Genomic DNA, 210,000 nt, shown 5'->3' with positions numbered 1-210,000 from the left:
TGAATTTTGGGAGTCCACTTCATCAGCTGCTGCTTACACTGTGCTTGTGTGCTTATTTCCCAGCAGTCCAGACAATACCGGACAGTCTCTGAAAACAGGGAGTAAATGACAGATGTGAGGGAGGCAAAACAACACAGACAGTAGAGGTGCTATTCTGCTATAGCGTGGAGAATGACCTAGACTGGTTGGTGTTTTGAAATGCTTTATAAGAGCGTGAAAGTGGGCAGCACTCGTCCTCTGGTCAGAGCAAGGCCCGGGGGCAAAATACACTTTGGAAAGATCCTAAGACTTGGAGTTAATGAATACAGTTTCTTCTTAACTTTGACAGAAGGAGGCCACTGGCCTACTGAATGCAGCTACTACTTCCCAGCATTGACTCCATGGCTGCCAATACTTTAACCATGAAGTTCTGCATGTGGAGTTTAACCCCGACATACTAGCCTTTTCCCTTTTAGCCAACCGTTAGGTTAAAGTGTATGTAGGACACTCTTGTGTAAATAATTAACATGATTCATTGTTCTTTGAGCTGACTTGTGTGATAGTATGTGAATAGTTAGGCAGCTCTAACATGCTTTATGTGTTTGCACACACCCTGCAGTGCCCCAGGTGGAAATGACCTGCCCTATGAGGTGCTGAGAGCCCAGGAGATCAACAGGATATTTGGTCCCAAAGGAAGCCCGGAGGCCTACGATGTCATCTTTGACCTTCACAACACGACATCCAACATGGGCTGCACTCTGATTCTGGAAAGCTCCAAAGACCACTTCAATCTGCAGATGATGAACTACATAAAGGTGGCGGCCTTGAGAATACAAACAAACATATACACTGTAGGGACTTTTTTATGAGAAGAGCTATCACACCCTAAAATCTGACCACCCCTCTGACCAGTTTACACAAACAGTGGTGAAGCCTGTTGGGGCGCTACACTTATGCTCACAGAACTGTAGTTACATCCAGTAACTTCTAGTATTTGAGAGGAGCTTTTGTGGAACCTTTTCTCTACAACCGTTGAGACATTTTAACCACGTACTTCAACTGTAATGACCGGCAAGCTTAATCAGTGATGAAAAGAGTAGTTTGGCAAGATTTGCAGTTTGTTAAAAATCGACTGATGGTTAACATGGAAAAAAAAGAGTACTGAGACCTAAACGAGATAAAACAATCACTGTCATCAAGTGCTGCCATTATATTTGCAGAAAGTCCAAATTATATATCATTATTCAGCAGGCATCATTGCGACTGTATAATATTACTGCATGATTGTTCCACTCATAGTCTGTGCTGCACACTGTGCAGTATGTGGAGAAACACGAGATGTAGCTCAACTTCTCAACCTGTGTCGTTCTCTGACCTCCGTCTGAGGCTGATCTGTTTGCTGAGCTTTAGTTGAGATAGTTGAGAGATGTAAATCTATCCATGTTAGGCTCATCCAAATACCCCAGAAGGATCCTTGTTGTCTTTGTACTCTCAGCCAAATTCCCAGATGAGCCTTAGGAGATAATATAAACCATTAGATGTTCAGTGTCTCTCTTACAAGATGGATTTTATCTGACAGCATTAAGTAAAGTAAGTACAGATGAACTGGGCTATAATTACATTGTTGAGAATAAAATAAAAAGAACTAAATGCTTATTTTTTTATTCCTGCCCTTTTTAGTGGGCCTCCCAAGGGACAAGTGGAGGAGATGCCAGATGTTCAATCCAAGCAAAACCAACTAAAACAAAAACACATGCAATGAAAGCTACTTAATAGTGATGACTAAGGAGAGCAACAAAACAAACAGGGCTCTAATTGATTGTGGATTTAACACAAAAAAAGGGTAAAGTCACTGTTTTGAAAGCACTGCAGCAATGTATACATTTATTTTTGTCCTTGGAACCTTTCAATTTCTCTGGTGTAACCAAAAGTTATAATTCTGCCAGTAAAACATAACTTTAATTCAAGCAATTCTTCTTTCCACTGTAACAACGAGAATTTCATAAATGTCACAGATCTGTCCAAAAATCTTGGACGTAACCCTAACAAGCTTGTTCTCAGAGGAGTCTGTGGCATGTTTATTGTGGAGAGCTGCTGTACCAGAAGGTCTCAGCATAATCAACATGGTGCTGAACTAGATCTGCCCTCCCAAAATGTTTCATACTTGACTGTAACACAGGACTTCTTTGCTGACTACCAAATGGGATAAAGGTGCCAAAATAATCAACAGTGCGTTTGGGTATCATTTAGCCCAAAACAGTGTTGGCTATTGGCTGATCAGGACATTGTCCAGTGTTGGACTTCTCAAATATTTTAGTGATAAACTGCATGTGTAACAACAGCTTTACACTGATTAAATCCCACATGGGAACTAACAAAGAAGCATAAAATGCTCCAGAGACAGCAAATCTTTATAAATAATTTGTTTTAAGACATTAATACAACCTCGAAAATTCACATTGCTTCATGGTAATGACAAGGCAAACCCCTCTTATTACTTTACATTAACTTCCATCTTAAAATGCCAGCTGTTGCATTCCTTTCTCGTTCTTAATAACAATCCATGGTGAGCACCTGCAGGGAGGAGAAATGAAGCCAAAAGCAACATGTCTTTTGTACAATACACCTCACGGGAAATGCATTCTTAAGTTTTAAAACTGTTAACTGCCCCACCAATACACAGACATCAGTTATATAAGGATTCATAGACTTCATAAATATTCACCAGCTTAGTAAATGCCTCCGGTTTAGATGCTGTGACTTCAGGCGCTTTGCTCGTGTTTGTTGATAATCGCAAACGCACAAGGTAGAAAAGGGCTCAGGTCTAGTACGGTACCGATTACTCTGTCTCATACTTTGAAGGATTTACCCCTCGGCAGATGATCTGAACCGCTGCCAGTTTAATGTTAGAGAAACAGCTTTTAATTTAATGATGAAGGCGACCACTATGATGGTGTTCCTTCTGAAAAGGATTTCGAGCCTCTGCTGACAAACGAAGATAGCCCACCAGCTTAAACTTCATTCCCCACACAGTCGTTTTTGATACAGCGTTAGTTGGTTTAGATTTCATTTTCCATTCTATCGAGCACGACCGTAACACCTTTGCCTTTGTGCGTTTGTGTTTGGCTTTCTTTTATCTGCTTTTTATATGATGTTCTTGTTCTCTTGTCTTGTAGAAAGCCATGGCTCCAGCCAGTTGTCTTGTTCTGATGAATGAACATCCTCTTCTGAAATATTCCACTTCACGCTCTGTCGCCAAGCACCCTGTTGGTGAGTCTCTGTAGTCCAGCCAGGTTTATCTGTGGACAGTGGCAGAGGTGGATTAAGAAAAACAGGTTTTAAAGCCATTGTTTTAAAGAAGGGGGTTCAACCCCGAGCACGTAATGACACAAACTGTTGTTTTTCAGCACTTTCTAGTTGCTTTGTAGGTGGTGTTTGGCTGTGTGGTGTGTCTTTGTGGTCAATTTTGTGGTGATTCTAGCATATTTTACAGACTAACAGTGTACAGAATAACAAATATCATTATGGGCACTTGTAAGCTTAACCCTTGTGTTGTCCTCGGGTTAAAAATGACCCCTAGGTGAATAAAGTGTGAATCATTTCTTAATTGTTGATTTGGTAATTAGGTCTTTCGATCGCATTTATTTTAATCGCTTGGTCGTATCGCAGTTATTTGGAGTTCTTTTTGTTTCCTCTGTGGTTTTTCATCCCTTTCTTGCCATTTTCAATGCTTTTTCGTCATTTTGCACATTTTTGTGGTCATTTTGTATCTCTTTGTGGTCTTTTAAATGTTGTCGTTTCAGTTTCCTATATTAAACCTGAGGCCTTGTGCCTGTTTTCTGTGTAGCCATGATTCTCGAGCATGCAACCGTGTATGACTTTTACTGACTCTTGCAGAGCAGCCACTGCATCGAGTACAGTCATGTTTGGTTGTGTGCCACCCTCGACAAATCCCAGCTAGCCCTTAGCCCTTACACATTTAACATATCTAACTGGAGTATACGTTCAGCTGGTAGAAAATCTTTTACTTGCAGATGAATCATTTGATTGTTTTCTTCTATGCAGGTTTGGAAGTGGGTCCTCAGCCTCAAGGTGTTTTAAGAAGCAACATCTTTGAAGCCATGCGAGTGATACTGAAACATGCTCTGGACTTTATTGAACTCTTTAATGAAGGTGAGACTTGAAGTGTTAAGCTGTAGTCACATTTAGCTACATGACAACAGGCTGTGTCACAAGACTTTAAAGGGTTATAGCACTGCAGCATAGTGTGAAGAATGAATGACCTCTGAAGTAGCTCTTACAGAAGTTACAAAGTATTAAACAGTGTTCAGAATTTGGGCTCAAAAACAGCAAGTGTGATTCATAATGTGTTATATAATAGAAAAGTGAGTTGTTTACCATCTGTCAGCATCCCTGTGATGAGAAACGTTTTGTGACAAAATGCCCATGGGTGACCATCTGACTCATCCAGATGTACCTAGTCCTCGCTCTCTAAATTTATCTGCGTTACGCCTCCACTCGGCTCGTTCTCCCCCCCTAAACGAAAGAGTGTTCTCAGTGTTTAGGTGCAGGGCAGCGTTTCCCTCATATCTTTACGGAAACATGCGATCTGTGCCAAGTTAGAATTGCAGGCTGTTGGTTTCCCCAACTGTCCCGCCGTTGAAAGGGCCGCTAACTGGGAGTTGGTCAGTTTCCATGTCATTAGGGACTGGCTGGCACTGGGGTGGTAGTCTTCTGTCTTAGGACCACCGTGGTGATAATGAATGTTCTGGCATGGTGTTGAAGCGGTGTTCCTGCGCTTTGCAGCTGAGCAGCATGATGAAACAAGTCCTTTAGCTATACAAGGCTTGCTCAGAAGGATAGCCCCCCCCCCCCCCCCATTAAGCAGGGAAACTAAAACTTCAGAAGCATTTGTCCTTCCTGTTCCGCACTGCTACTTGCATATGAATACAGCTGAGTGCAGGTGAAATGGTTGCCTAATGTCAGAGCTCTGCCAAACATTACCAAACCTCGTGTGTAATTCCTAAGGTTGAACAAGGACACTCTGGTTTCAAATCACAGTTGAACAATCTCATGAAAACTTGGCAACTTGTCCATTGTGTGACATTAGTTTGATTTATGTTTTACTGTGTATTTTATGCCCATCTTAATATAAAGTAAAGGTAACGTCTTTTTTTCCACTAATCTGTACTTCAAAAAATAAATAAAATCAAAACCAAGTTTTAAAATGTTACTGAGCTCGTTACTGTGGTCCAGAGTGAAAAATCTACATACGTAATAATGCAGAGGTAATATAATGCATATTATCTTTATCTGTTTGATAGCAATGTCACGAGTTAGATTTAGCTGAATAAAGAAAGCGGTAGACAACAAGATTTTGGTGACGACTGCACTTAAGCACCTTCTCTGAGCTCTGTTTTCAGGTTTTCTCAGGCCAATCAGAGTTCTATAAAGATCAGGCAACTATTATAAATCCATCAATGTTCTTCTGCTTACCCTGCAAAAGCAAAAGTTTGGTTACCCTTTCACCAGTCTGTCATAAAGAGACCAACACCTGCAGCCAGTTTAGAATTGCCTCTTAACCTAACAAGCATGTCTTTGGACTGTGGGTGCAAACTGGAGAAATCCCACAGAAGCACAGGAAGAGCACACAAAGCAAACTCCATGCACAAAGGCTGTTGGGTTTGAACCCAGGAGCTTTTTGCTTTCAAGCTAAATTGGTAACCACTGCACCACAGTGCCAGTCAAGTATGGCATAGTAGCATAAAAAACAGACAAGTTCAATTGGGAAGCAAGGTGCATTTGTTCAGTGAGTTGTTTTTTTGTTTTTTTTTAACAAGCTGCCCTTCAATTCGACAACTGCTAGGTGATGCAGATGACTTTTCACCTGTAAGAGTGGGGCTTTACCTTCCATGTGAAGATAAATTTCTGCACTGACTTAATGTTAATGTTTGATCTACTGGTCGTCTAGGAGATATCGCGACTCGATGCCTTAACGTACTACAGCTTTTATACCCTTCTGAGGACCTATAATAAAGCTGCCCTTGAAACAGTTTGTTAAATAGTGTTCGAATGTTTATTTAAATCTATTTTTCTTCTTTTTTAATTATTTATTTATTTTTTTAGGCTTGTTCTAAACCCGGGGACATTAACTCTGGGAATTCAGTCTAACTCCAGCTTTCATTATGTTATCCCAATCCACTCACATACTCTCTCTGTGTTTTCTGTGCTGTTTAGGTGTGGAGTTCCCTCCTTGTACAGTTGAAGTTTTCCGAGTCCTCGAGTGGATCGACTACCCCCGAGACGCCAATGGAAACATCATAGCCATGGTTCACCCCAACCTGCAGGTAAATATTCAAATTTAGAATTGCTCTCACCTTCAATCTCTAGCATTCATGTCATGTTTGGACCGTTGAGTCTATAAATGTGCTGCTTTAAGGAGGAAATGAGATTTCTTTAGATGACGTGAGGATGTATTGTTTCAGTTTAAACAACATACTCGAGTTACTTTCCCTGTGGCTCTTGCTTGTTATTGTTGCAGGACTGTGACTGGGAGCCGCTGAACCCTGGTGACCCAATGTTCCAGACATTTGATGGAAAAACCATCCACTACCAAGGCTCCGGGACGGTCTATCCCACTTTTATTAACGAGGCAGCCTATTATGAGAAACAACAGGCATTTATAACCACCAGGCGAGAAACCTTGGTAGCAAGTGCCATCATAAAAGCATGAAGAACTGTTTCTTAAGGCTAACAGCAATCATGATTATGTATTAGCCACAGGAGCAAACTGTATCAAGATTTTGCACTTTGCTCTGTTAGAAAACAGCAGAAATCCTGCAGGTTAGATTCCATCTTTTACAAACTGATTTAGGTTTTTATGCATTCACTATCAGAAAATCACTTAACTATGCAAAGAACATTTGTGCAGGCACTGTGACAGTCTTTGATCTGAAGACTACTATATTATTGTGAGAAGTATTTATGATATTGTACATATTTACATTAAATCAACTAGATTTTTATTATATTAAAGACTAGGCCTAATCATTGATGGCTCCTCAATCATCCTAAACACTCCTTTTACGTTTCCAACTACTGCTCAGGAAGGCTGTGTAGAGGATCGTCACCTGCAAACTTTTGACTCAAACTGTAGATGTTTGTCTTTTTTCTGAAAATATATTTGTATCACGTGTAGGGGTGGGGGGTTGTTTTGTGGCCTTTGATACTACCTACCTGTAACTCCGTTGGTTGCATCTGTGGTGCTGTCCTTTTTTTGCCTTAACTGAGATTTCAGAGACAGTTGTGCAACAAATCTGGAGTAGAGTTTTGTAGATTTTATGTCTCGGTTAAAAGTTTCGATTACAGTCTAAGATCTCTCCCACATAAACCAGATGCAGTGTGAGATGTGTTTTTATAATATATCTGTCTATTTTGATATACTTGTATTGTAAGTTTGCTTTCAAAGGGATGCATAGAACTTCGCATCCTGGAAAGCATATTTACTTTTTAATGTTTTCATCTTTATGTTGTCCCAAAGTGTCTCGCTGTGGTCTTAGACTTGAGCAATATATCTGTTAGAATCATTTCTGTGATTAGTGAAATTCACTGTACTAGAAGTCCTGCGGAAATGATCCTACCAATAAATGTTGTACTACTGTGTGTTTTACTATGTGTGCTGCTTTGACTCACGCTCGTTTAGTCCTGCAGGGCATGTGGCCACAAGAGGGCGTCATGCAACCACTGATTAAAGTCCCTCACACCATGCACTGTGGTGCAGTACAGAATATACTGGAGGGTGCAGCCGGTGGAATCGTGTCCGAGCCAGTTGTTTTGCTCCTTTGTGTGTCACTGGTGCATCATGTGTCACAAGAACCTATCCACTTTTACAGCAGCTCTCCTGATCACAGAGCTGCTGACCCACTAAGGAAAAATTGCAGCTCTCTACTTGTGTGGTATTTTTTTTTCTTTCTTTTTTTTAAACACTTGACCCATCAATATGTTTCAATATGTGCACTTTCAATGCCTTTATTTCAAGTACTCTTGTCCCATAAGACTTTAGGTATAAGCTTCAATACAACTTTGACACTTACAATATTATATATTTTATATATTATACATGTGCCGTACCGTAGAAGGCACCCATATGTATTTACAATGACACTAAGTGCTGTAATTATAACATAGCTGGATAGTTTGTTCATGCGTCTCTCTTTTTGTTGATGGCAGCAAAGAATTCGAGTCACTATCTGAGTTTAGTGTTTCAGGAATCCAAAGCATCTGGATTTGAATGGAGGTGAAGGAGTGCTGAGAGGTGTGTGGAAAAGTTTAAGAATATGTTCACTAAAAAGGGTTGGATAGTAACACAGAGTACATACCCACAGCTTGTTGGGCTGGAGGTGTTATTTAAGCTGTGAATATATGACACACACTCACACAAAAGGGAACTCATTTAACAGGCATTTTATAATATTGTTACATTCTGGTTATCTATTGAGCACCTCTGATCAGTGTGGTAGGTGTGGTTGTAGCTGCGAAATGTAATTAAAGCAGAATTCCAGCTTTGTGCACACTCTTCTGCATCGTTTACCCACTCAGGTATCTGTCGACTGAATACCACACACTGAGCAAACTTGTTAGGTGTCTGTTTCACTGATGTTAAGCGATGAAATGAGTAAAGCATGAGAAGTATGGCTGGATCAGCTACACAGTCATGTTTATGCAGTCCCCAAAGCTAGCTGTCTTTATTATAACTTGTAGACTAACCAGGAAAAGTCCACGTTTTATGCTTTCTTTGTCGTATCAGGCCTGTGATTGGTAATCTAGCTTCATAGCTGGTCGTAGTCTTTGTAGACTATTCATTACAGTAACCCAATACAGGCCCCCAGGCTTGCAATGAGTGCGGATCAATGGCCACTGAAAGCTTTCAGGAGAATGATCTTTCAGTTCTGGGCGGTTATCCAAATGGGCACTCAGAAATACCAAGCACCCATCTCTGCCTGCACCCGCCTCTCTCTGTCTGCACAGATAACTTTCTTCTATGTTGTATAGCATTACACTCTATTTTACTGGAAGGCTCCTGTCTGGCTTCTTACCAGGCTCTTCTTTAATATTATCAGGACATAGCTGCATGAATTTTGATAATCATGCTTTACGTTTACTTTTTTATGGAAGATGAGTCTCCCAGAGATGGGCTCTGTTCATATGAAAATCACAGACGTGGAGAGTCTTCAAAATGACACATACTTAATTATTTACCAGCTAAATGTCCAATAAATATTTTTCTGCTGTGCCACAAATCAAGATGGGGAATCAAGTTGACCTTTTTTTCAACACACTGTTTAGCAATCGTTAACTAGCAGGCTTGAAAACAAGGAGGAGAAGGAGGATGTGTGCTTGAAGTTATAGCATTGAAGAGACAGGTGCGTGTGAAAGGTTTTTGTACATGAGTTCCTGCAGTATTTTTGTTTCCTCTGCAGACAGATAACAAGCTACCTGATAGATAAAAAAAAAGAAAAGAAAAGTGCCTCGTCCCTTCCTTAATGTCAAACCACCGAAACCTGTAGCTATAGGGAAGCAAACCAAACATCTGCTTTCAGTCTGCTTGGTCTGCAACATTACATGCTGCCCAGTGTGCCCGTGTATATATGTATGCAGCTGAAATGTGGTCAGGAGGAATTAATTTTTTGTGTCATTTAAAGCAACTTGCAGGTTTTTGAGCTTCCTGTATATCATTAAAGGTTTTTAAAATGTGTCAACACTGTAACAAGATTTGTTCAGCATCTTTGTTCAACAGACCACCAGTGTGGCTAAAATAGAAAACCACAAACAACAGAATAGAAACAAGTTGACAGTATATTTAGATCAGCAGTGTTTCTTCACAATAGACTGAACTGGCAAAGATACAAACTACCAAACAGATCAACCTTTATCTGGAATATAATTTCTTTTAAATGTGCACCACCAAGCACGGTTGCTTTCCTGTAGCAGTGCTTGTTGCATTCAGATCCTGTCGGATTTTTTTTATGTTATTATTATTATTATTATAAGGTGTGAAAAGAAATTCAAGAATAGCGTTCAAGTAAAACTGGTTAGTTTATCCGCAGATACAGTGTTAGCAATCGATGGAAATATTAGTCATGAGTTATAATATTCTAACATCCCTGCCCTCATCCTTATAATAATTGTTTTTTTTTTTTTATTTGTTGTTGTTTTTTCTGTTTGCTTGTTTTTAAACATTTTTTTTTGCCACCAGGCTATACCGCACACATCCACTTCAGAATCCGCGGTATTGATTGGATAATGCTGTCACGAAACCATGGCCACATTAATTCTCCCAGCGGCACCTGAACGCACCACGTCTGGATACAGGAAGTCTCGAAACTTTTCAGCGTAGTGGCAAACTTGTCTGCATTAAACGCAGGAGTGCGCCGTGCGCCAGTTACGTGTAGGAGGTGCAAGATGGTCAGAAAGTGCTCAAGTTAATACCGTTTATTTGTTTGTTTTTTCTTTTCCGGAAAACAAGTGAGAAAGGAACGTGGATTTACGCGACAGTGTCGGTGAAGACAACAGTTAGCTTCAATATTTTCTGACTTGCATGACAAGACTGCGACGGGCGTGAAGCCCCGCGTGAACATCAATATGTGGGAGCAGGAGGAATTCGAAAAACACTGGAGGAAAGAATTTCCCGACGGAAAAGTACCCCAGATGGATTTGAACTCTGTAGAGGACATCGAGTCCGAGCTGGAGACATGCAAAGCCAACCTGAAGAGGCTCCAGAAGGCTCTGGCAGAGGAGAAATTCAAGGTGATTTACCTGGAGACCACCGTGGCCCGACAGAAGAGAAACGACCCGGAAAGGTTTGAAGGCAAAGATGAAAACTTTAACGCTGACATGTCGACCTTTTCCAAAACGGAGAATATCAGGAAACCGCCGCGGCGGGACGCCGAGCGTGACGAGGGGAGGATGAAGGCGCTGGACCCCGGTGGCATGAAGCACCACGCTGCGGGTAGCAACACAGCGGGGCTCACCAGCTCCTTCGGCCGGGAGCGAGGCAGGTTCAGCGGCAAGATGGGCAAACCAGTCCCTATCCCGGTTCCGCCACAGAAGCCCATGTTTTGTAGAGTGGACACGGCCCCTGCCATCGTCCAGCGTGCAAATGACAACGAGGAAGGCAGCGACCGGGAATATGAGGATTTGGAGCTGAATGAAAATTTCGTCAGGAATAACTTGTTGGCACCAAAGACTGCGGGAAGAGATGGTCAGAAGACTTCCAGCGCTCACCGGGACAGCCGGCGGCCTTTCCGCCACAGCAGGGAGTTTGACTCCGATGATGGCAGACTGTCACCGTCCTTCCCCCACATTCAACGCAGACCCTCCCGAGGCTCGGGGTGCAGCACCCCAGAGAGGAGGAGTGATGGGTACCTGAGCTCCGACCACGATGACTCCTCTTCCGCAGGTAATGTCAACACCACTGTCGCCGGTAATGGCTATAAATAAGAAGTGCAATATGTAAATTAGATTTTACTACATGAAATGGCCTGGTTGGAAGATCATTGGCAGCTAAGCTAGGCTTTAATTCTGGATTTATAGTGTAAAAGCCAGATGGGATCTGTAGTCAAGCATTTTAAACGTGTCAAAGGCACCGATGTCAGGGAAGGGAAGACCCAAGGCTCCATAAATCATATCTACAGGTAGCAGCTTACTTCAAACTGAATTAAATGTGGCATGTTTTTATTTGCAGGGTGCTTTTTTTAAGCAACCAGTATGAGTACTGCAATTGATTTTGTGCTCCAGTACTCAGTCATTTACAGCTGATCAGCAGTGTTATGCAATTCATCGGTTTCTGGCTCTTACTTCCTCCTTCCACAGTGAAAATAAAGGAAATCTCAGCAGATGCAAATGCACTTATGTTAGTCAGTGATAATAATACGAAATCAGTCTGTATTTTGGCACGAGTGTGCCTGGTTTAGAGATGATCTTTATTTGTTTAAAACGCAAGACGAGGTGTATTCATGTAACCCCATTTTAGCTTTTCAGATTCACCCACGGAGAAAAAACAAGTTTACCGTGTGCCAAACTAATTGCTGAGTGCTGTTACAAAATATTTGTAGTATTGTCCTGGACAAATGCACAGTGCAAACACCTGTTTCTCTGCTGTAGTCTCCAGTAGCTTATTTTTGCATGCTGAATGGGGCGTGTCAAGGAAATGCCATTCTTTTAAAAAGCAAAGGGTATGGTCTTTAGACCAAATGTCACACTTGTTCTGTTGGAAATATGTTTTTCTGTGTTCTGACTTATTTTTACGCCTTAGTTGCTCAGGTTGTTTCATTTACCAATATAACCACCCCCCCCCCCCCCCCCCCCCCAAAAAAAAAAAAAACCAACAACCACAAAAAAACAAAGGTCAATAAAGCAACACAGTTGCCTAGAATAACTTCTCTTAATGACTGCTCTTCAATGTTCTCACACAAGTCAGACTTGTGCCATGACTTTTATTTCTACTAAGTGTCTTGCATGTAACTCCAAACCCTAGTTAATATTAAGCTGAATTTACCTTCAAATAATAGAGATCTGCGTAACAGATCAGTACTTTTACTTTATTAATTTTGTTTTTGCTTGATCAAGAAGAAAATGTTTATCAGCGTATGACTACCTGACTCTGCTGGATGGAGTGGATTTCATGAAACAAATAAAACCCTGTATGAGTGTGGCTGAGGAACAGATCCATAATAGACTAAATGCTCTAAGTGGTGTTGTAGATATCAGACATTAGGAGAACTACCACCTGTTATAACAGACCTACTGCAGGATAAGGTAAGCAGTAGGTGTAAAGATAAGGACAGGATTTCCTTTGCAAAGCCCCACTCGAGCATACCACTGGCTTTTTAATCATGTAGATTAGAAGGTTACCGGTTAAATGAAACCATCTTCACTTGTGTGAAGTACTCTACATTGTCTATATTGACCTTGAAGACAAAATGTTCCCTTTCTATATCAGCGATCTGTAAGAGGTCTATAGTGTCACATCACCCTTGAAGGAGCTTCAGTTCAGTTGGTGGTAAATACAGATACAGCCACATGCACTGAACAGTCTGGCGTCTTTTATGATATGAGTCATATTGAGCATGTTGGGATGTTAGTCAGTGGATTTATTGTAAACGGACTTAAAGTCCTGTTCTGATGTCATGCAAGTGCTGTTTGACGCAGTGAGTTCAGGAGTTGAAACACCTCACAAGTTGCATGAGTAACCAGAAAACCAGCATAGAGGTGGCTGTGCATGTTGTGCATTTCACTGCTGCAATGCATGGTTCTGGTAAATGTATATAATGTCAGCTTATCTTATTTTAGCTAGGGCTGTGTCTTTATTTGTAGAAACGTCAGTGATGAGCTTTAGTCTACAAGGTGGTTTGAAGTTAGTCAAGATTTTTCTTCCATGCTGTTGTTAGTCACTTAAAGGTCGCACCTCAAAGTTAAGATTTGTTTAACTTGGCACTGAGCTACTTTATGTCATTGCCACAAGTCTTTATGACATTTGTGGCACATTGTCTCTTCCTGTGTCTGAGGCCTGTAAGAGTTTCTTACAGGCCTCAGTATAATTTCTGGTAAGGGCTGGGCAGTGGTTTCTAAAAACTCCAAACGGGAAAGCAGAATAAAGTGGGAAATTGTAGAGAGAAGGGAGACAAAATATGAATAAAAGACAAAAGGGACGAAGCACAGATGTTTTCTGAAAGAAGAAAGGGTTGTGGAGAACACTCGCCCGTGACACTTTGTATCTGAGGTGAGAGGTGCTAAATATTGAACTGCAGAGGTGCTTGCAGTTCCTTGCATGTGTCTCCCCATATTTCCTGTCTGTGTGCTGGACTGGACAAACATCCTTTATGTCTACTTCCATATTTACAACGCATGCCATCGGACCACTCGTCCAACTGTCAACAAAAAGCGACGCAGAACATTTTCTTTAAGGCGTCCTTTCATCAGAGGCGCTCACAGTGGTCAGAAATTCCCTCGTAAACTGTAGGGCAGGACTCTAAGAAAATAATTTACTTGGAAGCAAAGACTGAGCTTAAGTAATAATTTAAATACTAATCCAGGAAACTGGAGTCACGTCTTTCTGTGGCGTTGTTTTAAGAAGTTTGGCAATACTGACGGAGATGGTTTGCTTGTCATGAGTCAGGAGTGAATGAGTAACTTAAACATGAGAATAGATTGAGGAAGGCTTTTTTTTTTTTTTTTTAATACACTGTGACACATCCCCAGTTCCCTAGTCTGTTCTGTTCTTTTAAATATGAAAGGATTATGGAACGCTTGACACTAATTGTAAGCTCACAGTTTCATTGTTATGGCTCTGCTCATTGATTTGGTGGTTACTGACTGGTTTGGCTGATGTGCAGGGATTTGGAAAAGTGGCAGTTTTTAAAGTTTGGGTCAGAAGCCAAAAATGGAGAAGTAACAAACAGGCATTGTGTTATGAGTACCGACGCTGTGGCACTACTCTTTGCTTCATTTGGAGTTGAAATTCATTTAAGCAAAAATGTAAAATTTTCTTTTAAGAGCCGTTTTGTGTCAAAGACACACGAATGTGTTGGACGTTGTTAAATGGGGTCTTATGCCTTAAGAGGCAGTTTGGTGTCTGAAATACAGGAATTGATGGTCTTGAGAAAAAGAGCAGAAAACAGCTGCTGAGCTTTTCACCATGACACGCTGTTTGCTCTTCCATTGCAACAGGTCAGGGGATGCATTTTCCCATAAACCTGTGGGTCAGTAAGGAAAACCACTTACTGTAAGCCTCTTAATCTATTCCATCTTTGCTATCCAACAGGATATTGATGTTTTGTTCTGACAACTGGGATAATCAGTGGAAAGACTTTAATTGTGGCTAAAACAATGGGGAGGGTGTGTGAACCTGTGGGAGGATGTAGAGGGGCTTAAGGTCATCTTTTATAATCTAAACAACAACAGTCATCTGCCCTTCTGGTCACTCAGCATTATGGGATGAAGTCCCCCCTTACTCCCACTTGCACATACGCACAAGCTGTTGGCGAATGCCAGGGGTGTTGCTCATATTGATGCCTTTGTGTAGTGTGCATTTCCTAGGAAGCGGTCATCCATCAGGTCATGTGAGTCTTTGTCCATCGCTATGGTTTTTCAGTATTCCTCCTGATTCACCTCTGATTCGCAGTTGGTCTGAAACCTGACAGGAATCCATTCTTATTGTGACAGTGTTTCAGTAAGCATTGTTGTTTAATTCATTTTAATTCATAAAATAGGTCTTTGAATTCAATATAGTTATTGCGGGTATTTGATTTTCTTTAGTCCCGTCTGCACATGCCAACATACAGTATACTCCTGCTAGAAGTGATGAACACAGTCCAGTTTTTAGCTCTCCCAGCTATTTAAAGCAGTGTAATTCAGAAATATCTTTACTGAGCGCAGGCATACCAAAGGAAAAAAGATTATTTTTAGCCTATAACCGCTTTGATCTCCATAGGAAAATATGTTTTTATATCTCGCAGGAAAGCTGAACGACCTGCTTGTTAATTGAGTTCATAATTCTCTAGTCGCATTGCCAGAAGAAGGAGCCCTCTGAGAGGACTATTTCCTGTTTCTGTTGTCTATTGCATGTATCTTTGTTAAGCATCTGGCAGCTCAGGAAAGAAAACATTAAGATGTGTAACTGTTTCTTTTTTCTTTTCTTTTTTTTAAGATGTCAGGTATTTAAATGCGAAGCTCTTCAACTGTTAGACATAGATAATTATTTATAACAGTAGTTTAAAAAAAGCGAATAACAGTAACTCTAAAAACTGAGTGATAAGACATGACGTTATGGTGTTTCAGTCTTTTGAGTGAATGCCATATCAAAATGTACAATAAGAAAATGTTTTGCAGTTATGAAAGCGATGGGAAACTCTTGGCTTTTTGAAGTATTTGGACAGTATCGATAAAGAATAACAAATCACACACGACACTGACATACAATCATATTAATAGTTTAAATAGATGGGGGAAAAAATAGATCATCCTGACGTTAGCCAAACTTTCAAATCCATAATAATCAATATTATTGGATTTTAATATTATCAGAAGTTCCAGTTATTAGAACTTCCTCAGAGATGGTCAGGAGGTATTCTGCATCTCCAATACTCAAGACTCCATATGATAATGTCTGTGTAATTTGAGGAGAAAAAAGGCATAAAAGCATAAATTATTTATTTATTCATTGGATTATGGAGCCTGTGTGTATCTGTTCTCCAATTTCAATAACATGTCAGTTTATTGGCTCTCTAATTAGCAAGCGTTGCCAGAGATTTCATTAAGTTTTGACTTTGGTATATAAGTGGAGGATTTCCTTGCCCTTATGTTTCGGTGAAATATTGTATATTTGGAGCCAACGTATCAAAAATAATGCCACAAAAAGAAACGATGGTGTAAATGAGGCGGATGTTTTGTTTGGGGATTTCTTTGATATTTTGAAGGGTGTACTGTGACTGTGCCAAGTTTTTAAGTGCTCTTCATTAACCAGGACACACAGATAAAGGAAACAAACTCTTCAAATGAAGGGAAATAAACTTCAAGTAGGTTTCAGGTGGCTGCTTATGGCCAACCTGGGTAAGTTCAGTCTAAGGGCAAATTCAAAAATAACCCTAAAATTTTTATCGCAACTCTTGCTGTCAAAGTGCATGAGGGTAAAGTCATTAACTGAGATTCCATAAAGCTGATTTGCATGACAGACAGAAGCAGTGAATTGCACTGAAATGCTGTGGGGGCAATTGAAACAGCAAGCTCTGAGAAAGTCTAGCAACAACTTTTAAAGAAAGGAATTTTCCATGTAAGAAGTTCAGCAAGCTGATGTCAGAGACAAAACACTGGTTAGAAGTTATTCCTGTGAAGTGAAGCAATAACTGCTGTCCTTTCCCTCCTAGTGATGGTGTTCAAATATATCACAAGTACCTATAGCTGCTCTTTTTTTAACACCAATTTTGCAGAGATTCTCAGGGAAACATGGACAAAAAGAGGTGCAGATCTATTGTTGGGATGAAAACTTCTGGAAAAGACATACTCTGATAATTTTCTAGGTACTCTAAAATTCAAAATAGCATCTCCACTAACCTTACACTCTTTAGATTTGCTCATCAGAGCAAATGAACTTTAGTTTCTCCAAAAATCTGGCGGGTTTCTTATACTACTATTCTTTGACGGTTAACTGGCTGGTCACGTGTTCCATGATGTTGTGCTGTTGACATTTATGTGCTTTTTTTTTGTGCAGAGGAGTTTTTTTGTTTCCTGTTCTCATGCTGTCCTCCCAGGAGCCCAGCATGAGTAGAGGTCTCTTTTTTTCCTCTTGTACTTTCCCATTGTAGTGTATATTTCAGTGGTTTTTTTTCTGTAACGCTACCGATCTCCGACCTGTATCCCCATGTGATGTCTGTGTTGTGTGTGTAAGGTCCGGGGGGGGGGGGGGGTGTGTCCTATTTCACTGCAGGGCAACCTGCACGTGGCGAATAAAGCCTTGATTGATTGGACTGCAGTTTCCCCACCAGGCAGGCTTGCCATGTCATGCTGCTAATGTGGCTTTTCATGTCTAACTGCACAAAAAAAAAAAATAGGCACAATAAAGAAAATGCTTATTATTTTTAATAGAAATTTCACCTGTTTTATCACTAAGTAAGAAAAGAAGCCCGTGGAATAAGCATGTTTTGTCACTCTATTAGGAATTAATTGTTGAATACGGCACCCACATTTCTAGTTTTCCTTTGAGTTTCCTTTTTCTTATTCCAGATAAGTGGCACTTGTCCAGACCTGTCCCAAGTAGTATGTGCAGCATTGGAACAATGTGCTTGTCATGTTGTTTCCATTTTCAGTGGCGTAAATGGAAGCTTGTGCTCTTCTCTTAAAACTATGATCTCCAGTTCTCAGCCTCTGAAGCTTCAGCATATGCTGTGGGTGCTCACACCTACATGACAGTTTGACAGCTCGAGCTAGTGCACCGACTTACTGCAAAGTAAATATTTGACACTGTGATAGCCAGTCCTGAGAAAACAAAAGTAACCTTAAATCAGTGTAATCTCTCCCCACATGCTGCCCCGTCATACTAATTTCCTAGGCAACAGAGCTAAGATAGACACAGGTACAGTCAAACCTAAACCTAAATCAATTACGAGTATGAAAGCCTCCATAAACGTAACCATTGAACGCATAAGCATCGTTTTACTTTGCTGTAGTTGTGAATTAAAAGGTAAAACTGTGAACTAAAAGATCAAAAATGAGTCGTAATTATTTTTGTTGGCAATTGATTATCTCAAATGACCAATTGAGGTCTCAAATTTACAATTTCTTACAAATCCTTTGTAAGGAATTGTTTAAAAAGACTATTCGGCTCATTTCATTTGCTGTATTTTCAATCTTGAATTCTATTAGACTAGTTTTACATGGTTCCCAGTCCAAAGTAATCTTTGTTTATTCTATACTGGGCGTTAATGGAGCCCATCATTTGTCTGCTGTCTTCTCCGCTCTCTTCTAATAGGTCGTCACTTGCAAACAATAGATTTAAACAGCAAGTGGGTGGAACTTCAGTGCTCACGGCCAGAGCCGTGTGTCTGAGATGACTATATTGGGAATATCTTCTTCTTTTGATGTCATGCAGATTCAGCAGTAGAAAAAATGCCTGGAATTGGGTGTTTTAGAGCAGTCTCAGCACGTGTCACATGTAGGGCTGCCACGATTTGTCGACTAGTCACGATTACGTCGACTATCAAAATCGTCGACGACTGATTTAATAGTCGACGCGTCGTTTGAAGCTTTGTAAGATCACAAAAGACGCAGGAATAAGTGGCAGGATTTAAGAGTGTAATAACGGACTGAAACAGAAGATGGCAGCATTGCATGTACAAGGATGTCAGCTACCGTTAAACCCCGAAGAAGAAGAAGAAGAAGCAGCTGTGTCCCAGAATTCATAGCGCGGCCCAGCGCAGTTTCCAACAATGGCAGCAGCTGGTTAGTTTTAATGTTACTCTTATTATTCTTTCTGGGTCACAAAATAAACGTTTAACATATTTTCAGGCGAGAATGTAGCTGTGTAAACCTCAAATATCTGCTCAGTTTATCAGGACACCACATATTTTCAAAAGCGCTCCGACGTTTTCGGAGACATCTGTTACCCACTAGCTCGTTAGCGAGCCGGGGGCTAGGTCACTAGCGCCGTGAGAACACCGGACTCCCCGCAAATCGTTTTCAAACCCACCGCCATCTTTAGCTACTCAGGTTAAATATATATGAGTCACTTAGATAACTTAAAATGTTATTGTTTGGCTTTTTTTTTTAGTATTTTATTTGTTCCTGAGTAAATCAGTTTGTCTGAGATTAAAGTTATAGTTTTTACACAGCTGAATAAACGTCAAGCAGACAACTGATTATCAGAAGTGTGAGATGCTCCAGAATATACTCCAGTGTCCTGTTATATTTTAGATAGCAAGGAGTTTATTAAACTTCACCGAAACAATCTGCAAATTTCATTAAAATTTAATAAACTATCATCTTGTCTTTATTTTTAGTTAGCACAGACCTTAATCAGAATCAGAATACTTTATTGATCCCTGGGGGAAATTATTTTTTGTTACAGTGCTCCATTTTAAACCAACATTAAGACAAGACAGACAATACGCTAACTAAGAATAAACACTTAAAGCTGTAAGCTAATGATAGTTATATAAGAGCAGATGCTGCTGGTGCAATAAGCTGTAGTTTTGCGTCCAATGGATGATGATCTGATTAGTCGACTAATCGCAAAAATAATCGGTGACTAGTCGACTATCAAAATAATCGTTTGTGGCAGCCCTAGTCACATGATTAGTAGCCAGCCTGCATTGGAACCTTATATATAAGGAATATAACAAGGAAAAACATATTAGGTCTCACCATCAATATCAGTGTTCAATGATCTACCCTTATGGGGTTTTTTTTTTTTTTAAAATATATATATTTTTTTATATCCATCAAATCTGAAATTTCTTCACAGTAGAAGCACTCACTCAAATAATCCATGTCAAAGTCCTCAAAGCTAAAATCCTATTTATGGTTCAACTTGTTCCTGTGTTACCTTGGTGATGAATGCGTCGCGGGGAAGCAGGCAGGATGTATCTGTGATGGTGGAGGAGGTGTGGGTTTTGCAGCATCATTGCCTGCTTGTGAGATGGATGTGGGCCTGAAAATTTGTATTTGTTTGCGAAAGCCTTGACCTTAGCTCTACAGCAGAGATGTGAAATGCACAGTCAGGACGTGCAATGCAAATAAGAAAGCCGAATGCTGCTTGGTGCTCATTGTACATCTAGCACAGCGTGTGCACAAGTGCATGCATGCAGGCAAAAGTCAAAGTGAAGTGCTGCTTTATAAAGATTGTTACAGAGGTAATAGTGCACACAGGTTTTAGGCACTGCTGAAGATGCTTTGGGTGATGCTGTTAATGTTTTACCGATCCATCAATTAAATGCATTAAATGGTAAAAAATGTTCTGTAGATGTCTCGGTTTGTCTCAGTGGCATCTATTTCTTACCAAACTGAAACTATAATCTTGACATCAAGACTCTGCTCGTGGCTACATTATATGCAATTTGTGGGGGCCATAGCATCTGTTGCAGAACTCTTCCTCTTCTGTGGGTGAAGAAGGTTTTATGTTATTTGAAGTTGCTGCCATGCTGCAAGTAAGACACCACTACGTTTGCACCGTCATGCGCAAAACCAAAATTTGTAACCTGCACGTGTAACGTCTTTCCCCTCTGTGCTAGTTAAACCTAACTCGGCCTCGGTGACTTGTGGTGTTCTTTTCCTGTTGGTTTTTTTTTCCGACATAGCAGAATTTTTCTCAGTGCAATCCCACTTTCAAATGACGCACTTCAGCTGTTGTCACCTGACACAAAGCCCCGTGTGAACCAAAGCCCTGTGATGCAATGTCCTCCTGGTGAAAACCACTACCTATGAGAAGTGAAAGTAGTCTTTGAAACATCAAGATGATCTGGGGGTCATTACATTGTGCTTTAGTGTTCGGTGTATTATTTCAAATGGAGAGCATGTTAAATTTGTAATTAAAAAAAAAAAAAAAGTTAGTAGCACCATTGTGTGCATTATTCTAATAATATGACTCCAGGATCCAATCTTTGCTTTTGTTTCCTAATTTTTCACTAGCTTACCGTTTTGGGTGCAGGTGTACGTTGCTCCCTGGACTTGTTTGTTCGTCTTAAACAAGAAAAGGTGTGGCCCTCTCAGGGGTTTGTTACAGGGACACAGCTATGTGAGAAAGATTTCCTCGTTAAGAAGAGAAGGAAGAGGCTAACCTTTCTAAAGTTTATGTAATCTAGGAAAAAAACAAAACCCTCTGCTCTCAAGTCAGTAATAAGTGGTTTCTTTCCATGTCCTGTGGGACAGGGCTGAGCTGAATTACTCCTTACTTTCACCCTCATTTAACCCATTTCTAAGCAAACACAGAGACAAACAACGACGCTATCCCTCTCACCGAGTTTCATTTCACATTATTGCGCTCAGCAGGATTTTAACACAGGGGGATGCATGGACAGGAAGTGCAGGCTCATTTCTAGACATGAATTTCTCTCAGTTGAAATCAAGATGAGCACCTGCACGATCTAGGAGAGCCTAAGAGTTGTGGTTTTCCTGTCAGTTAACTGATTCATATAGCTGAAAGGAGAGAACCATTTGTGTGTACTTGAATGTAGTATGAAAGCAGCTTAGAATAATTTGATATTTAAAATGTCATTTCCTTGTTATTCTTTCCAACTAGTGTCCAAAAGCTAATTTTTTTTTTAATTTACTGCCACCTATGGTAAATAAGAAGAGAAAATCCTGCTAATTCAAGAGTTTTTCCAAGGAAATTGCCCAGTTGTGTTTAAAATGACTTTATATTGCAGTTTTTCATCGGTAAAGAAACGACAGGTTACATTTAAACTAGATTCAAGCTTTCCAGTGTCAGTTTTTCTCCATAACTTAACTTTGTAGGGTTCGAGTAAGAGCACCAGATATGTGTTAATCGTTCTCTCTAATCTCTTTCATTTAAACAGAATTTGTGTCATCTGAAAGGGGGGTGGGGGTGGGCTTAAACCAAACAAACCGTTGATGCATTTCTATCTCTCATCAGTCTTACCATAATATAGGTGCGATTTGCATGCTGACATAGAAACAGCGCCACTCTTTTATTAACAATAATAAACCAAAAAAACCCAACTTGCTCTAAATCTAAAATCAGAGACACTCAGAGGCAGGTCACTTATGATTGGCTGACAGATATGGCTGCCATGGAGACCCCAGTGTGGTGTGTGTGAATGTGGTAAGACACCAGGGTGCATATGGACCCACAGAGCCCTGCATGCTTCTAAAACGCTGTCAGCCTGGTACTTAATGTTCACTTCTCTGAATCCTGGTGCAAGTTATGTAATCTGTTGAGACTGCTGCTTTCAGTTCCTACACATAAATAATAAGTAAAAAAACGAAGAAAAAAAAAACCCAAGACATTATGTAGTGTGAATTGTAGTTTGATAGAACGAAGTGACCCAAAAACCAAAGAAGAATTGCTGTGAAATGTGTTTCACTTTCCATTTGCTCTGAATGAAAGCTAAACTTTGCAGATCCGTTTATAGAAGCCTGGTTTTTATTTCACGATGCCAAAAATTTCCCCTGAGTGGGATCAATACATGAGGTTTTATTTTATAATCAGACCTTTTAGAGATTTTTGACTTGATGATGTTAAAGATTTTGAGGTAGTTTAAAGGGCTAAAATATTGGGGACGTGAACTAGTAAGAAGCTTGTTGTTGCTCAGCTGTGGTGTAACGCTACTATATGTGCTTATAATAATGTAATGACCCGAACTTTGCTATGAAGAAAAATCCATATTACCCTAATTCCGTTTTTTATTTTTTTAATCAGCACGAGCACCACTGCTTGTAAAAACGTGACGTTTAGCATAAAATGGAAAATGCATTATGAAATATAAGTGCTTAAAGATTAAGGCAAGAATACCGATGTAAGTGAGTTATAATTTATATTGTGTTTATTGATTAAACTTTATTAACAGGTGCAGAACACAACATCCTTCAAACTACAGTCAGTTGTGATGCTCTATTATGTTAGACTGAACACCAGTTTGGCTGTTTTTTACAGTTGTACATATTTAACTGAATTTATCAGTTAGTTTATTAGAGATTTCACACAGACTGTCAGATTTTATCACTCTTTCAGTCTTGACATAATTTGTGCACCAGCCGTGTGGCATCAGGGTATTTTTACGTGTGAACTCATTCGCAGTGAGCGGGGTGTATTGTGTAGTTGTCAAGTTTTAATCCAGCAGAAGCAGGAAATTGAGGGACTCTACCTTGTAAATGATACCCCTTTTCACAATCCTATGTTGCACACAGAAGCTAAATGCAGAAGACGTCTGCAGACTTGGACTTTGGCTAAAAGGGAGAACAAAACTTGAGAAAACAATGTTCCTTTTTTCAGCATGCAACATCTCATAACCACATGTTTAGAAAGCTTAGTTTCTGGTAAATGGACTAGCGACATATGTGGTCTGCCCTCTTTTATTTTATAGCAGGGCATTACCACAGTTTAGTGAGCATGTTATGAGAATATAATTTTCAGTAACCACTTCCAAATTTCAGATATGTAGGTTGACAATAATAGAGCTGTGAAAACACTGTTACATTCAACCTGCTGGTGTGCGAAGTCCTCGTGTTGATGGTGTTACTGTGTCAGATGGGATCCTTGTTTAAACCTGAAAATATATGCGTGTTTTCATAGACTTCAATAATAAGGAGGTTTTTAGCCTTCTCACCTGCCAGGACATGTTCTCATGACCCAAACTTGCATCTCCCATCCCCCAACCCCAATCGGTTGTTTCCTCCTGTGACCTCAAGGCATTTGTTTGTTTTCAGCTGCACACCAAAAATGAATAGAAACATTGGCATTCACTGAAGTGCAACAGCGTTAATACACCTTTACCCAGATTCTCAGTTTGTAGTTTCTTAAGGACATCATTTTCCACAGTCATCACTTTCGCTTCCTCTTCTTGCCGAGCGGAGATGGAAACAGATGGACAATTAGCAGGTGAAACGCTTTGCATTTTGAAACCACTTGATCTAAACGTTCACAGCATTTGCCAGGAATGCAAAGTCCGTGGTAGAGATACGTGAGGGGGTGCGGAGGGAATTACTCTTAAGTCACAGGAGTGGCTTCTGTTGGGTATAAAGTGTCGCTGTGAAACCCGAGATACCCAGAACCTGCGGGTCAGTGGTTAAAGGAGTCGATGTAGCATTATACCTGGAGGAGGATCACTCCTCCTGCTTTATTCAGGCTGTTGGTTCAGTCTTGAAGAATCAGACGCTGTCTGTTGGGGCTCTGTCATAATTACTCTTTTAGCCGCAAGGTCTTGGCAAAGGAACTGAGAGCACGTCACTGAGAGCGCTGTTTGCTCCAAGGATTTCATTTAAGGCCATGCTAATTGTGTAACTTTCCTTGACTGTGTTCTTTTTCCTTTTTGTAAGTTATTTTATTCGTTACTCCACATTTGCCATGATTTTTCTATATTGACGAGACTTTAACCTGGTGTCCTGTTGGTGCTGTTGAGTTTTCATGCTGTGTTCTCATGCGTAACGATCACTTGTTGGCGCATTTTTTCTCACACAACACGCCCTATTATACTGGGATTTCCTGCATACAAAATTTTTGTATGCAAACAAAAACACGCCCCCCCAAAAAGGAAGTAGGGATTGATTTATTCAAGCGTAAAATTAAGTAAGTTAACATGTACCAAAGTTATTATACTTAACTGAAACTACACATTCAAACTTGTGAAAAAACAATAAATTAAGTAAATTAGATCAAGTAGTTAAATTTAGGGCTGCCCTTTGTCTCCGGTTCTGTTCATAATTTTTATGGACAGGATTTCTAGGTGCAGCCAAGTGGCGGAGGGCTTTCACTTCGCTTGGTGATCCCCCGGATAAGCTGGAGGAGGTGGCTGGGGAGACGGAAGTCTGGGCTTCTCTGCTTAGGCTGCTGCCCCCGCGACCCGGCCCCAGATAAAGCGGATGAAGATGGATGGATGGATAGTTACCTTTAAAGTAGACTTTAAAAACCAATAAAAACTCAAAAAAACTAATGAAACCTATAATCTGTATTTATTAGACTCTTTCCTTTTGTGTGGACAGTTTGTGCTTTTGTGCATAGTAACCCTCAATAAGGCCCCTTTTGAAAGTAGCTTTGCATGAATTGCTCTTGGAAATGATCAATATCTTTTGCTGGCTGTTTGTACATTCTCTCAGTTCATCTACTGTCTGAAATAAGCTCTTCACTTCACCCAACCTTTAAGCCTGCAATCTTTTGATTGGCTGCCCCTCATAAAAGCGAAATATAATATGGGTGGGGCTGCTGTGCTTACAGCATCACAGTTTACTGCGTGAAGCTGTGTGCCCGGCATGGCAGAGCACAGTCTTTGGCTCAGAAGTTTTACTTGCACACATGTTGACCTCGCTGTTTAAAACTTGTCCACGTTTGCAATCCTCCACCATATGAAACGCAAAACAAGAGCGTAATGAGTCCTCATTAATCCTAAAAACCTCAATGCCAGTGTGTATTCAGCTAATAATAATTTGTTTGTTTCATTTTTCAGTTGAAGCAGAAAGGTACAAAAATGTGTGTCAGGGCTTGTTCTCTGGCCATGCATTTATCAATAAACAAAACAAACTTGTCAGGATGAATGGAGAGAGATCTGCCACTGTTCTACAAAGCATCTTTCACTCTCTCTTTGGTTTCTTCTCGTGTGTGTGTGTGTGTGTGGGGGGGTGTACTCTATCCTGATGATACTGTTAACCTGACTCCGGGGGAGTGCAAACTAGATAACAAAGCTTTCAGAAGCTCAACCATCAAGCACACTCAGCTCTGCTGCACAGTATCAGTAGCTGTATTTATGCAGCTTTATGGAGCAGCAGACACCTAACATTTTGAATTTTTCCTTGATTTTTGAATCTCTCTTTGACAGAATGCAGTAGGTTGTTGTGAACCACTGATAACACCTCATAGCTTCCAAAAATGCTGGTTCACTTTTTAGTACCTGCCCTGGTTCTACAAAAAGTGCCCTGGAATGTAAAAACCTGAATATCTGGGTATGCTGCATGAGACCTAATGCTAGATGGATTTCCCACCAGTGGGAGGTGGTCCATTGGATGTGGACTAGATGGCTACAGCACCCTCGTGTGGGCATCTTTAACAGCAGCAGTGTTTCTTTTATAAGGTTGTGATCTTAATGGTTTTGCTTTGTTTAATGATTCAAGTGAAAGTAATGCTGAATCTGCAGAGCTCATCAAGGCAATGTCTGCAGGTTATAATATGCTGAGATGTATCAAATTTTTAAGACTGCCTTTAGTGTTTGAAAGAAACATAAATGAAGGAGGGTCTACATAAAGCCTATGAATGCATACATAATGGTAGACCAATGCAAGAGGTCACTTTTGGTCAGATAATGCAAAACAAATCATAAAATTGATTAACTTGTTTTACATCAAGTTTTAAAAATTGTCCAATATGCAGTTTTATGTAACAATAAAATCAAATGTGTTTTAGAAATTGTATTTATAGTATTTATTTATGTATTTATGTCTGTGAGCTAGTGGCGAAAGACAGTATCCATTATCAGTATTACTGCATCCACTGTTAAAATCAGCTATCGTGTGAAAATAATGTCATGTTTCTCACATCTCATTGGTTGACCAGGTTTACTTTTCAGAACATAAGCAAGCAACACACAGTCTAGAATCACAGTACTTTTACTTTCCGTTCATTTATTCATTCATTCTCCTTCATTGGAAATGGTAAATCTCTGCTTTGTAGCTGAAAACAGTTATAAAAATCATCCCAACATCCCTTCTGAAGCTTAATCCTGGTGTACTACTAGGAGCCAGTCATATTTCTGACAGGTCCTGTGGCACTGCAGCAGTGCTCCTGTAATTCTGTCATATATCCAGGTATGATACAAAACAATACACTAATCCTTAGATTGGTATTCAGCTGATATTCTTTTTACTGTTGCAGAAACTTGTAGGTCCCAGCTTTTTAAGAGCTTGACTGATACTGACGGATATTTCAATCTCTCTCGTTTTGATTTTGTCTGTTCTTCTGTTAACGTCCCCCCTGTGAGTCTTCCAAGTTTTATGGGGAACACTAAATTGCAGGAGTGCCATCTTAAGATACTGTTATGAGCGGAGGTTTAAAGTGATGGGATTTCAAGTGGGTTTGTGCTCAAACTTGAGACTCAGTAGTTTGTCTGACACAGTCTAATAACAAATACACGCCCAGCTATTTTCTCATACAATATTTCCATCCAGTGTGCACAGTGAAGGTCTTTGTTTGGGTGTCTTAGCTTGTGTTGACCGACACTAAACACTAGAGTGCAGTAGTTCTTAATTTAGATTTCTTTACTGTTCTCTCTTTCCACGCTCTCGTGTGCTTTTAGTCTTTGTTACCGCGAACCCGATGGTGGCTTAGCACTTTGTCGGCATAACTTAAGCAACAGTTAGGTTTGTCGAGTACAAACAAACAGGCAAACTGTGTTATTGTGCAGCGTTGTGTTGTCACCTCATTGGGATGGTTTCACACATAAAATAAGCTCCCTGTGTATATGTGGGAAATAACCACTAATGATCTGCAAACTGCATAAATCCACATGTGTTTTTACTGCGCGCGTGTGTGTGTGTGTGTGTGTGTTAGAGTGAGTGTGTGTGTGTGTGTTAGAGTGAGTGTGTGTGTGTGTGTTAGAGTGAGTGTGTGTGTGTGTGTTAGAGTGAGTGTGAGAGTGAAACAGAGAGCGCACTAGCAGCAGAGCATATTCATCCTATGCCAGCTGAATTCGCTTTGATCTATTGAGGTCAATGTGGAAATCAACTCAATCAAGCTGTGATTGGACAGACACCAGATAAACAGCCTTTCCCTCGCACACACACATCTCTTTGTCCCTTTCTCTTCCTGTCTCCTTGACACAAACATGCCAAGGATTGTATTTAAGGAAGCTCTATCTTATCATAAATGGGTTAACACAGCACACACAGACACAGACACACACACACACACACACACACACACACACACACGTCACAGGGGTCTACGCTAGACACTGTCGTTCCAAATAATTGGATGGTGGAGGAGTTAAAGATGAGATCCAGGACAAATGAGGTGACAGTGGATCTCGCCTGCCAAAGCACATGCTGTGATGCGCACACACACACACACACACACACACACACACACGTTCTGTTGCCTTTTTTTGTGTGTGTAGGCAAAAGCTTTGTGAATTGGATAGAAGGCTGTTAAGAGTTGGTGTTACTTTAATAACACACGTTCATGGAGCACAGAGGGAGCAGGAATGGAGTCAAAGAACAGTGTTGGATGAATGACTCTGACCATATTTCAGGACTGGTAAAAACCTTGAGCTGCTGGACCGAGAAAAAAGCAGTGATCATGACAACGGCTGAGAGACAAATGACTTATTTTTGCGCTCGATTTTACTTCAAAATAAAGCGACCAGCAGACAGTAACACATAATAAAACAATGATCTCAGACATTCTCATTTAATAGACGCACATTCATCAGTGCTGCACTCGGGGCTTTTTAATAATGCATCGTCATTGCTCGTCCCTGCTGCCATCTCCCCCAACCCCCAAAACAAAGGGATTTGTGGGGAAAACACACATCTCGAGAAAATGTCATCATCAGTCTCCAAGGAGCATGTTTGGACTTCCTTACAGTGTAGACGACTGTAGTGGAGTTTATTGATTGGCATCTATATCCATATATATCATAACTAATTTAACGGTAATAAAATGCTGACATTATTGCAGTGAAATTCTAATATAATGTGTGTGTGTAGCAGTTAATCTGTAGATGTGAATCATTGTTGCTTCCACTTAGAGAGTCTCTGTGATTTGGAAGAAGAGTTCACTTTAATTCAGTGAATATTTTCGCTTTGATGTCACCAATTCCATCCGTGCTTATTGTCAAAAAATTTTTTTTATATGTTTGTGGGGTGTGTTTTGCTCCAGTGCTTCATTAGGCTTGTTTGAATTCACTTATTTGGAAACACAGCTGTCTGCTTCCTGCGTGCGCAGCCCCACTCACGTATGTACATCAACCAAGAATGCTGGAAGTGTGGGCGTGGGGGGGTTGTTGAACAATCAGGATGTTGAAGGGTTTAGACTCCCACCCTGGTCCTCCTCGTCTTCTTCTTTTTAAAAAAAAAATTGTTTTCATTTATTTTCATCAGCCAGTTCGCGTTCCCGTGGTTAGCCAGTGGGGTTGAAGGGAAAGAGTAGCACCACACACACATAGGTGCACACACATAGACGCTGCCACCTCCACCCAGTCACCCCCGCAGGCCTGTGGTCGGGGTCGAAGAGCAGAAAGGGGTGGATATGGTTGGGGTTGGTAGAGTGAGGTGGGGTAGGGGTATCTGGGTAGAAAAGGGAGAATAGAGGGGTGGGAGAGGAGTGGATAGCAGTTTGATTGGCTGGTGGGATGCTGTGCCGCCAAATTACGCACTCACACTCTAATACACCACAGTTTGACCACAGCGACTTCCTCCTTCATGACAGGAAATCTTTGTTGAAATTTCAAGTGAAGTGCAGGAAACACAACAGTCACAAAATGGGGAATAAAATAAATGCATCATCGTGTCTTTTTATGGAAGCTGGGATTTATCAGGTTCTTGTTAGTTAGAGCCTTGTTGTGATTACACACCGAACCAAGCAAAATATAAAGGAAAAATTTAAACGTGATTACAGCAGACCTTTTGGAATGATTAAGAAATTAATTGTGCAGTTGTATACTCAAAGGACATGCTGTGTGATGTTTTAGGAGCTTTTAAATTTGATAAAGCATCATAATTTTTGCTTTTTATCCACTTTGAGTTCCAGCTTTCTCTGATGTTTTGTAATAGCTGTCTATAAAGCTTACTTTCAGTTCAAGCTGTTAAAAGCTGTCCCAGATGCGTGTCCATTGATTTCTGCAGGGCCTAAATATGCCTGTGAGTATCACACAGTACACATCCACATCCAGTGTCCTTTGTTCACATTAGCTCACAGTGGGATGACACACCTAATCAAAAGCAAAGATTGATTTTTTTCTGTTTTAAATATCCAGTTTTTTTTTGTATGGTCTACATTTCATGCTGTGCTGGCTACTGATGTGTGGCCTTTTGTAACACACAAGCATGTAATTGTTTAAATAAAGTGTCCAATTAAGGGGAAACTCTGAGTAGATGTTGTCTGTGACACAAAGGAACATCGTGTCTCTCCAACACAATCCGTGATCTGTCTTGAGGAGAAAAAGTGTGTATCTCTATGTGGATACACTAAAGAATATGAGTGCCTTACATCTAGATCTTGTCCAGCAACCACACACGCACACACATAGTAGAGGACTGCTGTTGAAAGTTAACCTTTATAGAGAACGATGCATTGTTGACGTGCTGAACTTTGAAGAGACTGAAATTGTGTGTGTTTGGGAGGGTTCAGAGACAGTTACTAATGGGTTTTTATTACACAGTTTGACTGTTTATTCATATTTTCTAAATGTAGCTTTGTGAAGCTCCAGAATGTCTTCAGAACACGCAGTTTGGTGTAAATACAGTTTGTGTGTTTGAGCATGGCATGTGTGCTCTCTTTGTTTGGCTATCCCCGTTGAACGATGAGGTATTTGGAAAGAGGAGGCGGGCAGATTTGCTTTCAAAACCCTCAATCATCTGTGTGTGTCTGTGTGTCTGTCTCTGTTGGCCCAGATTTAAGACAAAGGAGGTGTAAGGCTGTACAGTAGATCAATCTATATTTGATGAAGTGCCACTCACCAGCCCCGTGTTCTTCTCTGCCCGCTTGGCTTTCCCTTTACATAATCCCATGTTTTGTGCGTGTACGCCTTGAGTTTGTGTGTGGTTTTTGTCACGCCTGTGTGCTTTCCCACCATCACAATGACACATTTATATTCATTAATAACCCTGATGTAGATTAACACATGCAGGAATACATTAAATGCCTTGAGACAGACACGCACACACACACGTGCACACACACACGACCAAGACAGGCTCATGGGATGCCAGGTCGTTTAACTCGTGTACGTTCCCTCCAGCTGGCACATACACGTGCTGTAGACTAACAAAGAGCAGAGCTCGGGGCCAGGTGCTCTGCCTGCAGAGGTTGGGGGAAGAGGCAGGGAGCAGTTGTGGGGTTCCTCCTGTCAGCCTTTGTGTCCTAATTGAAGTTTTTTTCTGCCTCTCAACCCTCCCATCTTTCCTTCCCCCATGCTGGTTAGAGGAGGATGAAGGGGGAGGAGATCTGAGGTTTGAGGGGAGCGTTTCATATCAGGCTTTGTTGTCGCTGGCACGATGCTCGTCTCCGATGATTGGCCTCCTATGTAGCACATGCCTTAATAAACTCGCCGGGCGTTGGGCCTGATGAAGAGGAATTGTGCTGTGCGGCAATGCTGCCAGGTCTCTTTCTGGGAACAGGGAGCAACAGGAGACCTAATGTGCTAATGTGCCCATTAAAGCCTGCTAATTTCAAAAAAAATCAATAAAGCACAGCATGACATTTTTAATTGCATATTGAAAAATTAAGATTTCCTGGATTTTGCGCTAGAGCCCAGCCACTATTGTGGAAAATGCCAACTTCTTTTTGGGTTGTAATGCAATAAAATGCTATAATTTCTTTGTCACCGTCATTTATTCTAAAACACTGGAGCAGGTAGTAGGGTGGAGTTAAGTGGTTTCTCACTTTACATTCCTTAACTAGTCTGATACAGTGGGGGAAAGTGAATAAACGTTGACCCCATCCTTTTAACTTCTCAAAATAACTTTGAACTATTTAGTCCCTATGCATCTGCTTCAGTCCTCAAAAATTCAGCTGTGGCTGAGCTCCAGACATTTATTCTAAATATTCTTTAGCTATTGTTCCTGGTGATGCACACAGTAGACCGGCTCCATGGTTCTTCTATTGCCATCTATCATAGAGTCTGTATTATATCGTCTTATACACAGCATCAGTATGCAGGCACATTTTCACAGCACATGCACATGTGTGCGTTGCTTTCATGTTCTTCGTTGCCACGGGAACAGAACTAGCTTAAACCGTGACAAGTGAACCCGCCACTCTCTCGGTTTCTCTCTCTCTCTGAACTAAATGACTGACTCTGTTTCACACAAAGTGTGAATTGTGCGTCCCAGCCAAGCGGCTGTGATCTTGAACTCATCATGTAGTACAGCTACGACTAGTTTGGCTCATAAAACCACAGAAAGACCTTTCATACTTACCTTTGTTATTGCTATATTAACAAAACATAACCACACAGTGGATTTAACATTAAACTTTTATCAGGGGAAGATAACCCAGTTTTTTTTTCCTGAAGGGTGGTTTCTCTTTGGCTGTATATGTTTCCTCTATATTTTAGAAAAAGCCTCAGTCTGAGCAGTTATAAAATAGGCTAACAATAGGCTATTTAGGATGTTTGCTGAACCCCTGACACAAAGATGTTTTTTGATCTTAGCATTTCATGCTGCAACATTGTTTTAATACTGACTTTCTTAGGCAGAGTTCTCTTAAAACTTGAGTAACATTTACCTACGTTTAAAGAACAAGATAAAAAATTCAAGCTGCGATGTGCTCAACAAAGTCAGAGTAAGCAAATTGTATCTACATGCAAGAAAAAAGCTGCTAACCTAATGCGCAAGGAGAGATGGAGATCGTGAAAGCAACTTTGGATTTTAGTGGGTTTAGTGGTTTCATTTATGAAGAGAGAAACTGAGATTTTGTCAGTTGATTCACATCTCGCAAACCTCGCTGCTTCAGTCATTAGGCACGGCTTCTCAATTCCGGCTTCTACACGCTGCTAAGACACTGGGGGGGAGAGAGACAGGGAGAGAGACAGCGAGTGAGGCTGATGAGGCATTCACGCAGAATCAGGAGAGCGAGAGAGGAGGGGTGGGTGGGAGTGAGAGAGCAAGCCAAAGAGAGAGCGAGAGAGAATGAGTGCTTCTCCCTTTCCCTAGCAACGGTCGGCGGTGTCCGTCTCCAGCCTGTTGTTTTCTCTCTCACACACACACAGACGCACACCTCTGTCTTTCGCTCCTTCTTCAGCTCTCTTGCTTGTCAGCCTGTTGGACCCCGGGGTGCCTTCTGACATTTTTCCCCCAAATGGTTTTTCTTGCTTCTCCGAGCGAGATGAAGGCTGCGTTTCAAGGATAAGAGAAAAGAAGCGAGGCAACGCAAAAAGCAGCTGCAGAGAAGAACTGAAGACATAAGAAAGAGGGAGAGCGACTGAGACGGGGAGAGGAAAAGAGGATGGAGCCCCTCAGTGCTCGCGGCCTGCCCCGGCTCTCCTGGATCGACACCCTTTACAGCAGTACGTACCTCTCCTCCATCACTTTACTCCTCTCCACTCATCACTTCTCATTTATCTGTGCGCTTTACCTCTCCGTGTTTTGCCCTGCACCCCCCTCTTCTCTATCTCATCCGCTGCCCGTTCGTGTTACAGCCCCAGCGATCTGCACACAGGGAACACTTTGCATTTTCCGGACTTCCAATTAGTGTGCATTATTATGGCTGTCTATAACAAGGCATTCAACCCAAGGCCACCACACACACACACACACACACACACACTTCTTTTAGTGGCAACAACTCATGCCCACTGCCGTCAGGCTTTCTGCTGGCCAGTAATCATAGAAGCATGGGGAAGCCCAGGGATTATATAGTGTGAGGCAGAGTGAGTCATGCTTACAACCTGGAGGTAGAACTTTATGTTCCATCCTATCGAGGACACAAGCTGTCTGATGCTGAATTTTTAAACCACTCCTTATTGTAGTCTTTATGCTGCGATGTAGTCTCCCCTGTCGTACTGTACACTGCATGAGAGCAGCTGTCAGGTTACGATGTCGATTAATGAAACAGACAAAACTGCTCCCATTAGTTTGTCACCTAAATTAGTCTGACCATGGATTGTTTTTTTTCCTTTTTCCTTTTTTTTGCGCTTGGATGATTTACATAAAGTGAATACGAACTATGTTTTTGCTTGTTGTAATTTAGAACAGAGGCTGTGTGAAGCTCTTTGCAACAGTACACACATCCATGCAGTCACAGCTGTTTGTGTGTTGTTGAGGTGTTGCGCGTGTGTGTGTTAGGTGTATTGGGTGCATGAAATAGCCTTTTGAGAATTGTCTTTTGCCACTTTTGTTACTATATCTTAATGTGCGGACATGGTGTGAACAGGAAAGACTGATGGAGATGGGGTTGGGGGTGTGATAAAGATGCTGAAAAACAGAAAGGTGAAACGTGGTTTCTGTTCGATGCTGTTGATTAGATACTTAAGTGAGACCTTGCAGTAGTTACTGGCAGTGAAGGTATTTATGCATTAGTGATAATGTTGTTAATGTACTGCAATGCACATGTGGTTCTCTTTGGGTATCACACAAATTTAAGGTGTGGTACTTTATTGTAAGGCTTTTGGGCTTCCTTTTAACTTGATGTGATGAGGAAATGAGTAATACCAACGTAAATGCCAAGCTGTGGTGTTACAAGTAGACTACCCATAGTTTATATCATGTTGATCAGCTTTGTTTGTTTGTTTTTAGAGAGACTTTAAAGAGTTGTTAGATTATTTCAGAAAGACACGTTTTGCGTTCCTGCCAAGAGCTCGAGAAGATGAATGCCACTAGGGCTGGGCCATATTATACCGTTCACGGTAATACCGGTATAAAGTTGGGCAACTATAAGAAAATAAAATATTGCGATAGAATATGGGTAAAGCATGGTGGCGACGGAGAATAAGAATCAATCCTTTGATTTTTCTGAAAATCGACAGTGCCCCTCATAATCCCGTGTGCCTTATGTTTGAATTATGGTTGTGTTTACTGACCTCGAAACGATTTTATGTACACGGCGCTGTTAAACTTTTATATAACTTTAATGCAAAAAACAGCTGCTTGTTTAAGTGAAAATACATTGATGTTTTTTTTTTTTTTTTGCACTAATAAAGTTGTGGAGTTGTAAAGTATTTTGTCTAGTGTCAATTATATCGTCAGTTATATCGTTATCGCAAATTTTCAAATGTATATCGTGATAAATATTTTTGGTCATATCGCCCTGCTCTAAATGCCACTCTTGTGTATGTACGCTAAAGCTGAGACCCAATCTGTGGGTATATAGTCTCGTTATTTAACTCACTGGTTTTTGGGCTACTGTGTTGAAGTCTAGAGTTTAGCATTTTGACTGTTGCCTTTCTTTTCTTTTTTCTCTCCCTGCAGGGTAGAGCTATCAGCTAATTCTAGCTCAGTGTGGAAGGTGCATTTGTGGGTTGAGATGGCTAGTGAAAAGCTTAAAACAAATATTATTGCTCCCTTTTCCCAATTGGATGCAACAGTGACCTGTTTGATTTAGTAAAGTACTTATTTATGCCCTTCCTTATGCAGCATCCCATTTTATGGGTTAAGGACTAACACTAAGACCAGACCTCCTGAGGCTGTGTGTATTTGTGTTTTTATGTTTTTTGTTGTTGTTGTTGTTGTTTTTCCCCCCCTGATGTCAAAAAGGATCATTTGTGTGCAAGTCAAACATGTTGACCACTACAGCATGGAGCCGAAAAACAAATATGTTAAAGTGTTACATATAAAATGCTGTAAGCCGTTTTTCTTGGACTTGCATATAGTTTTATTTGATTTGATTTTAGATTTGAACAATGTACGTACTAAAATCTAAACACGATGGCTATAAAGATTTGTCAAAGCAAGCCTGTCTCCAAAGTGTGTTGATGGGGAATAAAGCAGGGACAGCACAGTATACTATACTATACTATAGCTCTATACTATTCTAACGTTTGCTATTTTTGGTTAACAGAGTTCATCTGAATTTAACACCCATTGTGCTTTAACACATTTCAAGTTCTGTATGAGGCTGCATGTGTACACACAGACAGGTTATTACCATCACAAAAGCATTGAAACGGGGCTTTATTATGATCTATTGTTCGTGAAAAGGGCACAATCCTCTTTTTTTTTTTTATGCACCTGTCAGTTCATCATCCTTTTGATTTCCACCTGCCCTTTATCCACCTCATACTCTTTGTGTGCCTGTGTGGCTGCTGAGCTGACCCTTTTTTTTCTGATAAGGGAAGTGGGAATTGACCACTACTTTGAAATTTTTACAAAAATGGTTATATACTTCCTTAATACAACTACACCACTTGGTTACAAAAGGTTGCAACACAAGTTGACAATAGCTCTGTTTGTGTGACAAACACCTGGTTGTTAATGATGAAAGATGACCCAGTCCTGCCCTAAACCATTAGTATTGAAGCTCCCTCTGTTGCCTGTCAGTGGATTACTAAGCACATGGCTCTAATTGCCCTTTCTCTTCAGCCTCTGAAACTGTGCTAATGACTGTGTTAAGCAGTGACCACACATCCTTAACTCTCCTAAGCGGAGTGGATGCTGGAAGCCACAGCTACGTTGTCCCCAGAGAGGCTGAAGTCTTTCTGTTCAGCTGCACGAGTGAACCACAGCTCACTGAGACAGCATTTTCCACAGGCATCTCTGTTTCACTACATATTCTGCTAATAATGAAAGTCATAAAACACAAACCTACATATACGCAGACTAAGCAAGCTAAATGTAATAAAAGCTGCACAGAGAACTTTTGCGCACACATCAATGTAAGCACATGAACAGAATCACCAGCTCAGACTTCTCATCAGTCATCCATTTGTTCGGTCAGCAGTATAAGTGGTAGACTCCCAGACGGCTGTTGGTTGGAGTGTGTGTGTGTGTGTGTGTGTGTGTGTGTGTGTGTGTGTGTGTGTGTGTGTGTGTGTGTGTGTGTGTGTGTGTGTGTGTGTGTGTGTGTTACTTCAACAAAACTCTCACCCTTTCCACCTCTTTACTTGTTTTTCCTCCTATCGTCCTAATCTGGTTGATTAGGACGGTCTCAAATGTGCTCCTCACAGATTCTTATAATCACGTTGATGTAATCATCAGCAGAGTAAAAGGGTTTTTCTTCTACCTCTGATCTGATTTCAGAAGCGTTTTGTTGCTGCTGCTGTGTCCATTTTCTGTCTTTAACTCCCCTTTTACTCCGTCAGTTAGCCCACTACTGCAGATCACACTGGTGATCACTGATTATTTCTTAGTTGCTTCAGTTGAAACTCTGTGCCATTGACACACAGATGCATAGGTGCTCACTTTTTTCTGTGCTAGTTTGTCCTAGTTTTAGATCCGTCTATTCTTTCCAATATCAAATAGGACTGTTCTTCGATTAGCCACGTGGCCTAGCGGTTTCTTAAAAACCGTACCCTCAAACTTGGTTACACAACTTAATCAGTGGACTTTCCAGATGCTTGTGACTAAACCAAAGAAACAGAGTGGACAGTAATGAACTTGAGTTTCACATGCAGCATGCATAGGCCAAAATCTTTTCATTAAGCTTGCTAATATTTACACCAACTGGTTAATTACACTACACTTGCACCGCTAATGCAAATGTAGATGTTTTAGAAACCTTAATTAAAACTAATTGGGCCTACAATGTGTTTTTCACTGTTCTGTGTGCCAGGGCATTTTTAATTTGCAACAGTTTTTTCTCATTTTGTATCCTGAAACAAATAAATCCAGTAGCGAATTCTTTTTTTTTTTTGTTCATTATTTAAACAGAAGTCATAGCCATATATGTCCTTAACTGCTTTTTCAGGGCTGGAGTTATCCCAGCTGCCATGAAATAATAGGCAGGCACGCCCTTATGTTGCCCATAAGGCTAATAATCCACCAATCAATCCATATACCTTTTGCACACTTACTCTGGACGTATCTCTGAATCAACCACTGGTCTATTATAATTTCCCTCTTTTTGACTTTTACAGAAAGCTCTGAACTGTAGTGTTACTATCTCCTCCACAGCCTGAGTGGCACACGGTCTCTGACTTCTGCTTCGCTGCCAGCCTGCACTGTAACCTTCAGAGTATTAGCTAGACTTGTCTCTGGCTCGCTTTGGTTCCACGTGCTGCTAAGGGAACATCAAAGGAAAGCCAGATTACGTAATGGCTAGAAAACGGGCATTTTGGCTTGGCAAAGCAGATGTGGCACGTGCACGGACATGCACATATGTCAAAAATGATTTTCATAATCCGCAGTGAGGAAGGCTCAAATTTATGTGCAGCTCTGAGGGAGCATTAAAAATCTTTTCTCATTTTTGGTACATCCTGTCACTTCAGCCCCAGCAAACCTTATAAAAATATTACCGTGTGAGTCATGGTGGGCCATTTGGCTATTTGTGGAGGGTTAAATGGGCTACACAGTCTCTCATTTCTGCTGCCACTACTTGTGGATAGTAATAAATGACATGTTGCTGGTGATAGTAATCTGCTGCCTTTCCTGACTAATCATACACCGAGTCTCAGATGCTGAAGATTCCTCTCAAATAGGTTTCCACAGAAACACCGCACATAAAAGAGAATTATATTAGCTGACTCTAAAGTGTATGTTGTAGGCTCAGTTTCTTGAGAAAACAACAGACAGGTGACAGTTGTCTTCTTCTTTGCCGCTTCCTTTAGGGGTCACCACAGCGGATCTTCTGCCTGCAGCTCTACTAACTTTGCGTGAATGTTAGTATGCAGTTAACCTGCATATCCCATTTAATTACTCATTAAATGAAGTTGCAGGAGCACTGATCCACATTATTCCAGCCTGCTTTAATACCTGTCTAACACCATAGTTTGCAAAATCCCTGAATACATGAAAGGTTTGATATCTTTTTACACATCTATATCAGCCCAGAATTACCCAACCCTCACATCCCTGATCAAACGGGGTTTTCACAGACTGTCAGTCTTGTTGTCTGGTTTCCCTCAGCAGCATATAAACTGTAATGGATGGACTTCACTGCTGGCCAACAGCAGTCCCAGTTCTGTCTTTAAGTGTTTAATGTTAGCAGTTAGTTGGTTGTCACAGGGCTTGCTTCAGCAAAGTAATTTTGGATGGCTTCCCAGTAGAATTTCATAGGGGAGGTTAATACAACAGGGGATGTCTCATTTATCACTCCCTACAAATCTATTTGGACCAAACTCCCCAGCTCTCTCGCTCTCAGTCTCACTCTGCTTGAATAGCCACTAGCTCTGATCTCGATACCAACAGCAACACATCCAAATCAGTGGGATCTGGTAGTGTTTCCAAACACGTCAGCTATGGTGTGACTGCAGAGAGAACACTACACAATACAAGCCAAGCAAGCCTCTTAAATCCCCAATTCACTATGAGGATGACATTCATTCATTGTTGGTAAAAGGTTGGAGCCTGGGCTTTTCATTTTAATTGCAGAAATTCTTGAACAGATGCAAAGGTCACAAGTAGTGCAGCAACAGGTTCAAGAACCTGCAACAGGGTCGCCTTTGTTCCTTTGTGATATTTAAAATCAGACTGTACTCATAACTACATTTCAATAAATCTGCTGTGACTACAGTCAAAAGATAAATACCCGATCAGAGCATTATTAATAATTCAGATACTACTGTTTGGTACTACTGCTCCTAGCACGCTGATGTGCACTCGTTCTGTGTGCATTGAAAGTGGAGGCAGAGAAGTGGTTTTGCTTGGTAAGAGTGGAGCCGTGTTGTGTAATTTCATCTGTGCTTCATGTGAAGTCTTGCATTGTTTTCTTTCTACCGTTCAAGCTCATCCATTATGTTGATAAATGGATGAGTCTGTGCTGTAGCTATAGAAACGCATTTAGAGCTGTTCTCTCACATGCGCACACAGACACACACACACATGCACACTTACAGTAGGGAAGAAAGAATCTGAGTCAGCCTAAAAGCACTGTTGTTATGTAATGCAGCCATCTCTACTGCCTCTTCAGTAAACCGCTACTCTGCTTTGTGTTCAAACATCTTCCTCCCATTGGGTGTCCTCAAGAGTGCGCCTTTATGTAAGGGGCATCATGTTAGCTTCTCCATAACAGTTGCACAATGTTCCACCCTGGTTTGGGTGTCTGAATATAGGATCCTGGAAACATTAATGGGAAAAGAACAGTTTCACCGTTTATCTAGCAGACATTTATAATCTCCTTGTCAGGATCCACTTTAGAGGACATGATGTATAATGTGGATACTGTTCTCAGTTCTAAAAGAGAGATGAATTACTTTTGATATATACGATTGGAGTGAATGTGAAGAAGTGGTGAAACCTTAAAATATGGATACGGTTAAAACCTCATCCTTTTAGGTGAGTCCAGCTGGAAGGAGCAAAGGGGGGAAATCTGTCACCGTGTCATAACGCTAGCTGCTCGCTCACTCACTGGTAACCCAGCTGGTGTTTCCACTGTAACTGTGGCCGCCTGGGTTCATTCAGTGACAACCTTGTGAATAATATATGAAGCTTTTTGCTCTGCGTTGCGTGTTTCGGTGGCTCTTTTACATCTAGTAAACAAACTGAAACGAAGAAGCCATCGATTACTGGAGCTGAAAAGCAGCCAAGTGCTTTTATTGCAGTAGTGAAATGACATCAAACTTATTTTCTGTGTGCAGAGTTTCAGCTTACAGAGCTTTCACTCTTAAATGCTGGTGATTGAAGTGCAAACTTGGCGGTTGGCTCTGCGCTTCAAGTCAAATCTTAACTTCTAATAGGAGCTTAAAGGTTAAAAAAGAAAAAGGTACACATAGAAAAAAATAAATAAAACAGACTTGTGCACTTGTATTACATCGCAACGGTTTCCAGCTTTACTCATAAATCTTATAATTTTATTCCACGTAACTGTGCATTTCATTTTGGTTACCAAGAGTTTATAACTGTTTTCAGCATGCATATAAGCACCTTCTACATTATGTTAGCTATGATATCTGCATTGGAGGTCATCTAACTGTAAGCGAATATACAAGGCAGATTAATTATAGCACAACTTAAGTATGTTACCTCGTCCCTGAACACGATTTCTGCAAAACACATGTCAGATAGACTGACGTAATGTATTTTGATCATTTTGACCTAACTCACTGATATACTGGCTGAGCCCATAAACTCAGCAACAAAGAGTTTACAGCTGTTTCCTATAGACTTCTATAAGACCATAAGTCTATGTGCAACCACAGCTATTGCCCCCCTGGTGGTCGTTAAATGAAATGCAAGTTTAAGTTACGTCCATATTTGATACCGTTTATGAACATGACATGTTTGTTTATCTAGGAGACATGGTTTAACATATCTTTCCAAATGACACGATATTTAAGTGCCTTATGGAAAAAAAACCAAAAATCTATGATAGCTGACCTAGCAACAAGACTGGAAAGACTGGGAGCTCTTGTTATATTTTGTTGATATTGGAGCTTTTGGTGTTGATACATTTTTTAAGTAAAAATTTAAGAAAGTGGAAGCTTGTGTTTTTCCCCCAATTTCTTGCTGTTTCTTTTGAAATATTCAATTTAACTCCAAAATCAATTCAAAGAGCAACGAGAACATATATTAAACTGACTTTTGATGTTATTTTTGTTCATCAGAAAGCTTAAACTGAGTCATTATCCAGCTGTTAACAGTTAAATTACATTGTTAGCCAGGTTCTGTTTGCAAAGCGTCGTGCCATCTTCACAAGCTCTGAAATCCTTTGTTGTGCTTGATGTTAGAGGGTGTGTCATGTGTCTGAGTGTGTTTGTGTTCTGTGTCTGTGGGGACCTTCACCATGTCCTGAGGGTCTAGGACTGTGTGTGTGTGTGTGTGTGTGTGTGTGTGTGTGTGTGTGTTAGTGTTAGTTACTATGGACAGCAGTCATCCTGTAGGGCTATGGTAACCACCAACCTGTTTTTCTTCTGCCATCCATGCCTGGCTTGCCCCAGCCAATCAGCGCATAAGAACTCCTCTGCCTCGGCCAATAGTGCGTCTGGCATGTTTACATGCTCCCGGAAGGCAGGGACCATCATTAAGCATTCAGGGTAGTCGAGCGGAAGAGAGAAGAGGAGGGGAAAAAGGGAAGGAGAGGAGGAGACAGGAAAGCGAGATGAAGCCATTATGAGTAAAGAGAGCTGATGGATGCACTCGAGCACCAACCAGTCACCCTGCCAGACTCAGGTAAACGAATGCATATAGGTCATATATCAGATCACGTTATCTTAAATGGGCCTGTAGCACATTTGTAACCATGTATAAAAATGTAGCTGTGTATGTGTTTGGTTGGCCTGTATGACTGAAGCTGTAAAACCCTTAAAAGTAGTCCTTTGTATCTGGTGCGTGTGTGTTGGCTACATGTTTGCGCGCGTGTGTGTGTTTGTCTGTTTCATTAAAAATTAAAGGCCAGAGTAAGCGTTGGCCTCCTGGCCTCAGGAAGTTGTCTTTCTGTTACAGTCAAAGAAACCATTCAAGTGGCTCTTTGTCATTAAATAACCCAGAATGAAGCATGGCGAAAGTAGACTAGGAGAACAGTACTATTCAGGCAGGTGGTGGGTTATTAAATCTTTTAAAAGATATTTAAACTGATGAGATGGAGGGATTACAGTCAAATATATGATTCTAAGATATTTGTAGGTTTGTACTTTTATGAGAAAATTAGGCAAACATGTAAGTTACTGTATAGTGGATCCATGATTTGTAATTAAGATATCTATAACTTTATCCATTTGGTTTCACCTGTGACCTTTTTTAAATCTCATTCAATAATATAAATAGAATACTGGCATCATTACAGTTACAGATTTCTGTGGGAAGGCCATCTTTTAAATCACTATCCTCCTTTTTGTTCCACCTCTTAATTGTGACCTTTTATAGAAGGACCAAACTCAAAATCAATGGAGTGATATCGACGAGGCCTCTGTCCTCTCCGAGTGCCAGATGGCCTTGCGCTTCAAGTGCGCTCCTCACTTTATCAGACATCGTGCTGCATCCACAAATTCTCTTATCTGTCCTGTCACTCTTTCCAGGGTCACATTTAATAGAAATCTTTTAAAAATAAACTTCTACAGCAAGCGCTAAGGTTAGCCTCATTGTCTGTACAGTCTGTGCATTTGCATTCATGCACAGCGATAGAACAGGACGGCATGCTTTTGCTTTTACAGCTTGGCAGAAATAAAGCAGTAAGGGTAATGGTTGGTGAGCACGAGCGGAGAACAGAAACCTACGGGGACCCACTTCAAATAGCCTGACTTCCTTTTTTTTATTTGTCCCCCCTCTTGTGTGGGTATTTTTCTTTAAAGTCACGCTTCAACTCTGGGGGTAGACAGGCTGCCTCAACATGATATTGTGGTTGGCTGCTTTTTTGTATATGATGCACATAAGTTAGGCTCTTTCACTTAATTAAGTGTTTCTGAAAAGTAAAATTGTACTGCAGTTGGACCAGAGTCAGCCATTGTTCTAGCAAAATACTGCAGTGGTACATCAAATAGATGAAATCCCACAGGGTGCACTTGTCATGACTAAAGATTAAAAAAAAAAGCCACTGTGCAGTATCTTTGGTGCTTGGTGAGCTTTTTAGTCTAACTGCACTTTTTAACATTGTTATCTGACCTTTTCTTATATTTTAATAACATGCTGGTAAAAATGCATGGTTGGTTTATTCACTTCAAATAAACTCTCACAATTCAACATTGTTGTTATTATTAACAACAATGTTGTTAATAAAGTGTTGTGCTTAAGCTCATTAAGGTTTTATCCCACAAGATGTTTTAAATGCTTGGTCTGTTTAAACCACAGATTGGTTTTGGACTCCACATTTTGAAGCTTTACCGTTAGCGTTTGACAGTTCCATATTCATTTTTTAACAATTTTTTTTAAATTGAAGCCAGGAGTTACTTTATATGGATGAAAGGTTGGCTGTAAACTATAAGCGTACGTCACACAGAGAGACACACATCGGCTAATTAGTGCTCAGTAACACACCTGTACAATAATGGATTTCTTACTTTATATTGGAAGGGAAGATTCTGTAATAATACATACAGAGAAAAACCCAACAACCCCCTATCAGCAAGCACTTTGGTGACAGTGGGAAGGAAAAACTCCCTTTTAACAGGAAGAAACCTCTGGCGGAACCAGGCTCAGGGAGGGGCGGTGCCATCTGCTGCGACCGGTTGGGGTGAGAGAAGGAAGACAGGAAGAGAGACAGAGGTTAATAACAGATATGATTCAATGCAGAGAGATTTATTAACACATACTCAGTGAGAAAGTTGACTGAAAAAGAAATACTCAATGAGTCTCGGGAATCCCCCAACCACCTACACCTATTGCAGCATAATTAAGGGAGGGATTCAGGGTCACCTGATCCATCCCTAACTATATGTTTTTTTTGTGCAAAAAGAAAGTTTTAAGCCTAATCTAAAAGTAGAGATGGTGTGTGTCTCCCGAATCCAAACTGATATCAAGGCGGATGATCTACTCAAAGGGATCCTAAAGTTACCAGCAGCACAGACACAGGGAAAAGCTTTAGTGAGGCCTGCTTGAAGATGCCAGTCAACTCCAGCTGCCTCTGTTAGGACACCTGTCAATCAATGTGGCTGCACTCCAAAGTCAATTATCCAGCTGGATGAGTTATAAAAACTTTTCGCCCTTCAAAAATTATCCATAGATGCCAAAAACTATATGCTTTTAAATGCTACAAAGTTGGGCATTTTAACACTGACATCTAACGGTAGTGCAGCCTCAAGTAGCAACTGCAGTTTGTGCAACTTCCTCGTCGGCTTCATTTTTAAGTTCCCTAGGTTTCCCTTTGTTTAAACCAGCTGCGTCTAGTTTTAGAACCCGGCAGCTCTGAAAGCTTGGAAGTAAAAAAGACATGCATAAAAGTTTGGTTGGATATGGTGCAACAATGTGTATGCTTTTTCACACCAGTGAGGCTTATATGTACCCACTGGTTTGGCAGACTGGAAGTGGATTTTTGACATTTTAAAGCAATCACGAGAATATGATTCAGCAGGGAGTTGACTACAGTTTTAAAATAGGGTGTTTCCAATACACGTCCACATATATGTTCCGTGTAAGCCAGCAGATCTTTTAGAAAAACTGCCTTTTGGCTTAATTAGTTTCAAGAATGCAGTTTTTGTTACAAATTCTTTTTTTATTTCACAAAATGTGTACTATAGTGAGTCTTTCCTTTTTAAACCTACACCAACAACAAAGGGTATTATGGTGATCTGAAGCTTTTACAGGGCCTGTCTGAGCTGCACACTGCTGCTTCTGCGATACACCTGAAGTGTATCAATCTCACTGCTTTTAATCTGAAGCATATTCCTCTAATTGGGCCGTGGAGTGCAATAGACACTACAGTCTCTGCTAGGGCTGCCCTGAGGGCTATCGACAGCCGCTTGCATTTTAATAGCTTTACTCATTGTAGCGCCTTTGTTTCACTGCACGGTTTGATACACTTTCCATTAGCACATGCCCACGAACAAACGCAGAGGGGACCAGATGCCCACACAGTGGAGCTGCTCTACTGTTGTAACTGTGCTCAGTGTGTGTGTGTGTGTGTGTTGGCCATGTACAGCTTTACTTGATCTCTTCACACCTGCTTCAAGCACAGGCATGAATGTGGGAAGTGAACTGTAAAACATTGGTTGGTGCATCTTTTTTGTGCGGGTGTGTTCAGTAGGTGTGTCTGCACTTGGATGTGACCTCTTGTGCGTTTCACCATGTGGACTGGGGGAGTAGCTTCGGGCCCCGTGTGTGAATGTGCTTGTCCTAATCTATGGAAGCAGTGAGATGTTTCCAGCTAGTCCGAGCCTTGGGGATTTAAACCAGCTAATTACAATGTATAGGAGCTGGCTGCCATGGTAACATTGGTTTGGTGAGTTTGGAGTTTGCTAGAGGGGGGATAACAGCAATTTACCCATGTAAATCTGTAGTTGGGGGGGGTCCTTATCTCTTGCTGCCTACAGGCACATGGCACATGAAGATATGCAGCAGTAGAATTGTCACTCATTTGAGGTATTAAGGGACATGCCTGTTATCGGACCCTTCTCTCCAGGGAAGTGCTCTGGATGTGTGCACACAGGTTGTGAAGTAGGTAATGGGAACCACTTTATTAGCCTCATCCCAGTACATTGGTATTAGAATGCATATTCTTTTTTGGTTGCACCCTTTAGGGTTTGCCTCTTTAGCATCCTCTTCTCTTATACAAACCCTCTGTTATTCCTCCTTCACTACATACATGAATCTTCTCTGTGATCTTCCTGTTTTCCTCCCACCTAGCAGCTTCACACTCACTGTCCTTTGTCAAATAAATATTTTGCTCAGTTTGCTCGCAGAAAGTCTGTGTGCCTGAACATGGTTGGGCTTTCCGTTTAAAAGGCAAGGCTCTCCTGTTATCTTTCCGTTAAATCTGATCTTTTGGACTCCCTTCTACTCGTTTCTCTCGTTCTCTATTAACTAATGTGGGAGTCTCGCAGCTTGTTTTCCATTAAAGTGTGCTCAGCCCATTTCCTCAGCACAGTGGTAAGTGCGGTGAGAGTAGCCAATCATTATAATCGCAATCAGGCTGGATACAGGAAAAATGGGAACAAAGACCCCAGCTTAAGTGATGAGTCACAGACCAGCTCCTCACAGCTCTCGACACTTGCGTAGTTAGCATTTTGTAGCATTACATCAAGCGGGATAATCTTCTGTTTGTTGAAATGGAAAATGTGCATGCTGAAATTTTGGGTTTGAATAAAAAGAAAGCTCACTGTTATTAATCAGTTTTCTTAAATAAAACCATGGAAATGTTTCAGAATTATTTTTTAGTCAGATGCAAGCGTAGTTATGGTGATACTGACATGGTGCAACAATGCAAAAGGTCCATTACAGGTTGTCAAGAACAGACAGAAAACTCACCGCAGGACAGAATCACAGTGCACAGTAGCAGTATAAGTCTGCATTCATAGAATACTTTCTGATTTTTCTAGCCAAGTGGCAAAAGAGCAAGCTTGCAAAATTATATTTGAAGTTACAAATCTAAATGTTTATTTGGATCACTATCAGTGTTTTGTTTTTCCTGTATGGTGAAGGTTTGCATGACTCATTTACACCTCTTGTATTTCAGACAGGTTCAGTCATTGGAAACTAAAAAAGTAAAATAATCATTCTGTTGTAGAGTTGAGATCATTTTCCTGTTGCGTGACCAGTTTTTATGTCCAGCTTAGCTGTCAAACAGATATTATTTGACTCATGTGACTAGAATATTTTTGCTGTCTTTAGACTCTTTAACACTTTACTTTAAAAGCTACACTCTGCTTACTGATCAGCAGTGTCATCTTACACAAGGTTAAGACTGGATTGTAAAGGACTATTATGCTAATATTGCCAAGGTACTGAATTCATGCTCAAATAAAATTCCTATTTAGTCCTCAAGTAAACAGAATAGATTGGAATCTCCACATCTGCCTCAACAGCTGCCTGTTGTCAGCTAACTTTGCTAATAAAATTAGGACCAGTTACATCAATTATTTTGACTCATTGCCATATTTGCATAGAATGAAACTGATTTCCAGTGATACCGTATTCCCACTGGGTATCTCCTTCAAATATAATGCGAGGTCGCTGCTACTGACGTTAAGTGGAGTAGCATGGAGTAACACTTTTAAACTTCCCTGTCGTGCCATCATCAATCAACGTGTGTCACTGGGGAAATTAAAAGCCCACATGTATACTGTCAACACACACAAAATGACCATACATCTGTGAGGCCACTGATGTACTGTCATGCTGTCAAGGCTACATGAGGCCGGGAAGTCCAGGAGATGAACAAGAAGCAGGCTTTTTGTTTTCCTTGTCTCCTCTCGTTCCTTTATCTTTGGAGAATTGGATCTGTTATGGCTGAGCTCACTTACATCTATTGAGAGAAGCTCTAGAGACACAGAGGAATATCTTGCCATCAACCCAAAACACAAACACACATACACACAGTCTCTTTTTGAAATTACTACATTGGGCCCTGGCTCAGGAACACACATCTGTGCTGTAAAATTTAAAATGTGTGTGTGCTTCTTCACTGCTCTCTGTACAGAATCAGTTTGCAGGGCTGCTTCTCTGTGCCCACACAGTGTAAGCTGGCTGTAGGGCATGATGTAATCCCTCTTCTCTAAAGACAAAATTGCTGAGGTAGGCAGCACAATTCCCACATTGCATTCTCACACTGAAGCAGCAACTTTTCTTCCCACTGACTTTATTAGTGTGCAAATGTGCACAGGCAGACCTGGCTCTGAGACATTGTGCATAGAGAGAGGGAGAGCTGGCAGGATGTGAAAGAAAGCGAGTGTAGGAACTGTAGCGTTTCCTCCTCCACTCTAGAGTAGAGCAGTGGCTTAACCAGCTGACAGCAATTTATCAGTATTCACCTTAGTTACAACTTCATAGATTCCTCTTTCTTCAATTTTGTGATTGTTACATTTTTAGATTTCCTTCAAGACAGATTATTGGTTGAACTCTCCGATGTGAAATATACATATTCATATATGAATCTGTGAACATTGAGTCACTATCACTGAGTTGACTTGGAGAAAAATTAACAGTAGCTATGTTGATAGCAGCTACCAGGAGTTCGGTTTCTGTTAAATATGAGGAATTGCAGCATCATTTCATCTTCTGCCTTCTGGGTTGTCAGAGAAAACGATTTTTCTTCTAAAGAAAAAGAGAAGTTTAATAGCTAATGATAATGGCAAGCAACCTCCCACAGCCACTATCCAAACGGCTTGGGAATACACATTTTTACCTAGTGACTGATGACTGGTCTTTGGCCATCCATCACTGGCTCACAGCAAGTGTCATCAGCCTCCAGCAACTACTCACAACTGTTCGAAGAATATAAATTTTTCCCTGAAGGCTGGTAAGTGTTCACTAACTGGTCTGTGACCCTCTGTGGCTGTAGTTTTCTTTTTATTGGCTCCTTCTTGTAACGACACATTTGAAAAGCAGGTGCTTTGTGTGCCTGAGTTAACCTTATGAGGGACGGCTCCTGTCACAGAACAAAGGGAGAAAAATTCCTGAGCCTTTACTTCTATGAGAAGTAAAATGTGGGCATGTTTAATATGCAAATCCACCATTCAAACAATATATGTTGCTCAAAATAAGCAGAAGCGTATAAAAGCCTTCTTCATAGAAAGTGGACAAAAATGTTTCCACCTGTACAAAAGGAGTCACCTTCTTGTGTAGTTACAAGGCATACACACTCAGAATATTAATATGCTGCTATCACGCCTGCTATCAGGCTTCACTGTTATACTGAAGAACTTATTCAGAGACAAATCCCTTCTGTGCAGGGTGAGGGACCAACAAAAGGACATGGGAAATAGGAGGTGATTATATGTTACTGACAGTTAAAATCTTTGCACACTTAAATCATTTCTCTCTTATATCATCTTTTTATATCTGCAATAATAGTTTTAACACTTAACACTAAAAGAGAATTGCTTTGGGGGCAGAAAGTGTTAAATAGAAAATATGCTGAGGTGTTTACCCCAATAGATATTCGTTTGAGTGCATTTATAGTCTGTGTGTGTGTGTGTGTAATCCATACCATCCCTGCAGAGGGTTGTATTTAGTGTGAAGGAGTGTTAAACCTATGCAGAAAGCATTCTCCATCAGTTAGTGTTGCTCAGGCTGTTCAGTTTCACCTCCTGACACCACCACAGCAGCAGAAAGCATTTTCATCAACGTGGATGGTGATCATGGCTTATTGAGTGTGACAGGTGGATTTAGAGCTGTCTGTCAAGATGGGTTAATGGTGACAGCAATGTGAGCTGACACCGGGCTGTGGTCATTAGGTTAGGAACACACACAAACGCACACACACACCAATGAATTTCCCCAGTGTGGAATTAAAACCATATATACCCATCTATTTACTCCAGCAGTGACTCTTTGTAGAGGCTCTTTGCGTGTGCAGGAACAATAGTTTTTAAAAAATACTGTATCCGTTTACAAAACCTTTCTGTTTTAAGGTAAAGACCCTGCAGTGTCTGGTAAAACACCAACAATCTTTTTGAGTTCACATCTGGTGACAGTGAGGAGGAAGACCCCTCCTTTAAACAGACAGAGCTTTTATTTTGGAAGACCCAGGGAATGATGAGAGAGAAAGAAGAGCGTGATAAGATGGCAAGCTGCAGGAGAGAGCAGACACTGCCTGTAATCCCTGACCTATTTAATGACAACACATTTTGCATTTTGATTCCTCTAGCAGCAAATGATATATTTGCGCCTTTTTATTTCTGTTATTTTAGTTTTCATTTCAAATAACTTTAAAAAAGTCTACCGTTCAAATTTGTGTTACAGCTCTGTTCTCCAAATGTTTCGAATTCCTTTCAGTGCATTCGCTGTAATAGATTTTCTTCCACCACATGTGGAAGTTGTTTGCTCTGAAACTGCTGAGGTAGTTGGTTATGCAGATGGCAGATTTAAACACTTGGCCTTTGCAGACCTTAACACAGACTCCCATAGTTAGTGCTCTGTGTGTGTCTGTGCATGTGTGCCTGTTTGAAAGGAGCCATGTCTTATTAACTGAGGCCTCATTGATTTAACCCAATCAACACACAGCAGAGCACATGAGTAACTGTGTATGTGTCTGTGGTGTGAGTGACACAAGGAGAGAGTCTGTGTTTCCTCATGGCCTACACCGGTTTCAATAAGCATTATGTGGAGCGCAGAACAGCATCAAACGGGTGAATGTTTGTGGAATTTCTGGCTCAGGTCCGTCCCCCTGCTTCATTGCAAGCAATAGCATGGTTTTATTAAAATCCTCTTTTTCATAAAATATGGTTTCTCGGATAAGTGTAGCTCTTAGCCTTTTGCTAGGCTTGTTCATCAAGTCACCTTTTCATTTATAAAACACTGAACCCTTGTCATTTGGTATATCCTTTAAATTTGTATAAGGGAAAGCACCTCACATTGTATAAGTTGTGTGTTGAGTACAAGTCTCTGCTGCTGATATGAGTGATCCGATAGTGATGAAATCCAAAGGAAATATTCAAGTGAACTGAAGCTGGGCACTCTGAGCTTGTCTTGAGAGCTGCTTACATCATCTAAAAATGTACTTTTTGCTGTGTTTGGATGGTAAAATATCTCATTTTTAATGGACGTTTTAGATTACAATGTGCTTTTACAAATTAGTCTGACATTGTTTGATGTATCCTTTTCTTTGATAGCAGTCAGGTGGCTAAAAGTTTTTTTTTTCCTAGACTGGAAAAAGCCAGATTACATATTCAGATGGTTCTATAAAACAGTCACAGTCCATTCCATCACTTCAAATGCTCGCCCCGTTCATAGGAGCTTGTAGAAACATGGTGATTTGAATAATTTCCAAATATGAAAACTCTACTAATCCACAGTTGGCTTCACTACAGCCGCTTGTAAGCTTTAGAATTAAGTTTGGGCAGTTTGCTTTCAATCATGCTGCAAATTGTTAAAATACCTGAACAAGAAATCCAGTTTTGATTTGTTCTTGGCACAGTGCACAGAGTGCATCTGAACTTCATGAACATACACTGACAATAGTGATTCCAATGTCCATAAAGCATAACAGGACAGTCTTTGCTGACCAGCTGGACATTGTCCACAAAGACACGCTGATGCTTTTTGGGCATTTTATGGCTTCCACACAGAAACTGCTCTTTGTGTCTGTGTTGCTTCCTCATAGGATGTGGCTGTGCAGTACTTGAATACAACATTGCCTTTATTTGAATGAGTGCTATCAGAGCGATTTAAAAAAGAGGAAGTACTGAAGCCGAGGAAGACAGGATCAGTGAGAGTTCAGGTGCGAGTCTTTTAGGTAGGACGTAGCCTGCGACATGGATAAAGTTAACTGAAAGGGATTTTTTTTTCTCTAGTCAGGCAACACTTATGGCTTTCTTCTTTGAGGCAGTGTGTGCTGTTCGTTCTCTCTTCTCCAGTGATGGTGAGTTAGGTGAGAATTTGAGTGTGCTCTTTACTCTGTGTAAAAATGTGGAAATGTTTACACCCACATACATGTTCTCTGCAGCGGTGTGGCGGTGTGTTGGGCTGATTTCTAACTCTGCTCTTTCTCCCCTACAGTCCTTGACCCCAAAGCTACCTCCTATTTAATCACATGACATTTAGAGTTTGTCCCCATTTTAATCCTCTAAAATATTGGTGCATGCACGTGTGGGGACCTCCCTATTGAGCAGTTAAAAACAGGTTAGGGCTGATGAATCCTCTTTACTGAAAAATTGCTTTTCGTGTGTTTGTTTACCATGCACGGGGATTATCAGGATGCATTAGCTGACTGAGGTAGCCCACATGTTAGATTTTCAGAGTGTGTGCAGATAATCATGTGCACGTGCGGACCTGCTTCTGATTCGCGCACATTCAAACATTGCGTTTCCAGCACCAGCTCCAGATTCTTGGACATCATCATCTGGGCAAATTAAACTTACATTTAAGTCAGAATATTATTTGCATTTACACTGTGTGCTATCTTTGCTTTACACTGTTTCCCTTTGTGCTGTAATCTACAGCTTTCAGAGAAATTCCCCCACGTTAGTCACGACGTACTGTGATCAGCACTGGCTGTGCGAGACATGTTACGATGAAGGACCTGTATTGTGAACTTTGCAGTATACAAACAGTTATATGAATATTCAAATCAGAAAACAACGACTGTAAATATCATGGTGTGATAAAAGTCTGTCTGTCTTCTGTACAGATATGGAAATGTAGCTTTGGCAGTTTAGAGTAAGAACTCTGTAAACTGTAGAAATGACTTATACTGAATGTTTGTCTAATGGTAAATTTGAACTTCCTATGTGGAAGTAATGATTAAATCTTCTTTTTTCAGTTTAGTTCATTGTCTTTTACTTTGTTTGTCTGTGTTCATTTTGGCAAAAGGTTGTCATGGAGACAACTTCTATCTACCACAAAGGTATTTTTAGGTAATTTGGCAAGTGTTTATATTTCTCAATGTGGACAGATTTTTACCAAAGTAACAGCACTGCAATAATGAAAGATACAGGTATACATGGCTAGCATGAGAACACTAGGTGTGGTGCGGTGACTCATTAGCTTTGTGGTTTGTGTGCTCTCATTGCAGCTGGTGCTCTAGTAGTTATCAGTGTGTCCAGCATGTCCCCACAGGGCTAACTTATGGTCAGTGTCACCACTGACGTGGTGTTTTCTGCTAACGTATGGCTGTGCACAACCTTTATTTATGTTTCCTTAATGTCCTCAATTATGTGTATTGCATCTTGGTCTGATCTCATCAGTGAAAGGCAAAGCAACAGCAGCGAAGCGCAAGAGACGTGTTCACAATAGCCTTTTCTTTTCTTTCTGTGTTCTGCATTAATGTGGCTAATCACAGATAACGAGTACAAATATTGACGACTCACAGTGAATTGCTCTGAGTGATTCACACAAACACCAGTTGGTTCTAATGGCACACATTAGCTTAGCGCACGTCGTGTTCACCATTATCAGATAAACAAATGTGTGTCAGCTCAGGCAACTGTAAGTAAGCACAGAAGTGCACGGAGCCAAACGGAGCAGAGTTGACTGTGAGCCCACTGGCTGTGCTTTGTCTCCACTGCTCCAGCTCTGCTCTCTCTAATCGACTGGCTCTCTGCTTGGCACAGCCGGGAATATATTTGTGAATGGTTACTTCTGCATGTTGATGTTTCTGCAAATAGACGTGAGTCACGGGCAACTTCTTTTTAAAAAGAGGAGGAAACCTCTGTGCTTGTCTAGACTCAAGTATTTTTGTTGAGTTATCCATCCGTCCTTCCAACTCGCAGTTAAGCTTCAAAACACCAGCCGTAAGCTGGGAGGAAATTTGAGGATTTGCACATTGTTGAGTGCTTTAGCACTGGCTAAGTGTCTTGGGAGTTCCCTGTATTTTTTTTCTTACATACACTCACGCAATTTAAGCAGATTAGCGAAAACGAGCCGGACAGCAGGCCAGAAGGTGTTCAGAGGAGTCAGAGAGAGAGAAGAGATGGAAAGACTGAGAAAAGAAAACCGAATGCATGCACAGGTGCATATTGGAAGAGCCGATCTTTTCTATGGCACGATCACAGCGCAGTTGGAGTTGGACAAATGAGTTTACATCAGTGTTTTTAACTGCCTTCTTCACACTAATCACCATAATGCACTCTTGTCATCTAGCAGCACTTCGCATAATCAGTACTTGCTTCACTGAGTCAGCAAAGACCCACGTGCACCATTTACAAGCAACCCATATGGTAACTGTGACTCTCCATGGTCCACACACAAGCTAACAGATGGGTGGGGAGGGATTGGGAGTTGATTGACATGTCCAGTGATAGTGTGCATGTGTTCCCAGTGGGGATAGATCCCTGCTTTTATTTTTCAATTAGTTCTTGTCCAAAACTTGTTAGAGTTTTCTATCCTTTACGCACTGGTACAAACACACACATGCCCTCTCAAGCACATGAACACAGTAATAATCAAATGTTGTTGTCTTCTCACTGCACATTATATGTAGGCAGACAGGGACAGCTTCACAAGCTACAAGCTACAAGCTTCCTCCTCCTATTCCGAGTTCCTTAAAGATGCTTCACTGTATCAGAAAGCTAAATAGAACAACATCCTGGAAAATGTAACTCGATAATTACTTGCCTCTCTTTTAGTTTTGCATATGTGTCGTACTTTGTAGTTTATCATCCACAGCAACAGTCCACATCTCTCTTTTCTTCTACAGGATCTGACACTGGCTTTTTATATCTCCTCCTTTTTGTTATTCCACTGTTTTCTTGACCAGTGCTCCTTTGAAGGCAGGACAGGAGTCATTTCAGTGTCATTGTCGTTTCTTTCTACTGGAGCTGTCACTGCTACTCGGGCCTGAACACGAGCGTTGTCACAGGACATGGTTTTTGACCTCAATACTCCCACAATATGAAATAAGACTGCAGTATCACAAATACAAGAATGAAACTAGCAAACCAAAATAGAATTATAATCTAATCACAGATGGTTAGTCCAAAATGCATTAGCATCTATAATAGTAGTTGTTTTTATTTTTTAATTTATTAACCTTGGCTTGTTTGAATATTTCTTCTTCTTCTTTTTCATTACATTTATAAGATGAATCTATATATTGCTCTTGAAATGTATTTATTAAATTGCCGTGCTGGTTGGAAAAACGACTCTCCTGACCTGATCCACAGGTCGTTGTCATTGTGGCGTTTCAAACAAGTGTTGGCAACAGTGAAGCTGCAGTGCAAAAACACTTAATTAAAATAATTAGATGGCTAATATGGGTTGAGAATAACTTGGCTCTGGCTTTTAAAATGTAAACCATAGTTTTTTATGTCTCTGCCCTGGTGACACTCATGGCCAGGGGCAATTTGTTTTTGGGTTTCCTGGAAATCTTGAGTGGATTTGTCTAAATCTGGGACAAAGACTCACTTGCACACAATAATGTACTCATTAGATTTTGGGAGTCAAAGTTGAAGATCTATTAAAACAACAAAATGTCTGTTTAATGGCAGTACAAAGAGGGTTATACTGTACATACACAACAACCTAAATATGGTCAGATGTGTACCAGACCACCTCAGCAAGTGCTTTGAATAATTTGATCACTGATGATCTTTAATGTTTCTTGCACTAAATACACCATAACTTAAGAATTCATACAGTAATTATGACAACATTTTATAACAATATCTTGCCAAATAAAATATGAATGTTGACTTTTTACATTCATAGGGTAACACAGTGGTCAGCTTCACCCACACATCATGTTTTGGAAAAGCTTTCTTCTGGCATTTATTCATATAACCCCTCAACTCAAGGTTATGTAGCAGAATGGAGAACTTAATGCTGTATTGAGGAAGTGTTGGGCTGTTCCAAGTGGTGATGAAAACAGTGGAATGATTGCTTTGTTCTTTGGGGTGATTTGCTGATCAGTATATTTGTCTTTTTCTGTGTCCTGTCCTCCAGACTTTAACTATAACACAGATGGATACGAGGGGGACGCAGGAGAGGACGGCAAGTCCCAGGATGGCTCAGAAACGCTGCCCTTTATAGATGAATCGCCCACCATGTCACCCCAGCTCTGCGCGCCCCAAGGGCCAGATGGAGAAACAGTGTTGCCCACACCTCTGCTGGCTGGGGTAAGAACCCCACACACACACACACACACACACACACACACACACACACACACACACACACACACACACACACACACACACACACAAACTTATTTATTTTAGATTAAAATAGATCAGCCATGATTTGATTATCAAATGTACTTGTTTACGGTGTTGGTGTTGTTTACTTGTTGTTTGCTGCTGTAACTGGCAGCACAGGGTTGCTGGGAAGTCCAAAGTTATCAATAATCGACTTTTCTATCTAGATTTTGAGATGAAATCACAAACAAGTAAAAAAATCTGGCCAGAGCCACAGTAGCTGTCCTGAAGTGACTCGCCCAGCAGTGTGGTACACAGTCTGGCTTTGCAGAGCACTTTGCAGTGTAAGGAGTGTAAAGAGGATTGGCGATACAATCTTTGTTAATAATGCCAAGAGAAATTTGCTCAGTTCATGTTCAGAGTTCAGCATAACTGACATAAACCTGGTGAGGACTGCTACAATATAGTATCAGAATGAAGCACTGCAAGCCTGGCACAGGAAAACGGTGATCCTGATGAATATCCGAGGAGAGAGTTTCTGAAGACTGAAAGTGTTAATGCAACCAAACAGTTGTCAGAAGAATGACACAAAATCTCTCCAGGAATGTGTGTAACACAGGTTTCCACAGTGCAGAGGAGGCTGCAAAATTAAAAATAAAAGCCTTGCATGTCGGTATTTATAGATGATCAATTCCTATTGTGGAGTCTATTAAGTGATTTAACTTTACAGGAGAACAATTGTTGTGCAACTAGGAAGTAATATTTGAGAATTCATCCAATTTTAGTAATTGAAATTATTGACAGAAGGGAGCAGTTAGGGCATGTCGTGGTGGTTAGTACTGTTACCTCACGGCACAAAGGTTTTTAGTGCTCCCGTGTCTGCACACACATCCATGGGTTAGCTAAACTGGCCATATGTGTGAATGTGAGCATGAATGGTTGTCTGTCTCTGTGACAGACTGGCGACTTGTCCAGGATGTACCCTGCCTCTTGCCCAGTGACAGCTGGGATGATGACCTGTGAGGGGTGATGGTGTAGGCTCCAGCTGCCCTACAACCCTGAATTTGATACGTGGAAGAAAATGAATGGACTAGCATGGTTTTGGATAAATATTAAAAATAAAATGTTGAAGAAAAGATCATTCACCACACGACCCAGTAAACATAACTGGGTATATAAAAATATTGGACACAGTTTAAATGAAGTGTTCATTTGTGGCTCTTGCATTCTGAACTGTAAGATAATATGAGGTTTTCAGCCATTCAGCCAGGTTTTTCTCTTGGTATTAATGGTTGGAGTTTCACCCGAAACAATTATACTTTAAGACGTGAGCTGCCAGTTCTCTTTCTGATATTAGCCACAGATATTGACCCAGTGTACATTTTGCCACAGGAGCTCCCTGAAGCGCACTTCAGGATGTGTATTCACATCAGTTGGAAATGACCACTGACCCAGATGGGGTACGACAGCAACCGTCTGCTAGCTTGAATATAAATGGAATACACTGGAGTGCTGTTTGGCAGCACTTCAGTGTATTCTATACTCGAAGCAGAGTCTGGGGAGGAGGGGGACGACTCGGCGGTGAAGCCACTGATATAGTTAGACAGGCATTTGGGTTGGGTCAGATTTTCCCTCAGTTCACGAAGGCTCTAGATGCTGTAGGGCCGTCCTGGCTGACACATCTCTGCAATGTATGCGTGGACTAGTTCCGGGTGGGTGGGAAGCTGACCAAGGGCTGTCTTTTAACACTAGTTCTGTTGATGGTGTTTATAGACAGAATATCTAGCCAGAGGTGGAGGGTCTCTTCTGTGATGGCCTCAGGATTTCACATTTACTGTTTGCAAAGGATCTGGGACAAGTTACTGTCCCAGGTGGAGGAGTTTAAGTATCTTGGGGTTTTGTTCATGAGTAAGGGGAGAGTGGAACATGAGATTGACTGATGGATTGGGCTGGTGTCCACTGCGATGTGGTCACTGTACCAGTCTGCTGTGGTAAAGACGGAGCTGAGCATGAAAGTGAAGCTGTCGATTTACTGGTCAATCTACGTTCCTGCCCTCGCCTGTGGTCATGATCTCTAAGTAGTGACTGAAAGAATGAGGTCTTGGATACAAGCAGCAGAAATGAGATTCCTGTTTCCCAGTTGAGGCAGGTCGGGCATCTAGGAAGCCTTCTAGACCAGCGGTCCCCAACCCCCGGGCCTTGGACCGGTGCCGGTCCGTGAGTCGTTTGGTACCGGGCCGTGAGAGTTGAGGCTCAGGTGTGAAATGTATAGTTTTCAGGGTTTTTATCGGTTTTCAGCGTTATTTTGTTATCGTTTTTATCGTTAACTCGGTTTTCCTGGGTCTTTTCACGTGCGTTATGAATAAATCTTCTTTTTTTCGGTACCGGTACTAGTTTTATTTTGTTGTATTTATCCGCGACACATTAAAGGCCGGTCCGTGAGAATAATGTCGGGCATAAACCGGTCCGTGGCGCAAAAACGGTTGGGGACCGCTGTTCTAGACTCCTCCTAGGCGAGGTATTCTGTGCATACCTCACCTAGGAAAGAGGAGGCCCTGGCCAAGACAAAGGACTCACTGGTGAGATTGTGTCTCTTGGCTGGCTTAGAAATTCTCAGTGTCTCTCCCCCCCCCCCGACTGAGCTGGCGGAGGTGGTGGGGGTGAGGGAAGTCTAAGCAATCTGTTGAAAATTTTTCCTGTTTACCTACAGTGTATAATTTGGAACAGGAATGCTGTAGGTGACAGTCTTTCCTGTGTTTTTTTTTTCCAAATTATCTGCTGCTGGAAATATGAAACACTTGGTGTTTTCAGTGGATTTTCACACTTAAGTCTGACAAATCGCTCAGAACAGCTGATGTGAACGCTCTCCTGATGCTTTCAGAATTCAGAATATTTTCTGAATGTGTTCATCGTCATGTTTCAGGGCTTGTAGTCCCGTCACACTCCCCCCCCCCTTTTATGCCTCCTGGCTATGTGTGTTTGGATGACTGTCACTCGGTGCCCACTTAAAAGAATGTGACTGTGTGAAGGGGCGTAGCCCACGGAGGCTCAGCGGGAGCCGAGTTGACCCTGACCTGAACTGACCTTCTCACAGACACAGAGAAAAAAAAAAGCTGGTAGGATTTCATTCACATGTCAGCAGCCTTTTTATCCACTGAAAAACAAAATACTCAATGACAACAGCATTGCTTTACATCTTTAGATCAATATGTTGTTTTTAAATTCATACAGAACACAAATGATCGTATATTCTTTCTGTATTAATGTATAAATTACCACAGCCGGATTGTCTCGACCTTCCACTCGCTTTACCGTCCCCTTTGAAGTCTGCCTGCTCTGTCTTACATTCGATCCAAGCAATATCACTGCACTATCCATGCATGAACACAGTATTGTAAATAAACAGTGGTCTTGTTAGGCTTCAATGGAGCTGATTGATGAATTATTCAGCTGTATTAATTGTGAGTGACTCTGAGCTAGGGCAGCTCATGTAAATGAAGATGTGTCTCCATCTAGTGGCTAGCTGGGATAAGAACAGAAAAATGGTTTGAGTGTTTAAAATATAAGAAATAGGAAATGAATTGTTCATAGTGCTGGTACATTAATGATTTCAGCCACAGAGGATCCTCAGTAAGATACTGTTGTTTTCTTTTTAGTTCTTCCCTGATCATCGTCTCTGCTAGGATGAGATTACTCAGCGTAGACAAGCTCAGCTGTTTTCTGTGTACAGTTGTATGTTAAAGTTTTGTATAAAGTAGCTTTTCAGTGATGAGTTATGATCAGCTTATTATTATTATTAATAATAATAATCAGAGGACTTAATTCGTTTTTCTATGGTGATGTGCAAAATTCTTGAGCAATCCTTGTTTCCTTATGTTTTTCTCCATTGCTTGCTTCTTGACGGGTTTTTTTAACTTGTGAATCATTCAAGCATAAATACAACACTTATTCACCGAATGAGTTAGTAGTGACAAAGAGCCAGGTTTAAATTGTATCTTTACTTAATAGCCTGTGGCAGAAACACATCAATTGTTCCCATTTCTTTAGTTGAATCTGTGAAATTGGCAAAGGCAGCATAGTTTGCAGTGTCCCTAAAATAAAATTGAGGAAACTTGACAAGCGGCGGAACAAAGAAGACGTGGCAGACCTAAAACTATATTTGTAGGAGAGGAACAGTAACTGAAAGTCATGTTCTTAAGAAACAGGAAAAAATCAAGCAGTGGCAAAGGCCTGACACAGGACCTGAGAGATGAATGCAGTCCTTCAGTTGATCCATCTACTGTTTATTGAAGCCTCATCAGAAGTAATGGAGGATGTCGACAAGCTGTTGTTAAGGAAGGGAAATTAAGGATGGTTTAATTTATGCCACATTACGCAAGAACAAATCAATAACAACAGGTCGTTTTGAGTGATGAATCCAAATTGAAATCATTGTTTATATGCACAGTGGAGGTCAGGAGTGTCTGCAGCCATCTTTAAAACATTTTTTATTTCACATCTGTGTATTCACACTTTTCAGCACCTGAATGAATTTGAGGAGCTGCTGTGAAAGCTTACTTGTTAAGAAGTCACTTGTGATGCTGCTGCTGCTAAAAGATTTTGTGGCTCTTATCACACACCGCTGTGCAGCCGTGTTCTCTTTCCGCTGAGTTTGCAGAGACCTTTCATCTGCTAAAGTGAGAGGGCTGACGGCTCCATGTGTTCAACACGACTAAAGTTAAATACTGAACTTAAATATTTTTTTTGTTTTATTTTTTTTTGTATTACGCTCTAAAATCATACTTTTCCTTCAGAAGACAAGATCAGGACAGATTGTGCTTTGACCTCGAAATAAATACAAATATACATTAAGGAGGAGGTTCATAGAGCAGTTGGGGGTGTCCCTTCCTCTAAAATGACAAGTCAAGGTCAGGAACGGGGTGAAAGGGCATGGGAAGTGAATTGTATTCATTCATAAATATGCAGCAACTTAAACTTGGATGTTTGCGTGCAGATTACTTATATTTTTGGTTTCATTTTATTTCCAGTAACCACAGTTATTGATTTTCTGTCTTTGTCTTGCTGCACACGTTTTTTTTCCTTCTTTTTTTAGTGTATCATTTCTGTGCTTTGCCTTTGAAGCTGCTATAACTGTGTGCCCAGCGATCTATGTGACCTGTAATTGGAATCAGCCTCGCTTGCAGCACATTAGCTGGCCCTGGCTCAACGTCCAAGGCTTTCAGCAGATCAATAAAGAGACAATGGACAGAAAGAAAGGGAGAGAAATCAACCCTGTAGCGTGCGCTGATGAGAGTGAGAGAGCGAGACTGTTTGTGTGATGAGGAAGTGGCTTTTTGCCCCGAAGAGAACGGAAGAAAGAAATAAGGGACAAGAGAAGACTGACTTTCCCAGCGTAGCCCTAACAGAAAGAGACTGTAGCCATCAAGGAAGTGGCTGGATAGCATTTGTGGGGAGGGGAGGGGCGGCTGTAGAGGGAGGGCAGACCTCATCGACTGAGGTGGAACAGTGGCCACACACACACAAAGACAGACACACACACACACATATATAGAGCACACACAAACACCAGGAAGCCCAGCAGAGGAAGGGGGTGGGGTTGAGTAGGCGGGGTCCTCTCTCTTTCTGTCTTTCGGTGTCCAGACGACTTGATCTAAAGGGAAAACACTGATGTGTCCAGGCAGGCCCCGTAGAAGGAGATAGGAGGCAGAAAAGAGGAGAGAAGGAGGTGAAAGAAAGGAAAGGAAAGACAGAACCATGGAGGACGAAGAGGAGGAGGTGCTGTGCTATTTGGACAGGGTTCTGGAGGAGGAGGAGGAGGAGTCTGAATATGGAGATGGGGAGCTGGAGCCCATCACTACGACACATAGGCAGTTCAAGGTGAGGCATGAGCTGGAGAGGAGCTGGATGCAGAGGAAAAAGAGCGCGCGCAGACACACATACAAACACACACACGAACATACACATGCGTACACACTTTTGCAATACTGCCTTTCAAAATGGAAAATCCCAGTCAGTGTATTGGTGTGTTTGTGGCGTGACGTGTGCTTCTTCTCAGAGCCATCTGTGCTGCAAAAGTGTGTGTGTGTGTGTAAGAGTGTGAGAGTGACAGCCATTGGTGTGTCAGCATGGCCCGATGAGGCAGTGACTCTGCAGCGCATGTCTGTGCACGGTGCTGCTGCTTTTTAAAGCCGGCCGCTTTCTGTTTCTCATGCTAACTTCTGTGTTTGTGCGCCTCTGTGTGTACTCCTCCCTGCAGATGAACTGATAAAAAGCAGAGCTACTTTAAACTTTCTCTGCCCATTCAAGATATCAGCTCTTTTATCAGAGGGCAAAGGGCAACGCAGGAAAGCACGCAGTGTTTGTCTGTGTGAAAAGCCTAGTTGTGACTCACAGAGCAGGTTGCTGTGGGAAAAAAAAAATCACCTCATGGATTCCTCGTCTTGCCCTCTCGCCACACAGTAGCTCTTTGTACACAGCAGAGGGAAAATATTCCTTTTTCCTGTCCTTTTTTTTTTTTCCGTTGAGTTATCACTTATTTGTTACTTAAAAAAATGAACTGAATATTTCTGCAACGTTTTGGTTAGTCAAAAGGACAGGACACCTTTTGTAGGTTATGATGTCATATTTTAGACCTCAGCTATTCTGAGATATCATTTTAATAAGAACGCAGTGACTGGAGACACTCTCGGTGTTTAAAATAAATATTGACCAGCAGTAATTCACATCACATCAAAGATTTTTCTCTTAGTTTCAAGTGTGTCTCATTTCTGGCTTTAGTTTTTAGCTTTAGGTTCTTTTAAAAGAATACGAGCAAAGAGAAAGGCTCAGAGGATTAAACTAAACAGATTTCTGGCCATGTGCTGCATTAATCTCTCATATTAACGTAAATGCAAGTAAGTGTCAGTAAGGACTTCCCTGACAGTTTATTTAACCAACAGAAAATGATCAATAGAAATCATCCCTGCCTCTCGGACTGATTTACTTTACACTGTCACGGTTAGCTGAGGAAAAACTGCCAATGTGTGACAGGCCTCAAAATAGGCCCTTTGCAGTCATCACATCGCAAGTGTTTGTTATCTTTATAGTCTTCAGCATTCGTAATAAAGCAGCACGTGTAAACGGCATATACTATAACACATACGGTAAATACTGATGTGCAGTATAATTTCCTACCTTAGGGATAACATCAGTGTTGGAATGTGCATGTCAGCCATGATTGGGTTAAATGATGAGGTCATGCCTCCTTCCTCATCTGGGCAGTCCTGGAGTGCTGATATCATTGTAAGGAGTTGGTGGAATTAATAATTAATCTCTGCTCTCACAGCTGTTCTTTGGCCTTCTTTAAGGCACACATGTCGTATTTAAATGCCAATTTCTGGAGTTTATCGGTATTTATCTCTTCAGTAAGGGAAAAATGTCAATACAGCAGTATACCTAACCAGCTACACTGATAAGGTATGCAACACAATTCAATTCAATTTTATTTATATAGCGCCAAATTACAACAACAGTCGCCTCAAGGCGCTTTATATTGTAAGGTAGACCCTGCAATAATACATACAGAGAAGAAACCCAACAATCATATGACCCCTCTATGAGCAAGCACTTTGGCGACAGTGGGAAGGAAAAACTCCCTTTTAACAGGAAGAAACCTCCAGAAGAACCAGGCTCATGGAGGTGCGGCCATCTGCTGCGACCTGTTGGGGTGAGAGAAGAAAGACAGGATGAAGGACATGCTGTGGAAGAAAGCGAGAGATTAATAACAAGTGTGATTCAGCAGAGAGGTCTATTAACACATGTTGAGTGAGAAAGGTGACTGAAACGGAAAAACTCAATGCATCATGGGAGTCCCCCAGCAGTCTACACCTATTGCATCGTAACTAAGGCAGGATTCAGGGTCACCTGATCCAGCCCTGACTATATGCTTTAGCAAAAAGGAAAGTTTTAAGCCTAATCTTGAAAGTAGAGATAGTGTCTGTCTCCAAAATCCAAACTGGAAGCTGGTTCCACAGAAGAGGGGCCTGAAAACTGAAGGCTCTCCCTCCCATTCTACTTTTAAATACTCTAGGAACAACAAGTAGGCCTGCAGTGCGAGAGCGACGTGCTCTAATGGGGTGATATGCTACTAAAAGGTTATTAAGATAAGATACAATGCAATATACCTTAGATAACTTAAAAGTAAAGAAAAATATCTTTAAAAAACATATTTTTAAAGTGAATGGATTTATCTTAATTGTTGCTTCTAAATGAATGATTCTGTGTGAGTGTGAACAGTTGTCTGCCTCTGTGACAGTCCAGTGACAGACTGGCAACCTGTCCAGGGTGTACCCTGCCTCTCGCCCTGTGTTAGCTGGGATAGGCTTCAGCCCCCCCGCATGGGCTACCCTAATTTGTCTTAGTGGAAGAGAATTGCTGGATGGATGGCTGAATATGAAATTAACATACAAAACAGAGCATATGTCCATACGCTAATCAAACTTGTCGCATACTTTTGCGAGTCTGGCGTCACTAAAACCACTGCTGTTGTTATGCTGCTGGCTAACCATATGAAACTCATGAACACCCCCCCCCCCCCCCCCCCCTTCTTTCCCATAGTACGTGTTCCGATCATTACTGGCGAACGCTGCTGAATTAAAGCAATTCGAAAGTGAAACTTTGAAACATTTTTCTGTTTGATACACCTGTGCACTCCACAGTCCAGTATACAAAACCATAATTCCTTTTCAAATATTTTTACTTCACCTACACAGATATTGTGACATTTTGATTGTCACGCAAGTATCATCTACCACAGAGTCACTGTATCACTATGCCATTGTTGTGTATTGCATTAGTATCAGGAGTAACTATACGATTCCCACTGGCCAAATCATAAAATGTGGAACAGGGCAGTCCTTTATGACGAAGGAACGGCCAAAAGTGAGAATAATGTGAAGAAAGATGAAGTCTTCTGTGATCATGTTGGAAGTCCCTCTTTTGAAACCTGGTAATTTTGCTCTAATTATGAGTTCCCACAAAATGTAAACAGTACACTATGAGTGTGCCTTGGTCTGTGTTTCTCAGACATCAATAGGATGTTGACTTCCCCGACGTTGACGTCAAAATGCAACAGTTGCCTGGAGTCATCACAAATAGTTTTACAGAGGAAATGAGGTACTTAGATGTTTTCATAAGATTTCTAATAGGTTGCGCATTCTTTTATGCTTACGACTGTTTGTATCAATCTTGTGTTTACCTGATGTGACTGTTCCACTGGCACCATTGCAGGAAATAGAGTCAGGGTGCTTTCATGTGCCGTTAGTCAGAAACGAGTCTCGATAACAGGATTTTTGGTGAATGTATGTGTTCTATATGTGTATGTAAGCGAATAAAAGCATATTACAGCCAGGTCTGTTTTATCCTGCAGGGAGACATCGAGAAAGGACTGGAGATGAAGAGACTGGTGCTGTCTGGATTCCTGGCCAGCGAGGAGATCTACATTAACCAGCTGGAGGCCCTGCTACTGGTGAGACACTCAGACAAAGACAGACAAGTAACAGAAACAATGTAACAAGGCTCATATAACCACGTGAACATTGGAGTGCTGCTGCTGCTGTAGGCATTGGTGTGAGCTGTGAGACTATCAGAACACTATTAGTGGTCGATGGCCACACTTAAAGCAGGACCACAGATGCTGCACTTTAATGCAACGCTAACCAACCACACTTCCTCATGCTAAGTCGCTATGTCTCACAACCTGCTGATCCGGCCGCATGTTCTACTTTGGCCAATATATAGTCAGATAGATGCTAAATTAAGATCTACAAATGCGCACAACAATTATTGTGGAAATTCACCAGGGCAAGACCCTCCCCCCCTCCACACGCACGCACGCACGCACGCACGCACGCACGCACGCACGCACGCACGCACGCACGCTTCAATTAGTCAGTAAGAACAAATGATTGCACTAACACTTGCTGAAATCTGGTCAGGCTCTCAGTTCCTTCCCTTTGAGCTCTTGGTGACAACACAACGACTCATCTCGCAGATCCACCAATAAAAAGTTTGTTCCTCTCCTCCTCCACTTCCTCAGTCATTCAGAGGCGGTCTAAAACAGGCACTGGGGCCGTTTGTTTTTATGTCTTTTTTTCCCATGTCTTTCAGCAGAATAATACACTTACTCCAAACAGAATAGTCACACCTTACTCTCTGGCTGCATCCCTGGAAACCCGGTGTTTCAAAATACTGGATTCTTTCAACATCAGACAGTTTAATAAGCTGGTCCGATCCCCCCTGCTGCCAGGTTTCATACACTGGCTCTTCACATTCTGAGAGAAATGTTTCTTTATCTGGAAATGTATCATAATCATATTCCACGTCTTCAGGGTATTTGAAACAATAACATTATTCTGAACTTCTTGACTGGATTTTTCTTTTTTTTACTCTAAGAATATTTGGTAGAGTTTGTAAATGTAATGATTTTATTTATTTGTTTGTTTTTGTAAGACAACCAAGTAACAAGACGATCCCAATCAATGTGGATGATTATGGTGATAAATTTGGAACAGTCTAGGAAGTAATTATCTTCCTGTACTGTGTTGGTTCATTTACACTTACTGGGAAGTAGATCACAAGAGAGTCTCTCTTTCCTATTTTCTTGATATAAACATGGGTTCATTAAAAATGTTTAAACATCACCTCAACTGCTCCAGCTGATTTGATATATGATGACTATTATTTTCCACCAAGGAGATGAAATTTAGGACCACTAGTCTCCAAATACTTTCTGGTTAAATCTAATGAGGAATTTTCAGCCGACTGCTTTTGCCGTCTTACATAGACTAGGACAGACATATTGATTGTCGGTGCTTTTAAAAATAATCCAACCTGTCTCATGTGCTTTAATACAGTAGGAGGGTGACTCATGATTAGCCCTAGAGAGCTGACGTAAAAAGCCTTTCTGTTTGCACTGTAATTCAGAGCCATCGTCCCCACGCACGCCCAACATGACCAGTCTACACATCACTGTGATTAACTGAGTTGGCCTGCAATCTGCCCGAGTACAAACAACACAAAGGAGAAGACTCACCCAGATGAAAAGAGGCTCAGATTACATACTTATCACAGAGTGACGCATTTAGACGTTCCCTTTCTGGCACTGGTCCTAATAGGTCCTTTTTGTTGGCCTGATCAGATGTTAGGGATGATTTTAACACATTTTCTGTGTTCATCAATCTCATACTTTATATATGACTAATTTAGGCTAGAGTTTTGGCAGCCCCCCTTATTACCTGAGTCTCCTGTCTCTCCAGCCCATGCGACCCCTGAAAGCAACAGCCACAACCTCTCAGCCTGTCCTGACCATCCAGCAGGTAGAGACCATCTTCTACAAAATCCAGGACATCTTCGAGATCCACAAAGAGTTCTACGACGCCCTCCTACCCAGCATCCAGCAGTGGGACGAGAAGGTCACCGTGGGACATTTGTTCCAGAAGCTGGTGAGTCTGATGTGGGTGACACAAATGACAGTGTGCGGATCTTTTATTTCGCTCTCCGTCATTTGCAGGGTACATGTAAATGGCTGTTAAACGGAGAGTTGTCATGCTTCTCACTGTTTGTACTTTGTGAATCACTTGTCTTAATTAGACTCAGTGTGCGTAAGTAACTGACGCGTGCCCCCGCGACTGTGGCCTGGGCACATTAGCAGAAAAGTTGCAGCTTCTGAACTATCACGCTGTCATACTTGCAGTGGACTAAACAGGTGCTTTCAGTACATAATGGAACAGCGGCACTGTAACGTGCATGTAAATGTGCCTGTGTGTGGAATTAGACGGTTTCCAGGCCTCGGCTCGTCACTAAGTTGGTTAGAGCGGTGTAATGTCAGATTTGCAGTGGATAATGTGATTTGAAGAGACGCATAACGCCGCGTATGTACGTATGCTGGACAATGTTTTCTTGGTGGAATAAAATTAATCTGTATATAAGGTGTGAAAAGGCTGAGGCACCCGTCAGTAATTATTTAGTTGGGTGGACCAGTTTTAATGTTTTGGGAACACAAGCTGTGGAGTGGCTGGTATCATTGAAATATACACCTGCACAGTTTGTACCGATCCTTCGTGGTGAGTGTACAGACAGGTGGTAACACTGTGGTTTGTAATTTTCCTTGACTGGAAACTCTGCGAGAGCACCAACTGTCTTTAGAAAAGCGGGAGCAGAAAGCTTTAAGTTTATTTTTGCTGCTGGTAACAACAGGGCTTTGCTCTAAGGCTGGGAGCCTTGGACACAAGAAGTCAACAAAACCAAGTATATACTGGAGCCTGCTTTTTAGTCCTGTTACTGTAATACAGCCTTATTTTAGACTGCGATCAGTCATTACGTATCAGCATCAGAGGTCAAGTTTTCTGAAAATCTATTGAAAACAAAGATGTGACATAAGGTTTTAAAAGTGGTACCATGGATGCAGCTGCTAAAAATCTTGGTCAAGTTTGAATCCCGGTGACCTTAATCTTAATGTCAGAGGTCAACTTTTCAGAAAATCACCTAGGATTTTTAAATTTATACCATCGGTGCATCTACTAGAAAGAGGTTAATTCATTAAGATCCGATGTGTGATTTAAGAGTTCCTTTAACGTTCTTGATCAGTGTATATATATATGCGTTTATCACACTGTTGAATGTATGTGTTCACATACCAGCCCCTTTGGTTTCACACCACAGAAGTGAGAACGTCATTTTCCTTATGTTTTCATGGTGTCATTTTGAGGAACCTGGTAAGGTCATTCTAATTAAAAACACAGCTCTTTAGGGAGTAGATCTCATTTTCAGTTTTGGTTTTCAGGTACTTTTTGATGTAAGCAACTGTTATTCACCATGACTTAGTCAGACGTGTGAAACTCAGCGTTTGTTTGTGATGAAGAAAATGTTAAATAGACTTTAAGAGTTTTTACTTCGCCCATGTATAGGACATTTTTAAAGCTTGGATATTAATAATAATATTTCATTAACAGCTTGATGTTTATCTTTATGATTAAAACATTTGATGAAGCACTTTAATTAATAAGAGGAAATGATGAATATTCAGAGATGAAGTATGTTGGTGTTAGTGAAAGATTTAACAGGAGAGAAAATGAGCACAGTTTTGATACAGTTGTTTAAACTCCTATGAGTTTAAGTACTTCTATTCAACAGACCCCTCCTCACTGTGGACGGCCAGCGCTAAGCGGCACCTATTAGTGTAGTCATCAGCTCCCATCTGTGGTGTGTATTTGTGCGTACATGAATATGTCGTGTTTCAGCAAAACATTAGTCAGAGTGGCTGTGTGAGAGTGCAGATGGCAGTTTAATTAGCTGGTCTGCTCCCTGCTGCTCCTCGTCAGCAGTATGGGTGCCACTGGAGCAACAAGGACAGGCAGGGTTACAGAAAACAGGCCGAGACGGGGATAAAGACCTGCTTCAGGTCCAAGTTTGTTTTTCACTTTTCTCAGATGAGAGAAAGGCTTAGCTATAGCCTGTGTCTGCAAGGGATGCATTTGTCTGAGCGAATTATTATAGTCCTAGTCGCTCTAGAGGCACAAAGTAGGAGAGGTTCAATTTACTGTGGATGTGGTGCTGATAAAAACAGTACCACAACTCCATCTTTTACACAGTAGTCACTATTAACTATGTATAGTGCAGCCACATAATAATGTTTTTAATCATATATCTGCTGATGGATTTTAGTAGCTGGTTATTTTCACAGCAACTGAAGCTTACTCAAATTCAGCACAGGCATTAAATATTGCAGCCAGGCTCAGTTGTAATAGCTTTAGAGAATTTAAATTAAGCCTAATCGAAATTTGAGCAAACCTGAAAAAATACTAGCAAAGCTAGTTTCCCCATTATGTTGGGCGTTCACCCTCGTGTTTAACACCTCAGACAATATCAAAGATGTACCTGTCTAACATGGTTTCACCTGATGTTTTTAAAGTCCCAATTTGTAAAACCTCAAGTTAGTGTTTCTGCCATCACTTTCTTGGCTGCAAAAAAAACTGGGTGTAACAAAGTGCAAGTTTAACTCTGAAACCACATGCTAATGACGTGTGATTGATAACTCGTTAGCCAATGAGCGTGCGTTTTCATACCACAAGTATTCTTCTATTTTAAAACATGGTACGACCAAGATTTTCAATTCAGACTTGAGTTATTTATCATATTTATTACTTATAATATTACTTGATGGTGTATTTCTTTCTTTCAGTATGACTTAAAATGAGTGACTGAGTCCTTAAATTCACCAGAAAATTTACAGATATCAAGCCAGAAATTTCTATGGGACCAGAAATCTTTTTTTTTTCTTCTTTCTTTTTTTCTTCTTCAACCATAGATATCACCATGCGATATCCTCAGATAGAAAACAAGTCTAAGATAATTTTGGATTTACTTAATTCTTCTGACCAGGAAGCTACATGCAAGTTTTATACTGCCTGTTGCTAGCATGCTAATTGAGAGTTATGAATGTAACTAAGGTTTTGTGAATTATGGATGAACGTCTCTTGAGGTCAGGAATAATAGAATAAAACTATGAAGGCAAACGTGGTAAACACTAGAACAGCTTTAGATCAGGCAGATAACCATTTTACCATTGTCAGTAGTAGACTTTAGCATGCTAACACTCTATCATCTTGTAGAGTTGTAGCATTAGCATACTATTAGCATTAAGTATACCTTCATAGGTTTTTTTTTTCTTGTCCTTAGACTTATTTCGACATTATTATAATTTGTTTAGGAAAGAATAGTAAGAAGAGGGTAATACAGTGTTGGCTACCTTAAAGAAAGTAGACAAAACTTATACAAGTGCTAGATAATTAGAATTTTTTACGTGAGGTTTGAATATGAGACAAACACTGATTTCTAGGGGAAAATGTCTATTCCCCAACTGGTTGTTAGTGCTTTGTGGAGGTTATTTGCTCTCCATGGGTGAAATCTGTTAGAAAGAAGATGCCGTACCAAAAACTTCCAAGTAATTGCTTTGGTTGTAAGCAGTTCCCTTTAGTTTTTCATGTCTGTCTGCAAATACTTGCTAACTTCTAGCCGAGCAGTAGTGAAATGTGAAGAAATGCCTCAGCACCGTAGCCAACATGTTTCAAAAGGTGCAACTTTTATTTTGGAGGAAAACTTTCTCCATCGTGGCTCAAGAGTTGGCAGTTCGTCTTGTAATCGAAAGGTTGCTGGTTCGAGCCCGGCTCGGACAGTGTCGGTCGTTGTGTCCTTGGGCAAGACACTTCACCTACCGCCTACTGGTGATGGCCAGAGGGGCTGATGGCGCGATATGGCAGCCTCGCTTCTGTCAGTCTGCCCTCAGGGCATCTGTGGCTACAACTGTACCTGCTTTCACCAGTGTGTGAATGTGAGAGTGAATGAATAGTGGAATTGTAAAGCGCTTTGAGGGTCTCGAAAAGCGCTCTATAAATGCAATCCATTATTATTATTATTATTATTATTACTTCCAGTTTGCAAAACTTTTCACAGTTTTATTGCAGCTCAGAGAGTAGCTGGACAGTGTTTGAGGACAAGGCCAATCAAACTATGAACCCAGTGACCAAAGCAGTCACTTTAATTAAGAAAAAGGTGGTCGACTGGGGGAGTCACTGGCTGGTTGGCTTTAGGACTTTAGACCAGTCATTTCCCCAGCGACTACATCGACCTCTAGCAAGTGCTCACAACTGGTTGGGGAATACCCATTTCTAGGCCTGTGTGGCTGGTGCCTTATTCACATGATTCTACAGTGTCACCACGATTGTCACAAAATGGCAGCCAACTTAATGCCATGTGGTTTGTGGTCACGTGTTAGCAAAACCTCAAAAGTGGTTGCACCATTTTAGTGTGAGTGTTGTGGCTGACTTGATGGTACTCTGCACACACCTGTGCACAACTGTCTGAAGAAGGAAGATTTTATCTTGGCGATAGAGGAAACTGTGGGCCACTGTAGAAAACGGAGGACGTTGCACATATTGATGGACAATCTAATTGTGGAGTTGGGATTTTTAAACATAAAGAAAAAAGGTCTGCAAGCAGTGTGCTCGTATTTGGCATTGTTTGGAAAAGAACAAGACATATTGTTTGGTTACTGATGTCATATAATATTAAAGTTTTCATTCACTACATATGGTTCTTTTGCTGCTGTTGATCTTTGTTGCTTATAGCTGATCACTTGGTGTGCTTTAAAAGAGTGGCGAGTGCTCTGAAAACATTCACTACAGTGTTTAGTTGAGGGTTCGTGTTGCTCTCAAAGCTGCATGCAATTTAAAAAAAAAAGGCACCTCTAAGCTGGCAAACGTGTCCATGTGGGTTTAAATAGTCCGTAGGCTCTTCTACCAGCTGAAAAGTCTCTCTCCTGTGTTTCTTCATGTTCTACTTCCCACGTTCACTTTCAAACACGACCTGTTGTTTTCTGTCCTGCCACTTTGACCTGTGATTTTTGTTTTCTAAAGCGTGGGCGTTTTGTCTGGACTGTGACTGACACCGCTTTCATACTGAACTCATGAAATCTCATAACGTCATTCTGCTTGGTTTGTTCTTTCCAGCCAAGCTGCCAAATCTCCATCTTTGGAAATTCAGCTATGACACACCGTGGTTTCTCTTTTCCATCCACAGTTTTGGTTTGACATAAAATAGTCTCCAGTTATAAATAGACAATCCACGCGTGGTGACATTTGTTTCACTCATTTGTAGTCAGTGTCACACATTACGTGGTTTGACGGTTTTGTCACATCACATATTTGTGTCCTGATGTTTCCCTCCATCGATTGTTGCTATAACATGTTTCAAATGCCGCATGAGGCCGCACACTTCCCTCACGTCTTTGCTTTTGAGCCCAACTTTCTACTTCTCACTCCGAAGGGAAGAGGAAGGAGAGGAAATGAAAATAAGAGGACATGGAGTTTAAGGACAAAAGTCTTACTCATGCACTCTATTCAGCTGAATCCAATCTCATTGCTTTAATAGGATGCAGTCAGCTCCTCAGCCTAGGCATTCAAGCATAGCTGTAGCAGGATGCATATTCATGCACTGCTGGTCTGCAGCTTGTGTTACAATGCACATACAGTGCTGCAGAGAGAGGGGCTGTTAATGAAAGAGAAGAGGATAGAGAGGGAGAGGGACTCAATCAGGAGGGACTGCAAAGCGCTGCTAGTGAAGTGGCTTTATGGGAATGTGATCAGACTATATGTGTTGACTCAATGAATTTAAATTGAATTGGAAGTGATCATTTAAGGTGAATGCAAAGTAGGGCTTGCTGAATTTTATTTTAGTTGCCATCAGTGCAATGACATACTTGTGTTGACTTCCCGAGTCTCCGGAGTTCATTTAACAATTTGAATAAAATGAGAGAAGACTAAATGCCATCATCGTTGTCTTAGTTTGCCTCACACCTTCTCGTTGTTGTTTCCTGAACGTCTTTGCTTCTGCTTTCCTCCAGGCCAGCCAGCTGGGCGTGTACAAGGCCTTTGTGGACAACTACAAGGTGGCGCTGGAGACGGCAGAGAAATGCAGCCAAGCCAACAGCCAGTTCCAGAAGATATCTGAGGTGAGTTCAGCCTCCATGATTTTAAACAACGTGTAACAAGAGAACTTTTAAATAGCAAACATGTCATTTTGTTGCTATGTACTGCATTTTAACATCAGCATATCAAACTTGGCGCAGTAATAATACGGATCCATCAAACCTCCCCTTCACTGGTCTCAAGGGTCTTAAGCCATTATATGAATTCTCTTCAGTGAAGAGAACAGGAGAACAAATAGATGACGACACAAACCAGGCGAGTCGAAACGTCCTCTTTTTGGCAGGAAACAGCAGTGTTTATGGGAAATGTGGTCTTATTTTGAGGAACCGTTGTTGAAAACACAGTTAAGAGGTATTTGTGTTCAAATGTGCTTGGGACAGCACTTAGCCAGCAAGCGTATTAGGTAACAGAACGATGAGAGGTTACATTCACAGAAAAAACATCCAGGCTAGTCTGAGTTTACTGTACGGTACGACTACACGCACTTGAAGCGCAGAGAATATTTTGAGCGTTCAGAACAAAAGAGTATGTGTATTTGGGGATTGCTGGGAAGGTGTCAGTGATGTTAATTAGCTGAAAATGTTTGTGGCAGAAGTGACTGATAGTAACACAACCTCTCATGCCCCTTGTTTACATGCTAGCTTTTCACGCCTTAGGTCAACACAGGATATAGTTATAGATTGTTCCTTATTGTTAGGTGTGTTCAACAAAGATCGAGAGGCAAAGACATTACAGTAAAGGAAAGTGCTTACAGAATCTAACTATGATTATCCATCTTCATCATCCTTTAAGGAGCTTGGGCATCTTTCATTTTTAAGCATCCAACTTTCCACTCCCTGTTATCTTATACACCAGCAAAGGGTACATCTTTCACCATCTTACGATGCTGTGACTGCAGCCATTCCCCAACTCTCTGTGAATGGTACTCATGGCCAATGATCAAATCTTTGATCAGTGGTCATTTGCCTATTAATGATCAAGAAACGGACCTTTTCAGTCATTATACAAATGTACCGTTCCTCCCGTCCAGATGAGTCAAATCAGCTTTTTGGGACCTGCCGCAGAGGTTTGTTGGTGGTATTATTTACTTAATGGGAAACTTGTGAAAGTTCCCGTGCCCAGTCTTTTTCAGCTGTCTCAGCTGGATGCACTGATCCTGTACTTCCATTAGTTCAGCCTCAGCCAAGCAAGTGCAGCACAATCCTGTGAGTGTGCACAATTAATTAAATTGATTATTCCACTCTTTTATTTCTTTCAGAACCTCAAAGTAAAAGGTCCTAAAGACTCCAAAGTCTGTACAACAACTAGTTCAATGGAGGGTAAGTTGGTGTTTGCTTGTATCTCTATGCGTGCGTGCGTGCGTGCGTGCGTGTGTGTGTGTGTGTGTGTGTGTCTGTCTAGGCTGGATTGCTGTTTTAAGATTCCAGCCCTGCCTCTTCTTCTTGTGTATGCAGTGGTGAGCTCTGGGAGGCAAACTGGTGCATGTGTGAGTCTGCTCTCTCTCTCTCGCTCTCCCTCTCTCCCTCTCTCTCTCTGTGCCTGAGAAAGGAGGCAGTGAGCAGGAGTGTAGAGTGAGGAGAGGAGAAGAGGGATATGGAGGTGCTTCTGGTCCTCAGACTGTGTTGTAACTGCACATACGGTAACGACTGCATGTTATGAGCTTCCCGCTTTTTGACATCGGGTATCTGTTAGGACATCTACAGCTTTTACGGCGCTTATGATAGACTGTGTGGAGGCAGTTATTAATTAGCTGTCAGACTGACGTTTGGACTTTTGTGCTCATGCTTGCTGAGGAATTTTGCCTTTTCTGAACATTTGCATGCCTGTGATGAGCTTTTTGAGTGATGAGCCTCTGGAGTGTGGTGTTCACTCAGTCATATACGACTGTCTTTCGATCATATAGAACATACAATAGAGAGCATCTTCAAAATGTATCTGTCTGTTTACAAGCTGGGCATGTTTAGTCTGTATAAGGACTGCTGGCCCCAGGCTGCTCCTCGTACAGAATACTTATCTCAAGAGGATCGGAACGTGTGTGTGTGTGTGTGTGTGAGAGGTTGTCTGTCGCGGTACGTGCCTGTACTCTGCTGGCGCCTTGGTAACTTCGGCCGTTTTGGGGATTGCGTTCAGTTTGGTGGGTAGAGCTGTAGACGGTCATTAGCAGATAAGATGAGTAGACTGTGCGACTCTGTCGGGCTGAGAGTGGCTGGGTGAGTGTTCATTCTTCAGATTTCCGTGGCATGTACCTGTGAAGTGTCTGTTAATTTATGCATTGCAGATGAGGAATAATCAACCTGTCCCAGTTGTTTTATTCTTTCTTTTCTCATCTTTCTTGTTTTAGATGATTTTAAAATGACGTCTTTGGTTTGCTGTAGTTTCACATGGCTGCTATGTGTCATGAAACTAGTCTCATATGCCCTTAACAATCAGGGTGTGTCAATACCCAAGGCACTTCCTTTGATTGCTGTTTATATTACAGTACATTAATTACCTGGTGGGTCAGCCGAGGGGTTTCTCTATCTTAACTTTGCAACAAATGCCTCCTCTATCTACTCTCTTTGTTTCTTTTATTATTTTCCCCTTGTTTCTTTTCTCTGCTCAATCAGCTTTTTTTTTAACTTTCCAAAGTATTTAACAGGATCTCAGCTACAGTAAATGGCTGATAGGTTGATAGAAACACAAATACCTGCTCAAACAAGAATCTGATATATTTTAAATGTAAATGGGGACTCATGTCCTACACCATGACCATTTTCTCACTTTCTCTTAATCCTTCTTTATTTCCTTCTGTGTTATCAGTTCTGTCCTGTCCTTCTCACCCTCCTTCACAGGCTTATGGCTGGCATTGGTAGCTGAGAGTTTTGCCAAAATACTGAGGCCTGAAACCTGGCAGTCCTAACTGAGGACTAAAAGTCCTGTCAAACACTTCGCCCACATGGTCAAGCACCTCGTTAGCAAAGATTAACTATTTGTCCATCAGCCAAGTCATCAAGGCGACCTTGGAAAAACGACCAGTCAGGCACGCCTCACTGGGACAGGACATCGACTTCCAATAATCCCCCCCTCTCTATCTGATTCTCACTCTCTCTTTGTGTCTTCATCCTTCCTCATCCTGACTTTTGACTAGACTTTTAACTCGTCCTTGTCTGTAAAATACATCCAAGTCAGATACTAACATGATGTGGAGTCAAAAAGTGATGACGCTTAATCCTGCGTTCGGAGAGAACTTGAGTAGATTTCTGTCTACATTAGCATTCAGGTGGCAATCCTTAATCTGTCTTTGTATTCAGGAGAGTATCTTCATTATTCAAATCTCTTGTATATAATTATTATGTTTGCATGGTTGAAAAACTAGAGGAAAACGAGACGAGAAAAAGAAAGAAGTAAAGTTTGAGATCTCTGAGCTTCCTTGATAGGTCCAAGACTATTAAGGATGAAGCTATCTTACATAGTATTGCAAATAGACTTGACTTGACTCTAAAGCAGTAAAATGTGATCTTGAGTTTAAAACAGCCTCTGATTGAAACTTGTAATGTAAAAAAAATTCTGGTTGCATGCTTTGCCGATGGCTTTGATGACTTTTTATTTAACCCCAAAATAATCAAAATGTGTCTAATTTTTCATAGTTTCCTGATAAATGAGTATTAATCATTGATCAACTGTGATATTTAAATGCGCAGTACTGGTATATGACGAATACTGTACAGCCTGAATATTATTGGTTCAGACCGACTCGGATTGATTGCAACGTCTGTCCGTGTTTATAAATTAGATCACAGTTACCTGCAAACCTTTGCTAATCTGTGTGAAAGTGACTGCAGTCGAATTGCAACAATTGTTGGAGACAGGTTGCTTGCCACAATGTGACCTGTGCAGTCGCCCTGTGATCCAAGGAGTTTGACGGTGTCCCCTGTTTTAGCTCCAGCTATACTTTGCGTTTTGCGGTTATTCGGAACATGCTACACTGCATGTTAGCATGCTAGCATTAGCTTTTTGCTCAGATATCGTTTTGTCGTGCGACACAACATATGGCACAAAAAATACAGCAGCTTACTTACACAAACTGTACAAAACCTGGCACTTGTGCTTAAGTACTTATACTCAAGTCATCCTGAAGTCATCTAATCCTCCCTGCATTGAAATGAATACAGAACTGCCAACATACCGCACACACAGACACACACACAACAACTTAGATATTCACTGCCCTTGCAGTCAATACAGACTCTGTAGTAAATCCTCCTGGAGGTATCAGTATTGGTTCACTGATCCATGACCCTCAGTGGAGGCGGCATTAATGACCAAACGTTGGAGAAACTTCAAAGAGCAACTGCAAGTCCCTCTCAAAGTCCCTCTATACACTCCATGTGGGCCAGTGTATATTTTAAAAGCAGAGGGTGTGCGTAGAGCGTTAATATGACGTGTTTCATCAGTAGATCTGATAATAGTCACTGTAGGTTTCTGCTCTTGTGCTAATTTCGTAAGTCGCAGGCAGAGGTGTGGCGGAAATACTAAACACTTAAAAGCATCCGAGTGACAGAACAACGCTGTACATATAAAGAGAGCGTTATTGAATGCTTTAAATAGATAAAGTTTAAAATTCAAATAGAAGTGTAGCTTTGGCTGTAGATCTCTCTGTGGGAGCAGAGCACAGTCAGTGTGGGGCAAGCTTGCCTGCATACAGAAGACACATCAGTCCTCTCTGTTTCACTGGGCCAGCTTTCCTTCTTCACTTTAGAAATAAGCTGCTTTAACTCTGTTTTCACTTGAATAAATGGAGGTTAGCATGATCAATAAGTGGAACTTTTTCAGATAATTTCACAATGTTTATGACCTTGTGGGAATTTTTCTTAATTGCATTCGCTCAGTTTCTAGATCATGAGCAGAGGGGTGTTACTGTGCTTTATCGAATGTGTAGTGTGATATTATATTTGCTATTATGAGACCTTGAGGTAATTTAGGCGTTTCCTTACATGACTTGTTTGCTTCTTCTCTGTCTCCTCTTAGAGGTTCTCATGTCTGCCATCTTTCCTCCTGCGTATCTCCTCACTGTGATTTGTTTTTCTTTTATTTCTCTCCATCCTTCACTCTGCCCTGTCTGTGGGAGTGTGTCACAGAGAGCTGTCATGTATGTCGGCTGCTGCTGTTCACACCACCTTAGCAGCAAAGCCTTCCCCAGGGAATCTAGCCAAGTGCGGTGATACAGGCTTAAACTCTGACTGAGGGGCACTGAGGGTGGCATGTTGGCAGGAGGCAGTCTTATTGCACTTTTTATAGATGCATCCGTCTGCATGTGTTGTTTGTGTTTGCTTTTATGTCCATGTCTGAATATGTACAGCTGTTAAACTGATGAACAACAGTAGCACAAACCTTTGCTGCCCCCATATTGAAATCAGTGTTTTACTTGACCCCCCCTACAAGGCTATTTATGATCAAGTGTTTTTCTTGCTTCAGCAGTGCTTCAGGCTGGAACCTCGTCGTCATTAGGCTTTAATGTTAACCTAAGAATCATCAGCAGTCAGACTGTAAGAGCAGCGTTTAGCTCAGAGTAACCAAAGTGGACATTTTTGTCCTCGTGCGAGCGGTGAAACTGTGACCTACTGTGTGTGTCTGCATGTATTGATTTGCCTGTAAGCAACACTGACTCAGAGCCCTCCTCTTCTCTCTCCCACAGCTCTCCTTTACAAGCCGATTGACCGTGTTACCAGAAGCACCCTGGTTCTTCATGTGAGTACACAGCTTGCACTTGCATGACTTTCAAGGATCAGCTGAATCTAAAGCTGTTCTGGCAGAAATGTCTTACTTCTAGTGTTTTAGGGTGGAGAAAAGACTGAGAACTGTGTCAAGATAAAAAAACAAAAAATAATAATTGGAGCAGGTTGCAAACACATCCCTGAGATTAAAAAGACGTGCAAGAATTAAGCCTAAAGCCTGCTTTTTGATGTTTATCGCTGAGTCCTCTCAGTCCAAATCAGCCTACCTCCTTGGAAGAGAAATAATGGTGTAGAAAGTGCCAGCGAAGCAAAGCAGAGATCTCTGGATGTGTCCAGTGTGGTCGCTGTAGTGTAATGCATGATCAGGTTTGCATGAAAGCTGACAGTAAGATGCTCTGTGCATCCAGCATGAGCATGTGTGTCATGTTCTTGTCACGTATGCAAACAAACAGAAGAAAATTGGTTGATGTTAATCTGGGAGGAAAGAAAAAACCGAGACACAAGATTGTTTTAGTGTTTGTAAGGAGTCTGTGTTTGTGCAGCGCGATGACGTTTTCGAAGAGAAGATGAAACTAAATCTGAATCTCTGCTCACAAAGGTCAGTTGCTTTGTGGTAAATATATATTTTAGATGATTGAATGTACTTTCACAGGATTTGCTGAAACACACTCCAAAGGACCACCCGGACTTCCCCCTCCTGCAGGACGCTCTGCGGATTTCTCAGAACTTCCTCTCCTCCATCAATGAGGAGATTGACCCTCGCAGGACTGCTGTTACTACACCCAAGGGCGAGGTCTGTGTGTGTGTTCTTACAACACGTCTTGTCAAGTATAGAGAACTTATGTTCATATCTTTAGAACATTTGTCTTCACTTTTCCTCTCATATGAAATATTATTAGGTACTTTGAGAAAACTATAATAAATGGTTGCATTGCTTTAAAACTCCAAACGGAACATTTAAGTTAAAAACAAAGACATGCACGTCTCTGTAAAGCAAACTGTAATATATATGTTAATTTAGTAAGTCAATTTATTAATCCACAATCTCAACGATGTTTCGATTCACAACAACAGTTAACACAGAGTTCTGTTACAGGCCCGTCAGCTGGTGAAGGATGGCTTCCTGGTGGAGGTGTCGGAAAGCTCCAGGAAGCTACGGCACGTCTTCCTCTTCACCGATCTGCTGCTCTGTGCCAAGATGAAAAAGACGGCTGTGGGGTGAGTCCACCTTCATCCTCTGACAGTGTGAAAAGCTGTGAGCGCGATTATCGTTAACGTCACCCCCCTATCCCCATTCCCATCTGAAAAATGCTAAAATGATGTGCGAAAGCCAGAAAGTGGAACGGGGACGGGGCGTGGATGGTGCGGCGCAAGAGTCGCTTATTAATTTTTGGGGCAGAGAAAAATGCAGGGTGACACGGCTCTGTCACAGAGTTTTCTTTTGAAGCAGACTGTAGGTATATTCATTCGAGGCTTAAGGAGCTTTGGGCGGTGATGGCCTCTTTCTTTCATTTGCTCCCTGTCACAGCAACGTACTTTCATTAAATCTTCAAATGTGCACAGATGTAGTGAAGGGAAATAATTCAAAATCACCCAGCCACTGATCTAAAGTTCCAAAACTCTGAGCGAGTCAGCTCAACAACTTCTAAATGATGAGACTCAGTCTGGATAAAACGTGTGCTATTTCAAAAATTTCCATTGACGAGCACAAGCCTCTAAATGGAGGGCGTCAGCGATGTTTTTACATATACATTTCACGGTGTCACTTCACTCTGTCCACCTTGCACAGTTTAGGATGTTAAGCTACGTTAAATAAGCTACTGTTTTATAAATTGATAGAAATGCCAGTGTTAACATAAACATTTATCTGCTTCATAACAATGCATTTTATTATTTAGCTCAAGGCTCATGAAGCCTGTTGAACTGGGTTCTGCCTCTTTAAATATCCACGCTTTTTCGTCGTCTCTGTGTTTCTGCCCGTGTGTCGTGCAGTTTTCCTTCCACATCAGCTATCAAACCCGGCGTGCAACAGAAAGGATCACTTCGGAAAGACGCACTCCCTCTCTGATTCCAGCTGTGGCTAACACGGTGGTGTTTGAAGCGTCGGTAACAAAGAGAAAGACTCGCAGGCATTTTTGTCTGTATTGTTTTGAGCAGTGCAGCAGAGTAGCAGATCTACACGCAGGACAGAGTTATGCTAAATGTATGAATAATAAAAACATTTTAAAAAAGAAGACAAAAGGTGTAAGTAGAAACTGAAGGTGTTGTGTTTCAGGGTGCAAGCTGAGCAGGCGTTAAAGTAAAGAGAGTTGACAGAAAAAGATCGCTCATGTTTGTGTTTGTGTGCGCTGCTGCGTGTCAATCTTTGACACATGTCAGTAGATCGAGGGTCACGCTTACAGCACCGACTCGCCTCCCCTTCGTCTGATTGGTGCCTGCTTTGGTTGACATTCACCGTTTCTCTGTGTCAATTGCAGCCGCCCCTCACTTGGAGGAACACATAGTGTTGCCATAACTACCAAACCTGTAAATGGGGCTATAATATGATCTGGGTTGTTATCTCAGTGTGCTGCCTACAGCCTACGCGCTCACACACAGAACAGAGCAACCATCCAGAAACTCAATCACCTTGACTTTAGTCACTGAGGAGCCCTAATCCCTGCCAAAAGCCGTGATTATCTGCACTCTATTATTTTTAGAATGAGTCAGATTTACGATTGCCCGCTGCACGTTCTGCACCTTGGATAATTCATCATTTCTTTATATATGCACCACCTTTGCTGTCTGGCATTAAAGAACCACATGATTTGATATGGTGATTTATTCATTTCCTTCTCAGTCAGGTATCAAACCTAGCTCCACCCCCTTTTCTTTGTGTTTCTCTAAGTCTGTGTCAGAGTCTGATTAGAACAGAAACAAATCGGTGGTCTGTAACATAAAAGGACTTCCCGAAAGACCCAAGAGCGCGTAAACAAGAAGGGCTTGATAATGGAGTGGGTGGGTGGGGCAGAAGATCAGGGGACCATAATCTGCAGCGGGAGGATGTAAAATTAATGTACTTCGTTAATGAAGAAATGACAAAGTCCTTCTGGTGGGAGCCGATTGCATCACTGCGAAAGCTTTGAGTGGGAACATGAGACTAAACACGGAGCAAGAGTCCTTTGTTGATATGGCTGAACAAATCTTTGAAGTTCCAGTTAAAGTGCACGCCTGAAAAAAACGAGTGCAGTAAATAAAGTAGATAAACTGTGTTTCGAGTAGCTGCTGCACTGAGATCAGTAAAATCTCATTTGTCATTTTACGCGTGTTCCCTGTTTTGCTCAAGGACATTTTAACATGCAGGCCAGAGAAGCCAGAGTATTGAACCACTCCCAGTCCACAGTGGCTCCACCTTTCAGGTGGTTGTAGTGGTGCGAGTGCAACATGCAGAAGAGAATATCACAGAAATGAGAACATTAAAACTGAGTTTGATTGCTTGATTTGATTGTTTAAATAAATGCATATAGTTGACAGTAAGTTTTATATGTAGGACGCTGGTAGTGTTAACACATGCTTGTTTAGTATGGATTCATTGTGACATCGAGCTGCTTAAACTAGCCGTCTGATGAAGGTATTATGTCGTCGATGAGTCGACTGTGCAGCACTCAGAAATGTTAATTAAAATCTCATTAGAGACGGTGCACATTAGTGTCCTCAGCCCCTGTGGAAATAATGTTGTGCATTCATCATTTTTATTAATGTGACTTTGAATGAGTGGGCTATAAAGAAATGAGGTCAAATGAGCACACGTTTGAATAGAGAAGTGTAACATTTGTTAGTGTGGCTTCAAATTGTAAACCGGTTTGCTTCGGTTTTGTGCGTCCATTCAGTTCAGTCATGATTGAAAAAGAGAAAAAAATATTATTTTTTTTAAATATTTTGACTAATTCTGTTTCATTTCTTCCATCCTCCCATCCTCTCTCTGTCTCTCTGCAGTCGCCATCAGCAGTATGAGTGCAAGTGGTACATCCCTCTAGCGGACTTAACTTTCCAAACCCTGGACGACTCGGACGCTTGCCCGAGCATCCAGGTCCTGCCAGAGCACGAGATTGAGGAGATGAAGATCAAGATCTCGGTCTTAAAGAATGAGATACAGAAAGAGAAGGTAATCCTTTTTCCTGGCATTTGGAGCCCAATTCAATGTATTCGCGAGGCTTACAATGGCTTATTCGGCCATCTTGGGTTTAATTTTGAGATGATCCAGGATTAAAGAATAAAGGGGCAAATTCAGGGTTTGGAGCCCAGTTCTAGACAGCTTTAGAGTAAGAAAAGTTGCTGGTCCTGTTATGAATAACAGGAGCTTTTTGATGTTCATCTTTAAATTCTAACATATGCATAAAACAAATACATTTGAGGCCAAGAGCCACACAATTAGGAGAACTTGGTTATTTTAAAAGCAGCTTCTTTTAGTTTTAATCATCAGCTGGATTCTTTTTATTTAAGAAATAAAAATAAATAAGAAGTAAATCAGAAGTTCGGTGTCATATCAAAGCTTTGTGTGACCCTTTACTTCATTTTTTATTATGGCCTACGCAGACTTTACTAAATGAATTGTGACTATTGTGTGAGTGAATACAAGCAGCAAAACAAGTCCAAGTACGAATAATAAACATCCTGAAACTGAGGACAGCTGCCGTTTCCTTGAGTATGAGTGGCAAAAGTGCTGATCCAGATTTAAACTGTGACTTGTGTGTGCCACGGTATGAGTCTGTTTTGTTTAGCACATGCTGAAATGCTCAGTTGTCATTTTGAGGTTGAAATAAAAGATGTTACAAGTACACAGTAATCCACCCCCGCAGCCATAGCTGCGTTTAAAGGCTTCAGGAGCGCAGAGTTCCTGTTATTCCCTTCTCACGGCGTTAAAACTCGCCCACCCGGAGCACAGCGAGTGACCACGGCTGGTATGTGGAGTCGCAGGAGGCGAATGCCGGGAGAGATCGAGCTGATTGTATCCAGGCAGGCTCTGACTCACCGCTTCCTGGTGAGGGTTGGGGCTGTGTATGAATTTGTTTTCCTCCAATAACGTCAAGAAACTGCTGCATGAATTATATATAAAGACTCTCACATTATGGGGCTTGCTTTAAGCAGCTTATAGACACTTTGCTGGAAAATATGAAAGATTTCAATAAGGCAACGCTGAGTAGTCCTCACTTTAAAGTTCAGTTTGTATGTGGTTAAAAATATAGACGATGGGTGGTTTGATTTTGTCATGACGTACAGAAGAGAAGCAAAAGAAATCCAACTCATTAATAATAGAAATTCTGGTGTTACTGAAAGATCTTCACTTGAACAGTTGATGAATTTTACGTAGCCACCTCCAACCAAACGCAACCAGACAGGGTTGGGTCTAAAACCTAAGAGGTCCTACAAGTGTGATCTCTGCAACCGCTTTGCAGATGTAACACAAACCACTAATCAGCTGCAGTTTAATCTTTCACGCCCCGCTTTTCATACAAAGAGGCGACAATAGAAACCTAACCAAAGACAGGTCACTAAATCTCTTGGTTTAAATGAGGAACTAGATTTTACTGCATATGTTTTTCTTCTTTGTGTGTTACTCTCTTGTTCTCTGTAACTGGTGCACTGCCTTATGATTATCATGCTCTGGTTAAATTTAAACTCGACAAACACTGAGGGACAAAAGGGCACCAGCTTCTGACGTCTTCATACGTTCACACCCTGTTTAGCCACTAAACTTGTTCAGATTTGCCAATCCGCGTTGTTAGGTAGCCAATACTGGAATATGACACTTTGGAGGTGGAAGTTTGGTGTTACGTCTCTGTGAAACTCCCCGACGGAGACTTGTCTGCGTTGGAGGCTTTTTGTTTTTGTAGGCTAAACATGACTGTGCTGTACAAATAAAGATGTTTTAACTGTCAGTCATGTTGTCATTAAAATAACTTGATGAGATCCATAAAGCTGACTGTACACTCAGTGTGACTGTCTTTTTTTCCATCATGTCAGGCGTCTGCTACATCTGCTTCATTCTGTTTCTTAATGGAAAAATTAAATTCTAGCTGAAGTAGCTCCAGAAATTTAGTCTCACAGTAAAACCCAATGTTCAAAGAAAATGGATACAAAAGGAAATCAGTCTTATAACTGAGGAAATTGCTGCAAAATCCTCGCACATTGAAATCTGAAATACCAGAGATGATAAAGAAGAGTACCGACAACGCAACTGGAACCGCACTGAAGCTTTAACACAGGCTGGGTTACACAAGGAACCCAACATCAAGGGGAAGGGCTCTCAAAGTCAGATCATATCACCCCCCCAATCACCCACCCCCCACCTTGCACCTCGACCCTCATTTTGTAAGTCACACTGAATCTAAAAATATAAGCGTCTTCTGTATGTGTCAAGACCTGAGATGAGTCAGAGGAGAAGTACAAGTCTCACTGTCTCAATCAGGAAAAGATTGTGACTGTTTCGGATGCTGCACAGCAGTGCTCGGTGTTTTACTCTCTTTTACTTCAATGAGTACGTTTCAGCAATCAGCGAGATTCAAACAGTCTCTTTTCCTGTCCGTGTCCTTGTGCAGAAAGCACCGAAGGGTCAGAGCCGCGTGGAGCGTCTCAGGAAGAAGATGAACGAGCAGGAGTCCTGGTTGCTCCTGCACTCCCCCACCATCCCCTTTCGCATCCACAACAAACATGGAAAGGTATTCTGCCCATTCTTAATCTGTTACTGGCTCCATTTGTGTCACTGCACTGTGCAGGTTTCACCACTAGAGGGACACATTTTACTTTCAAAGAGTCTGCTGTTACAGATTTAAAGTTTGAATCCCCCAAAACAGCATCAGAGAATTTCCCATCATTCCAATTGATGTGTGCTAGTGAGGATTTTTTCCAGCTATTTTGGTTGTAATTGCTAAGTGTGTGTGTGTGTGTGTGTGTGTGTGTGTGTGTGTGTAGAGCTACCTGTTCCTGCTATCCTCTGACTACGAGAGGTCAGAGTGGAGGGAAAGCATTCAGAAACTCCAAAAGAAAGGTACGATTGTGTTCACTTTTCAAACACTGCTCCACAGAAACATAAAGGTTTGACCCCCACCTCCCTATATGATGTTTATGATATTTAATTCCTTTCTTTTTCTTCCAGACCTCCAGTCATGCGTGTTAAGTTCTGTAGAGCTCCAAGTATTGACCAGCTCTTGTTTCAAACTCCGAACAGTCCACAACATTCCTGTCACCGGCAACAAAGACGGTAAGAAACACGAGCAGGAACATTTTTGTCTCCCTCTCCCTCTTCCCTCTGCTTTGAATTTAACTTCACACAAAAGTGCCTGTTACACTCTGAGCACTAAAAAAACCACATAATAAGTTAGGGGGGCCTTGCAGGAGATAAATTTAGGCTACAATATGTTTCTCATCTAGCTCGGAGCAGTCAGTGCCGCGCAGTGTGTCGGTGGCGTGCTCGCAGCTTCTATATGTTTGTTTTTTCCTCCCGATCTCCTCATTGCAGCCACTCTCAGAGTCTTGGGGGTGGGGGGGTGGGGGTGACATTAAAGCCATCTGCTCCATCTACTCTGATCTGCTCAGATGGCAAGAGGGTCTCTCACACAAAGACAATACTCATGCACAGACACAGAGCTCTTACACTGAAAGGCACGCTGTCCTGATGTTTTTGTGTCGTGTTTCCTTTCTGTGCATTAGAATCTCTGTGTTTGATATCCAATAGATTTAAAGTCATTTTCAGATGGATTTTAGTTTTGTATTTTCAAAGTAGTCAGCAGAATGACAAGTGACACTTAAGTGGTAGCATATTTTTTGGTGTGCTTTACCCCACGCCCCCAAACGAGGTGTTTTATTTCAATGCAACTGAACTTTATGTCTGATTCTCTGTTTTTTTTATTTAACATTTAACACGGCATCAGGCTGTCAAAATAACAGATAAGTAAGTCAGACGTGACAGTACATAACACCACACATGGATACACAACATGACATACAGACAGATTACTGTTAAAAATGCATTTGCACCACTTGACATGGTTTTAATAAGAGAATTAACTCTGTTTGCTTTCCCTAAACAGGTTCTTCTCACTGCTTTGGTGGACTTTTCCTTACATGTTATCTTCCTGCTGCTTTCTGTGAGAGCTTACTGAGATTCCTGTGTTTTAAATCAGACTTCAACTCCTGCGTTGTCTTAGACTTTTGACCCGCTCCTCATTACGAAGCTAGAATAAACACACACACACACACACACACACACACACACACACACACACACACACACACCTCCATCCTGACATGTGATGCAGGGAGCACAGCAGGGGTTTAAATGGAGACCAGCTGGTGGAGGAATGTCTCTCATACTTAAGAGGATGGATGACTTAAATACTCACTCTTTCATTTGACTCCATTGAATAATCATCAGTTATCACATATTAGTTCATGGTTTTCCATTGAGCATAATAGATAGAAAGGGCAGTCGGTCTGCTATGATGCTGAACCTATGAACCGACTCTCTGTGAAACTCCCCTGTTAGTTATATAAAACACACACGCACAGTTAACCCCGAGGGCTGACTGCTCTCCTCTCAGCTGCCAACAGTGGAGCTCACAGCGGTTCTGCTGCCCTCCACCCTGGTTTATTTACCAGGAAGCAGCCGGGCTTCACAGGCCTCAACCAAAGCAGGACTGTATCCTCTTCATGTTTCTGTCTGCGGTACAAAGAGGGGTGTATGGGCTGGCCAAAAAAAAAAAAAAAAAAAAGAGATCCACCCACGATCTCTATTCGAAGGGCAGCTCAGTTTCGATGGCAGACGTCTGTGCACTGCTAATGTGTGGTCTGATGCCAATCTGACACAAGGCTGTAATAACGGTTAATTTTCTTTCAGATCCTCCAATAGTTGTTTCCTCAGCCGTTTCCCTGATTTCGTTTTATTCTGTTTTTTTCTGAAGTCATGTGAAGTTTAATCTGTCTCTTCTCAAATGTTGATAACTGACTGCTGGAGGGAATGAGAACCAAAACACTCAAATGAATGATTAAAAACAATAAGAATGTAATCTCCAGTTCGGACCACCCAAGAAAGAATACAAAAACCCACTAGGGTTCCCACTAATCTGCCCCACTGAGCAATTTTAGTTTGAATGGATCTGGATGTGGCAACACACGCTTTAACAGTGAACTTTCAAACTTCACACATATTTGCATGGTTCATTTTACCTCGATGAATACCACTAATTCATGAGCCGACAGAGGGGAAAAGGTGCTCTAAATGGCCACGTGAGCTGACCCGCTTCCAGCGAAGGGAAAGAGACTCGTTCACAAAAAGCTGAAAGAGCATGTAGCATTAAAGTCCTGCTGTTGGAAACAACAGAAGCAAGTTTAGTGTCAGTGCCAGTAAACGAGTCTGCAACAGATAGAAAATAATACCACAGCTGTCAGTGATAATAAAGACTAATAGCCTGCACACAGGTGCAAAATAGGGTAAGCTCGAGAGAGAGAGAGCTAGTATCATCATTAGCATTTAGTGATCAGGCAGTACAGGAACAAAAAAATGTACGAGATGCAGCAGAAATGAAATGAAACCTGCTGGTAGAGCTCATGCTCCATGAGACGAGTTCCTTCTCCTTTGTTTCTTTCTCTCACAGTTTATCTTTTTTCTTTACAATATCATCGCAGAGATAAAGACAGGATGCCGGAGGATCATACATTTTATAGTTTGCAATGACTTCTGATTACCCTGCTGATTTTTGTGCACGGACTCCCGTATGTGCACCCGTGCTGCTCTAACTGCTCTGTGTGCTTGTTTTCCAGATGAGGAGACTCCTGGCCTGTACGGCTTTCTGCATGTGATTGTCCACTCTGCCAAAGGATTCGAGCAGTCAGCCAGTAAGTCTGCCAGAAACAGCTTCTTTTTTTCTTTTTTTTTTCCTCTAACTGCACTTGTGCGCACACTCCGGCTCAGCATCTGCTTACACATAGCGGCTGCGCATATACTTGTCTGCCAGCAAAACACATGACCCAGTCAATCATCACAGCCGGCACATGCAGTTTCCATCATCACATGGCCAAGATGCAAAGGAAGGAAAAATCAAGAGAGAGAGGGAGAGAATGAGGTTGTCTCAGAGGAAGCGTTGAAGCCAAAGTGGGATTCCTGCGGTTGTTTTCGTTAAGCAGACATCACAAGTGACAAAGATGCTGAAGGCACATTGAAAAGGAGGAACGTCAAAATCACAAACAGCAGCATTCAGAAGTGGACAGCTGGCAATTGTAATACCACTCGTCTTTGTTCACACACTATGCTATTGCCTTACCTTGCACAAATGTTTCTTTGTATAGCTGTGTGCGTGTGTATGCGTGTGTGTTATCTACCGAGCTTGACGTTGGCTGAACCTCCACAAAGGCTGTTTCAGATGTGTCAGCGGTGGACAGCTGGTGCTCCGGTACACTCCGTGCCCCGTGTTGCTCAAGCACCAGTTCAAATATCGAATATCAGGAGAAGAGATGGAGAGGGAGAAATGATTTCCTCAGTTACCATGACAGCCTTCAGTGCTGGCCCACAAGAATTTCCCAGTTAATGGATTGGAAAGCACTCTCTCCTGAAAGCCTGTTTGATCCTCAATGGAGCGCAGAGAGCTAAAGGCTTTATGGAGTGTGTGTGTGTGTGTGTGTGTGTGGAAGCAACTTTGGTAGTTTCACTGATACAGTTTTGATGTTGGTATCTCCAGTGGAGCGTACAGACCCAGGGTGGGGCATGCAAGCCGTGGAGGCATGGAGGATGTGCTGGACTTGTTTGGGACCGTGGTGTTCAGGATGATGATGAGGGAGGTTTACGGGGATGCCGTGAGAGAAGTGCTGACCTTGATGATATATAACACTACTGTTACACAGACAAGTGTTCTAAATGAGGACAAGAGTCGAATTATTAATTATCAGATTTAATTATTGGAGTTAAAGTGAAGCTTCAGCCATCCATAACTTATATCTGATTTCATTCATTCGTACAGGTCCTCTAATGTGTGTTTACACAGGTTTAATGCCTTTTACTTGTGGTAGATAAATGGGTGGGTGATCACTGTTTATATGTATGTGTGTGAGTCACTGAAGTAAATTTATCTACTATACCTGATGATGTATTTCCAGTGGCATGTGTTCATTATTCATATTTTACTTTGTAAGGTTTATTGCTGTGATTTCAGGATTAGGCAATCTCTTCAGTATGGTTATACCAATCTTTTAATACTATATAGGTTAGTTCAAAAGTCTAGTTTTGAACTGCTGTGGGTTCTGAGTCTCCATGTAAACAAAAACGCCTTTAAATGTAGGGACTGTGACTAGTAAAGGGAGGGAGGTGACTGATATGATGGAGAGAAGGAATGAGCCGTTTGGAGGGAGAGGGTGAGATGGAGGCAAATGATTCGCTGAGGTGACCCCTAAAGGAAGCAGTCGAAAAAAGAAGAATGAGGAAAGTGTAGTGTCTGCTATCATACTCTGCCCTGCAAAACAAAAACAGTCACATGCTCCAAAATCTCCCCAGATCGCCTGTAACATTCGAGTCCCTAATAAACTTTGGCAATGTCACAACGTTTGTTTCCATTCAGAGTTTTGCATTGATGATGGGAGAACATGAAGTCTTACATAACACATCCCAAAAAATCTCAATGGGGTTGAGATCTGGACTCTGCGGTGGCCGGTGCATGTGAGACAATGAGGTCTCCTTAACCACTCTTTCACAATTTGAGCGCAATGAATTCTTGTATTGTGTTCTTGAAATATTCCTGTACTGTCAGAGGATAAAGATGGAAAAATCTGGTCATGCAGTGTATCCAGGTGAAGCTGGACCTGACAAACTGAAGCACCCCACATCAAAATACATCCCCCACAGACTTAGTAGAAGAAGGCATGATGGATGCATCATTTCATCCACCTCTCTTCTTATCGTCCATCAGTCTGGAGCGGGGTTCATTTTATAGAAAAGGCTTAACTGCACTAAAGGTTAAGTGATCAATTCAGCAACAACAGTTTTATTTAATTTGAAAGTTCAACAAAAGAAATCAAATAATAGCTCAAATTAAATAAACCCTTAGTAATATAATACACACCTTTTATGGTGACTATGTCTGACTAACATCAGGACGGTACATCTTTGCCAATTGCTTCCTACAGCTTTATTTAATATTCATGTTTAGTTTTTAAAACCTGTCCAGCATCGGCACAGTTTCTCTGGGGTTTCAAACACATACAGAGATCACTGAGACACACTGTATTCCTCTGCTTGTAGAATTTCCTCCAATACCACAAATGACTAAAATTACAAAGCCCCCTCCAGATGTAGCTTAATGATGGGATTCGGTTTGTGTACAGGTTTTGTGTGGCGATGTTCCAGCCTGTGTTAAAGCTTCAGCGCGGTTCCAGTTGCGTTGTCGGTACTCTACTTTATCGTCTCTGGCATTTCAGATTTCAATGTGCGAGGATTTTGCAGCAATTTCCTCTTTTGCATAATCGTGTGTGCGCATGTGGTTTCTGTTATTGCAAATGGTGATTATTTTCATATTAGAATGGAAATGTGTAATGATCTGAAACAGCAGTCATTATTCACTGTGTCAGGTTAAGTGGGCACTGAATGCTCCACAGTAGGCTTTCTCTTTCCCCCTCCCCCTCCTTTTTTTTTTTTTTTTTTTTTTTTTTAAATCAAAAAAATCAAGTAAGCATGTAGTCGAAGATTTTACTGAAGCTGTTATTTATGCCACTACAATCTTCCCCCAGTGGGAAAGGGCTTGGAAGCGCAGCCCAGGGCAAAGTTAGTCAAACTGGGTCACAGAGGGAAAAGCTGGGAGTTGAGCGTCTCCCAAAAACTCAGATAGAAAAAAAAATCTATGGAAATACTGACCTAGATGAGAAGCAAAAAACATGTCATGTCATTTTATTCTTGCTTTATTTTTATTTGTTTGTATGTGTGAGTGTTTGCATGTCGTTCCCTTCAGAAAGATGCAACAGTTAGCTCAATACACACCTATAGAACTGCACTTTCTGCATAGGGTGGGGGCACAGATCCACATTAGAAGATGAGAGAAAGGTGCATTTTAAAATTTTATTTTATGGTCAATGCACAGTTAAAGCACCTACTTGGCATTTTTAAAATTTTTGTTTCGTTTTGACGTTTTTGCTTTTCGATGTTTTTCCTGTAAGGCTCAAGTTCAAACCACTGCTGAAAGTGTTCACACGTTCTCAAGACTGTATTTCTGTGTAATCCAATCCAGCCATGGCTGCATGTATTCTCTATGTCAGGCTTTTATTAGTTTTCTTCTTCTGGGTTCTGTTTAAACAGTTGAATTATGGCATTTCCCTGCTTATTATGTTTTGTAGTCTGAGAAGAATATTTTGTCCTGAAGCAGCGGTTTTGGTGACTGTGATCTGTAGCTGCTGAGACACTAGTTAGTTGAACTGATTATCACGCGTCTCCTGATTCTGTGAACCAACAGTTTGAACCAGCATTCGGCGCAGCCTCGGGCAAAGATTAGCCTGCTGTATAAGAACATACGCGCCCCACAAGGGCTACAGCCCACAGCTAATTGAGATGGAAAAGGATGGTATCCATTAACCCTGTATTTAGGGGTCAGAGACCCCATGCTGACCAATAAATCCCCCTCATACTCTGAGCCTGGTGGCGACCTGCCAGAAAAATGAAAACTCCAGGCCTCTTTTAGTCTGTCCTACTTCTCAAAGCCCTCTTGGATCCACTGTGAGGACACAAAGACCTCTCAAAATATGCTCTCCATGGCCTTGTTTGAATTTTAGGTCTGGGCACATAAACCCATTTCAGCTGGAGAGGAAATAAACTTCCAGAGAAAACTGGGAGCTGCTCAGGACTATGTATACGCTTCTCTACTCCAGGGCTAGATGAAACGAAGAGGATTAAATCACATTAGAGTTGCACACAAAGAACCGGTTGAATCGCTCATTGCAACCATCAGAATGTTGCCGCCTCTTTAATGAAGCAGACTGTGACAGGTAGTTTAAGGATTTTTCCAGATGTCAAATCAGAAGTGACAGCCGTGAGCTGTTATGCTTCCGTACATAGCGGAAGCGTGCAATAACTGCTTCATGTTTTTTTTTAAATATCCCCCAGATGGTCGCACTGAATTCCCCTTCATTGAACTTCCCTCGTACCACCACCGCTAATCTCTTCCTAACTGGGAGTGATTATGGCAAAACCTTTTAGGATGCTGAGAAAACAAACAAAGGGGGAATAAAACCAGATGGGACGACATTCCTTTATACTGTACGCTCCTTTTTATCCTATAGATACATGTGCAAACGTTTTCTCCAGTCGCAGCTCATCCAGGTGATGTGGTTGGTATCCTCTCATAACCCGGCTCGTGTCAGGCTCTTAAATCTTGTGATCGTGATGATGACTTTGCTTGTGACTTTTTTTTTTTTTTGTTTAAATTAATGTCTTTTTTTATTTTATTGCATATGTAATTAAACCCACTCCCCTGCCGTTCAGCTCTCTTGCTTAATCTTAGTGACTGTCCCGGTGAAAGGTCGAACCACTCACCCATCCATCATGCTGTCTAGTGGAAGTTAACCCGAGGGGTTAAGTCCAACATAGGGGATGTAGTGGAGACGCTTTACAGACAGCTGGTAGCACAGTCTGCAGGAATGGTTTCAGGAGCATTTAAAGAAACACATTAACAGACTTAATTGCTCTGTGTAAGAGCTGAGTGTGAGCTGATCCCAGAGGAGGGAAGCGGGGCGGGATACTGCTGCGGTATGAGGATGTTAAGAGTGGCGAGGGGCTGCCGGTGCTGATTGTGTACACAGGGAGGAGATTGTTGCCTGTCTGCTGTCAAACGGTAGCATATTGACAAATTGGAGGGCTTTTTTCACCTTTTAATTGCACATTTGTTAGAAATCTGTGAAATCAGTCTTTAGAAGTGATACTTTTATACATGTTTGCACTTTTGGCTGTGCTCTTATGGTGATTCCAACATTCACTGTTCACAGCTTCCCTCATATTTAGTTGTTTTCTTTCTTTTCATAAGACAAGTCTTGTGTCCTAAGTTGAGTTTTTTAATGGATTTTTGGCTGTTGGTTATTATGTTAACACATCATCATGGCTTCAAGGGAAAATATTTTATTTTATTTATTCATTAAATAAAGACTCAAATGTATATTTAAATATCAGGCAGTTCAATTGGAGGATTGATGCTATATATATTTGACCTTTTCCAGTAAATCAATCAGTTGCAGTGCAAAAAGAATCCACTTGTCTTTCATTGGAAGCTGGTCTGGCCAAAATCATCCCTAAGATGCTCGGAGAGGGAAAGTGTCTGTATATTGTGTGCTTTACGTCTTATGTTCATGTGATTGTTTTTATATGGTGCTTTGAAATGTCAAGTATCTTCTGCTGCTATCAAATTTCCACACAGGGAACGATAAATGTATCTGTCCAACACCCGTCTGCGGCAGTTAAACATGTGTAACAGCATGTTTTAGTCATTTTTAAACATCTACAATATGTTTGATCTTCTTTTTTTTTTTTTTAAGTGTTCTCCAGTGCTTCACATTTTGTCTGTCATACTCTGTTGTTTCATCTCACCGACCTGTCTACTCTCTGTGCTTTCAGATCTATACTGCACTCTCGAAGTAGACTCATTTGGATACTTTGTCAGCAAGGCCAAGACCCGAGTCTTCAGGGACACCACAGAGCCTCAGTGGAACGAAGTCAGTCGCAAAGACATCTTTTTTTCTTTTCTTATTTTTTTTAACTGTGCTGTTTTCATCTTCATTGTTCTCCTTGTTTACATCCGTGTCACTGCACAGGAGTTTGAGATTGAGTTGGAGGGCTCCCAGTACCTTCGGATCCTGTGCTACGAGAAGTGTTACGACAAAAGCATGCTGAACAAAGACGACAATGAGATTGTGGACAAGATTATGGGCAAAGGGCAAGTCCAGGTAGGAGACCGGCTGTAAAATAGACCATGCACAAAGAGAGACGTCTGTGTCCTCTTGGGGGGAGATTTTCCACCATATGACTCATTTTAATTAGCTGTCTAGCTTCTGCACACAATTGTATGGTTTGTAGTGGTTACCTCTAATGATGCTGGTTGGATTAATAGTGTGAAGGAGAGTTTATTTAAGGGGGGTTCCCCCTGTCTTATTGTGAGAAACGTCTCCATAAAACTCCCTTTCAGTCTCGTTAACTAGATACGGCCTCCACAGTGGAATCTGCGGTTTCTTGGTATTGAGGCGAAATGCCGTTCTCCACTCGCTGTTTAGTTTTTGCTGAAAAGCCTACAGAGGTGTCACATTTCCATTTTTTCCAGAACGTCTTCAAAAAAATCTATTTGGTCAAGTGAAGCTTGACTCCTGTCAGTTTTCTGCAAATTGCAGCTGTTGTAGTTTCCTCCTCTGCTGCCCTGTAATCGATCAAACTTCACATTATGAAAGTGGGTCAACTCGGAGGGCTTTTAAACGCCGTTATCTTCAATTCATGCCCTCATGTTTCTCTCAAGTGGCGGGTGTCTATGCCAGAGGTGAGTTTATGGCAGGTTATTTATAATCCTGCTTTTGACTCTGGAGTAAGCAGGTAAAGTTTTGTTTGTGGCTGCTGCATGCAGCATAATACTCTTAGTTGATGCAAAGCATCTGTTACAAGTTGCATCAGGAATAAACAGGAATACAAATCCTCCCTCCTCTGATATCAGGAAAGTGGGACACACATCAGTCACGTTTGTAAAGTTGGATTTTTAGGGGAGGAATGTGTCTCAAAAATATCTTATAAATCTTATGTGAATGAGCGGATATGTTTCTCCTCAGACCCAAGTTCCCGCAGTCTCTTAAAGGGGCTTTGAAGTTTGTTGTTTGTTACAGCATTTCCTGTTTGTCACTAGATCTTTCCAGTCTTTTCTCTTTCATTTTGATGCTTTACGTCCTTCAGTGTTGGCTTTGAAAGCAAAACACCCTGCCTGAAATGGCATCTTTTTGTGCCTTATCGACAGCTTCAATATCAGGCAGTGAGTAGTTAAACTTTTAAGACTGAGATTTTAGTGCTGGTTTAACAGACAATGGGATACAATAGAAGCTACATCAGCTCATTAGTTCTGCAACATTGTGACTTAACTATGAAAACCTGAGGCGGATGCTGCTGCTGAAACGTTACTGGGAACATCGATTTCAAGCCAACATCAGGCAGAACCCTCCCCTCTCCCCCCGCAGAAAACAAACAAATACACCACATGCTTTTGCTGGGGGGGGTGTGTGTGTGGAGGTTTAGTAAGGCGGATAGAATGGCATGTTCTGTCCCAGACGCGTGGGGGGTGGGAATACTGTGAATATGTTATACATAGTAGGTTTGTGGGTGAACCTGTCAACAGTGCATCCACTGAATGCAAAGGCCCTGATCCTGAGCACAACACTGCTGCTTAAGTCTCTGAATGAAACAACATATGTGTCCTAAAACAGGAGAATTTATGGTCTTACTGCTTATTAGTTGGTTTCTTGTCATTCTTTAAATGTTCATGAATGCTTCAGACATGGTGGCACTTGTGTTAGACTCTGATATCATATGTTTATTACAGCCACGAAGGAGTCCTGCAGAGCCCACAGAGAGCAGGACCTGAGCTGTTTGCTTTCCTGAAGCTGGGTTGAGAAGGAGCCTTCAGTGTTTTGCTTTGCTCTCTGGAGACCCTGTGATTTATTTAAAAAGCTTGTGGAATACTGACTGACCGTAAAAGGGCATATCGAGAGGGAAGTTTTTTTTTCTTTCTTCTTTTTTTAAAATCCGCTGTGGTTACTTTGTTGAGAAAGTCGATCGCCTCTATCGTCAGAAGATCGTGGTACGATTCGAGCCAGAGATTTTGTTATGATAGTACCAAGAAAGCATTTTTTGATACAGACTTGTAAGGAGGTGCATAATGTGGGATTTCCGCCAGTGTACACGCACACGTTAACTGTGGGAATTAAGGTGACTTGATTGAATTGCTTTATTTCCATTTGGGCTGACATCCCCTCCAACCAATGGCACTTAGTTTTAAAAGCTCCAATACATGGATGTTTTTGAAATTATAAACTTTTCAGGGTCAGATTTTTCTTTTTTCTGATTTTTGCTAGTGTGATTCAGCCAAAGTAAAACAGGACACCAACTCCTGCACTGGTTAAGAGTGCAGACACTCGCTTGGCCTCTAAACCATCCTCTACCTCATGCACTGTGCAAGTTTGCCCTTTATGTGTCAGCTGTAACTTGCAATACTCGTCTTCAGAGGGCCACTTATGTAACCGGGTAGGCTGAGCGGCAGAAACGCATCATATCGCCCTGCTTCACCAGTCCTTTCATCTGATAACACTTGTGCAGCCCATCTCAGCCTCCTCTGGGCTCACCTTGTTTGGGTTTAATTACTTGGCTTATCTGAGGAGGAATTTGTCACCAGCTCCCAGCTCCATATGACTACATTAGTCGGTCTCCATTTCCCACCTATCAGGGCTTTAATTGAGGAAATGGGATCCTACTGCAGGTATTGTGCTTCCCAAGACTCTAGTTGGACATCTTCAATCATTTTGCACAAGCACAAGTTTTCAAAGATGAGTTGAAAACAACAGGAAGTTGGTTATTTGAGGCCTGAAGTTACTTTAAAATGCTGATTTCTGTGAGGCTTCCTTCACAATCACATTAGCATGCTGACATGATGACAGTTTTATTGGATTAAATGGGACTTACACCTACTATCAATACTTTGATGCAAATTAGCATCGCAAGTCACAGGATTTTCTCAAGTCTGTGTCACATTTTTAAAAATATCAAACCGAGGTTGATGTTGTTTCGAGTCTGTCACTAAAGCGATCCCATCCAACACCATGTGGTGCTGCACTGAACCGCCTCCTCCTCAGTGTTCTTTCTATAGAGGAGCTTCGTGTTCTCTCAAGAGTCATGTAACAGCTCTAATAATCTCCTCACTACTTCAGCCCTCTCCCTCCCCACTTGTTCCCATCATCCCTTCAGCACCGCACAACGCTGGGGGTTGTTGTTATTGGTTTGAGCGCGTGGCAGCCCCTCATCTCGACCCAGACGACGCGGAGTGCGGCGTTGTCAAGCCGCGAAAAGCAATAACCTGATAGTTTTGAGCAGTCTCCCGGAGATAATGGGAGCCAGAGAAGTTGGGCATTAGGTACAGAAGGAGAGCAGTGATGATGTTGTTTGTTCCCGGCAGCTCTCGCCTCCCTCTCCGAAGCCACGGAGCCGGACAGGGGTGCACACACATTAGGCCGGCATTACTGTAAAGCTCCGGGTGCAAAGGGGTTGTAAAGTTTGAGGTGAGCATCCACGTGCACTCAAGTTCCCACTTAGGAGCCTGAGGTCTTTCATCACGATGAAGCATTAGATGCAAAGGTTGAGGGGTTTATTGGTCAAAGTGCCATTGTTTGGGATAGTAGCCGGCTGATCGTAGCAGTAAAACTTCTAGACCGGTGGAAATGTGCCAGTGTAGAAAGCTCAGGCCCCGAGCTCTGATCTCATCTCTCAAGTACTGCGTCAAACTTGATGCCAACATAAAGCTCTCATTAGAATGAAATACAGCCTGGTGAGTGTATTTAGAAGTATGCACACTATGATGTAAACAGTGAAGCAAGCGTAGGGAGATTTTTCCATTTTTCATTTCTTATTATTATGGGGGGTAAATTCTACATTCTGGTGCTGCTTAGCATGTTATTAACACTCCCAGGAATAAAATAGGTTCTCCTTTTATTTGTTTTTTATGGGAATTGGGCCTCGGACTCTTCTAGGCTTTTTTTCTCCTAGAATGCATGTTTTTTCCAACACATCTTCCCTCTGGGCGATGCAAGGTGGCGGAATTTCATGCAATGTTAGTTTTTAACTCAAAGCTCAGTGGTTTTAATGAAGGTGTGTGTTTCCATGTGTCAGTGTGTAGATATTAATATTAATTAGTGTCTAATAGATGGTGTCATCTATTTTATTGTTGTGCCCTGTCCTTTAGGGCTGCGATTTGTCATGTTTCCACCATGCACACAGCCCCTGTGGCTATACACATCCACACACACACTGCTGTCATCAACGCTAACAGATGGGACTCCACTGTGTGTGTTCAGCCCCCCTGGGGGGAAAACCACAGACTCACATACACACACACAGCTGGGTGACAGGCTAATACATTGTAAACGATATCAATAACTTCAGCCGGCTACATTACCTGACATTTATTAGCTTATACCTCCTTTGTCTGGCCTGGTGTTGTATGTTGGGATGGGGAGTATGGATGTTCACTGCTTAACAAAGATTGTCCCAGTGCTCATTTGCTCTCTTACTCCTAAGCCTACTTATTTTATTATGTTTCTTCCCTTTGCAGTTTTTAAGCCATGTTTTTTAATGAGTCTCATATCTCATGGTCTCTGTGTTTGAGCATATGGCACTTTTTTTTATTGATGGGCCCCAATTAAGCCGACTTCCTCATCAGACGATCCTTGATCAGTGGAGCTGATAGCAGCTTTTTGATGGATTTTTATTTTTTCCCTGTCATCTTTCCACAAAGAAGCCCTCACTTAGACAGCCTTTGTTCCCTCTTAAAACATTCACTCCCTGCCACTTGGGATATGCATGCCCTAAATAACTACACGCACTCTCAGATCATGCGAATGTGCAGATACCCCCGTTTTTTCCCTATCTATCTTCTCTCTGGGAGTAGAATAGGAAAAACCCCAGACCTGCCAAATTTAGTTTGAGTGTATGTTACAAAAAAATGGTCACATTTGATCACCGTTTTTCATCAAGCTTGATGCTTTTGTTGGGTTTTTCTTGGACGGTCTAGACTTGAAAGAAAAGCAAAAATAAGGATTGTAACGCTGGACTGCTCTCATGCAAACCGAAGGCCGAGATGTCCTTAAGTATTAATGGCATGATGCTAATCGTGTAGTAGCCTTCCATTCAGTTTGTAAGTCGCTAAATAATATCTGAGATTGTTTCCAGTCTAATGCCAGGCCTAGAAAAGAATGTGTCAGGAGGACACTTGTTTAAATAACAGTGACGTCTGGATTTAAAAGCTAGGATGGCGACATTTGAAGCACTCAAGTTTAAGATCGACAATCTAGTGGGTGACAAGCCCCATCTTTTATCTACAGTTATATGCTGTGGTCTTTACACTGCTTAGAAAATGCAAAGAGGTTATGGCTGCACATGCTGATACTTAACAGATATAATGTCGTTTGTTGTGTTATTACAGTCCTAGTTTAGCATGCCAAAGTACCATTAACTGATTAGCAGTGAAAACAAAGTACAGATGAGGCTAAAGTCTTTTTAATTTGGATAATGGAGCTGGACAATTTGAGCAAACGCCAAAGTTATTATAATTCATTTTTAGGGGAACATGAATGTGCTTACAAAGTTTTATGGCAGTCCATCTCAGATTTGATTCTGAATCTAGAAAGTTACAAGTAAAGAGATGTCAGAAGAAAAAGCGTCAGCTGCTGCTATCTGCGCTAGTTGTGGGCGTTAGGCAGAGATTTGATTCGGCTAGAAAAGAAAGTAAACGGTGATCCATGTGAAGCAGAAGGGCTACCGGATGGATAAGGACAGTGGAAGAATAAAGCGAGAATGTGAAAAGGCCACTTAAAGGCCAGAGGATCTCTTTGGGACCCCTTCACATTGCTCTCTTCCACATTTGTACCTTTCTTTTTTTTCCCCCTTGCTAAAAAGTACAAATGCACTGCTTTCCAATGAACCGCCGAAATGTCGAGGGCAAGCTAGTTCAGTAATTGTTCCTCATTATAACATTACATAATCCTTCAGGAAAGAATTAGGCATTGACAACAGATGTCTGATTTCCTACCATGAAAACATGCATATGTAGAACATGTGGTAAAGGCGGTCGGAGGGAAACAGAAGAGAATGACATGGAGCAAAAGAATAGGAATGAGAGTCCCAGATGGTGGCCAATTATGTGATGCTGGGAGTTAAAGTGAGAACAAAGGATCTCATCACAGCCTGAGAAATGAAATGCTCTCCAGAGAGGAACCGTGAATTTCTCTGTGCAGTTTGCAACCACCCTTTTGTCTCATAAAAGAGTTCAGGGTTCAGGAATAATTGGTAACAGTCTAAAGGGGCTTTCAGATAATACAAAGAGTGTCATGTTTGAACACTCAAACATGAGAGGCCACGAACGCTGCATCGCCAGAAAATCATGATCGGGATGAGAGCCTCTTGTCCAACCTCAAGAGCCTGGGGTTTTTTTTTGTCTTTTCTTTTTTCTTTTTAGCAAATCATGATCAGTTGTTGTAGCTGTTGATCAAACTTCCCTGTGTTGTTCTCATTGTTTCTGCTGCCAAGTAACATCGTGGCCTGAGACATGAAGAGAATAACACTGCAGATGGAGGCAAGAACAGAAAGAGAAGTAAGAAGTGGTCATTAGTAATGACAAGTAGACTTCTAGTTAACACCCCAGCCTCTCATTGTCTTTGTTACGCTGCTGTTTCCGACAGCCAGCTCTTATCCAGCCACTGCTACCAAGCCAGTAAATGCTGACAAAAGAGATTTTGTAGTCCATATCAGAGTAATTTCATTTAAAACCTCTGTTCCCCCGATTTGTTTTTGTATTCTAGGACTTTCTAGTTCAGGCCTCAGGTTTCTCATATCTCACATACACACATCTCCTGGCTGTTCTCGAGCTGTGGAATTATACACAGCAGATGACATTGGGGTGGGGGCTCGGGGCAGCGAATCACCTCAGTCCTCTCATCACGTCCCCGCCTGACTCTGAGGGATAAAGCCCATTTCATGCTTGACTCTGCCTGCCAGCACATTGTGAGGCCCAGCCCTGTGTACAGTTCTGGGCTTTTCTCATCTCTGTTTATGTGTGTTTAAAATCAAGTGGCAAAACTCTAAAGTACTTAGTTGCAAAGGAGGTATTTGGGTAGCATGATGCATGTGAGCTACAGAGACTAAACGTGACTTTAAACACGGTGGTGGTAAATCAAAAATTCTGCTCAATTTTTTTTGTGTGTTCTGTTAAAACCAGACAGTGATTTTCCATAATCTTTATTTCTATCCTACACGAAACAGCTGTTGGCTGCATTCTTGTAATCAGTGCACCAGTATGAGAATTGATTTCCTCATCTAAATCTCTACAACAAAGTGAAAAAGGATTTTTCTGCCCTTCTTCATTGTCCCCCTTTGTCCTTGGCTGACTGATGAGCCAGCTTTACAGAGACACCCCACAGTGTCTCTCTGCCTTCGTTCTTAATCAGATTTCACATCTCTGACAGAAACAAGTCTCTGAACACCAGCTGCAACTCTTTTTTTTTTTTTTTTTTTGTTTGTTTGTTTGTTCAATCCCCCAAACCCCAGTGAGACCAAGATACTTTCTCCCTTTCCCTCTTGTTGTTGTTGGCAGTCTTCTGACAAGCATTAAAGTAAATGAGCCTCAGCTACACGCTGTGTCCCAGCTAGGAGAGCCTATTCTGGCTTTCAAGTGGTCAGCCGAGGGACCCGAGCTGTTCTTACAGCGGTAAAATGTGTGGCTGGCAGTTGCTCTGGGCTGATTGTGAACCCCATGTTACCCTGGGAAAGATGGCTGATCAGTTCGGACAGTTATGAAGCTGTAGCTTGAACAAGACTCTGCATTGTTCAAATGCCCTCCTCTTTTGTTTGTTTAGACCTGATGATTGTGCAGGAACTTGAATAATTTCCACATGTCCACAACTGGAGACTGATGCTTGAGCAAGAATTTACCCACAGTGGTTCTGCACTTCATTACAGAGAATGGGTGATGCCCACTGTATGAGGTCTGGTTTCTTCTAAGAGATTCTAAGTACTGGTCTCCATCAGAAATGAATATGTGGAGTTATAAATATTGCCAGAAAGCTTTTTGGATTATACTTTGTGCATGTTTCTGTGCTTTTATGAGATACTACAGAGGTCAGTGTTGGACATCAGGCTGTATATTTACAGCTTTGCCCCAGGCAGCTTTTAAAGAACCAGGAGATACTTTTACTGCAGTGTGATCTCCCTGTTCACCACTCTTCCCCAGGACTTTGTTACTGCTTTGCAGTGTTTCACTAAACGTTTCCCCAGCATCCCTAAGAATCTGTTAGGTAGTATAGTGTGTCAGTGAGGTTTTGGATGTCCCTGTTTTCCATTCTGGAACACTGCTGGGAGCTGAAGGTAGTACAAAACCTCCCTGATCAACAGTTCGTGCAGTTCATGCATAGGGAGCACAATACTATGTGATATTTGAGCAAACTGAGGAGGCCTTTCCCAAGAAGCTGTGAGAAAATCACAAACATGACCATCATGCTCATTAGAGCAGGGCGAGATGACCAAAAATATTTATCACGATATAGATTTGAAAATTTGCGACAACGATATAGCTGACGACATAATTGACACTAGACAAAATACTTTACAACTCCACAATTTTATTAGTGCAAAAAGAAAAAATCAATGTATTTTCACTTAAACAAGCAGCTGTTTTTTTTTTTTTTAATCTGCATTAAAGTTATATAAAAATTTAACAGTGCAAATGTAAATTCCTTGCTGACAGTTTAACCAAAAGGCATTTCCAGTGGAAATTGGCCGACATATCCTCAGCATAACCATGTATAATATCCACAAAACTTAAAAAGAGGTTACACACACGCAATACGGTAATATTATGTTGAAGCACAGTACGTATCACTCCGCGAGGCGCCTGCCTACGATAGCCGTAATGCTCCGACAATCCATCAAGCGCTGCGGCTTCGTAGCTTAGCAAAGTCGTACTAAAACATTTCACAGATTTTCGAGCGCCGTGTACATAAAATCGTTTCGAGGTCAGTAAACACAACCAGAATTCAAACATAAGGCACACGGGATTATGAGGGGCACTGTTGATTTTCAGAAAAATCAAAGGATTGATTTTAAGTGTGCCGTATTTCCAAACAACACGGTAATAACGACGGCCCGCTAGCATGCGCTACCAAAAATAGTGCTTTGTTGTGTATCTGATGGACGAAAGCTAAACCAGTTCCACACCACTGAAGTTGCAGCATTTTTACAAACCAGTTCTGGTTCATCCGTTTCATTCAACGATCTGCTTTAGTTCTTGTCATTCTCCGTCGCCGCCGTGCCTTTTTGGCTATGTGCGTATGAAAACAAAGTCACTGCGCATGCACGTTTTACCCATATTCTATCACGATATTTCATTTTCTTGTCGTTGCCCAACATTATACCGGTATTACCGTGAACGGTATGATATGGCCCAGCCCTAATGCTCATGAGAGATTTTGATGGTGTCTGTCTGTATTTTCCTCTTACAAATTTCCACCAATTTTTTAGCCTTCTTTAAGAACAGTGCAGTTTTCTGTTCTCCTCCCTAAAGGTGCTCCTTGTCCTTAAGTTTCTTAGTCTGTCTGTGCGTATGCCTCTGTAAGCCGTCAGATCACTCTTTATATGCCCCAGCAGCTCTCACACTTTCTCTGTAAGCACGTAAAACCTGAAACGTTCTCATGAAGGTATGCAGTGCTTCTGTTAATCACACTTTTGCTGCTGGATTTCTCGTAATTTCTAAGATGTGATCATACCAGGTTACTCAATTTTACACGTCTCTGGTTGGTGTCTCATTTTTAAAAAGCTTGTGTTTCCTCTGCAGCGTCTGAAGATGAAACAGTAGCTGACTCTTAATCAGTAGCTTGAGGTAATGCAGCTGTTATTTTTGGGTTACTGTGTGCACTTTTTGCATGCTGGAGTGTTACACGGGCATCTGCTGAGCTCTTAGTGATCTAAGTTTGTTCCTGAGCCTCCAGTCACAAACACGTACACTGAATATGCCTGTGAGACTGAGGGGAGAGCGAGTGGACATGAAATCTTCTGGCTGTTACTGCATTCTTTCAAGGCTTCTAGTGAGGTTTAAAGTGAACGTCAGCCCTTTTAAAATAGCACTTTTGTATAACACATCTGTAGCTTTATGCAAGCTTTGACTTTTGACCCCGAACGGAGGCATAATCTGATGCACAGTGGTGACGATATTTTTTTACGATGTCTGGTTTATGGCTGAACATAGCTTAAGAAAACAAATGGCTCCAAATAGTATTAAGAGCTTGACTACTGATTAAACTTCAGAAGGAAAAACAGATTTAAGGATTTAGTTTTTGTGTCTTTGATTAAAAACATTTTTCTATGGTTGCTGTTTAAGAATGTAGCTGTTGTAAAATGTGGATTTCTACATGCTTTTTACTCATAAGGTGTTTGACGCTGCGGTTAGCGGCCACAGCCCAAACCTTTGTGCTTTTGTATGTATACTTTTCTTCTTCTTCTTTTTTTCCTTTTCCCCCTTTTTGCATTTCAGCACGTCCTGATGACCTTTCCATATTGCTTCCACTCCAGTAATCAGAGGGGGACAAGCTTTCTCCATGTACATGCATGGGAAAATGTGCAGTTAAAGAGTGTAGTGCTCAGACGGCTTCTCCGCCACCTGAAGGATCAAATTTTGATAACTTTGATTATTGCAGCGGCTCTGATTTTCTGTTGAGTCCTTGATCTCTCGTGACATTATGCTCCTCATATAGCTCGACTGTAAGCAGTGCCAGGCGTTTGATCCTGCTTTATGACTTCCTGTCCCAAGGCGAAGGAGGGAAGCTTCCCTTTTCCTCTGCTGTCCACATGAACCCCAGTGCTCCTGTACTAAGCACAGAATCCCTCATTAAATTTTTCCCATTTTTTAACAAATATGATGCATCCTACTCCGTCCTTTATTTGTTTTTATTTAAAAAATATTAGACTTTTTAAAATCAGACTTTGTGGTGTTATTGTTTTAGAGTCTGTAATCACAGCTAATGATGCTGTTCCCTTCCAATTTCTACTGTACTGAGCTGCAGCCAGCTGACAGCTGGACACTCCACAGCAGGTGCTTAGCTTCTTGCTTGGCAGATATCCTCGCTCCGTAATGAGTTAAAACTATGTAAATATATATTGATAACGGTTAAACTGACGTTTTGTTTGACCCTTTCACAGCCATAAAAACGTAAACTCTTTTTATGGGTTTCCTGACCTGAGATCTCGATGCCACAAATTAGGCTAAAAGTGATGTAATTGTTTTCACATGGAAGAAGCGTCTCCCCTCCAGACCTCCCTGTGAGGATGTTTTGGACTTCTCAGCTGTGTAAATGATGAGGCCATTACTGTTAGCTATCTAATGTTGAGCTGACACCACATATAACACATCAGTGGTTGAAGTAAAAGTTAAAGTGTCACTAAACTGTACCCACTAACATGCACCAGTTTGGCTCTGTGATAGACTGACAGCATGTCCATAATGGACATAGAGACAGAGCACCTTTAAATAACCTTGGAGAATGGGACTCTTCTCTTCAGCTCCCAGTTTCTCTGCGTTGCTTTGCTTGCAGCAGCCTGTTGCATAACCAGCGTGTCATGTTGAATTCAGCCGAGCAATCTTTTTAAAAAGCGTCCCTGGCACAATCAGAAAATGTTTTGATCCGACGGAGGTTCTGGCTCTAGAGTGTACCTGTTTCCTCCGTTAGTCCTGCTTTCAAAGAGCGAGTGGGCGTTTATGAGGGAGGGGATCTCAAGAGTCTGTTTCACAGTCACAAATTGTTTGAATTATGTAATGTGTGTTGTATAATAGCCAGGAGAGGTGTTTGTGTGTGTGTGTGTTCTAAGAGCTGTGGAGGAGTTGTTTGGGTTGATTACATCTCTGCCTACTTGTATCTCGTTCTCTCCGCCCAGCAAACCTGACAGTGTTTCAGTCAGGCAGCGTGAAGGAGGCAGATCAGCTCTGGTTAAAGAGAAGGCGCCACACTCCAGCCTCCCTGTTTGTGCCACTGGCTGCTTTATGTCAATCATTAGTAGAAAGCACTCTTTCTTTAGTTTCTGCTTTGTCTTGTTTATCTACGATTAGGAAGGAGAAAAAAGCCTGAGGATCAAAGCAGAGAGAGAGATTCGGAGAACAGTTTTCTGCATCAGAGACGACGCTTTAAGTCCGATGTCTGATTTTCTGAACACAAAGGCCGGTCATCATTGCAACAAAGCCACTGGGAGCTTAAGCTGGTGGCTTCTCTGTTGATTAACTAATTGATTTATCACTACGAGTTAATGGCTTTTCTTGAAACTGATTTTTTTTTTTAACGCTGCTTATCGAGAATTGAAAGTGGGAAAGCGATGATGGATGTGTCTGTTACAGGAGAGCTGACCTGCTTTTCCTGGAACTAAAACATCAGAGCTTACAAAACTGATCTTTTCGTGATGGGGACTTTGTGTTCTTCATTAAGGTGTGCTCTCAGTTGTTGGCCTGCTTTTGCACCACCTCGGCCTCATTTGTTCTGATAATGATTATGAGAAATTGCAGGCCAGGCCTTTATCATAATTACAGTGCTTAATTTAGCATTTTTTGGAGACTAAGTGGCTTTTGCCCCAGTCTATTAGTACGTACTGTATAGCTCTAATGTGCATATCAAAAGAGGTACAAATAAAAAGCCACATAGAAACACTATGTTAATGGAGCTAATGCCTGCTCATGTGGACTTCTTTAAAATCACAAAATAATTGTTTAAAAAAGTGCTGAGAAACTTTGCTGGTAAGTAAATTTCTCATAAATGCTGTGTGGGAGTGGGAAGTGTAACAAACGTAGAAAACGGTGACTCTGTGAGAGTTTATGAAAAATGAATGTAGTAAATGGTAAATGGCCTGTATTTATATAGCGCTTTTCTAGTCCTTAAGGACCCCAAAGCGCTTTACATATCCAGTCATCCACCCATTCACGCACACATTCACACACTGGTGATGGCAAGCTACATTGTAGCCACAGCCACCCTGGGGCGCACTGACAGAGGCGAGGCTGCCGGACACTGGCGCCACCGGGCCCTCTGACCACCACCAGTAGGCAACGGGTGAAGTGTCTTGCCCAAGGACACAACGACCGAGACTGTCCAAGCCGGGGCTCGAACCGGCAACCTTCCGATTACAAGGCGAACTCCCAACTCTTGAGCCACGATCGCCCCTTTAGTAGTAATGTTGCATCAGCAGAGAGGTGATATGCACGTGCACACATGCTGCTCAGCAGAAGATGTAGGTGTTCTGTTTGACCATGAGAGACTGAAAGCATGAGCCGGGCTGTCTGCCGTCTGCATAGCATCAAACCTCTCCTCCTCTTCATTATTGATCAGACCTCTTAGAAACGCAGCAGGCTAACTCGTGCGTATTGTTTAAATCAGCGGTCCCCAACCCCCGGGCCTCGGGCCGGTACCGGTCCGTGAGTCGTTTGGTACCGGGCTCAGGTGTGAAATGTATGGTTTTCAGGGTTTTTATCGGTTTTCAGCGTTATTTTGTTAACGTTTTTATCGTTAACTCGGTTTTCCTGGGTCTTTTCACGTGTGTTATGAATAAATCTTCTTTTTTTCAGTACCGGTACTAGTTTTATTTTGTTGTATTTATCTGCGACACCTTAAAGGCCGGTCCGTGAAAATATTGTCGGGCATAAACCGGTCCGTGGCGCAAAAAAGGTTGGGGACCGCTGGTTTTTAAACCAGCGGTCCCCAACCTTTAGCACTTTCTTATCCACCCTCTGCCCAAAACAATCATGTTTTCCTTTAAAAAACTAAGAAATCTCAGTTCTGCTATACTTTCTGATACTGTCGTCTCTTCCTCTCTGTAATTCCCACCAGCTTCCTGCCCCGGCCGTGTAATCTTTCCAGGTGGCTGCTTCCATTCAGCCACGGTTATACACTTAAGCGTGAATTATTGAAGCAGGTCAGCAGCACCGTTCTGTGAGGCTGCGCTCTCTTCATCCTGAAACTGGGTCACAATGTTCAGATGTAACACAGCCTTGTCCCCAGACTAGCAGAGATCACAACACTGAGATCACAGCCTCAGCATAGTGGGTGCCCATCCACATCCCAGCAAAGGGCAGGTTGGCTCACATGATGAAATCACACCCAACACCAGGCTCTATATCGGGAATAGTTACCAAAACAGGGGGAATGTGTCATCCTCCACTGGCTGTACATCTTAGCAAAGTGCAGTTTTAAAGATCAAGCTTATTCCAGGTGTGACAGACACTCAGACGGGTGGATGATCTCCATCCTGCAAAATGTGGACATGTTAAGGATGTGCAAAGACTTCTTATCACAACGTCCTCACCTGCTTACCGCAAAAGTAAGAAAATAGACCCAGACCCCTCGGGTTATGTGGTCCCCTGATGTTATGGTGCTTTAGTAGTTAGGAACTGTTCCACAAAGTTCTTTTCTGGGTTTAAAAAATATATATAAATCTGCCTTGTGCAGCTTTGACTTTATTTTATGTTTATTTCAGGCAAACGCAAAGCTCTGCTCAGACTTAATGCAGTCATTTCTTTCTAGAGACGGTAGGAGGGGAATCAGTTGTAATTAAAGAAAAAGTTCACTGTGTTGTTTTGCTGTAATTATCTCCACCAAAGAGGATTTGCTGTTTGCCTTTTTGAGGAAAAATGATTATCTTGTGTTTGATGAACAAATACACTCTGAGCCAGGGAACAGCACAGTTTACTCTTAGAGTTGATTTTGCATCTGATGTTCTGCCTTTAGCTTTTTTTTTCAGGTGGATGTATGTAACACAAAGAGTTTGAGGTATTGCAACATCTTTACTGTTTCATTCCTGTCATTGGTGGACGTCGGAGTGACTCGGATCATGTGAAACCATAATGAAGAATTATGGACACAGACATTAGGATAAATAAAGAGACAAGCATTAAACAGAGAGAAATTATTTATATATATATATATATATATATATATATATATATATATATATAATTACATGGATTTTACTAGTAAAATCCATGAAGAACTGCGTGTATACAAGGTGTGATCTCATTGTTTAGTCGGAGGCTTGTGATGCAGAGTGCAGCATTACTGCTTCACCATTTGTTCTTGCATCACCCTTCTTCTCAACCTGTTTTCCTTGCTCGCCTTCACTTTGTTTCTGTGTCCTTACCGTTGTGCATCTATACGTGTGCTGATCACACTTCACTGTACTCTTCGGCTAGATGTACCACAATCTATTAATATGTACACCCTGAATATGCTGACTCTGAAAGAGCACAAAAACACGCTTTACCTCTCTTCAGCCACGCCCAAAGACACACACAGATTCAAGCTAAGCCTTTTCTTCGCTCACTCCTTTTCCTTCCCTCCTCTGTCTCCTTCACCACTTTTGTTCCAAAGTGCTTAATAAGTGATGGAGCGGTTAATCGGAGGATGCCCCCAATGGCTCAGATGAAAGACATGCAGGAATAATCTGCAGTGCACCCTAAGGCTGTGATTTCCCACCGAGCCAAACCTCCTCCCGCCTTTGCGCTCTCATCTTAGCACTCTCACTCTTAACCTCGAAACCTCATACCCCATTTTCCCATCTTCCTCCATAAGAGAGCAGGAGAGATCAAAGAGGTGGAGCAGATCATCCTGTAAACATACTTGCAGACCCATCGAATTAACCCTGATTGAATTATCCGCTCGCAGTGTGGTTTCTAGCTATCGCAGCCACCCGGCCACTGATGTCAGCCGGTCGCTGGCCTAAGAAAGATGCACGTGATTGATATTCCCAAACAATCACCTTTGTTCCACTGTCAGCTGCTTTGGGGATCAACCGAGGTGTGGCCAAAATATGGATGTACACATACGCACATTCTCAGATGCCAGCTTTCTGTGTATCCTGCTCTTGCTGTGTTTGCAGGCTGGAACAAACAACAAACCTGTGCGTGTGTCCATTGTGATAGCCAAAATGGAAAACTATAAAGGTTAATGGCCTGCCTGCACTTTGGTGAAGGTTTTGTTTTTGATTTTGTTTTTGTGAAAGCATTAAAATAGTGAATGTCCTAAAAAAAACTTACCAAAAAAACATGAAATGAATGAAAATACGAACTCCACTAAACCTTTGAAAATGTTAAAAAATACAATACAGCTTTAACTGTAAGTCCAAATCTCTGTTAGCTGTACAACTGTGTAGCAAAATTCCCCAGATTTTATTAAAAGGGTCGACTGACATTGGAAGAGATTTGAGCTTCTTATTTGGTAATTAATTATTTATGTATAACTCCCCTACTTTTAGTGTTTATTGGAAGCTGAGGTAATTTTCTCCTGCTTTAGTTACTGTTCATACATGAAAGTGAAACTTTCTTTTTGTCTTTTTTTTTTTAAACTTTATTTAATAGGATAGTTTAAAGTATAAACAGAGGGCAGGAGGTGGTTTTTGTGGTGTCTAGGGTGGACTACACCCAGACCCCTGTAGTAGCTTTTGGCAGCCAGCTCAGCCAGGTCTTCTTATTCACTTTAAAGCCAAAAGCAAACTGCTCCACATCTCTAATAGAAAATAGTGATTTTTCTTCAGAAGGAGCTCCTGCTGGAATTTAAAGGTAGATTGTTGCAGCAGCTGTAGCTGTTTTGTAGACTTCAGCAGGAGCTTATTACACACAGCACACACTAAACCCACTAAAACAGCAGACTGACAGACTGACCACCCCGCGTTCATTAGGCAGGCATGGATTCAGAGCTGCTCCATATTCATGTCAGAGCGGCTCAGCCCTGCGATTGATCATTAATTTGTCTCTGGCTCCTGAAGGTGTGTGTGATTGGCAGAAGTTTGCTGAAGGCCGCAGCACTAGAGGCCCTAGAATCGCACAGTCAACAGAATCGCAGTGCTTGTCAGGCAGCAACTACACAACTAGGTGGAGTTCGTAAACGAGGGCCTCCTTCAGCAGCCCCCCTCCCTCGTCTGTTCATGTGGAGCAGCTTTACGAGGGGCCGTGCCACCCGGCGCATCTATAATTAAGAGCCAGGGCCGGCCATGATGTCAGAGCACAAGCACTCGGGACTCAACCTTCTGCTTTTTCACCTTTTCATGTGGTGGCCAAATGGTATTAAATTAAGATCATTTTAAATAAAAGCGTGTGCTGAACCTCTGACTGAGTGCCAGCAGTGTTATTATATATCTCAGTTAAATCATAAAAACAACAATTTGTGGGTGTTAGATGGACGGAGAGAGTAAAAGAAGGCAAACATATCCCCCACAGTCACCTCACATAAAAAACACATTTATTTTAGCATTGAGACTTTTGCTAATTACTCATGTCTTTTCTTTCATGTACTTTTACATTTTCTACTCTTCTCACAAGAATTCTTAATCTTATCTCCTCGTTGGGCGCCCTCCTCCTCTTCCTCCCCTGCATGCATCTTTCGTCTTTTTATCATTCCCATGTTTCCTAAGCTCAAAGCCCCACACAATTCATCATCTCATACAGTTAATTTATCTCTACAGTACGTATCTATCTATGCAAGGTCCTGTTTTTTTTGTGTGTGTGTGTGTGTGTGTGTTTTTTAAGGAAAATTGGGAGCCATTATTCCACTGTTCTTACTCACAGCAAAACCGAGCTATAAAACCACAGAAACGAATAGTTTTGCTTTTGACATGATTGAGAAAAATATTATTCTGGTACATCGACAGCCTGTTATTATTTTTGCATTTAAATGCCACGTATGGAGTCGGTTTGAGTTTTGGAGGGAATTGAGGCAGTCTGTGTGCAGAACTGCTTGGCGTTTTTGATGTGTGCTGAGTTGTGTAAACCCACAGGTATTCTGCGCTAACATGTCTGCATATAGTGTGCAGGCATAAATAACTTATGAGCCAACACAAGAGAGTGCAACACTGGCAACTCTGTGTGCTTGTGTGAGCTCGCTGCATGAATGTATTTGACGTGATGGGCTGTGAAGCAGTCGACATAGGTTGCATGAACACCTGCTGTTACTCTACTCCTCTGCTGTCAGTATCTTTTGACTTTGGGGCTTTTTGACACTTCAAAGAGAAGCCAAAGGTCAAAATTTTGCAAAGTGAAGATGAGACATGACTGGAAAGCAGATAGCGCTATCCATAAAGTGTGAAACGTTTCCTGAACAGCATCGTCTAAGTGACAGCTACAAGCTGGATGATGATCACACTAATTAATATCACAACACATGAAGCTAAATTTTGCTAGCAGGCATAAACTGTAGTTTTATGGTACCAAGAGAGAAAATAAGGCTTATTTGAGCCTGTTATACTAATTTCTGTCACCATATTATTTATCATTAAACTGTGATCACTGTAGGAGCTAAATAGTTTTCGCTCCTGTCTCTTTAAGAGCCCCTCCCTGAAAGCCAGCTTCCTTCTAATTGGCTGCCCCTCTCTTACTGTGATTATACTCTGCAGACATGGACACAGACCATTAATAGACCATTAATCTGCTCTTACCCCCCCCCCCCCCCCCAAAAAAAAAATACAACACAAAAAAAAAAAACCTAAAGCAAAATTTTAATCGTGGATTAAAACTAACTTTTCCTCGTATTTGGTTATTTTTAAGCTTGAATGAGATCTGGAATCTGAGATTGGACAACATGAACCTTCTCAATAACATAGTTTGCAGCAGGCTTCATTTATGAACATCTGTTTGCTTTTATTGTTAATGCTTCATGTTTTGTGACTGTAAGCCAGTAAAAGTATGCAATCAGGTGTCCTCATGTTCCTCCCCATTTTCTCAAAAAGGTATTTCCTATCATCGGACCACACATTCTGAACATTATTAATACTAGTCTTTTGTCTGGTCAAGTACCTAGGGAATTTAAGCATGCAGTCATACATCCTTCACTTAAGAAGAACTTAGACAGTTCAGTCATATCAAATTTTAGACCCATCTCTAAGCTTCCCTTTCTTAGTAAGATTCTGGAAAGGGTTGTTTATACTCAGTTGATGGAATGACTCTAAATTGTCAGAAATCTTTCAGTCCGGCTTTAAGCCATTCCACAGTACGGAGACAGCCCTCGTAAAAGTTATGAATGACATCCTGATAGCGACAGACCGTGGTAAATATGCAGTGCTGGTCTTGTTGGACATGACCGCTGCATTTGACACTGTGGATCACGATTTGCTCATCTCCCGCTTACAGCACTGTGTGGGAATTTCTGGTTCGGCACTTGTGTGGTTAAAGTCCTATCTCTTAAATAGGACCTTTTGTGTTAAGTTGGGGTCGGCTTCATCCTCTGTGGCCCCTCTGCTTTGGGGTGTGCCACAGGGATCTATTCTTGGGCCGTTATTGTTTTCACTGTACCTTTTGCCTCTTGGCGCGATTTTCCGAAAACATAAAGTGTCATTCCATCTATATGCAGATGACTGCCAGCTCTACTTACCTTTTAGTCATTCTGATAGTCTCCCAAGTCGACCTCTGCTTGACTGCCTTACTGCTGTCAAAGCATGGATGGCAAAAAACTTTTTAAATTTTAATGATCAGAAGACAGAAGCGATTTTATTTGGCCCAAATCGTTTTTCTCATACTCCAGATGTTGATCTTGCAGCTTTGACTTCCCAACTAAAGAGTTCGATCACAAATCTCGGAGTTAAAATTGATTCTGCACTTACCTTTGATGACCATGTAAATGGGGTGGTAAAATCAGTATTCTGTCACCTCAGACGTTTAACGAAGGTTAAGCCCTTTCTTTCCAAGCGTGACTTGGAAAGTATTATTCATGCCTTTATTACCTCACGTTTAGATTATTGCAATTCTCTTTTAATAGGGGTTGGGCAGGGCACTTTGTCATGCTTGCAATTAGTGCAACATGCTGCGACATGATTTTTAACTGACAGAAGGAAATTTGATCACATCACTCGATTTTGGCCTCTTTACACTGGCTTCCAATTGAATTTAGGACCCGTTTTGAAGTCCTTTTATTGGTTTTTAAATCTCTAAATGGTCTGGCAACTGTTTATTTGTCTGACTTGTTGAAGCCCCACGTCCCCACTCGTTCCTTTCGGTCAGCTGAGCAGTTGCTGCTTTCGGTCCCAAAGTCACGGCTGAAAATTAGAGGAGACCGAGCGTTCTCTGTTGCAGCGCCGATGCTTTGGAATAACCTTCCTCTCCATGTTAGACAGGCTACATCAGTGCCAGTTTTTAAGTCTTTATTAAAAATTTATTTTTATTCTCTGGCTTTTAACTCTGTGGGTAACTGACTTTTTTTTTTAAAAATGTATTGCTATGTCTGGTTTTATTACTATGTGCATATTAGTATTGTACAGCACTTTGGTCTACCAGGTGTGTTTTTAAAGTGCTATATAAATAAATGATGATGATGATGTTGCGTTTCAATTGGAAATGAGAGGAATTAGTTTTTTTGTCTTATCCTGTACTGAAGCGGGACAACTAAAGACGCACTTGACTGATCTTGCCAGCGAAGATTGCTGCTGCTCGGCCTGTGAAAGCAGCTCTGGGGGGATTTTCCAAAGTGTGAAAAGCTTTCTTGGCTTGAGCTTGAAACTTGAAGCTTTCCCCATGAACCAGACTGCAGGTGTATGATCTGAAAGTAGTAAGAATCCGAGCCACGAGGTTCTAATGAAAGATTTAGAATTGTTTCAATGACGATGTGAAATCATTTTAGGACTAGACTGCAGACGCTCAGGGTATCTTGGCCTCTGCTGCTTGTACTAATTTTGAAGCTCCCATCACATATGATGACACTTGCTGATTGTAGTTTATTTTTCTGCTTGTTTTAGTCTTTATTTTCTCTTCTGGATGCTGTGATAGCAGAAATCAATCAAACAAGCTACAGTTCGATGTACGATTCTTTCAGTGCGTTGCCCAAAAAATTTCCTGTCGCCCTGTGGGGGTTTTTTTTTCCTCCCATTTTAAAAACATGGTTTTCCCAGACATTCCTTCCAAGATATGACGCATAGAGTGTGTATGCTTCATAGTTACGAATTCTGAGAGTTAAAAATAGTCTGTGGCGAGGGTTGACTGAGGTCTCCTCCACCACCACCCCCTCTGTACTACACTTTCGGTCACAAAGTGAGACATGCTGGCCGTCCTGCTCCCACTTTAGTGTTTTATCATTACCACAGAACACATTCTAACCCACATGTTTTTACACTATGGTATCAGGCTGTCTGCTGTTAGCTGAGACGCCTTGTGATGACGGGATGAGTCCAATTTGTTGCTAAAAACTGTGGCGAAAACGGCAAAAAAAAAAAAAATCTGCCGCTTTAGCAGAAGGTAACTAAATTATAATTATTTCATCGCAGATACTGTCTCTGAATCACAAAGACATTTCAGCCCAGTAGACGGTGCGTCTTACCAGTCTGGGGGTTTTAAAATGCAGCCTCATGTCTGTAACCTTGTCCACCAGCAGAACCCCCCCTCCCTAATTCAAATGGGATGGGACACGGTGGATGGAGATGGAGTTTGACAGGCATACACAGGCTCCCTTGCCCCATATCGATCCATTATACAGAGGAATCCTTCTCTTAAGAGCAGCCAGCTCCGGCTGTCCTGTTGAATAAACATGGAGATTCGCTGGCCGTGTCTCCCGGGGTGTGAGCGTGCGTGTGGATGTCTTTGAGTGACTTTCCAATGTCAGCATACAGGCACGGTGAAAAGTGTCGAGCATTGTAGTGGAAAAATGACGCACGCATTCGCAGAGAGTAGACGATGGAAATCGGAGAACTGTAAGAATGCGGGAGGAGAAGTCAGTCATCTGCAGAGGGAGGCACAGAGAAGAGGGGGAGAGAGCAAAGATATTTCTAGTCAGATTTTAAAAGGATATGACAACATAGGAGCCTTTAGAGCTTCTTAGAGGTCTGCCTGTGTGTTTCAAGTCATGTTTTTGGCGACGCAGGTATTACCTGTCTGTCTTTCATGCTTTCACTGCCTCTTTCTCATCGTCACAGTTCTTTGTTTACTCACTTCCTGAGCATGCTGGCCAACTCTGGGAAAGGTTGACAAGGGGTCAAAGCACTGAACAAAACAGAGTCCAGCATTTAGCCTTTGCTCCTTCTCGCTCTCTCTCTCACCCTCTCTCCCCCCTCATTTCTCATTGACTGTTTATTGTGCCCTCCTCCCCTCCCTTCTCTCTCTTTGGAGGTGTGTCCATCAACATCTGGAGAAGCAGAGCTGCTCACTGACAGAGGGAGCCCATTCACCCCCCATCTCCCTCCCTCTTCTCGCGCTCTCTCTCTTTCTCTCTCGCTCAGTCGCCCTGTATGTGTGCTTGCTGTTGTGGAAGTCAGATCGCACACTGAGGAGATGCTGGCAGCTGACTGTGGAGCGAACTCACAGAGAGGGGCATCAGCGTGGACCTACTATCAGGCTTATCAAGGACACCATGGCAGCATCTTTCTCTACTTCTCCTCCTCCTCCTCATCACTCATTCCTCTTTTGAAGTGAATTTCAGAGTCTTTTTCTGAAACTTGATTGCTGAAGCGACTCACTGATCACTAAGAGCTTCCGTGGGGATCCGTACTCCCATCCTCTTCATCGTCCGCGGTGTTCTTCCTCCACCATCGGTGGGAGAGGAATTCACAGGCTTTGGCATGACGGAGATCTTGGTATCGGATGTAAACTTGAACTCGGTGTGCGAGCGTCTGGAGCAGCACTGCTGCGTGGATCAGAATCAGCACAATCTGTCCAGCCAGCCACAGACCCCTGTGCACAAGAGGCACAGCAACACTGGGGCCAAGCTATGGGGCCGCGTCCGCAGCAAGCTGCTCAGACAAAAGGTTTCTGGTTAACATATGTACACACACACACACACACACACACACACACACACACACACAAGCTGTGGTTTTTGCTCTTTAATCTTTTTTTCATCCTCTATATATCACTGTGTCACTTCCATCTGTTGGTTCTCCCTCTCTTTTATCCTCAGTTCATCCCTTTCTGTGTGCGTGTGCTCTCTTAATGGGTGTCTTTATTTCTGAGTTGACTATTGTTCTATTCTGAAAGGTCAGATGACTGAATGTAGCTAGTGATGACAGTGATGGCTAAACTGTGACCCAGAAATAAGGATATGGGTTTATTTCCCTTTTTTACCCTGGTAGAATCTGCATCTCTATTACTAACTTTAATATTTGAGCTTTAAAAAGTATTGAATATTCTTGATTAATCCTGAATTGCACTGGAGTTTGATGCAGGATCGGTTACACTCACTTGTGAATAACTTGTGAGAAGATGTTAATATTTGAAAAAATGGTACCGACATGAAACGGGACTGTGCGACGATTTAATTAAGATAGGAATTCACGATCGCTCTAAAAGCACTCTGTTTAATAATATGAAATAATAATTTCCTGCTCCCTGCCCTCTCCTCTCCATCAGTCTTCATATCCACAAGCCTTTTTTTCTCCTTTAAAAAAATAAAATTAAAAAAAAGCTACTAGTGATGACTAAAAGGCAGCTTGTCATGTTGTTTGACGATCAGAATGGCTCCCTCTGCTGTTCAGTTGTGATAATGACGCCTCTTTGGCATTTAAAGCAACGATTTTTTTCTTCTTCTGTTTATTAAGTGTCATATTACTCCATATTGTCTCTGAGACACACATCTGGAATGTTTGCATGATGTCGTTTTGGTATGCAGCCAGTTATTATCCCTTTCTTTGTAGTGTCTGCAAATGGCCTTTTGTGGTGTTGCGACGTTGTTTAAATGCAGTTTCTGGTTTGTGACTCTTTTGGCTGAGCAGCAAAGGTTCTGTGATTCAGTGCACACCTCTGCACACACAGCTGAAACAGAGTAATGCAGACATAAGCTGAGGAATTTTTAGGTATTTATTTATCTGGAGGGGGTGACCACGTTCTTGCACAGCCCTCCTCTTCTTCAGCATCAACAGCGTTTTGAGCTGTAATTTGTGTGCATCATAACCGTGTTCATAACAAAGAGTCAGATTTAGGCTGACCTTTGCTTCCATGTTTTCCATTATTCAGCACGAGCCTGAGGAAAGCTGACCACTCTTTTATACTGAGCGGAATAAAACAGTGATTACATACATTATTTCTCTGTACACAGGTACCACCGTGTTAATGTCAAGGCATTAGAGGAGGAAGTCCCTTTGTCTCACTGCTGTCCAAATTTCTCAGCTTTGGCAATAAGTCTTTTTGATATCTTGCCACCCTGCACTCACACCGTGCCGAAATCCCTGTTCACCCATCTGCTCTGTAAGGTTCATCCTTTAATTCTTGTCACTTTTTCTTTCTTTTTTTTTTTTTTTTGAGTGAGCTTGTGTTGTCATTTTTCCAAGCTTGGTTGCCTTTTGATCCTATCAGTCTTTCTACAGTCCCCCCCTTTCTTTCCCTCGGTCATGTGTTTCATTGCAACATGCTGGGGATTGCTCTCGATGATGTTTAACTATCCACTGATATTATCTAAAACCATAACACAGCGGAGGCACGCATGGATTTTTTGAATAGTTCTGTTTTCTGTAAAGGGTTCATTCTTAGTTTTTGGTTAAGCAGTGTGTGTGTGCACTCTGTTGTGCATGCTTTTAAAATTAAATCATGCAGATATGCGTTTAGAAATTTGAATCATAATTGTTGGGGCCAGGAAAAGCAGACTTTAGGGCATAGTGCGTCTTGTTTCTGTCTGTGCATCTGTGGCATGCATCATGTTATTTACTGGGTGTTTAGAGGAATGAAAAGGATAGGTGAGGGCACGGAAGTACACCAGGGAATTGTGCTCCCTACGTGAGCTGGAAGCAGCGCCTAATTAAGACACAGTGTGATGAGATGGAAAGCTGGCTGGAAAACGCTAATTGGTGTAGAACTAGACACAATATATTTGATGTGTCGCAACAAAGGAGCAAATAGCCTTGAGGCTGGGATGTGGGGTTGTAGCTTTTGCGTTGTGTTCTGTTTTTCCCTCCTTTTTGTGGACTTTTAGCCAGCTTAGTGCAGAGAACAATGCAGACTAAGCCATCGAGGAGAATCGCATCCGACCATTATCATCTTCCCTCCCACTCGCTCATCCTACCTCTTACCCTTGCAGCATTTCAGCTCCCATATGGAAATTATACTCTCCATTTTAGTATGTTGATTGGTGCAGACGAGATATTAGCATTTCATCCTTTCTGTGTGCCTAAAATGCCATCTACTCCCCTAATGGCCTTTTTATATAGGCCACATAAATCTCCTCCTGTCTCCACCGGAGGGCATGGCCCTTTATTGGCCCCAATTCATCCCCCCCTGTGTGCAAGATCTGTGATTGGTTAATGGGCTCCAGGAGGGGAGTGGCAGGTCAGTAAAGCATTCTCAGGTTGATGCCCACAGTGACCCCCTTGCTTCTGGCTGTGCAGCAGCCAGCATGCAAATAGCCTTTAATCTCCTTACAGTGACACAAAGGCATTAATCATCTAATTACGGAGTGAGATTTTGGGGATGTGCTATTAATCACAGTAGTGTTGTGCACTTTATTTTTGCCCCTTGCATGCAGGTATCTATAAAGATATGGTCACTAAAAGTGTATTTGTCACTGCTGGTAAACATAAAGCACATGCTGTGAGCCTGAGCAGCAAAAGTAATGCGATGAAAAGTTACTAAATAATCAGGAAAACAAACTCGCATAGTTGCTCAGTTGAATCTTACTCCAGTTCTTTTTTTCACATTAGCTGGGAGGTTAGTTGCCATGGCTACAGTTGACAGACTTTGGATGGTGGGAACGGTGCATTTAAATGATAAAATGTCAAAGTAAATGAAACAAAGTAGTCTTTGACTGTGTCTCTCCTCCATGTGGAAACGAGAGATGACACTGGTCAATAACAAAGTTCCTGAAATCACGTGAATTTGAAGAGATTTCGGTCTTTTCCTGAGCACGTTCATGCTGCAGCACAATGAAGAAATCATAAAAAACTGATCATATGGGTATTTTAAGGAAAATAAAGGAGGTGTTTGTTTTTGACTCTGAATATTAAAGGAATATTTCACCCCTTTATGTTTTTCTGCGTTTCAGTATCAGTGCTCCGCTCTGCTGCAGGCAAGGATGGTGTTGCGTAAGTGTAGTACTCATCTGTGTGTCGCTGCTTACAGGGGCTGGATGAGAATCACACACACTGCTGGCAGAGATAAAAGACTAGTCTGCAAATCACAACTCTCATTCAGTTGAAAATCCCTGCCGATTGGCCCAAACTAGGAAGAGAGGGCAGAAGGCAACATGGCAACCGAGTCAAAGACCTCCCATGGCCTCGTTGACATCAGCAGCTGTTGAGTAAAGAGTCATATAAACATTATGGTTCATGAATCCAAAAATAGTCCTGTTGCTTATGGAGCAGGAGCAACTTTGCTGCTGCAGGATGTGTTAGCTGGAAATTAAAAAGAAAAAAAATGAAATGAAGGTTCAGTCACTGTGCACACGGTTCCTGTAATCCTGCTAAATCCAAGGAGCCGCGCAGTTAGCACCACGTTCTAATTAAAGGACTAATAAAAAGCTTTCTGCAGCTGAATGAATATTTAATCAGGCAGAGAAGCAGTGGTGAAAAAGTGTGATGAAACACAAAGGACAAATTAAACAGCGATTCATTAATTTAGCATATGAAAAGATCAAGTTATGCTTTTTGCTGTGTTGTCGCCAGCACGCATTACCTCTCCAAGCACAGCAACAATAAGCTAATTAAGTCTATAGAGATTTCATTAGTTTGGCTTTACACATCACTTTGTACCTGACTGTTTGGTTCAGGCTTCTGCCGCTGTTTTCCTTCTCTTTGGTCTGCATTATTCAGCTCTTGCTTTTACATAAATTTATAATCACACAAAACAAACAAGTGTCCAAACACTGCTCTTTAGTTGTACTAAATCTGAGCAGCATGTGATACTAAATGTTCATATTGGTGACAAATTTGCACATCTGAGCAAGATTTTCTTTTTGCACTTAACTGAAACGTAGTTTTGCAAACAACTGTCCTTTCACAGACCCGCATCGGTCACGCTTGTCAGATGAAAATGCTTTCATGTATAGTGTTCCTGTGGACAGGAAAGAGGGATCCCTGTGCACAGAGAACATCGTGGATGATGTACACCGATGCATCAAGATTCTTTGTAGCGCTGCATGTGTTGAGGCTTGTGCAGCTCCATAGGGGATGCAGACCCTTGATTGCCCCTGTGTTGTTGCTGTCAGTCTCAGATCCACAGCAGGGTGGAGGGCGGGATTATATTTCCAGAGGGGAGGGGGGAGAGCTCTCAGTTAGTTCCCGTAGTGTAGTCATTATCACGTTCGCCTAACACGCAAAAGGTCCCCGGTTCAAAACTGGGCGGGAACAAGATTTTATTTTTTTTTTCTTGAAATGTAAAACTGAAATCCAGAGTACAAGTCTGAGTAATACTGTGTGACTGATAACCACATTCTGCCCTGTCGGTGTAAAAGAAACCATTTAGTAGCACAAAAGAATGACTTATCAGCTTTGATCTTGTAGATCAGTCTGAGTAGAGCACAGCCTGTACTCTGTTCAAACTGCATGTACGTCCCGGCTCATGTCTGCCTGCTTCTTTATTTGGAGACTCTTAGTCATGATATCAAAGCCTGTATTCTGCATGACTGACCTAGAGTCCAGCAACATGCAGGAAAAAGGATACTCAAATCAACCGTGACTTTTCTGTAGGTTTCTGCAAATGGACCGAATCACACGGCGGCCGCATGCTTCCCGTTATGTTCATTTCAATACGCTCAAACATGCAGGAGAGCAGATAAATGAGGGTTAGTGTGTTTAAGCACACAGAGTACAGAGTTAGTGGGACGTGCACATATACGGCCGGATGGAAGTAAACCGGCTATACCTCATACTCGGTGCGCACACTTGCTCCCATATAAAAGCTGGGTTCTTTTATATGGGAGCAAACGTCTTTTTTCTTCTTTACGTCTCTCATTTCAAGTCTCAGCTCTGTTACCTCCTGCCATCTTCCTGAAGGTTCCCTGACTGCGAGCTGTCACTCGGAATAAAACCTTAAATCCTCCCTCTGCTGTTAGACCAGCTGACTGAACTCATCCTCCGCTAAGTCACAAACCGCGTCTTGCAGTGCAATCCCTCCTGCTGACATTTTGTGCTTTATTCTGAATGAAATACTATAAAGTAAATGAAAGCTTGCTTCATGCAGGCCTCCTCTCAAACTCATTTCTCAGGGAAGCAGGCGAGTGGGGGAGCAAGTTCCTCTCAGCTATTTTTTAATAAACGGCCCAGTTGTGGATACAGGCTTGGACAGGGTCACTGAGTATACAAATGGCTGTAATGGACCCTTTTTGTTTTTACAACCCTATTTGAGTACATTCATTTTTAATTAGGATTTTTAGAAATGAGCAGAGTAATAAGGAGGAAATGGGTAGGATATTTCTTTTTATTTTTTTCAATTAGTTTACTCCAGGGGGGCTTAAAGAGGCGTCATCAGTGAGCCTTGGATCTTTGCCCGGTTCCCTTCTCGGCAGTTGCTGTGTAAAGCCCCGATTGCAGTGATTACCTGTCCTTCGTCTGAAGCCCAAACACTGCTGGGAAAACAGGCTTTAGCGATAATAGGAATGCGTGAAACCGGTGCCAAATGGCCTTTTTACGAGGTAATGAAATACACTCACTAAAAACTTTTAATCCCGACAATAAGAGGAGCGTGCTACCCCTGCGCTCACCCAGCAAGAGTAATTTTCCTCTACGTTAAGCACATCGCTGTGCAGGGTTGCGATGACATAACTGAGTAGTGCAGATGCTGAAACTATAAAAAAGGCATTAGCTGTTGTGGCCTCGCACAGCGGGCGCAGACTCCAGGAGACTTAAAACAACAACAAGCTGTCTGTGCTGCCTCACTGAGAGACGTGAGAGCCACGCTTTGAGAATATGTGCGGTGAACGAGGAGAAGTGTCTCAGTTAATCTGGAGCCCTCGTTCGACGCCTGAGAGACTGCTGAAGACGTACAAGGGCAGCAGAAGCGAAAAAGTTGTGGGACGATAAACTTACTGCCTTCAGTTTATTGTCCAGCGTCTACGTTAGAGCCCGGGGTTACAAGCATTACTTTGCCTGGGCTTCGGGTAGTGCAGTCATGTCTCCAGTTTCCTTATTTTATCCTCCACTAAAACCGAACGTTGAGCTCCATGTGGTTATAATTTTGGAGATATTTTTCAGTTGTTTTAATTATGTTTTAATTCTCTGTAGCTACAAAACCCCAAAGGTGTCAGATCATACTTGAATGTCTTACTGGGATTCTTCTTTAGTGAAATGTAAAGAGGTTAAATCGGCATTTCTCTGTCAAACACACGAGGACGGTTACTTTTGCTTCACCACTTTCTGTTTTAGAATGGAAATTTAAGGCTTTCTCAGGTTTTATTTAGAGACAGATTAAAGCATAAAAGCAGACTCTATCTCCGTACTACAAGAACAAACATTCCTGAGGATTTATGTGGGAAAAGAATTTCCCTGGTGGCAAAGTCCGGTTTGGTCACAACACCCACCGTGGGTACGCTGGAATTAAGTGAGCAGGTTTCGAAGAAATGTACAGATACTGTTGCCAGGCCTTTTTTTTTCTTCCTTTCTGTGTGTTGTATTGAGAAATGTCGAGTTGTCCAAGGGAGCGACGGCTCACTGATGATGTGATTAAGCAATTTTTCTGTTCCTGGGAAAATCCCAGTATGAATTTAGTCATGTCCTTATTTAGGCTTCTCAAAAATGTTAACAACCATGTTTCTGTCTGTGTTGTGTCTTTCAGCTGGATCCTCAGACTGTGCAGTCCAAGAACTGGCACATGGATGTCATAGAGATGAATGGGGTAAGTATCTGAGAGGGACTTTTAGCTTGGACTCGTCCAGTAAATAAAGCCTTCAAGGTCGGAGATTTGTACAGACAGAATTTTGAATAGAATAACTAAATATATACAAAGGAAATCTTGATTTATTTTTTTTTTCCATAAACTTTTTTCCACAAATTTTTCTTTTATTTTAGGTTTTTTCTCCATATATTAAAATGATTAGCTTAAAGATCATCATCATCATCATCATTTATTTATAAATAGACCAAAGTGCTGTACAATACAAATATAAACTTAGTAATAAGATAGCAGAAACCAGACATAGAAATAAAATTAATAAAAAAACAGATGTTAGTCATCGCACACAAAGTGACTCGTAACAATCCCAGAGTTTCAGTTTTGCCTTCTTAATGTTGTTTGTTCCTCCTCAGATTAAAGTGGAATTCTCCATGAAGTTTACAAGTCGAGACCTCAGCTTAAAGAGAACGCCGTCCAAAAAACAGAGTGGCGTGTTTGGAGTCAAAATCAACGTTGTTACAAAGTAAGCTTGTTCCTGTTGTTGAGACTGAAAAGGGCTCAGAGCTCATGTGTCTAAATGATAGAATGAGACATTGAAAGTTTCATGAATAGGCATTCATTGATGTGTATGTGAGATGATGAGAAAAGTTCCCGTCTCATGAAAAGAAACAACTGTTTTCATGGCGCCTGTGATGAAGATGTGCAAGCCGAGTTCAGTCATCAGAAAATAACTGCTGTGTGTGTCCACAGGCGCGAGCGCTCCAAGGTGCCTTACATAGTCCGTCAGTGCATTGAGGAGGTGGAGAAGAGAGGGATCGATGAAGTGGGAATCTACAGGATCTCAGGGGTGGCCACTGATATCCAGGCCCTCAAATCAGCATTCGATACCAGTAAGACTCCATTCACTGTCTCTGTGTGACACGCTCTTCCTCCCATCGTCTTTACTGCACGACAATATTGTTTATTGTTCTTTCTCTTTGCAATGCAGTAGAGGTGATTCTGTGATGCAGAATATGTGCAATGACATTTAGATTTATACACTACTGTGCAAAAGTCATGAGCCACAGTTCATTTCTTTTGCTCTAGGAAAATTCCAAATAGCAATAATTTATTGAGAGGCAAAGATACAGCTAAATACAGAGTTTGTATAATTCGTCATGTGAGCCTGAACTTTCTTACTTTAAGCTGCCTTTTTGTAATTTCTCTAAGAAGTCCCAGGAACAGTAGGAAGAGGCTTCTTGAAGGACACTCAAAGCTCTTCTTTGGATGTTCTCTGACAGGATGATCCCACATTGCTTCAGTAATGTCGAGATCCACAATCTAGGGAGGCCAGTCTATGACTGATAGTATTGCATCGTCCTAAAGATGTTGCTGCTGACTTTCAGTTCAGTTCTTGTGTAATCTGGCATACCTCAGCAACAGTCATCCTTCTACTTAGACCATTTCTGATGAAGCTTCAGTGAACAGTAGATGGATTAACTAAAGAAATGGGGGCAAATTGTGTTTTGCCAAATGCAGCTAGCAACAAAGTACCTAAAGATCCAAAGATAAAATAAACTCTTTGCTAAGTTGTCTGTTATGTGTAGACACAACAATGGTTCATCCCCTGAGTTAGATGCCTTTTTTATGCTTGAGTGATTCACAGATTGGTGTGAAGTGGCTTAACAAAGAAAAAAACATTCCTCTGAAGCTGGTCAGATACAGACACAAGAACAATAGTTCAGTATCAGTGAAGTCTTATACTGATTTTCAGCAGAACACATGAGTCATCTGTCTGTGTTCTTGCACTTTGCTTTTAAAAATCTGTGAGACGCCCAGTGCACTCAGCACATTGTCAAAAACACTGGTCTCACTGCAGCGAACAGCTGAAACTGACAGGAAACCGCAGACAGACTGTATGAGGACACTCTGCAGGGCTCACTCTGTTTTCCAGCACAGCGATTAATTCGCTCACTCTGTTCAGCAGGAATCACGTATGAACAACCAGGTTACAGATGTTACTGGCAAACATTATAAAATGATCCACACAGCAAAAAAATAAATCATCATTTGGCTTTTATTGTATGTGTCCTGAACTTGGGTCATGTGAGAGTCAGTAAGGCGATAGGTTTAACACAAAACCGGCTGCCCCCGCATTACAATCCCACCATACCCCATTTTTTTCTCAGTAATTTCCAAAAAACGTAGCACCTTATGCTGCTTTTAGATGTAAAAAAATTCTGCAGCCGGGTTTTTAGTAACTGAGGTCTTTGCTTTAGCACTCTAGATGAGGGATTAGTGAAAACTGACAGTCAGGCAATCCAGGACAGATGAGGAGCAGCAGCTGTATCGTGTTCAAGGTCTCCTGTTGCATAAGAGTCTTTGTGGTCACAGCTGCTTTTACTTCGCTGAGATGTGACTGAGCAGGGCCTAGCATCCACTCTGATGTGATAAACAAAAGTCAAACACCAATGCATGCGGGGTCACCTCAGTCCTGGAGACAGAGGAAGCAGAGATCAAGTGTAAAACTTGAATAATGTGATAAGTGTTTGTGTCTGATTTACAGATACCAAAGATATCCTGGTGATGCTGAGCGACATGGACATCAACGCCATTGCAGGAACGCTGAAGCTGTACTTCAGGGAGCTGCCGGAGCCTCTCCTCACTGACCGCCTCTATCCCGCCTTCATGGAGGGCATAGGTGCGACCTTTGAGCTCTTACATTCATTCCAGGAAGTGTGTGTGTTTAGACTTTTGCCAAAGTGAGTTACAGTTGACCAACTGGAGAAGATGAGGACTGTTAGAAAGCTGTCTTGCCATAATTGAATCTGACATCTTCTTCCTCCCTCTCTCACAGCTCTCTCAGACCCAGCAGCCAAGGAGAACTGCATGATGCACCTCCTGCGCTCGCTGCCTGACCCCAACATCATGACCTTCCTCACGCTGCTGGAGCACCTCAAACGGTACACAGACACGCAAATACACACACTTTTTGTTATTCTTTAATCGTGCTTATTCGCTTTTTTCTTTACAAAAATGTTTAACCTGTTCCAGTCACCTTTATACATAAGACTAAGCTCATCACAGAGAATCTAACGGTGCTTGTTGGTTGTTGTTTCTGCAGGGTGGCTGAGAAGGAGCCCATCAACAAGATGTCCCTTCATAACCTGGCCACCGTGTTCGGCCCCACTCTGCTCAGGCCCTCAGAGTCAGAGAGCGCGAAGGGACAGCACATCACCTCCGCTTCTGACATCTGGTCACATGACGTCATGGCACAGGTGCATGGATGTTTTTGAAAGTTGAATACAAAGCTGCATTTTGTTAATTGAGATAAAAAAAAAATCAATTGGCCTAGCAGGTACAAGAGGTCGATGTTAAATTGGTGCGTATGTGCGTATCACAGCTGCTGCTTGTGATCTGCAGATGAATTTCACTCCCACATCACCCAGTGACCAATGTCACTGACCCCCACCCACCCCACCCCAGCTGTATTTAGACTGCAGGCTATCCATTCATCTCTGCAAAGAGATGTGTTTCCTGTTCACAAATAGCTCCGCTTGGCAGAATAAACAACATCCAGAGTAAATCATCATAAATGGGGGCAGAGTGCACATGCACGGTCCCATCTGTCCATTACAGTGAAGCCCAGTGTTTGCACTGAGGCTTATTTAAAGTCTAAATGTTTACTGCATTAAGAATACAACACGTCAGACAGATGAGGCCAGTGCTTCATCCTGCATGTAATCTAAGTATAATCTGGGTGAATTAGTGATGGATTCCTTTGTATTTTTTTATTTTGTTTTTTTAATTAGAGACCCTCCACCTAGCAAAGTGGCAACATTCTCGCTAGGAGGTGATTTTCCTGATGAGCTGCGACAGCGTTAACCAGACATGTGCCCTTATGATAAAACTGGTTATTAAAGCGGAGATTAAGGGGAATTTGTGGAGCAGAGAGAGGAAGAACATTAGATTGATTGATTGATTCATCTATGTTTATGAAGCTGATTTTCTTTTTAATAATGGTCAAAGGTGACTTTCCGTCCATGGCTTACTGCCACAACCTTCCCTTACTCATTTTAGGTCAGCAGCAATTTGTCTGCCCTGTAAATTGTAAAAATAAATGTAAAAATTCAGATATTTTAAAGCAAAGCACATCACAGCAGCCAGCTCATGAGCCATATCTGCTTCCATATAAAAAAAAAAAAATGTTGGTTGTAATGTTTCTGTCACAAAATCCAGAATGATCATTTTCACCCTCATCCAAGCGCAAATTGTTCCAGCAGAAGCTGTACTCATACAGCCTTGTTTTCTCCTCTCTTAGGTCCAGGTGCTGCTCTACTACCTGCAGCATCCTCCCATCTCCTATGCTGAGCTGAAGCGAAACACACTCTACTTCTCCACCGATGTTTAATCCCCGGCCACCTCCCACAGGGCTTCACCTGGAGACGAAAGAGTGAGAGAGAGAGACTCCATACAAACATTGGTCCCCAGCAGTCAGTAATCCTGCCTCAGCTCTCCCTCGCCCACAGCAGGCAGCTCGTCTCAACTGTACAGCCCCCCAATCCCCCAGCCCTCCCCTTCCACATCTCCCTTCCGTTTAAACCCCACATCCACCCGACCCTACCACACCCAGTCCTGTGAGGAGATGGAGCCGGGCACGTGAAGGAGATTTCCGGGGCGTCTTAATAGTCATGTGTCGTGTCCTGTAAACGCGAGGAGAGCCCAGCCGCTTCCCACTGGCAAGAAGACAGGGAGTTATAGGACCACTGTGGGGAAAATGGGAGGGGACAAGGGTCTGGAGGCCACAGCCTGGCGCAGTGGCACAGGATCATGCCTCGGCGTGTGGGGTGTTGTCATCCCTTTGCCAAGTTCTGGTTTGATGATTTGAAAAACCAGTCGACTCAAACTCTACTTTCTGTTTTTGTTTTCTTGGTCAGAGGCATTCCACAAATAAAGGCATTTACATGTTTTGGAATAATGTTTAGCACCTGATTTTTGTTTCCTTCCCTGGGCTTTCTGTGTGTGTGTGTGTGGGGGGGGTGGTAGGAGGAGGCCAATGTGTCTGAATGACAGTGTGGATGTACATGACGTGTGTGTGTACTTGTGTGTTTAAGGGAACACAAGAATTATAGAAAACGGCCGTCCCAGTAAATGGCTGGAATTTTTCTTTTCCCTCTCTCTGTACTGACAAGCAAGAGAGAAGTGCCCTCCTCACTGAGTCTCGGCCAAATTAGCCCTATTTATTTTAAATATATATAATACGTGTGCCTGTACAGTTCTGTGCAACTAGAGAAATGCTCTAAGGAGTGTGTTTTTTGAAGTTTATTCAGGTAGTGATGTTATTTTTTAGTCTACTTTTCTTATTCACCATGTCCATGGTTGGTAAGCTGTACTGAAAATACACCCAGAATTCATTTCAGATCACTTTGTAGAGGAGCGAGGGCACCCTGTGACATGACGGTTGTTTGGACAGAACACAACGAATGGAACATTTAGCTTTTTTGGTTTGTTTGTTTTTTTGTTGTTGCATTGCAAGCCTGTTCCAAGTGTCTTACTGCACCAGTATAATCTGTAGGATGATTTTGTGTAGTTGCCCTCATTGCATGTTCAGCTTGTCAATCAAACTAGGCCAGATAACAAAAAGGTAGGCTGTCTCTGCAAAGCAAAGGAAAAAAAAGTAAATAAATACATAACTGCATAAAAGAAAACCCTCTGTGCTCTGTATAAAGCCAACCTTTCTGCTATCAAGCCTGCAGCATATCTTAAAATACTGTAAGCACTGCTAGATGAGTACTATTTGATATTTTTAATATAAGGTTAAAAGAAAATAAAATGTTGTATTTTACTTCCTTTGAGAAGAATTTCAATATACTGTAATATTGAGGCTAAATGTTAATGTGAACTTTCTCCCCATTTTTTTTTTTTTAGTAAAATAAAACTTATCAAAACACTCTCACCTTGTGTCCGTCTCTGCTTACAGGTCTGCTTTAGCACCAGCTTCCTGCAACTGCAGTAACTCAAAATTATCTTTTGGATATGGCATCATAATGTTTTCATGTCAAACTGTCACATGGTAAAATGATGGTAATATCAGGCACGGGACAAAAACACTGACGCTTGCCTTTCCCAGACTCTGTGTGAGCTGTGACTTCATTCTGCATCACTGTACCGTAACACTGACCTGAATCAGCCACATCGGTGCTCTCAGCTCTCAGGAATAGTTCTCTATCAGTACATGTTGCTCCCCCTGGTGGTCCAGTGAAAATCTGTGCTGAAATGAGCTGAGAGAAAGAGGGAGGGCACTCCAGGATGTTCTTTTGATAGCTATAGTAATGTCCAAAGGTCATGAGCAACCCCTTAAAAAACAAAGATAAATACAGGAAATAGGGGGGGGAACAGAGTTTGTACTGTTCTAATGAGCTTCAAAGTCAACATTTATCAGAATCAGAATACTTTATTAATCCCGAAAGAAATTAGGGAAATTAATGTGACCAGCTTTATCCTTAAACACAGCCTGAGCTCTCGCAGGCAGCTTTCTTGTCATTTCTTTAGGCAGTCGGCAGGAATAGTTCTCCAGGTTTCCTGAAGAACATTCAAAACTCTTCTTTGGATATTTTTGCCTTTTGTTCTGTTCTCTGATAATCCCACACTGCTTCAATAATGTTGTGGTCTGGCCTGCCGGGAGGCAGTCCATAACTGATATCCATTGTGTCTTTTCCTATCCAGCTATGCTTTTAGGCAGTGTGTTTGGGATCATTGCATTGATGAATGATGAAAACATGGCCAATCAGATCTTTTCCACAATGCACTACATGCTGACTCTGACTGTGCTTTTCTCCTCTTAGCATGTCTTCTCTAGCTGCTCCTGTCCGATCTGCTAACATGAAGGTTGGGTGTGGTGGGTGAGGTATGACATATAGCTCAGTCAGACACCAGGGGGCGATACAGACATTTTGGCTACACTTCTTGTCAGGTTGATCATGTTTTTTCACATTACTTAAATTATCTATTATTATTATCTATTACTAAAACTTTCAAACATAATACTTGCAATATCATTTATAGATCTAAAAGATATTCAATGTAGTCTAGAAGATGGTATAAAGTGATACAACTAGGATCTGAAACTGGAATACATGTGCCTTGAAATTTTATTGAAGCACTGTTTTTCATTCAGCTGGGTTATACATAATATATTTAATGTAGGCTATACTGCATTATTAATATAGATATAAAAAATCCTCCTGTCTCTGTCAAACAATGCTGTCCAAAATATCCCTGTTGCAGGCTACACTGTCCCATTTAACAACCACTCACTTCTGAGTTTGATGGTCTTTGCTTACAAAGGTTTGGCTTGATGTACCCTTATTATTGGGATAATAACACGCGGACCCCCACCCCGCCCTCGCGGGCCGCAGGACAGCTAGACCTTGTGCAGAGGCTCAGTGAGGGAGGGTGGGGGTATTGTCGCGAAACGGGACGAAGGGCAAGGGCCCTAGAGTAGCAGGAGCAGCAGCAGCAGTGCTCGATGCACCTAAGTTTCTTCCGCTAAAGAATCCGCGGTTTCCCCGAGAGGTTTGCGATGCTGACACAGATGTTGATGCTGTTGAAGCTGCTACGCCTGAATCCCTCCTCGGCTCTCACGGCCTGGTGCGGGACATGTCCTTGTCGGTGGTGTGCGCTCCTGTCTGTCTTTTTGGCTGGCTATTTGTCCGCAACCCCGACACACTTAGTAACTCGTATATCGCTACCTTTACCGATGTCGCGGTGGGGCATTTTGCTACCCCGCATTATTCGCATTAGGGTATTTCGCTACCCCTGTCTCATCGCCTCGGGGGTATTTGCCAACCCCTTAGTAATCGCGATGGGGTATTTCACCACCCCAACCCACATTCGTAAGTTACGATGGCAAACATCGAGGGACCCCCAAGCGCCGGGGCAAACAACTCTCAACTTCACATCATCATCTTCTTCTTCCTCCTTCTCCTTGGTTCTCCTGCGCCGAGCTTGCGAACTTACAGAGGGCAGTGTTTGCGTAAACCAGACTAAGTGAGGACCTTGGACTCTCTGTTCCTCCTCGTCCTCCTTCATGAAAACCAAAATAATTCCAAACGCCAGATCTGAATGAGGATGGGGGAGGTTCAATTTGCCATGTTGCAAGGAGAGCTTAACTTCTGTCTCGCTAGCTTGCCCTGCGCTCTTCCTTCTGACGATGCTGTCTGTGTTGAGCGCTCAGTGGATCTGCGCTCGACAGTGCAGCCTAGGCGGAGTAGTCGAACGCAGATTCACTGAGCGCTCAACACAGACAGCGTCGTCAGAAGGAAAGTTGATAAAATAAATTACAAATGTTGTATTGTTCGATACATATGCGTACCGAACCGAAAGCACTGTATCGAACGGTTCAATACGAGTATCGTTGCACCCCTAATATATACATACATACATACACACATACATACACTGCAAACAATAAATACACATTCCAAAATAAAAACACCTCTGCAAATGAAGTGGAAAAGTTTGCTCTGGCGGCACTTCGCATCAACATGTATATGAGGTACATTGCACTTTTGAGATTTGATCTGTGCATAGGTGCATCTTTGACGTGCAGCTCAGAGATCCACAATCCAGCACGTTTCCGTTTCTCTGACCGTCAGGCTGGCTGACCCGAGGTCACGTCAGAGCTTTGTTTTCTATCTATATGTAACAGACAGTCGGTTCCTCTCCTTCCACGCATTTCATACGACATAGCAGGCATACTGCTGGTTGGTTGACCAAAGTTTTTTAATGCCTGTCTACATTAACACATCTCGAGAGGCGTAGGAACCAAAAAGTGAATCTGGAGCCAAATGTAGCAGCTGCAGCAGGGCACACAGAGCAAATATTTTCATAGGGTAGTATCAGAAATTGGACCTTTGAATATGTAGTCCCTTTAATTTCTTTCCTTCTATTAAACCCTTTGAGAAACAGCTATCCAGTGTACTCCTGATATGTGCTCTTATCATTTGTTCCTGATGCTCAAATACAATCCTGGACTCAACATATGTGGCTGTGTCTCTGTCCTTGCTATAGATATGTGTTAATGTGCAAAATAAGGTTAAAAAATAAAGAAATAAATGTGAGTTAGAGCAAGCTAGACGAGCAGAGAGGAATGTGTTAAATGAGGGTTAACTACCACACTGATCCCAGAACAGACCGCATGTACAAATCAAGTTCTCCGTCTAGTTTGTTCATGCAACTGGCTCACTGTGGTGTGATAATAGTGTATTTCTCAAAGCATAGGGTGTAACAAAGAAATGGATGCCTCCTGATGGGAACAGTGAAGATGGTTTGGAAGTCCTAAAACCTCTTCCTTTGTAATGGGCAGCAGTGGGTGACTCCTCTTGTTACATGCCAGTTATACCACAGACAATCCAGCTAAAATTCTCACAGAATTTCTCACAATTGAGAAAGTGTCTTTCCTTCTGACTTTCCCATCTTACTCTTGTTTTTATTTTTTGAAGTACATTTCCTGAAAAGTTCCCCATTTCTATGATCAGAGATGTGAGCCTGATCTCACAGGTTAGGGTTCGGTAAATGAACAGTCATACCATTTATTTTTTTCATTCACAACATACTAGATATTATTCTTTGGTTCACAAGCTGGACCAGCTCTACCAAGTTATCTATCACTGCACTATGCAATTAACAGCATTAACCCTTCAATGCCTGTAACAAAAAACGAAATGTCCTTCACATGATCCAAAGTGGGGTCTTCAAACAGTCCAGCACCTGGAACTGTTTGTGTACTTAATAATATATTGCTGAGCTTCTCTAAGTTACAGTAGCTTGTGTTCGTATGTGTACACAAAGACATAAACGTTCAATGATAAAAACACACAGTAGAATAAAATTGTAAGAAGTCATCAGTTGATGCAGTTTAAGGACACTTGTTCTTCAGTGCAGTCTCACCTGGAGCTCACATTTCTAGTTCATGCCATCATGACCAAAGATTCTTCAATTAATAGTTTAAAGATGTCCATGAATGCACTGCTAACTGCTCTTCAACCTTGTAAAAATCAACATGCATTTTGAATAAGAAACACTTTTACAAAACCAAAAGCTTCACTGTACTTAGTGATTTATCTGTCTAAACAAAACAGGTTCAGTTTGTGACTGAGAGAGCAGCTCGGTGGCGCTGAAGAAACACAATTTCATATGTTGTAGTAACAACACACTGCCACAAGATGGCACCCTACACCTACTTTACCATGCTGTTCCAGTAAAAAAGAAAAAGTGACAGAGCCTTGAAAGAGTGAGTGACACTTTTTATGAACTCATCTGTAATGTGTCACCTTTTCTGTAGAATGAAGTGCTTCCCTTCTTTTAAAGTAAATGCAGGCTTACAAAGATCCTCTAAACATGTTTCTGAAATAATCCTAAACACAATCATTAAATCAAAAATGCAAGAAACTATTTATTTAATCAGAATCAGAATCAGAATCAGAAACTTTATTGTCATTGTCATGAGAACAACGAAATTAAGAATGGTCCCCGATCATTGCATCATCCCTAGCAATATCAAAATATAAATAAAACAATAAAATTCAATAAATAAAATAGATAGAATACTTAAAATACTAATAAGATATAACAGTAAAACATTCACATACATTCCCACACACATGCTTCAGACCGTGCATAGATTAACACAAGAGTGGTGTGATGGACATTTTTTTGTAGTATTCAGATGTGTTATTGCAGTTGGATAACAGCTATGTTTGAGTCTATTAGTCCTTGCTCTGATTGCCCTGTACCGTCTGCCTGAGGGCAACAGTTCGAACAGGGAGTGGCCAGGATGTGAGGTGTCTTTTATGATGTTTTGGGCCTTTTTAAAACAGTGGGTGTTGTGTAGAACTTCCAGTGTGGGGAGAGGGCAGCCAGTGATCTTTTGGGCGGTGTTAATGATCCCTTGGAGTGCTTTCCTCTGAGCCCCTGTGCAGCTAGTGTACCAAATACATATGCAGTAAGTTAGAACACTCTCAATGGTGGCTCTGTAGAAGGACACCAGCAGTCTCTGTGTGATGTTATTCCTCCTGAGAATTCTCAGGAAGTACAGTCTCTGTTGGGCCTTTTTCAGCAGCTCGGAGGTGTTCACACTCCAGGAAAGGTTCTCCTCTATATTGACTCCCAGGAAGCGGAAGCTTGCCACCCTTTCTACACAGTCCCCATTTATGAATAGTGGTTGGATCTCTGCCTTTTTCCTTCTGAAGTCTATTATGAGTTCTTTGGTTTTTGAAGTGTTGAGGAGGAGGTTATTGGCCTTACACCATGACGTCAGCTGCTCCACCTCGTCTCTGTACGTAGACTCGTCTCCCTTGGAAATGAGCCCCACCACTGTGGTGTCATCTGCAAATTTCACAAAGATGTTGCTGTGGTGGCGAGGAGTGCAGTCGTGTGTGTAGAGAGAGTAGAGCAGTGGACTGAGCACACAGCCCTGGGGTGAGCCAGTGCTGAGACTCAGGGCTGAGGATGTGTGATGGCCAACTCTGACTCTCTGTCTACGGCCCGAGAGGAAGCTATTGATCCACATGCAGGTGCTGTATGGAAGCCCCAGGTCTTGTAGCTTGGCCACCAGTTTGTGTGGAAGGATGGTGTTAAAAGCTGAGCAGTAATCCACGAAGAGCATCCGCACATAGCTACCATGCTCTTCCAGGTGAGTTAATGCAGCATGGAGTGCTGTGGCTACAGCGTCTTCCGTGGATCGGTTTGCTCTGTAGGCAAACTGGTGTGGATCCAGGCTGCGGGGCAGGGCTGCTGTGATGTGTCTGCGGACCAGCTTCTCAAAGCATTTCATTACCACTGGGGTGAGTGCCACCGGTCTGTAGTCATTCAGGCCGGTGATGTGGGGCTTCTTAGGCAAGGGGACTATGGTGGAGGACTTCAGGCAGAGTGGGACAGTCTGTTTTGATTTTATATACTGTTGTTTGTTTGTTTGTTTGTTAATTAGTTAGTTAGTTTATTTGCTTGTTTTATTCAATTTTAAATCATGCTTTTTATTTGTTCTTGTTTCTAATGTCTCTGTAAAGCACTTTGAATCACCTTGTTGTTGAATTGTGCTATACAAATAAACTTGCCTTGCCTTGCCTTGCCTTGCCTTGCCTGTGCGAGGGATTTGTTGAAAATCCTGGTGAAGATCCCAGCCAGCTGTCCTGCACAATCCCTCAATATTCGACCTGGCACACCATCAGGACCCGCCGCCTTCCTCGGGTTAACAGCCTGCAGCATGCGCCTCACCTCGTGCTCTTCCAGGGTGAGGGTGGTGCTGCTATGGGTGGCGTGTTGCTGCTGTGGCTCCAATACCTCCGGTACCCTGGTCTCAAAGCGGGCAAAGAAGATATTCAGCTCCTCTGCCAGCTCCAGGTCACCGTCCGCAGCTCCGAGATTGATCTTATAGTTGGTTAGGTGCTGGATGCCTTGCCACACCTGCCGGCTGGTATTACTCTTCAAATGGTCCTCGATCCTCCTCCTATAGTCCCCCTTTGCCTCTCTGATGCCTCTCTTCAGGTTGGATCGGGCTGTGGTGTAGTAATCCCTGTTGCCAGACCTGTTCGTAACTTAATTCCTTAACTTATTACAAAAATAAACAAAGACTTTTCTGCTGTCTCACCTCTGTCAGTGTTCATGCTGTTACAGGAACAGGTGGAGGTGCAGGTGGAACTTTGACTTCACTGTGGTTTGTATGTGCAGGCAGGAGTGTGACATCTCAGAACAGCAGCGGATTGTCGAGCACGGTGACTCCTGCTGCGACGCCCCCGTCTGAGTGTCCTGAGCTCTTGGTCCTCAGCAGATGGCCCACACACTCATTTATCACCATGTCTTTACCCTGCCTGTAAGAAAACAAAGAAAAGACTAACATTAGAAACAGCCACCAACCAATCCCTTTTACTCCACCGCCCAAAGACCAGTGAGAAACACTAGCTAGTATTAACTTGGAATCAAAGTCCACTAATCCCCAGGCTCCCAGCATAACATACAGTCCAGCACAAACTCCACAAACTGTCTTGCTTCAGCTGACTTTCCTTCACCTTCTCTCCAGAGAATCTGTTGTGCTCTTTTCACCACGAAGCCACACTCCTGCTCACTGATCCTCACCTCTTTTTAACCTAGTCTCAGCAACTTTGTCCCATAGCTTGCACATCCTTTCCACCTCCATCTTTCTTCCCAGGCTTCCTTAAAAGCCAGCCTAAGAAATACGATTTTATAATTGCCCAATAAATTAAACTGCCATTTTCAAAAGTGTTATCATCCAAATTCATGCAGCGTGGCTAAATTAAGAATGAATTACAAACCCTAGCTTCCTTGCTAATATGATTAACAGCGAAATACTATCATAGTGGAGGTGTCAAATTACTGCTAAAATAGCTCATGTGAACCCTGATACTGAACTATGTATTTATCAAAACAAATGATCTGATATTACAAAGAAAACTAATTATTGCTTTTTACAGTATTAGCCCAGAGTGATGTAAGGCAGGGTGGTTAGTCAGCCGTAGCTTTTTCACATCTTAATCAATGTTGTTGTCAAGTGTGTCTCGTATACACTATTATCTCAGTCACAGTACAGCATCTATGAATCAAAGTAGATACACAGTAATGCAAAACAGCAGGCAGTCATGTTTGTGTCGTCACTGTTTTGACTGAGGCTAGCTCATACATGGAATGCAAGAAAATGCTGCATGTGTGTGCAGATCCATGCACTGCTTAAGCTTCCCTAGTTTAACAAATGGTGAGAAACAAACAGAAGTTTCAGCATTTGCTGCATTGCCAACATTTTTAAAGATGCTTTTGTCCCCCCGCTGTACCTCCTCCTTCTCACTGAGGCTTCAAGACAAACCGTTCTGCTGCTGCAAGGCCATTGATACTGTTTTATAGATCTCTGGACCCTGTAGACGAGCGCAACCACAGAAAATAAATCACAGGAATAAAATGTGAATGATATTGCCTACACTGGACAGCAAAACCCAGGTGAGGATTATCTAATGCCAAATTTTCCAAACAATGAAAAAATCGTGTCCTTTTTCTCCCCATGTATAGTGTAGAGGTCAGCGAATGCCGCTCGGATCTGCTGCACAGCTTGAGGCTGGTCTGGGAAGAACCTCTCCAGGACTCCAGGTCTGGCGAGCACTTGCTGAACCTTCTTGGAACCAGCCAGGTAAGCCCTGATATCTGGACACTTCACAGCTCGAGAGCGCTCCATCAGACGACGAGCATCCCAGCTCTGCAATTGAAAACAGACAATGAATTCTCTGCTTGCAAGCACACCAACCAGCAGAGCGTGACAATAGTTGGTTTATATTCCGCTGAGATTTGACAGACAGAGACAGAAGAATGAAGGACAACAACACAGAGTCACGCTATCAAGGAGAACTTGGACGCTAGATTCAGCAGTTTGGCTTGAAACTTGCAAACTGTTTTAACTTGTTATGTCCGATAACTTTTCCTTCCAGGCTGCTCGGCAGTTTTCTTTCACTTGTTTCCTGTTCCTGCCAGCAGAATGCACACACAGCTGCAGTAACTACACACAATGTTGCAGAGAACATGGAGCAGCAACAAACATGTGTTGGTCTCTAATCACCCATTCAAACTGACATAGCGACAGAGGTCTGTTGTCACTTATATCAGCCAATCAGGGCTAGACTTGGTGTTGCTAAGCAGGGAAAGAAATAAACTCAATGATAATGACGTTCCAGTTTCTCATGAATACGAATCACTTTAAGCAAGTCTGCAGGTTTCATTTTAGTGTTTTTAATTAAACTCTTTGATGTAATCATCCTGAGTGCAAATCAAAAGTTGGACCTGTTCAGAAGTGTAGTTGTCAGGCATGTAACCGTTCCTGAAATACACCACGGTGACCTGTTTTCTGTCCCTGAAGTGAAAGTGACACAAAAGACACATTAATCCATGTCGACACACAGCGACCTCCACTTCCTGGAAGTCTCTCGTGCTGCTGTCCACTGGGAATCCCCATGGTGCCTCTTCCCAGTGTCTATGACATGTAACAAATATAATAAAATAGCAAGGAATTATAAAGTAAATGACAAGATTTTCCATTTAGTTTAATTTAACAGTAGTCATTTTGCAGAAGACAGACATTTGGTTACTATAGTAAAAACTATTATGTCAAATTAACCAAAAAGAAAAAGAGTCAACAAATGCAGACACTTGGCTGTCTTCAGCAACAAAAACACCATCAAAAAAGTCACAGTCATCAGAGCAACATCGGAGAAACAATAAAGTCTAACCATGGAAGGTATATAGAAACATATGCATAAAAACACAAAAACAAATAACATCAACAATGAGCACCTTTAGTTTTGCTGAAAGTGATATAGCTTTCTGTTCCCATCAACTGAAAGCGCCAACATTTCAGGTGAGCATGCTGGGCAGCTGAAGCTGACATCACAGCACAGCTGCTCTTCCTCATCAAGAAAGCTGTGCTGCACTGCATCGCTGTTGGCATGCCCAGTCTGTACGTACAGAGAAATAAATATTTGCATCTGCTTATTGAAAAACAATATCAAAGAAATACTTCACTCACCCTTCCCCCACACTTAGTACCACACTCCAACAGTTTTGCAAAAGCTTCCCTGGAGAATCATGGAGAAAATACTTTTAGTTCCTGGAAAGAGCTCAAGGGTCTAAGTGTAAAGAGTAGACATGTTGACAGATGCTGGCCAATATCCACTCCTAATCAGGTCCTTTAACTCAGGGCTGCACTGCTGCTGGCATGTTTGACATCTGTATGTCGCCTGGTGCACATCATAACGTTCTTGGACCAAAAAGAAAAATAAACAACATGACTAATAAATCACTGCCTTCACAAATGACTTCTATTAATGCAATACCATGTTCTGATTGTACAGCAAGGGCAGAAAACATGCTTCATCACACTATGTTCAAATCCATCACCCTAACCTAAATAGCAGGTTGCTGTTTACTATTAATGTTGATTAAAATCACTATTTTTCCTGCTGACACTGTGAAGTTGACTCTACATAAAACTACTGATACAGTACCTTGAGTCGGAGCCTGAGGCTGGGATCAGACAGCAGATGAATGCAGCGCTCCGTAACATCCTTAGTGATGCTGAGGTGGGAGGGAAGCTCTGCTTTCACATCAGGACTACCAATATCTTCCACATCCTCACACTCAGTGGGAGGGACCTCTGCAATGGCAGCACATGTACAGTTAGACCGCCAGTTTAGCAGTGAGGTTCAGATTTCTATGACTCTTAATTACAATGATCCATCTCCTCTACACTCTGAATCTAATCTCACCACCACTACAACCTATAGCTTATATTCCACTGGCCCGTAGACAGACCTATTACCTCGGTCTTCAGTGTCATCATCCTCTATTCCAAAGCTCTCTGCCAGTTCTTTCTGTTTGCAGTAAATCAGCAGGAATTGGCCAATGCTGAGGTCTTCCTGGTCACTGGAGCTTTGCCTGGAGCTGGCAGACTTACTGGTCCCGCTACAAGTGGAAGGAAACCACCTCGCTAAAGGAAAAACAAGACAACAATATGAACATAGGCTTGGTTACAATAAAATAAGTCAGTTGATCAAAATCAGTGTGACACAGACAATGATGTTTTTGGAAAGAGCCCATTAGTGACATTTAATTTATACATTTTTACTGTGAGGGCTTGTAAAACTTCTGTATGAATATTATTATGAATATTAATTCTACAACAGAAAACGACTCAGCATTTAAACCATCACGATGTATTAAATGTTTCCAAAGACACTGATAATTTGATAACAAGCAAAGTTATATATCCTGAAATGTACTCATTGATAGAAACTTTGAAAGGCAACACAGAAAAATGCGGTAGAGAATGCCTTGAGTCACATTTTCTTCCTTATCCTCTTTGACTCCCAATATACGTGAGACTCAAGCTGACATCACTGTTGAAATCTTACCCAGTGCCTTCATGAGCGCGTGCAGCACGGAGCAGAAAAGAGCAGCTGTGTGCTCGTAGCTGAGATCCAGAGCCGTCAGCACATCCTGAACGATGTCCCCGACCACGGGCTGCAGTCAGAGTGAGTCAACATAACTGTCAACACCCGTGAAGCCTGGCCAACAAGACAGGATTACAATGAAATACAGTAAAAGCTCAGGGACGCACAGGCTTAAGCAGACAAAGAAGGAAATCGGGTAAACCCTCCAGCACTCATTTCTGTGTCCATTTTGGGCTAAAAACAAAAACACCTCATAACTACCTGTGGATGCTGGCTGAGCCTCTGAAGGTTGAGTGATATGTCATTAAGCAGGTAGTCAGAGTTCTCATTGATCAGTTCCTTGAGGGAAGTGTATCCACAGGCCTTACTGATGTCCTACATGGAGCTCAGCGCCGCCTGGCTCACCAGCAGTGTCTCCTCACCAGCTTTCTCCAGCACAGGATACAGCGAGGCCATCAACAAGGCACAGAAATTGCGGCCCACTGGCTGAGCACAGCAGGCGATTCCCCCGAGTTGGATGCACAGCTGACAGATGTTGCTGTTGAGCTAATGGATCATGGATGCAGATGTTGATGATGAAGGAATCACTTGGAGAGAGCTTGTATTTGAGTTGCTGGCATCACTGTTGTATATCGAGGGGAGTCTGGATGGACCGAGCAGCTACGCAAAGAGACAAAACCTGTGTTAAAGCACTGCTTTCTAACCACTTTTACACATGCACTGCAGCTCTGAAGTTTTCAAGATATTGTCCATGCACGTGAGAACGCAAATGTCTGACACAGTTAGATCAGACATTAAACAGCCTTTAGCCTTCCTGCTCCTGAGTGAAAGCCTGTATTATATCTGACTGTGCTCATGTGGGGATAAGACAGATTAGCCTTTCTCAAAGTGAAGAGTGGGGGCCAATTTAGGATCTTCACTCAAATTTAAAATACAAGGGAAACTGATGTATTTCCTTAAATAAACAAAAACCACACAAGCGCTTATAAAATGCTCATCCTACCCAGTCATATGCAAAGTGTTAGAATCAACGTGTGATCCACCTGCCACTAAGAGATATTATTTCTCTTTGGTAGATGGAAAAAATGGAATCAAACTCACTGTCAGTAGCTACAACAGCACATTTGTTATAATATGATGAATCAAGCATTTAGATATTAAATAGTATTGAGGGAGACAGGATCAAATACAGTGGGGCAAAAAAGTATTTAGTCAGCCACCAATTGTGAAAGTTCTCCCACTTAAAAATATGAGAGAGGCCTGTCATTTTCATCATAGGTATACCTCTAACTTGTCCGAGTTTTAAAGAACTGATTTGCAAATTATGGTGGAAAAGAAGTATTTGGTCACCTCATTTTTTGCCCCACTGTGTAATATACAAAGATATTTGTGGCAACTCGATGTGCTTTGTCCACTTTTATTATCGGATTGCTCTGTTAACCAAAGGGAATACCTCAGTTTATTGTATGTTTGACTATAATTTACAAAAAGACTAAAGCATCATTTCTTATCTTTTCTACAATAACTATGAAATGAACAAATGGAGAGTGCTCGCTCAAGTCATGGATCAAGTGACTTAAAGGGCCGTTTTCAAAGAAAACTAAAAGTGTATAAGCAACCAAGGAAGTGAGTCCTACCTGGCCACTGGACAACATTCAGTGACAGTGCACTTGCTGGCATCTCCGGTGGGCAGAGCCCTGATTCAGTAGGGTGAATAAGGGATCTTGTCTCCTCCGTACTTAATGAGAGTGGTGTATCTGTCAGTCATGTCTGGCACATAAAACACCAGGTAGGTCCCATCATGGCTGTCACAGATATCTGCTTCTTGGGCTTCCCCTCTGGGTCCTTCAGGAGAAAACAAAAACTGTTACCTAAATATCAATGCTTTGAATACATTATTGTGTGGTCCACGTTCATGCACTCACAGTGATCTGCACTGCCAGCAGTCCCTCACCTGCATCTTTGGCATCAATGGTGACCTTCACTGGCAGAGAGGTGGGCGCTCCAGTGGTGTTAAGGCCGGATCCACTTGCACGCACCTTGCTGGTATCATGGGTGGGCAGCACCTTCACCTTGTAAGGGCGGACCAAAGGGGAGAGAAGACAACTGGCTGTGGAATACAGTCTCACAAATGAAAGGAGCCTTATTTACAGAACCGAGTAAACCACGCAAAGAGTTTTCCATTTTCAAAGCTGGCCAGAGTGGAACACTGTAACATGTAACACCTAGAAGGTTCAGATGGCTGCAGTACTTTGCTAATATGGATCAAAAGTTTGGGGGGGAAAATGTAATTAAATCAAGTGATTGTAATGCTGTTACTTCCGTTGTGTAGTTAACCATCTATCATTTTAGATGTTTCATTAGCAGCCTGATGAAATTAGCTGTGTAGTTAGCCGACTTCTGCCATCCAAACAGATGAGGTGAATTATGCAGATCACTAGCACAGTACACAGATTACCACTTCTTATTCCAGCCAGACTTCAGGTACTTCATTCGAATCATGCAGTAACAACAAAGATTTATTACTGCTGGCTTTTTAAATTGTGCTTCTTCTGTTCTAGAAAAACAGAAACATGTGATCACAGGGTTTTGTTTTTTTCAATGACATTTGTGTTGGTTGTGTCGGTTGCAGGCAAACATTTATCATAATGGTTAGATATTAGGAAATAGCTTAAAATGTGTGCATATTTAACTTGTTGCACTGCCGTAGTGTTACCTGCGTGGGATCTCCTCATGAGCATATGACTGTACCCTGGATGATGATATGTGAGGAGCTTGAACTTGATTCGCTAACAGAAACTAATTTGGCTAGCTTAGCGCACATGTCTTGTGGCAAGATATATGCACTTAAATGTTTTAAGTCATTGGCTGTTCTGCCAAATTGCCACCAACCTGCAACTTTGTGAGCTGACTGTTTCGCGATTTTTGTGTTTTAGACAACAAAAATAAAAGAAAAAGATGTACAGATCCAGGCTTTTCCTTTACTGTGGTAGTCGCATAGAATGACGTCACTGACACTGGTTTAATATGAAAACAAACTTTGCAAAAAAAAAAAGAAGAAGAAGTGAGTCGGCGTGTCATCTTTATCGAGCACCATACATGTTTTGCCTCACATTAAAATTATTACTTTTCCTTTTCAAAAACAATTTATATTCAGAGAAGTCAAATATAGCAAATTTGTACAGCTTACACGGCGGGCAGGTGGCGCAGAACACTTGCCGGCCCCTGGCAACTTGAAGCACAGACAGGCGCTGGTTCGAGTCGAGGCTCGAACACTTACACACTCACTCACACACTCACTGACTTCAAATCCTCTCTGTGTCTTCAGTCTGCTAGGGGGATTCCTGGTCTGCGCAGGGAATCCCAATCCTTTTTTTTTCTTTTCTTTTTTGGGCTGTTGGGGCCTGTATTTACAAAGCTGGGACTATCTCCGTTGTCATGGCTACCAAGAACAACGCCAGCTTGGGGGAGAGCGGAGAGCCGATAAGCAAACACTCATTCATCCTTTCTCCTCTTTCGTTTCACAGCTGCTGCGGTGGGAAACGCTGGGACTTGTGTGGCTATGCAGTTTTTGCATTGTTGGCAACTTTTAAGGACCAGCCTTGAATTTTACACATTTGATAAGTGAAGCCTGGATATATAGTGAAGAGAGCTGGGATAATCTGGACAGAATCTGCAGGCTGCATCTCCAAATCACAAGTGGCTTTAGATCTGACTCTTACAGACAGGCATGCATGTCTCAGGGTGATTACACACTAACACATTGTGATTAATCACACACATTTGTATACATTTTATTAACAAGATAATAAAAAAAAAAACATTATACAAAATGTGTTTTTGTGACAGGCCGCTAGTAACAAAGTGCTCAAAGATTTCAAATTGGTTCTTTCCCAAGTTTTCTGTTATGTGTACACATATTCCTTGAATTAGGTGCTTTTTAATTCTCCAATAATGGTCAGTGCAAAGTGTTTACACAAACAAACAAAACAAGTCTTTACACAAACAAACAAACAAACAAAAAACATTACTCAGAAAATGGTCAGGTACAAGAACTGGATTAAAAAGGATTGGAAAAAACAGATAATGTCCAATGAAATACTTCAGCGTGTGGCTCATGACTTTTGCACAGTACTGTAAATGTTATTAATAATGAAAGATATAAAGATGTAGCTTTCCCATTTTTAAAAAATTCCCATACACATTATTCTTTTCTTCTAGTGAAGGTGCCTCCTCCTTCAGACCTTAGGATAACTAATTTCTCAGACAGTGACATCACGGTGCGCTGGGAAGCTGCAGATGATGATGATGTTTCTTACCTCATTAAGTGGATCTCCCTAAGTGGAGGCGACCTGAGGCAGGTGGGGAAGAACTATTGAGTTGTTGGAGTACATATTATGAAATAAAAAATACAATATCTCAATAAACTGTTGTCCTGTGTCTTAAGGAGTATCAGATATCACTGTCTGCACTCTATGGAGATGGAGCTCAGAGTGAAGCTGTGGCCGTACGCTATAGCACCTGTGAGTCACACATTTTAACTATATCAGCTGCTGGTGGGAGCAGGCTCTCATGGATCTTTCTGGATATTTGCAGCGGGGACATGCTGGGGTCATTTTGGAGCAGGTTAATTTGTGTGCGCCACGTGTCATAATCAGTTTTGTTGTTAGGTCTGGGAACCTTACCGGAGAAGGTACGGAGTCTAACCTGGGACTGGATGTGTTTGACATCTTGCCTTCGTACGATATGCTCTACCACGACCTTCTGAATGTCAGGTGGATTCAAATCACTTACTGAAAGGGACGCACAGGCTTAAGCAGACAAAGAAGGAAATCGGGTAAACCCTCCAGCACTCATTTCTGTGTCCATTTTGGGCTAAAAACAAAAACACCTCATAACTACCTGTGGATGCTGGCTGAGCCTCTGAAGGTTGAGTGATATGTCATTAAGCAGGTAGTCAGAGTTCTCATTGATCAGTTCCTTGAGGGAAGTGTATCCACAGGCCTTACTGATGTCCTACATGGAGCTCAGCGCCGCCTGGCTCACCAGCAGTGTCTCCTCACCAGCTTTCTCCAGCACAGGATACAGCGAGGCCATCAACAAGGCACAGAAATTGCGGCCCACTGGCTGAGCACAGCAGGCGATTCCCCCGAGTTGGATGCACAGCTGACAGATGTTGCTGTTGAGCTAATGGATCATGGATGCAGATGTTGATGATGAAGGAATCACTTGGAGAGAGCTTGTATTTGAGTTGCTGGCATCACTGTTGTATATCGAGGGGAGTCTGGATGGACCGAGCAGCTACGCAAAGAGACAAAACCTGTGTTAAAGCACTGCTTTCTAACCACTTTTACACATGCACTGCAGCTCTGAAGTTTTCAAGATATTGTCCATGCACGTGAGAACGCAAATGTCTGACACAGTTAGATCAAACATTAAACAGCCTTTAGCCTTCCTGCTCCTGAGTGAAAGCCTGTATTATATCTGACTGTGCTCATGTGGGGATAAGACAGATTAGCCTTTTCTCAAAGTGAAGAGTGGGGGCCAATTTAGGATCTTCACTCAAATTTAAAATACAAGGGAAACTGATGTATTTCCTTAAATAAACAAAAACCACACAAGCGCTTATAAAATGCTCATCCTACCCAGTCATATGCAAAGTGTTAGAATCAACGTGTGATCCACCTGCCACTAAGAGATATTATTTCTCTTTGGTAGATGGAAAAAATGGAATCAAACTCACTGTCAGTAGCTACAACAGCACATTTGTTATAATATGATGAATCAAGCATTTAGATATTAAATAGTATTGAGGGAGACAGGATCAAATACAGTGGGGCAAAAAAGTATTTAGTCAGCCACCATTTGTGCACGTTCTCCCACTTAAAAATATGAGAGAGGCCTGTCATTTTCATCATAGGTATACCTCTAACTTGTCCGAGTTTTAAAGAACTGATTTGCAAATTATGGTGGAAAAGAAGTATTTGGTCACCTCATTTTTTGCCCCACTGCGTAATATACAAAGATATTTGTGGCAACTCGATGTGCTTTGTCCACTTTTATTATCGGATTGCTCTGTTAACCAAAGGGAATACCTCAGTTTATTGTATGTTTGACTATAATTTACAAAAAGACTAAAGCATCATTTCTTATCTTTTCTACAATAACTATCAAATGAACAAATGGAGAGTGCTCGCTCAAGTCATGGATCAAGTGACTTAAAGGGCCGTTTTCAAAGAAAACTAAAAGTGTATAAGCAACCAAGGAAGTGAGTCCTACCTGGCCACTGGACAACATTCAGTGACAGTGCACTTGCTGGCATCTCCGGTGGGCAGAGCCCTGATTCAGTAGGGTGAATAAGGGATCTTGTCTCCTCCGTACTTAATGAGAGTGGTGTATCTGTCAGTCATGTCTGGCACATAAAACACCAGGTAGGTCCCATCATGGCTGTCACAGATATCTGCTTCTTGGGCTTCCCCTCTGGGTCCTTCAGGAGAAAACAAAAACTGTTACCTAAATATCAATGCTTTGAATACATTATTGTGTGGTCCACGTTCATGCACTCACAGTGATCTGCACTGCCAGCAGTCCCTCACCTGCATCTTTGGCATCAATGGTGACCTTCACTGGCAGAGAGGTGGGCGCTCCAGTGGTGTTAAGGCCGGATCCACTTGCACGCACCTTGCTGGTATCATGGGTGGGCAGCACCTTCACCTTGTAAGGGCGGACCAAAGGGGAGAGAAGACAACTGGCTGTGGAATACAGTCTCACAAATGAAAGGAGCCTTATTTACAGAACCGAGTAAACCACGCAAAGAGTTTTCCATTTTCAAAGCTGGCCAGAGTGGAACACTGTAACATGTAACACCTAGAAGGTTCAGATGGCTGCAGTACTTTGCTAATTTGGATCAAATGTTTGGGGGGAAAATGTAATTAAATCAAGTGATTGTAATGCTGTTACTTCCGTTGTGTAGTTAACCATCTATCATTTTAGATGTTTCATTAGCAGCCTGATGAAATTAGCTGTGTAGTTAGCCGACTTCTGCCATCCAAACAGATGAGGTGAATTATGCAGATCACTAGCACAGTACACAGATTACCACTTCTTATTCCAGCCAGACTTCAGGTACTTCATTCGAATCATGCAGTAACAACAAAGATTTATTACTACTGGCTTTTTAAATTGTGCTTCTTCTGTTCTAGAAAAACAGAAACATGTGATCACAGGGTTTTGTTTTTTTCAATGACATTTGTGTTGGTTGTGTCGGTTGCAGGCAAACATTTATCATAATGGTTAGATATTAGGAAATAGCTTAAAATGTGTGCATATTTAACTTGTTGCACTGCCGTAGTGTTACCTGCGTGGGATCTCCTCATGAGCATATGACTGTACCCTGGATGATGATATGTGAGGAGCTTGAACTTGATTCGCTAACAGAAACTAATTTGGCTAGCTTAGCGCACATGTCTTGTGGCAAGATATATGCACTTAAATGTTTTAAGTCATTGGCTGTTCTGCCAAATTGCCACCAACCTGCAACTTTGTGAGCTGACTGTTTCGCGATTTTTGTGTTTTAGACAACAAAAATAAAAGAAAAAGATGTACAGATCCAGGCTTTTCCTTTACTGTGGTAGTCGCATAGAATGACGTCACTGACACTGGTTTAATATGAAAACAAACTTTGCAAAAAAAAGAAAGAAGAAGAAGTGAGTCGGCGTGTCATCTTTATCGAGCACCATACATGTTTTGCCTCACATTAAAATTATTATTTTGCCTTTTCAAAAATAATTTATATTCAGAGAAGTCAAATATAGCAAATTTGTACAGCTTACACGGCGGGCAGGTGGCGCAGAACACCTGCCGGCCCCTGGCAACTTGAAGCACAGACAGGCCCTGGTTCGAGCCTCGGCTCGAACACACTCACTGAGTTCAGGTCCTATCTGTGTCTTCAGTCTGCTAGGGGGATTCCTGGGCTGCGCAGGGAATCCCAATCCTTTTTTTTTTCTTTTCTTTTTTGGGCTGTTGGGGCCTGTATTTACAAAGCTGGGACTATCTCCGTTGTCATGGCTACCAAGAACAACGCCAGCTTGGGGGAGAGCGGAGAGCCGATAAGCAAACACTCATTCATCCTTTCTCCTCTTTCGTTTCACAGCTGCTGCGGTGGGAAACGCTGGGACTTGTGTGGCTATGCAGTTTTTGCATTGTTGGCAACTTTTAAGGACCAGCCTTGAATTTTACACATTTGATAAGTGAAGCCTGGATATATAGTGAAGAGAGCTGGGATAATCTGGACAGAATCTGCAGGCTGCATCTCCAAATCACAAGTGGCTTTAGATCTGACTCTTACAGACAGGCATGCATGTCTCAGGGTGATTACACACTAACACATTGTGATTAATCACACACATTTGTATACATTTTATTAACAAGATAATAAAAAAAAACACTATACAAAATGTGTTTTTGTGACAGGCCGCTAGTAACAAAGTGCTCTCAAGGTTAAATACACATACCGGTAGACATTGAGGGCTAGCAGGAGGGACCATGCGCTTACCTGCTGCTCTCTGGCAGGTAGCTCCATGCCCTCCTGGGTTTTAAATGCACCTTAGAACACACATGCATCAACACTACAATGAGCGGGTGGAGGGAGGTTTGGAGTCTTCTCTCACCCCCATTCTCTGCGACCTGCTGGAGCGGGGGGGGGGGGGGGCTAGGAGGAGGAGTTGGCCGTCCGACTGCGGTCTGGGGTGTGGGGCCTCCCTGCTGCTGCGGAGTCGGGGCGGTCTGCCTCCCCCCACCGCAGGGAAAAGGGTAATACCACCTGGGTCTGGGTGCAGTTCCCCCTCCAGGGGCAAGGGTACCTAGACCCGGTTTGTAGGGTACGCTTGGGGAGTGTGATCGTGTGTACAGCGTCTCTTTATGTCTGTCTCCACGTTGGTTGAGTGTGGAGTAAGTGCATATGAGAGCATGAGGGTGGGAATGGATGTTTGTATATGTGTGTGCCTGTATTTCTGTGTCTATATGTCAGGTTGGGTGTCAGGCGCCACCTCTCTGGGGACATCTCAGGCCCTCCAAGGTTTGGAGGCCTATCTCCCCCTACCACCACTTCCCCTGCCAGTGGCGGACTCCCTCAGACATCGGTGCGTTGGTGGTTCTTTGTGTCCGGGGATGGGCGTCCAGGTACACACCGGCTCACTCCTTGGCGGCCGCTTATCGGGGCCTGGAGCCTGGGGCTCGCTCGGGCCACTCACGGGCGCGTCACTGCAACTCCCCCTGGCTTCTGCTCCGCGGCTGCTGAGTGAGCCCTCATCTGGGACTCTCCTCAGCTCTTTCTGGGACAGTGGCGCGGCTGCCCCTCTGTTGGTCTTCCTTGGTCTCTTGTGTTCTGGGGGCCTCTGGATGTCTGGAGTTTTGATCTCCTCCATACCTGCTTCATGCCCTGGAGGACGGGGCTGTGGCCCCCCCACACCCTCTAGCAGATCATTACATGAAGGAACCTTTTTAAAAAAAACAAGCGCATCCATGTACACATGGGTGATCACACCCACAAACTACACCCTTTTTGGCTCCTACCTCAAAGCACACTGTGTTCTGTTGATCTTATGTGCTGCACAATAATGTTTAATATTTAGTATTTACTGTCATATTCCCATATATCATTGTGATGCTGTTTATTCTATTACTCTTGTTCTCTTCTGCTTGTTTTCTTTTTTCTTTCTCAGCAGGTGATCCAGGTGATCGATATATGCATTTTTTATTTCTTTTTTTTTTCTGCTCATTCTGTTGGTTTTTGTTTTTTGCCCTTCTCCCCCGTCCCTCTTCTCAGCTGTTTCTCTTTCCCTCTTTCTTTCTCCCCTTCTTTCCCCCAGTCAAGTCTGTCCCGTATTCAGCAAGTGAAAATAAAATAAACAATAAAAGGTGAATCAAATGGACCATTACGGCAAGGCTGGGATGGTCAATTTGGTAAAGTAAATCCGTTGGGCATCTTTCTTTGCCTTTAGACAACAATTCTGATGGCAAAAGAGCCAAACGGGACAGGCAAAAAAAAAAGAAAAAAAGAAAAAAAAGAAGTGGCTTTAGATCTGACTCTTACAGACAGGCATGCATGTCTCAGGGTGATTACACACTAACACATTGTGATTAATCACACACATTTGTATACATTTTATTAACAAGATAAAAAAAAAACACTATACAAAATGTGTTTTTGTGACAGGCCGCTAGTAACAAAGTGCTTAAAGATTTCAAATTGGTTCTTTCCCAAGTTTTCTGTTATGTGTACACATATTCCTTGAATTAGGTGCTTTTTAATTCTCCAATAATGGTCAGTGCAAAGTGTTTACACAAACAAACAAACAAACAAGTGTTTACACAAACAAACAAACAAAAAACATTACTCAGAAAATGGTCAGGTACAAGAACTGGATTAAAAAGGATTGGAAAAAACAGATAATGTCCAATGAAATACTTCAGCGTGTGGCTCATGACTTTTGCACAGTACTGTAAATGTTATTAATAATGAAAGATATAAAGATGTAGCTTTCCCATTTTTAAAAAATTCCCATACACATTATTCTTTTCTTCTAGTGAAGGTGCCTCCTCCTTCAGACCTTAGGATAACTAATTTCTCAGACAGTGACATCACGGTGCGCTGGGAAGCTGCAGATGATGATGATGTTTCTTACCTCATTAAGTGGATCTCCCTAAGTGGAGGCGACCTGAGGCAGGTGGGGAAGAACTATTGAGTTGTTGGAGTACATATTATGAAATAAAAAATACAATATCTCAATAAACTGTTGTCCTGTGTCTTAAGGAGTATCAGATATCACTGTCTGCACTCTATGGAGATGGAGCTCAGAGTGAAGCTGTGGCCGTACGCTATAGCACCTGTGAGTCACACATTTTAACTATATCAGCTGCTGGTGGGAGCAGGCTCTCATGGATCTTTCTGGATATTTGCAGCGGGGACATGCTGGGGTCATTTTGGAGCAGGTTAATTTGTGTGCGCCACGTGTCATAATCAGTTTTGTTGTTAGGTCTGGGAACCTTACCGGAGAAGGTACGGAGTCTAACCTGGGACTGGATGTGTTTGACATCTTGCCTTCGTACGATATGCTCTACCACGACCTTCTGAATGTCAGGTGGATTCAAATCACTTACTGAAAGGGACGCACAGGCTTAAGCAGACAAAGAAGGAAATCGGGTAAACCCTCCAGCACTCATTTCTGTGTCCATTTTGGGCTAAAAACAAAAACACCTCATAACTACCTGTGGATGCTGGCTGAGCCTCTGAAGGTTGAGTGATATGTCATTAAGCAGGTAGTCAGAGTTCTCATTGATCAGTTCCTTGAGGGAAGTGTATCCACAGGCCTTACTGATGTCCTACATGGAGCTCAGCGCCGCCTGGCTCACCAGCAGTGTCTCCTCACCAGCTTTCTCCAGCACAGGATACAGCGAGGCCATCAACAAGGCACAGAAATTGCGGCCCACTGGCTGAGCACAGCAGGCGATTCCCCCGAGTTGGATGCACAGCTGACAGATGTTGCTGTTGAGCTAATGGATCATGGATGCAGATGTTGATGATGAAGGAATCACTTGGAGAGAGCTTGTATTTGAGTTGCTGGCATCACTGTTGTATATCGAGGGGAGTCTGGATGGACCGAGCAGCTACGCAAAGAGACAAAACCTGTGTTAAAGCACTGCTTTCTAACCACTTTTACACATGCACTGCAGCTCTGAAGTTTTCAAGATATTGTCCATGCACGTGAGAACGCAAATGTCTGACACAGTTAGATCAAACATTAAACAGCCTTTAGCCTTCCTGCTCCTGAGTGAAAGCCTGTATTATATCTGACTGTGCTCATGTGGGGATAAGACAGATTAGCCTTTTCTCAAAGTGAAGAGTGGGGGCCAATTTAGGATCTTCACTCAAATTTAAAATACAAGGGAAACTGATGTATTTCCTTAAATAAACAAAAACCACACAAGCGCTTATAAAATGCTCATCCTACCCAGTCATATGCAAAGTGTTAGAATCAACGTGTGATCCACCTGCCACTAAGAGATATTATTTCTCTTTGGTAGATGGAAAAAATGGAATCAAACTCACTGTCAGTAGCTACAACAGCACATTTGTTATAATATGATGAATCAAGCATTTAGATATTAAATAGTATTGAGGGAGACAGGATCAAATACAGTGGGGCAAAAAAGTATTTAGTCAGCCACCAATTGTGCACGTTCTCCCACTTAAAAATATGAGAGAGGCCTGTCATTTTCATCATAGGTATACCTCTAACTTGTCCGAGTTTTAAAGAACTGATTTGCAAATTATGGTGGAAAAGAAGTATTTGGTCACCTCATTTTTTGCCCCACTGCGTAATATACAAAGATATTTGTGGCAACTCGATGTGCTTTGTCCACTTTTATTATCGGATTGCTCTGTTAACCAAAGGGAATACCTCAGTTTATTGTATGTTTGACTATAATTTACAAAAAGACTAAAGCATCATTTCTTATCTTTTCTACAATAACTATGAAATGAACAAATGGAGAGTGCTCGCTCAAGTCATGGATCAAGTGACTTAAAGGGCCGTTTTCAAAGAAAACTAAAAGTGTATAAGCAACCAAGGAAGTGAGTCCTACCTGGCCACTGGACAACATTCAGTGACAGTGCACTTGCTGGCATCTCCGGTGGGCAGAGCCCTGATTCAGTAGGGTGAATAAGGGATCTTGTCTCCTCCGTACTTAATGAGAGTGGTGTATCTGTCAGTCATGTCTGGCACATAAAACACCAGGTAGGTCCCATCATGGCTGTCACAGATATCTGCTTCTTGGGCTTCCCCTCTGGGTCCTTCAGGAGAAAACAAAAACTGTTACCTAAATATCAATGCTTTGAATACATTATTGTGTGGTCCACGTTCATGCACTCACAGTGATCTGCACTGCCAGCAGTCCCTCACCTGCATCTTTGGCATCAATGGTGACCTTCACTGGCAGAGAGGTGGGCGCTCCAGTGGTGTTAAGGCCGGATCCACTTGCACGCACCTTGCTGGTATCATGGGTGGGCAGCACCTTCACCTTGTAAGGGCGGACCAAAGGGGAGAGAAGACAACTGGCTGTGGAATACAGTCTCACAAATGAAAGGAGCCTTATTTACAGAACCGAGTAAACCACGCAAAGAGTTTTCCATTTTCAAAGCTGGCCAGAGTGGAACACTGTAACATGTAACACCTAGAAGGTTCAGATGGCTGCAGTACTTTGCTAATTTGGATCAAATGTTTGGGGGGAAAATGTAATTAAATCAAGTGATTGTAATGCTGTTACTTCCGTTGTGTAGTTAACCATCTATCATTTTAGATGTTTCATTAGCAGCCTGATGAAATTAGCTGTGTAGTTAGCCGACTTCTGCCATCCAAACAGATGAGGTGAATTATGCAGATCACTAGCACAGTACACAGATTACCACTTCTTATTCCAGCCAGACTTCAGGTACTTCATTCGAATCATGCAGTAACAACAAAGATTTATTACTACTGGCTTTTTAAATTGTGCTTCTTCTGTTCTAGAAAAACAGAAACATGTGATCACAGGGTTTTGTTTTTTTCAATGACATTTGTGTTGGTTGTGTCGGTTGCAGGCAAACATTTATCATAATGGTTAGATATTAGGAAATAGCTTAAAATGTGTGCATATTTAACTTGTTGCACTGCCGTAGTGTTACCTGCGTGGGATCTCCTCATGAGCATATGACTGTACCCTGGATGATGATATGTGAGGAGCTTGAACTTGATTCGCTAACAGAAACTAATTTGGCTAGCTTAGCGCACATGTCTTGTGGCAAGATATATGCACTTAAATGTTTTAAGTCATTGGCTGTTCTGCCAAATTGCCACCAACCTGCAACTTTGTGAGCTGACTGTTTCGCGATTTTTGTGTTTTAGACAACAAAAATAAAAGAAAAAGATGTACAGATCCAGGCTTTTCCTTTACTGTGGTAGTCGCATAGAATGACGTCACTGACACTGGTTTAATATGAAAACAAACTTTGCAAAAAAAAGAAAGAAGAAGAAGTGAGTCGGCGTGTCATCTTTATCGAGCACCATACATGTTTTGCCTCACATTAAAATTATTATTTTTCCTTTTCAAAAATAATTTATATTCAGAGAAGTCAAATATAGCAAATTTGTACGGCTTACACGGCCGCCAGGTGGCGCAGAACACTTGCCGGCCCCTGGCAACTTGAAGCACAGACAGGCCCTGGTTCGAGCCTCGGCTCGAACACACTCACTGAGTTCAGGTCCTATCTGTGTCTTCAGTCTGCTAGGGGGATTCCTGGTCTGCGCAGGGAATCCCAATCCTTTTTTTTTCTTTTCTTTTTTGGGCTGTTGGGGCCTGTATTTACAAAGCTGGGACTATCTCCGTTGTCATGGCTACCAAGAACAACGCCAGCTTGGGGGAGAGCGGAGAGCCGATAAGCAAACACTCATTCATCCTTTCTCCTCTTTCGTTTCACAGCTGCTGCGGTGGGAAACGCTGGGACTTGTGTGGCTATGCAGTTTTTGCATTGTTGGCAACTTTTAAGGACCAGCCTTGAATTTTACACATTTGATAAGTGAAGCCTGGATATATAGTGAAGAGAGCTGGGATAATCTGGACAGAATCTGCAGGCTGCATCTCCAAATCACAAGTGGCTTTAGATCTGACTCTTACAGACAGGCATGCATGTCTCAGGGTGATTACACACTAACACATTGTGATTAATCACACACATTTGTATACATTTTATTAACAAGATAATTAAAAAAACACTATACAAAATGTGTTTTTGTGACAGGCCGCTAGTAACAAAGTGCTCTCAAGGTTAAATACACATACCGGTAGACATTGAGGGCTAGCAGGAGGGACCATGCGCTTACCTGCTGCTCTCTGGCAGGTAGCTCCATGCCCTCCTGGGTTTTAAATGCACCTTAGAACACACATGCATCAACACTACAATGAGCGGGTGGAGGGAGGTTTGGAGTCTTCTCTCACCCCCATTCTCTGCGACCTGCTGGAGCGGGGGGGGCTAGGAGGAGGAGTTGGCCGTCCGACTGCGGTCTGGGGTGTGGGGCCTCCCTGCTGCTGCGGAGTCGGGGCGGTCTGCCTCCCCCCACCGCAGGGAAAAGGGTAATACCACCTGGGTCTGGGTGCAGTTCCCCCTCCAGGGGCAAGGGTACCTAGACCCGGTTTGTAGGGTACGCTTGGGGAGTGTGATCGTGTGTACAGCGTCTCTTTATGTCTGTCTCCACGTTGGTTGAGTGTGGAGTAAGTGCATATGAGAGCATGAGGGTGGGAATGGATGTTTGTATATGTGTGTGCCTGTATTTCTGTGTCTATATGTCAGGTTGGGTGTCAGGCGCCACCTCTCTGGGGACATCTCAGGCCCTCCAAGGTTTGGAGGCCTATCTCCCCCTACCACCACTTCCCCTGCCAGTGGCGGACTCCCTCAGACATCGGTGCGTTGGTGGTTCTTTGTGTCCGGGGATGGGCGTCCAGGTACACACCGGCTCACTCCTTGGCGGCCGCTTATCGGGGCCTGGAGCCTGGGGCTCGCTCGGGCCACTCACGGGCGCGTCACTGCAACTCCCCCTGGCTTCTGCTCCGCGGCTGCTGAGTGAGCCCTCATCTGGGACTCTCCTCAGCTCTTTCTGGGACAGTGGCGCGGCTGCCCCTCTGTTGGTCTTCCTTGGTCTCTTGTGTTCTGGGGGCCTCTGGATGTCTGGAGTTTTGATCTCCTCCATACCTGCTTCATGCCCTGGAGGACGGGGCTGTGGCCCCCCCACACCCTCTAGCAGATCATTACATGAAGGAACCTTTTTAAAAAAAACAAGCGCATCCATGCTCACAGGTGTACACATGGGTGATCACACCCACAAACTACACCCTTTTTGGCTCCTACCTCAAAGCACACTGTGTTCTGTTGATCTTATGTGCTGCACAATAATGTTTAATATTTAGTATTTACTGTCATATTCCCATATATCATTGTGATGCTGTTTATTCTATTACTCTTGTTCTCTTCTGCTTGTTTTCTTTTTTCTTTCTCAGCAGGTGATCCAGGTGATCGATATATGCATTTTTTATTTCTTTTTTTTTCTGCTCATTCTGTTGGTTTTTGTTTTTTGCCCTTCTCCCCCGTCCCTCTTCTCAGCTGTTTCTCTTTCCCTCTTTCTTTCTCCCCTTCTTTCCCCCAGTCAAGTCTGTCCCGTATTCAGCAAGTGAAAATAAAATAAACAATAAAAGGTGAATCAAATGGACCATTACGGCAAGGCTGGGATGGTCAATTTGGTAAAGTAAATCCGTTGGGCATCTTTCTTTGCCTTTAGACAACAATTCTGATGGCAAAAGAGCCAAACGGGACAGGCAAAAAAAAAAGAAAAAAAGAAAAAAAAGAAGTGGCTTTAGATCTGACTCTTACAGACAGGCATGCATGTCTCAGGGTGATTACACACTAACACATTGTGATTAATCACACACATTTGTATACATTTTATTAACAAGATAAAAAAAAAACACTATACAAAATGTGTTTTTGTGACAGGCCGCTAGTAACAAAGTGCTTAAAGATTTCAAATTGGTTCTTTCCCAAGTTTTCTGTTATGTGTACACATATTCCTTGAATTAGGTGCTTTTTAATTCTCCAATAATGGTCAGTGCAAAGTGTTTACACAAACAAACAAACAAACAAACAAGTGTTTACACAAACAAACAAACAAAAAACATTACTCAGAAAATGGTCAGGTACAAGAACTGGATTAAAAAGGATTGGAAAAAACAGATAATGTCCAATGAAATACTTCAGCGTGTGGCTCATGACTTTTGCACAGTACTGTAAATGTTATTAATAATGAAAGATATAAAGATGTAGCTTTCCCATTTTTAAAAAATTCCCATACACATTATTCTTTTCTTCTAGTGAAGGTGCCTCCTCCTTCAGACCTTAGGATAACTAATTTCTCAGACAGTGACATCACGGTGCGCTGGGAAGCTGCAGATGATGATGATGTTTCTTACCTCATTAAGTGGATCTCCCTAAGTGGAGGCGACCTGAGGCAGGTGGGGAAGAACTATTGAGTTGTTGGAGTACATATTATGAAATAAAAAATACAATATCTCAATAAACTGTTGTCCTGTGTCTTAAGGAGTATCAGATATCACTGTCTGCACTCTATGGAGATGGAGCTCAGAGTGAAGCTGTGGCCGTACGCTATAGCACCTGTGAGTCACACATTTTAACTATATCAGCTGCTGGTGGGAGCAGGCTCTCATGGATCTTTCTGGATATTTGCAGCGGGGACATGCTGGGGTCATTTTGGAGCAGGTTAATTTGTGTGCGCCACGTGTCATAATCAGTTTTGTTGTTAGGTCTGGGAACCTTACCGGAGAAGGTACGGAGTCTAACCTGGGACTGGATGTGTTTGACATCTTGCCTTCGTACGATATGCTCTACCACGACCTTCTGAATGTCAGGTGGATTCAAATCACTTACTGAAAGGGACGCACAGGCTTAAGCAGACAAAGAAGGAAATCGGGTAAACCCTCCAGCACTCATTTCTGTGTCCATTTTGGGCTAAAAACAAAAACACCTCATAACTACCTGTGGATGCTGGCTGAGCCTCTGAAGGTTGAGTGATATGTCATTAAGCAGGTAGTCAGAGTTCTCATTGATCAGTTCCTTGAGGGAAGTGTATCCACAGGCCTTACTGATGTCCTACATGGAGCTCAGCGCCGCCTGGCTCACCAGCAGTGTCTCCTCACCAGCTTTCTCCAGCACAGGATACAGCGAGGCCATCAACAAGGCACAGAAATTGCGGCCCACTGGCTGAGCACAGCAGGCGATTCCCCCGAGTTGGATGCACAGCTGACAGATGTTGCTGTTGAGCTAATGGATCATGGATGCAGATGTTGATGATGAAGGAATCACTTGGAGAGAGCTTGTATTTGAGTTGCTGGCATCACTGTTGTATATCGAGGGGAGTCTGGATGGACCGAGCAGCTACGCAAAGAGACAAAACCTGTGTTAAAGCACTGCTTTCTAACCACTTTTACACATGCACTGCAGCTCTGAAGTTTTCAAGATATTGTCCATGCACGTGAGAACGCAAATGTCTGACACAGTTAGATCAAACATTAAACAGCCTTTAGCCTTCCTGCTCCTGAGTGAAAGCCTGTATTATATCTGACTGTGCTCATGTGGGGATAAGACAGATTAGCCTTTTCTCAAAGTGAAGAGTGGGGGCCAATTTAGGATCTTCACTCAAATTTAAAATACAAGGGAAACTGATGTATTTCCTTAAATAAACAAAAACCACACAAGCGCTTATAAAATGCTCATCCTACCCAGTCATATGCAAAGTGTTAGAATCAACGTGTGATCCACCTGCCACTAAGAGATATTATTTCTCTTTGGTAGATGGAAAAAATGGAATCAAACTCACTGTCAGTAGCTACAACAGCACATTTGTTATAATATGATGAATCAAGCATTTAGATATTAAATAGTATTGAGGGAGACAGGATCAAATACAGTGGGGCAAAAAAGTATTTAGTCAGCCACCATTTGTGCACGTTCTCCCACTTAAAAATATGAGAGAGGCCTGTCATTTTCATCATAGGTATACCTCTAACTTGTCCGAGTTTTAAAGAACTGATTTGCAAATTATGGTGGAAAAGAAGTATTTGGTCACCTCATTTTTTGCCCCACTGCGTAATATACAAAGATATTTGTGGCAACTCGATGTGCTTTGTCCACTTTTATTATCGGATTGCTCTGTTAACCAAAGGGAATACCTCAGTTTATTGTATGTTTGACTATAATTTACAAAAAGACTAAAGCATCATTTCTTATCTTTTCTACAATAACTATGAAATGAACAAATGGAGAGTGCTCGCTCAAGTCATGGATCAAGTGACTTAAAGGGCCGTTTTCAAAGAAAACTAAAAGTGTATAAGCAACCAAGGAAGTGAGTCCTACCTGGCCACTGGACAACATTCAGTGACAGTGCACTTGCTGGCATCTCCGGTGGGCAGAGCCCTGATTCAGTAGGGTGAATAAGGGATCTTGTCTCCTCCGTACTTAATGAGAGTGGTGTATCTGTCAGTCATGTCTGGCACATAAAACACCAGGTAGGTCCCATCATGGCTGTCACAGATATCTGCTTCTTGGGCTTCCCCTCTGGGTCCTTCAGGAGAAAACAAAAACTGTTACCTAAATATCAATGCTTTGAATACATTATTGTGTGGTCCACGTTCATGCACTCACAGTGATCTGCACTGCCAGCAGTCCCTCACCTGCATCTTTGGCATCAATGGTGACCTTCACTGGCAGAGAGGTGGGCGCTCCAGTGGTGTTAAGGCCGGATCCACTTGCACGCACCTTGCTGGTATCATGGGTGGGCAGCACCTTCACCTTGTAAGGGCGGACCAAAGGGGAGAGAAGACAACTGGCTGTGGAATACAGTCTCACAAATGAAAGGAGCCTTATTTACAGAACCGAGTAAACCACGCAAAGAGTTTTCCATTTTCAAAGCTGGCCAGAGTGGAACACTGTAACATGTAACACCTAGAAGGTTCAGATGGCTGCAGTACTTTGCTAATTTGGATCAAAAGTTTGGGGGGAAAATGTAATTAAATCAAGTGATTGTAATGCTGTTACTTCCGTTGTGTAGTTAACCATCTATCATTTTAGATGTTTCATTAGCAGCCTGATGAAATTAGCTGTGTAGTTAGCCGACTTCTGCCATCCAAACAGATGAGGTGAATTATGCAGATCACTAGCACAGTACACAGATTACCACTTCTTATTCCAGCCAGACTTCAGGTACTTCATTCGAATCATGCAGTAACAACAAAGATTTATTACTACTGGCTTTTTAAATTGTGCTTCTTCTGTTCTAGAAAAACAGAAACATGTGATCACAGGGTTTTGTTTTTTTCAATGACATTTGTGTTGGTTGTGTCGGTTGCAGGCAAACATTTATCATAATGGTTAGATATTAGGAAATAGCTTAAAATGTGTGCATATTTAACTTGTTGCACTGCCGTAGTGTTACCTGCGTGGGATCTCCTCATGAGCATATGACTGTACCCTGGATGATGATATGTGAGGAGCTTGAACTTGATTCGCTAACAGAAACTCATTTGGCTAGCTTAGCGCACATGTCTTGTGGCAAGATATATGCACTTAAATGTTTTAAGTCATTGGCTGTTCTGCCAAATTGCCACCAACCTGCAACTTTGTGAGCTGACTGTTTCGCGATTTTTGTGTTTTAGACAACAAAAAGAAAAGAAAAAGATGTACAGATCCAGGCTTTTCCTTTACTGTGGTAGTCGCATAGAATGACGTCACTGACACTGGTTTAATATGAAAACAAACTTTGCAAAAAAAAGAAAGAAGAAGAAGTGAGTCGGCGTGTCATCTTTATCGAGCACCATACATGTTTTGCCTCACATTAAAATTATTACTTTTCCTTTTCAAAAATAATTTATATTCAGAGAAGTCAAATATAGCAAATTTGTACAGCTTACACGGCGGGCAGGTGGCGCAGAACACTTGCCGGCCCCTGGCAACCTCAAGCACAGACAGGCCCTGGTTCGAGCCTCGGCTCGAACACACTCACTGAGTTCAGGTCCTATCTGTGTCTTCAGTCTGCTAGGGGGATTCCTGGTCTGCGCAGGGAATCCCAATCCTTTTTTTTTCTTTTCTTTTTTGGGCTGTTGGGGCCTGTATTTACAAAGCTGGGACTATCTCCGTTGTCATGGCTACCAAGAACAACGCCAGCTTGGGGGAGAGCGGAGAGCCGATAAGCAAACACTCATTCATCCTTTCTCCTCTTTCGTTTCACAGCTGCTGCGGTGGGAAACGCTGGGACTTGTGTGGCTATGCAGTTTTTGCATTGTTGGCAACTTTTAAGGACCAGCCTTGAATTTTACACATTTGATAAGTGAAGCCTGGATATATAGTGAAGAGAGCTGGGATAATCTGGACACAATCTGCAGGCTGCATCTCCAAATCACAAGTGGCTTTAGATCTGACTCTTACAGACAGGCATGCATGTCTCAGGGTGATTACACACTAACACATTGTGATTAATCACACACATTTGTATACATTTTATTAACAAGATAATAAAAAAAACACTATACAAAATGTGTTTTTGTGACAGGCCGCTAGTAACAAAGTGCTCTCAAGGTTAAATACACATACCGGTAGACATTGAGGGCTAGCAGGAGGGACCATGCGCTTACCTGCTGCTCTCTGGCAGGTAGCTCCATGCCCTCCTGGGTTTTAAATGCACCTTAGAACACACATGCATCAACACTACAATGAGCGGGTGGAGGGAGGTTTGGAGTCTTCTCTCACCCCCATTCTCTGCGACCTGCTGGAGCGGGGGGGGCTAGGAGGAGGAGTTGGCCGTCCGACTGCGGTCTGGGGTGTGGGGCCTCCCTGCTGCTGCGGAGTCGGGGCGGTCTGCCTCCCCCCACCGCAGGGAAAAGGGTAATACCACCTGGGTCTGGGTGCAGTTCCCCCTCCAGGGGCAAGGGTACCTAGACCCGGTTTGTAGGGTACGCTTGGGGAGTGTGATCGTGTGTACAGCGTCTCTTTATGTCTGTCTCCACGTTGGTTGAGTGTGGAGTAAGTGCATATGAGAGCATGAGGGTGGGAATGGATGTTTGTATATGTGTGTGCCTGTATTTCTGTGTCTATATGTCAGGTTGGGTGTCAGGCGCCACCTCTCTGGGGACATCTCAGGCCCTCCAAGGTTTGGAGGCCTATCTCCCCCTACCACCACTTCCCCTGCCAGTGGCGGACTCCCTCAGACATCGGTGCGTTGGTGGTTCTTTGTGTCCGGGGATGGGCGTCCAGGTACACACCGGCTCACTCCTTGGCGGCCGCTTATCGGGGCCTGGAGCCTGGGGCTCGCTCGGGCCACTTCGGAGGTGGGGTGCCCCCGGCCTCTCGGCCTGGGGCTCGGTCACTCAGGCACGGCTGGCTGCCGGCGGAGCTCACGGGCGCGTCACTGCAACTCCCCCTGGCTTCTGCTCCGCGGCTGCTGAGTGAGCCCTCATCTGGGACTCTCCTCAGCTCTTTCTGGGACAGTGGCGCGGCTGCCCCTCTGTTGGTCTTCCTTGGTCTCTTGTGTTCTGGGGGCCTCTGGATGTCTGGAGTTTTGATCTCCTCCATACCTGCTTCATGCCCTGGAGGACGGGGCTGTGGCCCCCCCACACCCTCTAGCAGATCATTACATGAAGGAACCTTTTTAAAAAAAAACAAGCGCATCCATGCTCACAGGTGTACACATGGGTGATCACACCCACAAACTACACCCTTTTTGGCTCCTACCTCAAAGCACACTGTGTTCTGTTGATCTTATGTGCTGCACAATAATGTTTAATATTTAGTATTTACTGTCATATTCCCATATATCATTGTGATGCTGTTTATTCTATTACTCTTGTTCTCTTCTGCTTGTTTTCTTTTTTCTTTCTCAGCAGGTGATCCAGGTGATCGATATATGCATTTTTTATTTCTTTTTTTTTCCCTGCTCATTCTGTTGGTTTTTGTTTTTTGCCCTTCTCCCCCGTCCCTCTTCTCAGCTGTTTCTCTTTCCCTCTTTCTTTCTCCCCTTCTTTCCCCCAGTCAAGTCTGTCCCGTATTCAGCAAGTGAAAATAAAATAAACAATAAAAGGTGAATCAAATGGACCATTACGGCAAGGCTGGGATGGTCAATTTGGTAAAGTAAATCCGTTGGGCATCTTTCTTTGCCTTTAGACAACAATTCTGATGGCAAAAGAGCCAAACGGGACAGGCAAAAAAAAAAGAAAAAAAGAAAAAAAGAAGTGGCTTTAGATCTGACTCTTACAGACAGGCATGCATGTCTCAGGGTGATTACACACTAACACATTGTGATTAATCACACACATTTGTATACATTTTATTAACAAGATAAAAAAAAAAACACTATACAAAATGTGTTTTTGTGACAGGCCGCTAGTAACAAAGTGCTTAAAGATTTCAAATTGGTTCTTTCCCAAGTTTTCTGTTATGTGTACACATATTCCTTGAATTAGGTGCTTTTTAATTCTCCAATAATGGTCAGTGCAAAGTGTTTACACAAACAAACAAACAAACAAGTGTTTACACAAACAAACAAACAAACAAAAAACATTACTCAGAAAATGGTCAGGTACAAGAACTGGATTAAAAAGGATTGGAAAAAACAGATAATGTCCAATGAAATACTTTAGCGTGTGGCTCATGACTTTTGCACAGTACTGTAAATGTTATTAATAATGAAAGATATAAAGATGTAGCTTTCCCATTTTTAAAAAATTCCCATACACATTATTCTTTTCTTCTAGTGAAGGTGCCTCCTCCTTCAGACCTTAGGATAACTAATTTCTCAGACAGTGACATCACGGTGCGCTGGGAAGCTGCAGATGATGATGATGTTTCTTACCTCATTAAGTGGATCTCCCTAAGTGGAGGCGACCTGAGGCAGGTGGGGAAGAACTATTGAGTTGTTGGAGTACATATTATGAAATAAAAAATACAATATCTCAATAAACTGTTGTCCTGTGTCTTAAGGAGTATCAGATATCACTGTCTGCACTCTATGGAGATGGAGCTCAGAGTGAAGCTGTGGCCGTACGCTATAGCACCTGTGAGTCACACATTTTAACTATATCAGCTGCTGGTGGGAGCAGGCTCTCATGGATCTTTCTGGATATTTGCAGCGGGGACATGCTGGGGTCATTTTGGAGCAGGTTAATTTGTGTGCGCCACGTGTCATAATCAGTTTTGTTGTTAGGTCTGGGAACCTTACCGGAGAAGGTACGGAGTCTAACCTGGGACTGGATGTGTTTGACATCTTGCCTTCGTACGATATGCTCTACCACGACCTTCTGAATGTCAGGTGGATTCAAATCACTTACTGAAAGGGACGCACAGGCTTAAGCAGACAAAGAAGGAAATCGGGTAAACCCTCCAGCACTCATTTCTGTGTCCATTCTGGGCTAAAAACAAAAACACCTCATAACTACCTGTGGATGCTGGCTGAGCCTCTGAAGGTTGAGTGATATGTCATTAAGCAGGTAGTCAGAGTTCTCATTGATCAGTTCCTTGAGGGAAGTGTATCCACAGGCCTTACTGATGTCCTACATGGAGCTCAGCGCCGCCTGGCTCACCAGCAGTGTCTCCTCACCAGCTTTCTCCAGCACAGGATACAGCGAGGCCATCAACAAGGCACAGAAATTGCGGCCCACTGGCTGAGCACAGCAGGCGATTCCCCCGAGTTGGATGCACAGCTGACAGATGTTGCTGTTGAGCTAATGGATCATGGATGCAGATGTTGATGATGAAGGAATCACTTGGAGAGAGCTTGTATTTGAGTTGCTGGCATCACTGTTGTATATCGAGGGGAGTCTGGATGGACCGAGCAGCTACGCAAAGAGACAAAACCTGTGTTAAAGCACTGCTTTCTAACCACTTTTACACATGCACTGCAGCTCTGAAGTTTTCAAGATATTGTCCATGCACGTGAGAACGCAAATGTCTGACACAGTTAGATCAAACATTAAACAGCCTTTAGCCTTCCTGCTCCTGAGTGAAAGCCTGTATTATATCTGACTGTGCTCATGTGGGGATAAGACAGATTAGCCTTTTCTCAAAGTGAAGAGTGGGGGCCAATTTAGGATCTTCACTCAAATTTAAAATACAAGGGAAACTGATGTATTTCCTTAAATAAACAAAAACCACACAAGCGCTTATAAAATGCTCATCCTACCCAGTCATATGCAAAGTGTTAGAATCAACGTGTGATCCACCTGCCACTAAGAGATATTATTTCTCTTTGGTAGATGGAAAAAATGGAATCAAACTCACTGTCAGTAGCTACAACAGCACATTTGTTATAATATGATGAATCAAGCATTTAGATATTAAATAGTATTGAGGGAGACAGGATCAAATACAGTGGGGCAAAAAAGTATTTAGTCAGCCACCAATTGTGCACGTTCTCCCACTTAAAAATATGAGAGAGGCCTGTCATTTTCATCATAGGTATACCTCTAACTTGTCCGAGTTTTAAAGAACTGATTTGCAAATTATGGTGGAAAAGAAGTATTTGGTCACCTCATTTTTTGCCCCACTGCGTAATATACAAAGATATTTGTGGCAACTCGATGTGCTTTGTCCACTTTTATTATCGGATTGCTCTGTTAACCAAAGGGAATACCTCAGTTTATTGTATGTTTGACTATAATTTACAAAAAGACTAAAGCATCATTTCTTATCTTTTCTACAATAACTATGAAATGAACAAATGGAGAGTGCTCGCTCAAGTCATGGATCAAGTGACTTAAAGGGCCGTTTTCAAAGAAAACTAAAAGTGTATAAGCAACCAAGGAAGTGAGTCCTACCTGGCCACTGGACAACATTCAGTGACAGTGCACTTGCTGGCATCTCCGGTGATTCAGTAGGGTGAATAAGGGATCTTGTCTCCTCCGTACTTAATGAGAGTGGTGTATCTGTCAGTCATGTCTGGCACATAAAACACCAGGTAGGTCCCATCATGGCTGTCACAGATATCTGCTTCTTGGGCTTCCCCTCTGGGTCCTTCAGGAGAAAACAAAAACTGTTACCTAAATATCAATGCTTTGAATACATTATTGTGTGGTCCACGTTCATGCACTCACAGTGATCTGCACTGCCAGCAGTCCCTCACCTGCATCTTTGGCATCAATGGTGACCTTCACTGGCAGAGAGGTGGGCGCTCCAGTGGTGTTAAGGCCGGATCCACTTGCACGCACCTTGCTGGTATCATGGGTGGGCAGCACCTTCACCTTGTAAGGGCGGACCAAAGGGGAGAGAAGACAACTGGCTGTGGAATACAGTCTCACAAATGAAAGGAGCCTTATTTACAGAACCGAGTAAACCACGCAAAGAGTTTTCCATTTTCAAAGCTGGCCAGAGTGGAACACTGTAACATGTAACACCTAGAAGGTTCAGATGGCTGCAGTACTTTGCTAATTTGGATCAAATGTTTGGGGGGAAAATGTAATTAAATCAAGTGATTGTAATGCTGTTACTTCCGTTGTGTAGTTAACCATCTATCATTTTAGATGTTTCATTAGCAGCCTGATGAAATTAGCTGTGTAGTTAGCCGACTTCTGCCATCCAAACAGATGAGGTGAATTATGCAGATCACTAGCACAGTACACAGATTACCACTTCTTATTCCAGCCAGACTTCAGGTACTTCATTCGAATCATGCAGTAACAACAAAGATTTATTACTACTGGCTTTTTAAATTGTGCTTCTTCTGTTCTAGAAAAACAGAAACATGTGATCACAGGGTTTTGTTTTTTTCAATGACATTTGTGTTGGTTGTGTCGGTTGCAGGCAAACATTTATCATAATGGTTAGATATTAGGAAATAGCTTAAAATGTGTGCATATTTAACTTGTTGCACTGCCGTAGTGTTACCTGCGTGGGATCTCCTCATGAGCATATGACTGTACCCTGGATGATGATATGTGAGGAGCTTGAACTTGATTCGCTAACAGAAACGAATTTGGCTAGCTTAGCGCACATGTCTTGTGGCAAGATATATGCACTTAAATGTTTTAAGTCATTGGCTGTTCTGCCAAATTGCCACCAACCTGCAACTTTGTGAGCTGACTGTTTCGCGATTTTTGTGTTTTAGACAACAAAAAGAAAAGAAAAAGATGTACAGATCCAGGCTTTTCCTTTACTGTGGTAGTCGCATAGAATGACGTCACTGACACTGGTTTAATATGAAAACAAACTTTGCAAAAAAAAGAAAGAAGAAGAAGTGAGTCGGCGTGTCATCTTTATCGAGCACCATACATGTTTTGCCTCACATTAAAATTATTACTTTTCCTTTTCAAAAATAATTTATATTCAGAGAAGTCAAATATAGCAAATTTGTACAGCTTACACGGCGGGCAGGTGGCGCAGAACACTTGCCGGCCCCTGGCAACCTCAAGCACAGACAGGCCCTGGTTCGAGCCTCGGCTCGAACACACTCACTGAGTTCAGGTCCTATCTGTGTCTTCAGTCTGCTAGGGGGATTCCTGGTCTGCGCAGGGAATCCCAATCCCTTTTTTTTCTTTTCTTTTTTGGGCTGTTGGGGCCTGTATTTACAAAGCTGGGACTATCTCCGTTGTCATGGCTACCAAGAACAACGCCAGCTTGGGGGAGAGCGGAGAGCCGATAAGCAAACACTCATTCATCCTTTCTCCTCTTTCGTTTCACAGCTGCTGCGGTGGGAAACGCTGGGACTTGTGTGGCTATGCAGTTTTTGCATTGTTGGCAACTTTTAAGGACCAGCCTTGAATTTTACACATTTGATAAGTGAAGCCTGGATATATAGTGAAGAGAGCTGGGATAATCTGGACACAATCTGCAGGCTGCATCTCCAAATCACAAGTGGCTTTAGATCTGACTCTTACAGACAGGCATGCATGTCTCAGGGTGATTACACACTAACACATTGTGATTAATCACACACATTTGTATACATTTTATTAACAAGATAATAAAAAAAACACTATACAAAATGTGTTTTTGTGACAGGCCGCTAGTAACAAAGTGCTCTCAAGGTTAAATACACATACCGGTAGACATTGAGGGCTAGCAGGAGGGACCATGCGCTTACCTGCTGCTCTCTGGCAGGTAGCTCCATGCCCTCCTGGGTTTTAAATGCACCTTAGAACACACATGCATCAACACTACAATGAGCGGGTGGAGGGAGGTTTGGAGTCTTCTCTCACCCCCATTCTCTGCGACCTGCTGGAGCGGGGGGGGGGGGGGGGCTAGGAGGAGGAGTTGGCCGTCCGACTGCGGTCTGGGGTGTGGGGCCTCCCTGCTGCTGCGGAGTCGGGGCGGTCTGCCTCCCCCCACCGCAGGGAAAAGGGTAATACCACCTGGGTCTGGGTGCAGTTCCCCCTCCAGGGGCAAGGGTACCTAGACCCGGTTTGTAGGGTACGCTTGGGGAGTGTGATCGTGTGTACAGCGTCTCTTTATGTCTGTCTCCACGTTGGTTGAGTGTGGAGTAAGTGCATATGAGAGCATGAGGGTGGGAATGGATGTTTGTATATGTGTGTGCCTGTATTTCTGTGTCTATATGTCAGGTTGGGTGTCAGGCGCCACCTCTCTGGGGACATCTCAGGCCCTCCAAGGTTTGGAGGCCTATCTCCCCCTACCACCACTTCCCCTGCCAGTGGCGGACTCCCTCAGACATCGGTGCGTTGGTGGTTCTTTGTGTCCGGGGATGGGCGTCCAGGTACACACCGGCTCACTCCTTGGCGGCCGCTTATCGGGGCCTGGAGCCTGGGGCTCGCTCGGGCCACTTCGGAGGTGGGGTGCCCCCGGCCTCTCGGCCTGGGGCTCGGTCACTCAGGCACGGCTGGCTGCCGGCGGAGCTCACGGGCGCGTCACTGCAACTCCCCCTGGCTTCTGCTCCGCGGCTGCTGAGTGAGCCCTCATCTGGGACTCTCCTCAGCTCTTTCTGGGACAGTGGCGCGGCTGCCCCTCTGTTGGTCTTCCTTGGTCTCTTGTGTTCTGGGGGCCTCTGGATGTCTGGAGTTTTGATCTCCTCCATACCTGCTTCATGCCCTGGAGGACGGGGCTGTGGCCCCCCCACACCCTCTAGCAGATCATTACATGAAGGAACCTTTTTAAAAAAAAACAAGCGCATCCATGCTCACAGGTGTACACATGGGTGATCACACCCACAAACTACACCCTTTTTGGCTCCTACCTCAAAGCACACTGTGTTCTGTTGATCTTATGTGCTGCACAATAATGTTTAATATTTAGTATTTACTGTCATATTCCCATATATCATTGTGATGCTGTTTATTCTATTACTCTTGTTCTCTTCTGCTTGTTTTCTTTTTTCTTTCTCAGCAGGTGATCCAGGTGATCGATATATGCATTTTTTATTTCTTTTTTTTTCCCTGCTCATTCTGTTGGTTTTTGTTTTTTGCCCTTCTCCCCCGTCCCTCTTCTCAGCTGTTTCTCTTTCCCTCTTTCTTTCTCCCCTTCTTTCCCCCAGTCAAGTCTGTCCCGTATTCAGCAAGTGAAAATAAAATAAACAATAAAAGGTGAATCAAATGGACCATTACGGCAAGGCTGGGATGGTCAATTTGGTAAAGTAAATCCGTTGGGCATCTTTCTTTGCCTTTAGACAACAATTCTGATGGCAAAAGAGCCAAACGGGACAGGCAAAAAAAAAAGAAAAAAAGAAAAAAAGAAGTGGCTTTAGATCTGACTCTTACAGACAGGCATGCATGTCTCAGGGTGATTACACACTAACACATTGTGATTAATCACACACATTTGTATACATTTTATTAACAAGATAAAAAAAAAACACTATACAAAATGTGTTTTTGTGACAGGCCGCTAGTAACAAAGTGCTTAAAGATTTCAAATTGGTTCTTTCCCAAGTTTTCTGTTATGTGTACACATATTCCTTGAATTAGGTGCTTTTTAATTCTCCAATAATGGTCAGTGCAAAGTGTTTACACAAACAAACAAACAAACAAGTGTTTACACAAACAAACAAACAAACAAAAAACATTACTCAGAAAATGGTCAGGTACAAGAACTGGATTAAAAAGGATTGGAAAAAACAGATAATGTCCAATGAAATACTTTAGCGTGTGGCTCATGACTTTTGCACAGTACTGTAAATGTTATTAATAATGAAAGATATAAAGATGTAGCTTTCCCATTTTTAAAAAATTCCCATACACATTATTCTTTTCTTCTAGTGAAGGTGCCTCCTCCTTCAGACCTTAGGATAACTAATTTCTCAGACAGTGACATCACGGTGCGCTGGGAAGCTGCAGATGATGATGATGTTTCTTACCTCATTAAGTGGATCTCCCTAAGTGGAGGCGACCTGAGGCAGGTGGGGAAGAACTATTGAGTTGTTGGAGTACATATTATGAAATAAAAAATACAATATCTCAATAAACTGTTGTCCTGTGTCTTAAGGAGTATCAGATATCACTGTCTGCACTCTATGGAGATGGAGCTCAGAGTGAAGCTGTGGCCGTACGCTATAGCACCTGTGAGTCACACATTTTAACTATATCAGCTGCTGGTGGGAGCAGGCTCTCATGGATCTTTCTGGATATTTGCAGCGGGGACATGCTGGGGTCATTTTGGAGCAGGTTAATTTGTGTGCGCCACGTGTCATAATCAGTTTTGTTGTTAGGTCTGGGAACCTTACCGGAGAAGGTACGGAGTCTAACCTGGGACTGGATGTGTTTGACATCTTGCCTTCGTACGATATGCTCTACCACGACCTTCTGAATGTCAGGTGGATTCAAATCACTTACTGAAAGGGACGCACAGGCTTAAGCAGACAAAGAAGGAAATCGGGTAAACCCTCCAGCACTCATTTCTGTGTCCATTCTGGGCTAAAAACAAAAACACCTCATAACTACCTGTGGATGCTGGCTGAGCCTCTGAAGGTTGAGTGATATGTCATTAAGCAGGTAGTCAGAGTTCTCATTGATCAGTTCCTTGAGGGAAGTGTATCCACAGGCCTTACTGATGTCCTACATGGAGCTCAGCGCCGCCTGGCTCACCAGCAGTGTCTCCTCACCAGCTTTCTCCAGCACAGGATACAGCGAGGCCATCAACAAGGCACAGAAATTGCGGCCCACTGGCTGAGCACAGCAGGCGATTCCCCCGAGTTGGATGCACAGCTGACAGATGTTGCTGTTGAGCTAATGGATCATGGATGCAGATGTTGATGATGAAGGAATCACTTGGAGAGAGCTTGTATTTGAGTTGCTGGCATCACTGTTGTATATCGAGGGGAGTCTGGATGGACCGAGCAGCTACGCAAAGAGACAAAACCTGTGTTAAAGCACTGCTTTCTAACCACTTTTACACATGCACTGCAGCTCTGAAGTTTTCAAGATATTGTCCATGCACGTGAGAACGCAAATGTCTGACACAGTTAGATCAAACATTAAACAGCCTTTAGCCTTCCTGCTCCTGAGTGAAAGCCTGTATTATATCTGACTGTGCTCATGTGGGGATAAGACAGATTAGCCTTTTCTCAAAGTGAAGAGTGGGGGCCAATTTAGGATCTTCACTCAAATTTAAAATACAAGGGAAACTGATGTATTTCCTTAAATAAACAAAAACCACACAAGCGCTTATAAAATGCTCATCCTACCCAGTCATATGCAAAGTGTTAGAATCAACGTGTGATCCACCTGCCACTAAGAGATATTATTTCTCTTTGGTAGATGGAAAAAATGGAATCAAACTCACTGTCAGTAGCTACAACAGCACATTTGTTATAATATGATGAATCAAGCATTTAGATATTAAATAGTATTGAGGGAGACAGGATCAAATACAGTGGGGCAAAAAAGTATTTAGTCAGCCACCAATTGTGCACGTTCTCCCACTTAAAAATATGAGAGAGGCCTGTCATTTTCATCATAGGTATACCTCTAACTTGTCCGAGTTTTAAAGAACTGATTTGCAAATTATGGTGGAAAAGAAGTATTTGGTCACCTCATTTTTTGCCCCACTGCGTAATATACAAAGATATTTGTGGCAACTCGATGTGCTTTGTCCACTTTTATTATCGGATTGCTCTGTTAACCAAAGGGAATACCTCAGTTTATTGTATGTTTGACTATAATTTACAAAAAGACTAAAGCATCATTTCTTATCTTTTCTACAATAACTATGAAATGAACAAATGGAGAGTGCTCGCTCAAGTCATGGATCAAGTGACTTAAAGGGCCGTTTTCAAAGAAAACTAAAAGTGTATAAGCAACCAAGGAAGTGAGTCCTACCTGGCCACTGGACAACATTCAGTGACAGTGCACTTGCTGGCATCTCCGGTGATTCAGTAGGGTGAATAAGGGATCTTGTCTCCTCCGTACTTAATGAGAGTGGTGTATCTGTCAGTCATGTCTGGCACATAAAACACCAGGTAGGTCCCATCATGGCTGTCACAGATATCTGCTTCTTGGGCTTCCCCTCTGGGTCCTTCAGGAGAAAACAAAAACTGTTACCTAAATATCAATGCTTTGAATACATTATTGTGTGGTCCACGTTCATGCACTCACAGTGATCTGCACTGCCAGCAGTCCCTCACCTGCATCTTTGGCATCAATGGTGACCTTCACTGGCAGAGAGGTGGGCGCTCCAGTGGTGTTAAGGCCGGATCCACTTGCACGCACCTTGCTGGTATCATGGGTGGGCAGCACCTTCACCTTGTAAGGGCGGACCAAAGGGGAGAGAAGACAACTGGCTGTGGAATACAGTCTCACAAATGAAAGGAGCCTTATTTACAGAACCGAGTAAACCACGCAAAGAGTTTTCCATTTTCAAAGCTGGCCAGAGTGGAACACTGTAACATGTAACACCTAGAAGGTTCAGATGGCTGCAGTACTTTGCTAATTTGGATCAAATGTTTGGGGGGAAAATGTAATTAAATCAAGTGATTGTAATGCTGTTACTTCCGTTGTGTAGTTAACCATCTATCATTTTAGATGTTTCATTAGCAGCCTGATGAAATTAGCTGTGTAGTTAGCCGACTTCTGCCATCCAAACAGATGAGGTGAATTATGCAGATCACTAGCACAGTACACAGATTACCACTTCTTATTCCAGCCAGACTTCAGGTACTTCATTCGAATCATGCAGTAACAACAAAGATTTATTACTACTGGCTTTTTAAATTGTGCTTCTTCTGTTCTAGAAAAACAGAAACATGTGATCACAGGGTTTTGTTTTTTTCAATGACATTTGTGTTGGTTGTGTCGGTTGCAGGCAAACATTTATCATAATGGTTAGATATTAGGAAATAGCTTAAAATGTGTGCATATTTAACTTGTTGCACTGCCGTAGTGTTACCTGCGTGGGATCTCCTCATGAGCATATGACTGTACCCTGGATGATGATATGTGAGGAGCTTGAACTTGATTCGCTAACAGAAACGAATTTGGCTAGCTTAGCGCACATGTCTTGTGGCAAGATATATGCACTTAAATGTTTTAAGTCATTGGCTGTTCTGCCAAATTGCCACCAACCTGCAACTTTGTGAGCTGACTGTTTCGCGATTTTTGTGTTTTAGACAACAAAAAGAAAAGAAAAAGATGTACAGATCCAGGCTTTTCCTTTACTGTGGTAGTCGCATAGAATGACGTCACTGACACTGGTTTAATATGAAAACAAACTTTGCAAAAAAAAGAAAGAAGAAGAAGTGAGTCGGCGTGTCATCTTTATCGAGCACCATACATGTTTTGCCTCACATTAAAATTATTACTTTTCCTTTTCAAAAATAATTTATATTCAGAGAAGTCAAATATAGCAAATTTGTACAGCTTACACGGCGGGCAGGTGGCGCAGAACACTTGCCGGCCCCTGGCAACCTCAAGCACAGACAGGCCCTGGTTCGAGCCTCGGCTCGAACACACTCACTGAGTTCAGGTCCTATCTGTGTCTTCAGTCTGCTAGGGGGATTCCTGGTCTGCGCAGGGAATCCCAATCCCTTTTTTTTCTTTTCTTTTTTGGGCTGTTGGGGCCTGTATTTACAAAGCTGGGACTATCTCCGTTGTCATGGCTACCAAGAACAACGCCAGCTTGGGGGAGAGCGGAGAGCCGATAAGCAAACACTCATTCATCCTTTCTCCTCTTTCGTTTCACAGCTGCTGCGGTGGGAAACGCTGGGACTTGTGTGGCTATGCAGTTTTTGCATTGTTGGCAACTTTTAAGGACCAGCCTTGAATTTTACACATTTGATAAGTGAAGCCTGGATATATAGTGAAGAGAGCTGGGATAATCTGGACACAATCTGCAGGCTGCATCTCCAAATCACAAGTGGCTTTAGATCTGACTCTTACAGACAGGCATGCATGTCTCAGGGTGATTACACACTAACACATTGTGATTAATCACACACATTTGTATACATTTTATTAACAAGATAATAAAAAAAACACTATACAAAATGTGTTTTTGTGACAGGCCGCTAGTAACAAAGTGCTCTCAAGGTTAAATACACATACCGGTAGACATTGAGGGCTAGCAGGAGGGACCATGCGCTTACCTGCTGCTCTCTGGCAGGTAGCTCCATGCCCTCCTGGGTTTTAAATGCACCTTAGAACACACATGCATCAACACTACAATGAGCGGGTGGAGGGAGGTTTGGAGTCTTCTCTCACCCCCATTCTCTGCGACCTGCTGGAGCGGGGGGGGGGGGGGGCTAGGAGGAGGAGTTGGCCGTCCGACTGCGGTCTGGGGTGTGGGGCCTCCCTGCTGCTGCGGAGTCGGGGCGGTCTGCCTCCCCCCACCGCAGGGAAAAGGGTAATACCACCTGGGTCTGGGTGCAGTTCCCCCTCCAGGGGCAAGGGTACCTAGACCCGGTTTGTAGGGTACGCTTGGGGAGTGTGATCGTGTGTACAGCGTCTCTTTATGTCTGTCTCCACGTTGGTTGAGTGTGGAGTAAGTGCATATGAGAGCATGAGGGTGGGAATGGATGTTTGTATATGTGTGTGCCTGTATTTCTGTGTCTATATGTCAGGTTGGGTGTCAGGCGCCACCTCTCTGGGGACATCTCAGGCCCTCCAAGGTTTGGAGGCCTATCTCCCCCTACCACCACTTCCCCTGCCAGTGGCGGACTCCCTCAGACATCGGTGCGTTGGTGGTTCTTTGTGTCCGGGGATGGGCGTCCAGGTACACACCGGCTCACTCCTTGGCGGCCGCTTATCGGGGCCTGGAGCCTGGGGCTCGCTCGGGCCACTTCGGAGGTGGGGTGCCCCCGGCCTCTCGGCCTGGGGCTCGGTCACTCAGGCACGGCTGGCTGCCGGCGGAGCTCACGGGCGCGTCACTGCAACTCCCCCTGGCTTCTGCTCCGCGGCTGCTGAGTGAGCCCTCATCTGGGACTCTCCTCAGCTCTTTCTGGGACAGTGGCGCGGCTGCCCCTCTGTTGGTCTTCCTTGGTCTCTTGTGTTCTGGGGGCCTCTGGATGTCTGGAGTTTTGATCTCCTCCATACCTGCTTCATGCCCTGGAGGACGGGGCTGTGGCCCCCCCACACCCTCTAGCAGATCATTACATGAAGGAACCTTTTTAAAAAAAAACAAGCGCATCCATGCTCACAGGTGTACACATGGGTGATCACACCCACAAACTACACCCTTTTTGGCTCCTACCTCAAAGCACACTGTGTTCTGTTGATCTTATGTGCTGCACAATAATGTTTAATATTTAGTATTTACTGTCATATTCCCATATATCATTGTGATGCTGTTTATTCTATTACTCTTGTTCTCTTCTGCTTGTTTTCTTTTTTCTTTCTCAGCAGGTGATCCAGGTGATCGATATATGCATTTTTTATTTCTTTTTTTTTCCCTGCTCATTCTGTTGGTTTTTGTTTTTTGCCCTTCTCCCCCGTCCCTCTTCTCAGCTGTTTCTCTTTCCCTCTTTCTTTCTCCCCTTCTTTCCCCCAGTCAAGTCTGTCCCGTATTCAGCAAGTGAAAATAAAATAAACAATAAAAGGTGAATCAAATGGACCATTACGGCAAGGCTGGGATGGTCAATTTGGTAAAGTAAATCCGTTGGGCATCTTTCTTTGCCTTTAGACAACAATTCTGATGGCAAAAGAGCCAAACGGGACAGGCAAAAAAAAAAGAAAAAAAGAAAAAAAGAAGTGGCTTTAGATCTGACTCTTACAGACAGGCATGCATGTCTCAGGGTGATTACACACTAACACATTGTGATTAATCACACACATTTGTATACATTTTATTAACAAGATAAAAAAAAAAACACTATACAAAATGTGTTTTTGTGACAGGCCGCTAGTAACAAAGTGCTTAAAGATTTCAAATTGGTTCTTTCCCAAGTTTTCTGTTATGTGTACACATATTCCTTGAATTAGGTGCTTTTTAATTCTCCAATAATGGTCAGTGCAAAGTGTTTACACAAACAAACAAACAAACAAGTGTTTACACAAACAAACAAACAAACAAAAAACATTACTCAGAAAATGGTCAGGTACAAGAACTGGATTAAAAAGGATTGGAAAAAACAGATAATGTCCAATGAAATACTTTAGCGTGTGGCTCATGACTTTTGCACAGTACTGTAAATGTTATTAATAATGAAAGATATAAAGATGTAGCTTTCCCATTTTTAAAAAATTCCCATACACATTATTCTTTTCTTCTAGTGAAGGTGCCTCCTCCTTCAGACCTTAGGATAACTAATTTCTCAGACAGTGACATCACGGTGCGCTGGGAAGCTGCAGATGATGATGATGTTTCTTACCTCATTAAGTGGATCTCCCTAAGTGGAGGCGACCTGAGGCAGGTGGGGAAGAACTATTGAGTTGTTGGAGTACATATTATGAAATAAAAAATACAATATCTCAATAAACTGTTGTCCTGTGTCTTAAGGAGTATCAGATATCACTGTCTGCACTCTATGGAGATGGAGCTCAGAGTGAAGCTGTGGCCGTACGCTATAGCACCTGTGAGTCACACATTTTAACTATATCAGCTGCTGGTGGGAGCAGGCTCTCATGGATCTTTCTGGATATTTGCAGCGGGGACATGCTGGGGTCATTTTGGAGCAGGTTAATTTGTGTGCGCCACGTGTCATAATCAGTTTTGTTGTTAGGTCTGGGAACCTTACCGGAGAAGGTACGGAGTCTAACCTGGGACTGGATGTGTTTGACATCTTGCCTTCGTACGATATGCTCTACCACGACCTTCTGAATGTCAGGTGGATTCAAATCACTTACTGAAAGGGACGCACAGGCTTAAGCAGACAAAGAAGGAAATCGGGTAAACCCTCCAGCACTCATTTCTGTGTCCATTCTGGGCTAAAAACAAAAACACCTCATAACTACCTGTGGATGCTGGCTGAGCCTCTGAAGGTTGAGTGATATGTCATTAAGCAGGTAGTCAGAGTTCTCATTGATCAGTTCCTTGAGGGAAGTGTATCCACAGGCCTTACTGATGTCCTACATGGAGCTCAGCGCCGCCTGGCTCACCAGCAGTGTCTCCTCACCAGCTTTCTCCAGCACAGGATACAGCGAGGCCATCAACAAGGCACAGAAATTGCGGCCCACTGGCTGAGCACAGCAGGCGATTCCCCCGAGTTGGATGCACAGCTGACAGATGTTGCTGTTGAGCTAATGGATCATGGATGCAGATGTTGATGATGAAGGAATCACTTGGAGAGAGCTTGTATTTGAGTTGCTGGCATCACTGTTGTATATCGAGGGGAGTCTGGATGGACCGAGCAGCTACGCAAAGAGACAAAACCTGTGTTAAAGCACTGCTTTCTAACCACTTTTACACATGCACTGCAGCTCTGAAGTTTTCAAGATATTGTCCATGCACGTGAGAACGCAAATGTCTGACACAGTTAGATCAAACATTAAACAGCCTTTAGCCTTCCTGCTCCTGAGTGAAAGCCTGTATTATATCTGACTGTGCTCATGTGGGGATAAGACAGATTAGCCTTTTCTCAAAGTGAAGAGTGGGGGCCAATTTAGGATCTTCACTCAAATTTAAAATACAAGGGAAACTGATGTATTTCCTTAAATAAACAAAAACCACACAAGCGCTTATAAAATGCTCATCCTACCCAGTCATATGCAAAGTGTTAGAATCAACGTGTGATCCACCTGCCACTAAGAGATATTATTTCTCTTTGGTAGATGGAAAAAATGGAATCAAACTCACTGTCAGTAGCTACAACAGCACATTTGTTATAATATGATGAATCAAGCATTTAGATATTAAATAGTATTGAGGGAGACAGGATCAAATACAGTGGGGCAAAAAAGTATTTAGTCAGCCACCAATTGTGCACGTTCTCCCACTTAAAAATATGAGAGAGGCCTGTCATTTTCATCATAGGTATACCTCTAACTTGTCCGAGTTTTAAAGAACTGATTTGCAAATTATGGTGGAAAAGAAGTATTTGGTCACCTCATTTTTTGCCCCACTGCGTAATATACAAAGATATTTGTGGCAACTCGATGTGCTTTGTCCACTTTTATTATCGGATTGCTCTGTTAACCAAAGGGAATACCTCAGTTTATTGTATGTTTGACTATAATTTACAAAAAGACTAAAGCATCATTTCTTATCTTTTCTACAATAACTATGAAATGAACAAATGGAGAGTGCTCGCTCAAGTCATGGATCAAGTGACTTAAAGGGCCGTTTTCAAAGAAAACTAAAAGTGTATAAGCAACCAAGGAAGTGAGTCCTACCTGGCCACTGGACAACATTCAGTGACAGTGCACTTGCTGGCATCTCCGGTGGGCAGAGCCCTGATTCAGTAGGGTGAATAAGGGATCTTGTCTCCTCCGTACTTAATGAGAGTGGTGTATCTGTCAGTCATGTCTGGCACATAAAACACCAGGTAGGTCCCATCATGGCTGTCACAGATATCTGCTTCTTGGGCTTCCCCTCTGGGTCCTTCAGGAGAAAACAAAAACTGTTACCTAAATATCAATGCTTTGAATACATTATTGTGTGGTCCACGTTCATGCACTCACAGTGATCTGCACTGCCAGCAGTCCCTCACCTGCATCTTTGGCATCAATGGTGACCTTCACTGGCAGAGAGGTGGGCGCTCCAGTGGTGTTAAGGCCGGATCCACTTGCACGCACCTTGCTGGTATCATGGGTGGGCAGCACCTTCACCTTGTAAGGGCGGACCAAAGGGGAGAGAAGACAACTGGCTGTGGAATACAGTCTCACAAATGAAAGGAGCCTTATTTACAGAACCGAGTAAACCACGCAAAGAGTTTTCCATTTTCAAAGCTGGCCAGAGTGGAACACTGTAACATGTAACACCTAGAAGGTTCAGATGGCTGCAGTACTTTGCTAATTTGGATCAAATGTTTGGGGGGAAAATGTAATTAAATCAAGTGATTGTAATGCTGTTACTTCCGTTGTGTAGTTAACCATCTATCATTTTAGATGTTTCATTAGCAGCCTGATGAAATTAGCTGTGTAGTTAGCCGACTTCTGCCATCCAAACAGATGAGGTGAATTATGCAGATCACTAGCACAGTACACAGATGACCACTTCTTATTCCAGCCAGACTTCAGGTACTTCATTCGAATCATGCAGTAACAACAAAGATTTATTACTACTGGCTTTTTAAATTGTGCTTCTTCTGTTCTAGAAAAACAGAAACATGTGATCACAGGGTTTTGTTTTTTTCAATGACATTTGTGTTGGTTGTGTCGGTTGCAGGCAAACATTGATCATAATGGTTAGATATTAGGAAATAGCTTAAAATGTGTGCATATTTAACTTGTTGCACTGCCGTAGTGTTACCTGCGTGGGATCTCCTCATGAGCATATGACTGTACCCTGGATGATGATATGTGAGGAGCTTGAACTTGATTCGCTAACAGAAACTAATTTGGCTAGCTTAGCGCACATGTCTTGTGGCAAGATATATGCACTTAAATGTTTTAAGTCATTGGCTGTTCTGCCAAATTGCCACCAACCTGCAACTTTGTGAGCTGACTGTTTCGCGATTTTTGTGTTTTAGACAACAAAAAGAAAAGAAAAAGATGTACAGATCCAGGCTTTTCCTTTACTGTGGTAGTCGCATAGAATGACGTCACTGACACTGGTTTAATATGAAAACAAACTTTGCAAAAAAAAGAAAGAAGAAGAAGTGAGTCGGCGTGTCATCTTTATCGAGCACCATACATGTTTTGCCTCACATTAAAATTATTATTTTTCCTTTTCAAAAATAATTTATATTCAGAGAAGTCAAATATAGCAAATTTGTACAGCTTACACGGCGGGCAGGTGGCGCAGAACACTTGCCGGCCCCTGGCAACTTGAAGCACAGACAGGCCCTGGTTCGAGCCTCGGCTCGAACACACTCACTGAGTTCAGGTCCTATCTGTGTCTTCAGTCTGCTAGGGGGATTCCTGGGCTGCGCAGGGAATCCCAATCCTTTTTTTTTCTTTTCTTTTTTGGGCTGTTGGGGCCTGTATTTACAAAGCTGGGACTATCTCCGTTGTCATGGCTACCAAGAACAACGCCAGCTTGGGGGAGAGCGGAGAGCCGATAAGCAAACACTCATTCATCCTTTCTCCTCTTTCGTTTCACAGCTGCTGCGGTGGGAAACGCTGGGACTTGTGTGGCTATGCAGTTTTTGCATTGTTGGCAACTTTTAAGGACCAGCCTTGAATTTTACACATTTGATAAGTGAAGCCTGGATATATAGTGAAGAGAGCTGGGATAATCTGGACAGAATCTGCAGGCTGCATCTCCAAATCACAAGTGGCTTTAGATCTGACTCTTACAGACAGGCATGCATGTCTCAGGGTGATTACACACTAACACATTGTGATTAATCACACACATTTGTATACATTTTATTAACAAGATAATAAAAAAAAACACTATACAAAATGTGTTTTTGTGACAGGCCGCTAGTAACAAAGTGCTCTCAAGGTTAAATACACATACCGGTAGACATTGAGGGCTAGCAGGAGGGACCATGCGCTTACCTGCTGCTCTCTGGCAGGTAGCTCCATGCCCTCCTGGGTTTTAAATGCACCTTAGAACACACATGCATCAACACTACAATGAGCGGGTGGAGGGAGGTTTGGAGTCTTCTCTCACCCCCATTCTCTGCGACCTGCTGGAGCGGGGGGGGCTAGGAGGAGGAGTTGGCCGTCCGACTGCGGTCTGGGGTGTGGGGCCTCCCTGCTGCTGCGGAGTCGGGGCGGTCTGCCTCCCCCCACCGCAGGGAAAAGGGTAATACCACCTGGGTCTGGGTGCAGTTCCCCCTCCAGGGGCAAGGGTACCTAGACCCGGTTTGTAGGGTACGCTTGGGGAGTGTGATCGTGTGTACAGCGTCTCTTTATGTCTGTCTCCACGTTGGTTGAGTGTGGAGTAAGTGCATATGAGAGCATGAGGGTGGGAATGGATGTTTGTATATGTGTGTGCCTGTATTTCTGTGTCTATATGTCAGGTTGGGTGTCAGGCGCCACCTCTCTGGGGACATCTCAGGCCCTCCAAGGTTTGGAGGCCTATCTCCCCCTACCACCACTTCCCCTGCCAGTGGCGGACTCCCTCAGACATCGGTGCGTTGGTGGTTCTTTGTGTCCGGGGATGGGCGTCCAGGTACACACCGGCTCACTCCTTGGCGGCCGCTTATCGGGGCCTGGAGCCTGGGGCTCGCTCGGGCCACTTCGGAGGTGGGGTGCCCCCGGCCTCTCGGCCTGGGGCTCGGTCACTCAGGCACGGCTGGCTGCCGGCGGAGCTCACGGGCGCGTCACTGCAACTCCCCCTGGCTTCTGCTCCGCGGCTGCTGAGTGAGCCCTCATCTGGGACTCTCCTCAGCTCTTTCTGGGACAGTGGCGCGGCTGCCCCTCTGTTGGTCTTCCTTGGTCTCTTGTGTTCTGGGGGCCTCTGGATGTCTGGAGTTTTGATCTCCTCCATACCTGCTTCATGCCCTGGAGGACGGGGCTGTGGCCCCCCCCCACACCCTCTAGCAGATCATTACATGAAGGAACCTTTTTAAAAAAAACAAGCGCATCCATGCTCACAGGTGTACACATGGGTGATCACACCCACAAACTACACCCTTTTTGGCTCCTACCTCAAAGCACACTGTGTTCTGTTGATCTTATGTGCTGCACAATAATGTTTAATATTTAGTATTTACTGTCATATTCCCATATATCATTGTGATGCTGTTTATTCTATTACTCTTTCCATCACATTTGTGGCTTCTTCTCCGCTGCTTCTAAGTGGAAATTGGTACATTTGACTTCACTACAATTATCTGACATCTTTAGTTGTTATTTTACAGATGAAGATTTGTGCTCATGAAACGCATGAAGTACAATTTTGTTTCTGTAGTTGATCAATCAGTTATTTGACTTGCATGAATTCAGCAACTATTATTATATGTTAAGTCTTTAAAAGTACTTACTGTTGATATTATTTTCTGTAAATTGTTCAAAATCATAAATGTGTGAGAAGCACTCAATCAGGGGCAACTCCAGCATCAAACCTTTAGGAGGGCTCAGCTCAGTCTTAATGTCATGCTTTTAGTGTTGCCTTCAAAAGAAATGTAATTTTTGGATGACCTACAGCAGTGTCTAAGAATAACAGATTTTAATATAATACATCAGCTTTACGGTGGTCACTTTAGTTTAAAACCCGATGCAATGGCACAGTCATGTTGACAGTAAATTTCAAAAACAGTTTAAGAAAAAGCAGATCAGAGGAGAAACCTGCACGGCATTGTTTCAGTCTCTTAACCACATAGAGGCAGGTCCACCAAATCATCAAGTATTTAAAGTACCATTATACAATACAGACAGTTCAAAATCCCCCTGCGACTCCACGTACCTGCACAAGAAGCAAACTGGTAATAGAGCTGATTTTAAATGACAGCTTTTGAATTCATGCAAACCCAAACACTTTGTTGTGCAGACTCAGCACAGAGACTCGTGTACACCAATTCAGAGAGTGGAGAACAGATTTGTAGTCTGTCACATCAGTATAGTGGCATTCATCCTGTTCAAGTTTACAGTGATGTGAATGTTGCTAAATGCTATTATTCACATTAATAGCAGAGTGCTACTGAAAAGCACACAACGCATCCATTTAATGCATGTAGATGTTGTGAAAAATCCACCTGATCTCTGTTAGTTCCAGTCTCTCTGTCCGCGCTTCCTCTTTGTACTGACAATCACACACAAACATTTTATATTCAACTAAAAAAAATAACAAAAAAAATATGTATATATTCTTGTAATAATTATTTTAAGAGCAGTTTCGGATCATCGTTTGATAAGAGCATAGCACCCTGCTTAGTTATGAGCGATCACCATAGATGAATGTGGGCAAAGCAGAAGTGACATATATGTAGCCAGGTGGAAGGTCTTTATTATCGGACATGTCCCTGACTTTGACTTCATGTCCACTCTTACCTGTTTCTTATGTGTGCTGTGTTCCTCCATCTTTCTCCCTTTTTCTCCCCAGCCATGAAGTCTTTTGAATTTTCACTCAATAACAGCACCTTTTAAAGTTATTTGTTTTTATTTATTTAAACATATAGTAAAATTAATATAAAGTGGTACATGTTATGCACTACCTAAAGTGTGAAGTCACAGAATGATACTATTTAGTGCAGTTTTTAATCATTACCAGTCTTCATCTTAGAGCTTGTGCTCTTATTGTGCCATGATGTCTCCTTTTAAACTGTGTGGATATTCACCTCTTCTTCATCCTTCCTGTTCCTTTCACCAAACTGCTCACTCTTGTTCTCCTCTGATCTCACTTCCTGTTCTGGTTATAAGAAGAATGCAGTCAGCATGTGTCAAAGACACTCCCTTAGATTAGATATTTAACATTTTATTTATCAACTATTTTATGCACTAAATCAATCAATTATTAAACAAATATCATATTGTAGAAAAGCAAATAATAATGCACTAAGCAGTTTCATGCCACAAGAGCTAAATGGTCACTTCACTGTATTTATTTCCCACAAACTACTATACCTAGGATCTTCAAGTTTCCACTATAATTCATTAATCTGCAGCGACTGTAGAACATAAAGTATATTGACCTCTATTGCTTTCTTTATGACTTGGCCTGAATACACACACATACACATTTTTGAATAGCACAACAAATGAGGTAATTTTCCATGTGTTTTAATAGGTTTTAGTGATTTATGGGTTTTATGTATGTGTGTGTATTTTGGTCTTCAGTGTAAATTTATACAAACTGTAATTTTTTCAGATGAAAGATCCATTATTTAATGTTGCTTTATGTTGACTCTATGGAGAATAAAGCCTTGCATGAGTGTTGCTATTTTTAATTGTGGAGTGGAAGACCTACTGTACTTGTTGTTTAGTCTGTGATCTGAATGCCAAATTTAACCAAATTGAAAGCAAAGGTTACAGCTGGGATATTCCACACATTTGAAAGACTCATTGTGTAACTCAGATGTTTATGAGCTTTGATCACTCCAGCATAATAATTATCATGTAACTGCAAGAAGACTTAATGAAACTGAAACAATGCACCCTAACACAGGCATTTGAACTGTACGCTAAGGAGTGCATGAAGTGTACCTCTACAGCTGAAAAGAGTTTGACTCTATAATTTCTGGATCTACTGATTTGTTTCTGATGTATCTCTTCTTTTATTTAGCCTGTATTTGTATAGTGCTTTACTAGTCCCTAAGGTCCCCAAAGCGCTTTACACAACCAGTCATCCACCCATTCACACACTGGTGATGGCAAGCTACATTGTAGCCACAGCCACCCTGGGGCGCACTGACAGAGGCGAGGCTGCCGGACACTGGCGCCACCAGTAGGCAACGGGGGAAGTATCTTGCCCAAGGACACAACGACCGCGGCCGTACAAGCCGGGGCTCGAACCGGCAACCTTCCGGTTACAAGGCGAACTCCCAACTCTTGAGCCACAATCGCCCCATTATGAACAGAAAGATGATGAAATCCTCTTTATTTGAGAAAATGTCCTTAAACTATTTTTCCTCCTTCTTACTGAGTTTCCAAGCTACCTCTTTGTTAAGTGAATAAACTATTTGAACAAGAAAGATATCATGGCATTTATGATGATACTGTGTGTGTGTGTGTGTGTGCGCGCAGAGGGGAGGTCAAGACAGGAGCTCGCTGAGTTGACCTGGTACATCAAGTTTGGATTTCCCCAGTTATTGGTAAACAAAAAAGATTTAAACTTAAAAGATTTTGAGTTCATGCACACTAGAAAAAAAAAAATTCTCTTCATCACAATCATTTGTTTAAAAATATGGCTATTTTACTGATCTATGGTTATTATTAAAGAGGAAGGAAAGAAGAAGAGGAAGCCTGAGCCCAGGTTCTGTCCATTTTCATAACAAGTGACAGCACAGACATCTGAGCTTTTTCGTCATAAAGATTGTGATGTGAAGCATCAGCAGGTAAAGTGTCGTTAAAGTGTCACTTCAATAATGCTGCTGGGAGAAAGAAGTGTTGACACATACTAGTTTTGAATAAAAGGTTTAAAACACAAACAGTCGAATCCTAGGTGTTGCTTTTAAGCTTAAAGAATATAATAAGTTCTAAGACAATTCAGTTTACTTCTTACTGTCCATGTTGTGTTGTGGTATTTACTTTATCATGAATGTACACTACTTTGTTCTAGCGACTGTAAAAAAAAATAATTGTATTCATGAAATAAACTAGACTTTCACAGTCTGCATCTTCCACAGTTTTTATGCTTTTTTTCCACTCCAAGTTTGACACAAACCCACAGACAACCAGAGTTAACTATGTGAAGCAATCACAGACACTGTAATGGCTGATTTTTCTAATAAACACAATCAGGTTAACATTAAGGTTTAACATTGAAGGAGATTTGTTCCATAGTCACAGTTATACTTGTATTTCCTTTACTTACATCCAACACTACTATGTTCTGTTTCAGTCCAGGTGCTGGCAGTTTATCCTTTGTTGTTTGGACAAATAAGCTTAAAGCTAAACCTTCATGTTTTTGATGGGAAAGTTTGTTAAACCATTGCTCAACTTATGTCTGCATGAGAGCAGATAATTATGATGTACTTGTAAAAAGACTTGATAAGCAGGTCACAGCTGAATCAAGGGGTAATAAAAATAAGACCACGCGGTCTCAGCACGACTACACATGCAGTGGGTTAGCGCACACATTTGAAAGACTCATTGTGTAACTCAGGATGTGACCCCTTATAAAGGAGACAGAGAAGTTCTGTTGTTCAGTCAAGTAAAACCTGGTGAAAGCGCAATTCTAAGACTCTGGTCGTTGCTTAAGTGTATAGATAAAAAATCTTTTCTTCATACATTCTTTTCTTACTATATTAGTATAATCGCCAAATCGATCATTTAATATTTATCTCCTGAAACGATCTACATTAACTTTTTATCCCTAGAAATGTGTTTCCAGAGTCCCAGGTTTAGTGACTTCCTGTCCACCATCACATTAGCCGAGTAGTTGTCAAATTTGAGGGGAGCAGAGAAGATCAGACACCAGTCAGCAGGTCAGAGGCCATCTCTCATTTCACAAATCAATCACTTGATTTATAAATGGAACAAACACCCCATCAGACCAGGTAATGACCCATTATGAGACAACAGCCGTCTGAGAGGAGATGTTCTGTATCACAAAACATGGGAAACAAACAAACTCTAGGCATTCTGAAATATATAAAGCTCAACAAAAAAAGACAACCATATCAGATCCTGATGTAATTCATTTTGTTGTTGTCTTTATTAGTCATTTAAAAAGAGGTCCAGAAAAAGTGTCCAGGAAGAGATTCTACTATTTATGCAGCACTGCCCCCGTGTGGCCACAAAGACACACAACAGCTTCATTTCTCAGCCTGTTGCCTTCTTTTTCCTTCATGATGTAAACAGTGAATGAACCGAAAGAAGTCAACCCATAAACTGTTAAACTGATACAACAATCATGATGATTATGTAACAAGTTGTAGTTGACTTTCTGGTGGTCGTTTTGGTATACAATTTAAAAGCCATTTTCTTTTATAAATACACCATACACTTTGTTCTTGACCATTTCTTTTCCTCATATCCTTAACGGACAGTGGAGGAACACTACATCTAGCTTCTGTTTAACATTTATCCAGGCGCCCCCACACTGTACCTCTACAGAAACCAAGGGAGAGACAGACACACAAAGATTTCCACTTGAATCTTGATCTCAAAATAGAAAAAGTTTTATCACAAAATAATTACAAGAGCACAAATAAAAACTCGAAACCAAAGACAAATGAAATAAAAGGGCAAGGCCCTGCGACTGAACACAGCACATCTTGCACACCTTTAAAATTCACAAATTTCAGTTTTCTTTGTCAGTCTGTGGTATTAAAAAAAATCTCAACATGATGACCAATGTTTGACCTTTCACCTCTAGCATAGTTTTCTCTGGATTTCAATCTGGCCACTCCTGAAATGACATTTATCAGTGTATGTACAGCATCCATTTTTGGTTTAGACAGTCTGACACAGACCGTCTCCATGGCAACCTCCGAGACTCTTCTTTTCCTAAAAAAAAAAAAAAGTCTCTATATGACCACCAACAAACCTGTTACACCATATTTTTTCACCAGCTCACCTTTGCTGAAGGTTCTCATACAAATCTAAACATCTTTTGAGAAAGTCCACATCACTCTGATCTGTAATGAAAACAGAAAAACAATGACAACACCAGCAGAGGCCTCCGACATAAACCTGGCAACATAAATCTAGATAACTTTGCTTATTTATCTCTTAAAACATTCAACAAAGATTAAAAATTCTAACAAATATACCAATATAAATATATATTCCAGAAACAGGACATTCCAGTTAGATCCTCTCCAAACTTATACTGGGCAGCTCAGCCCATCATCCACTTTTACAAAACAGAAAGCCGCCTGATACAACAGCCCCAAAAGTGACAAAAATCCACCTCCAAAAAGCAAAACTTCTCATAATGGAAAAACAAAAAAGATTGTCAATCCTATCAAACACTTTCTCTTAATCTAAAGAAATTATTCCAACATCAAACTGTACAATTTACAAATAACTACCAAGTCTCTCATGAGAAAACTCTTGTTCACATTAGAGCTGTGTGGTACACAGTACGACTGATCCCTGTGAGTGATTCATTTCACAAAGTGTTTCGGCCTGGTGGCCAGTACTTTTGAAGGAAGTTAGTAATCTGTGCATAACAGAGCCACGTCTCCATTTCTAAGCAGAGACAAATCTCTGTTTTTTAGGGAGAAGAGAGAGCCCCACATGATGGCTCGATGCCAGTAACAGTCTTTTACAGAAGTCTGCAGGCAGCCCACCCTGTGCAGGAGCCAGCTGACCAGCAGCAGCACTAATCTCCTCCAAAGAAAAGTTAGCATCCAGGACAGCTCTGTCCTCAGAGCTCAGCTGAGGAAGCCCCTGCAGCAGCTTCTCCACTCAAGCTTTATTACTTTACTCCATCCCTAACATGGTGGTGTAAAAGTCCACGGCATACTGACCTGCTCTGCATCCAGGAAAAACCACTAACGCCACATAAACTACACTAACAACACCATACACAATTACACTAACTCATAATCAGCCTCACAACACACCACACATAAAAAAAAACACAACTTTCAGCCAGACAAACCACACAGTCCACCAAACTCCCATCATTCACAAGAGAGAGGGAGAGATATAAAACGAGAGAGTTTAGTGGATGTGTGTTTGTGTGTGTGATACACACAATTTATGAATGTACTCTCCAATAAAGGTTATGTAGTTGATGAAAAGTGGGTTAGATTAAATGTTTACATTTCTTGTGCATGAAGTAAACTATAATATTTATATGTAAAATTCCACACCTACACCTGTGCGCCCTCACACTGCAGCACATTTTACTCCCCTGGTTGCAGAAACCATTCTATATTTTGTCACAGCTGCAAAAGAAGCTCCACTCAAAGAAACTCAAAGTTGATGGAGAGGAAGAGATTTCAGAACATGAGGCAGGAAGGTGGGGAGAGAGTGAGGCGGTATGGCACACAGGAAACGGTCGAGGGCAGACTCAAACCCAAGCTCCTGCAGTGGGAACTCTAACGTTTAGTACATGTGTCCCCACTCAGCCAGGTGAGATATAGCAGAACCATCAATTCAGAGTCTGACAGTAAGGGTGAAGACGAGCCTGACTGTTGGTCTGCTCCAAAACAAGCCCATAAGCAAGCTTTGAAATAATATGTTACAAAAGTGTGAAACTGCGACATGAAATTTGATTTGAAAATGAAATTCATCCTGATCAGGAGCTGTTATGATCTAAATGGTGTTCTAGATCCAGTAAGCATTCATTCAACTTGTATGCAGCAAAATTAAAAATAAGTTACCACATGTTGTTTTTTAATTTGGTAAATAATTGATAAAATGTTAAAAGTACTGGTCGTACCTTAGCCACATGTTTTTTCTGTGTCCTGAACTACAAGGTTTCTGGACAGGGTATTTTGCTATTATGTCAACTGTTCTTGGGGTAACTCTTCATCCTTGTCCTCTGATTGCTGTATTTGGGATTCCTGTTCGCTCACTTACACTTGATTCCACACAAAAGGATATTATAGCCTTCACATCCCTATTAGCGAGACGTCTAATATTGTTCCATTGGAAGTCTGTTAAGTATCCTACTGTTTCCCGGTGGCTTGAAGATGTCATGTTTTTTTTAAAACTTGAAAAAATTAAATATACGTTGAGAGGTTGCACAGCCAAATTTTTTTCACAAGTGGCAACCCTTTATCTCTTATTTTGCTAGTCTAGAGGTATTGCCTGTTTAAATCTACTTTTGTTACTGTTATATTCCTCTAATATGTTTGATGGTTGTGTTGATCTGTGTGGGACTGGGGGGCGTTGTGGTTTGTTTTTTTTTTGTTTTATATATATATATATATATATATATATATATATATATATATATATATATATATATATATATATATATATATATATATATATATATATATATATATATATATATATATATATATATATATATATATATATATATACACACACACACACTTAGGAAAATGAAGAAAGGTTGACTGTATTTCGGTAACTACTTACAGAAAAAGATTGATGAGCACAAAAAAAAAAACCACAAAAAAAAGAAACAAACTTTAATTGTTTCTGATTAGAAGCTGTACAATCCGGACTGACTTTAACAAATGTGCTATAGGCTCACCTGGAAAATAGTGAGCTTTAAAAGACTGATTTTGTTCCAAAGGCTTGCACAGACCTCAACCAATCCTAAGGCTAATTAGCACGGCTAGAATTTTAAAAACATTTGTTAAATGATGTCATTGCTAACATATACCTGTTTTAGAGCATGGTGAGTAGCGAGAATGCAAAGTTATTGTTACCTCTAAAAAGAAAAATGTGAAGATGTGATATTAGCATGAGCTATATAGTATCTCCAAAAGTTGATTCTGTTCATCTGGACTTTACGTTTTGTGGGAAAAACGTTTCGTCACTCATCCAATTGACTTCTTCAGTCTCAGCTGACTGCAGGTTTCCCCAATCTTATAAACAGTGCATGTATATGGTTACCTGCCCCCTTGCAAAACTTTGCTAGACCCGTCCCTGCACAGTTACCAGCTGTCAGTAAAAAAGGATCCTGATGTTATTTGTCTCTTAGAAACAGTTCATAACTTCCCTTCAACTTATTCATGTCACCTAAAAGGTAAACCTGTTTCTCCATCACCTGTTCAGCTCTGATGATTCAGTAAGGACATCTCCTGGTTTCATCTTCACGTTTCCCTCTCACCATATATCCAAACCGATATCATGACCAGCAGCTGTTACAGCTGTGGCTCCAGCCAACATCAGCTGATACTAGAAAGTAATATTAAATAAATTCTAATAGCAGCTGATCAAGTTTTAACCTGCTGCTGTTGTTTAGAGCGACCACCGCTGGTTTCCTCTTTCTGGCTCGAAATGCACGATAAACAAACAAGAGAGAAAAGCGATCAGCTGATCATTGATCAGTTTCATCATTTAAGTAGCAACAGGAGAGGGAGAGAGAATGGGAGAAGAAGAGGCAGCTGGCCACGTAAAGACACAGAAGAACTCCAGCTTTGTGTATTTTTTTTTCATTCAAGCTGGACATTCAAGCACACTTTACTTTCTGAACCTTTTGTTCAGTTTCAGCAAGAGCTGGTTTTCTAAATTAACAGAGGCAATCCGACTTCGTTTGGCTGTGAAGAGTAGACCAGCACAGCTAAAAAGTCGTTCACACGCAGCAGAAGCAGGCAGAGCTGTGTTCAGTTTAAGAGAGAGGTTTTTGATACCTGAGAAGGAGTGCAGCAGCTCCATGGTGTCTGTGGCACAAGCAAGGTAACCATCAAGCTCAACTGCACTTTGCAGCCTTCTGGAGATTGGTCTGGAGAAGAATTCATCTTCATCAGATGACTCTCTTTGCTGATCCTCACTCTCATGCTCTGTCGTTTCAAGATGTTGTTTGATGTATGTCAAGGCTGTAATTGCAAGTAGATAACACAATTTTGTTATTTACATTTCAGTGATTATTCCTGAACACAAATTTAAAAACGGCAAATTCTCAAAAAGGACTGTTTAGTATTCGGGACAGACCATCAATAACTTACAATGTATTAGGTGAAATACTCACTTAAGCATGTGTTCAAATGTAAAAATACACAAAAATGGGATCACATGAATCCTTACCAGCCTCTGTTACATCTGCTCTGTCAGTCCAGGAAGTCTTGAACTTGGGTAAGAGGACTGCAGCTGCAGCCAACTCTGGATCCTCCATCATCGCTCCAAAACGCTTTTGAAGGCCATTTTGCAGGACTCTGATGAGTGGCACGCATGTCTTGCTTGATGTCTCCAGCCTGCTAAGTTTGAACAGTAGTTGTTGGATTACTGGCAGGAGCCATCCCATAAAGGAAGTGGACTCAGACTGAAGAATGTTTGAAGCTTTCACCAGTGGCTTCATGGTGGTACAGTACTCCCTAAGGAATGCAACTTCTGCAGGACTCAACCTGTAAGACACAACAACAAAACCCACCATGACTATAACAGGGATCTTCTGATTTAATATTAAGAGTCTGCTCACGTTTTTAACCATCCATTAAGGAAAATTCACAAGATTTGCAACCATATTGGTAGGTGTCCAATTTTACTCACATTTTCACCTTGAACTCCTCACAAATGCTCCTGATGGCATTTTCCCCCTTCTCATCAATGATGCGTATTATCCTTTCAATGGCAAGGTAGGTTGAATTCCATTGTGTTGCATTGGGACGAATGATCTGTAGTTCACACTTGTCCTCTACCACTTCATTAGCCAAATGAGTTTTGTTCCAAATGGCCTGGCATTTTGCAAAGCATGCACGGGAGAGCCTCTCGTAGGTTTCCTTCATGCTCTCTGCTAGGGCAGCATCAGATGTTGCCACAAGGTTTAGCAGGTGACATGCACATCGCTGATGAGACGGGAGTTGATACTCCAAACCAGAGTCTTCATCAAGAATTGCACTTGCCTCATGGTAGTCAATATGGTCAGTCAGGTCAATAGTTTCTGGGTCTGTTTCATCTTCAGCTTCATCTGCATCATTTTGTGCCCCAAACAGTGGATCCAACTTTGTCAAGGCCTTCCACATATCAGTTGTGGTTCTTACAACTTTGCCTCTAATCTTGTATTGGCAATGGATATCATCAAGCGCACCAGCAAGCATGTCAAATGTGTGAGACCCTCTCAATCTTTTGCATGCTGGTGCTGCATCTTCTTTCCAGGGACTCTTCCTCCAATGGCATGTGACTCCAAGGTAACTTTTCTGATGAGCTGACCAACAATCAGTAGTGGTAGCAACAAATTTGACTTTATCCAATGCTGCAACCAAAGTCATCTCCATGTGATCAGCAGCTTCACAGATTCTGGCACGGACAGTGGGTCTGGAGAGGACTTTGGCTTGAGGTTGTAATGTGGTAACCAATTCTTTGAAAGATGGCTGTTCTACCACTGCAAATGGCTGTAGACCCTCACATATGAAATTGATGACAAGCATGTCAACAGTTGCTTGTGGAACATGTTTGTTTGCAGCTCTCAACATCAGGTCTGGTAACTTGGCTTGTGTATTTGCTGAGAGCTTGTTTGGTGTGGCTGTGGCCTTTCGCTGACGAGATGTTGATGCCACAGTGATATTGTACTGCTCAATCTTCGATGGATGTTTCCTCTGTAGAGATAAATATTATCATACGTCAGGTTCATACATTACTTCATAACATCACTGTGATTAACACTACAGGAAAACATTTTTAAAACATCATTCAACTAGACATGAGCTAATCTTTGATTGTTTAGCATAGTATAAAAGAGTGGTGAATTTGGTCAAATCTTGCAGATATATTGCTGTATTTATTTACAAATGTAAACCAATTTTGAACGATCATTGCGAAAAACATGAATTTCTGTATACATTCCAAGTTCTGTAATCTGTATACTATCTGTAAAAAGAGTATCGACCAATGTATCAGTATCTAAATTTTTAAGTCCTTTTTATCAGTATCACCCTAAAGTTTTCAGTATTAGTCAGGTTCTAAAAATACTAAGAGAGCAAAATATGTGTATATAGCAAATGTAATTTAAGGAAAGGGATCACATACACAAAAATGCTGCCCATACAGCTAACAAATAAAAACAATCCACATTATGTTCTTTAAAAAAATATATCATATTGGGAAACATATAACCCTACTGATTAAGAGCCACGTCACTATGATAGACCTATATCAGGCCAATGATCCTGATCAACTGATCCATCAAGCGGGCTCTGGTACATGTCAGCTGAGAGCTGGAAGATTAATTTGAGATGGAGCTCAGCACTGTGTTCAAATTTTGTTTTTGTTTTTTATATAGGCCAGCTGATTGTAGGCCTGTGAGTTTTAAATGACTACAAATTTAATTTATTGTAATGACGGTGGTTATCCAAATAATAAGCTAAAACATTCCTACGAATTTAGCTCAATTATGCATGCACACACGCACATTAGCTAGCTCCGTCTTATTTTAATATCAGGCTAACCAATGGCGGTGACAATATCTCAGCCAAACTAATAACCTTAACACACATGAAAAATAAGAAGGCAATATTGTACACGTATAGTTGTAAAACCTCTTACCTCAATGTGTTTTTTTTTTTTTAGATTAGACGCTGAAGTCTTGTAAGCTGAAATGACTGTAGAGGTCAAACAAAGTTTGCACTGCATCTGGACGCTGTCTCCTTTTCTCCCTCTGCACATGAAAAATTCCTCCAGGTATGGCCACGGGCACACGTCCTCCGTCTTTTCTACGTCGTTTTCATGGTTGACAGTTGTCCTCTGTCTCCATTTTGGCTTCTTTGTCTCCACATCTTCCGTCTATAAAGTAGTTTGTACTCCACCATGTAGCACCTCCAGACACCTGTGCCTGCTGCTGCATCAGAGTTTATTCTTTGCTTACGTCTTAAATTGGCCGGTCGGGATTGCACGGCTTTATTGGCTGCAAAAATGCAGACGAAAGGTTTGAATATTAATTCAAATTGTGGGCGTACTCAGTAGATTACATGGTGTAAGTTGTACTCAAGTATGAGTAAAATTACACACTTGAAAAATTACTCATAAAAGTACAAGTACCCAAAAAATCTACTTAATTACAGTAACGTGAGTATTTGTAATTCATTACTTCCACCCCTGACAGTAAATGACCATAAATTAACTGTAAATTACACTGCGGTGAGCTCCATTCATATCCGGTTGTTCAGTGATGACGCCACGAATCCTACTTCCGGGTCTAAAGTAGTCTGCGTTTAATATGGCTTTTGTGTTGTTAACATGTTTAATGTTATGTATTTTCTTCTATTTGATCTCAAAAGAAAGGGAGGTCAACAGGGATCACTGACTGTCAGTGATCCCTGTTGACCTCCCTCGGCTTTTATTACCGCTAATCATTTATTTAAGCTCAGTTTTTAAAACCTTAGGATGTAACTACAGCCCAGCCCATGCAGCAGTATATGAATGACTAACCTCGTATTTTGGATGGATTATCTCAGTTGTTCTCCTCGCGTATAGGTGTAACGGAGAAACAGCCAATCAAATCGCAGCTTTTCGGGCATTGGAAAAAAATTGGGTTTTTTTTACACTGAACTGTCTGAGCGCGGGTTCGAGTCCTGGTTGGGACAAAGGTTGTGTTACATTATCAAAAGTTAAACACCATTTTCAATTTACTTATTGTGGATAACATTTATTTTTCACTTTGCTTTTAATTTTTATTTCATTATCATTTTATTTAGATTATATAGTGTTATGGCCTGTGGAGCAATTTTTCTGCATTACGTACCTATACTGTCATAACTCAGACTGTATCATGACAGTCTTGAGATGATACATACCAGACATATAGTCTACAATTATGCAGACATCCAACTTTTAATAAAAAGACTAAAGCTAAAACTATAATACAGATACATTCTGATGACATAGAAAATGATGCTTATACATAATTTAAACAAGGCATGTCTGTAATAAGTCATCTGTCTGCTTCCTGGTGGCTGTTAGTTTATATCTATTCATTTTCCAGCACAAACTCAGTACTGACATCATTACTTTATTCCAGTCATGCTCTTGCCAGCCTCCACTCTGCATGCTTTAAATCTGTTGCTCTTCTGCTTCTACCATTCTGTGTTTCAGATCCTCAGCTATGCAGCCCGCCTCCTCTCCTTTCTCCTCCTCACCGTGGTCACTCAGAACCCTGTCCCAGCCTCCATCTTCATCACTACCAGCATTTTGACTCTGGGGTGTGGCTTATGCAAAATCCTGTCACTGCTGAGATTTCTTCTGCTATGATGGGTCATTGGAGTCTAACTGCCTAACAGTTACATTTATTTCTGTATCTCAATAAATCATGTTCGGTTTTTCCACATGATCTCTCCTTATTGAACTGCTTTTGTAGATAAGCTTCAAGCCAGAAAGCAACAATACCTAAACCAAAAATATTATCATCAGAAGTGAGAAAGTGTCTGGACTATCTCCAGCTGTGTTGCATGTATTAAAGATAACTTCAGACACTGTCTGGTTGTCATGTCTGAAACAGGCTGTATAGTCACACAGATAAAAGACAGCAGTCATGTTTCTAATATTACAAATCAACCAGAAAGATTATAAAGATAAAAGCTGTGAGACCCCACTAGAGAAAGGATGGCTTGTTATCATTACATGAAGTGATTTAGAAATAATATGTAAGCTTTCAGGGCTGCACTCATAGCTTTTTAAAACTGATTACCTGATGGTGAGCACACACAGGTATATAAACATACAGGTGAACTCTAAGAGGTTATAAAGAAGAGAGCTGTGCTGCTATTTTTACAGAACACAATTTATTCACATTTTTATATTTACAATCAGTTTTTATTTATATAAACAAAATAAACATTACAAAACTAGAACAAAACTATCTTATGTACAATATCAACAGTTTCTCCCCTATTTCCTCTTTTCTTCCACCCATCTTTGTCTCTCTGCCTCGTAGAAAGGAGACTCCTGAATCTCCTTCCAGGTGCTCTTGGCTCGTGAGCCAAAGCCAACCAGCTGATCATCCTCAGAGGCTTCTGCAGCAACACTCACTCTGCTGGTCTTGCAGTTCAGAAGAGTCTTTATCTCTGTAAAGCTGAGGGCATACTGTACAAATGAATGCAAGCTCTCCTTGCCATGCCCTTCTTCCACAGAGGTCCCTGCAGCCTCTTCCTTCTGGAGATCTTTGATCAGGTACATGGTGTACCCGACATCATTCCCCAGAAGCCACCGGAAAGATTTCCCTTTATACTTTCCAAACTGCAGAATGTACTCTCCCTGCACTTCCTTCATGTCAGACTCATCCCCTCCTCTCTGATAGATGACAGTCAGAGCATTCTGATGTACAACATCATCCCTCACAGGTGCAGACTTGTCCTGCAGTTTGGGGTCATTTTTAATCCGTCGAGCTTCTTTTGACGGGTCCTGGAGAAGGTATCCAAGTGGCCCCTTGCGGAACAACCACAGAGATTTTCCCTGGATATGGCGCAACTTTCTTCTGCATCTTGACAAGCAGTGAAAAAATAAACAATTATATTAAACAAAATTGATTCCAAACACAAACAAAGACATTTCAGGTTATAATCTTGCTGCTGGGTTTACACAGCAGGATGCAGGAGAACAATAACGAGACTCAATTTGAAAGAACATTGACAACATTTGGGATAAAAGTGTTTTTTCCTCCAGGTATAACAAACTGTTCTGTCTGTAAATAAAAACCTTTCATGGTTGAATGATTATTGGCATATCTGCAAAATTTGTGGTAACTGCTTAGTAGTCATGGCACATAAGAATTGCTGGTAGATTAACAACATATATGTATTTAAGCTATCGTGTTTATTCATACACGAGTGGGCATTGCTCATGTTAGAGATATCAAAACAGATTTTCGCATTGATAAGGTGACTGACCATTACAACATGAAAGCAATACATTTTCTTTTAAAGCAGGTTCAGTCATTTAGCATGTCATCTCATAACAAGACACTTATTGGTTATTTAATTGTACCACATTATAGTAATGTCAGTGTCACAGCAGTCGGAAACCTACAAAGTTTATTTAATGGCAAAACACGTCAATGAAACACGTAATTTATTTAAGGATCACGTTCATTCATTTTTTACCGTGCCACTTTACAACAGCAGATAAACTCCCACCGTCTTTAACTGAGCGATGGATGCTTCGTAAATGCAATCGCAACACGCCTATTACCTGTAATATACACCTGTAAATGTATTCTGTTTGGTTTACTGTTATTTCAAACGACGTTTCTTACCTTTGATCAATGAATGAGGAGCGTTGGGATGTGTTGCAAGCGTTGAGTTACTTGTTTTCTCTCCCGAAACGTAAAAGAGGAGATTTTTTAAAAGTGCCGCCGCATCTCAAACTCGTTACAGCGCCGGAAGACCGTAGTGGCCAAAAATATATTACATCCGTAGTGGTTTAGCACTACCATAGAGAATGAATGGGAAACGGTTTAGGCCGTTTAGCTAAACAATCCCAGGCTCCCGCACGACAAACGTCACTGCTGTTTAGTTTTCTGTCTTCATTTATGTTGGAAGTGATAGCAGAGCTGTACGTTTTAACTTGTTTCCAAAACCCCGCAGTCAGGACATGTTATATTGTATTTAGATAGAAGCTAGCGAGCTAACTCCCTGCTAACTTCTAACTCCGTTAAATGTCATAAATTCCGTTTTCATGGATGCCTGGATGTTAAACTCAATTGTTACACCTGGTAGAGCAGAACGCTGATCATTTTATTAAAGATGAAAGACTTTAGACAGTTTTTCAACTCTCAGTAATGCCATAGTGATCGTTTGATATATGGACCTGCAGCGGAGTTTAGACCCAGACACGGCTAGTGACGTCAGACTGAACAATCGGATAGTTCTATCACGTGCACGTGTACACGTTGACAACCGTAACCATGGTCGCCGAGGGTATATAAATGCTGCACAAGGTTCCAAACGTCCGTTTACACTTGCTCGTGGACTTGTTTCGACCTGCTCCAACCTCAGCCTGTGGAAAGCTAAGTTTTGCAAAACATTTTACTAAAAGCGGATTTAATTTGAGAGCACAACAAGTACTTCATCTGTGGATCGTTTGTACTTGTTTTTGTTTTTCAAGTTTGAAGATGGCTCGCCGTGGACCCGGACTCCCCGACTGTCACCTGGACTTCGCTGCAGGTACGTTTGAAAATTTCTTTAAAAAAGAAATTATTAATGACTGGTGTATGAATATGAAAAAAAGGTGTTACTTTGATTTGAAGGCTTCAAATTTGACACTTTTCTTTAAAATGAAATGGTTAAAAATAGCTTAATGGACTAAAATTTGTAAAATGCCCAAAAATCAGTTTCTGTGGTAACGGCATCTTCAAGATGTCATGGCGTCAGAACACGCAGGCGTAAACACACAGATCCAGGTCCCCTCCTGACATCCTTTTCTTCTCCGGATCAAAGGCTTTATTGACATAAACTATATTTTTTCTCTGCTGCAAAACACAAAGATAGCAGATAGCTTTTCTTCAAATTCTTTAATTCTCAATCGCTTTTGCAACTTTGTACTTTTGTATTACTTGCAGCAACAACTCCACCTCATTGTTAGTCCATTTAAAAAACTCGTCGCTTTTCCTTTTCATTTTCCTGCACGTTTCAAAGAGCCGGAAAGTAAATAAACGGCAGACAGAAATGAGGTAGGTCCAGTCACCTTGCGTTTCACGCATGCGCAGTACTGGAACGTAAGCGTTTTCGGCCGTTTCAATGTGGACACACAACTCTGTGAAAACGGTAGTTTGGACACGAGCATTTTCAGACAAAAACGCCTTTTTCAAATTGATCCGGGCTAGTGTGACGTAAGATCACAGGCCGTTCCAATGACGTCACCAATCACCACACTTCAAAGCACAAAGCCTGCGTTGTCACAGTAACGCATTCTGCGATAGGAGGTCATATATAGGAGTGAACTTGACTCTCACACAGCCTTAACTGTCTGCCTGTCCTCATGTCTGCAGTGCTGCTGTCTCCGGTCACCCTGCATGTTTCTAAGGTTAGTTTTCTCCATATTTATATTGTTCTTGTAGTTTTTGTCCTCTGGTTTTTGTCCTTGAGGTTTGAATATACATGTCAAATCAAATCAAATCACTTTTATTGTCACATCACATGTGCAGGTACATTGGTACAGTACATGTGAGTGAAATTCTTGTGTGCGAGCTTCACAAGCAACAGAGTTGTGCAAAATACAATAACGTGCAAAATACAATAACGTAAACAAGCAAAATATAAGAATGGCTAATCTGAAACTAATAAATATATGTACAATATATAATAGTATATGCATTTCTGGATGTGTATACTAAATGTTTTTCTACGTGTGTGTGTGTGTGTGTGTGTGTGTATACACATTTTTTACGAATTATCTGTCTCTCAGTCTGCTGGTACGGGACCGGATGCTGCAGAACCTCCTTCCTGTGGGAAGTAGTCGGAACAGTTTATGGCTGGGGTGACTGGATTCCTTGATGATCCTCCCCGCTTTCCTCAGGCAGCGCTTCGTGTGTGTGTGTGTGTGTGTGTGTGTGTGTGTGTGTGTGTGTGTGTGTGTGTGTGTGTGTGTGTGTGTGTGTGTGTGTGTGTGTGGTACTCAGATTAGGTTTGAAGTGTCTGTGTGGTGCAGCTGGTCTGGTCTGTCTCTGTACAGTCGAGGCTGCACCCACCTATAAAAGGTGGAGGCTCACCAGGACATGCACACCTCACAAGTTCCCGGCTCTCTCGATTCTGTTGAAGACGGGTTTCTTGGAGAAGGGGAGGGCAGTGAGGCACAGTCCCCCGTCCCCCGACGCCCCTCGCGATGCTCCTCCGTCTTCGACTAACCCTCTGCATAGGAGCCGTGAGAGCCAGGAACTTGTGAGTTTTGTATGTCCACTCAGGCATCCTTCATACCTGGTCTGTAGGAAGTTCCTGTCAGAAGGAGGGGGCACCGCGAGGGCGTCGAGGGGCGGAAGGCGGTGCCTTAGTGCCTTCCTCCTTCTGACATTGTAAAGGAACCCTATTTTTTTAAATGGTAAGATGTTTGTGTGTGTGTGTGTGTGTGTCTGTGTGTGTGTGTGTCTGTGTGTGTGTGTGTGTGTGTGTGTCTGTGTGTATGTATGTATGTATGTGTTTTTTGTCCTCAGATTAGGTTTGAAGTGTCTGTGTGGTGCAGCTGGTCTGGTCTGTCTCTGTACAGTCGAGGCTGCACCCACCTATAAAAGGTGGAGGCTCACCAGGACATGCACACCTCACAAGTTCCCGGCTCTCTCGACTCTGTTGAAGACGGGTTTCTTGGAGAAGGGGAGGGCAGTGAGGCACAGTCCCCCGTCCCCCGATGCCCCTCGCGATGCCCCTCCGTCTTCGACTAACCCTCTGCATAGGAGCCGTGAGAGCCAGGAACTTGTGAGTTTTGTATGTCCACTCAGGCATCCTTCATACCTGGTCTGTAGGAAGTTCCTGTCAGAAGGAGGGGGCACCGCGAGGGCGTCGAGGGGCGGAAGGCGGTGCCTTAGTGCCTTCCTCCTTCTGACATTGTAAAGGAACCATATTTTTTTTTAATGGTGAGATGTATGTTTGTGTCTGCGTGTGTGTGTGTGTGTGTCTGTGTCTGTATGTATGTATGTATGTGTTTTTTGTACTCAGATTAGGTTTGAAGTGTCTGTGTGGTGCAGCTGGTCTGGTCTGTCTCTGTACAGTCGAGGCTGCACCCACCTATAAAAGGTGGAGGCTCACCAGGACATGCACACCTCACAAGTTCCCGGCTCTCTCGACTCTGTTGAAGACGGGTTTCTTGGAGAAGGAGAGGGCAGTGAGGCACAGTCCCCCGTCCCCCGACGCCCCTCGCGATGCCCCTCCGTCTTCGACTAACCCTCTGCATAGGAGCCGTGAGAGCCAGGAACTTGTGAGTTTTGTATGTCCACTCAGGCATCCTTCATACCTGGTCTGTAGGAAGTTCCTGTCAGAAGGAGGGGGCACCACGAGGGGGTCGAGGGGCGGAAGGCGGTGCCTTAGTGCCTTCCTCCTTCTGACATTGTAAAGGAACCCTATTTTTTTAAATGGTAAGATGTTTGTGTCTGTGTGTGTGTGTGTGTGTGTGTGTGTCTGTGTCTGTGTGTATGTATGTATGTATGTGTTTTTTGTACTCAGATTAGGTTTGAAGTGTCTGTGTGGTGCAGCTGGTCTGGTCTGTCTCTGTACAGTCGAGGCTGCACCCACCTATAAAAGGTGGAGGCTCACCAGGACATGCACACCTCACAAGTTCCCAGCTCTCTCGACTCTGTTGAAGACGGGTTTCTTGGAGAAGGGGAGGGCAGTGAGGCACAGTCCCCCGTCCCCCGACGCCCCTCGCGATGCCCCTCCGTCTTCGACTAACCCTCTGCATAGGAGCCGTGAGAGCCAGGAACTTGTGAGTTTTGTATGTCCACTCAGGCATCCTTCATACCTGGTCTGTAGGAAGTTCCTGTCAGAAGGAGGGGGCACCGCAAGGGCGTCGAGGGGCGGAAGGCGGTGCCTTAGTGCCTTCCTCCTTCTGACATTGTAAAGGAACCATATTTTTTTTTAATGGTGAGATGTATGTTTGTGTCTGTGTGTGTGTGTGTGTGTGTCTGGGTCTGTATGTATGTATGTATGTATGTGTTTTTTGTACTCAGATTAGGTTTGAAGTGTCTGTGTGGTGCAGCTGGTCTGGTCTGTCTCTGTACAGTCGAGGCTGCACCCACCTATAAAAGGTGGAGGCTCACCAGGACATGCACACCTCACAAGTTCCCGGCTCTCTCGACTCTGTTGAAGACGGGTTTCTTGGAGAAGGGGAGGGCAGTGAGGCACAGTCCCCCGTCCCCCGACGCCCCTCGCGATGCCCCTCCGTCTTCGACTAACCCTCTGCATAGGAGCCGTGAGAGCCAGGAACTTGTGAGTTTTGTATGTCCACTCAGGCATCCTTCATACCTGGTCTGTAGGAAGTTCCTGTCAGAAGGAGGGGGCACCGCGAGGGCGTCGAGGGGCGGAAGGCGGTGCCTTAGTGCCTTCCTCCTTCTGACATTGTAAAGGAACCATATTTTTTGAAATGGTAAGATGTTTGTGTCTGTGTGTGTCTGTGTGTGTGTGTGTGTGTGTGTGTGTGTCTGTGTATGTATATATGTATGTATGTGTTTTTTGTACTCAGATTAGGTTTGAAGTGTCTGTGTGGTGCAGCTGGTCTGGTCTGTCTCTGTACAGTCGAGGCTGCACCCACCTATAAAAGGTGGAGGCTCACCAGGACATGCACACCTCACAAGTTCCCGGCTCTCTCGACTCTGTTGAAGACGGGTTTCTTGGAGAAGGAGAGGGCAGTGAGGCACAGTCCCCCGTCCCCCGACGCCCCTCGCGATGCCCCTCCGTCTTCGACTAACCCTCTGCATAGGAGCCGTGAGAGCCAGGAACTTGTGAGTTTTGTATGTCCACTCAGGCATCCTTCATACCTGGTCTGTAGGAAGTTCCTGTCAGGAGGGGGCACCGCGAGGGCGTCGAGGGGCGGAAGGCGGTGCCTTAGTGCCTTCCTCCTTCTGACATTGTAAAGGAACCATATTTGTTTTTTAATGGTGAGATGTATGTTTGTGTCTGTGTGTGTGTGTGTGTGTGTGTCTGTGTCTGTATGTATGTATGTATGTATGTATGTGTTTTTTGTACTCAGATTAGGTTTGAAGTGTCTGTGTTGTGCAGCTGGTCTGGTCTGTCTCTGTACAGTCGAGGCTGCACCCACCTATAAAAGGTGGAGGCTCACCAGGACATGCACACCTCACAAGTTCCCGGCTCTCTCGACTCTGTTGAAGACGGGTTTCTTGGAGAAGGAGAGGGCAGTGAGGCACAGTCCCCCGTCCCCCGACGCCCCTCGCGATGCCCCTCGCGATGCCCCTCCGTCTTCGACTAACCCTCTGCATAGGAGCCGTGAGAGCCAGGAACTTGTGAGTTTTGTATGTCCACTCAGGCATCCTTCATACCTGGTCTGTAGGAAGTTCCTGTCAGAAGGAGGGGGCACCGCGAGGGCGTCGAGGGGCGGAAGGCGGTGCCTTAGTGCCTTCCTCCTTCTGACATTGTAATGGAACCCTATTTTTTTAAATGGTAAGATGTTTGTGTGTGTGTGTGTGTGTGTGTGTGTGTGTGTGTGTGTGTGTGTGTGTGTCTGTGTGTGTGTGTGTGTGTCTGTGTGTGTGTATGTATGTATGTATGTGTTTTTTGTCCTCAGATTAGGTTTGAAGTGTCTGTGTGGTGCAGCTGGTCTGGTCTGTCTCTGTACAGTCGAGGCTGCACCCACCTATAAAAGGTGGAGGCTCACCAGGACATGCACACCTCACAAGTTCCCGGCTCTCTCGACTCTGTTGAAGACGGGTTTCTTGGAGAAGGGGAGGGCAGTGAGGCACAGTCCCCCGTCCCCCGACGCCCCTCGCGATGCCCCTCCGTCTTCGACTAACCCTCTGCATAGGAGCCGTGAGAGCCCGGAACTTGTGAGTTTTGTATGTCCACTCAGGCATCCTTCATACCTGGTCTGTAGGAAGTTCCTGTCAGAAGGAGGGGGCACCGCGAGGGCGTCGAGGGGCGGAAGGCGGTGCCTTAGTGCCTTCCTCCTTCTGACATTGTAAAGGAACCATATTTTTTTTTAATGGTGAGATGTATGTTTGTGTCTGTGTCTGTGTGTGTGTGTGTGTGTCTGTGTCTGTATGTATGTATGTATGTATGTATGTGTTTTTTGTACTCAGATTAGGTTTGAAGTGTCTGTGTGGTGCAGCTGGTCTGGTCTGTCTCTGTACAGTCGAGGCTGCACCCACCTATAAAAGGTGGAGGCTCACCAGGACATGCACACCTCACAAGTTCCCGGCTCTCTCGACTCTGTTGAAGACGGGTTTCTTGGAGAAGGAGAGGGCAGTGAGGCACAGTCCCCCGTCCCCCGACGCCCCTCGCGATGCCCCTCCGTCTTCGACTAACCCTCTGCATAGGAGCCGTGAGAGCCAGGAACTTGTGAGTTTTGTATGTCCACTCAGGCATCCTTCATACCTGGTCTGTAGGAAGTTCCTGTCAGAAGGAGGGGGCACCGCGAGGGCGTCGAGGGGCGGAAGGCGGTGCCTTAGTGCCTTCCTCCTTCTGACATTGTAAAGGAACCCTATTTTTTTAAATGGTAAGATGTTTGTGTGTGTGTGTGTGTGTGTGTGTGTGTGTGTGTGTGTGTGTGTGTGTGTGTGTCTGTGTGTATGTATGTATGTATGTGTTTTTTGTCCTCAGATTAGGTTTGAAGTGTCTGTGTGGTGCAGCTGGTCTGGTCTGTCTCTGTACAGTCGAGGCTGCACCCACCTATAAAAGGTGGAGGCTCACCAGGACATGCACACCTCACAAGTTCCCAGCTCTCTCGACTCTGTTGAAGACGGGTTTCTTGGAGAAGGGGAGGGCAGTGAGGCACAGTCCTCCGTCCCCCGACGCCCCTCGCGATGCCCCTCCGTCTTCGACTAACCCTCTGCATAGGAGCCGTGAGAGCCAGGAACTTGTGAGTTTTGTATGTCCACTCAGGCATCCTTCATACCTGGTCTGTAGGAAGTTCCTGTCAGAAGGAGGGGGCACCGCGAGGGCGTCGAGGGGCGGAAGGCGGTGCCTTAGTGCCTTCCTCCTTCTGACATTGTAAAGGAACCATATTTTTTTTTTAATGGTGAGATGTATGTTTGTGTGTGTGTGTGTGTGTGTGTGTGTCTGTGTCTGTATGTATGTATGTATGTATGTGTTTTTTGTACTCAGATTAGGTTTGAAGTGTCTGTGTGGTGCAGCTGGTCTGGTCTGTCTCTGTACAGTCGAGGCTGCACCCACCTATAAAAGGTGGAGGCTCACCAGGACATGCACACCTCACAAGTTCCCGGCTCTCTCGACTCTGTTGAAGACGGGTTTCTTGGAGAACGAGAGGGCAGTGAGGCACAGTCCCCCGTCCCCCGACGCCCCTCGCGATGCCCCTCCGTCTTCGACTAACCCTCTGCATAGGAGCTGTGAGAGCCAGGAACTTGTGAGTTTTGTATGTCCACTCAGGCATCCTTCATACCTGGTCTGTACGAAGTTCCTGTCAGAAGGAGGGGGCACCGCGAGGGGGTCGAGGGGCGGAAGGCGGTGCCTTAGTGCCTTCCTCCTTCTGACATTGTAAAGGAACCCTATTTTTTTAAATGGTGAGATGTTTGTGTGTGTGTGTGTGTGTGTGTGTGTCTGTGTGTATGTATGTATGTATGTGTTTTTTGTCCTCAGATTAGGTTTGAAGTGTCTGTGTGGTGCAGCTGGTCTGGTCTGTCTCTGTACAGTCGAGGCTGCACCCACCTATAAAAGGTGGAGGCTCACCAGGACATGCACACCTCACAAGTTCCCGGCTCTCTCGACTCTGTTGAAGACGGGTTTCTTGGAGAAGGAGAGGGCAGTGAGGCACAGTCCCCCGTCCCCCGACGCCCCTCGCGATGCCCCTCCGTCTTCGACTAACCCTCTGCATAGGAGCCGTGAGAGCCAGGAACTTGTGAGTTTTGTATGTCCACTCAGGCATCCTTCATACCTGGTCTGTAGGAAGTTCCTGTCAGAAGGAGGGGGCACCGCGAGGGCGTCGAGGGGCGGAAGGCGGTGCCTTAGTGCCTTCCTCCTTCTGACATTGTAAAGGAACCATATTTTTTTTTTAATGGTGAGATGTATGTTTGTGTCTGTGTGTGTGTGTGTGTCTGTGTCTGTATGTATGTATGTATGTATGTATGTGTTTTTTGTCCTCAGATTAGGTTTGAAGTGTCTGTGTGGTGCAGCTGGTCTGGTCTGTCTCTGTACAGTCGAGGCTGCACCCACCTATAAAAGGTGGAGGCTCACCAGGACATGCACACCTCACAAGTTCCCAGCTCTCTCGACTCTGTTGAAGACGGGTTTCTTGGAGAAGGAGAGGTCAGTGAGGCACAGTCCCCCGTCCCCCGACGCCCCTCGCGATGCCCCTCCGTCTTCGACTAACCCTCTGCATAGGAGCCGTGAGAGCCAGGAACTTGTGAGTTTTGTATGTCCACTCAGGCATCCTTCATACCTGGTCTGTAGGAAGTTCCTGTCAGAAGGAGGGGGCACCGCGAGGGCGTCGAGGGGCGGAAGGCGGTGCCTTAGTGCCTTCCTCCTTCTGACATTGTAAAGGAACCATATTTTTTTTTAATGGTGAGATGTATGTTTGTGTCTGTGTGTGTGTGTGTGTCTGTGTCTGTATGTATGTATGTATGTATGTATGTGTTTTTTGTACTCAGATTAGGTTTGAAGTGTCTGTGTGGTGCAGCTGGTCTGGTCTGTCTCTGTACAGTCGAGGCTGCACCCACCTATAAAAGGTGGAGGCTCACCAGGACATGCACACCTCACAAGTTCCCGGCTCTCTCGACTCTGTTGAAGACGGGTTTCTTGGAGAAGGAGAGGGCAGTGAGGCACAGTCCCCCGTCCCCCGACGCCCCTCGCGATGCCCCTCCATCTTCGACTAACCCTCTGCATAGGAGCCGTGAGAGCCAGGAACTTGTGAGTTTTGTATGTCCACTCAGGCATCCTTCATACCTGGTCTGTAGGAAGTTCCTGTCAGAAGGAGGGGGCACCGCGAGGGCGTCGAGGGGCGGAAGGCGGTGCCTTAGTGCCTTCCTCCTTCTGACATTGTAAAGGAACCCTATTTTTTTAAATGGTAAGATGTTTGTGTCTGTGTGTGTGTGTGTGTGTGTCTGTGTCTGTATGTATGTATGTATGTATGTATGTGTTTTTTGTACTCAGATTAGGTTTGAAGTGTCTGTGTGGTGCAGCTGGTCTGGTCTGTCTCTGTACAGTCGAGGCTGCACCCACCTATAAAAGGTGGAGGCTCACCAGGACATGCACACCTCACAAGTTCCCGGCTCTCTCGACTCTGTTGAAGACGGGTTTCTTGGAGAACGAGAGGGCAGTGAGGCACAGTCCCCCGTCCCCCGACACCCCTCGCGATGCCCCTCCGTCTTCGACTAACCCTCTGCATAGGAGCTGTGAGAGCCAGGAACTTGTGAGTTTTGTATGTCCACTCAGGCATCCTTCATACCTGGTCTGTACGAAGTTCCTGTCAGAAGGAGGGGGCACCGCGAGGGGGTCGAGGGGCGGAAGGCGGTGCCTTAGTGCCTTCCTCCTTCTGACATTGTAAAGGAACCCTATTTTTTTAAAATGGTGAGATGTTTGTGTGTGTGTGTGTGTGTGTCTGTGTGTATGTATGTATGTATGTGTTTTTTGTCCTCAGATTAGGTTTGAAGTGTCTGTGTGGTGCAGCTGGTCTGGTCTGTCTCTGTACAGTCGAGGCTGCACCCACCTATAAAAGGTGGAGGCTCACCAGGACATGCACACCTCACAAGTTCCCGGCTCTCTCGACTCTGTTGAAGACGGGTTTCTTGGAGAAGGGGAGGGCAGTGAGGCACAGTCCCCCGTCCCCCGACGCCCCTCGCGATGCCCCTCCGTCTTCGACTAACCCTCTGCATAGGAGCCGTGAGAGCCAGGAACTTGTGAGTTTTGTATGTCCACTCAGGCATCCTTCATACCTGGTCTGTAGGAAGTTCCTGTCAGAAGGAGGGGGCACCGCGAGGGCGTCGAGGGGCGGAAGGCGGTGCCTTAGTGCCTTCCTCCTTCTGACATTGTAAAGGAACCATATTTTTTTTTAATGGTGAGATGTGTGTGTGTGTGTGTGTGTGTCTGTGTGTGTGTGTGTGTGTGTGTGTGTCTGTGTATGTATGTATGTATGTATGTGTTTTTTGTACTCAGATTAGGTTTGAAGTGTCTGTGTGGTGCAGCTGGTCTGGTCTGTCTCTGTACAGTCGAGGCTGCACCCACCTATAAAAGGTGGAGGCTCACCAGGACATGCACACCTCACAAGTTCCCGGCTCTCTCGACTCTGTTGAAGACGGGTTTCTT

General features: G+C 42.5%; 4 protein-coding genes and 1 long non-coding RNA gene across 17 annotated transcripts in view; 2 read left to right on the top strand and 3 right to left on the bottom strand.

The window, feature by feature from the left end:
- aspa (aspartoacylase) overlaps positions 1 to 7,648 on the top strand; it is a 9,327-nt gene extending 1,679 nt beyond the window's left edge. The window contains exons 2-6 of the mRNA XM_082548970.1: positions 599 to 794; positions 3,156 to 3,249; positions 4,045 to 4,152; positions 6,217 to 6,326; positions 6,521 to 7,648. Of these exons, the coding sequence (XP_082405096.1) occupies positions 599 to 794; positions 3,156 to 3,249; positions 4,045 to 4,152; positions 6,217 to 6,326; positions 6,521 to 6,712 (700 nt within the window). The 3' untranslated portion in view covers positions 6,713 to 7,648. The remainder of the gene's footprint in view (positions 1 to 598; positions 795 to 3,155; positions 3,250 to 4,044; positions 4,153 to 6,216; positions 6,327 to 6,520) is intronic.
- Positions 7,649 to 10,355: 2,707 nt separating this feature from the next.
- Positions 10,356 to 130,794, top strand: abr (ABR activator of RhoGEF and GTPase). Of its 6 annotated transcripts, XM_082548966.1 has the most exons (24): positions 10,356 to 11,437; positions 55,906 to 56,078; positions 61,797 to 61,973; positions 65,503 to 65,601; positions 67,391 to 67,576; positions 73,534 to 73,641; positions 74,877 to 74,937; positions 79,293 to 79,345; positions 79,985 to 80,125; positions 80,429 to 80,550; positions 83,308 to 83,476; positions 85,911 to 86,030; positions 86,284 to 86,359; positions 86,468 to 86,572; positions 89,131 to 89,205; positions 94,946 to 95,043; positions 95,143 to 95,274; positions 124,803 to 124,862; positions 125,273 to 125,382; positions 125,610 to 125,749; positions 127,405 to 127,539; positions 127,696 to 127,801; positions 127,963 to 128,116; positions 129,160 to 130,794. In XM_082548966.1, exons 1-24 carry the CDS (start codon positions 10,621 to 10,623, stop codon positions 129,247 to 129,249), a joined length of 3,507 nt encoding a protein of 1,168 aa, XP_082405092.1. In that variant the 5' UTR covers positions 10,356 to 10,620; the 3' UTR covers positions 129,250 to 130,794. The 6 variants fall into 6 exon arrangements, with proteins under 6 accessions (XP_082405092.1, XP_082405087.1, XP_082405089.1 ...); XM_082548961.1 differs by lacking the exon at positions 61,797 to 61,973 and having other exon boundaries at positions 10,357 to 11,437; XM_082548963.1 differs by lacking the exons at positions 10,356 to 11,437; positions 61,797 to 61,973 and adding an exon at positions 33,143 to 33,416.
- Positions 130,790 to 142,497, bottom strand: LOC309715674 (TELO2-interacting protein 1 homolog). 4 transcript variants are annotated; one of them, XM_082548972.1, is made up of 11 exons: positions 142,103 to 142,497; positions 141,803 to 141,955; positions 141,211 to 141,378; positions 140,897 to 141,045; positions 140,419 to 140,649; positions 140,187 to 140,347; positions 139,677 to 139,866; positions 138,683 to 139,098; positions 137,488 to 137,707; positions 131,020 to 131,194; positions 130,790 to 130,845 (listed from the first exon to the last, which is right to left on the bottom strand). In XM_082548972.1, exons 2-5 carry the CDS (start codon positions 141,813 to 141,815, stop codon positions 140,581 to 140,583), a joined length of 399 nt encoding a protein of 132 aa, XP_082405098.1. In that variant the 5' UTR covers positions 141,816 to 141,955; positions 142,103 to 142,497; the 3' UTR covers positions 130,790 to 130,845; positions 131,020 to 131,194; positions 137,488 to 137,707; positions 138,683 to 139,098; positions 139,677 to 139,866; positions 140,187 to 140,347; positions 140,419 to 140,580. The 4 variants fall into 4 exon arrangements, with proteins under 4 accessions (XP_082405098.1, XP_082405097.1, XP_082405100.1 ...); XM_082548971.1 differs by having other exon boundaries at positions 139,677 to 140,347; XM_082548974.1 differs by having other exon boundaries at positions 139,677 to 140,347; positions 140,419 to 140,467.
- Positions 142,498 to 183,054: 40,557 nt separating this feature from the next.
- Positions 183,055 to 194,239, bottom strand: LOC309715172 (uncharacterized protein). 5 transcript variants are annotated; one of them, XM_082548051.1, is made up of 5 exons: positions 193,652 to 194,239; positions 193,190 to 193,506; positions 192,796 to 192,981; positions 185,185 to 185,255; positions 183,055 to 183,702 (listed from the first exon to the last, which is right to left on the bottom strand). In XM_082548051.1, exons 1-5 carry the CDS (start codon positions 194,197 to 194,199, stop codon positions 183,604 to 183,606), a joined length of 1,221 nt encoding a protein of 406 aa, XP_082404177.1. In that variant the 5' UTR covers positions 194,200 to 194,239; the 3' UTR covers positions 183,055 to 183,603. The 5 variants fall into 5 exon arrangements, with proteins under 5 accessions (XP_082404177.1, XP_082404178.1, XP_082404180.1 ...); XM_082548050.1 differs by lacking the exons at positions 183,055 to 183,702; positions 185,185 to 185,255 and adding exons at positions 188,665 to 189,016; positions 189,087 to 189,147; XM_082548052.1 differs by lacking the exon at positions 183,055 to 183,702 and having other exon boundaries at positions 183,974 to 185,255.
- Positions 194,240 to 194,382: 143 nt separating this feature from the next.
- Positions 194,383 to 196,548, bottom strand: LOC309715173. The gene is made up of 3 exons (XR_014279161.1): positions 196,475 to 196,548; positions 195,644 to 195,992; positions 194,383 to 194,697 (listed from the first exon to the last, which is right to left on the bottom strand). It is a non-coding gene; the product is annotated as an uncharacterized lncRNA (long non-coding RNA).
- Between the last annotated feature and the right edge of the window lie 13,452 nt (positions 196,549 to 210,000).

This window comes from Aulonocara stuartgranti, assembly GCF_965226115.1.
Source record: "Aulonocara stuartgranti genome assembly, chromosome: 10".
Classification (NCBI taxonomy): Eukaryota; Metazoa; Chordata; class Actinopteri; order Cichliformes; family Cichlidae; genus Aulonocara; species Aulonocara stuartgranti.
This window is presented reverse-complemented; position numbering and strand designations above follow the sequence as displayed.

What these genes read in the sequence shown, in the direction of transcription:
- abr (XM_082548966.1), top strand. Translation starts at nt 10,621, where the DNA reads ATGTGGGAGCAGGAGGAATTCGAAAAACACTGGAGGAAAGAATTTCCC. An exon ending in AGCTGGAGGCCCTGCTACTG is followed by an intron (nt 65,602 to 67,390) that starts GTGAGACACTCA and finishes CTGTCTCTCCAG; the next exon opens with CCCATGCGACCCCTGAAAGC. An exon ending in ATGAAAAAGACGGCTGTGGG is followed by an intron (nt 80,551 to 83,307) that starts GTGAGTCCACCT and finishes GTCTCTCTGCAG; the next exon opens with TCGCCATCAGCAGTATGAGT.
- LOC309715674 (XM_082548971.1), bottom strand. An exon ending in TGATGACACTGAAGACCGAG is followed by an intron (nt 141,046 to 141,210) that starts GTAATAGGTCTG and finishes CTGCCATTGCAG; the next exon opens with AGGTCCCTCCCACTGAGTGT. An exon ending in GCCTCAGGCTCCGACTCAAG is followed by an intron (nt 140,650 to 140,896) that starts GTACTGTATCAG and finishes TTTTGGTCCAAG; the next exon opens with AACGTTATGATGTGCACCAG.
- LOC309715172 (XM_082548050.1), bottom strand. Translation starts at nt 194,199, where the DNA reads ATGCTTGCTGGTGCGCTTGATGATATCCATTGCCAATACAAGATTAGA. An exon ending in GAGGAGTTCAAGGTGAAAAT is followed by an intron (nt 193,507 to 193,651) that starts GTGAGTAAAATT and finishes TGTGTCTTACAG; the next exon opens with GTTGAGTCCTGCAGAAGTTG. An exon ending in AGCAGATGTAACAGAGGCTG is followed by an intron (nt 192,982 to 193,189) that starts GTAAGGATTCAT and finishes TTGCAATTACAG; the next exon opens with CCTTGACATACATCAAACAA.